General features: G+C 40.1%; 3 protein-coding genes, 3 long non-coding RNA genes and 1 pseudogene across 9 annotated transcripts; 3 read left to right on the top strand and 4 right to left on the bottom strand.

The window, feature by feature from the left end:
* Positions 1 to 39,927: 39,927 nt before the first annotated feature.
* LOC125266546 (extensin-1-like) lies at positions 39,928 to 43,123 on the bottom strand. 2 transcript variants are annotated; one of them, XM_048187318.1, is made up of 5 exons: positions 42,832 to 43,123; positions 42,430 to 42,561; positions 41,661 to 41,798; positions 41,403 to 41,410; positions 39,928 to 41,372 (listed from the first exon to the last, which is right to left on the bottom strand). In XM_048187318.1, the coding sequence occupies exons 1-5, from the start codon at positions 42,914 to 42,916 to the stop codon at positions 40,023 to 40,025; spliced, it is 1,713 nt and encodes a 570-aa protein (XP_048043275.1). In that variant the 5' UTR covers positions 42,917 to 43,123; the 3' UTR covers positions 39,928 to 40,022. The 2 variants fall into 2 exon arrangements, with proteins under 2 accessions (XP_048043275.1, XP_048043274.1); XM_048187317.1 differs by having other exon boundaries at positions 39,928 to 41,410; positions 42,832 to 43,120.
* Positions 43,124 to 46,730: 3,607 nt separating this feature from the next.
* On the bottom strand, positions 46,731 to 48,564 carry LOC125266070. Its single transcript, XR_007184421.1, has 3 exons — positions 48,301 to 48,564; positions 47,261 to 47,322; positions 46,731 to 47,082 (listed from the first exon to the last, which is right to left on the bottom strand). It is a non-coding gene; the product is annotated as an uncharacterized LOC125266070 (long non-coding RNA).
* Positions 48,565 to 52,890: 4,326 nt separating this feature from the next.
* Positions 52,891 to 55,273, bottom strand: LOC125266039 (annotated as a pseudogene).
* An 886-nt stretch (positions 55,274 to 56,159) lies between these two features.
* LOC125266548 lies at positions 56,160 to 74,012 on the top strand. 2 transcript variants are annotated; one of them, XR_007184503.1, is made up of 4 exons: positions 56,160 to 56,215; positions 71,828 to 71,932; positions 72,858 to 72,951; positions 73,729 to 74,012. It is a non-coding gene; the product is annotated as an uncharacterized LOC125266548 (long non-coding RNA). The 2 variants fall into 2 exon arrangements; XR_007184504.1 differs by lacking the exon at positions 56,160 to 56,215 and adding an exon at positions 62,742 to 62,795.
* Positions 74,013 to 75,539: 1,527 nt separating this feature from the next.
* On the top strand, positions 75,540 to 96,904 carry fdx1b (ferredoxin 1b). The gene is made up of 4 exons (XM_048187319.1): positions 75,540 to 75,719; positions 87,714 to 87,841; positions 88,494 to 88,623; positions 96,629 to 96,904. The coding sequence occupies exons 1-4, from the start codon at positions 75,586 to 75,588 to the stop codon at positions 96,741 to 96,743; spliced, it is 507 nt and encodes a 168-aa protein (XP_048043276.1). The 5' UTR covers positions 75,540 to 75,585; the 3' UTR covers positions 96,744 to 96,904.
* A 2,002-nt stretch (positions 96,905 to 98,906) lies between these two features.
* Positions 98,907 to 100,385, bottom strand: LOC125266550. Its single transcript, XR_007184505.1, has 2 exons — positions 100,255 to 100,385; positions 98,907 to 99,865 (listed from the first exon to the last, which is right to left on the bottom strand). It is a non-coding gene; the product is annotated as an uncharacterized LOC125266550 (long non-coding RNA).
* arhgap20b (Rho GTPase activating protein 20b) lies at positions 100,047 to 179,950 on the top strand. Of its 2 annotated transcripts, XM_048187321.1 has the most exons (17): positions 100,047 to 100,072; positions 100,232 to 100,344; positions 108,299 to 108,427; positions 109,664 to 109,731; positions 117,905 to 118,042; positions 118,143 to 118,289; positions 124,501 to 124,542; positions 124,721 to 124,811; positions 124,980 to 125,057; positions 125,399 to 125,465; positions 128,895 to 129,062; positions 140,394 to 140,563; positions 141,438 to 141,599; positions 141,756 to 141,865; positions 156,510 to 156,699; positions 165,499 to 165,613; positions 172,543 to 179,950. In XM_048187321.1, exons 3-17 carry the CDS (start codon positions 108,338 to 108,340, stop codon positions 174,384 to 174,386), a joined length of 3,480 nt encoding a protein of 1,159 aa, XP_048043278.1. In that variant the 5' UTR covers positions 100,047 to 100,072; positions 100,232 to 100,344; positions 108,299 to 108,337; the 3' UTR covers positions 174,387 to 179,950. The 2 variants fall into 2 exon arrangements, with proteins under 2 accessions (XP_048043278.1, XP_048043277.1); XM_048187320.1 differs by lacking the exons at positions 100,047 to 100,072; positions 100,232 to 100,344 and adding an exon at positions 106,015 to 108,134.
* The last annotated feature ends 37,677 nt before the right edge of the window (positions 179,951 to 217,627 follow it).

Raw genomic sequence — 217,627 nt, forward strand, 5'->3', positions numbered from 1 at the left:
AAAGAAAGTTATTTCACATATTTAAATGTTTTTAAAAGACATTAATGAATTGTACAATTAAAACACAAAGACAATTTAAAAAAGTTCAGATCTTCTGAGACAAAAGTATAAAACAAGTGCACTAAGTAACATTAAGCACATTAAGTATATCAAGCAATAGCTGTTAAAATACAAATGGGTTTTTCAAGCAAAAACATTTCTAACATTTACTGTTAATGTTTTTAACAATAAATAATTCTTACACCGATCCGTGAAACACGTCCTATCTCATCCCTGACAAATTCAGAATGAAGGCAGAATGGCCTGTGAAGACACTCACAAGTCTCCGCCCCCTAACACGCCTCCAAACATCAACGTCATCCGCCCCTAACAGGCCCACCTCAACACCGAAAGATAGAATGTGTATATTTAAAAAGCCCAGTTAAATAATTAAACACAAGATTTTAACAAAAAGTGTCAAACAAACAATTGCATTAGCATTAAGTATATTAAACGGACACCTGTTTTGGCCACCTGTTTTTGTCCTCCCCCACTACCCCTCCACCCTCCCTACTACCCCACTAAGGAATTTATGACTGTGTTTTGGACTTTGTGTGTTTTTGAAGTGAAAATGTTTGAAAACGATCAAAAAGTATTCAAAAATGGTGCTTAAAACTTTAAAATGTAAAACAGTGTATCGGGGTGACAGACATGGGTTTTAAGGGATGTTTTTATTAAAGAAAGTTTTTTTTTTTTTTTTTCACATATTTGAATGTTTTTAAAAAGACATTAACGAATTGTACAAACACAAAGACAATTTAAAATGTTGTTAGATTTTCTGAAACAAAAGTATCAAACAAACACATTAACATTAAGTGTATTAAACAATAGTTGTTAAAAGACAAATGGGGTTTTCAAGCAAAACATTTCTAACATTTACTGTTAACGTTTTAGCAAAAAATAATTCTTACACTGATCCGTGAAACATGTCCTTTCTCATCAATGGCAAATTCAGAATAAAGGCAGAACGGCCTGTGAAAACGCTCACAAGTCTCCGCCCCTAACACGCCTCCAAACATCGACGTCATCCGCCCCTAACAGGCCCACCTCAACACCGAAACATAGAATGTGTATATTTAAAAAGCCCAGTTAAATAATTAAACACAAGATTTTAACAAAAAGTATCAAACAAACGCATTAGCATTAAGTATATTAAACAATAGGTGTTAAAAGACAAATGTTTTTTTAAAAAGCAAAAACATTTCTAACACTGCAATTTACTGTTAACGTTTTAGCAATAAATAATTCTTACACTGCACCATGAAAGACATCCTATCTCTTCGTTGTCAAATACAGAATGAAGTCAGAATGTCCTGTGAAATCGGTCCCAAGTCTCCGCCCCTAACACGCCCCCCAACACCGGAGGGATAGATGAGAGCAGAGATGCACATTTAAATGGGAATAAAATAAAATAACGCTTATAAATAATGATGTTTACATCATTACAGAATGAAGTCAGAATGTCCTGTGAAATCGGTCCCAAGTCTCCGCCCCTAACACGCCCCCAACACCGGAGGGATAGATGAGAGCAGAGATGCACATTTAAATGGGAATAAAATAAAATAACGCTTATAAATAATGATGTTTTAACATTCTTTAGTTCATTAACTCATTAACTGTTTAATTTATTTTGAGTTCATTAATTGATTTATTCACTCTTTGATAGCATCATCTACCTCTCCCACTGGGGGAAATTTATATATGGAGTAAAGTATATTGAAACTGTTTAAAACTATGTGCTTTAAAATTTAAAAACATGAAACGTGGGAGGTAAACATTTTTTTCACGCACATGTAACACTTTCACATCATTCAACTTTAAAGTGATGCGGTTTGTTAAAGACAAAAAACATAGGCTAGCATTCAGGCATAGTAAAATGTTATCAGAAAAGGTCAAATGTGTGTATATATATATATATATATATATATATATATATATATATATATATATATATATAGTAAAACATTATGCTTTAAAATTTTAAAATGTGAAAGAATGTATTGGATGACAGTGACAGACATTAGGGAGTCAAGGAATGTTTTTATTAAAGAAAGTTTTGTTTCCACATACATCTGTATAGTTTTTATTTTGAAGACATAAAAATAAAGTGTACCGTTTAAAACACAAAGGCTTAAAAGATATTTTAAAGAGGTACCAGAAAAAGTAAAAACAAGTTAGAGAAAGCATTTCAATGGCATTAAAAACCAAAAAGTCAATGTTCAAACATTTAAAACATTTTCAGAAAAAAAGTAAAACGAGTCAGAAAAAGCCTTTTCATCACATGAAAAACATTAAAGTCAATGTCCAATCATTTAAAAATGTAAAACAAGTTTTCCAAACACAGTTTTAAAAACGGTAAAAACAAAAGTCAGACATTTTAAAACGTTATCAGAAAAAGTGCTTTGAACTTTTAACAAAGGTAAAACAAGTTAGAGATCGTTTTTCACATACATTTGAAGAAAGCTTCTTTCACAATAACAAACATTTCACATAGGGTCTACAACTTTAATAACTTTTAAAATGATGTATATTGTTAAAACCCAAAGGCCTATCCAGAGCTTTTTAAGCATTATCAGAAAAATGTAAAACAAGTTAGAGAATGTCTTTCACACAAGATAACAGAAAAATAACAGGGTAAAATATCAAACACGTGCATTAGCATTAAAACTATCAAGCAACAGTTGTTAAAAAGATGAATAGTTTTAAGCAAAACATTTTAACACTGCAATTTGCTGCTAAGGTTTTGTTTAGTTTTTAACAAAAATAACTCTTACACTGCTCCATGCAATACATCTTCACTCACCAGCGATAAAAGTAGAATGAGAATAGATCGGCATGTGAAGCCGCTCCCAAGTCTCCGCCCCCTAACACGCCCCCCAACACTGGAGGATAGACATGTGCAGAGGTGTATATTTAAATGGTAGTAAAATAATTAAACAAAATAATGTTTGTGAATAAAGTTTTAACATTTTTTTTTTTATCCATTAACTTATTGATTTATTCTTTCTTTGATAGCATCCTCTCCCACTGGGGGGGAATTTATATGTGTTCCACCATTTGAGAATGTGTTTTTGGAGTAAAGTATATTGAAAACTATATGCTTTAAACTTTAAAAACACAAAACATTTTTTCACGCACATGTAACACGTTCACATACAACTTTAAAATGATACGGATCGTTGAAAACTAAAACGTAGTATTCAGACACAGTAAAATGTTATCAGAAAAGGTTTCTGAAAACCATGTAAAACATTATGCTTTAAAATGTAAAAATATGAAACAAGGTTTTGAGGTTAAACAATGCAATCAAGGGTTGTTTTATTAAAACTCTTTTCATATATACATTTGAAGGGTGTTTTCCCCCCAGAAACAACATTACAAATGTTAAAAACAACAACAAAAGCCAAAACAAAAAGTTTTTTTTCACATGATGTTCAACAATCTCAAAAGAGGTCAACAGTGCTTCTAAAACAATGTCTCAAACATGCTGTAACGCAAAGTTAAAATGTTGCGTAGTCCAAAGAGAAAAACAGTGTTATACCGGACGAAAAGATGCACGAGAGAGAGAGAGAGCTGTCATAATTTCCCCACGCCCCCGGGTTTAATAGGCTAATATAGCTAAACTTAAACGTCCGCATACATGAAGTGAGAACAAATATACAAATAAACATTAACATAACATAACAACATAACATAACATAACATAACATAACATAACATAACATAACATAACATAACATAACATAACATAACATAACATAACATAACATAACACACAACAGTGGTTAAAATATGTCCAATAAGAAGTTTTCCCATTTTTAACATTTAACAGTGGCTTAATCTGTCCCGTTTCAGACGTCATCACTCGCAAATGACAAACATTTGAAAGAGGATTTTGTGTAAAGCTGCACGAACATCCAAAGGAAAGACATAGCCCACAACAAACAAAATAGCCTAATGAAATATACAAAATAACATTTAAAAATATGATTTTTGTTCATTTTAGTTAATTTAGTTATATTTACTCTTAGATCTTTTCAAGCCTAATACTTTCAAGGCTCTCCCCCCTCTACAACAACAACAACAACAACAACAACAACAACAACACACACACACACACACACACACACACACACACACACACACACACAGTTGAACGTCTAAACTTTTACGACATCACGAGTGATTGTATCATGCTGTTAGATAACGAGAAAGGTTGTCTGGTCGGGACGTAGAATCAGTAACGCGTGGATATTAGCTCTTCAAAGACTGTAAAACATCTAAGGATGTTTCGGGGTATTTTACAATAGCTCTGGTGAATCTGGAAGAGTCTGACATTGTGAACTTTGTTTGGCTTTGTAAACCTAAGGATTAATACAGGTCGATTAGGACATTTTTTCCAAGTCATCTCAATGGCAAAATGTGTCCCAATCACCCCGAATTCATATTGCGTAGGTTTTCTCTACAAGAAATTGATGAAAACAGTAACATTACTGCAGCTTTTAGTTGATCAAGTACTGTTATTTTACTGAAACAAGACAAAAAGAATGTTTCATTTACCCCCAACAGTTATTTTTCCCAGTTAGCCATAGGCCTATAGTTATTCCTTTTATTTTTCAGACCTAAAATGTTGATCACTACAGGCATAGTTCAAACATGCAATACTCAAGAAAGCTAATTTTGGTGTAATCTTTGTGAGCTCTCACCCAGAACAGAAAACTTTGTATTAGGTGTTCTAGACAAAAGCTTCATACTAACAGAAAATATTATGTAAGTTAAACTGTGAGTGTACTTTAACGTTATACAATATTTTCAATACGAATATTATGGTTTCATGTTGCTTTAAAGATTTTTGTTTGTTATTTGCTAATACTTTTTCAACTAACACTTCAACATCCAGCCCAAGATGTACAGTATGAGCTAAGGATCTTAAAAGGCTGTTAATCTTAAAAGGCTAAGGCTGTTAAAAGGCATCCACACTCTGGTAAAATCATTAGTTCAAATTTAAAAAATTGTGTTTGCACAAAACTAAATTCAAGAGATGAGTTTACTACAAAAGTGTGTATAAGGCATATAGGACGACACAAATTAAAGAGATGTATGAGCTAAGGATCTTATTTGGCCATAAATAAACATGTAATGGGATGTTCAAAGTGACACAATATACAGTTAGATATTCTCCTACTTCATATGTCTGCAAATAGTTGTGCCAAAATCTTTGAAAAGTGCCAGTTAGCTATAAATAATACAGAAATCCTCTCTCCTGGTCTATTGCGAAAGTTTGGTGATTTGTAAATGAATTTTTTCCCCCACTAATCGCTGATGTTGTTTACATTTTGTTTCTTTGTTGTTTTATTTATTTATTTATCTATTTTTTAACATTTGTACAGTTTGTAAAGACTGCTCTCTAAGCATGGTCAAACATGTTCACAGGAGTTCATGAAAACATAAATACAGCATAAAGAGAATTAAATGACCACCTTTCTACATGACACTGCTTAAGACTAAACAGATGACATTTCTTTTAGGTCATCTTTCTGGTATGTCTTCGATGTGGGATCACAAGACACGACGCCCCAACAACAAAAAAAAAAGCGAGTCTTGCTGTTTTTCTGTTACCTAATACAACTATTACACTTCAGGTTTTTCTACTATTACACTTAAAGCTGAGCATTTCACTGTTCTTTTGTGTATGTCTCTAAACATCCATTAAGTAAATTAATTACAGTTGAAAAGAAGTCATTTTAGGTAAAAGGTGGGATGATTCATGACTTTTAGGTGCCTGTCTATTAGGTCTGATCCACAAAACAGATGGTGTGCTTTATGTCTTAATAATTTGTTCTTCTTTTTATGAAAGCATGCTTTGAGATAACTTATATGTGAAACATGCTCAGTCACATTCAGTCACTCTGAATTCTAGTTTATATTAATTGAACGTTGTTATTCCCCAACATGTTTAACAATGCTAGTTTTCTCTGCCTCATCAAAGTTCCCACAAGTCACAAAGTTCTAGTAGTATAGTGAATCTGAAACCATACCAAATATTAGCATGTAACAGTTTGGAGACATTTGTGTTTTTATGATTCTTTGATTTTTGTTTGCATTTCTTCTGAAACTTACTGTTTTAGAAATTGTTTACCAACTTTTAACATCAACATTCTCTGTGTCTGTTTTCCTTACACTTTTGGCTGGAAAAACAACAACTATGTTTATTTGCTGTAATGCTAGTGAGCTCGAGGTGTTCATAAATAGATTTTTTTTGGGCAGTATGTGTATACAGAATGTAGCAAAAGGATCTTTGAAATATTTTATTTTGTAAAACATCTGCGTAGCGAATGGTACCTTTAAAATCATAGTTTTATTATTAATATCATTAAGTTCTTTGTCATGATTATTATTTTTGCTTTTATTTTTACCTCCTAAAGAATCAGGTTTGCAAGTTGTGTAATACCGTTTTTATGAACTCTTGACCACAAAAGAATGAGTTAAGTGATTCAACCTTTTATTTCAACAATATATTGATGAATAGATACGTACATTGAAATAATAAAGAAAATGATAAAAATAGCATTAAATAAAAACAGCAAAACAATAATAATGACATTACCGTTTGTCTAACCAAAAAAGAAAATCTCTGCAGGCTATCATGTTTTGTTCTAGCTGATTAGAGTTTCAACTATTTCATCAATGTCAGTTTTCTCATTTGTTGAAAACATACGTCAGTCACACATGTACACATACAGAGAACCTCTGTAACTTTGAACTCGTTTGCTATATTCAGACATCACATCCAGAACTTTTTCAAATACTTACACAGACTGACTCTTTGCTGTTAATAATACACAAACTTGTTGTATGACTGATTGTATCAGGCCATGAATTTTTCAGGGCTCTTACAATGTCCATTTCATTTTTGAGATTTGTTACATATTTGGTATCCCCCGCACAATCGTTATTCAATTCAAATGCAGCATCGATGATCTTCATCAGAACTCTCCATCACACTCCATCAGCTTTTGCGTAGCCATTTCAGAAATCTGCCGCGTAGAACATAGACTTTTTTGAGAACTCAACTTTGTGCACGATATAAACTTTGTCTCTTATTCAATGCTGAATGATTTTAATAGTTCCTGGAATCTCGAGCGAGTCCTTAAACTATTGTCCAGGCCTTGTTGCGCATTAATGCTTTGAAGTTGTGGTTTATAGGTCAGACCCCTGAAGTAGTATTAGTCGAAGAATCACAGTTTGCATCAGTCTCAGACAATCCATGTAACAAACAGATAAATTTCCTTCAACCTTTAATCAACGATATGTAGTAGTAGCACAGGAGTCCACTCCGTCAACCTGGCATTGCACTGAAGGTCAACTCATTTAAGAGAGCAACTGAGCTCTGTGTATCGTTGTGGGTTATCAGGACATCTGATTGGGGTAAACCCTCCCTCAATGGAGGGTGGTGTAAAGGGGGTTGTCGTCAAGCTATAAACAACTTTATAAAATTAAGGCAGGCCACGATGAAACAGAGATGTCTATTAATTACACCAAAAGATTCAGTTAGCATAATATGATTAAAGATTACAAGGACAAAAAAAAAATGCATAGGTGAATTGTTTACATTAAGATCCATAACATGAATTTAGAAAGAAGATAGGATGTATTTCATTTTGTGTAGGCTTTAAGCAATTTTTTCCAAATATTAACATGGTAAAGTTCCGTTATAGACCTTTAGCTAATTAAAAATATATTGAGTAAAATTAAAACTTAAAACATGACGTACATATTGTTCAAAGTTACAGAGGTTCTCTGTATGTGTACATGTGTAACTGACGTATGTTTTCAACAAATGAGAAAACTGACATTGATGAAATAGTTGAAACTCTAATCAGCTAGAACAAAACATGATAGCCTGCAGAGATTTTCTTTTTTGGTTAGACAAACGGTAATGTCGTTATTATTGTTTTGCTGTTTTTATTTAATGCTATTTTTATCATTTTCTTTATTATTTCAATGTACGTATCTATTCATCAATATATTGTTGAAATAAAAGGTTGAATCACTTAACTCATTCTTTTGTGGTCAAGAGTTCATAAAAACGGTATTACACAACTTGCAAACCTGATTCTTTAGGAGGTAAAAATAAAAGCAAAAATAATAATCATGACAAAGAACTTAATGATATTAATAATAAAACTATGATTTTAAAGGTACCATTCGCTACGCAGATGTTTTACAAAATAAAATATTTCAAAGATCCTTTTGCTACATTCTGTATACACATACTGCCCAAAAAAAATCTATTTATGAACACCTCGAGCTCACTAGCATTACAGCAAATAAACATAGTTGTTGTTTTTCCAGCCAAAAGTGTAAGGAAAACAGACACAGAGAATGTTGATGTTAAAAGTTGGTAAACAATTTCTAAAACAGTAAGTTTCAGAAGAAATGCAAACAAAAATCAAAGAATCATAAAAACACAAATGTCTCCAAACTGTTACATGCTAATATTTGGTATGGTTTCAGATTCACTATACTACTAGAACTTTGTGACTTGTGGGAACTTTGATGAGGCAGAGAAAACTAGCATTGTTAAACATGTTGGGGAATAACAACGTTCAATTAATATAAACTAGAATTCAGAGTGACTGAATGTGACTGAGCATGTTTCACATATAAGTTATCTCAAAGCATGCTTTCATAAAAAGAAGAACAAATTATTAAGACATAAAGCACACCATCTGTTTTGTGGATCAGACCTAATAGACAGGCACCTAAAAGTCATGAATCATCCCACCTTTTACCTAAAATGACTTCTTTTCAACTGTAATTAATTTACTTAATGGATGTTTAGAGACATACACAAAAGAACAGTGAAATGCTCAGCTTTAAGTGTAATAGTAGAAAAACCTGAAGTGTAATAGTTGTATTAGGTAACAGAAAAACAGCAAGACTCGCTTTTTTTTTTGTTGTTGGGGCGTCGTGTCTTGTGATCCCACATCGAAGACATACCAGAAAGATGACCTAAAAGAAATGTCATCTGTTTAGTCTTAAGCAGTGTCATGTAGAAAGGTGGTCATTTAATTCTCTTTATGCTGTATTTATGTTTTCATGAACTCCTGTGAACATGTTTGACCATGCTTAGAGAGCAGTCTTTACAAACTGTACAAATGTTAAAAAATAGATAAATAAATAAATAAAACAACAAAGAAACAAAATGTAAACAACATCAGCGATTAGTGGGGGAAAAAATTCATTTACAAATCACCAAACTTTCGCAATAGACCAGGAGAGAGGATTTCTGTATTATTTATAGCTAACTGGCACTTTTCAAAGATTTTGGCACAACTATTTGCAGACATATGAAGTAGGAGAATATCTAACTGTATATTGTGTCACTTTGAACATCCCATTACATGTTTATTTATGGCCAAATAAGATCCTTAGCTCATACATCTCTTTAATTTGTGTCGTCCTATATGCCTTATACACACTTTTGTAGTAAACTCATCTCTTGAATTTAGTTTTGTGCAAACACAATTTTTTAAATTTGAACTAATGATTTTACCAGAGTGTGGATGCCTTTTAACAGCCTTAGCCTTTTAAGATTAACAGCCTTTTAAGATCCTTAGCTCATACTGTACATCTTGGGCTGGATGTTGAAGTGTTAGTTGAAAAAGTATTAGCAAATAACAAACAAAAATCTTTAAAGCAACATGAAACCATAATATTCGTATTGAAAATATTGTATAACGTTAAAGTACACTCACAGTTTAACTTACATAATATTTTCTGTTAGTATGAAGCTTTTGTCTAGAACACCTAATACAAAGTTTTCTGTTCTGGGTGAGAGCTCACAAAGATTACACCAAAATTAGCTTTCTTGAGTATTGCATGTTTGAACTATGCCTGTAGTGATCAACATTTTAGGTCTGAAAAATAAAAGGAATAACTATAGGCCTATGGCTAACTGGGAAAAATAACTGTTGGGGGTAAATGAAACATTCTTTTTGTCTTGTTTCAGTAAAATAACAGTACTTGATCAACTAAAAGCTGCAGTAATGTTACTGTTTTCATCAATTTCTTGTAGAGAAAACCTACGCAATATGAATTCGGGGTGATTGGGACACATTTTGCCATTGAGATGACTTGGAAAAAATGTCCTAATCGACCTGTATTAATCCTTAGGTTTACAAAGCCAAACAAAGTTCACAATGTCAGACTCTTCCAGATTCACCAGAGCTATTGTAAAATACCCCGAAACATCCTTAGATGTTTTACAGTCTTTGAAGAGCTAATATCCACGCGTTACTGATTCTACGTCCCGACCAGACAACCTTTCTCGTTATCTAACAGCATGATACAATCACTCGTGATGTCGTAAAAGTTTAGACGTTCAACTGTGTGTGTGTGTGTGTGTGTGTGTGTGTGTGTGTGTGTGTGTGTGTTGTTGTTGTTGTTGTTGTTGTTGTTGTTGTAGAGGGGGGAGAGCCTTGAAAGTATTAGGCTTGAAAAGATCTAAGAGTAAATATAACTAAATTAACTAAAATGAACAAAAATCATATTTTTAAATGTTATTTTGTATATTTCATTAGGCTATTTTGTTTGTTGTGGGCTATGTCTTTCCTTTGGATGTTCGTGCAGCTTTACACAAAATCCTCTTTCAAATGTTTGTCATTTGCGAGTGATGACGTCTGAAACGGGACAGATTAAGCCACTGTTAAATGTTAAAAATGGGAAAACTTCTTATTGGACATATTTTAACCACTGTTGTGTGTTATGTTATGTTATGTTATGTTATGTTATGTTATGTTATGTTATGTTATGTTATGTTATGTTATGTTATGTTATGTTATGTTATGTTATGTTGTTATGTTATGTTAATGTTTATTTGTATATTTGTTCTCACTTCATGTATGCGGACGTTTAAGTTTAGCTATATTAGCCTATTAAACCCGGGGGCGTGGGGAAATTATGACAGCTCTCTCTCTCTCTCGTGCATCTTTTCGTCCGGTATAACACTGTTTTTCTCTTTGGACTACGCAACATTTTAACTTTGCGTTACAGCATGTTTGAGACATTGTTTTAGAAGCACTGTTGACCTCTTTTGAGATTGTTGAACATCATGTGAAAAAAAACTTTTTGTTTTGGCTTTTGTTGTTGTTTTTAACATTTGTAATGTTGTTTCTGGGGGGAAAACACCCTTCAAATGTATATATGAAAAGAGTTTTAATAAAACAACCCTTGATTGCATTGTTTAACCTCAAAACCTTGTTTCATATTTTTACATTTTAAAGCATAATGTTTTACATGGTTTTCAGAAACCTTTTCTGATAACATTTTACTGTGTCTGAATACTACGTTTTAGTTTTCAACGATCCGTATCATTTTAAAGTTGTATGTGAACGTGTTACATGTGCGTGAAAAAATGTTTTGTGTTTTTAAAGTTTAAAGCATATAGTTTTCAATATACTTTACTCCAAAAACACATTCTCAAATGGTGGAACACATATAAATTCCCCCCCCAGTGGGAGAGGATGCTATCAAAGAAAGAATAAATCAATAAGTTAATGGATAAAAAAAAAAATGTTAAAACTTTATTCACAAACATTATTTTGTTTAATTATTTTACTACCATTTAAATATACACCTCTGCACATGTCTATCCTCCAGTGTTGGGGGGCGTGTTAGGGGGCGGAGACTTGGGAGCGGCTTCACATGCCGATCTATTCTCATTCTACTTTTATCGCTGGTGAGTGAAGATGTATTGCATGGAGCAGTGTAAGAGTTATTTTTGTTAAAAACTAAACAAAACCTTAGCAGCAAATTGCAGTGTTAAAATGTTTTGCTTAAAACTATTCATCTTTTTAACAACTGTTGCTTGATAGTTTTAATGCTAATGCACGTGTTTGATATTTTACCCTGTTATTTTTCTGTTATCTTGTGTGAAAGACATTCTCTAACTTGTTTTACATTTTTCTGATAATGCTTAAAAAGCTCTGGATAGGCCTTTGGGTTTTAACAATATACATCTTTTTAAAAGTTATTAAAGTTGTAGACCCTATGTGAAATGTTTGTTATTGTGAAAGAAGCTTTCTTCAAATGTATGTGAAAAACGATCTCTAACTTGTTTTACCTTTGTTAAAAGTTCAAAGCACTTTTTCTGATAACGTTTTAAAATGTCTGACTTTTGTTTTTACCGTTTTTAAAACTGTGTTTGGAAAACTTGTTTTACATTTTTAAATGATTGGACATTGACTTTAATGTTTTTCATGTGATGAAAAGGCTTTTTCTGACTCGTTTTACTTTTTTTCTGAAAATGTTTTAAATGTTTGAACATTGACTTTTTGGTTTTTAATGCCATTGAAATGCTTTCTCTAACTTGTTTTTACTTTTTCTGGTACCTCTTTAAAATATCTTTTAAGCCTTTGTGTTTTAAACGGTACACTTTATTTTTATGTCTTCAAAATAAAAACTATACAGATGTATGTGGAAACAAAACTTTCTTTAATAAAAACATTCCTTGACTCCCTAATGTCTGTCACTGTCATCCAATACATTCTTTCACATTTTAAAATTTTAAAGCATAATGTTTTACTATATATATATATATATATATATATATATATATATATATATATATATATATATATATATATATATACACACATTTGACCTTTTCTGATAACATTTTACTATGCCTGAATGCTAGCCTATGTTTTTTGTCTTTAACAAACCGCATCACTTTAAAGTTGAATGATGTGAAAATGTTACATGTGCGTGAAAAAAATGTTTACCTCCCACGTTTCATGTTTTTAAATTTTAAAGCACATAGTTTTAAACAGTTTCAATATACTTTACTCCATATATAAATTTCCCCCAGTGGGAGAGGTAGATGATGCTATCAAAGAGTGAATAAATCAATTAATGAACTCAAAATAAATTAAACAGTTAATGAGTTAATGAACTAAAGAATGTTAAAACATCATTATTTATAAGCGTTATTTTATTTTATTCCCATTTAAATGTGCATCTCTGCTCTCATCTATCCCTCCGGTGTTGGGGGGCGTGTTAGGGGCGGAGACTTGGGACCGATTTCACAGGACATTCTGACTTCATTCTGTAATGATGTAAAACATCATTATTTATAAGCGTTATTTTATTTTATTCCCATTTAAATGTGCATCTCTGCTCTCATCTATCCCTCCGGTGTTGGGGGCGTGTTAGGGGCGGAGACTTGGGACCGATTTCACAGGACATTCTGACTTCATTCTGTATTTGACAACGAAGAGATAGGATGTCTTTCATGGTGCAGTGTAAGAATTATTTATTGCTAAAACGTTAACAGTAAATTGCAGTGTTAGAAATGTTTTTGCTTTTTAAAAAAACATTTGTCTTTTAACACCTATTGTTTAATATACTTAATGCTAATGCGTTTGTTTGATACTTTTTGTTAAAATCTTGTGTTTAATTATTTAACTGGGCTTTTTAAATATACACATTCTATGTTTCGGTGTTGAGGTGGGCCTGTTAGGGGCGGATGACGTCGATGTTTGGAGGCGTGTTAGGGGCGGAGACTTGTGAGCGTTTTCACAGGCCGTTCTGCCTTTATTCTGAATTTGCCATTGATGAGAAAGGACATGTTTCACGGATCAGTGTAAGAATTATTTTTTGCTAAAACGTTAACAGTAAATGTTAGAAATGTTTTGCTTGAAAACCCCATTTGTCTTTTAACAACTATTGTTTAATACACTTAATGTTAATGTGTTTGTTTGATACTTTTGTTTCAGAAAATCTAACAACATTTTAAATTGTCTTTGTGTTTGTACAATTCGTTAATGTCTTTTTAAAAACATTCAAATATGTGAAAAAAAAAAAAAAAAAACTTTCTTTAATAAAAACATCCCTTAAAACCCATGTCTGTCACCCCGATACACTGTTTTACATTTTAAAGTTTTAAGCACCATTTTTGAATACTTTTTGATCGTTTTCAAACATTTTCACTTCAAAAACACACAAAGTCCAAAACACAGTCATAAATTCCTTAGTGGGGGTAGTAGGGAGGGGTGGAGGGGTAGTGGGGGAGGACAAAAACAGGTGGCCAAAACAGGTGTCCGTTTAATATACTTAATGCTAATGCAATTGTTTGTTTGACACTTTTTGTTAAAATCTTGTGTTTAATTATTTAACTGGGCTTTTTAAATATACACATTCTATCTTTCGGTGTTGAGGTGGGCCTGTTAGGGGCGGATGACGTTGATGTTTGGAGGCGTGTTAGGGGGCGGAGACTTGTGAGTGTCTTCACAGGCCATTCTGCCTTCATTCTGAATTTGTCAGGGATGAGATAGGACGTGTTTCACGGATCGGTGTAAGAATTATTTATTGTTAAAAACATTAACAGTAAATGTTAGAAATGTTTTTGCTTGAAAAACCCATTTGTATTTTAACAGCTATTGCTTGATATACTTAATGTGCTTAATGTTACTTAGTGCACTTGTTTTATACTTTTGTCTCAGAAGATCTGAACTTTTTTAAATTGTCTTTGTGTTTTAATTGTACAATTCATTAATGTCTTTTAAAAACATTTAAATATGTGAAATAACTTTCTTTAATAAAAACATCCCTTAAAAACCCATGTCTGTCACCCCGATGCACTGTTTTACATTTTAAAACTTTAAGCATCGTTTTCAAACATTTTCACTTCAAAAACACACAAAGTCCAAAACACAGTCATAAATTCCTTAGTGGGGGTAGTAGGGAGGGGTAGTGGGGTAGTGGGGGAGGACAAAAACAGGTGGCCAAAACAGGTGTCCAAACAGGTGTCCAGTCCGGTGGGAGGGAGGGAGGGGTGGGGGGGGGGGGGGGTGGGGGGAAATATTTTTATGAGGGGCCATAAATCAATCATTTTTGACACATAGTACCCTATAATTCTCTCTCTTCTGTGCCACCCCAGACTGGTTGCTGGCCCTTGCCTGGCCACCCAAAAAATCCTGGCTCTGCCACTGCATGCGGCGTGAACTCAGCACTCCGCTCCTCCAACCCTAATCAAACTCACCTGAACAAGCCAATCAAGGTCTTCAATATTAGGCTAATAGAAGCTACAGGCAGGTGAGTTTCATCAGGGTTGGAGTTGCCCAGACCTCCTTGGATCTTTAAAAACGCGTTTTCAAAAACGCGTTATTTTGGTATCTCGTGAACAGAGTCATTCTACGAAACGGGTGCCATTTCCACTTTGCATTTTTCAAAATTTTCATTATGAACAAACTTTTTTTTTAAAACAAACCTACAAATTGAAAGATATGTTAATCCTCCAAAAAACATTCCCACCTCAGGCACAAAATCTTTATTAATATTATCCTTTTTATTCAGGCAAGGAAGCCATTCTTGTACCACCCCGTCACGGACAATAGCCTATGTATGCCATTGGAGTAGTAAAACAAGAAATAGATTTTTAAAATCTAATGTTTTCCTATTAGAAAAATGTCCCTTTTTTGGAAACCATCAATAGAAAGTCTGTAATTTATTTATTTTTATTTTTTTTATTCTTAGATTTTTAATCTTGAAACATGAATTTGACCTTTCAATGACCTCATTGTTTGTACTGAAAAAATTAATTCACTTAAAAAATACAAATAAAGTTACATTTATCTCATTAGTCCACACAACAAGAACATCATTCAACATTAATTTATGTACTATTTCATTTTCTTTCCATAAAGTTTTAACAAAATGACCCTGTGACAGGGTGGTAAATGTGACGGGGTGGTAACTGATGTGACGGGGTGGTATGGACGAAGTGTTTCTCTATATGATCTGCTGGTTTTAAACTTTAAAAACTGGGGGAGGGGAGACATTCAAATTGAATATAAAGTGTGTGAGTGAGTGAGTGAGTGAGTGAGTGAGTGAATGAATGAGTGAATTAATGAACCAAACAGTGTTGCCAAGTCTGCGTTTTTCCCGCAAAATTGTGCTAGGCTACTTTTACACTGTTGCCGCGGGTTGTTTTTCATGTCCACTGGGTGAAGCGAGCCCAAATAACATGATATTTAGCCCTTGGAATGCACATTTTACCAAGGGAACCCTGCCAAAAAGAAAAAGTTTTACCCCCAAGAATGTGATTTTTATCAGGGGACATTTTGGGATGAAATTTACCACCTCGTCACATCCCAAAATGTCCGCAAATCTCCCATGTGGTCAAGTTTCTCACCTAGCATACATGCATTCAATCTGAATTATAATTATCTTTGTATTAATAATGTAAAAAAATTAATAAAAAACTATCTATTTTGCGTGACGGGGTGGTAAGTTTAAGCTTGACGGGCCCTGCCTAACATGAAAAAGCAACAAATAAACAATGTAAAAAAAATGTACATAGTTGCCTTCTTTTGTTCTTGGTGACTATAAGGCTCAAATGATGTTACTTAGGCTTTGTGATGTCATTTAAAGGAACAGAGCATTATTTATAGATAAAACAAGTTAGTGTGACGGGGTGGTAAGTCAAACTGAGGGACACGCACAAATCATAAAATATTTACCAAAAAAATAAAGTTTATTGTGAATAAGTATATCTTGTGTAAACAGGGACACACATATAATCCTGAAAATAGTATATGTTTAAAAATAATATATAACTTATTTGGTGATATTTTAGATGCAAATGTCATGTTGGTTAACACGGACATGTGAAATTGGCAATGTAATAATCTTCAAAAAAAGCATTTTTATTATATATCATGTTAAAAAGAACACTTAAATTAATACCCTTAAGCTTTGGAAACAGACTTTGGGACATTTTTTTGTGCATTATGCATCTGATCAAAAGTTGCGGACCCAAATGGCACCCGTTTCGTAGAATGACTCAACACCTTTACACAAACACACATTCAAAAGTGGTATAAAAATATTTTTAATTCTGAATATAACTTTGTCAGCCTGTTAATGTCGACATGAGAAGCGATTGCTACTGTAGCAAGTTAACTAGTCGGAAGTTTGAGGTAAAATGCACTTGGCTTGTCGATGTCAAAACACTATAAGCTGTGATTCAAATATTAAATAATGTTATGTCGTTTGTTTACTCTTACACTGAATGTTTGCTGCTTCAATCCAAATGTGTTTGCATAGTTCACCCAAAATGAAAATTACTGTGAGAAAAAAAATCAAGTTTACAGAGTTTTAGTGTCACTGAAGGTAAACCTGCGTTGCTCATGGTGGTTAACGTTACCTCTCTTAAAGGTGCTAAAGAGGATGTTTTGTTTTATACATTTTTGCAATATTACTTGAAACTGTCTTTACTAACTGATAAAAGACTATTTATAGAGGGTATGCATCGACGTCACTTTCCTGCCGAAAACGCGCTCCCTCAGCTGGACTGAGTGGCAAAAAACCTGCTGCATGACTGGATTTAACAGTGGAAACTGCGAAAACGCGAGTAAAACTAACGAATTACACTAAAGGTTTGAATTGAATGTGTTCCTTAGAACATGTCAAATAAACCTAGTCAATGGATAGGCCTATTGACATACAGCCAGGAGTCGTGTTTCCCGACATTTATATGTGCCTGTTTTCGACGGCTGGGAGACACATTGAGCAAATCTGCCTGTGAATATTTTATATAACTACAATATAGGTAGGTTTAAATCTGCATAATCGCTTATATCAATGTTAGCCTATATCGTCATATTGTCCAGCCCTAAAACATATATAGTTTTATAGTATAGTTTTTGTCAGTGTTGTTTATTGAAAAACACCCAATTATGCAGAATATAAGATGTAAAACATTTAATTGATGAGTTGTCAACATAATATATAGGCTAACAATCAGGGGCGCAGGAGACATTTTCAAAGTGAGGGGGACCAAACTGTGTTGGGGGGGGGGGTTGTTATGACAACGGGCGGTGCACATATGCATGCGCTGAACGCGTCTTTCCCATGGTCTTTCCGCGCTCATGGGCAAAGGAGTTTCTCTGAAAGGCTCACGCGAGACTGAATGGTCCATAAACTATAAATCCTCACGAAATCTTCAGTCAAGCCAGCTCGCGCGTCAACCTGAGAGATCAGCCTCCTACCTTAAAGTGTCAAATTTCTCGGTTTCTGAATGGACGGTTTGGCTTGATTGACAAACGCTAACGTTCGGGCATTATTTATATACCATCCACCTGTCCTAAAACATTAGCACGCTTTGATCGATGGTTTGGAGATCGCGTGTTTCTCCGTTCGAGAGCGCATTTCCTGTTCACATCCGCGACAAAACAGCTGATTATTTACGAACGGAAGCTCACAGAAACGTGAAAATGGTCTAATTTGAAAGAAAATATCCTAAGCTAAAAGATGATATAGTGTGACTAATTGAAGCAGCCCTTATCAAAAGTGCGGGGGTCGATTTCTATCTTTTCAAAACTGCGGGGGTCCTGACCCCCCTGTCCCCCGTGCCAACGGCGTACTGCTAACAACAATATATACGGTATGATTTTACCTCAAAATCCAACAATTTGACACAAAATGATAACTGCAAATCCATCTTTCTTTTTCGTTTCTCTGCCTGGAGTCCAGCTGTTTCTGTGAATTGCAGTTGATCCATTTGCTTTTTTCCCTGTTGCTTTCTGCAGTTTTTAAATATATACCTCAGATTTTGTGTCATAGCTATTTGTACAATCAATCACAAAGCTCTTTCCCATTTTGGATGTGTTTTGTGTGTTTTTCGCGACATTCACGCTGAAAACTATGGCAAGCCAAAGTACTCACAAACGCCTGGTCGGACGTCTGATTGCACACTGACGCGTCAAAAGCGCGCGTTTTGACAGCAAAACGCGCGTCCTCGACGTGTGATTTGCGTTAAGAACACGCGTTCTTAACGCGCGCTTTGGTATCATGGGAAACGCGCGTCAAGAACGTGCGTTTTTGTGTGCCAAAACGCGCGTTCTCGGCGTGTGATTTGCTATTAAAACGCGCGTTCTTGACGTGCGCTTTGGAGTGACCAAAAACGCGCGCTTTTGACGTGCGTTTATCATAACAAAAATGGGCGTCGAATACGTGCGTTTTGAGTCAGACAAAACGCTCGTTATGAACGTGTGAACAGGTAAACCAAACAGGCAGTGCAAACGTGTGTTTAAAGTGTCCATCAGGCGAAGAGAACGCGCTCTTTCCTTAGTTCTCAAAAGTGCATGTCGAAAGCGTGTGCTCACTCTTTAGGGCTTTGAGTCTGTTATGTTTTTGTCCGCTATAGGTTTAGGACAGTATTATCATTAAACTCAATCAAAACAACATTGAATTGTCGAGGATAAATTTGGCAGATGATTATAATGGTTGAGTTATAATCCATAATAATTAATATGAAATATGCATATGAAAACGTAAAACTATTATTTAAAATAGCCGTGGGGGATTACAGTGGATATTCCTTCGATCAAGGCCAAAACTTTGTAAATTTGTAAGGAGCCAATAAAATACTACACCATATGTGTGATCATCTTGGCTATATATTACGGTGGCGTATTGCCTCATACATAATATTTTTTTCCCTCAATTATGTCGTTAAGACATCTTTTCTCGTAATAACGAGAATTTATGTTGTTAAGACATCTTTTCTCGTAATAACGAGATGTTATGTCGTTAAAACGACATTTTGTTGGCATATATGACGTGAATGTATAGGCTATACCTTTATCTGATCTATAATAGAGAATTTATCATGCCTTTATCACACTTCCGCACTCGAAAAGCAGAAGCAAATATAGTGTAAAATACCTTTAGATGCCTGTATCGATGGCAATGCCCATAGAGTTATGAACACAATATTATTGTTTTATTGCCGTGTAGCCTATGCAGTTTCTAATAGCCTAATAAAACACAGTTTTATTATTTAGCATTACTTACTTTCTGGAAAATAACTCGCACCTGATTATGCCACATGCACAAAGTCAGAATTAAGTTTTTGAGAGAAAAAAATTATCATTGGTGTTTCAGTCGCATTTTATTATAGGTCTATTCAAAAATAATTTTGCTAAAATACACAGGCCTGCGCTACGGATACAAAAATAATGCTATATTGTCATAGACCTATTTATCAAAATAAAACTGATGAATGAAAGTGGAGACAATACTTCAAAAAAGGTCTTCTGTGAACGAAGAAAAAACAAGATGAAATCTTATAAAAAGGAATAAATAGCCTATTTCTAGCTAGGCATACACGAAATATATTAAACCTAAATAATTAACATATTAAGAAAATGAAAGAAAAAAAATGCGACAAGTAGACCATATGATGAGTTTCGATTCATTTTTGAGAAGTTCACGGAAAGGCATTGCTTGTCTTTATTTTTCAAGCAATGTTTTATTGTGTGAGTGCAAATAATAGTTACAATAATAGTTATACCTACACAGATTCGAATGGTGTTACTCTTATGACCATAAATGTCTGAGTATTTTAAGTTGTTTATGCTTTTATAAGAAAATTCAAGTGAACGCGCTGGCGCCATATCAGTTTTAGCTAGGCTACTATAACTTGACATCGCATGCAGCCTGTTTATTGTCAAAACAAAATACATTCAACCAAATACAGAAAAAGCCACTGCTCATTTTAGTCTGTGTACAATCAAGGCTGAATTTCCCGAAACCTTGTTAACTCTACGTCGTTAACGTTAATACATGTTTCCCGAAACGTTCTTGTATACCTTCTGTAAGTCATACTTTCGTAAGGTTGGTCTGGACCACTCTTAACTATACCTTATCACTGCTGACAGTCTATACGAATATAATTCTGAAGTTGTAATGCACCCAGTGTTCAATTAGGATAATGACAAAGAATAAAATGCAAAGATTCACTTCAAATGTGCTTTAGCTCTGATCCAGAGACAGACGCGCTCAGCTCTTGTCATATATCACAACTATATTTAGTGTTTTCAACCCCACATCAGGTTTATTTAGATTTCAGTCATTTAAATACACATATGAATGAGGCACTAGGCTATATAAAAATACATTTATAGTTTGTTAAATTCAAATTCAATACACCGATGTCTATAGAAGCTGCAATAATAACCCTTTCAATTATATAATTTGACGAAGTGTTTTATTAATATCAGATACACATTGTGTATGAAACATAAGTTTACTCTATTCTTCTCCCAGTTCACCAGCCACATACTTTAATGTATTTCGGGGAAAATTAAGTAAATCCGACAGCTCTGAATTGCGGTGCAAACTCATCGCGCGACAAAAATTCACTTCCACATATTTTACAATCGGAATATATCATAAAATGCTTGGTGTAGTTAACAAGTTTGTGAATATTTTGAATAACAAAGGAAAAACGATATAAACGAGTTACATACATATCTGCCAGCTGCATGACGTGTCTTCAAGGAATTAATACATTCTAAAATTATGTTCTAAATAACTGTCGCCTTAAACTCGCGCTGATGGGGGCTCCGCACCCCCAGAATATAGATAAATTACAAGATAGATTTAGCTTGTAATTTGGATTATTTTTATAAGATCCAATGAGTCCTGATAAATGCATTTTCTACTTCTGAAGTGCTTCTTTTTATAAAGAACACTGATTTCTCACATAACATAGTGAAGCAGCCCCTGTATAGAGTGAATTATCGATTCTCGAGCCATCGATATCAACCAATTCAGCTTCAGTGCCATGGGCAGCACCTAGTAACGTCGCACTTAAGAAGGTATATCTTAAGCAACCTCCTAAGGTATAGTTCGGGGAACATGCCTGAAAAAGGTATACATTCAGTTAAGGTATACTTTAGGGTCTTCGTAGCGCGTTGAGAGACAACGTTATCGGGAAATCCAGCCCAGGGCTGCGTTTCCCAAAAGCATCGTAAGCTTAAGTTGATCGTAGCTCTATTGAAACCAATGGAGCTTGGAGCTACGATCAACTTAGGCTTACGATGCTTTTGGGAAATGCTACCCAGAGCGTTTAAATAATAAATAGGCTATAGGATCCAAATAGTGCATATGGAAACATTTGGATTTATGCCAAATGGGTTTCTATTTCAGTTTAGCTTTAAATTAATTTGTTTTGGGGTTGACGTTTATATATTATATTTGTCATTATTGTTCTGTTTTTCTGAATACCATTAAATTTAAAAGATTTGTAGCGCAAGGGGAACTAAAAAAGCCTACGCAGTGGTGGGATTAAATACCCCTATGCCAACCTGAAGCCGGGCTAGCCGGTAAAAACGAAATTTTTACAAAAAAATATGCTAAACATGTATTTTAGGCTATTTCCACAACAAATCCTTTAAATTGTTCTATACAAAATATAAGTATTAAATAAACATAAATTATATTGGCATTCATTACCTACAAACAATATTTTAAAGCCTAAACTACTAAATTTTGTTATACATTCAAGTTAATTTTACTGCACAGAAATAGAGTTAAAAAAAAAATAGTGTTCAAAAGATTACATGTATTGGAAAAAAAAAATTGGAAAAATGTTAGCCACATATTGCCAATCTAGACAAATACATCCCAAAAATAGCCTAAAGTTTGTCGATATTCTTATTGAATATTCATGAATATTTAGAATGATTAGAAATAAATTCAACAGGGATTGACTTGATATAGGCCTCCTATGTATTGTTCATGCATAACATTTATTAAATAGGCCTATATCGGCCTATAGCATATATATATTTTTAAATCCCTCATTTGGGGCTGAGCCCCACTAATATTGAAATTATCGACCCTGTTCCAAACATGTTTTTGCGCATGTGAGTGCTGTTTTGGGACACGAAAGCATTGTTTAACAACATAATAGGCGTAAATATATTTTGGATTTGTGCCGAATGAGAGCCCAACAGTGTCAATTTAAATACATTTTTTTTAGGCTTTTAAATAAATATTGTTTGTAATGAATGCCATAATTTGTTTATGATTATTTTATACTTTTTATAACAATTTTCAGTCTTGTTTTGTATTAAATACCATTATGGATTTGTTGTGGAGATAAAATACATGTTTAAAGCTTAATGCTTGTATAATGTGTGACATAAAAGACCAAACTCAGTAAACACCATACTAAACCATACTATGTACAGCAAAGCAGATGAGCCCAGAATATGAACGCAGTTCGTTTAATTAGCCTACATTAAGTGTTTTTCTCTTATAGAAAACCGTTATAAAGAAAAAGCTCAAGGTCGCTTAATGTAGCCTACTAAGTGATAGGGTATTAAAAGATCAAATTCTGCACGAATACAGTTTTCTGTGTAGTACCTATGCTTTCTTAGTAGGCTACAACGTTTAATATATAGGCTAGGCCTACACATTTTTCTGGACATCGCTCATTGTTTCTACCTTAATACATTGTTTAAATTAATATGTTAGCTAACTACATATAGCCTATGTAGGCTATATATGTCTGAAATTAGGCCATAACTTGTACAGTCACCTTTGATAACAGATTAGGTACTCCAAATTGTAATGTTAAAGCATTTCCTATAAAGCTGCTTTAAAACTATAGGCCTAAGTATTGTGAAAAGCGCTAAAAAAATAAATGTAAATTGAACCTATATAGGCTATATGAGCTCTATAGATCAGATAAAGGTATAAAGGTATTTTTCGTACACGTCACGTACAAAATATGTGATTTTAACGACATAACATCTCGTTATTACGAGAAAAGATGTCTTAATGACATAATTGAGGGGAAAAAAATATTATTTATGAGGCAATGCGCCACCGTAATATATAGCCAAGATGATCATACATGTCGTTATTGGCTCCTTACAAACTTACAAAGTTTTGGCCTTGATCGAAGGAATATCCACTGTAATCCCCCACGGCTATTTTAAATAATAGTTTTACGTTTTCATATGCATATTTCATATTAATTATTATGGATTATAACTCAACCATTATAATCATCTGCCAAATTTATCCTCGACAATTCCATGTTGTTTTGGTTGAGTTTAATGATAATACTGTCCTAAACCTATAGCGGACAAAAACATAACAGACTCAAATCCCTAAAGAGTGAGCACACGCTTTCGACATGCACTTTTGAGAACTCTAAGGAAAGAGCGCGTTCTCTTCGCCTGATGGACACTTTAAACACACGTTTGCACTGCCTGTTTGGTTTACCTGTTCACACGTTCATCACGAGCGTTTTGTCTGACTCAAAACGCACGTATTCGACGCCCATTTGTGTTATGATAAACGCACGTCAAAAGCGCGCGTTTTTGGTCACTCCAAAGCGCGCGTCAAGAACGCGCGTTTTAATAGCAAATCACACGCCGAGAACGCGCGTTTTGGTACACAAAAACGCGCGTTCTTGACGCGCGTTTCCCATGATACCAAAGCGCGCGTTAAGAACGCGTGTTCTTAACGCAAATCACACGTCGAGGACGCACGTTTTGCTGTCAAAACGCGCGCTTTTGACGCGTCAGTGTGCAATCAGACGTCCGACCAGGCGTTTGTGAGTACTTTGGCTTGCCATAGAAAACCAATGCTGCTGCTCAAGGCTCGCACACCAGACGCGAAGCTCAGCGCCGCCCTGCGCCGCAACACGTCTTTCAAATTCGAACGCATTGTTTTATAGCTGGGTCGTAGCTGGGTGCAGTCGCCGAATGTCGTCGCCGGTGTGCGTACACTCATTGAAAACAATGCGTTCGAATTTTAAAGACGTGGCGAGGCGCTGAGCTTCGCGTCTGGTGTGCGAGCCCCTTCAGTCTTTTGCCACTCAGTGGGCGTGACCGCAGTCGTAACGGTCCACGGTGACGTCACGTGCATACCCTCTATTAGGTGCACTGAAAGGAATAATATTAATATACATCATCTGTGCACGAGGTAGGGCCTTAAAAACATCAGCCAATCGTTTACTCGATGATTGGCCCTCTGGCTTGTCAATCACTGGCGTGGTGTTCCTTGTGAGAGACCTGCGCGGATTGGCCCTCTGGCTTGTCAATCACTGCCATGACGTTCCTTGTGAGAGACGAGCGCGGCTGCGCGCTCCAGTAACTTTCCACACTCCACAGGCGCCGCATGCAATGTTTTTGTCAGGAGACAGGAGTAACAACTGCAGATTATGAGTTACATGTGGTGAGTCCGACATAATGAATCCACTAACATGACACAGCGAATGCCGGTGGTAAACAAACACTCGTGTTCCAATACTCGTGCACGAGTTTTGGGAGGCGTTCCCTCGAAATTCTTACGCATGCGCTCATTTCAAAAACTCAGTAACAGTCGGCGAAAAGATCCTCTTTAGCACCTTTAACATGCTCTTGCTGAATGGCAAGGATTGCACTATGGACTATTGTACCTTTTGTATCTTTTCTTTTTTTTTTTTTTTTTTTTTTTAACTGTAGCCTATTTTATTTATATAACGAACTGCGATGTCACATTTCCGCTGCTTTGTTGTGTGTGCGTGAGACGCGGGCACGATCAAACAGCTTTCTTTTGCAGGGGACTTCCCTCATCATCATGGCAACGGTTTCAGGTCAGATTACGTGAGAGTTGGTTGCCGTTTGTTGGATGCTCAGACTACCAAACTAGTAGGCTAGTGCATGAAGGGGGTGTGGCTTTGGAGTGGAGGGTTGCCAGGTCTGCACAACAAAACCATCAAGTATCCCAATCCCAGACCGTTACATGGCTAGCGGCTGTGTGACAAACAGCTGACAGTTGATGTTTGTGTGTGCATTTCAAAGGTTTATGACTTTAAATAGGCGTTTTGATATGCTTCACTGCCGGCGATGACGGGACACTGGACCAAAATATGCAGGGGCGGATCTAGAAAATGATTTATAGGGTGGCAAAGGGGTGGCATGAGGTCTATGAGGGGTGGCAACACCAAAGCAAGCGCCCATGCATAGTTTTTGGAGATTTATGGCCTGACATACACAATTGTGTTCACAAACATTGCATTACCAAAATAAATAACAAAATTTCAATATCCATCATGGCACCAAGTAAAGGCACTATATGAAAAACATCAACAGATTTACAATGAGTCTGACCTTGTATCACTAAAGGAGATGAGCAGTTTTATTAATATTACACAGGTTACTTCGATGGCATAAATCACATGTTTTTAGTTAGTTAAAGAACAACAAAAACTTGTTTTTGGCAAACAATTTTTGAGCTTCTGTTATTAACAGAGGTGGGAATGTCTGTTTGTGTTCACCCAGAACACCCTATCAACCACATAATCTAGCAACACCCCAGCAATTGCAGCAAGAGCCTAGCAACCACCCAGAATCTCCTAGCAACACTTTAGCAATCACCAAGAACATCTATATTCTGGCCTAACTGACCAAACTATTTATGTTTTTTAAACAGAGACTTTAAGTTGGCTTTATGACAAGCCAGCATAGTCTTGTCTTTCAAACTTTTAATCTAGTTGAAATGAAACAATTCAACATTTTCTTACAACTATAAACACAATCTCAAAACTATGCACCAACTTGTACAAACCTCAAACTTCCAGGTCAAAATAAAATGTTTTAGTCAAAAACTTATTCTTGTCTGACAAAATCAAACTTTGGCATCAGATAACATACAAAACATAACAAATACACAGACTACTGCACTGCCCAGTGAACACTAGTGAGATCAATTAATGTAACACTGTAACAAAAATACCGCTTACTGGGATTCAGGAATTATTTTGCAGCTCACTGTCTACTACACTATAAAACAATAAATTTACAGATACAGTAAAATACAGCAGTGATTTTTTTCTTTCTTTTTTTCATTTTACTATTGTAAATTGATCTGGCATTAGATATGTATGAACTTGGTATGCACCACAATACAGTATACTGTAAATTACAGTAAAACTAAATTCAGCATCCTCTGCACATTTGGCCAAATTTTATTACAGAATAAAAGGTACTATAGCAGTGTATTGGTCTTCTGACACAAGACAGTCATTTCTCAGTTCTGCAAAATACAGTATAACAAAGGCTACAGAGAAAGTTGACAATCACAAGTTTGAGGGTGTACAACGTGCTACAGTTTACTGTACATAGTGAAATTTCCTTCATCTAAAGTACTGGTACTGTGTAAGTTTAAAACCCCTGTAAATATTTCATTCAGCTCTCTCTCAGATTTTGACTGGTGTGTTATCAGTTTTGCTACCTAATGTAGTCATTGTTCAACCTTTTGAGAAATGTGTCTTTGTTTTGAGAACTGAACGAATGGTGGAAACTGGGCCAACTGAATCACTTATAATGTGTTAGCAATCGAGAAAAGCTAAAATACATTTAGATTCTTACCCAACTAGTTTCTGTGATCGGGATCTTCTTATTGATTTCATGTTACCGTTTCGTCGGATGGCAAAAAGACCTTTATCCATGACGAAATTGAAGCAGGCGGTCGCTGAATCAGCTCGCAAAAAAATACGAAAATTCAAGGACTTCTGAGTTAGCCGAGAGGCAGTCATTTTCCGATTCACGAACAAATGGAAAACAATTTGTAAGTGAACTTGGCTGCGCTGTGTTTTTGACTCCCAAAGAACCGGTTCATAAGAGTCATTTGTTAATGAAGTTGATTACATTGAGTGCGCTGCGTGCGCGTGCAACCGTCATGCAGCTTATTGAAAGACGTGTTTCCTTGCCATTATTTTGCAATACGCTGTCTTTTTTATGTCATCACATTGAAGCGCCGCTACTGAAAAGCAGTAGTACTTGAAACACTGCTAACATTTATATTTTATTCTCTGATAATTTTGGGGTGGCAGATGGGGTGGCAAAGCTTTTTCGTAGGGTGGTAGTTGCCACCCCGTGCCACCCCGGTAGATCCGCCCCTGAAAATATGTATGGTTAAACTATGTAATGTTAGTTCCCTTTCGAGAACAGTCTCTCGACATGGCGTCAGAAGCTGATGCATTGGGGGACTCCCTTCTCTCCTAATCCTTCCTGAAATCCTATTGCACAACGCCAGTGAAGTTGCAACTCTCACTGGCCAATGCCAGCCAAGACGGCGAAAGGGGGGCGGTACCCGCCACTATATAATGCGCCGTCCTGGCGGCATAAGCTCAGAATCTTCCTTTTCACGATCAACGGATTGCGATTTCGACTACGAGACAGCTGTGGAGAAGACGCGAGTAGACGGATTACCCTCTTGGCGTTCCAGTATGTCTAACGTTTGCACGCTGTGTTCGGGGCCCATCGAGGCTCCGGACACCCACGAGTACTGCATTCTGTGCCTGGGACTCGCCCATGCAGAAGCAGCACTCGCCGGGTGGGGCTGCCCGCACTGCGAGGATCTCCCAGTGCGGGTGCTGAGGGCTCGGAGGAGCATTGCCCTTGGTGAATGTCCTAGGCAACGTCCCACTGCCGCCGATGAGCCGCTGGTGGGACAGCCGTATAGGGGCGATGACGGGGGAATGAGGTGTGATTCACCACCCCGCCCTCCTGTTTACTTCACCGAAGAGAGTCTTCGACCCGCCCCCGGCACGTCAGAGATGGTTTCGTTCGGCGCGGTGAGGGATGACGATCCCGACGAGGCCATGTCCCTAACGGCGTCCGAGAAGGACTGGGCAGACCACCTCCTGGAGGAGTGCTCTGAGCCGGAGGGGCAGGTGGCGTTTCAAGACGAGCTCGTCAGGATTCTTTCTAGGGCCGTGAGCGATCTCGGTCTGGAATGGGATTCCCCCGACGAGCCAGCGAAGAGCAAACTGGATTTTTGGTTCCTTCACTTGGGCCGCCGAGCCGCTGCTCCAAGGAAGTGAGCCCCTTTCTTTCCAGACCTGCACGAGGAGGTCGCTAGGACCTGGGCCGCACCCCACTCGGCTCGCACCCACGCCAGCGGCTTGGAGATATTCACCAAAGTTGATGGCGCTGAAGCCCGTGGTTATCCATGCATTCCGCCAGTCGAGGAATCTATCGCGGCGCACCTCTGCCCCTCGTCAGCTTCCCTGAAAGCAGGCACTATGTTGCCGTCAAGACCCTGCCGTATGACCGCGCATATCGCTGAAAAGGCGTACGCCGCCTCAAGTGAAGCAGTTTCAACACTTCACACGATGGCGGTGCTTCAGGTTTTCCAGGCTCAGCTCCTGAAAACCCTGGACGAGGGTGAGGCGGACCCTGAGGCGTTTAAGGATCTGCGCGCTGCGACTGATTTTGCCCTGAAGGCAACGAAGAAAACGGCCCAGGCGATCGGACGAAGCATGGGCTTCATTGTTGTGCTCCACCATAATTTGTGGCTGACTCTTACAGAATTAAAGGATGCAGACAGGAAGGCGCTGCTCAACGCTCCTTTATCTCCCTCTGGCCTCTTTGGGGACGCCGTGGAAGCGATTGCAGAGCGCTTCTCTGAAGCACAATAGCATTCCAGGGCGATGAGTCATTTCCTCCCATGCCGGGCGCCCGCGCCGCCTCCAGCGCGCAGCATATCTTCTTCTGCTTCAAACAGGCCGCCGAAGTGAGCTACCTCTGCTCCCGCCCCTTCGGCAGCGGACTCGGAGCCTGCTGCACGCACCAAAACACCCTGGCAGAGACCGCCGAAGTCGCGTCACGGCTTTAAGAAAGGCGGCCGCCCCGGGACTGCTCCTAGTTCGTCGGAGCAGAAGCCTCGTTCCTGATGGGAGAGTGCAGAGGAGGAGGGCGCTGGGCGGCGAACCCGCTGTGAAGCGTCCGAGGTGTTCTCAGGAAGTCCCCTTGGAGGTTGCAGGCGACTACGAGAATGTTTCTGTTGTTCATGGTCAAAATGTAATAAAGGCTGTTACAACCTCGGAAAAAGAGCTTTTTTCTCCTCCTCTAGCAACGACAGCTTCTCGCACTCTATGCTCAGGCGAGTTGCTGCAGATACAATCGGGCTCGCAGCTCCCCTGTGTAATCGGCTGCGCTTGCTCTCTGTTGTTGAATGTAGGTCCTCCGCCGCAGCGGAGCACCCGTGTCAATTCTCACGTACACGATTTGCCGGCTCTCAAAGTGCCCATTCGTCAAGAGAGCTGTCAGCGCGCTACCCCAGTATACAGCGGCATTGTCCAGAATACAGAAGGCGGGGCGCCCCGTCCTCTGTGCCAATTTGTGAGCGCTTGGCGGGCTGTTCCGGGTATTTCGGATTGGGTGCGGAATGTAATAGAGAACGGCTACACTTTACAGTTTCGGCACAGACCGCCCCGTTTCAATGGCGTGGTTATGTCGACGGCTCACAACGAGTCAGTGCTGAGGCAAGAAGTTCTCAATCTCCTCGCAAAGCGCGCGATAGAAGTGGTCCCGCCAAGCGAGAGAGAGAGCGAGTTCTACAGCCGCTATTTTGTCGTTCCAAAGAAAGGCGGTGGCCTCCGTCTGATATTGGACCTGAGACCCATCAACCGGGCTTTATTCAAGCGCCCTTTCAAAATGACGACACTGAAACAGATCCTCACGCAGATTCGGCCCGAAGATTGGTTTATTTCAGTGGACCTGAAAGACGCATATTTTCATATTCAGATCGCCCCTCATCACAGGCGCTTTCTGAGATTTGCGTTCGACGGCACGGCATATCAGTTCACAGTTCTGCCGTTCGGATTAGCCCTGGCTCCTCGCACGTTTTCAAAATGTGTAGATGCAGCGCTTTCCCCCCTGAGAGCGAGTGGAATACGCATACTCAATTATTTGGATGATTGGCTAGTTTTGGCCCATTCAGAGGATGTGCTCAACAGCCACAAACGCACTCTACTGCTTCATTTGGAGAACCTGGGTCTATGCGTAAACACACAAAAGAGTATGTTATGCCCCAGCCAGTCAATCTCGTATCTAGGGGTGGAGTTGGACTCGGTCGCGATGAGAGCGCGTCTAGGTCAGGAGCGTGTTTTTGAGTGCTTTCAATCTGGGCCGTCCTGTAGCACTGAAGGAATATCAGAGGCTCTTGGGACGGATGGCGGCGGCCGCGACGGTATGCCACCACGGGCTGCTTTATATGCGCCCCCTCCAGTTATGGCTGGTATCAGGTACCAAGGAGAGCTTGGAGAATGGGCCATGCCCGCGTTGTGGTCACTCGCAGGTGCATGAGCGTGCTCGCACCGTGGCGGAATCCCGACCTGTACCAACGCGGCGCCCAGCTGGGGAGCGACGGGCTGGGGAGCTCATTGCGATGGCATTCCGGCGTCGGGCTACTGGACGGAGTTGGAGAAGACGTGGTATATAAATCGCCTCAAATTGAGAGCGGTCTTTCTGGCTCTTCGAAGCTTCCTCACACAAGTCCGGGGTCATCATGTGTTGGTTCGTACGGACAATGTTTCGGTGGTATCGTACATAAATCGCCAGGGCGGAGTGCACTCGTGAGCCCTTTACGAGCAGGCTGCACAGCTTCTACTGTGGGCCGACCACCATCTGCTCTCCATCCGAGCGGCGCATGTTCCGGGCCACCTGAACAGCGGCGCGGACATGCTGTCGAGGGACAGGATCCCTCAAGGAGAATGGAGATTGAACCCCGGGACAGATGATTGTAACGTCACACTCAAACCGAGGTTGGGCTACGTGCCTAAATCGCTGTCAACGCCGTTCAGAGCACAAGTGATAACTCTTTCGGCTTTCACCCAGGAGTCAGCGGATAACGCCCCTCATCAGGAGTTATGCCCAGTGCGAGCTTTGCGAGTTTACATTGACCGCACGGCTCAGTTCAGGCTCTCTGAGCAGCTGTTTGTGTGTTTCGGCGGCAGTACCAAAGGACGTCCCGTCTCTAAGCAGAGGCTATCGCATTGGGTGGTTGATACGATCACTTTGGCCTAATCTAACCAAGGAATGGAATGCCCTATCGGCGTCAGAGCGCATTCAACGAGGGCGATTGCATCCTCGTGGGCATGGACTAAAGGCGTCACCATCAAAGACATTTGTATGGCGGCGGGCTGGTCGTCGCAGAATACCTTTGCCAGGTTTTACAATTTGGACGTGTGTTCTCTAGCCTCACAAGTCCTGGCGTTGAGTACAACTCGTATTCTACCTGCAGTTCCCGCCCACTAGCTGAGGCTGGTGGTTTCAACTAGGTCGTATAAGTGAATCTGGGGCGGAGCCAGCGCCACACCCAGTCTGTGGCGCTCTCCCCTTCATATCGGCAGAGCGAGCCGTATGATGCGCGATGTTGCCGTAAGCGGCCTGGAATATGGGACACAGTGCCAGCAATTCGTCTATGTCCTCGCAATGAGCACGGGCTCACTGATGAATTCTCTCATGTTATACCGACGCCAGCAGCAGCAGCTGCTCGTTGACTGTATGTTCTTATTGCTGTGCCCGGCCTGGCCGCCCACATGCTTCATTACCCTGTATGTAGCCTGTATATTATTCTTGAATGCATACGATGTTAGATGAGTAACTACGTTATAAGCATTTCGTAGGTGTGTACTTTGGGGATTATTTTTTATTATTACTATTCATAGTAGCTCCGCAGTGGCTGAGCTTCCCTTCTTCGCTGTTCCCATGGCGTTGTTCTATACAGTCCCCAATGCGTCAGCTTCTGACGCCATGTCGAGAGACCGTTCTCGAAAGGGAATGTCTCCGGTTACTAAGGTAACCTCGGTTCCCTGAGAGACGGGAACGAGACATGGCGTAAACTGCCGTGTTCACCGCTCAGGTCCGCTGTACTCTCGTTCAGTCGGAAGATTCTGAGCTTATGCCGCCTGGACGGCGCATTATATAGTGGCGGGTACCGCCCCCCTTTCGCCGTCTTGGCTGGCATTGGCCAGTGAGAGTTGCAACTTCACTGGCATTATGCAATAGGATTTCAGGAAGGATTAGGAGAGAAGGGAGTCCCCCAATGCGTCAGCTTCTGACGCCATGTCTCGTTCCTGTCTCTCAGGGAACCGAGGTTACCTTAGTAACCGGAGACGTTTTATATCGTTAGCAACTATTAGTTAATCTTATGTTAACTGTGAAAATATACACATTCATATTTATACATTTACAATGTATTTAAGCTGTAGTTAAGTCTAAATTTAAAGTACAGTACGTTAGGATTTTATTCATCTGCACTCCATCTCAGAGACACATATGTATTAAAGACCCCCTGAGGTGAAAATCATGTTTTTAATGTTGTTTATGTCTATAGTATTTTTAATATGCTTTAAGACAAACCATGTGCAAATTCATAAGACAGCACCATTGCTGAGTATTTTATATTTGAAACCGCAGTAAACCAAAGACAGACAAAAACCCGTGGTTTGAAATCGGTGGTGTTTGTGATGTCACAGACTACCTTGTAACCAATCACAACAAGGTGCCGGCAGGCTTTAGCATATCATTTACTATGACCGGTCTGAAGCAGGAAAATCTTGAGTGAAGCCAGGTTATCCCAGTTTATATTCTGTTGATATGAATGAAATATAGCGAGTCTGTTACGATGTTATGATGAACTATAAGCATTTCTCCACTGACATTCTGAGTTGTTCAAAGCGTTTGTAAGGAGATGGCAGTGGTCTGACTGCTGTCTGATATGAAGAACAGGAACCGGTGTGTGTGACATTAGCAACACATTATTAGCCGTTTGATAACATAGTCAAGCAAGAGGCTAATCATATTAATTAATATTAATTAATGACAGAACCATTGCAAGGGCTGTGCCTAGTGTGTGAGTGCATAGGGGCTCGTGCCAAAGTAAAGTGACAGCTGGCTTGAAGTAAAGCCAATAAAGTTCATGTTTTTGTCCTTTGAAATATCTTAATAGCCTACTATTACTATTTCTCTGAGCGTGTGACCGTGATTCGTGTGCATGTTCAGTCAGTGTGTCCCTGCCCGCCAAGTTCTGAGAGAACCATTATAAATTTTAGCCTACCTGATAAGCACCAGTGTGTAGATGAGACACAATGAATCGCAGACTCGAGAGCTTTTTCATTGAACCAAAGAGAAACAATGAGCATAATGGCATAGTCTCCATGCTACAATAGTAATAGTAGTAGTAAGGTTTTCTTCTGTGTAACATTACATACAGTGGGTACGGAAAGTATTCAGACCCCCTTAAATTTTCCACTCTTTGTTATATTGCAGCCATTTGCTAAAATCATTTAAGTTCATTTTTTTTCCCTCATTAATGTACACACAGCACCCCCTATAGACAGAAAAACACAGAATTGTTGACATTTTTGCAGATTTATTAAAAAACAAAAAACTGAAATATCACATGGTCCTAAGTATTCAGACCCTTTGCTGTGACACACATATATTTAACTCAGGTGCTGTCCATTTCTTCTGATCATCCTTGAGATGGTTCTACACCTTCATTTGAGTCCAGCTGTGTTTGATTATACTGATTGGACTTGATTAGGAAAGCCACACACCTGTCTATATAAGACCTTACAGCTCACAGTGCATGTCAGAGCAAATGAGAATCATGAGGTCAAAGGAACTGCCTGAAGAACTCAGAGACAGAATTGTGGCAAGGCACAGATCTGGCCAAGGTTACAAAAAAATTTCTGCTGCACTTAAGGTTCCTAAGAGCACAGTGGCCTCCATACTATTGGTTCAATGAAAAAGCTCTCGAGTCGGCGATTCATTGTGTCTCATCTACACACTGGCGCTTATCAGGTAGGCTAAAATTTATAATGGTTTATGACATCTACTGCATCCAGCCACCAGGGGACGATCAAAGAGCCCGCAGCTTCACTTTTCAGGATGTATGAGGCACACCCGGTATCAATAGAGGGTATGCACGTGACGTCACCGTGGACGGTTACGACTGCGGTCACGCCCACTGAGTGGCAAAAGACTGAAGGGGCTCGCACACCAGACGCGAAGCTCAGCGCCTCGCCACGTCTTTAAAATTCGAACGCATTGTTTTCTATGAGTGTACGCACACCGGCGGCGACATTCTGCGACTGCACCCAGCTACGACTCAGAAAAAAATATAAAACAAGTTCGAATTTGAAAGACGTGTTGCAGCGCGGCGCTGAGCTTCGCGTCCGGTGTGCGAGCCTTGAGCGGCAGCATTGGTTTTCAGCGTGAATGTCGCGAAAAACACACAAAACACATCCAAAATGGGAAAGAGCTTTGTGATTGATTGTACAAATAGCTATGACACAAAATCTGAGGTATATATTTAAAAACTGCAGAAAGCAAAAGGGAAAAAAGCAAATGGATCAACTGCAATTCAAAATAGTCTTTTATCAGTTAGTAAAGACAGTTTCAAGTAATATTGCAAAAATGTATAAAACAAAACATCCTCTTTAGCACCTTTAAGAGAGGTAACGTTAACCACCATGAGCAACGCAGGTTTACCTTCAGTGACACTAAAACTCTGTAAACTTGATTTTTTTTCTCACAGTAATTTTCATTTTGGGTGAACTATGCAAACACATTTGGATTGAAGCAGCAAACATTCAGTGTAAGAGTAAACAAACGACATAACATTATTTAATATTTGAATCACAGCTTATAGTGTTTTGACATCGACAAGCTAAGTGCATTTTACCTCAAACTTCCGACTAGTTAACTTGCTACAGTAGCAATCGCTTCTCATGTCGACATTAACAGGCTGACAAAGTTATATTCAGAATTAAAAATATTTTTATACCACTTTTGAATGTGTGTTTGTGTAAAGGTGTTGAGTCATTCTACGAAACGGGTGCCATTTGGGTCCGCAACTTTTGATCAGATGCATAATGCACAAAAAAATGTCCCAAAGTCTGTTTCCAAAGCTTAAGGGTATTAATTTAAGTGTTCTTTTTAACATGATATATAATAAAAATGCTTTTTTTGAAGATTATTACATTGCCAATTTCACATGTCCGTGTTAACCAACATGACATTTGCATCTAAAATATCACCAAATAAGTTATATATTATTTTTAAACATATACTATTTTCAGGATTATATGTGTGTCCCTGTTTACACAAGATATACTTATTCACAATAAACTTTATTTTTTTGGTAAATATTTTATGATTTGTGCGTGTCCCTCAGTTTGACTTACCACCCCGTCACACTAACTTGTTTTATCTATAAATAATGCTCTGTTCCTTTAAATGACATCACAAAGCCTAAGTAACATCATTTGAGCCTTATAGTCACCAAGAACAAAAGAAGGCAACTATGTACATTTTTTTTACATTGTTTATTTGTTGCTTTTTCATGTTAGGCAGGGCCCGTCAAGCTTAAACTTACCACCCCGTCACGCAAAATAGATAGTTTTTTATTAATTTTTTTACATTATTAATACAAAGATAATTATAATTCAGATTGAATGCATGTATGCTAGGTGAGAAACTTGACCACATGGGAGATTTGCGGACATTTTGGGATGTGACGAGGTGGTAAATTTCATCCCAAAATGTCCCCTGATAAAAATCACATTCTTGGGGGTAAAACTTTTTCTTTTTGGCAGGGTTCCCTTGGTAAAATGTGCATTCCAAGGGCTAAATATCATGTTATTTGGGCTCGCTTCACCCAGTGGACATGAAAAACAACCCGCGGCAACAGTGTAAAAGTAGCCTAGCACAATTTTGCGGGAAAAACGCAGACTTGGCAACACTGTTTGGTTCATTAATTCACTCATTCATTCACTCACTCACTCACTCACTCACTCACTCACTCACTCACTCACTCACTCACTCACTCACTCACTCACTCACACACTTTATATTCAATTTGAATGTCTCCCCTCCCCCAGTTTTTAAAGTTTAAAACCAGCAGATCATATAGAGAAACACTTCGTCCATACCACCCCGTCACATCAGTTACCACCCCGTCACATTTACCACCCTGTCACAGGGTCATTTTGTTAAAACTTTATGGAAAGAAAATGAAATAGTACATAAATTAATGTTGAATGATGTTCTTGTTGTGTGGACTAATGAGATAAATGTAACTTTATTTGTATTTTTTAAGTGAATTAATTTTTTCAGTACAAACAATGAGGTCATTGAAAGGTCAAATTCATGTTTCAAGATTAAAAATCTAAGAATAAAAAAAATAAAAATAAATAAATTACAGACTTTCTATTGATGGTTTCCAAAAAAGGGACATTTTTCTAATAGGAAAACATTAGATTTTAAAAATCTATTTCTTGTTTTACTACTCCAATGGCATACATAGGCTATTGTCCGTGACGGGGTGGTACAAGAATGGCTTCCTTGCCTGAATAAAAAGGATAATATTAATAAAGATTTTGTGCCTGAGGTGGGAATGTTTTTTGGAGGATTAACATATCTTTCAATTTGTAGGTTTGTTTTAAAAAAAAAGTTTGTTCATAATGAAAATTTTGAAAAATGCAAAGTGGAAATGGCACCCGTTTCGTAGAATGACTCTGTTCACGAGATACCAAAATAACGCGTTTTTGAAAACGCGTTTTTAAAGATCCAAGGAGGTCTGGGCAACTCCAACCCTGATGAAACTCACCTGCCTGTAGCTTCTATTAGCCTAATATTGAAGACCTTGATTGGCTTGTTCAGGTGAGTTTGATTAGGGTTGGAGGAGCGGAGTGCTGAGTTCACGCCGCATGCAGTGGCAGAGCCAGGATTTTTTGGGTGGCCAGGCAAGGGCCAGCAACCAGTCTGGGGTGGCACAGAAATCTTCATTATTTCAACATAAAAATGAGTCTGACTATAATGTACTACTGAACTTCCTACAACAACTAAAAACAGTTAATTTGTACTTAATTGTAATTGAGATAGTGAATTAGATCATGGAATGCTGAGTGAATTTGACCTTTTATTTATTTTTTTAATAATTCCTCACTGGCAGGCATTGAATTTTATGTATAATCCAGGGGTACTCAACCGGCCCGTCAGCATTAAATTTGTGGCCCGCATCATGCTACATATCAAATGTATTTTTATTATAATTTGCGTTCAAAATTAGCGTGAATATTACTTTGTTTTTTTTACACATACACTAGGGTAGGCGTACAGTGCGCGTGACGCTGTAATCATCAGCAGAGAACGGGTATAGTGTACGCGCGCAGCACAGATTTTCTAACCGCAAAGAACAATATAAACTGAAGGCACTTTGCACTCGCGCATTGAATAGTTTTTGCACTAATTTAGTTTGTCCACAAGGTGTCAGCACTGAAACGGGCTGTTGTTTCAGTCTGAAAAGAAACGGAGAACACAGAACAAGAGTAACAAAAAACACAATAGCCGACCGTGTTGAAGATCGCTCGTTTGAGGGGATTAAGGGATACCAGCAACTCTAATTTTAAACAAGTACAAAGACATTTTATTGTAACTATTTGAGCGAAAAAATCTAGACAAGCATGAATCTCTCTAGTGCGCATGTGTCGAGCACTTGTGTTCGTGAACGCCATCAAAGGCTCGAGACTGCGCGCAAGTAAAAAACAAAGTAACCTTATTTTTCCATGATAAAATGCATTTGACATTCCTCAAACTTTGCAGTTTGTAAGTTGCCGAGCAGCATGAAAAACAAACCTTTTATTCTTTATGTCAATGTGTTATAAACAGAAAGCAAGCAGAGAGCGCTCCCATTACAGATCTGTCGTCACATCATTGAGCTCACGGAGAATCTTATTTATCATGTTTACAACGTTGGTTATAGTTAGATAATTCATGAGATTGTGATTGAACATAAAAAAAAAAGAAGAAAAAAAAAAAAGATTTTTGGATTCTGACCAAATTAAAAGGTAGACTAGGTAATAATACAAATAATAAAACAATTATTCTCTGAGTATAAATAGGTGGTATAAAAAGTGTTAAAAAGGTGCAATGGAGTATAAAAAGACTATAAAGAAGTGCAATGTTTTCGTCTTACGGACAAACTCTTATCAGCTAGTGAACAACAGCCAGACCTTAAATTTCTTGTGAAAACAATGCAGACATTTCAAATGAATAAGGATTTCTTTTCATCAGTTCTTGTTTTTCTTTATGCATTTGTACATTAAGAATACAAGACAAGCTATTAATCCTTTTTTTAAATGCCATTTATCATGTTCAGTGACACTTTAAGAACGACACCATACTATTAAGACTTAGCTAGATAATAAACTGCACTTTTAGTAAATAAACAGTAAAACTACAAATATTGTCTTAAGTAGGTCTAAAAAAAAGTCTTACGATCCAAGTTATAATTTGCGGCCCTTCGCATTTCATTTTGTTAAAATGCGGCCCTCTTGGCCTCTGAACTTGAGTACCCCTGGTATAATCAATGAACTTTACATTAATTATACATTTGTCAATGAGAAATCAACTGCCCTAAGGACCAAATGCTGAACTGCACACCTGTCACACTCTGAAATTTAATATTGGTTTGGGTAAGAGCTTATTAGAAAATAACTTTCATTTTTATATTAAGTAGAGCATGATCTCATAAATTGTGGATACATTTTTAATGTGTGATGAGAACTTTTTAAATATTTTTTAAAAATGTGTGTGGTGATGGAAATGAACAATTGCTGCAAGGTATCAAACCACATGTTGTCAATCATGATATATTCACTAAAGTAATTTAATCCATTTATAATCTAGTTTTTTAAAATTCCCTAAAAATAAAGTAGGTCACACCAGTGACTTCAACTAAAAGCTTCATATGAATAGGATTTTCTAATAAAAAATAAATAAAAAATTCTGATAACTGAAAAGAGATAGTGGACTTTCCATTGGCCTTTATTGATCTTCAGGAAATACGAAGGAGGAAGTCAAGTGATGTTATCAGTGCGATTATTTTTCAAAATAAGAGATTTGTTAAAGGTAAGCGACAACACCAGGGGACAACTACACTCATATATTTGATAGTTACGCATACATTATTGTATTTGAGATGGTTTAAAACCAATTTGTGAGCTCAAAATAAAGCACTTTCCCTCTACATGACTGTGGGGATGAGCGCTTCTGTGTTTGGAATTTTTAATAATTAAATATTGCCACATTGATGGCTCAAGAAGGTTTAATTGTTCAAATATTTATAATATATATATTATATATATATATATATATATATATATATATATATATATATATATATATATATATATATATATAAATAAAAATAAATAAAAAAAAAGCAGAAAGACAATTCAGTAAACATAAGATTTATTTGGTGATAAACACGGAAAACATGAATCAAGCACCAAGTTTATCTTTAAAAGAAATCTAATACCAAAGATACCACTACTGACAGCCACTGCATTGACCTCCTTGACCACAGCTGCCACGGTCACGTGACTTGTGATCACCATCGTGCCCGTGGCCGTGCCCGCCATCGTGCCCACGGCCGCCATCATCCCCGCCATCGTGCCCGCGGCCGTGCCCGTGCCCGCGGCCGCCAACGTCCCCGCCATCGTGGCCGCGCCCGCGGCCGTGCCCGTGCCCGCGGCCGCCAACGTCCCCGCCATCGCGGCCGTGGCCGCCATCGCCATCATCACCGCGGCCGCAAGTTTGACAGTTTTCAGCATACACTGGAGGCTCGGGCGGTTCGGCGGCAGGCTCGGGCGATTCGGCGGCAGGCTCGGGCGATTCGGCGGCAGGCTCGGGCTGTTCCTCGGGCTGTTCCTCGGGCTGTTCGGCGGCAGGCTCGGGCTGTTCCTCGGGCAGTTCGGCGGCAGGCTCGGGCTGTTCCTCGGGCAGTTCGGCGGCAGGCTTCACTGGAGGCTTGGGCGGTTCGGCGGGCTTCACTGGAGGCTTGGGCGGTTCGGCGGGCTTCACCGGAGGCTTGGGCGGTTCGGCGGGCTTGGGTGGTTCGGCGGGCTTCACCGGAGGCTTGGGCGGTTCGGCGGGCTTCACCGGAGGCTTGGGCGGTTCGGCGGGCTTGGGCGGTTCGGCGGGCTTGGGCGGTTCGGCGGGCTTCACCGGAGGCTTGGGCGGTTCGGCGGGCTTGGGTGGTTCGGCGGGCTTCACCGGAGGCTTGGGCGGTTCGGCGGGCTTCACCGGAGGCTTGGGCGGTTCGGCGGGCTTGGGCGGTTCGGCGGGCTTGGGCGGTTCGGCGGGCTTCACCGGAGGCTTGGGCGGTTCGGCGGGCTTGGGTGGTTCGGCGGGCTTCACCGGAGGCTTGGGCGGTTCGGCGGGCTTGGGTGGTTCGGCGGGCTTCACCGGAGGCTTGGGCGGTTCGGCGGGCTTCACCGGAGGCTTGGGCGGTTCGGCGGGCTTGGGCGGTTCGGCGGGCTTCACCGGAGGCTTGGGCGGTTCGGCGGGCTTGGGTGGTTCGGCGGGCTTCACTGGAGGCTTGGGCGGTTCGGCGGGCTTCACTGGAGGCTTGGGCGGTTCGGCGGGCTTCACCGGAGGCTTGGGCGGTTCGGCGGGCTTGGGTGGTTCGGCGGGCTTCACCGGAGGCTTGGGCGGTTCGGCGGGCTTGGGTGGTTCGGCGGGCTTCACCGGAGGCTTGGGCGGTTCGGCGGGCTTGGGTGGTTCGGCGGGCTTCACCGGAGGCTTGGGCGGTTCGGCGGGCTTGGGCGGTTCGGCGGGCTTCACCGGAGGCTTGGGCGGTTCGGCGGGCTTCACCGGAGGCTTGGGCGGTTCGGCGGGCTTCACCGGAGGCTTGGGCGGTTCGGCGGCAGGCATCCCTGGAAGGATACAGATGTCAGCTTTAATCAGTTCACTTAGCAGCATTCAGAATCGGATATAGAGCATAAAACTTGCAAAGCATGATTAGCAAGTCTTGCTTACAGTGTGAATTGTAGGCTATAATTAAATATTTATTAATTTTGTAAAGCCATCCTGTGCTTGAAACAGTGCTATGGGCTGAATTCAGGTCCAAAGACAAAAAACAGAAAGCAGAGCCAAACACTATATAACAAATACATATAGGCCTACCTGTACATGGAGCCATACACTGACGTCCACATCCACTACTGCAGCATTTCTCATTGTTCGGACAGTCACTGTCATAAGCACACAACTCGCCACACTTTACTGCTCCAGAGTTTTTACTTGGACACTCTCCTGGCTTTGCTGTTATACAGACACATTACAAAAACATGGTCACTGAACACAGAATCTGTCACAATGTAGCCTACACAAGACTAATAAAAAGCAATCTCATTCTCTTCAACCGTCCCATCAGTACTTGAGTCCGTCTTTGTCAGACCAGAAATCTTACGTTCTCTCCCTTTATTTAAAAAAAATAAATAAATAATAAAAAGTAATAATAAAATAATAATAAAATATTATATATAGAGGAAAGAAAACTTCATGAGTAAGATGGGATCATAGAGCTAAGATGCGCAATATGTCAGGAGACATTGTCAGATATGATTTTGACCATTTCATTTAAGTTTTGTAGAAAGCCTCTTAATTTCGTTATGTATAAATTGTACTTTAATTTTTATCCACGTTTCATCAACCAATATAAAGCAGCAAATATAGTAGACAAAATCATGACATGGAGGCGCCGGCGCGATCACCTTTGTTGCACATGAAAAGGAGTGCCTCAAATTAACCGATACTCAGGAACTCGTGTTTAGTTCAGTGCATCGGTTTCCTTGCAATTATTCATGAAACTTACTAGCAATCTCTGTGTGAGCACTTTTTTCCAGAGTTACTTTTGGAAGACCTCTAGAATCCATCATTAATTGAAACTCACTGAAAACAGGTGGCACGCACACAGGTCCACAGTCAAATCGGCAGCATTTGTGTCCTCCAGAGCAATCTCTATCAGAAGTACATCCTTTAAGGGATGGTACAACCATCAGCTTCGCCGGACATTGACCGGCCACTACAGAAGAGGATTCAAGAGGATCGTTAGGGGAGACCAGTGAGTGCTTTAATGGTTTGTTATTGACAAAGAATGCGGTTACAACCCACCCCACTACTGGTAAGGTGTGTAATAGAAGCAGAACGCTGACAGAACACATGGACAGTACGTAGGCCTATGTTGTTGATAAGTTACTATTGTAACAAAATGAATTGCACGTGTTGAAAAAAAGGGAAGTCATTTTGTAAGGCACTTTTTTTTCGGGCTGTGCAATGAAGCTAAACATCTCACCTGCGAATGCAGTGTCCGCTGTGCTCCAACATGCAGACAGACACAATAAAACAGCACCCAACGAGCAATACGCTCGAGCTGTCATCCTCTCGACCTGCAGTCTCACACAGTAAACTCTGCTGGAAGAAGCACTGAAATTAGTAAGTCAGGAGGAGCAGACAGCGAGGCACACAAAACTGCAATGAAAACACGTGCTGCTGAATCCCGCAACATAAATCGCTGTAAAAAGAGTTTTTGAAAACGCGTTTTTAAATATCCAAGGAGGTCTGGGTAACTCCAACCCTGATGAAACTCACCTGCCTGTATAGCTTCTATTAGCCTAATATTGAAGACCTTGATTGGCTTGTTCAGGTGAGTTTGATTAGGGTTGGAGGAGCGGAGTGCTGAGTTCACGCCGTATGCAGTGGCAGAGCCAGGATTTTTTGGGTGGCCAGGCAAGGGCCAGCAACCAGTCTGGGGTGGCACAGAAATCTTCATTATTTCAGCATAAAAATGAGTCTGACTATAATGTACTACTGAACTGCCTACAGCACAACTAAAAACGGTAATTTGTACTTAATTGTAATTGAGATAGTGAATTAGATCATGGAATGCTGAGTGAATTTGACCTTTTTTTAAATTTATTTATTTTTTAATCATTCCTCACTTGTGCAGGCATTGAATTTTATATATAATCAATGAACTTTACATTAATTATACATTTGTCAATGAGATAAATCAACAGCCCTAAGGACCAAATGCTGAACTGTACACCTGTCACACTCTGAAATATTGGTTTGGGTAAGAGCTTATTAGAAAATAAATAACTTTCATTTTTATATTAAGTAGAGCATGATCTCATAAATTGTGGATTGTGGTTTTAATGTGTGATGAGAACTTTTTTAATATTTTTTTAAAAATGTGTGTGGTGATGGAAATGACAATGAGTTAACGTGAATGTAGAGAAACAGTAGAGATATTTATTAGAAAAATATTTAAATTCATCACACTCATTAAACTCAATTCACAGAATCATTAATCATAAAAACACCTGGTTTAGTGTAGTGCTGATTTTGATGTATAAAACTGATTTGTCTCACCGATGAACGTTTACAGTGCATACTGTAAATAACTGACACAAATGATGGCAAGCCAAAAATATAAGCAATAAATGATGCATCAAATTCTCAACATTGTGAGATAATTATGAGGCTACATAATTGTGAGAGTTTGATACTGAAATGTTCTCATTGGTCTCTTAAGAACACTTATCTGAGAAAACAAGTTTCAGGACCGCATTTTTAGACCTCTGTGTCTTTTTTTTGTTTGTTTGTTTTTTGGTAAGTTATGTCTGCATCAATATGCTAGTATAACGGTGATTATATCTACTTTATTTCAGGAACAGACAAAACAGGAGAATGGGGAAAACAACTTGTTCTTCGTTTATTACTTTCTGTGTTCGTACAACATGCAGCCTGGAGCGCCCTTCAGTGGCAACAGGTGGTCAGGTTGAATTAACCCAGCACAGTAGGCTATTTATGTATGTATAGCAGTTTATACTATTTTATAGAACTTACTATTCATTGTATTTATTTTATTATTTTTCAATAATGATTTAATTGTTTAACTATAAATTTAATTGATATATCGTCCTCCTAACCAACTCCTAATCCTAAATAGGTACACCCATTGGTAACCCTCTTAAAATATTTAACCTGATTTGTTTAAATATATGAGCTACTTTATTCTGGTTTAAAATTTAGTTTTCTTGTAAAGACTGATGTGCTGACAGTGACTTTCACATTCAAGTTTTAAATGGCCGTGCTCTTGTTAAAAAATACGCTGGGGAGATAAGAAAAGAATAACTGACGCGTAAAATTTGTGTATGTAGGCTACAGGATATAGTTTCAAATATTAACACATAGCTGCAAAACTGTGCTGTAAATCTGTGCAATATAACATGAGGACTTCAAAAACACATTTTAACACATTGTTTTAATTAATAGCCTTCATTTCTGCTATTAACAAATACATAACTTGGACACTCACCTTTGATAACAGATCACTCTAAATTGTAATTTAAATTGTAATTTTCTTTAAAGCTGCTTTGAAACGATATGTAGGCTATTGTGAAAAGCATACAAGTAAATGTGAATGGAATTTAATTAAATAGCCTACACACTTGAGCACATAAATAATATTTGCTATAAATCGACATCTGTTTAAGTAAAAAAAAAAAAAATCAAAATACATCTTTGCAGACACAATAAATTGCAAGGTTGCAAGCCGCAGAACAACTGAGATTAAATGCGGAAGCAATTGTGCAAAGAGTCCATTTAGGCCTTTATTCACATAGGCTACTAACTGCATCTCATTTCGGAGGCTGCATCCTCCGGAGCTCGCATTTTAAGGCTGTATGGGTGTCTTATTTAAGAAAAGCAACCATAATCAAATTTACTGTTATTCCTTGTGAGGTGTAAAATACTGTAATTTTTTTCTTACTTTGCAATCTAACGGTTACTTTTCTTAAATGAGACTGCCTCGATGACGTACACTGTAATCAATTGCTGTAAAAATTACAGCAATATTTTACAGCCGATGGCTGTATTTTAATAATACAGCATATTGCTGTAAATTGCAATGAATTCCGAGAGCGTGGCGGTTTGAATCAAATTTAAAGAATATTGCTGTAAATTTCAAATATACAGAGGCATTATGGGATCTTCAACGGTCGAGATTCGGGTTGCAGCAAGAGGAGTGGTTTACAACTGTGGTAAGTGACTTATTATTTAATTTCCCCCTCAGTCTTTGGTAAATATGTATGTATCTACATTCGCGATTCATACTGGTAACCCCGGATTGACGCATCCTCCGTCCGCGGGGCGCGAAGCAGACTTGCGCGGGGTTTTCCTCAGCGCGGTCGCGGTAGGATCTCACACATTCCCCGGCGCTTTAGCATAGCGGCTATGGGCCGAAAATTAATAATTAGAAACAGTTGGAATTCACGAAAACTTCGTGTTCATCAGCACATCTGGTCTTGATTATTTTATGGCGTAAATCACATTTGAACATGCAGACAGTCATCTGTTAACACGGGCCGAAAGGAAAAAGCCTCGCGACGCGATCAGGTCGCTCACGGAGGATGTGTCACGCAAAATGGTGCTACTTCATGCTGTTAACGTAACCAATGTGATGTATTTGTGGACATTTGCTAACTTAAGGTAATGCAAACACTTTAACATAGGGTGACCAGACGTCCCCGTTTTCCGGGGACAGTCCCCATATATATATATATGGTATATATACAGTATGTGCTGCGTGTTTTAAAGAGAAGTGCGCACTTTGCTCACACGATCAGCTGGTGACATGGTGATCAAAATTAAAGCTCAAGGATTTATCTTAGAAATTGGCTAAAAATAGTATTTTAATTTCCCTATACGTTGTGTAAAGTAGCCTAACCAAAAAAAAAAAAAAAGTGCATTTGTTACAATAGCCTATATGGATATTATTGTCATATGAATAATTATATAGGTACACTGTTAACAATTTCCCTGTATTTTTACAGTACAGTACTGGCAGCAGGGTTGCCAGCAATGTACTGTATTTCGCTTTACAGCAATGTACTGTAATGCAATTTTACAGTACAAAGAACAGTACTGTATAACTACATAACAGTATTTTACTGTATTTTTACAGTATTTTGTAATTTGATCAATTTTTACTGTATTTTACTATATTGTATTATATAGTTATGTCACTGATAAATATTACTTATAATCATTGCTAATAATGATAAAATATATTTTAATAAATTATATAATACATAGGTTAGAATAGTATATACATACTATAGTTAGTAATATTACAATAGTACTATACTACAGAATAACATTACAAATCAAAAGGCAAACCAGAGTAAATTTAAAAAATGAATTTTTATTCAATCAATATATTTAAACATTTCAAAACATTTCAGAATTGTCACCATCTTTCGCCCCATCAGCAACGGTCTTGGTACAGTGCATCAGAAATTTGATTTATCTTAAAAAGTGAGCAAAAACAACAAGTGTCCCACAAGATTCAACCCTAACTGAAGGGCACGTGGATGGTTGCAAACAGGCCACAGTCCCTCAGTGTGAAGTCTTCCATTTAAACACAAAGGACCGAACGAAGCTGTTGACATGTGGGTTGATGGCCATCACTCTGCACCACCGTCCTGGTCTTCTGCTCACTCCCTGTCGGGCAGTACATTTCTTTCCTTCAATGCCAAAACTGTAACAAAGTCAAGGCACACACACAAATACACGTATTACAAAAACTGTTATCCACAGCACCAATAAAGATGAACAGACAGTGTAAGATAGAAATGTCAAATGAAAATTCTGTAGCAAAACAAAATGCAACTTATTTTTAAAGTGTAAAAGGTTGTATTATTATGGCTAATACTTACAAATACGCTTCCTTGTGAAAGCAATGCACTTTCCAGGATGCAAAGACAAGTGGACCACACTGCTGGAAGAAATCAAAATAAATGTTTATTCATTGATGTTGCTTGTTGGGGATAGGCTAACACATACACTGTTGCCACATGCATTCATATAGGCCTACTTCAATAATACATCTAGGTTAGTAAAATATTATCCTTGACCTTGCTGAATATATTGCCATGGCATGCATTATACTTGCTTTGTTGTCTAATAGATAATTATAAACGGTGATAAAGGTAATTTATACCCCAATTCATATTTTTTTAATAATCATAATCGTTTATTGTCATTACAGTCACTATGCTACAGAACAACTGCCCAAACAGATGCAGTAATAATCTGGCCAAGTTAACAATAGCCAATCTCTCTGACCCCAAACCACCCATTTACAGTACGTTTCAAGTGAAACTTAAGTATTTTCGATCTGGGCCGTCTTTTTCCATGTTTTTGTGCCTAAGCACTAACTGAAGACCGCGGCCGCTGCAGCCGTCAGTGGACGGCAAATATAATACGTTTGAGCTTGTGTGCACCGTCAGTGTACGACTATAAAAGTGCTTGTTTTTCTCACTGACAGGCTCGAATCGGACAACATTATGGAAAGGATCCCCACAGGAATATACTTTTTTTTTTAATCGCAAGATCCTTTTTGTTTAAACAGAAACGGCCGTATCGATCTCCCAGCAGATTCCAACCTCGCGCGCATTAGTAAAACAAACTTCGTTCAAACTCGACAGAAACAAATTAAAACTCACCAAACCCGTTTCGGTTCGTCTTTCCACGGTTCCAACAATCATCGACATCGAGTTTGGTAGAAATAAACCCGAAGCTAATTCACTGAGTTAGATTTTAAAATGTCAGGAGAGCAGCAGGGCAAAACAGCGCATACACATCTAATAACGGTGTTTTCGACTACAGCTAGCAACATTCGCTGGCTAAATGTGCAGTTTCATTCCAGAATAAAAACGATACACTTTGTAAAAACCTAATAGTAAAATTAACTTACCAAACTTCCAGAAATACACCGTTCTGCTTCTCCAGTCACCAGCGGCCGTGTTCTTCTGTCTGTGTGATGTGACGTCAGGTGGCGCGTTATTTACAGCAATCCTGTATTATTGCCTGGTATATTACAGCCAGGTTACAGCAGGGTTACAGCAACACTAAAATGTACTGTAAAATATTCCTGCTCAATCAAAATTACCCAGAATGCAATATAAATTACAGTATTTTACTGTAATATAGAAATATGGTACTGTACTGTAGGTTTTTACAGTACTGTGCAAAATCTACAGCGACATTTAACAGTGTAGGCCTAAAACATTATTATATTATTATTTTATTGTAATAATTGTTTGGCATCCTAAAACACCTAAAACGATGTAGACTTTATATCACAACTAAAAAGGTGTTTGAACCCTCTTTAATGTCTAGGTACAAGTCAATTTTGTTTCTTTGTTCAGTTTTGCACACTGTACATGGGTTGAAGCTCTTAATTTTGAGCTTCCAGAGTGCACCAGATTGATGCATTTAACCTTAAAATGTACAAAATTTTCTTCTGGGGGTGAATGCCCTAGAGGACAGAACATTTTACAAATTCCAGTGGGAATAATGTAGCCTACATTTTATGAACTTTACTCAAGAATACTACAACAAAGCTCCTTTCATGTCAGTAAAGCTGTTAACAGAAAATTAAAATGTCATTGGACAAAAGTTGTAATTTTGTACAGTATAAACAGCTCGTGAAAATTAAAATATTCAATTCAATAATAAATGTTGCAAATATTATTTGTGTTATTTATCTCACATTATATTTTGTAATGAGATTTTTCAAAATAGTGCAATCGTTAGTTAGTTTTTTGTAGTTAGGCCTACTGGCTAGTTATTTTGGTGAATTGTATTAAAACCAGACCAAAAATCCTAATAATAAAATTAAATCATAATATTTATTAATGTAAAATCTGAAACCCACAGCAATTAAAAAAAATAAATAAATAAAAATAAAAAATGTCCCCGTTTTTTAATTAATAGATAATAACACATGAGATTTTGGTGGTATTTTGACCACTTACATAGGAAATGTCCCCGGCTTCCATTTCAGAAATCTGGTCACCTTACTTTAACATCTCTGTTTGATATAAGTTTACCTTGTATAGTTAATTTATTACCATTAAGTTACCAAAATCAAATCATTTTTAACTTGAAATGAAATGTGCTTTTTACAGAAATGAACAAACTGATCATCCTGTAACTTACTTGTCTTTTAGATTCATTTTATATCTTTTGAGGCCTTTAACACAACTACAACTAACTAGTTGTTTCTCAACTAGATTAGACATTTATTTTTTAGGGTGAATGTTTTAGACGTCTCTCTATTTGACGCTGGCAAACAAATTAGTTAAATAAGGTGTTTTGATTAGTGGGACATCTAAAACTTTTTGGGAGGTAAGTATTCAGGACTGGAGTTGTAGGCTAATACTGCTCTACCACATGGTATAATTTCAAAAATATGATTACATGCCTCAAAAGCTAAAACCAATCTGAATTCCTGACCCTTTAGGCACTTTGTAGGTATTTATCTGGAGAGAGGAACAAAGACGAAATGAAAAGTGCGATCTAAAACAACAGGCCAGACAGTTCCGAAGAAACGGTTGCGTTCAGCCACTCTTCTGTGCAAAGTGATGGATTTTCAGTGGAATTTCTGAAATGTAAGAAATACACACACACACCAAGATCTATTTTTCCTTTTATTATATACTTTTATTATTCTATATCTGTATCTGACTGTATCTATCATCCCTCTATCTGTCACTGACTGTATCTGTCATTCCTCTATCAGTCTCTGAAAGTATTATGTTTTGTAATATATCTAATGTATTGTCCTCTTTGTTCCTTTCAATATATCTAGCCTCTCTTTGAATCCTTGGATGGAACATCATCTGGAGCAGAATTGTTCTGGGTGAATTAAGTTATGCATTATACAACACTTTATGCCATTAAAATTTGTTTAAAGCTTATGCAGTTAATAGTCATTAAGTGAGCAATAGGGAAAATATATTGTATACTGCATTTTACATATTCTACTTGACTAAACTACTTGAATGTGTGTATTTGCTATTTAAAGAAGTATGTTAAATGCAGTATACAATATATATTTTTTGTAAAAATGCAGTATACAAAATATATAAATTGCTGTAAATTTTACAGTAAAACACTGGCAGCAGGGTTGAAAGCCAGTTACTGTAATTTTTACAGTAGTGTTTCTGTAATTTAATTTACAGAATTTTACTGTATTCTCGAATACAGAATACAGAACTGACTCTAACATTTTTAACAGTGCTATGCTGCGTTGTTGCAACATCCTCATGGCAGACATGTTTAACTGGGATTCAGCAAGCATTAAGTATCATCATCATCACTTTTTCTTGAAAAAAAAAAAAATTCTTTACAATAAGACCAAATATCTGGTCGGGAATCAGGATATTAAAAATTTGTGGATGATATTATAACAGTCCTTCAGGTCACTATGCAGCCATACTGATGTATCGTTCATAGATTAAGTATTTGCCTATTAAAATCCAAACAGTGACTTTTTTTTGTATATTGTGTATATTAGCAGATATCCAGAAAGTAGTAGCACAGTGATGTCTCTAAACAACCTGTTTAAGTCACTGTGAGCAAGGACATGCTGGTTTGGGGATTAATCTCACATGGAGCCCAGATGTTCTTTCTGAATATATCATCACCATTTATCGAGAAATATTCCTCTCTGTCTATAATAATGTGCGCAGGCCATCACAAAGCAGGTATCTCAAAGGAATAATGCTGCAAGAACACCACTAGCCAATGCATTAGTGAAGTTTTTAATATTTTATTGACAGTTGCAATGGAAACATTTTAAGCAGCAATCTTTTCTGTGATTGGTTGACAAAAAAAAAAAAAAAACCTGTATCCTAAGGGTGGCGAGAAATCACCGAGGTTACAAGAGCATTGTATATGATAAAAACAAACTTCATATTTATCAGGAGACCGGTGTTCTTGTATATCAAAACAATTTAGTAAGATCAGAATGAAGAAAAGCAGCTGGGGACATGTCATATTGCTTCAGTGCAGCATATTGCCACATGAATAAAAATAAAATGAATATAGACTACAACAACAACTAAGGCACCACCTACAAGTGCAGGGCTATTTTAAACTGTGTACACTCTGGGTAAATACTGTTCAGAAATAAAGGGAAAAAGATTAACCCCAGAAGATGCTTTTTAAGTGTCATTCTATTAAGGGATTCTTCAAAATAATACTGCGAAAAAATTTGAATGCCTCAAAAACAAAAGTCTCTTATTTAAAAAAACAAACAAAACAACAACAAAAAAGCTTAAAATAAGAATAGGATTAAAACCTAAACTAGAAATACAGTTTGATATTTTAATTTTCTGTTGCCTCAAATTATCACTCTATATGATCAGAAAATTGAAAGAGTGTCATGTTATAATTATCTGGGTTTTTTACTAGATGAAAAGCTCACATTTAAACCCCATGTAGACAACCTGGTAAAAAAACTGAGAGTTAAACTGGGTTTTTATTATAGAAATAAGGCTTGTTTTAATTTAAAAGTAAGAAAGGAACTTGTTGCTGCTACATTTTTATCTGTTATAGACTATGGAGATATTCTGTATATGCATGCAGCAAAGTCTGTTTTATGTTCACTAGATTCTATTTACCATTCTGCTTTACGCTTTGTTACTAATGCTGAATATTCTACACATCATTGTACTTTGTACAGTTTATCAGGTTGGCCTCCACTCTCAATTCGTAGACAGCATCACTGGCTTATTTTTATTTATAAGGCAGTGATAGGACTGTTGCCTTCTTACTTATCAGTTTTTTCTTTGGTAGAAAATAATAGATACAATCTCAGATCAAGTAATAGCATTCTTTTTATTATACCTGCTGTAAAATCTGAATTTGGTAAAACTGCCTTCCGTTACAATGCCCCTTCAACCTGGAATGCTTTGCAAAAACAGTTGAAGCTAGGCACTATTATATCTCTTAAAGATTTTAAATTATATGTCACAGAAACTTTCAGCTATAAGTGTGATTGTATATAGGCTGCTGTTCTGTTTTGTTTTCTGCTTGTCTTGATTATGATATTGTGTTATATTTTGTTTGTTGTTGTATTTAACTCTTGTCCTTAGGTGTTGTTGTATGGCTTATGGGGTGCTGATACATTTTTAAGTGCTGCCTTTCTTGGCCAGGGATCATTTGAAAAAGAGACTTTAGTCTCAATATGACTTCCCCTGGTTAAATAAAGGAAAATAATAAAAAATAATAATAATAACTTCTTTTTCTCTTTAGGAAAAGGCACAAACAGGGAGCGGCCACAAACCTGCAGCAGTGAGAAACTATAACTAAAGGAATTATCAACAGGGATCTCACTCTCTCACACACACACACACACACACACACACACACACACACACACACACACACACACACACACACACACACACACACACACACACTATTTTTGCTCTTGTGGGCTGCCAATATTGGCAGAGTGGTTGATGGGGAGCATGTAGCCATGATCTTAGGCATGTTTTTTAATCTATACTGTAGTCGTTTTATTAGAAAGGCACATAGATACAATTTTATAGCAATAGCTAGTCTATTGCACCATCGCAATGGCACTGTGCAGTTTGATATATCAACCATACTGATTTGAATTACAGTCTTGGCACACTGGCATGTCTCTCTGGAGTGCTTTTGGAGTCTATCCTAACAATGGAATTCAATTCTTATTGAAATCCCAGTTTTACTGAAATAAAAACCCTTTAGTTTGGTTAATCAGCAAACTGTTAATGTTTTCCGATATAAAAAGCTACATCTAGGTCAAAACACAAAGCAAAAAAAAAAAAAAAAATCTCCCTTATCATAATGCAGTAACCCAAACAACACTCCTGAATTAAAGGGATTTTTGAATTGTGCAGCATTATTCTATATTTGGCTTTATTTTCTGTTGGAGTGGTGAACTGTTGGTACTGTAGTTCCTCTGCAGGCATGATGCAAAAGGCAGGCTGTAGCTCCCCCTGTTGGCTGACTGTGGTACATTTACATGCACTCGAATTCGTCAATTCGCTGTTTGGTGTTTCCAGAGCGGATCTGACGAAGCGTCTTGTATTTGTCGCGTCCTGCTCGTACATTCTCTGCGTGGATGATGTCGTTCTGGGTCTTCTTGGTGTCATCACGAGCATTAGCAAGCTCAGAAGTAAGAGCCTGTGGAAAAAAGGAGACTTTTCAATTTTTTTATTTTTCATATGAAAGTAAATTTACTCTGGTAAAGCATTCATTGTATGCCGTCCAATTTTTACTGTATTGAAAAAGTGCAGCATAGACATTCTGCAAGATGACTCCTTTTGTGTTCCATGCAAACACAAATGTCAGTCCAGTTTGGAATGACATAAGGATAAGTAAATGATAAAAGTGTTATTCTTGTGTGAACTATCACTTTAAATAGTGCGTTTGTGAAGTAGTTCTCTCACCAGCAGGTGTTTCTGCACCCGTTCGTTCTTCTCAGCCTCCGTCATGCGCTCCTCCTCACTCCTGTCTTTATAAGCTGCTGCGGAGGTGAGTTCGGCGGAGGCCTCTGCACTGCTCTCATCACCTTCATCGTTGTCATTTTCGCCATGCACTGGCTCTTGGACATGGGATGACACGACTTTGTTCTTTAGCTCCTCTTTAGTCTTCTCTAGGTCCTCCTGCACCTGAGTGGCCTGGAAAACACACAGCACTACATTAACTCACAAAATTGACACCATAATGTCTTAAAAATTAACCAGCATTGTGATATTTGTGCCTTTCGGCCATTAAAGAATGTTCTTTTATCACAAGAATGAGACCAGGGTTGCCAGGTCTGTGCAACTAAAGTAGCCCAATGGCCAGTCAAAGTAGACCAATGCCATTTTCTCCGTTGTGCGGCCGAATTCTCCACTGAATTTTACATCTGGGGGGTGTTTTGGGGGTGTTAGAGTGCCAAAATCATACATGCAGAGATGGAAATCAGCCTGCAGAAGAAGAAAAAAATGAACCCCCTGCAACAACTTGAAAGTAGCCCAATTCCACAGGAAAACCACAAGCTTGGCAACGCTGATTAAGACTAGGGGTACCATCCACACACTTCGGCACACACCTGCACCGCGGATGGATGGATGGATTGTTCTACAGTAAGCTTCTGTAAGGCACCTGCTGACAATTAATCATGTTTACCTTCATTTGCCACTGATGCTTCCTCCTCTTTCTTCTTTTTGGCATCTTCCAGCAGGGAGATCTTGGAGGTCAACTCTGCCAGTTCAGTGGCCTGTATACACACACACACACACACACACATTCTCAGAGTTGCATGGAAACAGATTTAATTATGGGTGTCTTGCTCTTTGTGGTTGGATGATGTTTGGTTCTCATGGAAACTTCAGAACTGTAGTTTGGTTACCATGGTTACAACTGTAACCTACTACAAGGGTTGTATAGGTGTTGCTGTGAGGCTGTCATAGTGACTAGATTTGTGCTGCCATGGTGGCTGGCAATGTGTAGATTGGTTGACATGGCAACTGACCAGATGCTCCTGGTTCTTCATTTGACTCTCAGATTGCTGCAGCAGAGCTGCTTTGGCCTCCTCTGCCAGACGGCGCTCTCGTTCCAGGCGCTCTGCCTCCTCCTGAGCGCGTTTACGCTCCTGATCCAACTCCAGCGCCCTGCGGGTCTGCTCCTCCAGCTCTGCACACACAAAATAAGGAGTGATTATTGACCATTAATGAATAAATGAAAGATTAGAAACAGCTAATTTCACTCCATCTCACCTTGCTGAGCTTTTTCGTCTGTTCTTCTATCACTTTGAGTCTCTCCATCAGCACTTCTTTTTCTTTTTCAATCTTCTCTTTCTCTTTTTCAGCCTGCTCTCTCTTCTTACGTTCATCTTCCAACATGGCCCTGCAACATTAGTGTATGTGAGGGTGAAAGACAAACAGACAGATGTATTAGAAGAGGAATGTGTCCTTCCTGTCATTGTGAAGGGTCCAGCACTGAACAATGAACTAATCTAAACATAAAACCATCACTTTATTAGCTTAACACACAGGCACACATAAATAAGTATAAACACTTTAAATGATCTCAAGATGTAGGCTAGCTCCTTGTGTGCCTGATAAATATTTCTCACATAATTTGTGGTGTTTCGATTGTGAAAAAATTATGATTCAGTGTTTTGAGTCTGAACAAGACCTAAACTGAACGTTCATGAATGTTCATAAACAGAATAAATAAGTTTGTGAATGTGATGTGTTTGTGAATGTTCATTTAGTCCGGAGGTCGGCAACCCACGGCTCTTTAGCGCTCCCCCTAGTGGCTCCCTGGAGCTTTTTCAAAAATGTATGAAAATGGAAAAATATTTTTTGTTTTCATATGGTTTCTGTAGGAGGACAAACATGACACAAACATTCTTAACGTTTTCCAATGCTGTAAAAATTTGTATAATAAATATTAAATTTCAACATTTCTGTCAACGAAGATTTGCGTCATAGCCTGCGACACACGTTTCTTTTTTTTTTTTTCGCGACACACGTTTCAGCGAGGCGCGAGGGTATGCATCGACGTCACTTTCCCGCCGAAAGCGCGCTCCCTCAGCTGGACTGAGTGGCAAAAGAACCTGCTGCGTGACTGGATTTAATAGGGGAAACGGAGAAAACGCGAGTAAAACAAACGAATAAAGGTTGGACTCGAAAGTGTTTCTTACAACTTGTCAAATAAACCTAATCCATGGATATTGACATGCAGCCAGGAGTCGTGTTTCCTGACATTTGCCTGATTTGACGCCGGGGAAATACATAAAGCAAATCTGCCTGTGAATATTTTATATAACTACAATATAGGTAGGTTTAAATCCACGTAATCACTTATATCAATGTTATATATATCGTCATATTGTCCAGCCCTAAAACATATAGTTTTATAGTATAGTTTTTGTCAGTGTTTATTTTAAAACACACAATTATGCAGAATATAAGATGGAAAATATTTAATTGATGATTTGTCAACATAATATATAACAATACAATATATATGGAATGATTTTACCTCAAAATCCAACAATTTGACACAAAATGATAACTGCAAATCCACGTTTCTCTGCCTGGAGTCCAGCTGTTTCTGTGAATTGCAGCGGTCCATTTGCTTTTTTTTCTGTAGCTTTCATCAGTTTTTAAATATATTCCTCGGGAATACCTCATTATGTATTTGTAGCCTACTTTGTATATTAGCTATATTAGCCTACTATCAAAATGACTTACAGCCTGTGTTGCATTCATATAAGGCTTATATAAGGCTTTTAATTTTTTTGCGGCTCCAGACAGATTTGTTTTTTTTGGTCCAATATGGCTCTTTGAACATTTTGGGTTGCCAACCCCTGCTCTAGGGTCACTCACTCACTCACTCATGGTAACTCCCAGCAGTAAAACCAAGGTGGCCCTCTAGTGGAGTCAATATGCAATTACACCATAAATGTGTATAACTACACCACATCCCCCTTTTTCTTAGGAAACAATATTAGCTATAAACAGGATATATAAACAATGAATATGGATCTTAAAGCCCACATAACAGGAACGTTTTTTTCTTCTTTTTTTCCCATTTATCTAAACATCTTATCAAATAAACAGTTCAAGGCTTAAACACTTCTAACCTTAATTACTAGGCAAATATATAGCCAGTTCATACAGTAGTCCTGAAACCTCACAGGGACTTTCACAACCCGACCACTCCTGGTGGTTGTGGTACTGCTTTTATGCAAGGATTGATCTGGCACACACTGAACAGACTGATCTGTCACATCCTGTGCTCCTGGGATGTGAGAGTGTGTACCATCTTGTGGCTCATCTGCAAGGTTGAGTGTTTCTGTGTGATTGTGAGTTGTTTTTCTCAGATGGCACCTGTTGCGACGAAACTGTCGTCCTGCTGCGTTGACCACATTGTATGACCTTGGCTCATCTCGCTTGGAAACAGTGAGACCCGGCTGCCACCCTCTGTCTGTTTCAATGTGTACAGTATTTCCTGCATGCAGTTCTGGCAGGGCTTTTGCTCCCACATTGTAGTGACAAGCTTGCTTCTTTTGCAGGGTTTGGAGCGCCTGATGAACACCCTTGGGAGTTGTACGGTTTTCAAAGTAGTAGGGTCACTGTTCTTTTCACACTGCATGACTATCTTGGCCAGCATTCAGTCGCTGCTGTGTTCACACTGCACGATGGATCTGCGATAGAAGTTTTCACACTGCATGACTTTACAATAGGAAGAATCGCCGACAACTCTGTCTGGCACGCAAACTACATTTCACAACCAAACACACGCGAGATGTGACAAGGAAACAACGCGATATCACGCGTGCAAGGCCGGAGTTATTATTATTATTATTATTATTATTAAAAACTGTAGCCTGCAAGAAGCTTGCAATACGAATTGCCTGTGCGCTGATTTGCAGCGAAAACAAGAAAAAGAAAAGAATATGGAGAAGGAAATGGTTGGGGAGACTGTGGATTGTGTGTTCTGCAACGAGAGTTGGAGGTAAATAAATAACTTTTATGTGTGCTGCTGTTGCGGATGGTCAAGCAAATGTTTGTGCTTTGTTTCTGTTTGATAGAATTGTAATGTTTATCTGAAATGAAGCCATGCTTGCTGATATTGTGGTCTATAACTCCTCCCCGAACTCCCCGCTGCTCTGTATCTTGCTCTCTCAATGGCAGTCAGAACACTTTTTACACTGCAGGATTTTGAATCACCGACAGGTCCAGATATTTAGCATGCCAAATATCTCACGGGTGTCGGCGACTCGTCGGCGATTCTCTCAGATCGTGTCTTTGCTCATTCACACTGCGTGATTGTCATTTGCGTGAACGAGCACCGATTTGCCTGTGATTTCGGGCATTTGTCGCCGATTTCTCAAAACCTGTCGGCGAGCCAAAATCGGGGCTAAAATCGTGCAGTCTGAACTCGGCTTAAGGTGCTCCTCAGAACTCTTTCCATCAGAACCTGTGCAGGTGAGTAAGACATGCCAGTGATAGGAGTATTTCTTATTGAAAGCAAAGCAAGGTGATGGTCCGTGCCGGACTGTGCTGCTTTTTTCAGGACACATTTGATGGTTTTGACAGTTCTCTCTGCCAATCCATTTGACTGAGGGTATGTCGGACTTGAGTGTGTCAGCTTGATACCCCACTCAGCAGCAAATTTCTTCATTTCATAGCTTGCGAATGGTACATGGTCGCACACTAGCTCTTTAGGAATGCCATGCCTGGCATATACTGCTTTCATCTTTTCAATAACAGTGGTTGCCGTCTTGTCTTTGATATTCATCACCTCTGGGAACTTTGACATATAGTCAACAATCAGAAGAAACGATTGACCTCTGATTTCGAAGATGTCGGCTGCAACTTTTAACCAGGGAGATGAGTGGCTCCTTCTGGTTCCTGGGCTGGAATTGTTGGCACGTTGGACATGTGTCGACCATATGTTCAATATGTTTGGTCATACTAGGCCAATACATAAACTTTCTGGCATGTGCTTTCGTACGTTGCATCCCCTGATGTGAGATGTGTAGTTCCCTAAGCATCTCATTGACTCTGGAATCAGGATCCTGTCAGATACAAGTAATATACCATCTCGCACAGCCAGAGTATGCCTAACAGGCCAGTACTGATGAATCGAGGGATCAAGTTGCTTTCTAAATTTCGGCCATCCTGTCTTTTGCATCTTCACAAGCAACTGGTGAGTACTGTCTCTTGCAGTAGCTTCTGCAAGTTGCTTTAGCATGTGTTCACTGAGAGCTGCTGTTGCTTCAAGCGCATATACAACTCTTTCATCACTGAGATCGTCTGTACTTGTGTGCTGACCGTCAGCAACAGCGCGTGACAATGCATAATCGATTAACATGTCCTTCCCTGGTGTGTATTGGATGATGAGGTCATATTTCTGTAGCTGTAAGAGCATAAATTGGAGTCTCGCTGATGCTTTGCTCAGTGGCTTCTTGAAGATAGCCTCCAATGGCTTATGGTCCGACTGGACATTCACACTGCGTCCATACACATACTGATGGAACTTTTTGGTGGAGAAAACTATTGCCAACAATTCTTTTTCAATCTGGGCATAGTTCTGTTCCGTATCTGTTAAAGCCCTGGATGCATATGCTATTGGTTGTCCCTCTTGCAGTAGACATGATCCCAATCCATCTTTAGATGCATCTGTTTGCTTGGTGAGTGCTATGTTGGGGTCATAGTACCTGAGAGCTGGTGTGTTGGTCAGTGCCGTTTTGAGTGCAGACAAATGCAGTGTCATGTTCAGGTTGCCACTGGAATGCAATGTCTTTTCTCAGCAGCTGTCTGAGAGGTGCTGTGAGTGATGCCTTTTCTGGGCTAAACAGGGCGAGATATCTGATCATGCCCAAAAGTTGTGTTGTTTCGCTCTCTCCATAATTTTAGCCACAATGATGTCATGTTCTTGTTCTGTGGCAGCTGCGACAATCATGTCATCAGCAACGATATGTACACCTATGTCACCGAACACTTCATTATTGTACTGCTGGAAGACTTCACTAGCAGACTTGACACCAAATGGCAGACGTCTGAATCTGTATCTACCCCATGGCGTGTTGAATGTGCATAGCAGGGAGGAGTCTGTGTCAAGTTTGATTTGCCAATAGCCATCTTTTTCATCAAAGATTGAGAAAATTTTCTTTCCTGCAAGCTTACACAGTACATCTTCCGTTGTTGGGATAAAGTGTTGACGATGTAGCAAATTAGCTCAAAATAAATATGAATAATTAATCATAACTAGTTATAATTAATTATGAATATTTGGATCAGTTAATAAAATTAACTTAATGTAATAAAATTAATATTACCATCAATTAACCCGTTGTCCAATGAACACACAGTGTTAATTGTTTATTAATTCTAAGAAATGTTCATTTCCAGGTTATGGGAAATAACAATCTTATTGTAAAGTACTACTAAAAGCCTATAGTCGGGGTCGACATGAATAGGGACTCCAGTATATGAGCACAAAACACAGACAACTTTACATGTGACATGAACAAGACTTTATTAACTAGACTAAACACTTAAACTACTCTAACATTCACACACATACATGCATACAGTTTACCAAGAGAGAGAGCTAAAGCAGAGTACAGGAAGCAAGAAGTTACAGCATTGTTGGACATTCAGAAGATCAACAGCCTTGAGCAAACCATCAGTTTAGTTTTAACAGGCCCTTCTTTAAAAGGGGTAAGGATACTGAATGTATCCGATAATGAGACTAAGTTTGATACTTGCATGTCTCTCCAAGTTGAATTAAAACTGTCCTGATGCAATTTGTGGAGGCTCCCGTTGAATCTTTGCTGATATTGTCTTGATGAAAGAGAACCAGTTGGATTCAGAGGATCTTTGGTGAATGGAAGGTCTAGGTCGAGGCCTGGCACAAGTTTGGGGTTCCTTAGAAGCTTCTAGCTTCTTACAGCATCATCTTGACGTCAGCATTTGTCAGTAAAAGAGAAGAAGAGGAGGAAGAGACGGAAGAGAAGGGGGTTTGATCTTGTGATCAGTGAATATAAGGGGTGAAGATGTCACACCCTCTTGAGGTGTCTGAGCCAATAAGGAGTTTCCCTTTCAGAGGGAAGTTTTACAAGTCTTTGTTCTGTAGCAAGATATTAGCATAAGACACTGGATTGGATGAATGAGAGAATAACCTTCTAGATTCTTATAATACTAACATGTCACAGAGTTAGTAACATGTAACATAAATTACCAAATAGGAAATGAAAGTTGGAGTCCGTAGATACCAAACATGCTGCCAATGTGATCTCAGTTGCAACTATGGAACATTAATACCAAAGTAGTTCAAAAGAGAGAATTAATACATAGAATAAAGCCTATAAAAGGAAAGTCATGAGATGGGAAATTTGGATACGTGTTTATACATTTCCCAAGTGGTTATATAGAGAATACATAGGATTAAGAGAGTTTATTTGTCCTTCTCAGGAAGAATGAGTCACTAGTCTCTACAGCATTCTTCCGGATCATAAAAGTACCGTATATCTGTAACAGGACACCTAGGTTGGCCTGGGATGCTGGTTGCAGATTTAGGGGGATGGGTTCAGAGAACTTTGATAGTGAGAGTGAGTTTATGGGTAATTCATTAAATACAATGAATAATTGTGTGGCTGATTGGTCCAGACGCTACAACGAAGAACGGCTTTATTCAGGTCACGAGGATCCAGGCAAACTCGTAATGACCCATTCTTTTTTTCAGTGACGACAAGACTGTTAACCCATGGAGTGGGCTGGGTGACTGGTGCTATAACATCTGCTTGCAACAGCTGATCTAGTGTGCCCTTCAGTTTGCCAAACACTGCTAAGGGAATTTTTCTACAGCCATGTATGACTGGGATTGCTTTCGGATCGACATGAATATGATGTTCACCTGGAAACTGACCAAGTCCTTCAAAAACTGTTGGATGTTTTGCTATCAACTCCTCTTTGGTGGTAGGATGCATCATTACAACAGTCTCAACTCTTTTAGCAGTTGCATCCATTCACAAGCTTCCTTAACAAGTATTGGAATGGATGAATGTCTGGTGATGTAAAAGGGTAAGCAAACTTGCACTTTGGGTGTGACGCACTGCAGCTTGGCCACACCTTCTGTCTTTAGTTTTGTTCCTCCATACGCCACCAGCATAGTCGAAGTCGGTTGCAACAGTGCAGTTTCTTGCAGAGACTGATAAATGTCGAGAGGTAAAATATTGGCTTCAGCCCCTGAGTCAAGTTTGAACTTCACTGTCACATTTCCAATGTCTATATCTGTGTACCATGCATTCTGTACAGAGCTAGAGGTCTCTTTTAGTTCTACTGTCCCGATGAATAGGGAATCAACAGCGACATTTCTTTTGAGTTTATGCTGTGTGTCCTGTTTTCCAGACATGCACACTGAGGCAAAGTGATTACCTTTTCCACAAGCATGACATGTAGCTCCATAGGCTGGACACTGTCGTGGAAGGTGAGACTTTCCACACTTTTTGAAGGTGAATGAGTCCGAATTTGCTTTTGGTTGTTGAGATGATGTCTTTTCATCTCTTGTTGTGTTTCGAATCTTTTGTCTTCTTTTTAATGGTGTGAACAGTTTTATTCTGCTCTCCCATTGCTTGAATCTGTGTTTTTGCCTCCTCTGCTGCTCTGCAAATGTCCACTGTTTTTTCAAGGGTCCGGTTTATTTCTCTTAAGAGCCTCTCTTTTAAACGCTGATCACCGATACTGAACACAATCTTGTCTCTTATCATGTCAGATTCTGTAGAGCCGAACTCACAGTCTTTACTCTTTTGTTTTAGTTCTGTGATGTACTTATCGATGGTGATCGAATCGGGCATAGGGTAAGCCCAGAACTGATGCCTCTCGAAAACAACATTCTTTCTTGGTAAGCGATACTTCTCCAGTGCAGCCACTATATCTTGCATTGTTTCATTCTCCCCTTCTGGCTCAAAAGACAGAGAATTGTATACTTCTAGGGCCTCCTCTCCTAACGCATGAAGTAGAATGGCTATTTTTACCTTCTCACTTTTTGAGTTTGATCCTGATGCAGTCATATAAATGTTGAACCGCTGAATCCATCTCCTCCAGTTTTCGCCTGTATTTCCTGTCAGGACTAATGGAGGTGGTAGTCTGAACTGATCCATGTGTATTTTGTGTATGGCAGACTCACTACAGTCACAATGCGCCGACTTTTTTCCCGTCGTGTCTCAGTGCTGTCAAATGCGGGTTCGAGTTCATGAAACAACTCTCTTCTGACACCATGTAGTGTTCCTTTCTGGTGTAGTGTATTTAAAAAACTACACACACGGAGGTGTATATCTCAGGACACATGTATTTATTACTGAACACGAACTAATAACTTGTGTTGCTCACCAGCCTGTGGATGACTCTAGGGTCACTCACTCACTCACTCATGGTAACTCCCAGCAGTAAAACCAAGGTGGAGTCAATATGCAATTACACCATAAATGTGTATAACTACACCACACTGCTCGTGAGGCGTGTGTTGCGCAATCGCTCCAGCAGCCTCGTTCAGCTCCCACAACACTCTGTCCTGCTCTGGTTCATGCTACAGTAACGTTATTAATCGCATCCATGAACATGATTTCTTCCCGAGTCCTATCCCTATTCTTTTTCACTGGCCGTTGAGGTGGAGACCATGGGTGCTTCTCAATATCCCTCCTCGTTTCCTCGCTCCTCCGTCCTCCATCCTATGACCTGGAAACCGATCAAGCTCAACCATCTTGAAGGACATATCAATTCTCTAATTGCACCGCCAGGAGGCGAGGATCGAGGGAAGAGGCTCCATAGTTGAAAACCAACGAGCGCCTCATCTTAAATGTTGTGTAATTGCACTTCTTCGTGTGAGAATGCTGTCCGACTTTAACCGACTTTAAGCCTTTAACTGCTCTTCTTCATTTTAACATTCTTATATGGTCTCGACACACTGGGTGCTTCTCAATTCTTATTTGTGCATCCTCGTTTCCTTTCCTTGCTTCCTTTCCTCGCGCCTTAGCTCCACCCCTCCAGGATGCGAGGGAAGGGCGCAAGGAAAAGACGAGAGGACGGAGGAATTGAATCAAGTGAAATGATAAATCCTCGCTCCCTTTAGCGTCACTTCAAAGCGTCATCAGCTGCGCTCGAGAGATCTACCCACATGTTGGTTATTTAAAAAAATATAATAAATATTAATAAAGCAAGATGCCTAGTTGAAATATATGAGATATAAAGTTTATTTAATCTGTAAAAGTAAAGCATACATTTAAATTATTGTGACAGATAAGAAGGGGGAGGAGAATTTATGCGTGCGTCACGTTTCTCAATGAGAAAGACTTCCGCAAAGGATGCACCTGTGTATCCTCGCTCATAACTCCTCAGGAAGCCTCCTCACTCCTCGTTCCTCGCCTCCTCGCGGTGCAATTAGAGAATTGAGATGTCCCTCAAGATGGCTGAGCTCGATTGTTTTCCGGGTCATAGGATGGAGGACAGAGGAGCGAGGAGACGAGGAGGGATATTGAGAAGCACCCATAGACACAGCCTACGTCATCAAGCCACGGCCTTTGTTTTGCATAGGCCTCTAGCGGCCTCTAGCGACCTCTAGCGGACAGAATTATACTGCACCTTTAACGGACCAACGAACCAAACAATATCATAATGCATAACGGGAAATGTGATATATAAAGCAGTAGTGTCTGAGTCTGTGCGTGAGCACAGTATTTACCATAGTTGAAAACCAACGAGCGCCTCGTCTTAAATGTTGTGTAATTGCACTTCTCCGTGTGAGAATGCTGTCTGACTTTAACCGACTTTAAGCCTTTAACCGCTCTTCTTCATTTTAACATTCTTATATGGTCTCGACACACCGACACACTGACACAGCCTACTAGACAACACTGGGACATCCAGAGAGAGTGCGTGCGTTTGTATTTGCATTAATGTGAATGTAGTATATACTTAGGGTTCAGAGAATTTCTTTTGTTCCACATTAATTTCACACGTCTGGGGCTTTGTTATATTATATGTGGCTTTGTTATATTAATACAGTGTATACTTTTTTTTTTATTTACCCTGAAAGAAGGGAAGTAAAATGTGACAACATGCCCCATAGGTGGGGCACATTGTAACATGACCATTTGACAGCTAAAAATGTTATGGGATTGAATTAAAAAATATACATGACAAACTAAAATATTTTGTCAATAAAAGACAATAATTTTTTTTCCCTATAAAATAATAGCAATTTTTTTTTTTTTTTACAAATTCAAATTTAAATAATTTTGTAGTTTGACATTGAACACTCTGCAAAACACAGCTATACAGCACTGGTCAAAACACTACATCCAAACAGATGAAGAGACATATTCAGACATTCAGAAAAACACAGAGCTGAACAAAAACACTCCTCTCCCTCCACTCAAAACAACTAGAGAAGATAGTTTAATAGAAATTTACTCAACACTGTTAAATTTAGAAAGATTGCAAATAGATGTTCAGTTTTTTTGGATACCCACAGGAATCTTGTTGGAAGCTGATCAGGAAGCTGATAAATTAGCAAAAAAAAAAAAAAAAAAAAAAAAAAAAAAAAATTGAGATTTCTCTTGGAAAAAATGAAGGTAAAACTATAATAAAAAGTAATATTGACAAACAGTGGCAAAAAAATATGGGATTTAGATAATAAAGGAAGAGAATATTACATAGTTCAAAAATCAATTAAAGTGAGAACATTTAATAGTAGAAATAGATGAGAGGAAATAATCTATACAAGACTACGGTTTGGACACACAAGACTTAATACGTTATTTCTTATGAGTAAAATAAACACAGATAAATGTGAGGTATGTAATTGAAAAGAAAATGTAGAACATGTTTTAATGAAATTTAGAAAATTTCAGGAAGAGAGAGGTGTAGAAAATTGTATTATTAAAATAGGGAGGGAATGGGATATAAAAAGTATTAATGGGTGTAAATTAATTCCTTAATGGGTGTAAACCTCTATGTGACATGAATCTGACAGACAGCATTATACACACTATCAACCACTCAGCCTTTGAGAGCCTGTCACTGTGGCAACAGTAATAAAATGCTAAGATTATAACTCTTCTGTACCCAAAGAAAAGCATATGAATGGCACTTCACTGTGTGATGGAACTGATTTACACTGAAGCAAATTCAATTATGTAAAGAACACAAATCATTATCCTGAAACAGAATGGCATTATTGGAAGTATGTGTATTTCTCAGACATTGTGGAACAGTCCTTACAAATGAATACAGCTTCAAAAATTGTAATTTGAAGTCATATTTTCGACCTCGCTTTATACAAATGCGTTGCATACATTAAATAAGGTGACCTCAGAAGCTCAAGGACAAAATTAACGAAAGGAAATGTCAATGACACAGTTAGTTCCTCATTACTATTTATCTATATGCATTTTGTATCTCTGCAGTGTCCTTATCTTAAATGATTCATACAAATATAATTTTTCTGTGACCTTTGGTCTGAAATTTTAGTAGACACAAGCAATCTTTTGAAGAACTCTCTTACCTGATCATGACCAACCCCAGGGAACCTGCTATTTCCAAGAGGGAGAGGTAAACATGTCACAACACTGTATCTGAAAAGTGACAAAATGACAAATGTTAGCGGCACATTTCAACAAAAATATGGAAATTATCTGGGAAAGTATTCAGTGGTGGTGTTCAGTGTCAATGTTGTTTTAGCTAATTCTTTTTTTTTTTTTTTTAATCTTTTTTTTGAGGAAGTATCACAAGCAGTCATGTACAAACAGTTTACAGGTATTCTCAAATTTTTTTTTTTTTTTTTTTAATCACACTAAAACAGTAAAAAACAAATAAACAAAAACAAAAACAAAAAAAAAAGAGGGAGGGGGGAGGCAGAATCAATCACATGGTAGAGTTTGTAGCGTGTTTTAGCTAATTCAACCGTTATATGCATAAAACACTTTTTCATTACATATTAGAATGACTTTTCTAATATAAAATGGTCTAAATTGAAGCTGAATATCCTTATATCCATTTAATCCTGTTCTATTGATTTAAACTGGCTCTGATGATTACATTTTGCAATGGTATTTATTGCTCTTTATTTATCATTTATTTTCAACTTTCAGCTTGCAGCTAGTAAATGAAAGTTAGCAAAATGGGTAGAAGCATCAGGAATAAAAAGTTTGTTATAGCAATATATGATTGAGAAATTGTGAAATATAACATGAAATATAACAACACCTTGTGGAAAAGATTAATGTTCTGTGATAAGGGGCATGGATCTATATATAATATAACAAGGTGAATACAGATGAAGTTGCCCTGGAACTGGAAATCACAGTCTTGTATTTAATATTTCTTTCATTTTCTTCTGCATGAAGTACAGGTCTTTATCTCAAGTTATTTTACTGAACACAGTCTTAATATATTTCTATTCAGATTTCATAACTTTCTCACATTATTGCATAAACCCACTCATTTTTTATAGATAAAGTGAACCTCAAGCTCATATTACAAGTGAACCAAATCGGACCAAAGACTAGAAAGCAAATGGCATCAGTGCCATCGTAAAATTTGTAAAATCATGTGACTTGTTTTTCGACTTAAGAATCAGTGATTGCTGTGTAAATGTGTTTACACTACCTATTTTCTTTGTTTTTATTGTACATTTTTGTTGTCCAGTCGAACAAAACCTTTTCAGAGTTTTACTTTCACAAGTGTTGATGCTGAGGCCTGTGGTTACGAGTGTTTAAATTACTTTTGTGTTACTTGCATCCATTGAGTTTCAGATGTTTGGGTAAACATCTGCAGCTCTCAGGGTTCTCAAGACCATCAAGGACACAGTAATGGACACTGTTGTCAGCTGAAGGTTAAAATCCTTCATGTTGGCCTTCAGAAAGCCTCTGGAGCTGACAAATACAAAACTTGACATGTTTTTGTTAGTATTTCTCACAAAAAGTCCTACCCATTCTCATTAATAAGTGTTAAGTGCACTGCCTGTGCAATAGAATCAAAGATAAGGTTTTTTTTTTCTTTCTTGCCCCCCCCCCCATCTCTTTTTCTCAGTGTCAAGGTTTTTCAAATTCTAGATATAGCTGTGACTGGGGAAAATATGTTGACAGTTCAATTAAAAGGACACCCATAAGTTCCAGTTCAATTTTTAAAATTAATTAATTAAAATGAATTAACACATTTTGCCAGGAATACAAAAAAGAATGTGCAGATAATTGTAAATGTGCAGATATGAAAGAACAATTTGGGGATCTCACTTCTTGAGGGTGAGATGGAGGCTGATGAGTTGAGGCTCAAGTTACCTGAATCGGTCTTGGACAGCCAAAACGTCATGTTTTTTAAGTAATAAAGTTTGAGCTCTTTAGAGTGAGTGTTCCTTTGTTCAGCTCAACTGAATTTTGATTTTCGGTTGAACCTCCTCTTGTATTGGTAGAACAACTTTTTCATATTCATTAAACTATGCTAAACCATATTTTCCAGGAAACCTTGGTGCAAGCATACACTATTCACATTAATGTAATTCATATCAGTAATGTGCCATTTGGTTCTTTGTAAATAAAAAGGCTACCTCCATTACTGTGTGCTTAACAGCAAGCATAGGTAGTCCTATAGGAGAACAATCACCACATATCGCCAGAAAGTGCATATCTTTGCTACTGAATCAGAGTTTTGTCAATTGGAAAGTGTATTAAAGTAGTACTGATTGACTGAATAAACTGAAGATGCACAAATATGTTTACACTCACACACTTTAATAAGCCATGTGGCATTTATGTTCCATCTGGAATTTCTAGAATAGATTTTTAGAATGCCAGTTTTCAATACGTGTTGAAATTGAACATGGAAATAACCTGAAAGTCACTTTTTTAAAGCATAAGTTGCTAAAAAAAAAAAATCTACCATGAGGATGAGTATATGCAGGGGTGCACATAAGTGGTACGCAGGTGCGCATGCGTGGTAAAAATGTATTGCTTTTGAGTACCAACATTTTTGAGGACCGGTTCACAGGGACACGTTTACTTTCAATGGTAGCGATACCGATAATACCCCCTTGGTGTTACGGTATGCTGGTGTAGAGATGAGGCAGATACGGATTTCCACAATTACACGTAATATTTAATAAACAAAAGGCAAGGAGAACCAAACATACAATCTATACAACATTCAGAACGGACCAGGAGTGAAGGGAGTGAGTGCAATATAAAGGGAGTGCTGATAACAGAGTCCAGGTGCAGGTGATCCGTGAAGCTGAGGAGCTGATGAGGGAAGTGAGTGCAGGTGAGGAGACAAGAGGATCATGGGATTTGGAGTCCGGGAGACAAGGGATCCGTGACAGTACCTCCCCCTCCCGGTGGGCGCGACCTCGCGCCGTAGATAGAACACCGGGGAGGGGGGGTGGGCGCCCTGGAGACCTCATGCCGGTGCAGGGAGAGGCATGGGTAGGAGTGGAGGTCTCCAGGGCGGGTCCATGAGCCATGGCGGGTCAGGTACAGCGGGCAGCCACGGCGGGTCAGGTACAGCGGGCAGCCACGGCGGGTCAGGTGCAGTGGGCGGCCACGGCGGGTCAGGTGCAGTGGGCTGCCATGGCGGGTCAGGTGCAGTGGGCTACCATGGCGGGTCAGGTACAGCGGGCGGCCACGGCGGGTCAGGTGCAGCAGGCAGCCACGGCGGGTCAGGAGACGTGGGCTGCCACGGCGGTGTTCGGAGCCCACCCCCATGTGTGGCGCCCACATGTCCCCCACCCACGGGTACTTGGCCCCCCCCAAAAAATACTTGGGGAGGTTTAGGATAGTAACAAGGAGTCCCAGAGACATCATGGATATGTGGGTGGAGGAGCATGGAGCTGGCTTGGCGGCGCGTGGAGTGGCTGATTCGGCGGCGTCGACTGGGGCGGCTGGCTCGGCGGCGGCGACTGGGGCGACGCGACTGGGGCGGCTGGCTCGGCGGCGGCGACTGGGGCGGCTGGCTCGGCGGCGACTGGGGCGGCTGGCTCGGCGGCTGAGGCAGGGGCGGAGGGCTCGGCGGCTGAGGCAGGGGCGGAGGGCTCGGCGGCTGAGGCAGGGGCGGAGGGCTCGGCGGCTGAGGCAGGGGCGGAGGGCTCAGCGGCTGAGGCAGGGGCGGAGGGCTCGGCAGCTGAGGCAGGAGGAGATTCCCATCTTTTTGATTGTGGAAATCCAACGGTATTGGTCCGTTCTTCTGTTACGGTATGATGGTGTAGAGATGAGGCAGATACGGATTTCCACAATTACATGTAATATTTAATAAACAAAAGGCAAGGAGAACCAAACATACAATCTATACAACATTCAGAACGGACCAGGAGTGAAGGGAGTGAGTGCAATATAAAGGGAGTGCTGATAACAGAGTCCAGGTGCAGGTGATCCGTGAAGCTGAGGAGCTGATGAGGGAAGTGAGTGCAGGTGAGGAGACAAGAGGATCATGGGATTTGGAGTCCGGGAGACAAGGGATCTGTGACACTTGGCTGTTCCAAATGCCAATGGTAGATCTCCAGTTGCACTTTAAAATAAATGATAAGGAAAGGTGTATACCTAAAGAAATAGTAGTGGATCAATACTTAAAACAAAACTATTTTAATTGTATTCAAATATATACAGATGGGTCAAAAAAATCCAGACTCTGGGTATATAACAACAGCTATGAAATTAGAGAATTTATATAGAATAAATCAAATAGGAGTAAGAGCAGAGTTTTTATGGGCACCACTACCTGCACATGTAGGTGTAGAAGGGAATGAGGTGGTTAAGCTGGCAAAGTCAGCATTGAGAAAAGAAGAAATTGACATAGAAATTCCTTCAAGTAAAACAGAAGTAAAAGGTATTATTAAAACAGCTGTTGTAAGTATGTGGCAAAATGTATGGAATAAAAAGTAAAAAGGAAGACACATATTCAGCATTCAATATAAAGTGGGGATTGAAAGAAGGGTATATGGAAACAAAAGAGAAGATACTGTTATAACCAGGCTCCATATATGACACTCTAACCTTAATTATTCATTGCATATAATAGGAAAACATGAGTCAGATTGCTGCAATTACTGTGGAATATCAGAAAGAGTTGAACATGTGCTCTTAGTTAGGCATATACAAAGAAAGCAGCTTGTTGAAAAACTAAGAGAGATGGAAATTGATGACATTTCAGTTAAGAGTATATTTCAGAATGCACAGAAACAGTTAAGGGTTTATGATTTTCTGCTAGAATATACAGATTTGATTAGAAGAACTTAGTTGTTTATTTTTATTATAATTTTTTTTTCATCGAGGCCTCACACTCCATTCCAGTAGGTGGCAAAAATGCACCTTAAGCTGGTTTGCCAACTGCCATTAAGTACAAAAGAAGAAGAAAAAAACAAGTTTACTTTAGGATTTTTCTCCATCTCTGGTAAGATATCAATCATGATGATAAGTGTGTTCTTTAATTATTAGGTGTGTAACGGATCGCCGTTAATCCGTGATCAGATAAGGTCCAACGGTTGATTCGCGGATTAACTGCTAAGTTTAACCATCATAGAGTGGCATTGCCATTGAAAAAGAATGTGAATATGTGTGCCATATAATTTTGCAGATTTGTGCTAACAATGCTAATGTGTTGATGGAATAACCTCACACTCTACACTTCTTTGTCCATTGCCATTCAAAAGTAGCCTTTTATTTTGGTGGTTTTTGCAAGCAAGCCCTAGTTTTTCATTATGTTATCGTGGAGGTTTTATTCATTTTGGAGGATTTTTAAAAGGCATGAAATAGATTTTTATTTTTCAGTTTGCTGCATTTGATGTCACAGCTGAGGATAGTCATAGAAAAGTAGAGGACTGTGCCTTTTCTTTCTTTTCTATTTTAGTGCCAATTACCTTCTTAACATTTCTCTAATGTCATATTCCTGCAGAATCAAAGTGGTTAGAACTGAGTGCCCAACAGATTTCAAACCACGCTCTGCCTGGTATCCTGGAACAGCCATTGACAATGGATGGGAGTGATTAGCTTTCTCTGGGTATGAAGACCTCCTTTACATAAACCATAAAACATACTTTAACGGTTGCTGTACATACTGTATATAAATTTGATTCTAAGTAAGTTTTTAAGAATGCCAAATCACATTTCAGAAACATGTTTCCACAACATCATATTATGACTTCTAGTTGTACCCATTGTGGATATTTTACGTCTTGAAAATCACATATACAAACCAAAGAAAGTGCTTATTGTTCCATTTTCCCTCCTATTTATTGTAGCCTATAAATTTTCACCCCCTAAAAGCATTTCATGCAATACACATATGCATTTTGTGTTTGTCTGTCTGCTCTTTCTGTGCTATATTGGTCTATTGATTGATCAATCATTGGGCTAAGGCCAAATTTGTCTTTTGGTTTGAATTGAATTTGAAATTAGTAGTGATCAACCAATACAGGTTTTTAAATGGGACCCATAATGCCCCTTTTCACAAGATGTAAAGTCTCTGGACGTTTCTGAATGGTTAGTGGATATATTTATGTAGTTGCTGTGGAGTATATTTAACTCATCGACTAGAATGTGCCATCAAGTTAATCTTTTGTGCAAATCCAGTGTTGAATTGACCCTCGTTTGTGAAGCAATCTGTCGTAAAATGATGGCATGGCAACAGCATTCTAACAACTTTTCCTCTTCTCTAAAGCAGCCCAACATGGCCTTACCCCCTTTGTTGCGTGTTCTTTGGGGTTTATGTAAATTTTCAATGGTTTGTGATGTCACTAACCCAGGAAGAAGCTTGTTGTAGTCCCTACCAGCCATTTGCTGCTTTAAAAACGGATGCTTGCATGAAAACTTGTCCGGAGTTTTACATCATCAACCCACACACATTTGTTGACTGTGAGCTGCATTACAAGCGGGACTGAAATGGTGGCTAACAAAGACATCTCTACCATTCATTTTGATCACAGCTTTAACAGAAGACAATTTGACGTTTGTCGTAGGAGAAGTCACACTGCAGGACTGGGCTCCAAATCTTCTGACACTGCCAGAATTTCATCGGAGGTAAAATTTGATCGCAACGATCATTAACCGGCTGTCTGTGAACTTGTCAAACTAGCGTTCAAAGACTACAGATTTTAGGCTAGGATTATAGGAATCTTTTAGAATTTGCAAAATTTGTCTCAGACAACCAAATCGTGGCCAAATTCGCACAGTGTGAACCAGCCTTTATATATTACAGTGCCTATACAAAGTCATCATACCTTCTGAAAATCCTTACCTTTTGTCACATTACACCCTTTTTTTGAGCTGTATGTATACATAATAACCCTCATCATCAAAGTGAAAATAACATTTTAAAACAATCTGGAGGATTATTGAAAATTAATTAGTAAAAAACCTGGTTTGGTAAAGTGATTAGCCCCTTAGAGTATACAATAAACTTGCTCAGGTGCAACTAATCAAATTACAGATCAAACACCAGGCTAACTGTCTATATAAAGCAAAATCTCAGATTTCAAAAGAAATAAACACGACTAAATATCTGAAGGTATGTTAAAATATACAGTACAACTTACCGAAATCCGTATCATGTCTTGTGTAATAGCTCAATCAGTGTTTCAACCTCGGAAAGACGTCAGTAAAACAGCTAGTAAACAATGTGTCACAGACACGCCAGGCTCTACACTCAACCAATCACAACACACTCCCTCTCCTGAGTATTAACTAGCCACACCTGACACGCATCAATACTCATCACCACAGCAGCATATAAGACACTTCAATTCAATCACTGTCTGGTCTCATTAACGCATGCCTACCTGTTATGCTCACCTCAAGGACTCTGCTAACTTCTACTTACCTGTATCCAGCGTTCCATGTGATTCCTAGTGTCTCCTCGTCTTCTGTGAGTGTCATCGTGTCTCGTCTGCTCCACGATCCCTGGGAAAGATAAAGACAAGTATCAGATCCGGTATCATCTTCAGTCATGAACTTAACCTGCTTCCACTCACCTGCACTCTGCCAACGTTCTCTGGTCGTTCAATAAACTTGTATGTTAACTATACCTGTGTCTCTGTCCCCTTCTGTACATAACACAATGTCATGTAATGTCACATTTATCTCTGAAAAACATATTCAGTGACCATAAACTCATTAGTCAGCTAGAAAAGTGTACTCTAGAAAGCAGCATTCTGATAAATATAGCTATGCACCACTATATATTCATTATAATTTTTAATGTTCTTAAATATTGAATGCATGTTTGAATAAATCAGTTATGACAGCCGTGATTTAAATGTTTATATTTCAAAAAATGAATTGGAGTAGAAATATGATTATGTAATTCTAAACTTTATTTATAATAAAAACATCATTGAGTGTAATTTAAGTGTTTGTATATAAATAAGTTAATTTAACCTTCAATATTATTATAGTAGTACCAACTGACTCCCATGTGTAGTTTACATTTTTTTCCTCTAGAAAATTTGCAATGTACTGTAACTGAAATACTAAATAATCAATATCGAATCGAAAGCATGTGAATAGTAATCGAATCGTGAAAATTGTGTCAATACCCAGCCCTAACAAAAACCTGTTGAAGGCTTTAGATACCCCTCTGAGTACTGTTCAGAGCATCATTAAAGGGTTAGTACACCCAAAAAAGAAATTTCTGTCATTAAATACTCACCTCATGTTGTCCCAAACCCGTAAGACCTTTGTTCATCTTCGGAACACAAGTTAAGATATTTTTGATGAAATCTGAGGGTTTCTGAACCACACATAGGCAGCAGCGTCATTGCACCTTTTGAGGTCCAGAAAGGTATTAAAGACATTATTAAAATAGTCCATGTGACTACAGTGTTTCAACCCTAATGTTATGAAACAACGAGAATGCTTTTTGTCCACACAAACAAAACAAAAATAACGACTAACAATTTGAACTGTTGGCATACACAGTTGACGTAATGAACACAGTGCATGCATCTGTGTTTACGTCCGAATGCCGGCTCAGTATTGTACTTGACAAAATTTGGCCAAAAATAAGGTGTTTTGAAGTTTGTTCTGGTGGTGGACAACGTTTTCAGAAAAAAAAATTGGTTGTTAAACACATTACATTCAAACTGCCACTGATCCATGATGATTACGTATTTTCTTTTTCTGATTTTTTTTCTTCACTTAATTCATCAAGGTCAGATATGAAAACTCTGCGTGGGTTGCGTTGAAATGTTTGGTATACAAAAAGGATGAAGAAAAAATGTGCAGAGAGTATATCAGGGCCTGAGCTCTGAGTCTGAACTCTGATCTGAATATTATGATCTCATCTGATCTGTAGATTAACTTCTGAGTCTGCACCCTGACCCAACATTGCAGGAAATGTGCTTGTTCTGTCAGTCACACAGGAAGAGAAACACATTCAATGGCAAGGCAAAAATGTTAAAGTAAACTACAAAGATCTACAAAATGTGTGCGTGTATTGTACTTGTTCCTGCCAAGTGGGTTTATTTTCTCTAGCTTTTTATGATCTTTAAGACCAAGGCTTCTCTCTCTTCTTTTCTCTGTGTGTTTAACCTTGCCCACTTCAGGGTTGGCCTTCTCCACTGCAGCTTTGTCCTTGAAACAAAGAACATCCCAAAACTAGATGTAGAGCCTCCTCATTCATAGACCCAATAGACCCCGCTTGCACAGCAGAACAGCATGGCCTCTCGTACATGTGTGCAGGTCTTGGCCCGCTCCAGTTTAGCTCTTGTGAGCCACCCAGGATCCACAAAACCCCATCCGAGATTTCTTCACTCTGTTCCAAAATTGTGCAGTCAATCCCAACAAAACGGGTAAGGATCAACTGTACTTTGCTTGTTGTTTCACATAATGCTTTGTGTTCTGTACAAGGAATGTGTATTCTAATTATTCTGATTATAAGACCTAATAATTTCTTGCTCACAAACATGCGCCTTTTCTATATATATATATATATTATGGTTATTTGTCAGATTGAAAATGAAAATTAATACTTTGGATCTCTGATAGAATCTTCTCTCGCCCTTTGTAATCTTCAGCCAACTAACTCTTTAAATAAACCTGAAAATAACAATTGTGTAATGAATTTAAAGGTAATTATAATCAGCTCATTATTTAATTGGCTTTGGAAACATTTTGCCCATAGCATTTCTTTGGATGATTATTCATCACACTCATTATTTGTTTGGTTTTTATACATGACCTTAGACCATTGTATTCTTAGCTTTTATACCTTCAATATACAGAAGAACCATTTTATGCTTGGCTTCTTCAGCATTGTGTGGTGAATGTCATATCCATTTTAGTTTATTTTCTTTTCATTAAGATCTTAAGTAAGTGAAAATGCCTACTCTTATCAACCCACCAGGGTAACACAAGGATCAGAAGTGCTTTTCTTGTCCACCTACACCAGATTGCTTGGAATGGCCTTCAGTCAAATGGCGTTTCTTATCACTTCTGCGCTCATGACACAAACTCATTCCCCCATCTGCCTCTGCATCTGTAATCCGAGAATAGATCTCTGCATGCCTTGACATATCAGACTGGATGACTGCTAATCACTTTCAGCTCAAGTTCAGTAACACTAACTTCTTTCTCCCAGGAAAAACCTCTTTTGAGCACACTCAGTAATGTGTTGTTAACATTATGCATAGCAGTCCCTCTGTCACCTTGTGGTGTGCATGCAGCATCACATAAAAATACAAGTACCATACTGTAATTAATTTATTTCTTGAACGAACCTGTCCTCTAGCAAAGTAATCAGTATTCGGCTGATCATGTGATCTCAACATGCCGACCTCCTTGGGCTTTCATCAGGGTACATACAATATTAATTTGTATACATATAAAAATGATATATGAGGGACAGAAGTACTCTCCGTTCAATAGGCTGTATTCATAGTTTTCAGTCACTTGACTGGTACGGAGACCTGGAGGGCAAAACATCCATAGAACTGCATTACAGACCTGTCAATTTTCCATCTCAAAAAGATAAATCATATAAATAATAAAAAAAATAATTTTAAAAAATATGGACAAAAGGCAAGTTTTGGGCACTTGTAATCCATATACAGCAGCTTTTGCAGTATTTTAATCAATGGGACTTTCTAAAATGCCTCATTTGAAAAACACTGCCTTAATGTTCTAAAACAGCAATATGAAAATATTAAATTCAGAATACACCTTATTCATGATGCATACTATACAGACGAGCAGATTAGCCCAGAATATGAAGTTCTTCATAGTGGTTTTCTATGGAAAAACTCTTAACAAGAAACTGTGTATTGCGTTTATATTCCGGATTCATCAGCTTGCTTGTACTTAGTATGCATCATCATCAGTAAAGTGTATATTGGATTTGATCTTTTAATATCACTGTCTTACATTAGTAGTACAAACCTGGTAAAAATGACTGGCGGGCAATAAAGGAAAGCCTTGTTTTGTGTTTCAGGTGGGAGTTCCTATTAGGGTGTGACATAACTATGTTGTATACCTGAAGAAAATCTTCCAAAAAAAAAAAAAAGTCTTTCCAAAAAGAAAACATCAATTATGAAAATTAAATTTGACATTATTCAGATCAGTTTACATTTATTTGTATAGTGCTTTACAGAAATTGCTTCAAATATTACAGTCAAGAAGCTAAAAGTAACTGTCAAGGGAAAAAATCTGTGAAATCAGTAGTAAAACTCATCAGGGCGAGTCTGCCCAGCTTCTCATTAAGGTCCTGGGGCCTCATTTATAAAACTTTGCGTAGAATTCATCCTAAAAGTGTACGTACATGCAAAAGCTAGATTCTGCGTACGCATGAAAACCATACGTACACCAGAACCTGCGCACAAATCCCTTTATAAATCCCAGTCAACGGAAGATTGTGCGTACGTGCATCTCCACCCTGTTCTCCCCCCGAAATCACCATATATGGAGCTTACGACGCCTAGTTTTACCATGCATAAACTCATCTGCATATAATTTCCATGCATGTTCCCATCCATGTGACACCATGGTTAACACCGTCAAAGGTACAAAGACATTGGAAAATATTAGATATGGACTATAAATGCCATTTGTGTAATATATACACTGATTAAAATCATCCAATATCCTCTTTATGTTTTAGAATAAATATATCAAAATATCCATAAAATTGTATAAAATACTTAAGATAAAGTTTTTAGAATAGAGTTGATTCATTCATTTCCACTAGCCAAATACAATATACCAAATACAAACAATTTTAATTGTTTTAAACAATTCAAATCAAATTTATGCAGTTTTACTGATAAGGTGAACATATCATTTAGGATAGGCTATTTTTAGTGGAAACAGATAGGCCTACTTATTTATTGCATGCAGTGTAAATACAATTGTCTGTCTTGACGCAACACTGTAGAATTTTAAAAAGGAAACGTGCAAACCTTACAGTTTTCCTCAAATTATATCCTTCAAATACAGTGGTAATTGTTTGAAGACGCCTTAACAATCAACACCTCCGTGCAGCTGTAGTTGTACAGTAAGCTATTATCATTGGACCTATTCAAACTGGAAAACGGAGCGTTCGACCACCGCATCCAGCAGTGTCTTCCATAATAGCCTATCGAAGTTAAGTGTGCATCATTGATCGTCATTCTCACTAAAATATTTTATCATAACATCTGGAGTTTAGTATAAAGAGGAATTATTGTGCTCCTAGCACTCCTTGCTGTCATTAAAGATGGTAAAGAGGATGTTTTGTTTTATACATTTTTGCAATATTACTTGAAACTGTCTTTACTAAGTGATAAAAGACTATTTATTAGGTGCACTGAAAGGAATATTATTAATATACATTATCTGTGCAGGAGGTAGGGCCTTAAAAACATCAGCCAATCGTTTACGCGATCATCGCGTAAACGATTGGCCCTCTGGCTTGTCAATCACTGCCATTGTGAGAGACGTGCGCGGATTGGCCCTCTGGCTTGTCAATCACTGCCATGACGTTCCTTGTGAGAGACGCGCGGCTGCACGCTCTAGTAACTTTCCACACTACATGCGCCGCATGCAATGTTTTTGTCAGGAGACAGGAGTAACAACTGCAGATTATGAGGTGAGTCCGACATAATGAATCCACTAAGTGTGTGCGCGGCTTAACGATTGTAAGGCCGATTATGAATGTAAATTGATACTTATGACTGATCGCGCTCAAACGCGTCCAGTCAGAGCCAGTTGCGTTCAGTCTGCGATTACAGTCGGTGTTCAAATTCCATGTGAAAGTATATAAATCTGCTTCAGGAGCAGGAAACTATCGCTGTATGTTGAGCACAGTCAGAATGTTTTAGCTAGTCCTAAAATGTGTAGTATTTCAAACGCTCATTTAAAAAACTCAGTCGACGAAAACATCCTCTATACCACCTTTAAAGGGATAGTCAACGGCAGTGATGTCTCGCGCATATACTTCAATGAGAGCTAGACATCACTGCCGTTGTCAGAGCGCGATCAGACCAAACGAATCGAGTGATGAATGCCGTTGGACATAGTGGTGTATTAGAGGTAAAAAATGATATAAATACTGTTCGGTTTCTCGCACAAACCGATCGTTTCGTGTCTTAGGACATCAATGTGTCGTCACGAGCTGCAGGGTTTAATTTGGAATTGTCTAAGCAAGTTTTATTTACTCTTATTGTAGAAGTTCCCATCCACTAGCATTATTTGACTGACAGACGGCAACGGTTGGAGTTAAAAATTATCATTTGTGTTCTACTGAAGAAACAAAGTCGCCTACATCTTGGATGCTCTGGGGGTAAGCAGATAAACATCAAATTTAATCCCTTTAAAACAGCGTGTCACAGAAAAAGTGATCGAAAGTAGCACATCTAGGCCTACTATCTAAATTCATATAATTTTTGTTTAACTTCTCCGTAATGACTGCGTAATGTAATTTCAGTGCTTATCGCCATTAGTGAAAGTGTAATATTAATGTAAATGTGTGTATCAAAATGAAAATGTGAGTTTATGCGAGTTTAAATCATTCTTTTATTTATTTAAACTGTTATTGTGAACATGCACTGATTATGACTCATAATGGCTTTTCATCTACCATGAGTCCCTCAGCTCACCATTGGTGTCGCCAAACTGCTCTGTCTCCAAAATGTTCGTACGCATATGTCAGAGTTTGCGTGGAGGTGTGCAAATTTTCCCGTCAAGTTTGTTTTTATAAATCACATCTTATGTGTCAGAAGTGGCAAAGTTTTATAAATGAGGCTCCTGGTCCTCTTAAAGCTAGCCTCCAGAACCCTGGAAATTCTTTCCTACTTATTTCTTCGGCTCAGTTCCTTGCAGGCCACCAGTAACTATTAGAGTTCAGTGTAAAAGGCATGCTCTTGATCATCAAGTGCTTCATGTCAGGCTGGTCATTATCAGCACTATTTCTGGTTGCCTATATTCTGTATTTCCACTTAAAGTATCATGCTTATCCAAGTGTAGAAATTCTGTCATACCTGCAATTTATTGACAAAGAAATGTTACAATTACTGGTATGTCAGTGGACTTTCCAGCTATATTTTCACAAAGCCTCTTTCAGACTCACCTTCACTAGATCTCACTGGCTTTTACTCATAGAATACAGTTGTAATTCCACTGAATACTGCTGTGTTTATGCACTGTTCAGGTATGAAAGAGAGCAACAACTACATTATATGACCTAAGTTAAGTAATTGCGATATACTTGATGTGTGCTCTTTATTTTGAGTCCCTTTAAAATAATGTAAAATGTCAAAACAATGTGAAATGGCATGATATATCATATTTGTAGTTTTTATGTTGTGGGCAATACTCTGTTTTACCCAGGTTTGTTTGGATATATGTGTCCTTCAATTCGAGTCGGAAATATCGTAATTTGATGATGAAAGGGGTGTGTCGATTTTAAACATTATTATATTGTACATGCAGTTTTTAAAGGTGTGATGTACATAGCAGCTGATAGATAATTAAGTGATATAAATTAATCATTTTCATCATTTTTAATTCATATGTAGTTAATTGGGTTTGTTGTTCACAATTATTTTTGCTTTGTTTAGGCTGAATGTGTCATAATAACGAATGCCTTACTTCAGAGGTCTTCAACCCTGCTCCTGGAGACCCTCTGTCCTGCAAAATTTATTTCCAACCTGCTTCAGCACTTCTGCCTTTGTATTTCAAGTGATCCTAAAGAGCTTAATTAATGCTTCAGGTGGAGCAGGGTTGAAGAACCCTGCCTTTACTTGAGCTGCATGCTACGAAGGATCTAGCCTACGAAGGATTGTTCTTGTTGCCTAGCAACTGTGACAACTGCCATTGATGAGCGACAGCAACGTTTGTACTAGACTTTTTTTTAGTTATATTAAACAGTCTGAAAACAAAAAGGGTTCACAAACTGTCTAAATATGTTCACCATGGTCTATTTCTGTATATAATAAAGACAATTGCGCAGTGTGTATGATCAAAGACGTGATTTGAGAGCATCGTTGATGCATCGCTGATGCCCTTGAAATATTTAGAATGCTAATGGTGCAGTAAGCAATTTCTGAGAAATGCTGTTGATATTTAAAATTACCAAAACAAACTCGCCCCAAAGGATCACACCCCTATCTTGATAGCTCCACCCCAAAATTCACAAGCACGATATGGAACACAAGTACCTACCCCTAATGAGTGGATGTGGCGTGTCCACCAAAGCGTTTTTTTCCAGTGGCTAGCGTACTTTTCCAGTTGTTTTCAATGGGAGCACCCCAGTATTTTTTTTAAACGGCAGGAGTGTAACGAGGCGCTGAGTGTCTTTTTCACGCTCAAGCGCTGAGCGATATGCATTTTTTAACGGTCGCCTCAAGTTGAATAATGTTCAACTTTGGGTAAAATGCTGTTCTTATCACTGCCACTTTTCTCTCACAACATTCTTGCTGTACAACGACATCAACAAGCAGAGAGCAGAACAAAATGGATGAGAAATTAATAACACATATAGCAAGAACTCTACATTGTGCGGACATTTTTAGTCTGAAACAAATCATCTGCAAAATCAATTACAGGTAACAGTGCCGTGGATATTCCTTATCATAGCAACAAAGTGTCTCAACTAAAAAAGAAATGCTGCGCTAAGGAAGCGCTCGCAAACACTAACAGCTAGGTGTTTTCAGCAGAGCGTCTAGCATTTTCAGCTGGCTAAAAATGCTTTGGTGGACACACAGCCTTACTGCTGATTGGCTACAAGCGTGTTTTGGTGGTTGCTCCAATCCACTTTCAACAATGTTTCTCAGATTTTGCTTACTGCAACTTTAAATACTTTTTTTTTTTTTTTGCTGCAGTCTGCACACAGAAAACATGGATCACAAGCTTATCATCATTTTAACAAATAGAAGTCCGTTCTCACGCGAGAACTCCTCTCTTACAATCTTACATTATTTACTGTATCAATTCTCTGGCGTGTTTGGTTGTGAAACGTAGTTTGTAGACCAGACAGAGTTGTCAGCGATTCTTCTTATCCAAATGTTGTGAAATGTGAGACCCCCCTGTCAGCAATCCGAGTAATGTGCACACAACAGCAACTAAATTGTAACCCAGACAGTCGTGCAGCGTGAGAACAGTGAGCCGTGGACTTCAGGCAGTGTGTACCCGGCATTACTCAGACTACTTTCCCTTTTTCCTCATACATATTTTACAAATAGTTTTTTTAAAGGCCTCAGTAACTTGCAACAACCTCCACTAATTAGTCCAGGCCATGTCAATTAGCATATCGGTGTATAAATCCAAAACAAAACTCAAGAGTGTGATCAAGAAAGTTTGACCTAAAGCAAAAAAGGTACACAGCTGTCAAACTACAGGGATGTAACAATGTGCTGTTCATGGATGGATGACAATGAAATGTGCATTTGTATAGTGCATGAGTCATCGATGAAAAGCCTGGAATAGGAATAGTTACATGGATAAACTCTTTACAGAGACTGAAATTGTGCCAGTCAGATTTTTGCTCTTTTAGTTGGACTAAAAGACTTAGGTAATGTGATTTGTAGCTCTGCATGGTCCAGCATGTAAACACATTAATGGCCTTGCCATTGTGCGCCTGAGGTGACGTGTATTTAATGATTTAAATATTCAGTTAGGCATATTAGCTTGTATACTTGGACAGACAAATGAAGAATGTAGCTTGATTACGCAAAAACCCACTATAGCTAAATTATGACTGCTCATGTAAACGCAATGACAAGGAAAAATGCTCTAGTCAGTGTCATTTTTCTTGTGTTGTTCAGTTTTCTACTTGTAACAAATCCAAAAACACAAAACCTTCAACTGTAGTCTGTTTTTCTGGGCATTGCTATTCAAATGCAATGTTTAAAGACTGTGAAAGACCAGAAGATCATGCTTACTTGATGTTCTCTGACAAATGTCTCTTTAAAGTAGGTTCCCTTTCGAAAGGGAACTTCTACTCTGCGCTGACTGCGCTACGGGGGAACGTCCTCCATGACCCGTGCTCGAAATGCCAAAAATCACCACACTCCAATCCTATTGGCCGGCGACAGCCTATCATGTCAAACGGCGCGAACCGTGACGTATAAAGGGAGCGCCTGGGGAAACAGCCGACATCCTTTTGTCTTTTCGCGACTGTTTTTGCTTGTGCCTTTTTCACTCTGCCAATATGTCTGCTAAATCGTTCAGGAAGTGTGCTGATCCTTGTCCCAGGTTTCTGACACCGGAGGATACACACAACTTGTGCGTTTTTTTGTCTGGGCGAGGAGCACGCACGGTCAGTACTCGAGGGTGCTGCCTGTGCTAACTGTGAGCGTTTTCTTATGAAAGAAATGGTGGTGGCCCTCTTCTCGAGGGTAGAGGTGCCACCACCGCTGCCTGGTGGTTCCGGCCCCGCTGTTGCTGAGGCTCAGTGGCGATTGAAATCATGGGGCTCGCAGGTGGAGCTCGCTGAGGAATTTGAGAGGGGTGTCAATCTTTCTCAAGCTGAAGCGACTGACGAGGACGCACTTCTGGCGGATGACGACGATGTTTTATCTTTAACATCCTCGGACCCAGGAGCGAGTGCTCTCTTGGTCCAAAGCCCCGGAGAGCAGAAGATGGCCGAGGTGGGAGAAGCGGGCGAGCCCACGGGTCCCGCTCGGCCTCCCTGCGCGGCATTTTTCGGAGTTGCTGGAGGTTATGGAACACGCCTCGAGCAGACTGCAGCTGCCCTGGGAGCGCGTGAGGAGGGAACCCGCTCGCAGCAGGTTAGAGGATCGTTTTCTCTCTACCCATGGCCCGGCAACTCCGGCGAGGGCCCTGCCATCCAAAGCGTTGAAGGTGACGTCACGTTTGAATGGCAGGGCTTCCGCCGCTGCAGGTCAGGCTGGTGCGGCATTGCACACTATGGCGGTGCTTCTGGCGTACCAGGCTGATCTGCTTATGGATCTTGATCAGGGAGGCGAAGACACGCTCCGCGGCGTTTAGATCTTGCATTCTGCTCAGATCCAGCTCTGGGCCCAGACAGCCGGGAGATCCTGGGCCGTCTCGAGCCGAGGCTCAGAGGCAGGCCCAGAGGGAAAGTGTCGCCGCTCGTGCGCCTCCTCCTCCTTCTCCTCCTCCTCCTCCTCGGAGTAAGTCGCAGAGACGGCGAGATGCTAGAAGGAAGAAGCAAGATCTGAGGGAGGTGATCGAGGAGTGGTGCCAGCAGCGCCGGTAATCGATCTCCACTCTCGCGAGGGCTTTTTCTCGCCCTCGCTCTTCCTTCGCCTCCCGGTAGCGTTTGTGACATCTATATGCTGCGGGCTTTACAATCGGGCTGACGTTGCGGGCCTATGATGAATATATTCCTGACAGCCCGCCATCTGGCTTGATAGTGAAAGTGCTTTTGGGCTTTGGGACTTTGGATTTTCCCCTCCGTGTGACGAATCGGGGAAGAATCTGCGTTCTACGAGCCACAGGAGGTAAGCCAGGTCCATTTTTCATTCCTGTATAGCTTCCCGTGCATATACTTGTCATCTGTTCATGTTTTTAAGGGGTTATTTAGGCAAATAACTGTATGTTAGGCTGACTGTTACAGGCAGGCCCTTTATGGCCGCTTTGTTGTTTAGCGTTGGTGTAGTTTCTCGGCTGATACTGTGTATAGCTAGAACTAGCTTTCGCTATTGTCAGTTATGTGTTGGCTGGTTTTTCGGCCACCTAATGCTGTCGCTCGCGCTGCTTTCTCCGTGTGTTTGGGAATTTGTAGCCCGAGTGTAGCTTGGTCTACATACAGTCCTTAGCTAGTGGCTAGGCTAGAACTAGGTTAGGTGTGTGTTTGTTTACATCCCCCTGTCATGACTATCCCCCTGCGGTTGTATAGTTCCTAGTTCTGGCCTCCTTCTGAGGAAGTTGCTGGCCGTTTTTTGCCCATATTTCCCCTTCATATGTTTATGCAGGCGTGTTATGTGAGCGTGCTTGTGTTGCCACAGGTTACACCTGTTCTCTATGATAGCAGGCCTTATCCGGCCTCTATATTTGAATACGGTGTTGTTGTTGTACTCCCCGGTTTGGGTTTGTGTTTCACTGAGTGCATCACCTGTTGGATCGCACACTCAGGATGAGTGTTGGGAATTTTGTTTACCCGACTTCTCCCGGTCGTTTGCACCACAGCATCTGGGGTTCATTGCTGTTTGATTGTTGGCTATTTGTTTTTAGCCTATCTGTATACAGCTTGTTTTGGACACAGCGCTGTTGGTTTACGATGCTCATTAGGTTATACTGGCCCTTCCTTGTAGCTAGGGCCCTGTCATGACCACGGGCTAGTGCCACATGGTTCTTTAAGTAGCAGGCCTCTCCAGGCCTCTCTTATAGCTTCCTGTTGGCCCAGCTACGTTGGTCGTGTACGGGCATCATTCCATGATTGGGTAAATGCACTAGCTATCGCTGCACGCTTTAAGGTTACAGGCCGCTTTCAGGCCTTCCTTTGCTAGCATGTCGGAGTTTAGCTTGGTACTCCTCTCACTGAGAGTAAAAGATGTTTTTTACTGAGTATTTTGTGCATTTATTCCCTTTAGTGATATCACTGCCACGAGCTGATGCCACATGCCGGCTGGGATTATAGGCCCATGGGGCCTTTCCTTAGTGCATGATGGCGTATGCTGTACTCCTCTTGCTTAAGAGTAGAAAGGTACTTCACCGAGTGCACTGCTCGTTGGTTTGTGTTGGACGGGCTGTCTCGGGCTGTCTTGCAGCTGTTATGTCTTGGTGTTTGCTCCACCTTGATATGCAATAAGGTGTGGCCCTACAGGCCATCCTGGGCTACCGCCGTCTGCATTCAGTTCTCTGGTGAACTCTGGTTATGTTGTAGGCCCTTTTTCCCGGCCTCCATGACTATGTGCCCGCTTTACGGTCTGTCTGTTAGGTTGAGCTTTGTACTTCCCTTCGGGGTTGACTGCGTAATTGTGCTTAGCTCCCTAAGCTGGTTTGGTTGTAGACTTCTATGAAGTCTCCCGTTAGACCGGCCCCCAGGCTGGTTTGTGCTCCCCTGGGTCAGGGGTCTTTAAGCGCACAGCCTCCTCAGCACCTTGTTAACAGCTGAGTAGATCCTTGGATGAGTGGTTGTACTCCCCTCATACGAGGGTCCATAGCGTTTAGCTGAGTTCCGCTCTCCAGGATGCCCATCACTGCGTGTGGGTTTGAGTTGCTTAATGCCTTTTGCAGTCGCTCTTTCCTGCTCTCCTCTTTGGAGTTTGCGCTTGGAGATTCTGTATATCAGACAAGGTTGGCTAGGCCAGATTTAGCTTCGCTGGACCTCCTTGGTGGCAGCGGGATGGTTTTTCCCCCCACATTCCCTTAAAGGGACCACCCCCTCTCGGGCTGTTGGTTCCAGATACTCGAGCAGCCTTGGTAGGCTTTTTTCGGAAGGCCTCTTTTAGGCTCAGCTTGGGCTGTTGGCCGTAGGGAAGGCTGTCACTGACAGCCTTGGAGTTCTGCTCACGGTTTTTCCCTGGAACTGCCGGATGTGTGTCCAGACATTTGGACTGGCATACTCCTCTAGCATGGCGGCGTGGGTATATCGTTCCCCGTAGCGCAGTCAGCGCAGAGTAGAAGTTCCCTTTCGAAAGGGAACGTCTCAGGTTACGTATGTAACCATGGTTCCCTGAGAACAGGGAACGAGACTCTGCGCGGATGCCTGCTACAGTCGCTCAAAGACAAGAAGATGTTGGCTGTTTCCCCAGGTGCTCCCTTTATACGTCACGGTTCGTGCTGTTTGATGTGATAGGCTGTCGCCGGCCAATAGGATTGGAGTGTGGTGATTTTTGGCATTTTGAGCACGGGTCACGGAGGACGTTCCCCCGTAGCGCAGTCAGCGCAGAGTCTCATTCCCTGTTCTCAGGGAACCATGGTTACATACGTAACCTGAGACGTTTTTTTTTTTGTGTCTGAGCTGATAGCTTTGTGAGCAGTGTTCCGACATAAAGCGCAACAGCGCCTCTGGTGACCAGAGCTCGAGGTTCTTTTCTGATCCCGTTCCTCTCACTCCACCCTGTGTTTTTCTCTCTAATCTCTACACTATCCAATAATGCCATTTAAGGGCCAAAAATATAATTATAATTCATTAATGCCTAAGTTCCATCCCTTGCACATGAATAACAAAGACACATACAGTGATAATTGAGTTAAATTAGTGCAAAACACTGCAGATTCACCCTCTTTAAAATTCACAATAAAAAAAATATGCCTACTACACAACCTGACTCATCAACCCAACCCATTGTTTCAAATTCTATTCTCACTTACTAAGAAGGCTCTTTACCAAGAGGATAAATTCAATTAAATACATTTGTGTGTATCTGTGTGCTTGTTCTCAGTTCCTCTGGATCTAAAATGCTGGTGCACTTTGTAAATCAGTCGGGGGTGAAGAGCAGCGTGTTTGTCACGGAGGGAGAGACTCTTCTAGATGTTGTCATAAAGAAGAATCTTGACATCAGTGGCTTTGGTAATGAAACCTTATTTTTTTTGTTATTTTGGCTCCATGTGATCATTCTAATTCCCATCTGTCTCATCCCACTCTCGCCAGCAAAATCTCGCCAGGTAGAGATCTATGTGGATTTTTCAGTCCAATTCCAGTAAGATTATCTCTCGCTCTAGTGTCATAGGCTATTTTTTCCAATTTTCACACTGATGCTTCAGACCTCACTTTGTTGCATTTTTTTTTGCAGCAGGCAAGAGCAAGGTGCTTTTCCTTGCTGACGCATACAACAGAAAAACATGGAGAATATCAAACCCTGTACCTGTAAACCATTAATTAATGTTTCACAATTTTGTTGCAAGGGGGAGGAAATGTTCCTTTTTTATGTTGATATTAGTTTTTGATTTAAGATTACTAGGGCACATGAATAAAAAAAAAAAAAAAAAAAAAAAAAAAAAAAATATATATATATATATATATATATATATATATATATATATATATATATATATAAGATATGGATAAATAAAATGTGAAAATATATAAAAGGCACTCTTCAGAAATTGCTTACAGAACTATAATAAAGGCCCCATTTATTTTGATGCTTTGAATGACATTTCTTAGCATTCTTACAAAAAATTACTAAAACTGTGTGTGTGTGTGTGTGTGTGTGTCTTAGGAGCGTGCGAGGGCACTCTGGCCTGTTCCACCTGTCACCTGATATTTGAGGAAAGTGTGTATGACAAACTGGAACCAATGGTGGACGAAGAGATTGACATGCTGGATTTGGCTTACGGACTCACCAAGACGTAAGACACCTGGATCTAAAGTGTCAAGAGTGTCTGATTGAGTCAGTAACGCTTTAAGCGCTTTAAGTGAGTCCGAATAATGGAAGAGGATTCAGCCAGTGCTAATCACATCAATGCATCTTAGACAATAAAGAAAAGGTTTTAAGTATGACAAGAAAAGAGCACTGCAAGATGTTAACAATTCACCAACAAGGTTTTTGAAAATGTAGAAAGAATATAGTTGATTCATATAATCCAATTATATTATAAGGATTGATCTGCTTGAGCTAACTGAGCACCATTACCCCTTATGAAAAATAGGTATACTTCAAGTTTATTTTATGAAGTAATGTTTAGGTATATTTTTTAAGTATACTTAATGTGGTAAGTATACTTGTATCAATGTATTAGTAGTAAACTTGTAAGTGTACTATTTCAGCACTGCTTGGGACAAAATTGGCCCAATTTAGTATATAGAAAGTATGATTAAGCGTACTATAAGTGGAACAGTAGTAAACTTTAAGTGCACAACTAGTTCACAGCTACGTTTCTCATTTGTACTGCATCTGTACTACAAATGAACTTATAACTATACTAGTAGTTTACTATTTTAATACTAGTAGTACATTTTTTTAATATATGAAAATAACTTAAATATAATTGAACTCTTTCCATTTTAAAAACAAGAGATTCTGTACTCTTTCAGAAGATGTGTAATAGCACCCCCTATCGTATCAGTGAAAACACTGGTAGCCTGAAAATTCAGTCAGTGATGGGGAAAGAGTAAATTTGAAGTAAATTCCTATGTACACTACAAGTGGACTAGCCTACACAAAAATTCAGATAGTCAGAATTATGAACATATCAGTTTTATTTATGAATCAATATTTTCAAACATGTATGGGAAAAAAACATTTTAAAGGCCACTCAAACAAAAGATTGAAACAAAATGTCTCGGTTACGTATGTAACCCTCGTTCCCTGAAGGAGGTAATGGAGACGTACGTCAGTAGTGACCGACGAATTGGGATATCGCTAGAGAGCCCTATCAGCTTCGAGTGAACTAAAACAAGCCAATGGAATTGGCGTGCGATATTTGCATAATGCGCACCGCCCCCGACAGGTGTATATAAATAGGAAGCAGATGAAATCGCACTCTGTTTTTCGCTGAGGAGACAACCGGTGTCTGCGCAGCAGCGAGGGTACAGAAACTGTGGCGACGGGACGTACGTCTACGTTCCCTCCTTCAGGGAACGAGGATTACATACGTAACCGAGACATTCCCTTTCAGTCGGTCACGTTCGACGTACGTCAGTAGTGACCGACGAATTGGGATCCCAACTAAAGCACCACAGTTACGAAACCCCTTCCAGTGCCCAGCGCAAGCTCGGCCGCCCATGGCACAGCTGGAACGGTGAAGGGGGCGAGCTTACGCCGAGAGAGTCTACTGCTGTTCCACAACTACCCACTAAGTAAACTAGACTACACTGGGAAAGCGAACCCATAGGGGATGCTGCGGAGGCCACTACCTACCCATGGGGGAGGAATTTACGTGGAGAGTACACATATGGACTGGCCCGATGGGCAGTACGCATATGGAAGTCCCTGGGATGGCTCCACCTGGGTAGGGGGAGACTCATCTGACAGGTGACAGCAGAGCTGGCTCTGCTAAGGGAAAGACACGGACTCGCCCATAGGGAGTTTTAAACCGTGGAAGATACACATATGGGACCGCTCACGTAGAGGAGTCACGACATATGGACCCCAGCCAACAGACAGCGTCAGCGACGGATGTAGGCCTGGCATCAGACACTCCGCAATGTCCGAGCCGAAGGGGGAGGCGGAGGAACTCGACAGGGTTCGCCAAGCGGGGAACACGACTGGAGTCAAAGTATGCACGCATTCCGGCCCAGGGGGCGGGAATGGCATTGCAAGCCGACACTTAGAGCGGGTTCAACGCGTCTACCGGCTAGTGGAAGCGAGTACACGGGAAGATACTGTCTCTACACGTAGGCTATAGAATCTAGCAAACGTGTTAGGTGTCGCCCAGCCCGCAGCTCTACAGATATCTGTCAGCGAGGCGCCATGAGCCAACGCCCAGGAAGGCAGCGCTTGCAGGTTCACTACCTGATCTCTGAAGGGAGTGGTAGGATCCTTGGGCACATATCCGGGCTGGGGTCTCAGGATGACGTGAGAGTCACCGGGCCCGAACTCTAGGCACGATTCGTCGACCGAAAATGCTTGCAGATCCCCTACCCTCTTCAGAGAAGCCAATGCAACCAGGAGGACGGTCTTGAGAGACAGTGCTTTTAACTCGACTGATTGCAAAGGTTCGAAGGGCTGACCCCGGAGAGATGTAAGAACCAGGGTCAGATCCCAAGAGGGTATGGAGGAAGGGCGAGGAGGATTTAGTCTCCTCAGGAACCTGACGATCAGATCGTGTTTCCCCAGGGACTTACCCTCAACTGCGTGGTGATGTGCAGCGATAGCGGCAACATACACCTTCAGGGTGGAGGGAGACAGCCTTCGCTCCAACCCTTCTTGCAGAAAGGAAAGCACGGATCTGACCGAACATAATCGGGGGTCCTCTCGGCGAGAGGCGCACCATTCGACGAATAGGTTCCACTTCAGCGCGTAGAGGCTCCTCGTGGAAGGAGCTCTAGCGGAAGTGATGGTGTCTACGACTGCTTGTGGGAGATCACTCAGAACCTCCGCATCCCGTCCAGGGACCACACGTTCAGGTTCCACAGGTCGGGACGCGGGTGCCATAGGGTGCCCCGTCTCTGAGTCAGGAGGTCCTTCCTCAGAGGAATCGGCCAGGGAGGGGCTGTCGCGAGGAGCATGAGGTCCGAGAACAAGGTCCGAGTGGGCCAGTATGGCGCCACTAACAACCTTGGACATGAGTGGCCCGAAGGGACCTCAGATGCTTCTGACTCCATAGCAAGAGATGGCGGGTGAGTTGCGACATGCGACGGGAGGGTAGACCACCTTGACGGTTGATGTACGCAACAGCCGCAGTGCTGTCCGAGCGGACCAGTACGTGCTTGTCTGACAGCAGCTCCTTGAAGCGGCTCAGTGCAAGATGTACTGCTAGCAACTCCAGGCAATTGATATGCCAATGCAGTTGGGGCCCCGTCCACAGACCCGATGCTGCATGCCCGTTGTACGTGGCCCCCCATCCGGTGGCAGAGGCATCTGTGGAGACCACAGCGTGCCTGGACACCTGTTCCAGGGGCACTCCCACCCGCAGGAACGAGGGGTCCGACCACCGGATGAGGGTGCGACGGCAGCTCGGTGTCACGGGGACACGGAGCGTACCGCGCTGCCACGCCCATCTCGGGACCCGGCCGCGAAGCCAGTGTTGAAGCGGCCTCATATGGAGCAATCCGAGCGGCGTTACTGCGGCTGCAGATGCCATATGCCCCAGGAGCCTCTGAAATAGTTTCAGTGGGGCCGCTGTCCTGCGCTTGAGCGTGCTCAGGCAGGTCAACACCGACTGGACGCGTTCCTCTGTGAGGCGCACAGTCCGGGCGACCGAGTCTAGCTCGAGACCGAGATAAGAGATCCTCTGCCCGGGGGAGAGTTTGCTCTTGTCCCAGTTGACCCGAAGCCCCAACCGGCTGAGGTGAGCTAAAACCATATCCCTGTGTTCGCACAACTGCGCTCGCGAGCTGGCCAGGATCAACCAGTCGTTGAGGTAGTTGAGAATACGAACGCCTTGTTCCTTGAGGGGAACAATGGCCGACTCCGCAACCTTCGTGAAGACGCGGGGCGACAGGGCCAGCCCGAAGGGTAGGACTTTGTACTGATATGCTCGACCCTCGAACGCAAACCGTAGGAAGGGTCTGTGGCGAGGCAGAATCGAGACATGAAAGTACGTGTCCTTCAGGTCGATCGCTGCAAACCAATCCTGGGGACGGATGCATTCGAAAATGCGCTTCTGCGTGAGCATCTTGAACGGCAACTTGTGAAGGTACCGGTGCAATCTCCGCCCGGAGAACAGGTGCATTGTCCAACGACACCTGAGTGAAGTGGACACCCCTGAAAACCGGGGGACGCCGGGCGAACTGAATCGCATAGCCGAGTCTGATGGTGCGAATGAGCCAGCGGGACGGGCTGGGAAGCGCAGTCCATGCTTCCAGACACCGAGCCAACGGGACCAAAGGCACCACAGACGCACCGGGGGTGGGGCAGCGAGGCAGAGTACGGGGACCCGACTCAGACGGCATGGGAGCGGCCCGGAGTGTGGTCGGACTCTGGGAGGCAGCAGTGCGTATGGGAGACGGCGCACGGGGCGCGGCCTGCACCATCACACTGCCACCTGCTGGCGAAGTAAGAGGGGGCTGCGAGTGGCAAGGCTTTTGTGGGGCGTCGCACACTGACAGGCGCGCCCTCTTGTGACCTGGAGGTTGGGGAAACTGCTCTTTTTGTGAAAAAGTGGGTACCGCTGGTCTCCGGAGAGCCAGCGGCGGTGGACAGACAACATTCACAAATTCCCCCCGGCCCTCCTCCGGGGGTGGAAGAGATGATGGAAGTCTCTCCCGAAGAGCTGGATCCTTCCCCTCCAGGTTGCCCGTCTCAGGATCGTGACTTCCTCGATCGCTTACCACCTGGCTTGGCTGAGACGGGCTGGGCGCCACGACCGCGACCGGCACGCTGCTGTTTGGCGGGTGTAGGCTGCTGCTTCGCCGGTTTAGCAGAGGCGGAGGACGGCGCAGGCGGGCGCCCTCGGCGACGAGCGGGCTGAGGCTGAGCCGCCGGCGGCAGGGTGGAGGCAGCAGCGGACCGCCGGGGCATGACATGTTTAATAGCCTCAGCCTGCTTCTGTGCGGCGGAGAACTGTTGGGCGAAGCTCTCCACCGCGTTGCTGAAAAGGTCCAGGAACCGATGTTTATCGGTTTCCCTCATGTCCGCCAGGGTCAGCCAGAGGTGGCGCTGCTGGACTACGAGCGTAGACATCGCATGACCAACAGAACGTGCTGTCACCTTCGTCGCTCGGAGGGCGATGACGGTGGCAGCGCGCAGCTCCCCCAGCAGCTGTTGGTCAAGCCCTCCCTGGGGCATTTCCGATGGTACACCTGCAAAAGGGCCATGGCATGCAGGGCGGAGGCAGCTTGTCCACAGGCTCTGTAAGCTTTCTCCGTCAGTCCTGAGGAGAATTTACAGGCCCGGGACGGGAGACGCGGTTCACCGCGCCAGCCGGTGGCCGTTGGACACAGCTTTGGGTGAACTCCCTAGCCTCTCCGCCATCCAGGGAGGTGAAGGCGGACGAGGGACCAGTTCTAGCACGAGCGCTATACGGCGTTCGCCAGAATCTGGTCACCTCGTCGTGCACCTCCGGGAAGAATGGCATCGGGGCGGGACCAATCATCGAGCTGAGAGGGCCCGGGACAGGGTGGAGGGTTCCACACGAGCCCGACACTCTCGGCCGCCTGGGAAAGCACAGCCATCAACTCGGGATCGGCCTCGGGCGGCGCTACCGTCCCGGAGGGCGGCAACGGAGCCGAGTCTTCATCTCCCGAGGATTCGGGCTCACCTTCCGATGCTGAGATCGACATCTGATCCGCAGCAGGTGCACCAAAGGTAACGGCTGGACAGTCCGTAGAGGAAGAGCGGAAACTGATGGCGGCACGACGGGTTGCAGTGCTGCTGAGGCGGCAGGGGCCCGAGGAGCGGAGCTCGGCGGGGAAGCCCTGACTGTGATCCTCAGGTCACCCTGCCTACACACCGTTGAACCGGAAAAAACGGCCGAACGGGGCATAGGGGAGGGGACCCCCCCTACCTGAGACTTCAGGAACGAGAGTCTAGACCTCAGCACTGCGATAGTCATGTTCCCGCAATGGGAACATGAGCTATCCACAAAAGCTGCTTCAGCGTGCTGAACGCCCAAACACGTGATGCAGCGATTGTGCCCATCAGCAGGGACCAGGGAACGACCGCACCCAGTAACGCACAGACGAAATGACATCTTTGTAAAGACGCAGGGTTCGTCTGTGAAGCTCTTTCAGAAGGGGAAATTACAGCTCTCTCGTGCTGAAGCACGCAGGGAGTGTCACGATGTGTTCGGGTACACCACTCCCCGAACACAACGCAGGAACCGGCCCAAATCGCAACCGCTCTTTCTACAGCACGCTCAACAGGCAAAGGGTTGCTGTGAAAACAGCAGTTTAGAGCTCAATGCTCAGGCTCCTGGAGAAACGAAACTCTGGAGCACCAGATAACACGTCAGCAGTGCGCTGCGGTTCACTGAACCCGAGTCGTGAACCCGGATGAACAACAGACCCGGAAGAGAATACAATGCTGAATAAAGTCGTAGTTTTTGTTATTTTTGGACCAAAATGTATTTTAGATGCTTCAAAAACTTCTAACTAACCCACTGATGTCACATTGACTACTTTGATGATGTTTTTATTACCTTTATGGACATGGACAGTATACTGCACATACATTTTCAATGGATGGACAGAAAGCTCTCGGACTAAATCTAAAATATCTTAAACTGTGTTCCGAAGATGAACGGAGGTCTGAGTGAGGGTGAGTCATTAATGACATAATTTTCATTTTTGGGTGAACTAAACCTTTAAGTCCGTTTTTCAAGTATCTGTACTTTACTCGAGTATTTTTATTTTGAGCAACTTTTACTTTTACTTCACTACATTCCAAAGCATAAGGTCTTACTTTTTACTTCACTACATTTCATAAAACATATCATTACTCATTATTTTAAAATGAAAAAATCATCACATGATCAGAGATGCAAAAGTGGTGTCCGATTCATGCACAAACTGATTATTTTCAATCATCCTGTTAAATCGGTTCGCAAATCACATCAAACAATTAATACGCGAACTGGACTGATCGAATTGCAGTTCTCGAGTCAACAACTCACTGAGTCAATGATCCGTTCAGTGAAATGAAAATTAGCCAAGGGCTGGGGATCCTTTGAGTGCGTGCGTGACTGATGGCGAAAAGTAAGTAACTAATGTTGAATAAATCATATTTAGGCCACAACTGTCAGTTGTTTGTGAACTAAATCTGCGATCTGTTTGAGCCCACTGAAATGCTCTAAAGGGTTAGTTCACCCAAAAATGAAATTTCTGTTAAGAAATAAGTAGCCTACTCACCTTCATGTCGTCCCAAACCTGTAAGACCTTCGTTTGTCTTCGGAACACAAATGAAGATACTTTTGATGAAATCCGAGGGTATCTGATCCACACACCGGCAGCATTGCACCTTTTGAGGACCTGAAAAAGGTACTAAAGACTTTGTTAAAACCGTCAACGTAACTACAGTGATTCAACCTTAATATTTTGAATTATACTTAAGTGCAATTTTAAGTATATTATAAGTAAAAAGTAGACAAAGTATACTTTATTATTAGTTTAAATGAAGAATACAAATAGCACTTGAATAAACTTCTTTTTTTGTAAGGGATATGTGTTCATTGTGTTGCTACCAGGTTATCTAATTTAGATGCATCCTACATATGTGTTTGATCAACAATATTCACAACATTAACAGAAAATGACAACTTATTTTTGCACAGACAGTGAAGCAAATGCTTTGAACAAAGCCTTATTCTGAATGCACTTTTGATGTAACAATGTTATGCTGTATCCTAAACGGTCTCTAAAAACAAAAATGAATAACATAGCTACTACCTTCCAAAACATAACTGTCTAAATTACTTCAAGGGGTCTCCGGTATTCACAATAAGGACAGTTTTCATATGTTGCTTTTTTTTTTTTTTGATTAAGCTTTTTAAAAATGAAAATGTGTGTGAAAAATAATAACAATTATCTTTTTCAGACAATCTGGGAACAGTTAGACGCTATTTTGCACATTATCAGTATCCAAAATGTATTACATCTAAAATGTTACTTTTATCATTTATATCATTTTTTATCATTTTTAATCAGAGCGATACGGCAAACTTTTATTTGTACAAAAACTATACTGTAAAAATGAACTTTCTTTGTCCGTTCACTATGCTAATGATTTTTGCCGCTGTTCTGTCTTTGGCTCAGATCTCGTTTGGGCTGTCAGGTGACTGTGGAGCGTTGGATGGATGGAATGACTGTTCATGTTCCACAAGAGATCAATGATCAACGAGGAAAACAAGAGGCAGTGAGCACCAAATGATTCACAAGCACTCACGTAAATTACCATGTTAACTTAACACTTAATATATAGTCAGATCTAGTTTTTCTTTCTAAAACTGATTTTGTTGTTCTGTTTTATTGGCATATGAACATGGTACTTTACAATTCCACAAAATAATAAAATGAAAGTGACCAACCAGTATACGTCTGTATATCACACAAATGAATCTTAACACAAGAATGAATAGGATGAATATTTTTTGCCTAAAGTGATGTTGTGATTTTAAAGCTTGCTGGAAAAACATTTTAAAATGTATTACAATATTTTCATATGTTCATCAGTAGATTTACTGTGTTTTATTGTAATTTTTTTCACTGAATGGAGAACGCTTGTATGAGATGGCTGTGTCCTTGACAGCACCCTGTGCCCGAACATTATCGTCATTTGTTGTCCAGAGAGGGAAGGACTTAATGTAATTCTATATGTATTTTTTAAAATGACTAGTATGGGGAAGATTCAGAGTGAAATTATATCAGATATCTTACTGCAGCCAATGTTGTTTTTGATCTTTTCAAAGGGATTGTGAAGATTTTTATGAAAATCAGGGTTTGGGCAATGCCTATGACACAGGCACACAAGGCACGTCGAGCAGAGCAGACATTCGGTGGCTTAAACTCACCTGCATGTATGGAAGTTTAAAACCATACCTGGATCAGTGTGAATGTGTGAGTCACTGGAAAAAACTGCACACTGGTAGTAAATACTGTTTCCTAATTTTTCTTCATTGCATAAAATCATCAGATCAGTACTGCTCAAAGCTTTGGGCTAGTAAGCCAAAGGTCCTACATCCAGGTGGTGAACTCAAGAATCACCTGACCCATACTTAACCTTAGACTGCTCTAGGAGCACTACATGTCTCTGATGGTAAGAAAACAACTGACTTTACAGCTGCTTTGCTTGGGGATGTTTTTCATGAATGTGAGGGGCATCAGTGCACTGCAAATTTCTCACACATTCTGTTTTTCCTTGCATACCTTTTCCCCACCACTACTCATTTCTGCAGTTAATTCAGCTCAAATTGCTTGGTATACAGACTCCATTTTTATTGTGTTTTGTTAAAGTCCCCATAAAGTCCCCCTGTAGTCAATTATTTTATCCCTTAAAACTCATCTTTGATCATCAAAATTACATATTTAAACATTTTTCCCTGTGAAAAAAAAATCTTAATGCCTTAAAATAGCTTGAATGTAACTCTACACCCTTGTCTCATTTAATATACACGGATATATGAATATGATAATTAGCCCCGCCTCCACTCACTCGCACGAGATCCACTCAGTCAACTTACTGAGGTAAAGGCTTCACAGTGGTATTGTTTTTTACAACGTCGGACACATAACAGTAATTAATATGATTAGCGTTTTGCTTGACTACGTTAACAAACAGCTGCTAATAACGTGTTGCTAATGTTACACAAACCATGTTCACATTCACGAGTCAGACAGTTGCCTTTTAACAATCAGCATCCTTAGAAATGCTTTGAACATCTCAGAACGTCAGTGGAGTTTATCAAAACATTGTTATATAAATCATACACCTGCTATATTGATAAACACGATTTTACATATCAACAGGAAAATAAAAAATATAGAAACAGAAAAATAATCTTCTTTTGAGACTCCCTTGCCTGGTCAGTTAATGATATGCAAACCCCACCGGCACATTGACATGATTGGTTACAAGGTAGTTTGTGATGCCAAAAACACTAGCCATGTCAAACCGCGGGTTTGAGACTGTCTTTGTTTCACTGCAGTTTTAAAATGAAAATACTCAGAAATGGCGTTGATTTTGAATTTGCACATGGTTTGTCTTAAAGCATGTTAAAAACACTAGATAGACATATGAACAACATTAAAAACTTGATTTTCAATTTTAGGTTACTATATATTTTGGTTTTGCATAACTTTAACTTTTTTATAAATGAATGGCCAGAGTTTCATTGCCCGAGTTTGACATTTAAAAAAAAAAAAAAAAAAAAACGCCATAGGTTGAGCAAAATTCAGAACAGAAGAATTGGCTCCCTTTCAATTCATGACTTACACTTTGAATTGAATTAGCCTCACCCCACAGGAAGCTGAATTGGAATGACAGGAAGTGGAATTTACTGAATTACAAGTTAAAAAATTCAACACTGTAGCACAGTTAATGCTAAACATTTTTTATTTATTACATACAAACTTTCCTTTACACTTTGTAAATTGTAGTTAAATCAAAAATAATTCAACAATTAAATTCTAATTTTTATTTGCTACCTTAATTCAAAGTAAATTCAGTTTCAAGATTTAAATTGAAAGTTGGCCTTCTCAGAAAACAAGCAGTAAACAAACCATTCGTATGCAGCCTTGCAAGCACCAGTGTTTCTTTCTGGAAAAGCAAATGTATTTTTCTCATGAACCTGATAAAATTACATGTCTAAAAGGAGTAATTATTGTTTCATAATCCTAAACAATCACTGTACACAGAATTGAATTACTAAAGGTAAACAAAACATGGTTAAATTTAATTCACACAAATACAGATAGCACACTCCTATTCGCATTACAACACATACTAATAATGACACACACAAATTTCAGCTGTCACCAGCAGCTGTCAGTGTCCTCAGACCGCTGAACACTGGTTATATGAATCATGTGGAGAGTGTAAGAGTACTTTATTATAACATAATGATCCCTGATACACACAGCACTACATTAATGGTACTTTTCTGGCATTTGTTTTTCCATCTATGTATCTAATCTACCTGTTCACCCACCCAGAAATATTGCAGCAATATAGAGCTAATGAACAAATATGGACATTATAAATGAATAAATTGTCATGTGGAAAACTCTTCTTGTGGTCCTGCTTATTTGATTTTTTTTTTTTTTTTCCATAGACATTTTGCATGAGCAATAAGTAGCTACATTTACACATATACTGCAAACATGGTTGAACATATGAGGGTTACAGGATCAAACGCAGAACTCTGGAGACTCGTGCCTCCTCTCTTGGGGTATTTGACAAACTGACACCCCCTTAAATCGAGTGTCAACCACAGTCTGTCAAATACTCTAAGAGAAGAGTCTAGATCAGAGAGACAGGTAGATGTGTGGACAGACCTGAAGAGATGAGAAAAAAACTATATTAAAGCATGTTTAAAACAGGAAGATCTGTCTCTCTTACTCCTCCCTCTTCCTCCGCCCGTACGTCGGATGTATTCGAACTAACTAAATAATCAATGATTCTTGATTTCTTAGAAAGAATTTTCAGAATCAACACAAAAGAGAATCCTTGAGTGGAGAACGCCATCCGGTTCAAAATATCAGGTATAATTATAAGTGAAGTTATTAAAAAAAGGATGTAAAAAAAGGACCAAATCCTATGAAAGTTACAAAAAAGTTAAAATTTTCTTCCCCATCATGTGTTTTTGTTTCCCTTTACTTCTCTACCATTTTTAATTCTACTTTCTTGTTTTATCTTTCTAGTCTGGATGAGAAGATGTTCAAACCTTTCTTGCTTCTGCAGTGGTTGGATCTGCATGGCTCCTCGCGTTGGCCCAGCACTGCATCCATGCTCTCCGATGTGCTCTCCGGAGCATGTATGTATCATGCGCCGATGAGTGTTTGTGTGAAGCGGACAGAATGTGTGTGATCACTAATAAGCCACCAGCATGAGGAGGAAGTAAAAGGGGGAAGATAACACGCAGGCTATAGAGCAGGAAATATCTGGAGGTTAAGAGACAAAACTGTTTGTGTTAAAGTAGTTGTGAAATGTTAAAAAAAAAGTTCTGAGTTTGCAATACCAGCCACAAACTCTCCCGCCAAATTACTTCACAAACTGTAGCCCTGTGTGTGTTGCATTGTGTTGTATTACCAGTACCTTTTACATTTACTTCATTTCCTTCTACCCTTAAACACAACACAAAGCAATGTGTAAAGTAAAAATATGGGTAAAACATCTGTATAAACAAATCAATACAGAAAAACCTTCATATTACCTTCATATTCATATTATGCCCTCAGATTTGCTAACAGAATGGATATAGGACTCAATTTGGACTCCAAGCTGCCAAAAATGCCTATGCTTGAGATACATTCATGCATTGTATATGCAACGTATGGCACCAGCACATACTCGTTTAGTGAGGAAAGCACAAGCACATACCCACTTTCTGGAGAGGAAAGTGCTAACAAATGCATGTTATTGATCACTCCCGGAATTCTGGTCAGGTGAATAAACATAGATACCATTAAAATTTAAAAGTGCCCGCAGAACACAATGATGCGATATGCTGATGTTCCTGTGGAGTGTGGAGAGTCTGGTCTGACAGCTTCTAGTGGCATTAGTCATGCATTCATCAAAAATGGTTCAAGGTCTTTGGATTCAGTTATACTTTAAAGCCCTTAACAGCACAAAAACAACCTAGCAGTTCTCTCCTTAACATAAACATGCTTTTCCTCCTATTTATTCTACTCACTAATGGAAAAATAACTTAAAAACTCCAATTCATTCCAACAGATTTTTTTTTATTTTTTTTATCAATATGTGGACTGCAGTGGGTAAAAAAAAAGGAAAGAAAAGCTAAATTTGAGCTGTAACGTAGCGGAGTCTTCAGGCCCTTGTGTTGGCTGGGAGTGAAGTTTGAAGTTCATTTCTGTAGTGCTGCCAGCAGTTGAGCTCTTTTTAGAGTCCACTTGCAATGGCCAAACGCTTCACAGGCTGCTTTTGTGGTTGTCTGGTGTTTTTGTGCTCAGCTGTCATGTGGTAATGTGTGAATTTCTGGTGGGGGATGTTGGATCCTCTGAGGTCTAGTGAGTTTTCACACTCTTTCTCTTTTTTATGCCTTCACACTGCTGATGATCACTAATGTGTGATGGAGCTCAGTTTCAACCCTAGAACTTCTCATCAGGGAGACGGTCTAGTAGATCCAGTGATACCAAAACATCTTGAAGTTGTATAAGCCATAAAACCCAGGAATGCAAGTTGAAAAGTTACTAAATTAATTCACAAACAATTAAAAAGAGCATCATAAGCCAGCTGGCACCAGAGGTTTCTGTGATCTTCATAGGCTAGATTTATGATGCTTTTGGGAAATGCAGGCCTGATCAATTCACACAAATTAATCAGTAGCCTATAAAATATTTTTTAAATTTCACCAGAAATAATATGAATGAACTAAAAATTGTGCGAAGAAATTCGCATTGTTAAAGGGAAGAATTGCCCCCGTTCTTTGTGTTCAGCAGAACAAAGAAATTCATACAGGTTTGGAACTACTTGAGGGTGAGTAAATAATGACAGACTTTTTGGGTGAACTATCCCTTTAATACTGATGATTTGATTTCCAGACAACTGTTTATGTATGCGAGGAGAGAAAGCAGATAATGTTGTGGCCTTATTAAGAATGATTGAACGATTAGAGAGATTGAGGATAATTCAAACAGGTTGATTAGCCTGCTGACTGTGTGCTAGTTCAGTCTAATCAAGCTTGAGTGTTTGGCTGACCCGGGCGTTTTATACCAGCCCTGCCTTACTGTCACTTGTGCTCCAGCTTAATGAACATTACTGTAATGTGCGTTTATGAAAATGTAACTGATCAATTCATATGCATGTCAGAGAACAGACACACTGGTCAAAGTTGGCACATACCCATTTTGTTTTTGCTAGTTAGCAAGCTAAACAAACTGGTAATTGCTACAGACATAGCTAAAAACCTTATCAGTTTTGTGTCACGGGATTGAAATTAACACCTGCCAACCTGCCAAATGTGGGTGAAAATCAACTATCAACTCACTAAGCCAATTTGGCGGGTTATGATTATGTTCTGTCACTTTGTATGTCATGGCTATTTTGGGGGTGAGAACGGGATGACTTTTTCTGAACTGATGTAAATGAAGGAGATTCTTCAGTAAGCTCATTATAGTACTCTGACTTATGAGAGGAAACAACTGATCATTTTATGAATTGAGAGCCGGTACACTAATCCTCAGCATGCTTACCATTAAGCATCAATTTTGTAGCAAGTTACTTTTGGAATTTACAATGAAATAAATGCTGTTTTAAAAGAGAAGTCACAGAATTTTGCGAATCACTTTATGGCTAATTAATTTCTGTGATATCCATAAACAATAATTTAAAGCAATTCAGTTATTCATAATCAGAATTTATTTTTAAATCTGGTTTATATCTTATATTTTTGTTTTGGCTAGTAGAAGTTCTGAATGGCTGATAAATTAAAAATTAAGTAGCCAAATTGGCTAGTGTGTGGAAAAATTGATTTCAAATCCTGGTTGTGTCCTTGAGAAAGACACTTAACTGGAGGTTGTTCCAGTAATATGTGTACTGTAAGTTACTTTAATTGTATGCTAAAAGTGTAGTTACTTAAACACCTGCTGGTTAAAACTTTTGAGTGTGTTTGCAGACCCTTCTGAAAAATCCAGCATTGCCAGCATAAGGTATGTTTTGCATGCTGGGACCAGCATGGGATGCTGGAGTGCTTGGCTAGCTACACCAGCTCAGTTTTGCTTTGCAAACAGCATGTCTATACACTTGAATATAGTGTTGTACAGCACTATACCAGCTCTAACCAGCATAAACCAGTCTGGAGTAACAGTTGTGGGGCAGTCGTGGCCTAATGGATAGAGAGTCGGACTTGTAACCTTAAGGTCATGGGTTCGAGTCTCAGGTCCTGCAGGGATTGTCGGTGAGGGGAGTGAATATCCAGCGCTCTCTCCACCCTCAATACCATGACTGAGGTGTGACCCTTGAGCAAGGCACCGTACCCCCAACTGCTCCCCGGGCGCCGCAGCAATGGCTGCCCACTGCTCCGGGTGTGTGTTCACGGTGTGTGTGTGTTCACTGCTGTGTGTGTGCACTTGGATGGGTTAAATGCAGAGCACAAATTCTGAGTATGGGTCACCATACTTGGCCACGTTACTTCACTTCAGGTACACTTTGAGTGTACTACCTCAGTGATGAGCTAAGGGTATTGTTGGAGATTTTGTGAACTAAGTGTTTAGTATTTCCAAACGTTTCCAATATGTAGATGACTCACCGCACAGCATGCAGCATCTGTGGTCCGACAACAGCTTGAGTGTCTGCCTCAAGTAGCTGAGACAAAAAGCTTGCATCTCCATTGCGAGATTGATGCCGCTTGCAATGACAAGAACAGTGTCAAAAACAGATATGCTTGTCAGGTTTTTTTTAGCATATTGCAAGGGTCTCAAATGTTCACTCATGTTGGTGAATATTTTATTATGAATAAAGTGCTTTAGGTTTACATTAACACAATTCCAATTACATTTGTTACATACGACTTACAATATGAAGATAATGACATGCAAAAACATTGAGACTTCCTCATTTTCCTCCTGCTGTTGCTACAGAGGACAAGACTGTGAAGACTGTCAGTTTAAGATGTGCTTGAGTGATAGCGTTAAACAACATGGATTATACAGCACACTTACGTTTAAAATGGTTTACTTTTGAAATGTTCTAATCTAGTTGGTAAAGCCACTGTCTTGTGTTGATGAGGTGGTCCCACTAAGGTCATCACAGCCATCTCATTTGGCACAAAAGGGGGATCCACCAATTATTTTGTTCCAGGTTACATGAATTTAAGTGATAGCTCTGGCTACTGTGGCAGTGAACATCTTGCAATGTAGTTGCACAGGGTCGTCTGCAATTCATTCGATTTTTTTTTTTTATTTTCAAGTGAAATTTTCACTTGATGGAAAAAAAAGGGTACAGAAAATGAGCATGATGAGACTAGTAATTATGGTAATCCAGTTCTAGGAAGAAGTGTGTTATCGAGGGCATGCGTGTATTGTAATTGTGTGTCAAAAGGAGGACGGCAATCATGTTAATGTGCAGTTGCATTCATATTTTGAGCTTTAGAGCACAAAAAAAAAAAATTGATGGAGAAACAACCATGCAAACATGTGCGGCATGACTCATTCATAATCTACATTTTTATGTCTATGGAAACAGATAACAATATGTATGGATTGGAACAGTTTACATGAAAGTCTTTTTTTCTGTTCCTCATTAAGCCTGTGCTCAGTGATCTCTGACTCATGATCATAGCCGCTCAGCAGCCTCCACCCTCCACACTGCAGCTGACAGCAACATTTAAGGCCTGATTCTCAGAGTGTGTTTGAGAAAGAACGAGAGAGAGAGAAACTTCAGTTACACCTTCACAACCCTATAGAAAAAGATGCTTCCTTCGAAGAGACACCTCTTTTCTGTTTTTTCTGCTTGTCATGCAGTTTGCTGCAGTGGCCAAAATAGCAGGCATTAGAAAAAGAGAGAAAGAAGTTATTTTAAGGCTTATATTTATTCAGATGCTTGGTATTGTTGGATTTGGGTTTAGTCTGTGCTGGTTTTGGTTCTAGTTTGGATCAGATCTTCACTGCAGCTTTTCGGTGTGACTAGGAGATAGAGATCAGCAAAGTGTTCTAACCACACCAGTCATGATGACTCACTTACACTCATATCACACTCTCACACGCACACACAGACTTATAAATGTTCTTATCTGCTCCTATAAAAGCATCAAATATAAAAATAAACACATATTCAGTTAGCTTACGTTATTTTGAATGTATTCATAATGTCTCTTTTGCTACCTGTTTTAAGTATTATTGTGTGTGTCCGGTCTGGTCAGTGCATGAATGTGTACAACTTATGCCTTTAAGTGTCTGTGCAGTTGAGCATGTTTTTAGGTTATATTTAAACAATGTACACTATGTGTGATTGTTTGTCAATACTTGGTTATAACTTACTGTGGAGAAAAGCATAGGGTTCTCTTGCTCATTGTTAGGTTGTGTGTAAATATGTTTGTGTTTGAGTGTGTACATGTGGACGTGTGCAGGGTGGGTGAGCTTCGATATCTCTGTAAATAATCAGATGTGTGTGCAATCATCATTTCAACACTTAACTGGCTAAATTTGCGGCCCTTCTCTTAAAGGGGAAGTTCTGATATTCAGTTTGTCTTAAAGGAGAAGTTGGCTTTGTTTCTTCAGCATGTGCCTTAAGCAAGTGTTTTCATCAGCCTCTTCTGCATGAATTTATTAGTACAAAGCTGAGCTTTATAATACCACAATGAAGGTAGAAAGAAGAATGAAATCTAAATTTGAACTTGTTGCAAGTTGAGTGCTTTTTAATCTTCATGGGGTTAGGTAAAGGAGTATTAACTTTAGCTCTGGCAATTCTTCTAGCTGTGTACCAGTCCCTTGCACTTACAAAGATGCCCCCCCCCCCCCCAACCACCCACACACACACACAGCACACACACAGAGAACAAAAAGAATATTAAACTGTGTTCTTTTATTAGGTTAAGGTCTTAAATGGAAGGAAAAACTGTGAATAGCAAACCATGTTACTTTACCACGTTTCTCTATTACTCCAGTTTTGCTCTGCAAGTCCTCAACACCCAAAAAACACTATCATACCAGAAACCACAAACTAAAAGAACTAAAAGAAAAACTAAAAGAACATTAAACATTAACAAGTCTCCTAATTTTATCATTGTGATAAAAAAATGCATAAATGACATTTCATTTCAACATTTACTCTCCCTGTTGTTATTTTTGGATTACTTAATTGAAACATTCTTTCAAAATGAAAATATTCAGTAGAGCCAAAACGCAACTGTTTCAAGTCAGTTTAAAACAACGCAGTTGTTTGAATGAGAAACCTAATATAATGGTGTTACATGAAAATGTGTTTTTTTTTTAAATAAACTGAACAATATCATAAAATCATTTTTTTTTACAGTCTGTTTTATGTTTTGATGTCTAAAACCAGAGAAAAACTTGATCATTTCCAATTATTTTTTATTTTTATGTTTATTTAATTTTTTGATGTGTGATAGTTATTAGTGCATTTTTGCAAGTGCAAAAACATTCTTATGTAAAAAAATAAAAAATAAAAAAATAAAATAAAATGAAAAGGTCAAGCCTTAGCCAATTTGTTTTGGCGGATACCACATGGTTTGATATGTTGTCTAATGCAATACAATTTGCACATTTTAGAGTCATTATACTTGTAACACGTGTGATGTTTCCGGTCAAAAATGACCGTCTTACAAAAAATTGCTTATAAATCTCTCGTTATGCTACCTTATCACCTAATATTGGATTCAATTTTTTGTCAGCTTGTTTTCTTTAAATTAGGACAGGTTTTGTATTTATTTTTGGAACTGATTGATCATATGCCTTATTTATCTGAGCTTAAAGTACCTCAGTTTTTGAATGGAAAAAAAGCATTATTTGTGGATAATTTGATCGATTTTATGTAGAATATGATTTTTTTTTTAAATTTTGTACAAAAAAGCACATTTGTTGGGTTCCCGGTCAAAAATGTTGGCATGACAGCTTTCACATTACCAATTTTTCATGCAAACCATATGCCCCATTTCGAAATAAACGGCCAGTGTAAAAGCAGCCTCTTTTTCACAGAGTTGTTCACACCAAGTTGTTAGACTCCAGTGCAACAACATTAACAAGCATTTTTGGGTATGTGAAAATGTTCTGTGTGTGAAAATGACCCGAACACAACATGAGGGTTAAGTGTTGTTTCAAGTACTATGGGCCACTCTAATGCAGTGACAAATTATGTCTTTATAAATGATGTCTTCAAGTAACTAAATAAATACATAAACAACTTGGCTAAATAAATATAAAAATTGAAAAGAGTATATTTTGGCTATGTTCATGTACACATGCAGATAAAGAGCTGTATCTTGCGAGGGAAGCAGTAAGAAGATGGAGGCAACCTGATAAAAGCCTCATGTGTGACTCAGACCTTTTTCAGACAGCTCTATCACATCAGTGGGTGGAGTTTCATCTGCAGAGCTGATGACACATGATTAAAAAAATTATAAATGCGGTTTGAAAAGGGTTTTTATTATTTCCTCTAACTTTTTAAAAAATGTAATTGCTGCTTGCAGAATCCAGTTCAAAAGCTGAATAATTTAGCAGCTGTTTGCTCGGATTTGTTCACCAATTAGCCCATGAACCGTGGAACTGCATTTGAGATGTGGCCATTGGTTCTACAATGAATGTTCAGTGTGAAGCTGGACTATAGGCTGTTTCAAAGAAACATTTTAAATGCACTTAAATTTAATAGCTACTGTAATGACAATAACATCCAGTGGGGGGCCTTGGAACTTTAGTGAATGTGAAACACTGAATCTCCATGTCCATATTTAGAGAGTGAGACCAAAAGAATGTGTGTGATGGAATGGGACAGAGAGAGAGAGAGAGAGAGAGAGAAAAAACAGGGAAATAAATGAGAAAGCCTTGCCAAGGAGGGAGGGTGAAAGGAAGAGAACAGTAATGAAAATTAAAGAGAAAAGAAAAAGTTGTGGGGGGACATGAGATGGGTTGGGTAGGTAAAGGTCCTCACACCAAGTTCCAGACAACTTCTCATCTGGATGATAATTTCAAATCCCTTTTCGATAAAAAAATAAATTCATAATCTCAAAGACAATTCAAGCTCCTTTCCTTTTGGAATTGATACTTGTTTTATGCCCTTTTTTTGTGAACGAGAAGATTTAGAGCAGCCTTGCCGAGGATGATTGAGGGAGATGGATGAAAATGAGTCCACATCAGTGGCTCTCAAACCGCATTAACCTTCAATCTACCAGAAGTGGACCGGTGACCAGGCCTGTGGAGGAAAAGGTGAATTTACTTATGTGTGTGTGTGTGTGTGTGTGTGTGTGTGTGTGTGTAAGTTCAGCAGCTGATTTACATGAGGTGTCCTTGAATGGACCTCAAACTGACTGTAAGTGAGCTGTATGTGAGACTTAAACCTGTTATGCGTTTAGTGGTTGTTCATGCATTTAGCTCATATTTAATATTGATATTTACTGGTCCCTGGTCAGTTGTATCTAAATATGAAAGCCTCTATCTAAACAAAATCTGGTTTCTGGGAGTAACTGCTGCTATTTCAGTGCAAATATTCAGCATTCATAGCCATTGATTTTCTTAGTTATATTAGCTTTAAACAATGGTGCAGAATGCATATTCAGGACTTTGAAAGATTCACACAGTGATTTGTACCTTTCCTCCCTTTTCATCATGCTGCGAAACCAATTCTTTCTTCAAGTTAAAAGCTTCTAAAGTTTGTACTATGAATGTGCTTTTTTTTTATTCAGTCCTGATTTCATGTACTTGTTGTCCATACATCTGTTTGTTGTGTTCTGCAATTTGATGTTTTCTCAAGAGCATCTGCTCTTTTACAGCATGTCTCCAAAACATTCCCTGCCACAATTAGAATGAAGTGCTTTTCAAATCTTCCAGGTCTTGCTCACATGTGTGCTTACTGGGATACCATGTCTTATACACACTTAACACTTTTATATTAACATTATATTATTTATGTGGGAAATATATATATATATTATGGAATATTATGTGAGCTAATATGCTGTCAGGTCCTGTGTAATATAATCTTATTTTATTCTTAGTGGAAATCTTTGTTGATTCCATTAGAATTCAGATGAATTTCCATTAGCAGTTTTGGATAGGGATGTTTTAATATGTCACCCAGAATAACTGACTGATATTGTGCATTCTTTTTTTAAATTTTTTTTTGCAATTTTGCCTGTGATTTATTTAATAAAGAAGCTTGTGACAAACAAACAAATAAATAAACTAATAAGACAAAACATCCAATGACAAGCTCTGCTACCTCTCCTTTATGAAATTATGGAAAGGTCAGAAGTATTCACACCAGATGTCATATAAAGAAGGGAAATTATCTACAAGATGTGAATGTCTTCTTTCCCTGAATAGATGATTGCTATAGATAACAAACTCCTTTATGTTTCCTTTAGTTTTCTGGGGTTTGATTACCCCTTTTTGTTGTGATGTATATGTAATTGGTGTGCAATTGTGTGTTATTTTAATTTGTAGACGATGAAGTCCACAATTCCAAGAAGAAAAACCGCTGTTGTTAAAGCTTTCAGCAAAACCAGACAAAGGTATGAGTAAACACACACACATACATATTCAAGCATAAATATTCAAGTATTTTAAATTGGGCATTTTAAATTTATACGGAATGTAAATGTAATATTCTTTTTATTTCTCATGTCTCATTTTCACTTTCCCCTCACACACATGCAAACATACTCTTGTTATGTTATGGTTGAAAGAGGAAACCAAAATATCCTTTTGGAGACATCCACAATCATAAAATGGTATATAAAAATAAAGTAAATAATTTTTTTGTTAAATTGTAAAAATGCAGAAAGTTTTCTTTTAGAGTTAGGATTAGGTTATAATATTTATAACTGTATAAAAGCAATAGAAGTCTATGGAATTTCCACATTTAGATAGCCAAACAAACGCGTGTGTGTGTGTGTGTGTGTGTGTGTGTGTGTGTGTGTGTGTGTGTGTGTGTGTGTGTGTGTGTGCGTGCGTGTGTGTGCGTGTGCGTGTGCGTGTGCGCGTGCGTTTCTGTGACATATCAGGACACAAATTTGTTTAATGACATAATTACCCCATGTCCCCATTTTTCAAAAGGCTTATAAATCATACAGAATGAGTTTTGAGGGCAAAGTAAAAATGTGCAGTTTCCTGTGATGGTTAGGTTTAGGGGTAGGGGTAGTGTAGGGGGATAGAAAATATGGTTTGTACAGTATAAAGACCATTACGTCTATGGAATGTCCCCACAATTCACAAAAAAAAAAAAAAAAATGTGTGTGTGTATTTGATCTAGCTGAGTTAAATCTAAATGGCATCTTTTATGAAGAGAAATGTGTGTTGCTCTTTGTTTGTGTATGCGCATGTCAGGTCTGTTGAATCAAATATAATCACTTGGCACTTCAAAGTTGATTTCAGGGCTCTTTCAAAAAGAGCAGAGTCAGAAAATCAAAGATATTTCAGACATTGGTCTAAACTGGCTACACACTGATGGTACCTAGCCTGTCTGGTCAATACAATTCAAGGACAAATGCTGTCTAAAGCATCTTTGCTGATTAAGTCTGTCTCATTTTTCCCCTCTCCCTCTCCACCGCATTTTTTTATTTTTATTTTTTTTGTCCATACAATTATCACCAAAACCAATATTATGCAGAATATTTTCTTTTGTGTTCCACATAAAAAGGAAAGGCATACACAACACAATATTTGCATATCCTTCATGATACATGAAACAAAAGTGCATAAGATAAGAAAAGAGCTGTTGATATATATTACATTTATTTTTATTTTTTTTACCTGTTTTAAGAATAAATCAAGTGAGGTTAATGCCCAAACAAGTCTTATTATCTTAACACAATTTTGTTTCTGAACCACACTGACTGCTTATATCTGACCAATCCCTTGGTACTGGCTAGAAGACACACTCTGCCTTATATAGGCAGGAATGCAACAGACACACACACATAACAAGAAAGCTGGCAAAGTGCGTCATTCAGATTACGAGCAAGAAGAGAGAGAGAAAAACAAAGGCGAGATGCCAAGGGAAAATTAATAAATACAACAAAGAAAAAATCTTGTAATTATTTGTGTCTAGTGTCAGAAAGCTATTAGTTATTAATCTGAAAATTCTTGAAAAGCATAGATAAATTAGAAATATGCAAGACAAGTCTACAGGTTTTTTCTGTAGCTAAAGCATCATGTTGTGGATGAAAGCATGACAACTGTGGCATAAAAACAGGCAAAAAGTGTTTGGATGGAGTGTTCATACCTTTGTAGTTTTGTATAAAATTGACATTGATTTACAAAAATTCACACATACAACACAAAATGAATAAATACATTTATAAAGCACCTTTCCCATATGTATATATATATATATATATATATATATATATATATATATATATATATATATATATATATATATATATATATATATATAAATATATATTACTTTATAAGACAGTCTTTCTTCTGACAGTAGAATGAGTTTTAATATTGATTTTAAATCACTCATTTTTAAAAAATTGCAAAGGAAGATACACTTGAAACTTGACATTTAGACAGGAATATAAAGGCAGGAACAGGTGTTTTCTTCACTAATGTAATATTCAGCTTGTTGTTGTGGCAATGAAGTACACAGGTTCTTAAGGGTGACTTCCACCTCCAGCAAAATTACTTCTTTCTGTGTAAAATTGAAAAAAATATCACTGAATGTATAATGTGCTCTGAATGTTTATGCACTTAGTAAACCTTGGCTCATGTAAACCTTTCACTATATACTGTATGTGAGCTCTTTAGAATAGAGGCATTCCAGCAATGAAGTATTCCATCAATGTTTGTGATTATCATTATTTGTAATTTTTGCATATTATATACATGCCTAATATTATAGATTCTGAAGTCTGTTTAAATCCCAGATTATATGAAATGCAGTATTTGTATGTAAATGGGGAAATCAAGGAAACAGTGCAGCCCTTGCCAACATCACAGAATGTCATTTATATAAGGACATGCAAAATGATACATTATTACATCAACAAATGGTACATCTTATTTAATATTATAAAACGGATTGTAAATTCACAACAGACATTTTATGGAAGCTTGTTTCCACCACTGAATAAAAAAAAAAAAGCGTGTTATTGTAAGGAACCCCCCATCGGCCCAAAAACAGAATCCGACGGCCTGGGTGAAGGTTAACGCGTGTATGCCTTTTCAGCGCCTCTGAATGTTCACTTACTTTCACTCGTTTAATCTGACTCCAATTTCAAATGATTCTTATTCTTAGGTTGTGTTTCCAATTAGAAATTAATCATTTGTTAATGTTAATTTAGATATTTAATTATTCTGGGTATCTCATATTTTCAATTATTCTTTCGTTACGGACCCATATTGCTTAGAAAAGTCAATTCGGCCGTTAAGTTCTTTGCACGATCACAAACTCGCCAGTTCTGATCTTAGTCAGAGGGTGCAGAGTTTACAAATGCATTTGAGTCGAACCGCCACATGCTTGTTCATACAAAAACACAGTTTTCTTAGTCACCATACTGCAACTTGCTAAGCCAGTTGATAGACAAAAATCAAAAGGTCTCATGATGTGCCTACATGCTCCTTTCTTTGAGCCTTTAGTTTTAATCTATCCTGACGCAGATGGACTCCAATAATCTACTGGCCATAATGATTTCAGAAGAATCCAGAGTAAATCAAATATAACATTTTATTTGTCAAGTAAAAATGTCAATTTCATAGTTGGACAATTAGAAGCCAATTCAGAAATAATGAATGCATAACATCAATTGAAATGCATATACACACAGTGGTGGATTAGTGTTTGAAGACACTTTCCCTCTGGCTACAGAAAATCCCCCCGACTGCTTTGCAATTTACCTTATATACAGACCAGAACAAAAGGGTTATAAATATTTACTGCACCAACACCTGTTTTTGGGGAAGAGGAGTGGGTTTTCACAAAAGGCACCACCCAAAGAGAGGACAGAATTTTCCTTAGTTTTCAATCTTCTTCATAATACCAGTGACTGCTGTGAAATTGAGACCATTTTACCAATCGCACTGAGACATTTAAAATGATACCAAACATAAAAAGGGAAAAACAATAGATACACAAGTTACATTATATGTCTTGAAGAATTTTCAGTGACTTGAGTCAGGGGGAAGGGAAGGTGTGTTTGTGTGTGGTGGGGGAGGCATTGTCCTTTTGGGTTAGGGCAAGGCGTTATCCTTTGCTGCTTCTTTGAGATCTTTTTTGTCCAGATAAGTTGTATTATTTTATTGCAGGATGCTTGATCTCTGTTTTTGTCTAGCAGGAAAATCAAGTCTTACATTACAAAGTCAGAATTTTCCTATTTTTTCCTCACAATTGCGAGTTTTTATCTCACAATTCTGAATTCAAGGGGTGTGGCAAGGCTGACAGAGAATGTCAGCAGATTGTTATGCAAAAGAAACCTCTGCAGGGTGATGCAAGACTACACTGTGTAATTATCGCGTTCATTATCGCAGATGAATCGCCTTCGATAATGAACTCGATATTGCGTAGCTTGTCAGTGAACTACGGCTCTGTCTATTAAATGCCGCTCCATTTGAAAGCAGGTGATGGCGATTTAGCGGTAATCAGGGAACCGGCTTTACTGACGAAATTCGCGTGACAATCGCATGCGATATATCGCCCAGCCCTACCCACTTGACAGTCTGTTATGGTCTGTTATCAGTTGTAGCGGTTGTTGTCTTGCAATAATAGACCACTAGATGGCGCGACTGAAGAATCAGAATTGAATATTGCAGGGAGCCGTGTAGAAATATAAATGTGACTACAGTGGTTCAACCTTAATGTTATGAAGTGACACAAATACTTTTTGTATGCAAAAACAAACGAAAAAAATAATGACTTTATCAACAGTTTCTTCTCTTCCGTGTCAGTCTCCTATGCTGTTGACGTAGTAAAAACAGTGCAGTGCTTCCGGTTTCTAGTGCTGTAGTACTCGAGTCCGGACTCGAGACGTTTTTCTGTTGTCTCGGACTCGTCTCGGACTCGTTGGTATTTGCACTCGGACTTGTCTCGGACTTGGTCATTGGTCTCGCCAAAAGTTCTAGTTGGTCTCGACCGAGTCCAGCAGGTCAGTCTCACTTCTTACCGATTCCGAGCCGATCTTTTTTGTTACCAGCGGCGACGCACAGGCAATAAAGTCAGCTGCGCATTCTCGCTCTCTTCTCTCACGGTGAAGTGACACACACTCGCGCGGGCGCCTCCTCTCTCTCTCACACTCTTCTCATTCGCTCCGGTTCCCGCAGGTTTCGCGCTCACGCCGAAAGCGCGCGCCACTGATCATCACTGATCAGTGGAGCGAATAAGCCACGCTCAGTCTCAAACAGAGACAGAAGTCAAACAGAGTCACAACAATTACCAAAATGAGTGGCTTACTGCGCTTAAAAGATCAAATACATACAAAATTATGTAAAAATGCTCGTCTTGGCAATTATTCAGATAAACACAGTCAGTTTTGGATCGTTATATAGCTAAGAAAGAGAACGCATGTTGTGTAACAGTATTGAGTCCGTTTATAAACTCTTAAAGGGACAGCAGTCCAATATTCCTGCAGCTGTCTGTCCTGTTATTTAAAGAACAAAAGACAAAGAAATTCACTTTATGCTCTTGACTGAATACGTTTTTAACTTTAATGGTAACAATAAATCTGTATTTAATATTTACAATAAAAAATACAGAAATTAAGGTAACCAACGTGGATGTGTTATTTTACATTTGATTACTTTAATTTCTGTAGTATTTCTTATCTAAATAAAAACCTACTTAACCTGAAAAACTTATACTCTCTTTTCTATTGCATTTATTTGCTGTTTGGATTTTTTTTATTTGTTCTCATTTTATTACTGAGTTTTACTTTTTTATGAAAATAAAACTTTGCGTTGAAGAAAGGTAGATTTTTGTTTGTATATGCTGTTAATTATAGTTCTTAGAAAGAAAATCAGAATCGGAAAAAATAGGTATCAGCAGATCACACTATCCAAAAATCGGAAATCGGAATTGGCCAAGAAAATTGCAATCAGCGCATCTCTAGTTCAAACAAAAGCCACAGCAGAACTGAGACTCATATCGATGTTTTGTGAACGAATCTGTGGCTGTGTAAAAACCATGAGAGTCAATGATTCAATTACCCTTTCAAAAATACATCCACTTGCTTCGCTACTGAATGAATGAATAAATGACTCCGATGACTCACTCATTAAGATAGTGACTTACCGCCACCTACTGGCGGTTTTAGTTCAATATTTAAAAGTATCACACGTTTTAACATCATTGCTTATTTCTCTTTTGGACATTTTTAATTTAAAACATTTATTTATTTTATAAAGGTATTTATAGAGGTAAAAATAAAAGCACTTTAATGCACAATCAGTTTAAAGGGGAGAATAATGTCCCTTAATGGAAAAGGTGTGATTGCAGCAGTCTAAGTGGAAGAGAAGGGGTATGCAGAAGAATGTTAAATGCCTCAGGGTGTACCCGACTGTAAAATGTTTGGGAACCACAGTTGTAGAGAATTTAAAAACAAGTAATAATGCAAAAAATAATAATGCAAAATTATTATTTTAGAATCTAAGATATGCTGTCTCTCTCATCACATAAATGATCAATAGTTATGTACGTGGTCTTGAAGAGGATTCTTTTTTTTCTGTCTCTGTCTGGACTCGGACTTGACTTGGACTCGAACCTTTTGGACTTGGACTTGACTTGGACTTGAACCTCTTTGGACTCGGTCTTGACTTGGACTTGAACCTTTTGGACTTGGACTTGACTTGGACTCGACAAAGGTGGACTTGACTACAGCCCTACCGGTTTCTACATCAGAACACCGGCTCATAATGTTGAACCACTGTAGTCACATGGACTATTTTAATGATGTCTTTACTACCTTTCTGGGCCTTGAAAGTGGTAATTGCATTGCAGTCTATCAGAAATCAGAAAGCTCTGGATTTCATCAAAAAGATCTATGTTTTTTCCAAAGATGAACGAAGGTCTTACAGGTTTTGAACAACATGAGGGTGAGTAATTAATGCCAGAATTTTTGAGTGTGCTAACCCTTTAAGTAGCTAGTACTATATGAATCAGAATATTTCAAATCATAGTTTTTTAAATCAAGGCCTTTGATTTGAAATCAAGGCCACTGAGAGTGCCTTTTTGGGTGCATTAATATTCATCAAAGAATCCTGAAAAAATTGTTTTCTCAAAAATGCAAAGTAGCACAACTGTTTTCGAAATTGATATTAATCAAAAATGTTAACTGAGCAACAAATTAGCATATTTGAATGATTATCGAAGAGTCATATGTGACTGAAAAATGGAGTAATGCTGCTGAAAACAACTTTTCCATCACAGCAATTCATTAGATCCAGCGTTAGCATCAGTTCTGGCAGGTCACGTCAGTTGACTCCCAGGTGACTCATGTCTACCTATAGGAATACGACGCCTATCACAACATCCATATATAAGCTCTTCCGTATTATCAGCAGCTATCACATTTCTCAGAAGCTAATTACCCTCCTCCATCCCAAGCTCCTCCTCTCTTCAGTCAGGATTGGCCTTATGATTCCCCTGAATCAGTCTATTCTTGAAATATGTGTACATGTTAAATTATTGACATGAATGATATCTGCATATGTTGGTTCTGTTCTGTTTACCCTAAGGGGGTTTATTGCTGCTCTCCCTGCTCTTATCCATGCTAGGCTGCATGGATGCGCAGGGCGATCCTGCCCAGAACAGATCCATACCGCCAATATAAACTCTATGCAGTTATCATCATATTTGATAGTGGTCCTGACAGAATTACATTGGACAAGGTAATTGGGACGATTTTGTAGAATGTCTAAAGTGGACCATCAAAATAAAGCCTAACCTTCATCTTTAATTTTGAGGTCACACTCTTCCCCCTGTCATTCTCATGTGGGTCATTGAAGTTTTTCCTTGTTGAGTGATAAGAAGGTGTGTGTGTGAGGAAATAACATATATTGTGTTAAAATAATAAATGGCACAGCGCATGAGTTCCTATTCTCTCTATTTATTTGAGCTCCATTAGACAAGGCATGTCCTCTTGCTGTTTACTCTCACTGTCAGGGACTATTAATTTTCTAGCAGAAGGATGGCATTTAATGACTTTAACTTCAAAATTTAACTTCAAATATTTTTGGTTTTAATATTTGTATTGTGTGTTAACCATTTTATAAAAGCAATACGGTACTTGAGGCTAGTGCTGTATTGTGAATACAATCACGGCTAAAATGGTTAAAGGCACTCAGGGAGCCACCTCTCTTTCCTTATTGCTTACTCATCAAACTTGTATAATGTTTGGGTTAATTGGGTTAATATAGGACAAGTAATGTGGGACACCTAATCTCAGATTGCAGTACATTGCAGAAATTTTCTAATCAGTTTTATAGAGAATAGAGCTTCAATCAGTGAAAAGTGAGTTAATATGCTGACTTATTTCGCTGACCCCTTAAAATTTTGAGTTCAGTGAAATTAAACAATTTTGTTAATACAGCGAAGGAGATTGGTTTAATCAATGGAAACTCAAAATATTATGTTATCTGAACAACATGGAAAAACATTTTTTTACAGTGTGGTTATTAATGAAATTGAAAATGAAAATGAATGTTCCTCATGTCTATTTTGAGTTTAACCTCCTCACTCTTCTACAGCGATGAGTATGGGGCATGTAATGTATCCCAAAATGCAGTGTTGTTGATGGAAGCCCATGCTCACCTTACCATCGGCTTGCAGTCAAGAGAGAGGCTTCTGCTGCTTTTCACAGATTCTCTTATCATCGCCAAGACTAAGTATGTTAATATTTCAGTGGGTGTGAGTATGTGTATTAATATGTACAAAAGAAATTTCTCTAAGAGTACACATGTGTGCATTGTGTGTGTTACGTTACAGGTCTCTGTATCTGAAGCTGAAGGCTCGTGTTAGCCTCTCAGACATATGGCTGGCATCCTGTGTTCATTTCATCACAGACAAGAAGCTTACCTCCAAGAACTCATTTGTGATTGGATGGCCGACCACCAATTATGCTGTCAGTTTCAGGTAATCTTTAAAAACTATTTCAAAATGTAAAACATGCGCAAACTGAACCAGAATGATATGGTCACTGTATGTAATTCAAACAAATAGCACTTAAGAACTGTTATGTGTATGGGATTTTTACATCTTGAGATGAAGCAGCAGTCCTTAAAAGAGAAATGTTGTGCAGTGGAAGAAAATTGAATAGTGGATGTATTAAAGCTTTAGGCGTTTCAAGTGTTCTGAATTAAACAAAATTCAATTGAGATACACCCACACTGTTACGTGTGTTGGTAGAGAGAGACGAGGCAGATATGGATTTCCACAATACATATAGTTCTTTACTTAAACAAGGCAGGAACACCAACATACAACGTTAACACAACAGAGAACGGACGAGGAGTGAAGGGAGTGAGTGCAATATATGGGGAGTGCTGACAATAGAGTCCAGGTGCAGGTGAAGAGTGATGATGAGGAGCTGACGAGGGAAGTGAGTGCAGGTGATGAAACAGGAGGATCATGGGATATGGAGTCCAGGAAGACAAGGGATCTGTAACAGTACTCCCCACCTCGCGCCGTAGATGGAGACACCGGGAGGGGGGGCGGGCGCCCTGGAGACCTCATGCAGGTGCAGGGAGAGGATCGGACAGGAACGGAGGTCTCCAGGGTGGATCCATGAACCATGGCGGGTCTGGAGCCGTGGGCAGCCATGGCGGGTCTGGAGCCGTGGGCAGCCATGGCGGGTCTGGAGCCGTGGGCAGCCATGGCGGGTCTGGAGCCGTGGGCAGCCATGGCGGGTCAGGTGCAGCGGGCTGCCATGGAGGGTCAGGTGCAGCGGGTTGCCATGGCGGGTCTGGTGCAGCGGGCTGCCATGGAGGGTCAGGTGCAGCGGGCTGCCATGGAGGGTCAGGTGCAGCGGGCTGCCATGGAGGGTCAGGTGCAGCGGGCTGCCATGGAGGGTCAGGTGCCCTGGTGGGCTCTGGCGCTTCAGAACCCCCGCCCAGGAGTTCCCCACCCACAGGTACCGGAACGGGTACTAGGCCCCCCCCCAAAAAATACATGGGGAATTTAAGGAGATTCTTTAAAAGTCTGAGGAAGGGATTGTTTCTGTGGGCAGGAGTGGGCCTTAGGGCGGTGGAGCATGGAGCTGAGGGCTTGACGGTGGTTGGAGCGGCTGGCTCGGCGGCGGCGGCTGGAGCGGCTGGAGCGGCTGGCTCGGCGGCGGCCCCTGGAGCTGAGGGCTCGGCGGCGGCGGCTGGAGCTGAGGGCTCGGCGGCGGCGGCTGGAGCTGAGGGCTCGGAGAGGTTTGGAGCTGAGGGCTCGGCGAGGGTTGGAGCGGCAGGCTCGGAGAAGGTTGGAGCCGAGGGCTCGGCGGCGGCTGGAGCTGCTTGCTCGGCGGAGACTGGAGCGGCTTGCTCGGCGGAGACTGGAGCGGCTTGCTCGGCGGAGACTGGAGCGGCTTGCTCGGCGGAGACTGGAGCGGCTTGCTCGGCGGAGACTGGAGCGGCTTGCTCGGCGGAGACTGGAGCGGCTTGCTCGGCGGAGACTGGAGCGGCTTGCTCGGCGGAGACTGGAGCGGCTTGCTCGGCGGAGACTGGAGCGGCTTGCTCGGCGGAGACTGGAGAGCTTGGCTCGGCGGAGACTGGAGAGCTTGGCTCGGCGGAGACTGGAGAGCTTGGCTCGGCGGAGACTGGAGAGCTTGGCTCGGCGGAGACTGGAGAGCTTGGCTCGGTCCAAAAGTCTATAAGCCAGACCACCTCACTTGGTGGCTCGCACAGGGTTGGAGCTGCAGGCTCGGAAAGGGCTGGAGCGGGCTCTGGAGATACTGAAGCGGGCTCTGGAGATACTGGAGCGGGCTCTGGAGATACTGGAGCGGGCTCTGGAGATACTGGAGCGGGCTCTGGAGACACTGGAGCGGGCTCTGGAGACACTGGAGCGGGCTCTGGAGACACTGGAGCGGGCTCTGGAGACACTGGAGCCGGCTCTGGAGATACTGGAGCGGGCTCTGGAGATACTGGAGCGGGCTCTGGAGATACTGGAGCTGCTTGCTTCCTTCTCCTCCGCTTTCGGGACCCAGTTGAGGAGTGTGGGTTCCGTGTGGGGCAGGCAGGGAGTTCGCTGGAGGGGTATGCGGAGGGAGACGGAGCTTGGTAGACTGGCCGGGCTGACCGTGTTTTTGGAAGGACTGGACGAGAGGAACACTCAACATTCGGAACCTCTTGGACTAAGAATTCGGAGCAATTTAAATACAAAACTAAATTTATAGCATCAGTTAAGGAAACATAATCGTTAGGTTCAATAAAGCGAATAGTGTTCTCATCCAGTCCATCCAAAAACAGGTCGATCAACTTAGCATCCGACCAATCTGTCAAATAAGCGAGCTCTACGAACTCCTCCACATACCTCTCCAGCGAACGACCCACCTGTAGGAGCCCGATGAGTAGATCGCCAGCAGTTAGAGGTGTTGGAGGAGCAGGAGCCAGGGAGCTGGTCAAAGTCTCCATTCTTCTTGTGGAAAATCCGGTCGGTATTGGTCCGTTCTTCTGTTACGTGTGTTGGTAGAGAGAGACGAGGCAGATACGGATTTCCACAATACATATAGTTCTTTACTTAAACAAGGCAGGAACACCAACATACAACGTTAACACAACAGAGAACGGACGAGGAGTGAAGGGAGTGAGTGCAATATATGGGGAGTGCTGACAATAGAGTCCAGGTGCAGGTGAAGAGTGATGATGAGGAGCTGACGAGGGAAGTGAGTGCAGGTGATGAAACAGGAGGATCATGGGATATGGAGTCCAGGAAGACAAGGGATCTGTAACACACACTGCTGCTACTGACTTGATCATGAAACATTGTGTGATAAGGTGACAGAAAATATTATTTTCCTGCAGCTCTTAAAATCTCATTCGAAGTTTACATTATTTTGTTATAAATGCACTCACACACTCTTTTCCAAGCTCAACTTGGCACTCTGTCCTTCACAATGCTGATTCAACTCCTTTTTAACCTGATTGTAAAGCCCTTCATTTGACATATTTTTGTGGAGATAAAAGTAGGTCAGAACCCATGAACTGGAGAACACATAATATGCTGCAAACCACAGGATAAAAAATAACACTGTGAATGCAGTGAGGTAATGACCTCTTCATTGTTCCTCTAATGTATTGTGTGTTTAATACTATATATGGCAAAGTGAACAAATGGTGTAGTAATAAAAGGAAGTTGGTGACAGATTTAGCTTTTTTTTTTTTCAATAACACTATAACGCCTGTCAGCATGTGTTCATAATGGAAAAATATCAGGCAGAAAATATGTAAGAGAAAAGTTTAGGAAAGTCAACCATTCTTTCTTGTGAATAGGCTGTAATAGTGTATGCAGGCAGGCAGACTAAGACATAGAAGAGTAAGTCTACTTATCATATAATTCAAGCAGGTAACAATCCAAACAGGAAGCAAGTTAACACACACACTGAGTGTAACGATGACCTGAATAAGGAGTGCAGGAAAGGGAACTTATAATGACGGTAACCAAGGAGATAGATGAGTGATGGAAATCTGAACACATGACAATTGAAAACAAACTGAAAGTCCATGAAACCAAAACTAATTGAAGATAACTGTTCACACCCCCCTCCGGCAAGGCGTGACTTTGCGCAGTAATGAAATGATGGCATAAAGAGGGATGAAGGGGGCTTGGGAGGAGGACATGGATGAGGCGAAGGGATGGTTGTAGGATGTGGTGAAGGGATGGTGATGGCAGGACAACCAGACAAAGGGATAGTGAAGGCAGGATGATGAGACCCAGATCGTACAAGTGAAGGAAGTCCAATGGCCATACCCAGAGCTCCACAGAGTTGAAAGTCCACAGTGGAGACGAAGGTGGGATGGGCTGCCGATGTCTGTGGGACTACCAACGGAAATGAGTGCCCAGGATCCGAAGGTGCAGATGGAGGGCCGAGGACTGGGGCGATGGTGAGACTGAGGACAGAAGCAATGCTAAAGGGAGGAAGAAACCCGCTGCAGCCGTAGGAGGGTCAGAGCACAGCAGATGTCTGTGGTGCAGGTGGAGCGACAACTGACCAAGGGGGAGCCGGTGGGACTAGGGAACCTGGTAGAGCCACTAGTTCGAGGGTCCCTGGTGGAGCCAAAGGTGGGAGGAATCAGGATGGAGCCGACAGGTCAACGGGCCAAGATGGAGCGAAGAGCCACAGGATCCTCTAGCACAGGCGCTGCTGATGGTTGCTTGACCTGTGGCTTGACATCCTGGAAGGGCATTTCAAGAGATGGCGCAGGGCTGCAAGCTTCTAGCAGAGGTGGGACTTGAGGACTGAATGAGCTCCGTAATGATGTAGGTGACATGAGACTGTACATGATGAAGGTGAGTAGGGCAAAGTCCACACAAATCAAAGAAACGAGTAAATCACAGTCCATGTTGCTCATAATGCTGTCATTAAACAGCGATGAAGGTCCAACAGGGAGCAACTTAAGAAGCAAACACAAACAAGGATAATAGAACACAGCTGAAACATATGAACTAATAATAAGGTAATCAAGGACATAGATGAGTGGCGGGAATCTAAACACATGACAATTGAAAACAAACTGAAAGTCCATGAAACCAAAACTAACTGAAGATAACTGTTACATCGGCATGAAGAAGCATTTTCACACATGAATGGGCACCTCTGAGTCCAGACCTTAAAGGGTTAGTTCACCCAAAACTGAAAATTATGTCATTAATGACTCCGTTCATCTTCGGAACACAGTTTAAGATATTTTAGATTTAGTCCGAGAGCTTTCTGTCCCTCCATTGAAAATGTATGTACGGTATACTGTCCATGCCCAGAAAGGTAATAAAAACTTCATCAAAGTAGTCCATGTGACATCAGTGGGTCAGTTAGAATTTGTTGAAGCATCGAAAATACATTTTGGTCCAAAAATAACAAAAACTATGATTTTATTCAGCATTGTCTTCTCTTCTGGGTCTGTTGTCAATCCGCATTCACGACTTAAAAATGTACTTACCCAACTAGGGACCCCCAGTGAATCACACTGTTTACAGCATTGTATGTATTGTAATTAGCCAGTACACACTAGAACACATGTCTAAAAGATAAAATGTGATGAAAGGTGATATTATGAAGTACTTTGCAGAGAAAAAGTACAAGACTACAGGGAACTGGCGAGGCCAGCTGAGGTGATAGAGAACAGAGACTGCACTTTATGACAGATACGCATGCTTTCAAAGGCAAATTGACAAACAACAAGCATAGGATCATGCTTGCTTCTGCTTTTAGAGCTTTATAAAAGGAGTGTTGCTTTCTGCCTAATGGTACAGTACAGTATTTAAATAGTGTCTTCTGGTTTGGTTTGGTCTGTGGCATTTTGTTGTGTACTGCATGATTATATCACACACTTTAAAAATTGCTGGGTTAAAAACAACCCAGTTGGGTTGGGTTTAAAATGGACAAACGCAGCAATTGGTAAGGTTAAATGTTTGCCCAACATGCTGGGTAGTTTTATTTATCTCAACTATTGTTTAAAAATTACTGTTTTGCTTTGCTTGCTTAAAATGAACCCATGTTGGAAATTAACATTTATTAATATGTTTAATAAATGAACATTTGTTAATAAGTTTAATGAATAATAATTAAACAATACAAAATTATTAAATTGCTTAATAATAAATATTCACCTTGTGATTATTATTGTTGCCTCTATTAATTATATCTGATTTTTAATTTCCAACCTATTTTGGGTTCATTTTAAACTAGCCATATAGTAATTTTTAAACCAATGTTGGGTTAAATAAAACTGCGCACCACCTTGGGCAAACATTTAACTCAATTTGGGTTGTTTTTAAGCATTTTTTTAGAGTGTGGTTTTACAAATTAGCTGTTCACTATATGTAATCTATAGGCTGGGGTGATGTTGATGTTTGTCATGATTATTGTCTGCATTCATTTTCTTAAGCAAAAACAATCTATTATGAGGCACACTCCTACATTACATTGTCTAAGATTAGACAAAATATAGTAAAAATCTCAAGACTAGAAACCTATATCACATAGAAACCACACTCACTAATATCAGAAATTAAATGCCATTTATTGTTCATATTATTATTTAGATCTACATCTATCTGAAAATCTAGTTAGCATTTAAATGTTGGAGAACTGAAACTAAATCTAACATTTTCTCTCTTTCTCTCTGCCCATCCTCCTAAACCAAAGCTCATCAGAAACAAAGGAGAGATGGTTACATGCTCTTCAGTGGTAAGGAAATTCAAAAATCAAAGACTTACAGCTCAAAGTACAAGTTTTTATTCCAAATCTGAGGTATTCTTGCTGTGATATTTTGTCTATTTTATTGAATGTTCCACGCCTTTGTATTTGTGTTTTTCTTGCTTTCCCATTTCTAGCTGTTTGCTTGTAATATTGTTTTATTCTTTAGGCACACCTGCAGAGCCAGGCAGAGAGTCTTGCCAAATGCTATTCTTCTCTACGTCCTGCTGATCTGCCATGCTGATGACAACAGCTCAGCGGTACACAAATGCTTTTTGGTTTAATTTTGACCTAATCACACCCAGCCCTCAGGGAACTAAATTCACATCTCTGTTTACAAGTGGACTCAATTTGTCCTGTATCCTGAAGCTTGTTTTGTGAGTTGATGGTCAGTACTGTTGTATGTTTTCATGCTATTGGCTGTTAAGACCGTTGCTGTGGCAGTGGACGTGAGCACTACTGCAGAAAATGTGGTTCAGTATATCATGCAGCAATGCAAATTACTGGTAAGTGATCATAACAGCCTCTTGTTGTTAGTATGGTGTAACACACCAGTGTTTTTGCACATTAGATATTTACCCTTTTTAAAGCACAGTTGAGTGTTCCAAATGAGAGAGCCACATGCTTTTTCTTTGCACCCATTATGAGCTTGCATTTTGGTGGATATGACTACCTGCCCCTCTGAAGCAGTGTGATTCTATAATGTTGTGTACATCGTTCTGTTGCTTTCTGATGACCAGTAACTCTACATTGTGCCAAGTTTGTCCACTGGCATTTCCTGTGTTTGATAAGTAACTTCCTCTTTCCTGTCTCTTTTCAAAACTTAATGACCACTTCCTGTGTGCAGGGTGAAGTCTCGGACTACCAGCTGTGTGTGAACTATGAAAAAGAAGAGGAAACATACCCCCTTATTGGTAATGAGAGACACACACTCACACAGACATTTGCTTAACTATCTAAATGGGGATATTGCATAGCCTTTTATTGTATTTATGTAGTTATAAATACCTAACCCTAACATAAAACTTTCTTTTTTACAATAAAACAGCAACAACTTTATTTATTTATTTTTTACAAATGAGGATGAAATTACAAAATGAGGTTTAAGGAGACGAGATTTTGTCAGGTTTTGCTCACTTCTGGGTACAGATTTGTCCAGTAAGTAAATACACAGATATGCACAAAACAAATTAATATGTATTTTTTAATTAAATGTGAGCACAATACATCAGGTGTGTCAAACTAATTTTCATTTTTTCCAGATTAGAAAACATGTTCCATTGTTCCCAATTGATTAAATTTGTTCTCATGCAGGCAGCACGCATAACACACTCTGGAGTCAAATTTAATGTTATGCCTCTTTAATATCAGAGAAAACACATGGGAGCATGTTGAATTCACAAATTTCACCAGAAGGCTTTAGATGACATTTAAAGGAACACTCCGCTTTTTTTGAAAATATATTTTCAAAAAAAGTGGAGTGTTCCTTTAAATGTAAGATTGCTCATTGTTGTTTTATTTAGCAAGGATGCACTACACTGATCATAAGTGACAGTAAAATACATTAATAATGTTATAAAAATTATATTTCATACAAATGCTGCTCTTTTGAACTTCCTATTCATCACAAAGTCTTGATATGTAATCAAGATTTCCACAAAAATATTAAGCAGCACAGCTATTTTCAATATTGATAATAATAAATGTTTCTTAGGCACCAAATTAGCATATTAGAATGATTTTTGAAGGATTATGTGACACTGAAGATTGGAGTAATGGCTGATGAAAATTCAGCTTTGCAATCACAGAAATAAATGACATTTTCCAATGTATGAAAATAGAAACTGTAATTTTTTTTTTTTAATTTTTTTTTTACTTTATTTATGATCAAATAAATGCAGCTTGATGAGTATAAGAGACTTCACACTAAAAAGTCCTGGGTCAAAAATAACCCATAATGGGTTATTTTTGACCCAAATCCTGGGTTAAAAAGGGACCAACTAATTTCTGGGTTATTTCAACCCAGAAAAATGGGTTATTCTTTTTGACCCAACTTCTGGGTTAAATACCTGACCCAAATTTTGGGTTAAAATAACCCAAAATTGTAGTTAATATAACCCAACTTCTGGGTCAAAAGAACAACCCCAATATCTGGGTTGAAATAACCCAGAAATTAGTAGGTCCCTTTTTAACCAAAGGTCAAAGGTCAAAAATAACCTTTAAATTAAATTAAATTAAATTAAATTAAACTCTACACACTTGGACCTATTTATCTTAGGTCACACTGTAATAACATTAGACATTAGAAAAAAATAGAAAAATAAACAACTCATTCTCTCTCAAACATTTGACAACATTCAATAACTGGATTGAACTTGAGGGAAAAGATTTTTGATAGTGTCCTCTTCTAAGAGAAGAAATGCCTCCTCATCTATGTCTTCACCTGAAAGACAGAAAACAAGACAACATGAGTATTGTTAATAAGTCGAGACAATTGTGAACGACTCACTAGACACTCTTTGATTATCAAGCTAACAAATAATCACTTTTAAGGGAATGCTGTTTTTTGTTTAAAAAAAAAAAAAAAAACGTGGCCCAATTTGCTAGTTAACTAATGTGGTTCTTTTGCAGCATTACCCATTTTGTGTGAATGGTAGTCTATACTGTCCATCTTTTCTTTCATTAACAAGTGTAATAATGACATTAATGCAAAGGTGAATATCTGGCCCATTATTATGCATAACAGCTTAAAGACAAGGCACAAGTATCTTTTAACTATAAGGGTTATTATAGAGATGCATTCCCCACTTTCGAAGAAGTTGTGACTGTCACAAAATCTTGCACTGACACATTTAAGCCATATTAAAGAAAAATATTTAGGTATAGAGAGATGATATGAGGGCAGTTAAAGGGATAGTTCACCCAAAAATGAAAATTTGATGTTTATCTGCTTACCCCCAGGGCATCCAAGATGTAAGTGACTTTGTTTCTTCAGTAGAACACAAATGATGATTTTTAACTCCAACCGTTGCCGTCTGTCAGTCTTATAATGCGAATGAATGGTAACACAATTTATAAGAGTCAAAAAATATGCTTAGACAAATCCAAATTAAACCCTGCGGCTCGTGATGACACATTGATGTCCTAAGACACGAAACGATCGGTTTGTGCGGGAAACCGAAAATGATTTATATAATTTTTTACCTCTAAAACACCACTATGTCCAACTGCGTTCAGCAATCGCTTAGGTTTCTCGCACAAACTCGGGGAGTGCCCTTTTTTTAGGTCAGAGCAACTGCCCCTCAAAATTCCTGTGCACGTCCCTGCCTATAACCCAGAAAATGGTTACTCTCTGAAAAAATAACCCATAATTTTAACCCAACACAAATAACCCAGAAAATGGGTTAAAGAAATAACCCAGGAGTTTTTAGAGTGCAGGGAGTCTTGTGATTGGTTGTCAAAAAAGGCAGCCAATCAGAATTTAGCAGCCTCATCTCTGATTGGCTGGAATTGTGGCACATTGTAACGCTCTGTTGTGTTGAGCACGCGAGCCATCTGCGATTGAGAGCGCTCAGTGTGGGTATCAGGAGAGCAAGCAAGTGAAACGTTGCACACGCGAAAGAGAACATCTGCGCACATCCAAATAAACTTATTTTAAATGCAAAATTGATTTTCGTTCGCTCAAAACACTTTTTTTATTTGCGAGACGAACATTTCTCCGCAAAACTCAGGCGCATGCAAAATGCCCTTTTGCGTGCTCAAAATATGATCTTGCGCGTGCGGAATTGTGGCAGAAATGTAATTCCATAAACACCCCCCCCCCACACACACACACACGCACGCACACATTCATATATATGCAAATATGAGAAAACAGTATATGAGAAGTTTCGTTTCAGATAACTGAATCCGAATCTGTTTCTTTCTCTAGTATACATTGTAACAGGGCAAGAATTAAAGGATAATTCTCTTCAAATGCCAGCCACCAACATTCACAAATACACACAAGCTGATCCTTATTGTCTATATTAATCCGAGGTGTTAGCTCGATTTTCAGTTGGATAAAGTTGCACACTAATCCATAGATGCATCAGTGTCAGATTTATATACAGATTTTGTCCTAGTGACAGAGAAAACATAAAACTAGCTAATAACAATTTTTAAGGTCAAAAGAGGACAGTATTTTACTCTCATTCGTTTGTACACAGACATATACAGAATGAAATATGTTAGCAATAAAGTAACACAATAATATGCTTTTTGGTCCCTGCATTGTTCTTTGAGAATGAAATTTCCTGCCACATAAAACACCCATTACCTGTCTTATTTTTTGTCTCTTCTAGGCCATGAGCTACCATTCTTCATCTTGCATCATTCCCTGAGAAGTCAGCAAGACCATCTGCACATGCCCAGTGAGCCCCTGCAGGAAGCATTTAGTTCTTCCCAACAGGCAGAGGCCTCTTCCAAGACCCCTCACTTCACACTAAAAACCAGAACACGCACTCCTAGCGGTGAGTGCACTTGACTGAGTATCAAAGATATTAGCAACTTTTACTCAGTACTTGACTACATTTTTGAACAAGTATATGTACTTTTTACTCCGATATATTTTGAAGAGTCAATTTCTCGCTGCATTTTGCATGGCACCTAACTTCTGCAGCAGTTTATTTCTACAAACCCCATTCCAAAAAAGTTGGGACACTGTACAAAATGTGGAAATTTCAAATTTCAATATTTTATTCAGAATACAACATAGACAACATATCAAATGTTTAAACTGAGAAAATGTATCATTTTATGGGAAAAATAAGTTGATTTTAAATTTCATGGCATCAACACCCACATGGAAAGAACCTATATGTGGATATATGCGCATATATGAAACCTATATGCAGTGTATATGCACGTATATGCTGCATATATGCACATATATGATAATATATATGCTGCATATATGCGCATATATGCTGCATATATGCGTATATATACTGCATATATGCTGCATATATGCGTATATATGCCACATATAGGCAAAATTGAGGTGCATATATGTGCATATACAGGAAATATAGGTCTCCTGTATTGCTTCTTCATATCCACATATAAGCCCTATACATACAAGATATGTCTTCTATATAGCTAATGGCAGGATCTGGTCATTTTGTAGCTCATATCTCATTTTTGACTGTCATACATGATGCCTAGCTCATATTTTCTATTATCAAGGCAAAAACTAAGAATTAACGAAAAAAATTATGCAAGAACTTATGTATGTGCGAATGTAGCAGTTATGTATTTAGACAATTATTTTGTGATTCCTCTTGCCATGACCATATTTGGGGTTTCCTGCCGCCATGCTGACTTGGGGTGTTGACGCACTTTGCTGCTTCCCAGTCTGCATGAGACATCACAGCGGTAGGTCGCACAAAGTTTTTGCGGTGATTCAATTAAGGCCATGTTTCATGTAACAGCTGAATTCACATGATATATTTGTATGATTGTAATCCAAAACCCCTCTGTGATGTACATTCAGATGTTTTGTTGATTATTTTTCTTTACTTAAGTTACTTTTAATATCTCTCTTTCTCAGCGTTGTGCGTTGCTGCCGCATGCTGTTTGTATGCTGCACAAGTCCTCATATATTGCCATTTGTGTTATACAGAATAAAGTGAGGACCTGATGGCAAGATTTTTCGCAGTCTGTCTTTGATTACGACACAACGCAGAAAACACACCGCTACACGAACACGTGAAATTGGTCCCACATGGAAAAAACCTATATAAACATATATGTTTCAATATAGGTTTGATATAGGTTTTTAATATATGTGACATATATAAAATTGGCCGTTTTCCTATATTATGTGTACATATATGTACATATATGTGTATATATATATATATGTGTACATATATGTGTGCATATATGTACATATATGTACATATAATATAGGAAAACGGCCAATTTTATATATGTCACATATATGTAAAACCTATATCAAAACCTATATTGAAACATATATGTTTATATAGGTTTTTTCCATGTGGGCACATCTCAAAAAAGTTGGGAAAAGGCCATGTTTACCACTGTGTGGCATCCCCTCTTCTTTTTATAACAGTCTGCAAACGTCTGGGGACTGAGGAGACAAGTTGCTCAAGTTTAGGAATAGGAATGTTGTCCCATTCTTGTTTAATATAGGCTTCTAGTTGCTCAACTGTCTTAGGTCTTCTTTGTCGCATCTTCCTCTTTATGATGCGGCAAATGCTTTCTATGGGTGAAAGATCTGGACTGCAGGCTGGCCATTTCAGTACCCAGATCTTTCTTCTACGCAGCCATGATGTTGTAATTGATGCAGTATGTGGTCTGGCATTGTCATGTTGGAAAATGCAAGGTCTTCCCTGAAAGAGACGACGTCTGGATGGGAGCATATGTTGTTCTAGAACTTGGATATACCTTTCAGCATTGATGGTGCCTTTCCAGATGTGTAAGCTGCCCATGCCACACGCACTTATGCAACCCCATACCATCAGAGATGCAGGCTTCTGAACTGAGCGCTGATAACTTGGGTTGTCCTTGTCCTCTTTAGTCCGGATGACATGGCATCCCAGTTTTCCAAAAAGAACTTCACATTTTGATTCGTCTGACCACAGAACAGTTTTCCACTTTGCCACAGTCCATTTTAAATGAGGCTTGGCCCAGAGAAAATGCCTGTGCTTCTGGATCATGTTTAGATACGGCTTCTTTTTTGACCTATAGAGTTTTAGCCGGCAACGGCGAATGGCATGGTGGATTGTGTTCACTGACAATGTTTTCTGGAAGTATTCCTGAGCCCATGTTGTGATTTCCATTACAGCAGCATTCCTGTATGTGATGCAGTGCCATCTAAGGGCCCGAAGATCACGGGCATCCAGTATGGTTTTCCGGCCTTGACCCTTACACACAAGAGATTGTTCCAGATTCTCTGAATCTTTGGATGATATTATGCACTGTAGATGATGATAACTTCAAACTCTTTGCAATTTTTCTCTGAGAAACTCCTTTCTGATATTGCTCCACTATTTTTCACCGCAGCATTGGGGGAATTGTTGATCCTCTGCCCATCTTGACTTCTGAGAAACACTGCCACTCTGAGAGGCTCTTTTTATACCCAATCATGTTGCCAATTGACCTAATAAGTTGCAAATTGGTCCTCCAGCTGTTCCTTATATGTACATTTAACTTTTCCGGCCTCTTATTGCTACCTGTCCCAACTTTTTTGGAATGTGTAGCTCTCATGAAATCCAAAATAAGCCAATATTTGGCATGACATTTCAAAATGTCTCACTTTCAACATTTGATATGTTATCTATATTCTATTGTGAATAAAATATAAGTTTATGAGATTTGTAAATTATTGCATTCCTTTTTTATTCACAATTTGTACAGTGTCCCAACTTTTTTGGAATCGGGTTTGTACTAAAAAGATGTGATATTGCCATCGACAGGGCATTGAATGTGTTATATCTTGTTTGTTTTGCCTTTACTGACCTAATCTTGTCAACATGGCTACTTTACGTGAATGTGAGTGCATTAACAGGTAGTTGCTGCAGCCAGTGATGAGGCTGAAACAGCACGTCCAGTGCAAGTGGGCTTTGACTATTTCATTTTACTTAACTCTGTTTTATTTATCCATTATTTTGAAGAGAACCTTTTGAATGATATTGGTTTATTTATGCTCTTTTTGAGCACTTGAGATTAAGTGAGACTTGAGTGTTTGTAGACGTTTAAGAGGCTTTTGTGTTGACCTTGATTTATTTCAATTTTAAGGTGTTCAGTTTTATTTTGATTTTAAAAAATAAGCTTGATTGCTCTCCTCACAAATCAACTGTTTCATGCTATTTTTCACTGATATGTGTCTTGGAGGTGTTGAGGACTAGTTCATGTTTCAGCATAGTAAGAGTAGTGGCTTCTATGATGTTCTCCACAGTGTGTGGCTGACCAGAGGTCATTAGTTAAACAATTTTTCAAATTTAAATTGTAAAACCGATTTTTACTGCATTTTCTCCATTGAAAGAGAATTTGTGTAATGCTGTGGAATGGAATTAAACATGCATTTAAAATGTGTTAAATAAAGTTGTGAGTACTACATTCTCATTGGCAGTGTTGAGGAAAGATACTAATGCATTACAATATTGCGTTACTCCCTAAAAAGTAACTTATTGCATTACTTTTTATGGAAAGTATAATAATTTCAAATAATAATTTCACTTTTCACACCAAAAGTGAAATGATCCTTCGATGATGCAGCACACAATGCCTCTGCACCTTGCTCCTAATTTCTCTCAACATGGAGGGTTGTATTATGGCAAGGGACCTGGATAATGGATAGGGGGCGCTGACCCAAAAAAGGTTGAGAACCACTGGTCTAGTTCCTTTTGTGCCTGTCTGAGTTTTTGTTAGTTTCTATGGTTACGCATTAGTTAATCATTCTGTTCAGCTGTTCCTGTTTAGTTCCCTTATTTACTCTGTGTGTTTATACTCCTTGTTTAGTTCAGTTCTTTGTCAGTGTTTATGGTTGTGTTTGCTACTTCTTCATGTGATTCTTTGTGGATTTAATAAAGACTTTACTTGTTACTTCTCTTCTTTGTTATGCATGTGTATAAGCCAGTAACAGATTTGAAATGCATTACTTTACTAGTTACTTGAAAAAAGTAATCTGATTCGTAACTCGCATTACTTGTAATGCATTACCCCCAACGCTGCTTATTGCTGAATCCTAGATGTTTAATAAATTAGAAGGGTCAGGGGATGTGTAGGCCTTTGTGATTGATAAATGGTTCAAGTCTGCTGAGGTCTGCAGGTACAGATTCAGTGTGCAGTCACATAGGCTATATCTTACAAACTGTTAGTTTATGAGTCAAATTTGGAGTCGCATTATGTGTTGGTCATGTACACTCTGTTCAAAACTTTGGGGTCAGTTAAACATCAAGGATGCATAAAAGGCAGTTTACAGTATTACTATTTCAAAGCAGTGCTGTTCTTTTGAACCTATTTATCAAAGAATACTTAAAATATCAGTTTCTACAGAAACATGAAGCAGCACGACTGTTTTCAAAGAAATGTTTCTTGAGCACCAAATCGGCATATTAGAATGATTTCTGAAGGGATCATGTGACACCGAAGACTGGAGTAATGATGCTGAAAATTCAGCTTTGCCATGACAGCAGTAAATAACATTTTAAAATATATTAAAATAGAAAAGAGTAGAAAATAGTTATTTTAAGCTAATTTTAAGTAACAACATTTGCCTAATATTATTATATTTTTGATCAAATAAATGTGAGCATAAGAAATTTCTTTCAAAAACATCAAACATTCTTACAGACCTCAATCTTTTGAACAGTAGTCAACTGTAGGTGGATCCTATCATACAGAAAAGTTAAAATTCCAGGCACTCATATAGATTTTTATCTTTTAAAAAGCCTTAATTTGCAGGGCTGGGCTACATATTAAAAAACACCAAAGTGTACTGGTGAAAAAATATTTAGATAGACCTAGTGTTTTTATATTTAAAAAAATGTCTTCTCAGTGGTTCCCACACTAGTGTGACAACATACCTACTCACAAAAGATCATCTTGTGTATTAAATGAAATATTCACTAGGAAAAAGTTTGACTTTTCCCAGTACCCTATAAGTAATGATGGCAGCTCCTGGCGCTGCTATTTAAGCTCATATTGTACTCCAGTGCTCATGGCCATATTCTGATATGCTTGAATATTTACTCTGACAGTCTGTGTCCTGTTTCTCATAAAATGCAGATCCCAGTGGCACAAAGCAGAAAGGATGTTCACGTCCCAGTTTGTTTATAGTACAGCCTGAGCTGAATTCATAGAAGAGAACACAAGCACAGTGTTGTACAGCACAAGGTTTACTGGAACTTTAACAGACCTGTTTTCACAGTAGGCGAACATGTCCACCTTCACAGTCCTTCAGAGAGATGGTAGAATCCTTTTTTTCCAGAACACACTCAAAAGTTTCCATGATCACAGATGTAAGAGGTTGTTGAGCCAGATGGTTGTTGATGTCTTACTACCTGTGTTTTATAAAAAAGATTTCAGATCAGCTCTGAGAAAAACATCTTCAGGATTTTTCACATCTTAGAAATCCAATTACTTTGAAAAAATATTAGATGAGGAGCAGAGGTCAGGGAAGTGTAATTTGTTAATATACTCTGCTTTGTCTCTGAAGTATTTCTAAACATGCTTACGCACATAAAAGCAATGAAATTTTCCCTTATGTAAATGTCACAAACTAATTTTTTCATTGATTTTTTATTAGACTTATGAAAAGATATAGTTTATATAGATTTTCTATTATTATTATTCCCCTTTAAATCCTCGCGTTCACCGCCCCAAGCTCGCGACTCTATAATGCATTGAATAAACAAAGTTCACACAGCTAATATAACCCTCAAAATGGATCTTTACAAAATGTTCGTCATGCATGCTGCATGCATGCATCAGATCATGTGAGTATAGTATTTATTTGGATGTTTACATTTGATTCTGAATGAGTTTAAGGATATGCTCCGTGGCTAACGGGGCTAAATCTAACATTACACACTGTTGGAGAGATTTATAAATAATGAAGTTGTGTTTATGAATTATACAGACTGCAAGTGTTTAAAAATGAAAATAACGACGGCTCTTGTCTCTGTGAATACAGTAAGATGCGATGGTAACTTTAACCACATTCAACAGTACATCAGCAACATGCTACTGAAACATTTAGAAAGACAATTTACAAATATCACTAAAAATATCATGATATCATGGATCATGTCAGTTATTATTGCTCCATCTGCCATTTTTCTCTATTGTCCTTGCTTGCTTACCTGCATAACGTCTAATGATTCAGCTGTGCACAGATCCAGACGTTAATACTGGCTGCCCTTGTCTAATGCTTGAACATGGGCTGGCATATGCAAATATTGGGGACGTACATATTAATGATCCTGACTGTTGAGATTTGCCTGTTCTTCAGAGGTCTTTTAAACAAATGAGATTTACACAAGAAGGAGGAAACAATGTATGAGACTCACTGCATGTCATTTCCATGTACTGAACTCTTGTTATTCAACTATGCCAAGGTAAATTCAATTTTTGATTCTAGGGCACCTTTAACTTAATTATATTAAGTCTTATTTACTAATATTAAAAGTCTTTTAATATTAAAAGTCTACCTTACTTATTTTAAGCCACAGTTAATCGAGCCATTTAAGTTTTGTTAACTTAAAGGTGCCCTAGAATCAGAATTTGAATTTACCTCGGCATAGTTAAATAACAAGAGTTCAGTACATGGAAAAGACATACATTGAGTTTCAAACCCCATTGTTTCCTCCTTCTTATGTAAATCTCATTTGTTTAAAAGACTTCCAGAAAACACTCGGATCTCGACATAACACTGACTGTTACGTAACAGTCGGGATCATTAATATGTATGACCCCAATATTTGCATAATGCCAGCCCATTCGACGCATTAGACAAGGAAAGGCAGTATTAATGGCTGGATCTGTGCACAGAAAAGGTAAGCAAGCAAGAACAACAGTGAAAAATGGCAGATGGAGCAATAATAACTGACATGATCCATGATATCATGATATTTTTAATGATATTTGTAAATTGTCTTTCTAAATGTTTCATTAGCATGTTGCTAATATACTGTTAAATGTGGTTAAAGTTACCATCGTTTCTTACTGTATTCACGGAGACAAGAGTCGTTGCTATTTTCATTTTTAAACACGTGCAGTCTGTATAATGCATAAACACAACTTCATTCTTCATAAATCTCTCCAACAGTGTGTAATGTTAGCTTTAGCCACAGAGCATAGCCTCAAACTCACACAGAATCAAACGTAACCATCTAAATAAATACTTTACTCACATAATTCGAAGCATGCATACAGCATGCATGACGAACATCTTGTAAAGATCCATTTGAGGGTTATATTAGCTGTGTGAACTTTGTTAATGCGATGTATATATAGTCGAGAGCTTGTGGGGCAGAGGGAGCGCATCTCTTAAAGGGGCCGTGCTGAAAAAATCAGTGCATAGTTAATGATGCCCCAAAATAGGCAGCTAAAAAAATTAATGAAAAAAGATCTATGGGGTATTTTGAGCTGAAACTTCACAGACACATTCAGGGGACACCTAGGGCACCTTTAAGAGTATCTCTGATCTGAGGAATGGTGTACTCCCAGACTCCATTGTGGCATGAACAAATTTGAGAATTGTTGACAATTTGACAATTTTATTTGCTGCCTTGTGTCAGTAAATAAAATTTGTATAAATAAAATTGTAATGGTCAGAGTCTTATTAATCTAAAATAATTTAATGATTACCATTGTTGTGTTTTGCATGCTGAATGTTAATGTTTGTGTGTGACTCAAGCAAGGTCAATTACAAGATATTGGCATAACTAGAGGGAGATCAACCCCCTTAAATATTTGATGTTTAATAGTAAGGTGTTAGTATAATAGTATGATATAAAAAATAAAATTTAATTCTGTGCTGTGTGTATTCATGAAATGTAAATTAGTTAGTGATTTAGTTAGAAGTTAGGTCATCTTTTTTTTCAAAGAAACATATAATTCTCTTTTTTTGAAGACACAAATAATGATGTCTTGTTGCATCACTGCATCAACAAGAAGAGAGTTATAGTAAAATAAATGAAGTTCCAAGTGCCCATGGGAACACTAATCACCATAATGGTGGCTAAACCATTTTAGAAAATCAGCATCAGTTTATGAAGTCAACTTATGTGATATTCTTTCAAAATTTTCAGTTGTATTGACAATTCAAAATTCAAGATGATTTTGGAAAATGAGTGAATGCAACTAAGGAGAGAGATAACTACAGAAGTGGAGGAAATGCGTGAAAATTCTATTAAGAATTGCCCCACCTCAAAAATTCTTTTTTGCTTGACAAAATGGTACCCAAACTACTCAAGCAATCTTAACTTAGGTTTTCTGAGTAACAAGGCATAGTATGTGACTAGTGCAGAATACTACATTTTTACAATTAAAGGGTTAGTTCACCCAAAAATGAAATTTGTGTCATTAATTACTCATGTCGTTCCACACCCATAAGACCTTTGTTCATCTTCGGAGCAGTTTTTCAGAGGTTTTTTTTATTTTTTATTTTTATCCCCCATAGAATGCAACGTAATTGCCACATTCAAGGCCCAGAAAAGTAGTAAACACCAGTGATGGGAATAACGGCGTTATAAATAAACGGCGTTACTAACGCCGTAACTTTTTTCAGTAACGAGTAATCAAACGAATTACTTTTTCTCCCGTTACAACGCCGTTACCGTTACTGGCAAAAAAAAATGCCGCGTTACTATAATTGAGCTCACTGAAGCGATTTTCATCTGAGTAGGCTCTCTCTTAGCCATAGGACCTGCAAAGTTTTTTTCTCTGGTGTGTGCTGCGGTTAGTCATACTCAAATATAATTTTAAACTGATAATAATGAACGATGCTCTCTGTGTGTGTGTCTATGAGCATGCGAGCTGAGCGCGAGCTCAAACCAGAATACCCTTTGTGACATGCTGGATCGAAAAAATGGGAAATAAGTTGTTTAGTCGACTAGTAGCTATTCATTTAAACCATCAGTTGACTAATCACATTTATATTAATTTAATTTCTTAAATACTGGAGAGAATAAACCATAATATGAGCGTTTATGTAATAGACACTCAAGCGCATGCATAAAGCTTGCCATAAAGAACCGGCAAAAGTAATAATTATGAATGTGACCAAAACAGCAAGGAGACATTTTAATTGTTTATTAATAAAGTAATGTTTTCTGAATCAGTGTCGGCTGCAAAGATGAAGTTGACATTGCTGACTCTCATCATCTCCGCATATACTGGACACGCATAGAGAGAGAATGCACATTTAATTCGGATTAGGCTGCATAATCAGAGTAGGCCTAGCCTATTTCTTTTCGTTTTTAGATATTTCAAGCTTTCTATAGATATATTTCTCATGTCTGCGAGGCAAGCAGCCTCTGAGTTTCGGTTCTGTAGCCTGTAAGACGCGCTCCAGTTCATGCGCCAGTGATCGCACCCGCGCCTGCCATGAGTCTGAGATATTTCCTTCTTATTTATTAAATCCAGGCAATTGATTGATGAAACATTGATTAAAATTAAGATACAATTTTTACAAAACGAAATTCACTTTAAAGAGAGGCTTTCTATAAAACAAAACTTAATGAAGTGGTCAAAATCGTGTCTGACCCACTCCATGTCTCCCGATATATTGCGCATCTTATGATGCATCTTACTCATGGTGTTCACTTTTCATAATCAAGTAAATGAATTTAAAACATAACATATGACTATTTAAACATAAATATGAAACTACATTTTCTTTAATGACTACCAACACGTATAGTACAGTGCAGAGAAATTTCATGTCGTGAGGAAGAGCGGATCATGAGTCACGAGTCGGATCAAGAATAATTTATTCTTAGACTTATATTTAATATTGGGGGCATTCAAGTTATTTGACATATTTAAAAAAAAAAAAAATTAAAGTAACGCAATAGTTACTTTCCCTGATAATTAGTTACTTTTATAATGATGTAACTCAGTTACTAACTCCGTTACTATTTGTGAGAAGTAACTAGTAACTATAACTAATTACTTTTTTAAAGTAACGTGCCCAACACTGGTAAACACATCATTAAAATAGTCAAGGTGACTAGTGGTTCAACCTTAATGTTATGAATTGACAATAATGTGCGCAAAAACCAAACAAAAATAATGTCTTTATTCAACAATTTCTTCTCTCCCCTGTCATTCTCCTATGCTGTTTACGTTCAGTGCTTCGAAGTTCTACGTCAGAACGCTGACTCATTATTGGCCGGCTCCTGCATCAGCAGCACACGCAGGGGATAGAAGAAATACATGTTTAAAAAGTTGTTGCAGCCGATATCTTCCTTTGAGAGTGGCTCATTCATGCCCTCCTCATCCCTCATGAAACTACATCCAAGCATGTGATCAGACATGTTCACTTATTCAGAGATGAGACACTAGCTATGTTTCTATCCTCCTGTTTTTGTGCACATTTTGGGATATTGCATAAACAAATGCTGGATAGAAATGGCAAGATGCACGTAAATTCTAAAAATGTGCATAAATAATGCATGCACTCAATTGAGGTGAATACATTTTTTATCCAATAAGAAGACATGAGCACATAAACAATGATGGAAGCATATTTATTGAATAAATCCCTTGATGCGCAGCAAAAAAAATCTCACAACAGTGACAACAGTGGATATGACTGGATAACTGGAATAACTAGTGGACCAATTTCATTGCACAGTATCTCAAAATTTAGTTTGAACATTCTGAATTGCCTAAGCCAGAGTTTGTCTTCAGAATGAGTTGGTTTAATTCCCTCCCAGAATTGTCTCATAGGATTGCATTTCCAAACACCAGGCATGCGAATGCAAGATAACATGACGGCGTTCATTGTGTTTTATCTGCCCGCTCTGAGACGCAAGTCATTTATGATGTAGGAAAATAGAGTCACAGTGGCTTCCCTCATTGCAGCAACTTCCATTTTTATTACAGAAATTTTACACCAATTTCCCAGGAAGTGCTGACTTTTTTCCCTTAAACACATGGGATGGAAATGCAAATGTTTTATGCAATATTCCCATTTTGCACATAAGTTAAACAACTTTGGATGGAAACATAGCAACATTAATGCTCTGAGGGAACATTTAGTAGAAAGAGGGTGTAATTTTCCTTTTTTATTGATTGGTCTGTTGTGTGTCATTGACTGACAGGTGCTTTGCTGAAACACAAAAGAAAGAGGTCTCTGATAGATTGGGCTCTGAGAAGGGGACACTTTAACCAATCTGATGGCCAGTCTGACCCACAAACTGCCTCTCACAAGCTATTTGGTCAGTCTCTTTCTTCCATTTGTCCTGATGGAAACCTGCCCAAGCCAATAATGGTAAGGATATCACTGGCTCTGGACCTGTTTTACTGTATTTGTTCATGCTGAATTGATTCATGCTGGTTGTTATTATTATTGTGTTTTGCCTTACAATTCTCTAGATCCTTGATTTTCTAATGAAAGTTGTAGCAGTGGCCTTCTTTTCTGACTGGACTCAGTATATATTGTGATCTCAATAAGGAAACCAGACAGTAGTTTAATCTCAATCTCAATTTATTTATAAATCACAATAAAACAACAGTAGGCGACCATCGTGCTGAACAATATCAATTAAATAGCTAAAATACGTAAGACAGTATGAGAGTAAAACATAACATAAACACATAATTGAAGCTTAGACTATCCCCATTTGACTCAAAGAGATACATAAATTGTGAATTATGAAAATGAAAAATTATTTTTAATTTACCTTGAAAAAAGCTTGCAGAAAATACAAGTTTGTGAGAATCATCCTCAAACTCAATCCTGACTTGGTAAAACAATTATCTTCATTTAAAATCTCTTTACTATGTACTACTGTACATCCAAAGCACTTTACATTCATATCAGGGGGTCTCTCCTCACCCACCACCAGTGTGCAGCATCCACTTGGATGATGTGACGGCAGCCACAGTGCGCTCACCATACACCAGCTATAGGTGGAGGGGAGAGAGAGTGATAGAGCCAATTCAGTGGGTGTGAATTAGTGGGAGGCCATGATTGTTAAGGGCCAAGAGAGATAATATGGTCAGGACACCAGGGTTACGCCCTTTACGAGAAGTGCCATGGGATTTTTAATGACCACAGAGAGTCAGGACCTTGGTTTAACGTCTCATTCGAAGGACGGTCGATTAACAGTTTTGTCTATGTGTTTGTGTGTGTGTGCACATAGGACCTGCTATATCTGCTGTTCTGTGAGGGTCCAGAGACCCGTGGAATCTTTCGGCGTTCAGCAAATGCCAAAAACTGTAGGATCCTGAAGGAGCGAATGAATTCTGGGCAAAGTATTTCACTGCATGAACAATCAGTGTTCGTCTCTGCGTCTCTAATTACAGTGAGAACACAGTCATTTCAATTCAACAGTGATATACACAAATCATACCTCATCTACATTCACAATACATACCTTATTCTACATTCTAAATCTAAATAAAATAAAATTTCTTTGTTTTCATTCTTTATTAAAGTGTGTGTGTTTGTGTGTGTGTAGGAGTTCTTACGGAAGCTGCCTGGTGGTGTTTTGTGCTGTGACTTATATGATGACTGGATTGAAGTGCTACAAAGTGAGGATCAACAGGATAGACTTAACAAAGTCAGAAAGTGAGAACATCACACAAACATACCCATGTACATATTGCACATATACACACACTTGTATGTAGAAAGTGTATGGACTAAGACTGAGTTCCCACCTGGTATTAAGTTTTTTTTTATTGATCTATTACTAAAACAGTGTATTATTTATATAACACCTTTTTTAGAACCCAAAGCCGCTTTACAAAAGCAAAGACATTACAACATAGAGCATAGATACCCAGTGTGGTTTTGTATTTTATCCAAAAGGTATTTTCATATAACATTTACAGGTACAAAAACATACATTATTGTACATTTTTACTTTTAGATGCTGAAACTTACAATATGGACATACTAGCCACATTTAAAATGTAAGCATTATTAAGTATTTACAACTATAGAAACATCAAATATTTTTAAATCCTTTATAACATAAATATATTTATATAGTTAACATAATATAATCGTTTATGAGTACAATATAATCACCGATTCATTCTTAATCCCAGTAATAAACAAGGCTTTGTGAATTTTTTACATTTGTGAAGTTATCCAAAAAATGTAAATTCCAAAAATGGTAAAAAACAGTCCCAAGGTACTTCAAATGATTATGTGTTGCATACAGAGTTCTCACCGGCATTATACAATAGTTTTATGTGAGGTATAGAGTAGAATTTTAGTAGTTAATTGCTTAAAATCTAAATCTGATCCACACTGTGAAGGCACACATTACTTGGTGATGACGCATACAAAAAAGCAAATGAGCATTTAATATCATTGACATGTGTTCCGAAGATTAACGAAGGTCTTACAGGTGTGGAACGGCATGAGGGTAAGTAATAAATTACAGAATTTTCATTTTTGGGTGAACTAACCCTTTAAGTGAATGAGCCAACTGTTTAATAAATGCGATTGAAAACATAATCTCATTGATTATAAATACAATATAATCAACTGATTAATTCCATTAACTAAATATTAATAGGTTAAAAAATACCTTTTAGTGTCTATGCAGATACAAGTAAATGTGGTAGAACGACTCGGGTTACGAACCCCGGTCCCATGAGAAGGGAATGATACGCTGCTTTACTGTTGACGCTTTGGGGAATGCCTTTGGCGTGAGCGTGTCTGAAGCACATGTGTAACTAGTCCAGTTCTGATTGGTGTTGCGTCGTCCCGTGACACGCCGGCGGAATGCGGAAGCTACAAAGGGAAGCCGACATCACAATAGAGTTAGCTTCTGATCTGAAGCAAGCCGCTCCCAGGCATGCAGGAAGTATGGGTAAGACTGGCAGGAAATCGGTCCTGAAGAAGCTCCAGCACTGAAGCCACTGGGCAGTAAACTGGGTCTATCTTACATTTTCTGTGCCATAAAGTGAACACTCTCCACTTTAAAAGCATAGAGTTTCCTCATAAGGAGAGAGCTCTAGAACTGAGAATGGTCTCGATGACCTCAGCCAAGAGACCTTCATTCATGAGCTGATCACCCTCAGGGGCCAGACCCAAAGTTTCCATCTCTCTGACCAAGGGTGATATAACGTGCCCCCGCCCTGTGTTAGAAGGTCCCTCTTAATTGGAATCTCTAAGCAATTTATGTGCCATTCATGTTCCCTCCAAAGACCTTGAACTGAGCGGCCTTTCATGACCGCGCCCCAACCCAGTATTGAACACATCTGTTGACACGATATTGCGATGACAGGACGCTCCTAACACTGGGCCTTAGGACAGGAACCAAGGCTTCTTCCACATGATCACAGAATGAGGGAATCTGCACATAACCTTGATCATGTAATTGGGATTGGCCCTCAGTGAAAACCCTTTGGTCTTGAGCCACCACTGCAGGGGTTTCAGACAGTTGTGCCTGCATCATAAGCGAATCTCATACTACTCCCAAAAAGGTAATTTCTGGACCGGAGTGAGCATACCCTTTTTCACATTGAGTCTCAGCCCCAAGCACTTTATTTATTTCGATGCCATGCTGCCAACTCCTGAGACTGAGCTAGTATCAGTCATCTATGTAATTGAGAATTCTGATGCCCTGAAGTCTTAGAGGGGCCAGAGCTGCATCCATGCATTTCATGAATGTGTGAGGGGAGAGAGCTAGGCCAAATAAAAGAACCTGATATTGGTATGCTTTGCTCCCGAAAGTGAACCTCAGGAACTTACTTTGCTGTGAAAGGATGGATAAATGCGTCCTTCAGATCTATTTCTGTCAGAACCACTATCGTCAAATATGATAGATAATGCATAGAGTTTTTATTGGCGGTATGGTTCTGTTCTGGGCAAGAACTCCCTGCGCATCCATGCAGCCTAGCATAGATAAGAGCAGGGAGAGCAGCAATAAACCCCCTAGGGTAAATTAAATGTCATGATTTAACGTACACATATTTCGAGAATTAGTCTGATTCAGGGGAAATAATAAGGCCAATCCTGACTGAAGAGAGGAGGAGCTGGGGATGGAGGAGGGTAATTTGCTCCTGAGAAATGCAATAGCTGCTGATAATACTGAGGAGCTTATATATAGATGCCGTAATAGGCGTCGTATTCCTATAGGTAGACGCAAGTCACCTGGGAGTCAGCTGATGCAAGCTTGACTGACGTGACCTGCCAGAACTGACGCCAACGCTAGATTTCTGTCAGGACCACTATCGTCAAATATGATAGATAATGCATAGAGTTTGTATTGGCGGTATGGGTCTGTTCTGGGCAAGAACTCCCTGTGCATCCATGCAGCCTAGCATGGATAAGAGCAGGGAGAGCAGCAATAAACCCCCAAAACAAACCATATGCTGATATCCCCCAACACAAACTGAGTGCGAAAATCTGAATGCCATTTTCCTTAAAATGCAGTTACCTGAATGAGCCATGAGCCTAGCTTTTTTTTTTTTTTTTTTTTTTTTAAATAAATGGGGGAAGCTTACACCCATAGCGGCAGCAAATCTGATACAACAAGCATGTTGTAGCGCATTTAGCTAGCGATTTTTAAATATCATATATGCTTACACCGTTAGCAGCAATCTAGTCGGGGAAGCATACACCCATGGCCTAATATAAAACTATTACTTTTTTTTTTTTCTCTCTCTTATTGGGGGAAGCTTACACCCCTAGCTGCAGCAATCTGTTACAACAAGCATGTTGTAAATCACAGACTAGTATTAAACTAGTGGTAGTCGGGTTGGGGAAGCATACACCCGCAGCAATAGCTCGGAGTTAGATGCAGTGTGCAGCTAAGAAATGAAATGCAGTTCTTCCTCATCATGAGCACGATTTCTGCTCCAGTCGGGCTGATTCCTTTGGCTACAGAAGAGAAGATGGCGACTCCCATGATATCACACTCCTTATAGGACCATCAAGTTTCGACATTGTTAGGGTTGAATTAGAAACCTCTGTGTATTTAAAGAAAAGCATGTTACAATACCCTGATAAGTTTTCAAGCCACAGAAGTTTGCTCACTTAACACAGAATGTTGCGATATGATCGGATATCATAAAGAGCATAAGTCTAAGACAACAGCTTAAGATAGCATGTACCTGAATAAACTTACCACAGTATGTGCTTATAGTATGCAGCAATGACACTACAGCTTCAGTAACAAGCAAAATTTTTTTTTTTTTAATATTTGCCTTCCATAGCAGCTAGATAGCCTTAAGAACAGCTTGTTCTAAATAGCAACTAGACCTTTAAGAACGAGCGTTTCCAATGGCACTATAGCTTTAAGAAAAACGATGTTTACTATGTGCTGCGCCACAACAGAAAAGTCGTTTGCACCAAGAATCTTTGTTTTTTCTGTCTCTACTGCAAAGCTGCTTGAATCTGCGATGTATAGCGCTAAACACGGCGATCCGACCAGCGTGTATGTTGCTATACAAATGAAAGCGCCCCGACCAGCGTGTGCAGCGATCGAGCCGGTTGCCAATGACAACAGATAAGTAACGCACATCGCCAAATACGATCGCAAAAGCTTTGCAAAAACATTTTTACTGAGAAGGACTAGAAGCCTAAGCAACAGTGATAGCTTTAACAACATCATGAGTTAGCTTTAAAACAATGAGCATTAAAAATAAAAATGAGCGTTAAAAGAACTTAGCTTAGCTTCGTGGAAACATTCAGAGATGAAGGAGAGTGAAATAGCCGGCTGTAATGTGGATGTTTGATCTTGTCTTGAAACGCTTCTTCATGCGGGGAGTGCAGATCATCTGAACTGCCAGTCCATGTCTAATTGCAGCAATGCGAGAAGCAATGCTAACCTTAACTCAGTCATTTCCAATCAGTCGGCTTATGATCGTTGAATGAGAGGTGAATTCCACAAATCCCTCTCGCTAAATTCCCGATTGCACAATTCCTAGTGAGATGATGCTGTTTGCCTGTCGAATTCGCCATTTAATTTGCTCCTGAGAAATGCAATAGCTGCTGATAATACTGAGGAGCTTATATATAGATGCCGTAATAGGCGTCGTATTCCTATAGGTAGACGCAAGTCACCTGGGAGTCAGCTGATGCAAGCTTGACTGACGTGACCTGCCAGAACTGACGCTAACGCTAGATAATGACAAACCAGTCCTCAAACTTGATTTGGCTCACGATGAGAGGAACTGTCAACATTTTGAACCTGAATCTCCTCAGAGAACAGTTCAGTTGTTGAAGATCTATAATGGGACGCAGGCCGCCATCCTTCTTCGGTTGTAGAACCCCATGTTTCTCTCTGGGGAAGGAATTTGTTCTATGGCCTCCTTCGCCAGAAGAGCATGAACCTCTTGTTCTATAACCTGAGCCTGTTCGAGGCCCTACAGGCCTCCTTAGTTGGGGCAAACCCCCTATGACCACAACATTTTTGGGCGGACAATGAGGTTGAGGCTCGATGGGAGCAGCCCCTCAGGACCTATGGCGACAAGGTATAAACCTCTGAAATGCAGCTAATTGTTTCTTCATCTCTTGAAATCTCTCGACAAACGAGCTGACAGTGTCGCTGAAGAGAAGGTGAGAGCGGGGCATCAAGGAGGAAAGCTTAATCCTTCTCCTTGATGCCTGATACGTTCAGCCAAAGGTGCCTCTCCATTGCCACCATGGCTGCCACTGAGCGGTGGATAGCACAGGCTGTCTCTTTAGTGGCATGGAGAGAAAGATCGGTAGCCCGACGCAGCTCTTTAATAGCGTTGGGTCCCACACCTTGGCCCTCGTCGAGGTCCCGAAGCAGGTCAGCCTGATATGCTTGAAGCACTGGCATAGTAAGTAGGCAAGCGCCAACCTGACCTGCTGCCATATATGCCTTACCCACCAGGAAGATGTAGTATGAACTGGCTTGGTGAGTAACGTCAGGTTGTTAGGGATGATGCATCGTCAGGGGAGAGATAGGCAGCAAGCATCTCTTTAACCCTGGGCATCATCCATAGCCGTTCTCTTTATGTCTCACGATTGAAGAATAATAATGACCAATGCGACATGATATGTGGGAAGAGAACAGCTTCCTCCAGGATCTCGAAGCCACCAGGATCTCGACACCTCGGGCAAACCCCAACGTGGAGGTTGTAATCTCGTTTGTATCTCCCGTTCACTTCTCGGCTGACCACTCGATATTTAATTTTGCCATGGCATGAGTTACAACCTCCATCAGCTCCTCATATTGCGGGGACAATGCTGGTGAGTCACCCAAATTACCCTCTTCCAGATTCCGGATCCCGAAGCTGAGCACTGAATCTAGCAGCTGAATATTGAGAAATGACCTTGGCCATTTAAAGCTCGTCCACTAGCTCCATCTGCGACCTTCACGAATGAAGTCACCAGGTTGCCTTGGCAACCGCGAGACCCGATCCACGGGAAGCGCGAGCCTGGCCGCACTCATCAAACACAGCCAGGCGGGAGCTACGCTTCCAAGCAGCTTATACATAAATCATGTGTATATGTGCCCATAATATAGCGAGGACACTGAGGAACACATTGTTTGAAGTAGTGTTGTCAACCGGTACTTTGGTACCAAGTCTGAACTGAAATTTTGAAAATGTGACGAGCATTTCTTTAGTACCGGGAGTATGAGTATACGGGTATATTCGGTACCCACTGTGCCAGTATTTATGTGAATATGACACCAGTAAAGCACAAAGCTTTGTTTACAAAATAAATAATAGGTTAAATTATTTTATAAATGTGACATCGCAGCCATGGAAACATTTTGGTTCATGCCGAATGGGAGAGTTACATGAGTCCATAAATTTAAGCTTTGTCGGCTAACTCGGCTTTGTATTTTGTTTTGCGAATCGTGATCTGGTCACCCGAATATCAGGGAATTTAACAATATTCCATTAGTTATTCCACTGAACATGGAATCTCTGTTTCTTTTTCCACATCTTCACTCAAATAGGGGATTATAAACATTTCTTCCTTTTGTTTGCTTTTAGGCCTATTATATTCGCATTACTGAAATAAAGTAGAAAAACACTGTAGGACAGAAACCGCCTCCGGTTACTATGGTAACCTCGGTTCCCTGAGAGACGGGAACGAGACATGGCGTCAGAAGCTGACGCTTGGGGACTCCCTTTTCTCCTAATTCTCCTGAAATCCTATTGCACAACGCCAGTGAAGTTGCAACTCTCACTGGCCAATGCCAGCCAAGACGGCGAAAGGGGGGCGGTACCCGCCACTATATAATGCGCCGTCCTGGCGGCATAAGCTCAGAGTACAGCAGACCTGAGCGGTGAACACGGCAGTCTACGCCATGTCTCGTTCCCGTCTCTCAGGGAACCGAGGTTACCATAGTAACCGGAGACGTTCCCTTTCGAGAACGGTCTCTCGACATGGCGTCAGAAGCTGACGCTTGGGGACTGTATAGAACAACGCCGTGGGAACAGCGAAGAAGAGAAGCTCAGCCACTGCGGAGCTACTATGAACAGTAATAAAACATAATCCCCAACGAGTACACACCTACGAAATGCTTATAACGTGGTTACTCATCTAACACTGTATGCATTCAAGAATAATATGCAGGCTACATACGGGGTATTGAAGCATGTGGGCGGCCAGGCCGGGCACAGCAAAAAGAACATACACTTAACGAGCAGCTGTTGCTGGCGTCGGTGTAACATGAGAGAATTCATAGTGAGCCCGTGCTCATTGCGAGGACATAGACGAAACGCTGGCACTGTGTCCCATATTCCAGGTCGCTTATGGTGGCATAACGTACGCGGCAACAAGGCGCCTCATACAGCTCGCTCTGTCAACATGAATGGGAGAGCGCCACAGACTAGGTGTGGTGCTGGCTCCACCCCCAGATTCACTTATACGACCTAGTTGAAACCACCAGCCTCAGCTAGTTGGCGGGAACTGCAGATAGAATATGAGTTGTATTCAACGCCAGGACTTGTGAGGCTAGAGAACACACGTCCAAATTGTAAAACCTGGCGAAGGTATTCTGCGACGACCAGCCCGCCGCCATACAAATGTCTTTGATGGTGACGCCTTTAGTCCATGCCCACGAGGATGCAATCGCCCTCGTTGAATGCGCTCTGACGCCGATAGGGCATTCCATTCCTTGGCTAGAATAGGCCAAAGTGATCGCATCAACCACCCAATGCGATAGCCGCTGCTTAGAGACGGGACGTCCTTTGGTACTGCCGCCGAAACACACAAACAGCTGCTCAGAGAGCCTGAACTGAGCCGTGCGGTCAATGTAAATTCGCAAAGCTTGCACTGGGCATAACTCCTGATGAGGGGCGTTATCCACTGACTCCTGGGTGAAAGCCGAAAGAGTTATCACTTGTGCTCTGAACGGCGTTGACAGTGATTTAGGCACGTAACCCAACCTCGGCCTGAGTGTGACGTTACAATCATCTGGCCCAAACCGCAAGCAATCAGCGTTAATAGAAAGCGCTTGCAAATCCCCCACGCGTTTCACTGAAGCGAGGGTGAGTAGCAGCGCGGTTTTAAGTGAGAGCTCCTTTAATCCGACTGACATGAGCGGCTCAAAAGGCGGCCGAGTCAACGCTTCGAGCACAAGAGCTAAATCCCATGACGGCACCGTGGGGGGGCGAGAGGGTCTTAGTCGCCTTGCACCCCTCAAAAATTTTACCACTAGGTCGTGTCTGCCCACCGAGCGCCCATCGATAAGGACATGAAAAACTGAAATGGCTGCCACATAGACTTTAAGAGTGGAAGGCATACTGCCGCCGTCCAATCGCTGCTGCAAGAAATCCAGCATGCCTGAGACGGGACAGCTTCCCGATTCGAGACCATTCAGTTCGCACCATTTCCTAAATACTGCCCATTTAGAAGCTTACAGGCGCCTTGTAGAAGGGGCTCGCGCCTCCGTAATCGTGTCCATAACACGGCAAGACAGAACGCTCGGATCTACCGGCTCCCTTGCACTACCCACACATGAAGTTTCCACCATTCGGGGTTGGGGTGCCAAATCGACCCGCCCGCTTGCGACAGAAGTCCTCGTCTCAGTGGAATCATCCACGGGGGAGCCGTTAACAGTTCTAGCAGATCGGGAAACCACGGCCTGTTCGGCCAGTACGGGGCGATTAGAAGCACCGACGCTCTCTCCTCCCTGATCTTGTGCAGCACTTGTGACAATATCTTCAGCGGGGGAAATGCATAAAGGCGAACATTTGGCCATGACATCGTCAGTGCGTCCCCTCCCAGGGGAGAGCGCGACAGAGAAAAGAACAGAGGACAATGCGTGTTCTCCTCCGTCGCGAATAAGTCCACTTCCGCCTTCCCGAATTGTTCCCAGATCAGTCTCACTGTCCCGGGGTTCAATCTCCATTCTCCTTGAGGGATCCCGTCCCTCGACAGCATGTCCGCGCCGCTGTTCAGGTGGCCCGGAACATGCGCCGCTCGGATGGAGAGCAGATGGTGGTCGGCCCACAGTAGAAGCTGCGCAGCTTGCTCGTAAAGGGCTCGCGAATGCACTCCGCCCTGGCGATTTATGTACGATACCACCGAAACATTGTCCGTACGAACCAATACATGATGGCCCCGGACTTGTGTGAGGAAGCTTCGAAGAGCCAGAAAGACCGCCCTCAATTCGAGGCGATTTATATGCCACGTCTTCTCCGATTCCGTCCAGTAGCCCGACGCCGGAACGCCATCGCAATGAGCTCCCCAGCCCGTTGTCGACGCGTCCGTCATGACCACTTTCCGCCGCGTAACCACGCCCAGCTGGGCGCCGCGTTGGTACAGGTCGGGATTCCGCCAGGGCGCGAGCGCGCTCAGGCACCTGCGAGTGACCACAACGCGGGCATGGCCCATTCTCCAAGCTCTCCTTGGTACCTGAGTTTTCAGCCATAACTGGAGGGGGCGCATATAAAGCAACCCGTGGTGGCATACCGCCGCGGCTGCCGCCATTCGTCCCAAGAGCCTCTGATATTCCTTCAGTGCTACAGGGTCCCAGACTGAAAGCACTCAGGGCGGACATCAAATCGCGAACACGCTCCTGACCTAGACGCGCTCTCATCGCGACCGAGTCCAACTCCACCCCTAGATACGAGATTGACTGGCTGGGGCATAACATACTCTTTTGTGTATTTACGCATAGACCCAGGTTCTCCAAATGAAGCAATAGAGTGCGTTTGTGGCCGTTGAGCACATCCTTTGAATGGGCTAAAACTAGCCAATCGTCCAAATAATTGAGTATGCGTATTCCGTTCGCTCTCAGGGGGGAAAGCGCTGCATCCACACATTTTGAAAACGTGCGAGGAGCCAGGGCCAATCCGAACGGCAGAACTGTGAACTGATATGCTGTGCCGTCGAACGCAAATCTCAGAAAGCGCCTGTGACGAGGGGCGATCTGAATATGAAAATATGCGTCTTTCAGGTCTACTGAAATAAACCAATCTTCGGGCCGAATTTGCGCGAGGATCTGTTTCAAAGTCGTCATTTTGAAAGGGCGCTTGAATAAAGCCCGGTTGATGGGTCTCAGGTCCAATATCGGACGGAGGCCACCGCCTTTCTTTGGAACGACAAAATAGCGGCTGTAGAACCCGCTCTCCCTCTCGCTTGGCGGAACCACTTCTATCGCGCGCTTTGCGAGGAGATTGAGAACTTCTTGCCTCAGCACTGACTCGTTGTGAGCCGGCACTGTCGACATAACCACGCCATTGAAACGGGGCGGTCTGCGCCGAAACTGCAAAGTGTAGCCGTTCTCTATTACGTTCCGCACCCAATCTGAAATACCCGGAACAGCCCGCCAAGCGCTCGCAAATTGGCACAGCGGACGGGGCACCCCGCCTTCTGTATTCAGGACAACGTCGCTGTATACTGGGGTAGCACGCTGACAGCTCTCTTGACGAACGGGCGCGTTGAGAGGCGGCGAGTCGTGTATGTGAGAACTGACACGGGTGTTCCGCTGCGAGCGTCGCCGATTACACGGGAGAGCTGCGAGCCCGATTGTATCTGCAGCAATTCGCCTGAGCATAGAGTGCGAGAAGCTGCCGCTGCTAGAGGAGGAGAAAAAAGCTCTTTTTGTGAGGTTGTAACATTCTTTATTACATTCACAACAGACACATTCTCGTAGTCGCCTGCAACCGCCAAGGGGACTTCTCGAGAACACCTCGGACGCTTCGCAGCGGGTCCTTCGCTCAGCGTCCTCCTCCTCTGCACTTTCCCGTCAGGAACGAGGCTTCTGTTCCGATGAACTAGGAGCAGTCCCGGGGCGGCCGCCTTTCTTAAAGCCGTGACGCGACTTCGGCGGTCTCTGCCAGGGTGTTCTGGTACGTGCAGAAGGCTCCGGGTCTGGCGCCGGAGGGGCAGGAGCAGAGGGAGCTCGCTTCGGTGGCCTGTTTGAAGCCGAAGAAGATCTACTGCGCGCTGGAGGCGGCGCGGGCGCCCGGCGCGGAAGGAAATGACTCATCGCCCTGGAACGCTTCTGTGCTTCAGAGAAGCGCTCTGCAATCGCTTCCACGGCGTCCCCAAAAAGGCCGGAGGGAGATAAAGGAGCGTTGAGCAGCGCCTTCCTATCTGCATCTTTTAACTCTGTAAGAGTCAGCCACAAATGATGGTGGAGCACAACCATAAAGCCCATGCTTCGTCCGATCGCCTGGGCCGTTTTCTTCGTTGCCTTCAGGGCAAAATCAGTCGCAGCGCGCAGATCTTTAAACGCCTCGGGGTCCGCCTCCCCCTCGTCCAGGGATTTCAGGAGCTGAGCCTGGAAAACCTGAAGTACCGCCATCGTGTGAAGTGCTGAAACTGCTTCACCTGAGGCGGCGTACGCCTTATCAGTGATATGTGCGGTCACACGGCAGGGTCTTGACGGCAACATAGCGCCTGCCTTCAGGGAAGCTGACGAGGGGCAGAGGTGAGCCGCGATAGATTCCTCGACTGGTGGAATGCGCGTATAGCCACGGGCTTCAGCGCCATCAACTTTTGTGAATATTTCCGAGCCGCTGGCGTGGGCGCGAGCCGAGTGGGGCGCGGCCCAGGTGCTAGCGACCTCCTCGTGCAGGTCTGGAAAGAAAGGGGCTCGCTTCCTTGGAGCGGCAGCTCGGCGGCCCAAGTGAAGGAACCACGAATCCAGTTTGCTCTTCGCTGGCTCGTTGGGGGAATCCCATTCAAGACCGAGATCATTCACGGCCCTAGTAAGAACCCTAACAAGCTCGTCTTGAAACGCCACCTGCCCCTCCGGCTCAGAGCGCTCCTCCAGGATGCTGTCTGCCCAGTCCTTCTCGGACGCCGTTAGGGACATGGCCTCGTCGGGATCTTCATCCCTCGCCGCGCCGAACGAAACCATCTCCGACGCGCCGGGGGCGGGTCGAAGACTCTCCTCGGTGAAGTAAACAGGAGGGCGGGGTGGTGAGTCACACCTCATTCCCGCGTCATCGCCCCTATGCGGCTGTCCCACCAGCGGCTCGTCAGCGGCAGTGGGACGTTGCCTAGAACACTCACCAAGGGCGATGCTCCTCCGAGCCCTCAGCACCCGCACTGGGAGATCCTCGCAGTGTGGGCAGCCCGACCCGGCGAGTGCTGCTTCTGCATGGGCGAGTCCCAGGCACAGAATGCAGTACTCGTGGGTATCCGGAGCCTCGATAGGCCCCGAACACAGCGCGCAGAAGGTAGACATGCTGGAACGCCGAGAGGGTAATCCGTCTACTTCGCGTCTTCTCCACAGCTGTCTCGTAGTAATGTCGAATTTATTAATTGTTGAAGTGAAAAGGAAGATTCTGAGCTTATGCCGCCAGGACGGCGCATTATATAGTGGCGGGTACCGCCCCCCTTTCGCCGTCTTGGCTGGCATTGGCCAGTGAGAGTTGCAACTTCACTGGCGTTGTGCAATAGGATTTCAGGAGAATTAGGAGAAAAGGGAGTCCCCAAGCGTCAGCTTCTGACGCCATGTCGAGAGACCGTTCTCGAAAGGGAACTTTTTGCTTGCACGTCAGTTTCTATTTAACACAGCTTGACATTAGCAAAACATCATAACCTGTCATAAACATGACATAGCCGATTAATTATTAAACTTAAAAAAACTACTTAGGTTTATGGGTTAACATTACATTACATTATTTTGGTAACATTTCAGTATAGGGAACACATATATAAACGATTAACTATGACTTTTCCCTCAATAAACTCTTAATTTACTGCTTATTATAGTTAATTGTTAGGTTTAGGTATTGGGTAGGATTAAGAATGTAGAATAAGATCATGCAGAATAAGGCATTAATATGTGCTTTATAAGTACTAATAAATAGCCAATAATTTAGCCATATGAATGCTAATAGTAATAAGCAACTAGTTAAAAGACCCTAAAATAAAGTGTTACCATTATTTTATAACAGTATCATCTTTTTTACGAAATTTGAAATTGTCTATTATCTGACCTTCTGTTGGAGGAAACTTAAAAAAAAGAAAAGAAAACATGAAATGAAAAATAGTCATGACACTGTTATAAAATTATTTGTCAGAGTATTGTCACTTAATGACATTTTAATGACAAGTTCAATTTGTACCACTGTACTTGAGCTCAAGATACATATTCATGACACTATTATAATGGCCTCATGACAGCCAATGTCAAAACCAACGACATGACAGTTTAATGTAATGTTAACCCATAAAGCTAAATGATGTCAAGTTGTCATGACAAAGACACTGACAGGTTATGATGTATTGGTTTATGTCAAGTTGTCATAACTCGGACATCTCAAACAATGTCATCTTTGCATTAAAAATGACATAATTGAGCTAATGACACTTAATGACAGTTGTCATAAACATTCATAAAACCTCCTTCATATTCATGACATGTGTCATGTCATGATTATGAAGGTGTCATGTCAGTCTTATGCACACCCCTTCAAGTAAAGTGTTACAGATGAATATTTTTAAAATAATATTTAACCTTCTTATTATTTAGGTTGCCATTATTTACTGATATTTATAGTTTTTAACTGTAGTGTGTTGTTTCTCTGACGGAATAGCTAAAATAAACATGCACGTCTGTTACAAAATGGATGTTTGAGCATTTGTTTATTTATTCTTTTATATTTCAAAATTTATATATACTTACACACAAACATACACACAGACACTCCAAATGTTTATATGTATAATTACCATCATATTTAATATGTTTTTAAAATAGTTAAATTAATAAAATACTTCCCACGGATTTTCCTGTGGTACCGAAATTGGTACAGAGAACCATAACATTTTTATTTTATTGGTACCGACAACTGGAATTTTGGTACCGTGACAACACTAGTTTGAAGCTATACTGCTTACTCTCCATTTTATACACTTTGAATGCTTATGTGTGGGACAGACAACAGTAAATAAGATGTACACACAGAGTGCTTGCTGAAAATCAGAAAGCTAACTCTGTTGTGATGCTGGCTTCCCTTTGTGGTTCCGCATTCCGCCGGCGTGCGTCACGGGATGACGCAACAAAAAATGGGAGTGAGTAACTTACACAGTCACAAAATCAAAGATTAAAGCCAGGGACACACTTAACGACTAGCTAAAACATTCAAAGACTGAGCTCAACACACAAAGACCATTTCCTTCGACTGAAGCAGATTTAAATACTTTCACGGAATTTAAACATCAACTGTAAACACAGACTGAACGCAACTGTCGTATCAAATTACATTCATAATTCATAATCGGCCTTACAATCGTTAAGTGTGTTCCCAGCTTAAATCCATACAAGTGGCCACAAGAAAACACATAGTAAATATCCTTCAAATGGTAAGACCCCCCCCCCAAATCTCTCCAGCAGAAACTGTTCTCAGAAACATTTGAATCCTGTCTGAATCCTTTTGATGTGAACTCAATTTAAAAAAAAACCACAGTTTCCCTCTTTGTTCTAGCCAGTACTCTGCAGGCAAAGTAATGATGATATTTTCTTTCTGCTGTGCTGAAATTTATTACAGATTGATATTCATATTCACTTGTTTAGGCACACCTGCTGTTTTATCCTTGAATGTATGTGTGATTCAGGTAAACCCACAAAGATGACAAGATAACAATATTGAGGATATAACATACAGTTTATAAATCATTATGTCTATGGAAAGTCCCCATAAAAAATGGAAACCCAACAATGTGTGTGTTTTTGCGTGCACATATTTGTGCAGGAATGCATTTCCATATGTATGAGAGGGCAGTATTTGTTTTATGTTTCTGCTTATCTGGTTGCATTTGTCTGTCATAGTTCATGCTGTATTGTCTTTGTGTCTAGTTTGCTTGCACAGCTGCCGGAGGAGAATGTTACCTTGCTGTGTCACTTATTTGGAGTGCTACACAGGATACACAGTCACTCAGAGGTGAATCAGATGACAGCAACAAACTTGGCCCTTTGCATTGCACCCAACATGCTCTGGAGGACTTCCCAAATCAGCCCTGAGAAAGAGGGACAGAGTGTGTTGCAGGTGAGCCAGTAAAAATCTGGTTACATGTGTAGTATTCTGACGAATACAATTCAGTTCACATGTATTTTATCTATCTATCCATCCATCCATCCATCCATTCATCTCTACCTACCTACAGTTGAGTTCAAAAGCCTGAGATCTCTAGTGAAAATTCTTTGTCATTACAAATTATATTATTAGCACAATTTGAGTGAAAAAGTATTTGCAGAAATTTGTACAATCTCTGGCATTAAAAAATGATCCAAAGAGCATCTTAATTAAACAAATGTACTTATTTGATTAGGTGACCTAGCAATAGTGCAAAATCAGAAATAATCCTTATTCATTTTAGGTCAAAATAAGATCTCATCACAGTGAACAAAGATATGACAAGAATAAAAGAATAGAAAGAAGAAGCTATACTAGAGAGACAAACCTGAAACAATACAAAAGACCTACATCACTGTGACATTTAGCGGGTAATGAACATATACGTGTTTAAATGCTTTCTTAATATATCTACACTCTAAAGAAATCCATAAAAATAGTGCACAATGTACTGTAATTTAACAGAATTTTCCGTATTTAGTTTTACAGGCGTTTTACCTGTATTTTGAATTTCGCACTTGTGTTTTACGCTGTTAGACCTTGCCGGGCTTTTTTTTAGACACACACAGATATCAAAAATCAGCACATCAATCTCAACAATGGTGGCAATAAAGCTGCATAATTTATTCATTCCGCAGTGCATGCTGGGAGTTTTGTACTATGCTGGCATCCAGCATGCATTGCAACATTAAACTTTTGGATGTCACCATTGTTGAGATTCATATTCTGATTGTTGATGTCTCTGCTGTACAAGTTATGCAGGAGCTCAAAATATTTTATGCATTATAAGGACTTATATATTCTCCTAAATAACTGATTACTGAACATTGCTTGTTCGTACGCTGTTGAATCACAGATATAGTACAATCAATAAAGATAAAATACCCATTAAATCAAAGACTAGACACAGAAATAGATCAGTGAATTAAACAAGTCCAAGATGATTACAGAATCATCACAACAGCCAAACACCTGATAAACTTTATGTTGGCCTTTTCCTGCCATAATAAATGTGTTTTATAAACACTCAGTTACAGCAGCCGGAGAAAGCTAATGTAAAAGAGTCAAGAGCCCAACTAAAGCAGACACTTGTCACCACGATGGTGACTGCAAACTTCAATAAATTTTTATTTTCAATAAAACATCAACATCCATATCTGTTAGTTCTCAACAAGAACTTCTGTACATGTATGAAAAAAATAATCTCAAACTGGTTTGACACTTAAGTCAGTTGTAGTTCTTGTGTTTCTGCTCGTGTCATTTTTCTGGTGTTGTTTCTCTGTCCTAGTCTGGCTATCACCAGACCAAGCTCAATTTAAAATTGGTCTGGGGAGTTTGCTATGTATTTCCTACTGCACAAGAGGCGTGATCAACGAGCATTAGTCACGCAATTGGATAGTGCTTCAACCAATCAGATCAACCATCCGGGTGACGTAGGCTACTTTGCAGAGCGATGCGAAAACTCCAGACAGGTTTACCGTGTGTCTCAATCAGCTCCCTAGTTCAGTAGTCAGCACTGATCAGGGAATCAGCCACATTCACTTGCACGATATACTGATTCACGACCTAGGGAACTAGGGAGCTGATTGAGACGCAGGGTTAGTTTGTAGCATTGATCCGCGGTTTGCAGAAGCAGCAATGGCATCGAGCGATTTTTGCAGGTTGTGCAAAAAAGCATGAAAGTGATCGGTATTTACACCCACTCGAGCAATTTGTTTGCTAACTAAAGAAGTCATTCAGCATAGTCGAGAGAGTTTAAAAGGCGACTCTGATACTGTTCTGGTTCAGTGTAAATGAACGTGGAATATAGCCGCCCTAAACTACGTCATGACAACCAAAAAGAATTCCAGTCAGCTCAGGCGGCGCGAGATTCAAGAAGCAGGAGACGAAACATATAGAGCAAATAATAAAAATATTGTCTACCATCAAGGGGCATTGAAGTAAAAGAGTCCTGTACTCACATCGTGAAGCAAACCACCAAAATAACAGCAGAGAATCATTGTGTGTCATTAATCGCTGTTTGTAATCTTCCTATGAAGAGACTGTTGGATCAACGCTCTGCTACATTTCTCTCAGATAAGGTAAATGCTTAACACAGTCGGCGTCACTCACTGTGATTGTGCATTGTTATTTTTGAGTGACGGTCGTGCGAGAGACGGGTAACGTTAGATCAGATAGAGTTTGAAAGCTGCTTGCCGTCGCTTCTCTATCGTCATCGTGTTATACCCGCCAATAGCGAGCAAGATGGATAAGCCAGTCTGTGATTGGTTCCCGCAAAAGTGTAACAGCGCAGCAGAAATGAATGCACGGGTTTCCAGACTGCGTTGGTTGCCGAGCGAAATCAAATCGCCGGCAGATCAGGCTGGGTTTACCCAGACTATCTCTGTCCTTCAGTGATTCTGCTTATCAGGTGTTCATAACGTTTTTGAATTCACTCGCTTCTTTTCATTTACTCACTCTGTCAAGTGGAATATATTAGTGAACTAATGTAGGGAATAGTGAATGAGGGTATAGGGTGTGATTTAGAACACAGCCTCTGAGTGTTGACTTTGAGCATTGTTAACTCACAGTATATTCCTGTAGGCTATTTTCTTGAAGATGACAAATATTACCCAGAATGCACTGTTTTCTACAGTAAATTACTGTTTTAATGGAAAATGGTTTGTTACTGTTGGAATTTGGCTGTTTTTCTACAGCAAGGTCTAACAGTGTAGGGTTAATGGAAATGTCCATAAAATTACTGGATAATGTCCAGGTAATAAGCTGCCAGTACTTTTTCCGTTATTTTACGGATTTCTTTTTTAAAGTGTAGTGCCTTTTTGGCTAATTAGATAATAATTAGAAATCTATTTTTTGAAACAGCTTTGGAATTATAGCATGTAGCACCGGACAACACTACTTTCCCAACTACCCACAGACTATATAATCACTGAATCACTGATTTACAAGCAAAATGGCTTTATTGTGCATGTATTTATTCATTAAGTGCACCCTTCTTGTTCAGGAATAGAAGCAGTTCCAGCACAGTAATGGGAAAGTTATTGGTTTAAATCTAGGACAGAATTGACCAAAGAAGTGTATTTTGTGCCCCAGGCAGTAGATCCTAATTTTACATGCCAGCTTGTTAAGCATGCTGTCATGCCGTTTAAACAGTTCACCCTCATTGCTCTTGGGGAGACACAGTTTAAAACCCCTATCACCATAGGTTGTCATGCTGGAGAAAAATCCCTGAGCTATTACATTAGCACAATCGCTTGAATTTTAAATAAGCACAAGCTGCTTCTGGTAAGGGTGCTAAAGGGAGCAACAACCCGGGCCAACGTCAATTTGTAAGTCGCACAAATGTGCACAACTTGTTCCTCAAGAAATCTCTAATAAAGATGTTGCTATTATTAGCCTAAAGCTGCAAATGATTAATGCAAATGATGCATCTGATGGCTGCTGACTTAGTTGTGAGTTGTTCTGCTTATTAACCTCTGCTGTTTACAGAAGCAAAATCAGATTTCCTAATGTCACCAAAGGGATTTCTCTTATCAACAGGATGTTGACACAAATGCAAGCAGGGAAATCATTAGCAGTTTGAATTACCAGGGACCAACGTCACTATACTCTTACAATACTGGTGGCATGATATTTGATACAACACACCAAGAGATTTATAAATCTTAGGTTTCTTTAGAGTACTATAAGGCAAAATAAGATGTACACATGGCATTGCTTAGAAAAGTAATTTTGAACCTTCTTTGTAACACTGTAAAAACCAGAATGAATCCAGTTTGTCTTAATATGAACTGGGTTTCAAATAGGTGCTTAAAAGATTTTGAATGTCAAAGGAAATTCCTTGTTAAATTCAGCAGCATTGAAAAGCATGTCCAGATTCTCCCCTAATTTTCTGTTGCTTCATATGACAGCCGTTGATGAGTCATTCACATCAGGTCAATGTGAGAGGGATTCAGGCCTCACTCACTGCCATGCATTGTTTTTAGTGCTTAATGAAATTGCGAGAATCTGAGAGTCAAATATCAATTAATGAAAACATCACTCAGAATGTGTAAAATGGCTGTATGCCTTAATTTTCCAGGAAAAGTGTGCATATGAATGTATAGCCACCACAGAGATACATTAAAACAACATATTAGCAGATTATTTAATTTGGATTAATTAGTTTTTATGAAAGCTTTTAAAACATTTTTGACATTTAAAAAGAGAAGAATATGCTGCTTAAAAATAATTATCTTTTTTGTGAAAAATTAATTACTTTTTTAAAAAACAAAAGAAATATGGAGTTTATTAAAGATAGCTGTTTTTTTTACTATAAAAAAAATACATCCAGTCAGCTATGTATTACTTTAGTAGTTATAGAGACAGACGTTGAGAACTATAGCACCACCATAGTTTGAGCTGTAGATTAAAGGAGAAGGTTGGTTAGATTAGGTTTTTTTTTTCATTGAGAGAGATGATAAACATTTCAACAGCTGATTGCAGCTGCTGGTAGAGTTTGATTTTGGCTTGAAAATAACAGGATGGTACTGCTGGCACAGCAGCCCACAATCAGAGCATAATGTTTAGTAGATCATTGAAAAGACCCGAGGTGGTTGGTGATTTACTCAGAGATTGAAAATAGAGTGGGAGATTTTGGGAGGAAACCGAGCTCAATTTTCTCATGGCTGAGCCTGAGATGATTGACATTATAGCCATACGATAAGGAGAGGGAAAAAAAGATGAACAGAAGGAATAATATGAGTCATGAAAATTCTTTTCTTCCATTAATTTGAGGACCATGCTGGGCATTTGAAGGGCATGTGAACGAAAAGCTATAAAGCAGTGTTGCCTGGCTACCTAGAGATGCCGATGATTATAAACTGGTCTCCATAGCAACTTATTTACTGACAAATGACGGGCAAATAACAGACCAATAATCAGACTTGAAAAAGTTCCACGTATGAGGCAGGGTGTACACATGCTCTGAATCCACACCCTCTGCATAATTCACATCACATTGACTATCCATCAGGGGGTAGGAGAAGTGTCTTTGCTGTCTTTGAATTCTAGGTATTCATGCTGGAGCATTATTTAAGCCTGTTTTTAAGATTTACAAATTTCAATTGTATAGTAAAATTCCATCAAATTGAATTGAATAATCCTTATTATTAATATTATTTATATTATGGTTACACTTTAGGGTCCAATTCTCACTAGTAACTAACTATTAACTACTACTTTTGCCTCAATAAACTCCTAATTATGGCTTATTAATAGTTAGTGAGTTAGTTGTTAAGTTTATGTATCGGGTAGGAATTAGGTAAGATTAAGGGATGTAGAATTTATGAATATGAATCACATCATGGTCCATGTTCCAATAAGATTTATACAAAATGTTTTATTAAGCTCTAGTTTTTTTTGTTTGTTTTTTTAACCCATTTAAAATTCTTAATTCATAATTTGAAAATATATATTAGGATATATATTTTTATATATAAGGATTATTCTATTTAATTTGAAATTCGAATTCGAAGATCTCAGACCTGTTTGATCCAGTGGAGATGAGATCACATCTGTGATCTAATCCACTGTGTAGAAAAACTGTCCAATAGGTGCGACTGACTCTCTGTAAGCCTCCGCGTTTCACTCTGAGAAATATGTAAACTGCATCTGTAGATTTAACCTCCATTTTATATTACATGATTATTCTGTCAAAAGAAAGAAACATGGGCTGAATCCACATACTGTACATATGTAATGGAATCGTGGAATAATGTGTCTTCTTGACATACAGTTCTTCCGGACATACTTTAACCTATGTGTTGTTTGGCAAAGAACATACATTTCCATTATGAAAGTGTAAGAGTTATAGGTAGCAAATTTCACTTAAGAGCCATTGCAGCTTCTGTGGCCTTATGGTTGCGCACTTCAGAAACTCAGCAGATGCAGTATGTCATCCGGGTATTGTTCACTGTCACACAAAACAATCATGAGATAAATTCACATACTTTAATGGTATGTAATGAAATGAAGTTTATGAAGTGCATTCTTTAGGTATGCGCTTGCATAGTGTAATGCATTTCCAGACATTACCTGTTATTAATCATACTTTCATACTTTCAACCATACTGGAAATGGCTGAGATTCACTGGGGGGGACTCTAGTTTGGAAGATTTTTTTATTAGATTATCTATTGTAATCATTGGTGTTCTTATTATTATTCTTTTTCAGATTCTTCTTCTTCCGCTCTGGAAATCTATGGCAGCCCATAGAACCCCTTACAGGAAAGTTATGAAATTTGGCACACAGATAGAGGAGAGTCTACCATAACAAATTTGGAGTCTCTAACTCAATCAATCTAGTGCCACTAACTGTCCAAATTTGCATGCTAATAACTTTTGAACTGTAAGGGCTAGAAACTCTGATTCTTTGGCTTAAGAAATTCCGTCATGAAAAATGTTCTGCCATTTTGAATTTTCCTTTTTCAAACTCCTCCTTGGCCGTTACTCTGATTTTCACAAAATTGAACGAAAATTGAACCAGACCATCTTCAGACCATCCATGTGCAAACAAATTTGACGAAGTGCCTGCCAAAAAGAACGTGAGGCTATATCTCCAAAAGGCTTTAGTGTATTCTGATCAAACTTGGTGTATGTTATGACAACCATGACCTGAGGCTACCTGCACAGTTTTGGCTCAGTGCCACCTAGTGGTCAGGAGATATGGAAAAATTGACATTTTTGCTTATAACTTCGAAAAGGTTTGTCTAAAAATCACAACACTGGTTTCCTTAGATTTGGTACAGCATGCTGAGTCGAATGATTCCAAATTTTCCCATATTGGTCAGTTTGAGCATTGGTCATTTTGAATTTTGTTGTGAAATGCTATATTTCACGAACGCATTGGTGTAGCATTACGAAACTCGGTATGCGTCTTCGGCACCATGCTCTGAGAACTCAAAAAATTTGGCGGCAGTTATAATGAAATTTCTAAAAATGCTAATAACTTTTGATTAAATTAGTCTATTGTAACTGGTCTTAATACATTCCTTGGGTCATGCTGAGATACCAGTTTTGCCATAGCCATTTTGATATCCTTCAAAAACCTACTTTTTTCGAGCTCCTCCAAGACCGTTTGTCCGATTTTCACCAAAATGAAATCGTATAATCTTCAGACTGTAATGAAAAAAAGTTATGGATTTCGTGTCAATAGATATAACTGTTTTCGTATACCGCAATGACAAAGTCAATGGCATGATGCCAAAATGACTCTGAGGCTGTATTTCTGCAATGCTTTGGCATATTGACACCAAACTTTGCATGTGTCATTTTCGTCTTACTCCGACCACACCACATCATTTTGGTCACAGTGCCACCTATTGGTCAAAAGTCATAAACCATTAAAACATTACTGGTGACTGTATTTATGATTTTTCAGCCATTTTGCCTAAAGTCATCTTAAAATGTCTTTAAATGCTTGTTGTTGCAGTTGGTCTGATGCTCGCAGCCATGCTGGCATGACTTAAGGTATTCTTTGTGCTTGACCCCAATAATTACTGCTTGCAGTTATATTTAGTATTGTATTTTTTCTTTAGTAGAATCTTTTTTTATTTTTTTATTTTTTTTTTTTAGATGTACTTAAATATAAAATTTAATATAATCTATAATAACATTAAACATATTTCATGTTTCCTCCAAACATTTTTTTATTAAGTATCAAGACACGCTTGTAAAAACAATTAGCATAGTAATGTATTTAGAATAGATATGTTGCCAGTCAATATCCTACTGTAAGAAAATAAAGGGCCAAAACACAGGCAAAACAATTTAACGTGAGATTCAAATGTTTGCCGTGATCATACTTGTTAAAGGTTTAATAGACATAGCTGAATCGTAATCATTTAGGAATAAGATCTCTTGATTGTTGGAATAGAGATTGTTATCCTATGAACTTTAATTTTTGGGTGAACTATCCCTTTAATGTTTTTAAAATAAAAATTATAAGGGGACATCAGGCACACACTCATTTTAGAATAAACACTGCAATATTCCATAAAAATTGGTCAGTTTTGATTTCATGGTGAATCACAAATGGAGCTTAAATATGTATATGTACATAGTACCTACTTGTTAATGTGGTTAGAATAGTTCACCATGTCCAGGACTACAAACAATGATGCTTATGCATTTCTTAACTCACGCAATGCTTTAGGAAGAGAACAGCATGAGCAGTGGATAATTATCAATTTTCTGTCAGCCACAAAACCCTGTGGTGTCTATTAATTACTGTTTTTCCAGTGGAAATGCTACAGAGCATTCCATTCCCTCTGCATGCATTTTAATTTTCCATTTCTTTGGCCTGGTTTGTATTTGAAATGGAGTAAAAGATTCATTGGCTTTTTTTTTCTATGAGAGAAGTGAGGATCTCTATGGATATGCCAGACACGCACACACACTGGCGTCACATACGGTCTGTGCTATGAAAACTAATGTCTAAACACTCTAGAACTTGGACAGAAACAAGGTGGTAGTCATCTAGCATACCAAATGTGTCCACCACAGATATACTTACATGCTCCGACAAATGTCCAACACACAAAGTTCATGAGCTGGTTTGTACAGTGCTTCAGTCTCTGATATATATGCTGCCATAGTCAACGTTTATGTTTGCAGGCCAACTGTGTCTGCTTTCCATATTGATGATGTTTTGTGTTTTTCATCTGTCCTTCAGGTCGCCATGCTTATCCAGTACCTGATAGAAAACACGCCTGCCATATTTGGAGATGATCTGGACAGTCTGTTCACCAGGCAGTTGAATTCAGAGCAGGAAACACATGACTACACAGGTAATTGTGCTGTTCTGCCCTTTGGACCTCATTAATATGAGATGCCTATTGATGTACTTAACATACAATAATTAGCCTTTTTGACAGTGCGATTTTACAGTTCTCGCACACACATTTGTCTGCACACACATTTGTCTCGCACACACAGTTGTCTGCAGGTGTTGAAAAAAATCTAAATCTCTTTCATATAACTCTTAAGACACTGTAGACTTGCCAGTGATTACAATTTTGAGTATTCTTAGAGAGTTTTAGCACAACTCTACAGGCATTGCTCCTCTGAATTTCAACCCTTACTCTCTCAAGATCCTCTTAAGCTCTCTTAGACTGGATTGAGATGTCAATAAACTATTTAGAACACAATCACAGAGCCTGCTACACAGTATATATTGCACTATGGGGCAAATTTATTTAACAGGTGTGCCTTTTTTGCATGCATTTAAGTGCAAAAACCTGTTCTGGATCATGAATACTGTTATTGTCAGCAGGGTTTAAAAATGAAAAAAAATGGTTCACTCTGAGCAGAATCAGTACTTTAACGTTTCTGTTCCTTCTGTATTTCATTACAATCGGTTAACATAGTCAAAAGTTATTAGCATTTTTGTAAATTTTGTTATAACTTTTGACCACAAGGTGGTGCTGGTCCGAAACTTCTCAGGCTCCTTCAGGGCATTGTCCTGATGGACCATACCGAGTTTCGTAACGATATGCTAATGCGTTTGTAAAATACAGCATTTTAGCACAAAATTCAAAATGGCAGAAGGCCAAAATGGCCGATATGGGAAAATTGGATATTTTTCGACTCGGCATGATGCCCCGAATCCAACGAGACCAAATTTATGATTTTTGGACAAACCTATCAGAAGTTATAAGCAAAAATATCCATTTTTCATATCTCCGCACAAGTAGGTGGCACTGCGCCGAAACACTGTATGATGCCTCAGGTCATGCTTGCGATGACATGCACCAAGTTTGGTCTGAATATGATAAAGCGTTGCAGAGATACAGCTTCAAGAGTGGGTTTTGCATCATGCCTCAAATTCGTTACTCCGCTATATAAAAACGATTTGACATATCGACTTGAAATCCATAACTTTTTGTCGGCATGGTCTGAAGATGATACATTTAGATTTTGGTGAAAATTGGAGCAACGGTTTAGGAGGAGTTCAAAAAAGTAATCTTTTAAAGAAAAACAATATGGCGGACAGGAAGTTCAGCTGACTATGGCAAATTTGAAATCTATGTTCTCAGCATGACCCAAGAAATCTACTGAGACCAGTTTCATTACAATTGGTTAATATAGTCAAAAGTTATTAGCATTTTAGTACATTTTGTTATATATTTTGACCACAAGGTGGCGCTGTGCCAAAACTTTTTGAGTATTGTCAGGGCATGGTGCCAAAAACCCATACCGAGTTTCGTAATGATACGCTAATGCATTCGTAAAATACAGCATTTTAGCACGAAATTCAAAACAAGACTGGGTTTTGCATCATGCCTCAAATTCGTTGCTCCGGTATACAAAAACAGTTTGACGCATCAACTTGAAATCCATAACTATTTGTCGGCATGGTCTGAAGATGAAACATTTCAATTTTGGTGAAAATCGGAGCAACGGTCTGGGAGGAGTTCGAAAAAGTAGGTTTATAAAGAAAAGCAATATGGCGGACAGGAAGTTCAAATGACTATGGCAAATTTGATATCTATGTTCTCAGCATGACCCAAGAAATCTACTGAGACCAGTTTCATTACAAGTGGTTAATACAGTCAAAAGTTATTAACATTTTTGTAAATTTTGTTACAACTTTTGACCACAAGGTGGCGCTGGTCCGAAACTTCTCAGGCTCCTTCAGGGCATTGTCCTGATGACCCATACCGAGTTTTGTAACGATATGCTAATGCATTCGTAAAATACAGCCTTATGTCCATTTTCACAAGCACTACGTACAATTAGTTCGCATCTTTTTCGAAAACGGTTTAAGGAATCAACTTGAATTCCATAACTTTTTGTCGGCATGGTCTGAAGATGATCTGATTCAATTTACGTGAAAATCAGAGTAACCACCTAGGAGGAGTTCGAAAAAGTACGTTTTTCAGAAAATTCAAAATGGCGGAAAAATTGTTCCATGACGTGAATGACGTGAAGTGCATTCGAATCGTCTTGACCGAAGGAATCAGAGGAAAAAAGAATTTTGTTTCTAGCCCTTATGGTTCAAAAGTTATTAGCATAAACATAAGTGCAACTTTGGACAGCTGATGGCGCTAGAGGGATTGAGTTAGAGACTCCAAATTCGCTATGGACAAAGGTCAGACTGTCCTCTAACTGTGTGGCAAATTTCACAACTTTCCCACAAGCGGTTCTATGGGCTGCCATAGACTTCAAGAGCGGAAGAAGAAGAATAATAATCGAAAAGAAAAAGAACGCCAACAGATACAATAGGTGCCTAAGCACCTTCAGTGCTTGGCCCCTAATAAGTACAGCGAAGAGAAGAGAGTCTTAGTCTGGTATTTGCTGTCTTGTCATAGCCAATACAACATCATCTCAACAACATCAAACCAGCTCATGACCAGCTAAGGACCTGCATAAACCTTTATATCAACAGAAAAATATACCGGCATAAAAAGCACTCAAAGTTAATGATCTTGTAAACCCTGCCGGCACATTGACGTGATTGGTAACAACAAGGTAGTTTGTGACGTTACTGCAGCTTTTAATAGAAAATACTCAGCAATGGTGTTGACTTATGAATTTGCAGATGGTTTGTCTTAAAGCATAATAAAACATCACATAGACATATAAACAACATTAAAAACTTGATTTTAACCACAAGGTGACTTTAAAATTAAAAATCTGTCATCATTTACCCTCATGTTTTTCATACAATGAAAATCAAATGCGTCGAAAACAACATTTGACTCCACTGACTTTCATTGCTTGGACCAAAAAATAAATAGCTAAATAAAAATATCTTCTTTTGTGTTGGATGAATTATTTGAATATTTGTTGTGCTCTGTTCACTGATTTACGTAACTCCTTTAGTAAATGTTTTGCTAATACAAGGCAGACAGCACATGAAAATACCCCTCTATATTCTAAAAATAGTATATGAAATACATGCTCATATACAAATACTATTTTGTGTAAAAGTGTTCTAGTATTCGCATGCATATATTGTCAGCATGGATATTACTAGGATATTGGCTGTTTATTAGTACTTTTAAAGCACATATTAATGCCTTATTCTGCAAGTTCATATTCCACAACCCTTAATCCTACAAAGTTCCTACTACTTAGTAACTAGTTAGTAACTACCTTACTAACTATTAATAAGCAGTAATTACGAGTTTATTGAGGCAAAAGTAGTAGTTTGATAGTTAGTTGATTGTGAGAATTGGACCCTAATCTAAAGTGTGACCATTGCTTCTTCTTAATTTTTTTATTAAATGGAAGATCAAGACTTTTCGTGTTATGGGCTATCATAGCACTTTCCACAGTGGTTACAATTAAAGGAGACATCGGATGCAAAATTCACTTTTACAAGGTGTTTGAACATAAATGTGTGTTGGCACACAACCACCCTATAATCATAAATTTTTTTTTTTTTTGAATCCCCACAAATCATAAGCACTTTGTCAGATCAAGCCGTTCTCATATTCATGGCAAAGTGACGTCATTTTGCACAGGCCCCTCCCACAACTCTTGAAGGACACTGCCGTTTTAGCTTAGACCCGCCTGTAAACAGACAGTCCGCCATTGTTTTGATGCCGTGCAGGTGTAGAGTGAGTGAGGCAAAACGTGAGTGAGGCGTTTTGTTGTTGGATATAAGAATGAACATAACAGTCATCATTTACTCTCGACATCAGAGCCGCTGAAGACACAGTGGATTCATTTTGTTTTTGAAGGGAAAACGCCCCCGGATCTACCTATATGCATTTATATCTGCACTTAAAAGTTTGTTTTGTTAAAAAGTTCCTGAAGGATGGATCAGTACCTCCAGAGACGTGAGTAACCTTATAGATTTTTTTATGAATCTTTGCAAATCGCCTTTCCTAATAATGTGCTAGTTAGTAGCAAGTTCCACGACAAATGTGGCTAAATTAAAGGCAGTTCACACCGCACAGAAAAACGGCAACACCTCTGTTGGAGTTTGTTGGATCAGGACGCAGCCTCCGAAATGAGACGCAGCTAGTGTGATACGCATGTGATACCCCTGTAGTTTGTCTTCACTTGATTGAAAATGTTTAATCGGCGTTTGTTGGGTCGGGGAATGTCTGATCAGTGTGGTATGATTTTCCAACAAACTCTGATGTAATCTGACGAGGCCACAAACCGTTGCTATGACGATGAGGCAAGTCCCTTGCAAAGACTGCTGTTTGATCACGCCGGCACCTCACGCATACACAACAAAGTACTGCAAATGTGACATCGCAGCTTGTTCATTATCAAAATAATAAAAAAAGTCGAACAAACATATATGTTGTCATTTCTATTTAGAACCCTCTCACTGTAATTCATAACTGTACGTTTTTAATGAACATTCTGTGCTTCCCACACATAGACTTTACTTGGGCGGGCCGCTCAGGTATATTAACGGCCGCCCAAGTATATTTGGAGACACATTTATGCTTTTATTATTTTTATCGTCTTATACTTTTGTATCCGCCCAAGATAATGAAACCATCCGCGATCGATTAACTAGAGGAAAATGTCCCCTCGCCCTACGCATTTCGTACCTCCTCGTTACGTGTGCGTCAGAACTGTTTACTCCCGCTGACATATCCCACGTGTGCTGCAGAGATGCGGTAGTCTGGCTATCACCAGACCAAGCTCAATTTAAAATTGAACATTGGTCTGGAGAGTCTGTATGGATTTCCTGCTGCACAAGAGGCGTGATCAACGAGCATTAGTCACGCAATTGGATAGTCCTTCAACCAATCAGATCAACGATCCGGGTGACGTACTTTGCAGAGCGATGTGAAAACTCCAGACAGGTTTACCGTGTGTCTCAATCAGCTCCCTAGTTCAGTAGTCAGCACTGATCAGGGAATCAGCCACATTCACTTGCATGATATACTGATTCACGACCTAGGGAACTAGGGAGCTGATTGAGACGCAGAGTTAGTTTGTATTGGTTTGAAGCATTGCTCAGCGGTTTGCAGGAGCAGCAATGGCATCGAGCGATTTTTGCAGGTTGTACAAAAAACATGAAAGTGAGTGATATTTACACCCACTCGAGCAATTTGTTTGCTAACTAAAGAAGTCATTCAGCATCGTCGAGAGTTTAAAAGGCGACTCTGATACTGTTCTGGTTCGGTGTAAATGAACGCGGAATATAGCCGCCCTAAACTACGTCATTGTCATGACAACCAAAAAGAATTCCAGTCACCTTAGGCGGCGCGAGATTCAAGAAGCAGGAGACGAAACATATAGAGCAAATAATAAAAATATTGTCTACCATCAAGGGGCATTGAAGTAAAAGAGTCCTGTACTCACATCGTGAAGCAAACCACCAAAATAACAGCAGAGAATTATCGTGTGTCATTAATCGCCATTTGTAATCTTCCTATGAAGAGACTATCGGATAAACGCTCTGCTACATTTCTCTCAGATAAGGTAAATGCTTAACACAATCGGCGTCACTGTGATTGTGCATTGTTATATTGAAGAGACGGGTAGATCAGATAGAGTTTGAAAACTGCTTGCCGTCGCTTCTCTATCGTCATCGTGTTATACCCGCCAATAGCGAGCAAGGTGGATAAGCCAGTCTGTGATTGGCTCCCGCAAAAGTGTAACGGAAGCAATAGAATTGAATGCACAGGTTTCCAGACTGAGTTGCCGAGCGAAATCAAATCGCCGGCAGATCAGGCTGGGTTTACCCAGACTAGAGATGCGGTGGATATTTCACAAAGAGCGCTGCATGTTGCAAAGTCACAAGGCGGCATTGTTGCGCGTTCTACAGGCTCGCGCAACAGCGCTTCAGAGTGCTTCAAAGTGATTCTCAATCAACGAAAAGCACAGATTTATGTCAAGCGATGATGAATTATGACAATATCTACTTTATGGCCTTTATATGATACGTTTTAGACGATTGTAAGAATCTGAAGGATCAGCCCGCAATTGTGTAAACATTTCAAAATAAGAGTCCCGGTGAATTTCAGGCTTGTTTATAATTAAAAGTCACAAGCTAAGTTTTTTTTCTTCTGGGCATTATTGGTATTTTGGTTACACAATAAATTGTATTTAATTTGATTTCCATTTAATTCATAGTAAATTATTGTAGTCTCCCCCAAAGGAAAAAACATTATTTGACACGTATATTATTCATTATATAAATTTTACTAGTAAAATCTGTGTCCCATGCACTGAGAGAGACACTATATGGCATAGCAAGGAGAACATAGGAAAAGGAGAACTATTTAAATGCTGTAATTTTGCACAATTTACAATGCATAATTATACATACTATTAGTATGTAATTAAATGAAATAGTATGCTATGTAATTAAAATTAATTTCAATAAATATAAATAAATATAAATAAAATAAAATAATAAAAATAAAAATAAAAATAATAAGTTAAAAATCACATCACACATTATTTGTTTGTCACATGTAGACCATTTTTGTGTCGTGGGTAATAGGAGGATTTTTCACCCGACTACCACTGCAAGTATTTTTTTACACAACCATTCAGAAATTTTAATCAAAGTATGTTATAGACTTTTCACGAAGACCCTAAAGAATCATACTAACTTGTGGAAAATCAGCATCCGATGTCCCCATTTGTGCATATTTTTTTAAAGCATTTTGTATTTAAACTAATAAAACATGATTTCATATCTCTGTAGTCTTATCCATTAGTTTTTATTATGTATGTTAAAATGACAGCTGCACTAAACTTTAAATATCTTAAAATTCGTTCTCTTCTCTAGATGCTTCGTATCTTCTTCATCACTCCTCTTCAGAGGACACAGATCAAGACTTCACTGTTTCTTCCCAACTATTTCCTGAAGTACATCCCCTTTTCCTCCCTTTGGCTGCACTTTCCCTGAAAGAGAAGAGGAGACCCCGGCCCTTTCCTATTGATATGCCATCAACAGAAGGTGCCTACAGCTGTGGAACACTGGATTCCATTTCATCACGTTCCAGTGCTTCTGTGAGTATGCTGGGAGTTGGGGAGCTCAGCCAATCACGCGATCGATGCCTCTCGGAACCTTCCATGTATTTTTCCACACCCCAAACACCGGCACCGACTCATACTCCTGTTATCCGCCAATCCAGCTACGATGCCACTGTAATAGACAGCAGAAATGAGCAGTCACAAGGCTCCATGGGGCTGAGCCCAGAACAACAATCACACAATTCTGGAATGGGTACCAGGCGACGACGTTACACTTTCTGGAAGTCGCCACAAATTCCCACACGCTTCCGTCATCCTGCTCAGAGATTAGCTAGCATGTCAAGTCTGTCATCTACTACCACTTCTTCCCTCAGCTCACTGGATAGTACATTGTCCCTTAGCTCCGCCGATCCAATCCCCAGCCCTCAAGATACACAGTCCCGGCCATTTCTGTTCGGAGCTGCTGCGAGACTGCGGCCTCTCACACCTGAAATGTCCAGAAAGCGGTGGACAAGTACTTTCACTTATGAAGAGGAAGAGGACGTTTGGAAAGAGAGAGATCAAGAGACTGAAAATAAGAAAGAGAGTGGATTTGAAGCGTCTTTTCATGACTTTGATGGAGAGAAAGCAGTGAAAGATGGAGAAAGAGCCGAGAGTGAGGATGCCATGAGCTGTGAGTCCTTCGGTGATATTCATGAGGTTAAAGGTGAAACAAGACAATCCGTGTCTGTGTGCAGCGTGGAGTTTAGTGTGAATCCATTACAATCCTCCACCGCATGCCAGATAGAGCATAATCCTGACATGAACTCGCAATCAATTTCACTGAATCCCCGCAGTGTATGGACAGTCCCACAGGCGAATCAGGTTGACAATGAGATACAGGAATCCCAGGTGACACAAACACTCACGCACACTCCCACAACGACACAAAAGCAATCCATTATCAAAGGAGAAAACTCTGTAAGTCAGCTCCAGCTAGAGCGGAAAAAAAATTCTTGCTCAAACCTGCATGCCTCAGGTGGGCAGAAAGTGAGCAGAATGAAAATCACAGTCTTTCCTTTTGATGGAAGAGTGATGCTAAAACATTCTGAGGTCACAGATCAAACCGCAAACTTGCAGATGGAAACAGAGCAGAAAGTTGAGCCAGGATTCAGTGTAGAAAAGGACGGAAATGTGCGAGAATCTGTTCAGGTACATATTCCACAGACACTGTTTTACGGTCATAATGTTCCGCTAGTGTTACTTTCTACACCACCACAGCAAACGTCAGTCCAAGTGAGGACACATTGTACTCCCCCTGATGATGTGGGTGTGACAGAAGCAGGTTTGTGTGATAAAGCTAATGTTAGCTTCGTCACAACTGATATTAGCAACGGTGTAAGCAGTTATCCAGCAGAAAATACCATTCAGAGCGTCAAATGTATCAGTCATAGCGTGAGCACTGTTGATGACCTGCACAGCCCTGGCTGTCTTACTGAAACTGCTAGCCCCACTGTTAGCATTAGGGGTGGTTATAATGTTAACCCCAGTATAAAGCTTATTCACAGCAATGCTAATCCGAAACCTGCTAGGAAATCCTCAGGAACCTTTCGCCACACAATCTGTATCAAGCTCCCTGGTAGCAGAGGGATGGCACAGAACAAGTCGTTACCATAATTGAATCCTTCTAGTTATATAATACTATGAAGAGATGAAGTGTATGCAACATTTGATGTCAATGTGTCAATGTGTTTTTTTTTTTTTTGTAAGAACGAGGTTAGGCATAGAGTCTGTAGATTTTATGAGAATCTATAAAGCGAGCATGTTTGTTTGTGTATATGTATGGAGTAAAGGCTGAAGGCATAAAATGAAAAACATTTCCGCAAGGATTGCACTGTGGGGTGTGCAATTTCAAAGGCTTCTGCAGAGACAGCACACAGAGATGGGAGTGATGCAGTTGTGTGAATGGAAAGCTCATATTGCTCTGACTATACAAAATAAAATGAACTATAAATTCATTAACATTCATATCACAAAACTGAAACCAAAATACACCAAAGCCTAAAACAAAGTAAACTAATAACAGTGTTGAATGTAATATTTTATTCAAAATAAGACACTAATGTACTGCATATGATTCATGAAAAAGACTTACCCCCGCTTTCACAGACAAGGCTTAAGCTAGTCCTAGACTAAAATGCATGTTTGGGCTGTTTTAACTGAAAGTAACTTGTACTGACAGATCTTAAAATATGTCAGTGCCATTGTTTTGTCTTAAGATGCACACCAGTAATGTTTTTTTCTAGTGTACGTTTATAAAAGATACTTAAATGCCTTAATTGAACTAAGGCTTAATCCTGGCTTAGGCTAAGCCCTATCTGTGAAACCAGGCCTTAATGTTTAGTTGTTTTCAAACCTTATTTAAAAAAAAAAAAAAAAAAGATATTTTGAGGAATGTTGGGGTCCAAACAACACTGAACCCCAGTGACTTTCAGAATGTGGACAAAATCAGTCATTTTGCAAAATATCTTCTTTTGTGTTCTAAAGTCATTAAAGTTGGCAAAACATAAGAATGAGGAAATGATGACAGAATTTTTGGGTGAACTATCCCTTTAAGATATTAATTAAATATGTTTAACACAATGATTTCAAATATATTAACTGAATTTTACAATATTATTTTTCAGTTTTACAATATACTTTCTGAATTCTGGTCATAAATCATGAGATTAATTGCAAAAATTGTATGTTACCTTTGTCATCTCTAAAATATACGTTTTGTAAAATCTTTTTTTTTTTTTTTACGGCCCTCAGAACCCTGTTGGAACCCTAGTTTTAGAGTGTGTGTGTCACACACACAGACACAGTGAAGAAAAGCACTGGGAAATTCCAGTCATGATTCATTTTCAGTGAGAGGGAGGCGTGCAATTGTGAGCAGGTGAAATCGCATCGAACTGCTCTGAATATGAAATCTCCAGTCTCACACAATGCCGCCTCAGAGAATGCTGCCATCCGTGGCTGGCAATTCTCTAAGCAAATTTTATGAATTCGCAATTATTTATTTTATAATGGCTCTATAAGAGATTAACACCAATGGAAAAGTTTAGTCAAAACAACATTTTGGCTGGAGTGGTATAGGGGGCACATGTGCATACAAAGAACACATAAGATTGAGAAACATAATAAGACGGAAGAAAAGATAATAAAACAGAAAGAATCTGGTGTTGAATGCATGAACAGAAACACGCATGTAGAACTGGAAAATCAGTGTGATGTAAACAGTAGACGTCACAAAGTGCATCACTATGGGAACAAATATAGTAGAAGGGACCTGTATGTGAAGAGAGCAAAAAAAAAAAAAAAAAAAAACAGATATAACCCAGGGAAGCTGATCTGTGTAAGATGCGGGATGTTTTTAGATGTAAGTGTGCATCAGTAGATCCAGTGAAAACCTTTTTTTTTTTTTTTTTTTAAATAATCATTTGGTTCAGAATCATGTTTGATTTTTATCCATCTGGATGGAATGTTTTAAAGTGGGACAAACCAACTAATATCACAAACATCACAGAATCAATTCCATTTCTAATAATTAGGATATTTGTGCTGTTGTTTCCCACCAAAATACTAAACTATAATACTAAAAGTTAAAATATTCAAACATATGTTTGTTTTAAACATTTGATTACTGTAAGAAAAAAACACGTTTCTTAATAAACTACCAGCTTTTCATGCTAGAATATTTAAAGGGATAGTTCACCAAAAAATTTTGTGATCACCTCATGTAATTCCAAACCTGTATGACTTCTTTTCCTCTGCACAATACAAAGAAAGATATCCTGAAAAATGTATAATTAAAGTCTGTGGACTCCTATGACTTTGAGCCCTATGACTGGATAAAAGCAGCTGAAACATTCTTTGAGTGTGTGGAGATTCTCTTGACATTCTCTTTCTGCTATTACTTGAAGTTTCAAGTGCATATTTGAAGGGAGAGTGCCTTCCAGATACAACTGCTGTTTTTATTTAATGGCAGGTAACACGTTGCTTCATGGAACAAACATACAAGGTCTTTTGTTAGAGCAAAAATTCTTTAAAATTGAATAACCTGTAAGAAACATTTCTGCCCCTGAGCACAAGGAACTGCAGGACTGACAGCTTGTAATTTGTGTCTGCATGGATTTCAACAAGTCCATTTAGATTAAGAACTAGAATTGTTCATATTGTGGGGAAAGAATTTGACATTACGTCTGATTCTCCCAGTTCTGTATTCAGGATAAAATGTACATTTTATCTTGAAATGTAAGTTGCAATAGCCTTTTCTTCCCTATTGTGACGTATATCCAAGTGAAACGGCTTCTTGAACAAGAAAAAATGTAGGACAGGATTTTTTTTATCCATCAAGATTTGATTGAATCATTAGATTGTTGTGGTTATTGTTGCAATCTCATGTGAGTGACAGGTTTTCCCACCCTTGTGCTGAAAACGTGTCATCAGAGAAGACGAGATGTTGCTGCAAGAGGGTGGGGGAGTTATTTTGGTTAGAGATTACGAGGGCAGATTAATAAAAAAAAGATGTGCACAGATAAATTATTCATAATAATTACTGCAATATCCCATAAAAAATATGAATTGTCAGTTTTGATTTCATGCCGATTTTAAGTAATATTAGCTGTCAGGTATGGTATTCCTGTGTTTTATCCTCATCCGTGAAAACTGAATGGCAGTGCTACACAAAAACCTTGACAAATTTCTTCTGCTATCAAAATTACCTTCAGCAAATCATTGAAATCAGATTACCGCCTTATAGTCTTTAATGACTAAAAACGCGCAACAATGGAAAGGATAAATCTGGTTATGTAGGATGAGGAAGAAACATTGGGGGGAGACAATACATAATGCATAATAATGAATAGTTGCAAATAATGAATGAAATAAATCTGTCAATGCAACGATAAATGATTTTGATCAGTCCATCCAAAGTAACATGATAGATGCAGGCAGTGATGAAATACGTTTTCTATTTCTGGCTGACGGTGGTTATGACTGGATGAGATCCTGCAGTACAGATGAGGATGAGGTATAGAGGGATGTTTATTTTTAAGGTGTCATCAAACTAGACTTTGTGCTCCAATCACTTCCATTCATGTGAACAGGTATAATAGAGTGCTCCTTGCCCACCTTTGGTGAGCTCTGACCTGTGAATTTTACCAAAAAGGACCTAAAGGTCACAGATTTACCTGAAAGCTCATTATTTATTATTCATTAAAGACAGCCGTTTCTCTTGTCACACGACCACACAGTGGATGCTTCACAATCAGAAGGCTCATTCTGTGTAATAACGCTGCATATCTCGGCTGCCAGGTCATCAAGTTCCTTCAAAGACGTCTCAGTTTATAAGATGCTTTGAAGGCAGACTTCATTTCATCCTTCATTCGGCCCGTTTTGAAGGATGCATCAATTGTTTTCTTTGTGTACTCCAAGCACCCACACACAATCTTTTGCACATATTCCAATTCACAAGAAAGAATGAGCAGAATGAATTGCACTGAGCTTGTCCAATTTCACTACATAATGCAAGACAAAGGCATTATGCTTTCTTTTGCTTTGTTGTAAATTACTCACATAATTCTAAACTGTGTGTCATTTAAAATACTGGGAGACCACAGATGGTTGTCATTGCTTGTACTACATTATTTTTCAAATTATACTTTTAATAGTATTTTTGTGTAGTGACCACGGGGGCCGCCTCATTTTAGGTATTTAAAGCAATAGTTCACCCAAAAATGAAAACTGTGTCATTAATTACTCACCCTCATGTAGTTCCAAACCTGTAAGACTTCCATTCATCTTCAGAATGCAAATGAAGATCTTTTTGATCAAATCTGAGAGCTTTCTGGCCCTCCACAGACACCTATGCAACTGATGTTTTGACTTTTCAAACAGTTCAAAAAGAGATTGTAAAACTAATCCTTATGAACAGAGTGATTTAGCACAAATTTATATGATGAACAGATTGAATTTAGGCTTTTATTCACATATAAACATTCATCAGCTCACACATCAGTTAAACAGAAGCTCAGGCATGTTTGCTTTAAGTGCGAGAACCAGTGAGGTTTATTCTCGTATGTTACACAGCGTGCTTGAGCTTTTTTATTTCAAGAATTTTCGCAAGAGGTTTGTTCTCGCGCATCAAGCAGGTTCGTTTGAGCTTCTGTTTCTGTTCGCCGATCAATGTTTATATGTGAATAAAAGCCTAAATTAAATCTGTTAATCATATAAAGCAATCACGTCTCTTCAGAAAATTTGGACTAAACCACTCAATTCATATGGGTTAGTTTTATGATCTCTTTATGAGTTTTTTGAAGCGTAAAAGTAAAAGTGGTAATTGTGTAGCTGTCTATGGAAGGATAGAAAGCTCTCAGATTTCAGCAAAAAGATCTTCATTTGTGTTCTGAAGATGAACAAAAGTCTATTGGTTTGGAAAGGCATGAGGGTGAATAATTAATGACAGAATTTTCATTTTTGGGTGAACTATCTCTTTAATACTGAGAAGGACTCTAACATACAAGCCTATGAAGGACTGGACTAGGAAGAATGCAGCCTCTTGTTTGAGAGGCACCCAACATTCCACATTTCAGACGGCTGTTAATCTGCAGAGAAAGTGTGCATGATGTGCTTGCAGATGGGTGTGCATGAGCAAACGTGCATATGTGTCAAAGTGCTGTTAATGAATCATGATAAATGATAGCTGAGACTCAACTATTGCTCAAAAGCTGTATGTTTATGTTTTCATTATGTGCAAGTTATTCATATGTGGTTTTCTCCTAATATTCCTCATTAGTCTATACTGTATAACCCAAAGCAACAGAAAGCAGTTGGGAGTTGCAAAGGTAACAGCAGGTGAAGAGAAAATCAATCTACACACTTTCATTCATTTAACAGAATTTATCGGTGTCTTTATGGGTTTAATTTCACTTAATTCAAGACTGTTAAATTGTATATCACGTGTTCTTTATCCGGGTGTTTTTCATGTATTTAAACAAGTAAATGTGTTTTCATTTGTTTTGTAAATGTAAACACTATTATCACAGATTGTATATTTAAAAACACAATGTGTGCAGTGTGCTCTGTTGTTGTTGTAACTACTTTCACAGGTAGGATAATATATATACAATGACTGCTTAAACATTTACAAGTGTTTAAATAAATTCAAAAATCAGTTTTATAGCTGGTTTTAAACTTGAGCTCATTTTGGTTTATTTCATTACTCAAACAAGGACCAAATTTTTTGTAAATGCAAAAGCATCACCTCAAAGACAAAATTGTTGTTTTGTTTTTAGAGACCTCTGTAAAGAGATCAAGATTGCAGCATATGCTTGAAAACCTGCTTGGTTAGCATTTAAAGGTGCCCTAGAACCAGTTTTTACAAGATGTAATGTAAGTCTAAGGTGTCCCCTGAATGTGTCTGTGAAGTTTCAGCTCAAAATACCCCATAGATTTTTTTAAATTAATTTAATTAATTAACTGCCTATTTTGGGGCATCATAAACTATGCACCGATTCAGGCCCCTTTAAATCGCGCGCTCCCTGCCCCCCGAGCTCTCGACGATAATACAATGTATTTACAAAGTTCACACAGCTAATATAACCCTCAAATGGATCTTTACAAGATGTTCATCATGCATACTGCATGCATGCATCGGATCTTGTGAGTATAGTATTTATTTGGATGTTTACATTTGATTCTGAATGAGTTTTAGGCTGTGCTCCGTGGCTAACGGGCTAATGCTACACTGTTGGAGAGATTTATAAAGAATGAAGTTGTGTTTATGAATTATACAGACTGCAAGTGTTTAAAAATGAAAATAGCGACAGCTCTTGTCTCCATGAGTACAGTAATAAACGATGGTAACTTTAACCACATTTAACAGTACATTAGCAACATGCTAACGAAACATTTAGAAAGACAATTCACAAATATCACTAAAAATATCATGTAATCATGGATCATGTCAGTGTCTGTGCACAGATCCAGACATTAATACTGCCTGCCCTTGTGTAATGCCTTGAACATGAGCTGGCATTTGCAAATATTGGGGGCGTACATATTAATGATCCCGACTGTTATGTAACAGTCAGTGTTATGTTAAGATTCGCCTGTTTTTCGGAGATCTTTTAAACAAATGAGATTTACACAAGAAGGAGGAAACAATGGGGTTTGAGACTCACTGTATGTAATTTCCATGTACTGAACTCTTGTTATTCAACTATGCCAAGGTAAATTCAATTTTTGATTCTAAGGCACCTTTAAGTAAATGCCCAATGAATGGAGGTTCACTCAATCAATTTAACTGATTTGATTTTAAAACATTCAGTGTAAACAGTAGCGCATGGCACTAGCAACACCAAGTTCATGGGTTTTATTCCCAGGAATGCATGAACTGATAAAAGAAAAACTTTAGCCTATACCTTGAATGTGATTTAAGTAATTTAGATAAAAGCATCCACCAAGTGCATGTAAAGTTAAAATAAATGTAACATTAAAAGAGAGTACAGACTGGCTTTATCAGTTCAGACAGGACATCTCAAAATATACATCGGTTACAACAATTACACAATCAATATCCTTTGAATTAATTTGTTTAGAACAGGGGTCATCAACTATATTTGTCCAAGGGCCAGAATTTTTCTCTGCAGACACTGTAAGGGCCAGATACTCGTAATATAAAATAAAATTCGAATTGTATCCTAATATGTTATTATTTGATATACTAATTCTATTTCCAAATGTATTTAATTTTTTACATATTACCTGTACTGCAGCAAGCCACCAGGGGGCGATAGCGATATTTTAGGCTTCATATTTGTGAGGCTGTCAAGCTGTCCATCACTGTCACGCAATTGTGCGCTAATCCTAGGCAAGGAAAATTTTGACATTTGTGAAAAAATGAGCACGTGAAACAATAAAAGATGTTCAATGAGAGAACGCGTTTATCGTCATTCTTGACTGAAGGCAGGCTATGGCACAAGCTACTTTTCAGAAGGGTTTTTTTTCCGTTAGATTTAAAAATAAACAAATATGGAACGGACCCGAATATTCAAATATTCGTTCGGTGGGTTGGTATTCGATTTGAAAATTTGACATTCGAATATTTTTTTATTTTTATTTTTTGCACACCTGGGATCCCCCGCGAAACGATTCTCATTCCCCCTTGAATAAGGCCGGCGACACACTGGCTGCGTGAGCGTCTCAGCTGCGTGGCGTGTCCGTTTTTATTTCGGCTCCCATATTTAACAGGTTGGAGTTTGCACACTGAGACACGCGTCTCAGGCGTGCTCGAGCCACGCGGAAAACGCGTGCATGCTAGAAATAGAACCGACGCGTGTTCCAGCAACGGGAGTGTTCAGAACAGCGGAGTTTGTATGGACCGAAGTGCATGTCTGAGCTTGTGTTTTGTTGCTTTGACACTGTGGAAAATACAATAATAGAAACAAAATGTATTAGCATTTTTACCCGTTATTATCAATCTAAATTAATCTCGTTTTTAATTTAACTTAATTTCGTTTTTCTTTATTTAAATTTCATTTTTCTTTATTTAAATTTCGTTTTTTCTTTATTTAAATTTCGTTTTTGTTTATATAAATTTCGTTTTTTCTTTATTTAAATTTCGTTTTTTCTTTATTTAAATTTCGTTTTTCTTTATTTAAATCTACCCTTACTGTGCCAATTTGTTAGTCAGAAAAATATTAGACTACCTTAAAAGTATTGCTTAATTTAACAGACCTGTGTGTGTGCGTTTTATATCACTAGTGCAGTGTCCGTTCTCGGAGCATAAGCCCCGCCCGCCGCTTCCCGCTCGCGCTGTTCTGACTGTAGTTTACTAAAAGTTTATTAATTCTGAATGTGTCGCGTCTCGCGTGTCCATCTATATTGCACCAAATGCGACACTGCACTGCCTTGTGAAGTCGATTGGATGAACGGTTCTCGAAATAATAAAAATGCAAACGGACATACAGACACAGATTCCTGCCTTTATTAGAGAGAAAAATATGTTCAGCCCCTCTCTCCGAAGAGTCGATGTTCATTACTACCGAAGCTTCGAAGCTCAAAAAATGGTATTCGGACCAGCCCTAAACTTTTTTCCTCTTACAAGGCTATTCCTGAATTCAGTATTATTCTGGGGGCCGGATGGAAATCTCTGGCGGGCCGGATTTGGCCCGCGGGCCGCCAGTTGACGTTGCATGGTTTAGAAGATATTAATGGGGGTTATATGCCACTAATTCTGCCTTCACATGCTATCAGATTTATCATAAACATGAGTTAACGAATGTGATCAGGTTGTAATTGTGGCTGGGAAGCTCTGAGATCATTTTTTTCATCTTTCAAACATGGTGGAGGAAAGAATAATTTCCGTATGCAAAGTTTTATTCATTTTTTCATGCACAGATCTTGTTAGTTGTTAGCACTTACTGTTTCGGTCATATACATTTTTATATCTCAACAACCATTTGATGCAAATTGCATTTCTATTTTCTATTATGTTTCCTTTTAACAAAAAAACACTTGAGGGTGACCTAATTTGGACTGCAGAAGTGGGAAGCAGGGTTCTAAAAGCACATGATGGCTATTTATATTATATAAAATATTTGTTTCCCACTACACTTAAAATCTAATTTGAGGACACTAATTTTGATGGTCCACTTTAGTCATTCTGCTCACTGTAAGTAACTTTGCAAGTACATGCCATCTTTAACACCCAGTCCTAACAGTTTACTACAGTCTACTACTCTAATTAGAGATAACTGACATGTAGTTGCAAACTTACTTATAGTTAGTAGAATGTCTAAAGTGGACCATCAAAATAAAGTACCACAGGATAATTCAAATCAAAAGAGTGAGCTAAAAAAAAAACTGTTTTATAATTCTAGCACAAAAACACACCACATTCCTTTGAGAAATTGACAGTTGTTGTATCATTCTATATATTTTCTATTATATTTTTTAAAACAGTGAAGACCTATATAATTCTCTGTATTACAATGTGCCTCTTAAATTTCCAACTAGATTTTTTAATAATAATAATAATGTAGAATAATAACTGTCACTCCTTTTACACCATTGAGTATTCTCAAGATTTATTTTTGAATTTTTGCATACTTTTTTGCCTGCTGTTAAACAGCTTATTTCAGCAACCTTTAAAACACACAAAAAATTAAACAAACAAACAATCAATCAATAAATAAATAAATAAAAGTTTTGGGGTTTTTTTGTTAAAAAGATTGCCTGCATGGTTTAATCGCTTACTTCTAACCCTGATCTCCATATTCAAATCATAGTCTTCTTGGTTGGATTTCCACTATTCACCTAAAGCCGGGGACACACCTAACGATTAGCTGAAACATTCTAAGACTGAACAGAACACACATACCGATTGTTTCCTTCAACTGGAGCCGATTTTAATCGTTGACAGTCGGAGAAGAACACAAACGTTTACGATTGAGACCGCTGCTAAGCAACACACTGTGCGCGGGATCTTGAAAATGGATGTAAACAAACAGCTGGCGCTCTTCATCTGCAGCTATATTTGTGCGGAAAATAACAAAAAAAAAGAGGAAAACGCACACTTTGTTTTCAACAGAGAGAATTTGAGGTGAGTAAACTTTGGTAAATTAATCTATTTTTAGAGCTTGCACTCCGGTGGTGTCGCCGTTGTTAAGCAACGATAAGCTGCAATCCTCAATGAAGCTTGTTCGACTTGAAACGGCACTGTACAGACCATTAAATTACCACAGAAGTAAATTATACTACCACAATGCGACCTCAAAGGGCACTTTCACTTTCGCGATCAAAGGGGCAGGGCTCTTTATATTCTCTCTGTATATATTGTATCATTAACTGTTAATTTTGTATCCGTATCTTTCCAGATAAATAATATACATACAAAACATGATAAAAAAGTCTAACGTTAGTCATTATCTTTATCACTTGTTGCCCCCCTATTGGCTGGTGCCCCAGGACACTCGCCCAATCCCGTCTATGGATAATCCGGTCCTGTACCTGATACGTTCAAAGCTTCCGCAATAGCAGCCCAGCTTCTTTCCTTATCACTTCTATTATGGTACGTTATTCCTTCGAAGATATGTTGTATTCGTACTCTTGCCAGAGTTCAACCAGTTTTTCTTCCATACCGGTTGTCCAATGTGTATTTATGTTGCAAACGTTTTTTGACGCCATTTCGCCGCTTGTTTACAATCGCCTGACACAGTCTCCAAGGAAACAGAGACGTCATCGGTCGCAAATATTATGCTGCCTTCACGTGCTCTCAGCGCTATTGTAAAAATGACTTTCCTTTCGAAACTTGAATGCGATTTGCTCGTAATCACTACTTCAGAAGTGGGAATTATCAAATTTGAGAAGAATCTTTGTGAGGAGGACTGGCAATGACTGTTTCTAAAAATTCTAAGACTAGAATCGTTAGACGCAGCACACTGCACGATTTTAAGCACCAACTGTAAACACCGACTGAACGCAACTGGCTCTGACTCGGCGCGATTGGACATGATCAGTCGTAAGTATCAAATTACACTCATAATCGGCCTTACAATCGTTAGGTGTGTCCCCGGCTTTATGTAGCAACATGGAAAGAAGCTATTTTTTGTGATTGTGTGAGCACTTCTGGTTCATTAACTGTTATAGGAAATAACTGGCAGAATAACAAAATGCATTAAATGGTAAAATAATTTGTGCTACAAACCAGTGTGTGGATCTTCTTGCACAACCCATTAAGCCCAAATTCATCTAGAGAGAGGGAGCTGGACTTCCCATGGCTCTCCAGTGACCGGCCTCTCATTTATTTTAGCACCCATCTGACAACACTGCTTGAACACCTGAACGCTTGTACATCTCTTTTGTTTGTATGTAACATCATAACCTCAGCTGGGCCGTTTCTATCCATTTTGACACCTAGGTGAAATCCCACCCCATCCTCAAACAAGATAATTTATTATAAAACTGATTAGGTAAAGACTCATATCTTAAATAGCAACATGTGTATACATATTGATACATTTCTCCAACTTTCTCAGCCTACATGTGAAATTTTTGTTTCTGTTCAGACTGCAGTTTCTTGGCACATCCACAATGGCTTTCATAGTAAGGACACTATGTGCTGAGGTCCACAGATTTGGAGTGTTAATGCAGTTTTTAAATCAACGCATAGTTGTAAATGGACTGTAGCAAATTAGCTCAAAAGAAATATGAATAATTAATCATAACTAGTTATAATTAATTATAAATATTTGAATCAGTTAATAAAATTAACTTAATGTAATAAAATTAATATTACAATCAATTAACCTGTTTGTCCAATGAACAATGTTCATTTCCAGGTTATGGGAAATAAAATTCTTATTGTACAGTACTACTCAGAGCATGTGATCAGAATCTGGCATGATTAGAGCATGAAACACGGACAACTTTACTTGTGACATGAACAAGACTTTATTAACTAGACTGAACACTTAAACTACTCACACACATACATGCATACAGTTTACCAAGAGAAAGAGAGAGTTGAAGCAGAATACAGGAAAGCAAGAAGTTACAGCATTTTTTGAAATTCAGCGGATCAACAGCCTTGAGTAAACCATCAGTTTAGATCTAAAATGCCCTTCTTCAAAAGTGGTAAGTGGTAATAATGAGACTATGTTTGATACTTGCATGTCTCGCCCATTTGAATTAAACTGCCCTGATGCAATTTGTTGAAGCTCCAGTTGATCTTTGCTGATGTTGTCTTGATGAGAGAGAACCAGTTGGATTCAGAGGATCTTTGGTGAATGGAAGGACAAGGCCAAAGCCTGGCACAAGCTTGGGGTTCCTTAGAAGCTTCTAGTTCAGCATCATCTTCACATTAGCATTTCTCAGTAAAAAAAAAAAAAGAATGCTGTGATCTTGTGATCAGTGATTTTAAAGACTGAAGATGCCACATGCTCTTACAATAAGGAGTTGTCCCTTCGGAGGGAACTTTTATGAGTCTTTGTTCTGTAGCAAGATATTAGCATAAGTCATTGGATTGGATGCATGAGAGAAGAACCTTCTAAATTCTTATAATACTAGTGTGTCATAGAGTTAGCAACATGTAACAAATTACCAAGTAGTTGGAGTCCATAAAAGGAAAAACATGAGATAGGAAAATAGGATACATGTTTATACATTTTTCAAGTAGTTATATTTATAGAATATATAGGGGAAAAGGATTTATTTATTAAGTCAGAGTCAGACGTCTCTGCAAATTCTTGACGGTAATAAAAAGTTCTGATCAGTTTTCTTGTGTCCTGTAACAGGACACCTAGTTCTGTCCATGTGTTAGCTTCATTTGTGATGCTAGTTGCAGTTTAGGGGGATGGGTTCACAGAAATTTGAGAGAGAGAGTTTCTGGATTAACAAACTCAGAAGGTAATTCAACAGACAAAGAAATTCAACCGATGCATTAATGAGAACAAACAACTGAACACCGAAAAGACTACAACTTACAGTACTCCGCGTAAATGAGTACACCCCCTTTGAAAAGTAACATTTTAAACAATATCTCAAAAAAAAATTTCCAAAATGTTGACAAGACTAAGTTTTATATAACAACTGTTTAATGACACAGAGTCACAGCCAGCACCATCGTCACCAGATCTTCATGCTCTACCCACTCGTTTACAATCCCCTGAATTCTGATCACCTGCACCTGCACCTCATCACCAGACACCCTTTAAAAGACGCTCACTCCCTGTACTCAGTGTCTGGTCTCATCAGACTTATCAGCTACTCACCTGTGTCTTCTTGTGTCCTTCTCCCATCTTCAACCCCTCTCCAGATATTCATACCTGCAAAAGAGACTGTTTATATTCAGCTAAGGGACTGTTTCAAAGTGCTTGTTCATCTAATTACCTGCATTCAACTGTTTCTGTGTTCGTGCCTCTGTGTAAATAAACATCTGTGTTCACTTACCCATCTGCCTCCATCTGTGTCCTGACAATAACATGAAAGTAAGGTTAATATATGGAGTCAAATTAATGCCTTAAAGTTTTGCACAAAAATAAAGTTTTGCAAAACAAAAAAAAGAATTGAGCAATAAAAAAATGTTTTGCTAACAAAAATAAAGAATTGCAAAGGAAAAATAAAGTATTGAGCAGAAAAAAGTAAGTTTTGCAAACAAAAATAATAAATTGCAAAATAAAATAACGTAGTGCAAAAATAAAAATATAATCAATTACAAAAATCAATGACAGCTGTAATCCTATTTTATCTTTGCCACATATTTTTCATGCTCAAACCTACTAAATCATTTGCAACGCTCATTTTATTCTGCGTTTCAGTCAAGTGTGCACTCACGATACCGGTTTTCTTTTGCGCTGCACTTTTCTGTGCGGATCTCTTTATGGCACTGGTTTGACGTGGGGGTGGAGTCAAGAAACGGGGGCACGCCCCCGCGAAACATGTCATCGGCAGGAGACGCAGATCGCAACAGAACAGATCAAGCATAGAGACAGAGCGCATTTATTAAACAATCCAACTGTCTCCAGGCTGCCTTCTTGTCTTTTCTGACTCATTACAAAAAACAGAACAATGCCTAAAAGGTGCTGTGTGTCAAGGTGTACAGCTAACAAGCTAAAAAACCCAGAAATAAGTTTTTATAAGCTGTCGACCCCCAAAAACGAATGTTTAAGGACACAAAAGTGGATACAGGCAGTGAGACAGAGAGCAACGGGTCATATTACTATAAGAAATGCATTGGAGGGGGTCGTAATCGGCGACAACATATGCTAAACAAACCAACAAAAACAAACCATTCATTATTTTTAACCATGTCAAAGAATTATTTCACCTGTCGCCGATTACGTTCCCCTCCAATGCATTTCGCGGGGGTGTGCCCCCGTTTCTTGACTCCACCCCCACGTCAAACCAGTGCCATAAAGAGATCCGCACAGAAAAGTGCAGAGCAAAAGAAAACCGGTATCGTGAGTGCACACTTGACTGAAACGCAGAATAAAAAGAGCGTTGCAAATGATTTAGTAGGTTTGAGCATGGAAAATATGTGGCAAAGATAAAATAGGATTACAGCTGTCATTGATTTTTGTAATTGATTATATTTTTATTTTTGCACTACTTTATTTTATTTTGCAATTTATTATTTTTGTTTGCAAAACTTATTTTTTTCCGCTCAATACTTTATTTTTCCTTTGCAATTCTTTATTTTTGTTTGCAAAACATTTTTTTATTGCTCAATTCTTTTTTGTGTTTTGCAAAACTTTATTTTTGTGCAAAACTTTAAGGCATTAATTTGACTCCATATTAATAATATAACTTAGAGAACAAAATTTTCAGTTTTACTCAAATTAGGGTGATGCAAAATGAGTAGGCCTACACTCCACTGAAGTCTCTGGAGCAAAGCTATATTTTAAGCCTTGTTTACACTGCACGCGTGTGCGGCGCGTTACGGCTGCGACGCGGCTACCGGAGCTGATACGCACCACTCTAGTCAATGTTCGTGTTTGCACCAGCCGCGGTGCGGTGCGTTTGAGAAGCGTCCCAGAAGCGGCTCGCCGCGCCACTTCGCTAAAGATATACCCCTCGTTTACACTGCACGCGTGTGCGTTGCGTTACGGCTCCGGCATGGTTTTGTTCCGTCTTCTGAACGGTGTCAACTCACATCAGAAGCATTTCAGAAGCGCAGACATCCCAACCTGCAAAAAGTCATTTCAGGGAGGTATCCCAAAGAGTGGCCGCGTATCAGCTCCGGTAGCCGCGTCGCAGCCGTAACGTGCCGCACACGCGTGCAGTGTAAACCCGGCCATAGGCGCCTCGCCTATTTTTGACGGACGCCGCGTCCAAGACGCGCAGCTCAAATACAAAATAAAGTCAAAATAATCACCTGGTGTAAACTCCCGCTCACTACGATGCCAGAAACTGACGACAAGAGATTCGAAGTTGAAAAACTTGAAATTTCTATGTTTTTATTGTCCATAACTGTATTTTTTAAGTGTATTAACTTCATCTGTATGGCTAGAGCAAAATAAAGTATGGCATAGCAATAAACACAATAAAACCGGACAAAATATAACAATTTAGCCATTAAAAACATGAAAAAAATCAACGAAAACAACGTTGGACAGGCAAATCTAGTGGTCTCGCGAATCCAGCCGCTTCGCTTCTGAAATGCTTCTGGTGTGAGTTGACACCGCTGAGAGGACGGAACAAAACCTTGCCGGAGCCGTAAGGCACCACAGACACATGCAGTGTAAACAAGGCTTTAGACTACAAATGTCTAATTTAACAAGAATTCAACCACAGGTGAGTCTAATTATTCATTATTCAGGTGTCCAGCAGACAGCTGACTATAAGAGGGTGTTAAAACCCCTTCCCACTTCATGCTGTCAGCAATGGCACCACATGGAAGAGAAATGTCACAAGACCTGAGAAAGAAAATAATTTATTTCGACCTCGACAGGAGCGTCTTCTGATGAGAAGGGTTGAAGAAAATCAGCATGCAATTTCACTGCAGTTACCTAAAGAAGTACAAAGCCAAACTGAGGTGACTATTTCTTGTGACACAATACAACGTACACTGCAGAGGAATGGCACGCATGGTGCACCTTCCACGAAAGAAGCCTCTTCTAAAGCCCAGACACAAAAAAGCCCGCCTAGAGTTTGCCAGGGCCTATGCTGACAAAGATGAAGACTACTGGGACTCTATACTCTGGAGTGATGAGACCAAGATAACTGTTTTTGGAACTGATGGCTTCAAAACTGTATGGCATCACAAAGGTGAGGAATACAAAGACAAATGCATGGTGCCTACAGTGAACATGATGGTGGCAGTGTCCTTATGTGGGGCTGCATGAGAGCTGCTGGTGTCAGGGAGCTGCATTTCATTGATGGCATCATGAATTCACAGATGTACTGCTCTATACTGAAAGAGAAGATGCTACCATCACTCCGTGCCCTTGGTCGTCGTGCATTTTTCCAGCATGACAATGATCCTAAACACACATCTAAGGCCACTGTTGGATTTCTGAAGAAGAACAGGGTGAAATTGATTCAGTGGCCAAGTATGTCTTCTGATCTGAACCCAATCTAACACCCATGGGGTATTCTGTAGAAACAAGTTGAGCATCACTCTCATCCTCTCTAAAGAGGTCATTCTTGAAGAATGGAAAAAGATAGATGTTGCAAAATGTTACCAACTTTCCATGCCTAGAAGACTTGGTGCTGTCATTAAAAATCACGGAGGGCATACAAAGTACTAGATGTAGTAGTTTTTGTTGTGGGGTGTACTCATTTTTGTACATTTGAGTAAAACTGAAAAATGTGTAATCTAAGTTATATTATTAACTTAACTTTCATGTTATAAGTTAAACGGATGTTATATTAAACTTAGTCTTGTCAACATTTTGGAAATTGTGTTTGTGTTCATTGAGATATTGTTTAAAATGTTACTTTTCAAAGGGGGTGTACTCATTTATGCTGAGCACTGTATATACAAAGCAAATGAGGAAAATAATGATAACGATAATAATGATAGCAAATGAATCACCGTGACAACTGATAAGTGGCGGGAAAACTAGACTAACGAATATAAGGAAACAAATACAAACTAAGAGTCAATGAAACTGAAACTAAAAACAAGATAACTAAAATCTGTGACAATAGCCCTATATAAAATATCTAAACAGGTTTGTGAAATTTGACATTTTCAAATTATGACATTTCTCTTAGACATTGTTTGAAATGTTTTATGTATTTATTTGTTTTTATTTGAAATGTTGATTTTAAGTGTAAGTTTTTGCATTATTATTACAGTCAAACTAGTAAAACCTTCTGTTGTATTTATAGGTTGTATTTACAGTCAAACCTATAAAACATTTTGTTACCCTAAAAAGCTTGATCAGTCAGACAAAAGTAATCAAATACTAATTCAGTGTGGTCGGGGACCAGGCTGAATCCAGCTACTTATTCCTTTGTTACTCGGTGACACGTGAAGCTCCGCTTTAAATATGCCATCTCTGTGTATGCCGTTATTCGCATTAAAGTGTTAGTACACCCAAAAATGACATTTCTGTCATTAAAGGGATACTTCAGGATTTAGCATTAAGCTTTGTATTAGTAGAATACCACTAGTATTTTCGAATTACCGTGCTTTCCCCCTTCATATCAGCCCGAGATGAGAGATTTATGCATTTTTATTCTGTAAAAAAGCCTCCGATGACGCAAAAATCGTCATTTTGCGTCATCGGAGGCTTTTTTGGCCAGAGGCTTAAAACTACAGCCAGTAATAGCAGGTAGTTCCGCATTTTGCACCATGCCCATACATATGCGCGTTTGAGGTTACTTACGGACATAAATCAAAGATTTTATCAAAAGTGGGTGTCAATTATATTTTTAAGCTTACAGTAATTAACATTATTTTGTTATAGTCTGCACTACATCAGTGGTTCATCTTGCAAATTTATCAGTCTCTGCAGTCATCTCAACCAATACAGCAACAGGCTTTTGTGGTAACGTTAGCATAAATAGATAAATAGACTAACTCAGTTTAACAGAACAGTGCTTTACTTTGATAACAGTCAACTTATATGCATCTTATATGTAATTGTCTATCTAACGTTACTTTGCTAAGTTTGCAGTTTTACTGCTACCTACAACACTACATATAGGCTACTGTGTTATCAGAAATAGAGTCTAGTATCAGCCTCTAGGCGAATATGCTTAGTACCAGATGGCCCAGGCTGTTCGTCCTCTGGGAAAGTGAATATCGAGGGTATCGCGGTGTCCTTCAGAATGGTTCTCTTCATTGCAAGGATATTTGGTTCGTAGTCCTCGTGCTTGAAATGGAGACTACATATTCTGCGTTTTTTTAGGTTTTCTATAACGGTGTCATCTCCAAACTTCGGGTGTTTGATGGCCCGCAGCCACTGTTTACATCGCTCCAAATCTTTAACTTAATCGGAAAATGATGGAAACTTACTTGTCCTTTCCTGGTTTTGGGTGTACATCCAGGTACAAAGCAATTTAGCACCATTTCGCTGTAAATGTATGAACTAACTCACGATTTATAGAATTAATATGTAACAAAGCAAGCCTAGTTGTTTGAATTTTCCTGGTAATGCCGCCTGTAACCGATAGGCGTGGTTTGGGCCTGGCCTCGCAAGGGCAGCAAAACAAGTGCATTCTGGGAGTTGTTGTCTTTCATCCACATTAGTCAAAAATACATTTGCTGCCTTTTCTCAGTCTAGAAAGCTCCAAATTCAAAAATAATTTCACATTTCTACTACATAAATGACCAATTTTAAATACACATTCATCTTTCCAGGGGTGAAGTACCCCTTTAAGTACTTACCCACATGTTGTCCCAAATGTGTAAGACCTTCGTTTGCCTTCGGAACACAAATGAAGATATTTTTGATGGAATCCGAGGGTTTCTGACCCACACATAGGCAGCAAAGACATTGCACCTTTTGACATCCAGAAAGGTACTAAAGACATCAGATACCCACGGATTTCATCAAAAATATCTTAATTTGTGTTCGGAAGACAAACTTATGGGTTTGGGACAACATGAGGATGAGTACTTAATGACAGAAATTTCATTTTTGGGTGAACTAACGCTTTAAGCGCTTTTAGAATTGAATGAATCGATTCAACATTTCAATGCCATCTATAAAGATGTGTTAAATTTGACAACGCAGCTAAATAAAGGATGTCTTGATCTTGTGAATTTGCACATTTTACTAATATTTTTTAACTAGCCGTTAAAGTTTTTTTTGGGACAATACACACTGACCTTTTAACAATGCATTGGAGCAAACGCACAACTTTGGAGGTACAAATTAAAGAAGAAAGCTTTATAGAGGTAAAATAACGCACACTCACTTCAGCAGTATTATAATAAAATGAAATAAAATGCTGAAGTGAGCGTGCAATTATATTTTACCTGTACAATACACGCTGATGTCACGTGTGATCTGTTGTCTGTCATGTTCTTATCGGTTGCCATGGTGTTTGATTATGTTAATCCATGCCTAGCTGTTCCCGTTTAGTTCCCTCATCCTGTGTATATATTCTCCCTGTTTAGTTCAGTCCCTGTCAGTTATTGTTTATGTTTGTAGCACACTGTTGCGCTTCTGCCTGGATGTTGGATTAAACCCTGTTTATATTTGTGAATCTGCATTCGTCTGCATTCTTCCTGTGACAGAATAACCAACCTCTCAAAATTAGATAAGAAAAATATGGACTCACCAGTATTGCAGCTTCTCCTCCTCCCTGAAAGCAGGCCATATCTGGGTTACCTGGCCTGGATGCTCCGGAATGGCAGCCTCTCCCTCACAGCCAGCAAGCCCGAGGCGCTCACTGAGGTCGTTCCAGAACCAGAGCCGAATAACACCAGAGCCCCGGAGTCAACGCAAGCTGGTAAATCCACCGCAGAGCCAGGAGCGGACCTGAACCTCATCGATCTGTGGTCCGCAGATCCAATTCCCACCCAAGTCCTCACTCTTGAATCCTCCTTGTCTTTGTCGGTCCTGTCCGGCTATTTGGATGCTCCAGTCCCGTCCGGAGATCTTCTTCAACCTGTATCCCTGCCTGACTTCCTGATCCCATATCCATCACTGGTCACGGCCAACCCCCTGGATCCACTAACACCACTGGTATCATCTAGCTCATCGGCACTGCCACCGCCGCTCACTCCGTGTGGCTCATCCTCCACGTCTCGGGCTTCCCTACCACCAGCTCGGCTAGAGGCCAAGTCCCCGGCTGCACCTCAGGCCTCCGGGCCCCCACCTCCACCTCGACCTGTCAGCCCATCACCATCACCTCGACCCACCACTCCTTCATCACCTCCATGGTCTGTCTGCCTGGAAGCTTGGCTGGGATCGCTCAACACTCCAAGTCGGCCTTCAGCGGTCGACACCCAGCTACAGCCACAGACTTCCGGGATTAGAGCTGCACCCTCACTCTGCACCCCTTTGGCATCACTGGACTCCTCCCTCCCTCTGACCTCCCTGTCAGCCTCTCTCACCACATCGTCACCCTGGTCATCCATTACCACATCATCACCTCAGTCCCATGAGTCAGCTCCCGTCTTCCAGGTCTGCGATGTCACCACGGTCCATCAACCACTTTGTTCCGCCGGTTCCTCCACCACTGACCATGGTTCCGCCTCCGTCGATCAGCTCCCAGTTACCACCCAGCCATGGTGCCTCTGGCCAGCATCTCCAGGGTTCAGTCCGTCTCCAGCTCCACGCCCTCCACCAAAGCCTCTTTTCTTTGAACCTTTTTCTATTATGGTCTCGCCTTCTGGAGAGGGAGCTAATGTCACGTGTGTTCTGTTGTCTGTTATGTTCTTATCAGTTGCCATGGTGTTTGATTATGTTAATCCTTGCCCAGCTGTTCCCGTTTAGTTCCCTCATTTACTCCTGTGTATATATTCTCCCTGTTTTGTTCAGTCCCTGTTGGTTATTGTTTGTGTTTGTAGCACACTGTTGCACTTCTGCCTGCTTGTTGGATTAAACCCTGTTTATATTTGTGAATCTGCATTCTTCCCATGACAGCTGAGCCATATTACACTATTTGCCCATTTCACAGCGATTTCTTGGCTGCCACAATACTACTGCCCTAACAAAATACAGATTTTGCACACATTTCACTTCACCTTTTTTTTTTTTTTTTTTTTTTTAAATTCACATTTGAACCTAGCTTTAATGCATGGCAAAACAAACAAACAAAAAAACCCTGATGTGTCTGTGCTTAAAAATGGCCCTTAGCCTCAGCGAGGATTGTTATCACTAATGACTGTTATTAACTTGCTACTGGTGCTTCGTTTACAATTATTGCCAAGTCTTTGATGGCTTATGGTGTGGCTTATTTTTCTGGTTTATGCCCTAGCTATTTTTTAATTATGTCTAGTCTATACAGCCATCTGCAAATCATTTCTATTTACTTTGAGTGGACTCTTACAAATAAAGGTTCCAAAAGGTTTTTGCAGTAATGCCATAAAAGAACCATTTTAGGTTCCCCCCAAAAATAATCTGAAGAATCTTTTTCCACTATAAAGAACTTTCTGTCCACTGGAAAGGTTCCATGGATGTTAAAAGTTCTTCACAAAACCATAGATGCCAATAAAGAACTTTTATTTTCAAGAGTGAAGTGCGCCATTTCTACTAGTTAAGTGTACTGTTTTCTTTCTGTGTCTGAGGAAGCTGAATCTGAATTTTGATGTAAATGAATATGATTGTGCTCAGGCTGCTGCTTCTCTTCTGTTCTCTGTTTTCAGGATCAGAACTGATGTGTAACCAACATTTGTTTATTGCATCTGTCCTTTTTCCTGATAGGCGGAAAGGCTTGTGCAAAGAGCTTATTGTTATTGAGCTTGTTGGTTTTGAAGTTGTTATCCTTGACAGCCTTGTGAGTGACAAGTCATATTACAGGCTGTGTTGTGATGTGTTTTGTTATAACAAATTAAAGGTTGTTTGTTTGTAGTTTTAGGTCTGTGGTGCATGGGTCCACAAGTATGGGCAGTTTATTGATGTATTCATTAAATAAGGATGTTTAAAAAAAAAATCACTCTCACCATATTAGTAAGTCCTTCTGGGAAAAAAAAATGTGTACAAAGTACATAAAACATAAATTTGCCTTTGAAAAAAGATATATAACAAATAAGTACTAAAGCCAAAATAATAAAGAATGATGTATGAAGATAGTAAATATATTCCCTTCACTGTAAATAAACTCAATATTCAAATAATATAAATAATACAGTATTTTAACATTTTTACTTTTGCTTAATTTTATGCATTTTAGTTCCTGGTTAAAAATACTTGGTCAGTGCACTCACAACAGTTCAGGTTGTGCACTGATGTCGAAAGTATTCACATTCATTGCTCAAGTAGAAGTATAGATACTAGGGTTTAAAAATAGTTCTGTAGAAGTTGAAGTATCAACTCAAGCTTTTTACTCAAGTAAAAGTGTAAAAGTACTGGTTTCAAAACTACTTAAAGTATAAAAGTAAAAGTAATGTAGGGGAAAAAATGCCATTAAGGACAAAAGCTTAGACCGTGCCACAGGGGGAAAAAAACTTTTTTCTAAACGCCATAATGACTATAATGTTATATTAAAATGTATGCCATTGAACATATATGCCATTGAAAATGAACGCATTTTAGTACATTGCAAATACATTAAAGCACCATATATGTTTACTACTGAGCATTAACATGTTTCATGGAGCGGAAGATATAGTGACTAGTTGCCTATAAGTATTGTAATGGTGCAACAAGTCATACTTCAGAGGCATGTCATCAATGACCTTTATTGGAATGTAAATGTACATCCAAGCTTAACTGCAGGAATCTGTGAGGGCAACGGACAAGAAAAATGCAGGTGTACCCAGGGAAGGCTTAGTAACAATCAGGGCTTGACATTAACACCCACCCTCCCAAAGGAGGCCCAGAGGGCCTACCCGTCACACGCGGCGCCAGCTAGTGGCCACTAAAGTTCTAGGCGCAAAATAGAACCAAGTTATAAACAAGGTAACTACGTAGCTCAACTAGAGCTAAAGGAGACCATGCTCAAGGAAGTAAATGCATAAAAACCAAACAGCAGAGCGGTTTAATACAAGAACTTACCCACAGAGGCAAGCCACTCAGAAACGTACTCAGTAAAAGCACCTTTTACTCTCAAATTGAGAGGAGTACTTAGACAAATTCTAACATGATACACAGGAGGCCTATAAAGCCTACGACTTGTATACACGTGGCGTCAGCTAGTGGCCATCATGATCCCTCCATGGTGATGAGTCATATAGAAATCAACCCAAACTGTGCCAACATGAAAACTGAAAAGGAGGCCTGGCAAGGCCTACTGCTTTTAGCAACATGTGGCGCCAGCTAGTGGTCATAAATGGGGACCAAGCTCAAAGGGGACCAACTCTAGACCCAACAAATAATTGTGGGTAGCTAGCTAAAACAACCTGAGCTAAGTCTACATATTCCAACAGGCAACGTACCAAAAATTACATGGTACAATGAAATGCTAACATGGTCTAAGGGAGGCCTACAAGGCCTACCACCTCAAACAAACATGAGCATAAGCCTGAGGCAGTGCTAAGATACGGGAGTAAACTCGCGATCATATATCAACATAACCCGAAATACAAGCTGTATTTTAGAAGGAGGCTAACAATAAAGAGCCAACAATCTTTACAGTATATGTAAAACAGCTGCTGTGGTCCTGATCGACTGGGAGCTAAGAGAGATCAAACCAGTAATAAGATTCTCTACACTCAACCTGAGTGTGCAATCCAACAGGTGATGCACTCAGTGAAACACAAAAATCCTAACCGGGGAGTACAACAAAACACCACATTCTTAGATAGAGGCTAATCACAGCCTACTATCATAGAAACGGGTGCTAACCTGTGGCAGCACTAGAGTAAGCTCACATATATATGTATGTAGGGCCAAGGCTTAGAACCCAAAGCAAAATAAATGCTTTGTAATACATGCCATCCAAACAGGATAAATGCTTTCACCAGACAGATCTGTAGATCTGTGCTGAACCCTTGAGAACGGAGGCTAAAAAGCTAGCACCGTGGCTAATAACAAGGGGAAATGGGCATATGGCCTAACAACTCCCTCAGGAGGAGGCCAGAACTAGGAACTATACAACCTTACAAGGGATAGTAATAATAAGGGTGATGTATGACAAACACCTAACCTAGCTCTAGCCTAGCCGCTAGCTATGGCCTACTGTACCAAGCAAAGCCTGGGCTTCACTTCAGATATGAGGAGAAAAGTACAGGTGCTGGTCATATAATTAGAATATCGTGAAAAAGTTCATTTTTTTATTGTAAATTATTTTTAAAAATGAAACTTTCATATATTCTAGATTCCCTACAAGTTTTTTTTTTTTTTTTTTTTTTTTTTTAATTTTGATGATTAGAGCGTACAGCTCATGAAAGTCCAAAATCCAGTATCTCAAAATATTAGAATATTTCCTAAGATCAATCAAAAAATGGATTTTCAAAACAGAAAAGTTCAAGTTCTTTAAAGTATGTTCATTTGTACACTCAATACTTGGTTGGCAGCACATATTACAGCAAATGACTTGCTCCTAGCACAAATGTGGTCAGGTGCTAAAGTCCTGCTGGAAAAGGAAATCAGCATCTCCATAAAGCTTGTCAGCAGATGGAAGCATAAAGTGCTCCAAAATCTCCTGGAAGATGGCTGCATTGACTTTGCACTTGATAAAACACAATGGACCAACACCAGCAGATGTCACAGCCCCCCAAATCATTACTAACTTCAGAAACTTCCCACTAGACTTCAAGCAGCTTGGATTCTGTGCCTCTCCAGTCTTCCTTCAGATTCTGGGACCATGATTTCAACATGAAATGCAAAATTTACTTTTATCTGAAAAGAGAACTTTCGACCACTGTTCACTGTCCAGTTCTTTTTCTCCTTAGCCCAGGTAAGATGCTTCTGACGTTGTTTCTGTTTCAGAAGTGGCTTGGTAGTCCTTTTCCTGAAGATGTCTGAGTGTGGTGACTCTTGATGCGCTGACTCCGGCTTCATTTGACTCATTGTGAAGCTCTCCCAAGTGTCTGAATCGGCTTTACTTGACAGTATTCTCAATCTTGTGGTCATCCCTGTTGCTTGTGCACCTTTGCCTACCCAATTTCTTCCTTCCAGTCAACTTTGCATTTAATATGCTTTGATATTTCACTCTGTAAACAGCCACCCCATGCAGTAATGACCTTCTGTGACTTACTCTCTTTGTGGAGGGTGTCAATGATTGTCTCCTGGACCATTGCCAAGTCAGCAGTCTTCCCCATTAGTGTGGTTTCAAAGAACAAGAGATACCCGGAATTTACACTGTAGGGATGGTCATTTAATGAAACTCAAATGTAAATATTCTAATATTTTGAGATAATGGATTTTGGACTTTCATTAGCTGTACGCTCTAATCAACAAATAAAAAAAAAAAAAAACTTTTGAAATGTTTTACTTTACATGTAGGGAATCTAGTATAAATGAAAGTTTCATTTTTAAAAATAATTTACAATAAAAAAATGAACTTTTTCACGATATTCTAATTATATGACCAGCACCTGTAAAGCACTACAAGCCAATAGTGCCAGGTGGCCGATTAAGGCTGTCCTGCACAAAAATAACTGAAGTGATGAGTGCTAACTCAAACCAATCTAACAATATTAGCTGAGAAGCTACTCTAACATAGGAGGCAAAAAACAGCGGCCATATTGTGGCCTGCATATGAAAACTAGCCAACCTAATGATTCAGTTATGCCCAAAAAAAACCCCTCTAACTTTTACTGACTACACGCTCAGGAAAACTATACAGAAAAAACAAAGTCTACATATTTTAAAACATAAAAAATATAGACCCAGCCTACCTTCCTGCGGCTCGTAGAACGAAGATTTCTCCTCCCTATTTTCTTCCATGAAGAAGGATGAAATCAAAAGTTCTTTTAAGCCTAAAAGAGCTTTTTCACTATCAAGCCAGAAAGCGGCCTTTAGAAAAATATTGTCAAAGGCTCAGCCGTCAGCCTGACTCTAAAAGAAGCACCTGAGCATGTAAAATGAAACCAAAAACTCAGGAGGCGGAGGAAGAAGGGGCGAGGGTAGATGTAAAGCCGCCCTCGCAATGAGACAAAATCAATTATGGACGCTACTGGTGTATGTGATCGATCACCACCTCCAAAACCTGCTTCTTCCTCCTCAAGTCCAGCCATCTTTGCATCTTGCTCTGAAAGGAGGAGGCGCCCGAGTGGCCATACTGGACCTCTGGCCCTGTCTTAGAGCCTCAGCTCGAGATGGACCAGCCTCCTGATTAACTACATGCTCAGAAAAACTATACAGGAAAAACAAGGTCCTATTTTAAAACATAAAATATAGACTCATCTCATCTTCCTGCGGCTCAAAGACCGAAGATTCCTAATACTTCTTTTTTACATGAAAAAGGATAGAATCTAGGGTTATTTTAAGCCTAAAATATCCTCTCATTATCAAATAATCACTATGGGCCCAGCCATCAGTCTGACCATAAGAAGTATCTGAGCATGATATATGTCTATAAAATATACATACATGCATATAAATAAACATACATATACATATATATATATATATATATATATATATATATATATATATATAGGAGTTGAAAGAAGAAGAGGAGAGGGTAGATATAAACCGCCCTTATATAGCTGGGGGATCGATTACAGACGCAACAGTGTTTACAATCGATCACCCATCTCACTCTCGCTTCTTCCTCCTCCCGTCTGTCTGGGCTCAAATACAAATCTGAACGGCTAGGGGGTTTTCCATGCCCTCCCGATCTGAAATGCTGAGATCAGGAAGGAATAGAAAGTTTATGGGAGCTGCAGCATTCATGGACAGAAAGGAACCGCTCGTCGAGCCGTCCGTGTGCGGCCCCTTTCTTAACGCACCCTCACGGCAGCTGCAGTCTGCTGAAAAGCGCGTTTCAAAAACACCAGCAGCTCCGCACACACAGCAGCCAGAGGAGCGCTCGCTGACGGACGCGATGACGTCAAACACGGACATCATCGTCATCCAACAACTCATCCTCGTCAGCCCCGGTGGAGCCAAGAGAGAATACAACTCTCTCAAACTTCCCAACGAGCTCACCTGCAAGCCTCATGATTGCAGCCGCCGTTTTGCCTCAGCACAAATGAGGCCACAATCACCAGGCGCAGATGCGGACACCTCTTTCCTCGAGAAGAGTGCCGAAGGAGAATGGAGTAAACAACAGACAAACACACAGACAGCGCCCTCAAGCACTGTCTATGCGCGCCCCTCTCCAGACAGAAAGCGCCCAGAAATGTGTATATCAAGTGTCAAACCCTGGGACATGGATGAACACACTCTCTTGAACGTTTGAAAGGCGTATTATAGAATCCCTTACCGGAGTCGATATAGTTGCGATCAGACAGAACAGACCCGAAAGATAAAAAGATACTAGCCATTGCTCAATATGCGTACTTGTCTGTACTTGTGTTCTTGTGCTCTTGTGAAACATCGTCAGTCGCTGTCCAAGTACTGTTCCAATTCAAAGTTCGCATCTAGCCAAGTTCAGTTCAAATCCCCGGATGTGTTCGTGATCCGCCCCTTTTATCGAGGATGCATCGTGAGGTGACTTGTGCAGACTTGAGACAGCCAGGTATCCCAGAAGACACTGTAAAGACTTCCAACTTTGTGCTTTATGCAAATGAGTTCCACAGGGGAGAGAAGGGTGGGCCACACAGTGTGTGTCCCCTCTGATGCCAGCAGTCAATCACAGCACTCGAATGGAGAAGCGCCAAAATGCAATCTCCTCCTCATCGGAAAGGGATAAAGGTACCCTTTCAACAGACACTCCTTGTTCTGAGTCTGCCCTTTGAAGGGAGAAGACATAACAGACATACCATTCTGAGTCCTGGCTTGTGAAGCTGAGACACAACAGATACACCGTTCTCAGCCTCTGGTCCATCCAGAGAGACAACAACAGGTCCCATTATCTGAGTCTACAGCTTGTGAGGCAGCAACAGAGATGACCACGTTCTAAGCCTTCAGCTTTTGAGGAAAGAGACATTAACAAATACTACGTTCAGAGTTTCCGTACAGCGAGACAGTAACGACATCTACAAAAAGGTTAAGCTCAGGAGAGCAAACCTTCAATCCAAGGTACCTTCATCTGCATGTTCCAGATTGTTAAGGACCTTCTTCACCTACACCAGGGCCTCATCTGCGTGTTCCATATTTTAGGACCCTTTGGTGCTCCAGGAGATCAGCATCCCACAGAGCTTCGTGTTCAAGACTGTTGAAACAGATTCTGGCTCCTCTCCCCACTGCATCATCACCCAGCACAACCAGTGGAAGATGTCACCATCATCGGACTCAACCAAGTGGAACGTAAATATCACTTAACCAAACCTCTTTCCAGAGACCTTGGCATTGTTGTATTTTATCAGTATATAATTTCCTAATTTCCGTTAGATGTAATATAGCTGATGTTAGTTAACAACAAATAATCTCTCGTTTATTTGTTTGGTGCATAATAAGGTTTTCCACCTTATTATTTTTAGAGAAACAGCTTATCTTTCCCTAAGATAACGTAACTCTTACATAGCCACACTCAACTTAATCACTTGTATTCTACGTATCTTATGCACTTTATTCCTTTATCATTTATGGTATTCATTTAGTAGTTGTGTTAGTTATTCTTGTTTATCTTTTTGTTAATAAAATGTATTTTATTACACGAGTCTGCCTCTCTGCCTCTGCCTCGCTGCTGGTGTTTGCGTCTCCATATAGCTTTGTTTTCTTTTACTTTTATTGAATCTCTTACTTTTATTCATTGTTGCTTATATTATTATTATTGCCTACCACATTAATCTGATGTCGCTAACCTGTAATCTTTGAATCTAAAGCGCCGTTACAACGCGTTTGCATCTCGCTTGTTAACTTGTTATCAGTCTTGCGCGCTCCTTTTCAACGCATTCACCAAACAGCTGTGGTAACTCGGATCGGATCAGTCTACAAACACGGTGAGTCATGTCATTCTTTTCCCACTGTTATCTCGTGTTCAGTTTGTCACATGTTCAGTGTAGTTCTCTCTGTCAGCGACGAGGGATTTACATGTCATAAATGTAGGGAAATAGTCAGGCTGACAGAGAGAATCTCAGAATTAGAGACACGCATCCAAACTTTAATCGAGGATAGTAAGAATGCAGGGGCTTCAGATACTGTTTTGGATGCGACTAGCTTTGTGAACTCTGTACATTGTTTGGTTCCGGCTGTAGAGCCCGCGCAGCAGGGCACTTGGGTAACGGTGAGGCGGCCTAGCCGCGGAAAACACCACTCTTCCGTTCCAATAAGAACATCAAACAGGTTCTCCCCACTCAGTGACGCACCCACTGAGAATCCTGTTGAAAGTGCCCTAGTTATTGGCGATTCTATTACACGGAACGTGAAAATAGAGACACCAGCCACCATAGTCACATGTTTGCCGGGAGCCAGAGCACCTGACATCAAAGCAAATTTAAAAATGCTGGCTAATGCTAATTGTAAATACTCTAAAATTATTATTCACGTCGGCACAAATGATGTTCTACTTCGCCAACCGGAGATCACTAAAATTAACATTAAAGGGGTGTGTGAACTCGCAAGTACAATGTCAGGAGAAGTAATTTGTTCTGGCCCTCTTCCTGTTCGTAGAAGTGATGAGACAGTTAGCAGATTATCATCACTCAATGGCTGGCTGTCTAAGTGGTGTCCGCAGAATAATATAGGTTTCATAGACAATTGGAAAAGCTTTTGGGGCAGACCTGACCTGTTGAAAAGAGATGGTATTCATCCGTCCCGGGATGGTGCTGCTCTTCTCTCTAGTAATATGGCACATAGTCTCAGAACTAAAACATGACAAACTGGGGCCCAGACAGGAAGCAGACATGAAGCAGACAGACTGGCTAAACCGACTGTCTGCTAGCTGCCTCACGTTACAGAAGTCAGATAATTCCCAACACAAAGAAACTCTTGCACCTAGATATTATCAAATAGAGACTGTGTCTGTACCCCGAATTAATAAAAACAAAAAACTTCCAAACCCATTTAATTGTAAAAATTTAATTGATGTTCAACAAATAAAAAATCGAGATAATAATGATATACAAATGATAAAGCTTGGGTTGTTAAATATTAGATCACTTTCTTCAAAAGCACTTATTGTAAACGATATTATCACAGACAATAATCTAGATGTGCTGTGTTTGACAGAAACCTGGCTAAAACCGGACGATTACACTACTTTAAATGAGTCTAGTCCTCAAGGTTATGATTAATCGACACAATCCTCGACAGAAAGGAAAAGTTGGAGGTGTGGCTGTAACTTATAGTAATATTTACAGTATCAGCCAGAAGTCTTTCAAATATAATTCCTTCGAAGTGATGGTGCTTTACGTAACATTATGTAAGTTGACATTTGTGTTGGCTACTGTATACAGGCCACCAGGACACCATACAGACTTTATCAAAGAATTTGCAGATTTTCTATCAGAATTAGTACTAGCTGCAGATAAAGTCCTTGTTGTTGGTGATTTTAATATCCATGTAGATAATAAAAAAGACTCATTAGGATTGGCATTTACAGACATTCTAAACTCTATTGGTGTTAGACAACACGTGTCGGGACCCACTCATTGTCGTAATCATACTTTAGATCTAATATTGTCACATGGAATCGATATTGATGCTGTTGAAATACTGCAGCAGAGTGACGACATCTCAGATCATTATCTAGTCTCGTGTATACTACATTTAGTCAAAGAGGCTAAACTGCCTCCCTGCCATAAATATGGTAGAACTATCACTTCTACCACTAAAGATTGCTTTATAAATAATCTTCCTGATCAGTTTCATCGCCTTAGCATACCAGACAGCTTAGAAGACCTCGATATTGCAACAGAAACTATTGCCTCTGTCTTTTCCAGCACATTAGATTCAGTTGCTCCTTTGCGTTTAAAAAAGATTAAGGAATTTAATCCAATGCCATGGTACAATGAGCACACTCGGGCCCTAAAAACTGCAGCCAGAAAAATGGAGCGTAGCTGGAAGAAAACAAAACTAGAAGTATTTCGCATTTCGTGGAGAGAGAAAATGATTGAGTACAGAAAGGCCTTAAAAACTGCTAGATCTGCCTATTTTTCAAAACTCTTAGAAGAAAATAAGCACAACCCTAGGTATTTGTTTGATACAGTGGCTAAATTAACAAGAAATAAAGCTTCAACTTCTGATGTTTCCAAAGAGCACAGCAGTAATGACTTTATGAACTTCTTTACTTGCAAGATTGATAATATTAGAGAGAAAATTATAACCATGCAACCGTCTACTACAGTATCGTGTCAGACCTTGCATTGTAGTGTCCCTGAGGAAAAAATAATTTCATTTACTGCTTTAGGAGAGGAAGAATTGTCTAAACTTGTTAAATCATAAAAATCAACAACATGTATGTTAGACCCTATACCAACTAAGCTATTGAAAGAGATGCTTCCAGAAGTCATAGATCCCCTTCTTAATATTGTTAATTCATCTTTGTCATTAGTATAGACCTTATGTAGCCCCGCCCCTTTTCAGCGTTGCGCTCGTTGTCTTTTGACTTCCGGTTTGTATTTCCACAGCGATATTACATTTATGAATGAACTGCTTGTTTTAAAATCTTCCCGATCTACTGACATTTGTTAAGACATCTGCTTTAAACATAACAATGCTTATGATAACTTTCATTAACTCTACAACACCTAAATCCACTTAACCAACTAATTATTCTTTGACAGCGATGCCATAGAAATGTACAGAGCTACCGCAAAACGGAAGTTCAAAGACAATTTTATAAAGATGGCGGCGCGCTTGTTTCTCTGGAAAATAAGGTCTATACGTACCAAAAACTTTTAAGCTGGCTATTATTAAACCTATTATTAAAAAACCACAACTAGATCCTAAAGAATTAGTCAATTATAGGCCAATCTCAAATCTTACTTTTCTGTCAAAAATACTAGAAAAGGCAGTTTCATCGCAACTATGTTCCTTTTTAGAAAGAAATAATATCTGTGAGGATTTCCAGTCAGGATTTAGACCGTACCATAGTACTGAGACTGCTCTCGTCAGAGTTACTAATGATTTGGTCTTATCATCAGATCGTGGTTGTATCTCTCTATTAGTGTTACTGGATCTTAGTGCTGCATTTGACACTATTGATCACAATATTCTCTTAAATAGACTTGAAAACGTCTCGGGTTACAGATGTAACCCCTGTTCCCTGAGTAAGGGAACGAGACGCTACGTCGAATGACGTGATGGGAACCCTCTGCATTTTGTGTTCGTGAAGCACCTCTGTATCCAACCAATGAGGAAACGTGACGTCAGAGGCGGGTGACGTCACGGATCAGGAAACTATAAAGCATACCCAGAACAAAGAACGCTAGCTTCTGGAATATGTCTGAAGCAAGACGCTCACAGGTATGCGGGGGGTATGGCAATGTGACGTAGCGTCTCGTTCCCTTACTCAGGGAACAGGGGTTACATCTGTAACCCGAGACGTTCCCTTTCGTGGGAACTATCGACGCTACGTCGAATGACGTGATGGGAACGCTATCCCAACTACGCCGTATCACCAAGTACCTGTCTGTTATCTTGTAGACAGAACTGAGGACCCCGGAGAGGAGCCTACGTCCAGGTTGTAAAACCAATAAATGTGTGCTGGGATGATCATCCAGCAGAACCACATATGTCATTAATGGATACTCCTGACATTAAGGCCTTTGAGGCCGCCATACCCCTAGTCGAGTGAACACGGACAGCTAATGGAGATGGCTGTCCGGCCCCCTCATAAGCAAGTGAGATAGCCTCGACCACCCACTTGCTCATTCTCTGCTTAGATGCTGGACCTCCTTTCTAATGAGACCCATAAAACACACAAACAATTGATTGTTTTGCCCCACAGGGCAGCTCTGTGGACATATGCATCTAAAGCCCTCACTGGGCAGAGCAGATTGAGTTTCTCCTGAACCGAAGTTGTAAATGGAGGAAGATGGAAGGCCTAAAGTACGATGGAACCTGGGACTTTGGTGGGGACCTTAGGCATATAGCCTGGTCTAGAGTGCAGGAACGCTTTGACCATTCCAGGTGCGAATTCCAAACACAAAGAAGCAGCTGAAAGTGCTTGAAGATCTCCTATTCTTTTAAGAGATGAAATAGCCAGTAGAAATATGGTCTTTAAGGGTGAGGAATTTCTCTGAAACTTCCTCTAGTGGTTCGAAGGGAGCCTCGGCTAACCCTTCTAATACCACGGCCAAGTCCCAGGCCGGAGTCCTTGTACGTACTGAAGGCCTCAGCCTCAGAGTACCACGGAGGGAGCGTATAAAAAAGGGGGTCTCGACCTACTGAGGAATCCCCCAGAGGAGTATGGCCAAAATGGCCGCATACACTTCCTCGTGGAGGGAGCTCTGGAGTGGAGTATGGTCTCCACAACCTCAGTTGGGAGAGCAGCATCTATGAGCCTGGCCCCCTCAGAGGCCAGGCCCACAGTCTCCATAGTTCTGGGCATGGATGAATTATCATGCCGCCCGCTTGAGACAGGAGGTCCTGCCTGAGAGGAAGCTCCATCAGGGAGCCATCTAGAAGTGACACTAGGTCTGAGAACCATATTTTGGTTGGCCAGTACAGGGCTATCAATATTAGACTGACCCCTTCCTGGCGTACTTTCTCCAGAACTCCCGGGAGCAGAGCGAACGGGGAAATGCATACAGACGCAGCCTCGGCCACATCTGTACCATGGCATCCAGACCCAGTGGTGCTGAATGAGATAGGGAGAACCACAGTCGACACTGGGTTGATTCCCCTGAAGCAAATAGGTCGATTTCAGCTCGACCAAAGTTTTCCAAAGTGAGCTCCACACCTCAGTATGGAGACTCCATTCCCCGGGCCTCGGCCCCTGCCTCGACAGGGCGTCTGCTCCCACATTTTAATGCCCTCAGGTCTGGGAGGAAGTATTTTACTGCAAGAAATACCGCCATCATTTCCAGCCGATTTAAGTGCCAGGAACTGATGGTCCTCCCAGAGACCCTGAGCTGAGCGACCACTCATGATCGCCCCCCAGCCCGTGAGGGAAGCATCCGTCGTAAGTATTACGCGAAGACGAGAAGTCCCCAACATGGGTTCTGGGACAGGAACCAAGGCTTTTTCCACATGACCAGAGCACGAAGGCATCGCTGCGTGACTTTGATCTTGCGAAAAGGATTTCTCCTCGGAGAAAACCCCTTGGTCCTGAGCCACCACTGTAAGAGTCTCATGTGCAGAAGGCCAAAAGTTATCACGTTGGACGCAACTGCCATAAGACCCAACAGTCTCTGAAACTGTTTTACAGTGAGTGACTGGTCATAAGAGACCACCGTCGTGTTGTCCGTATGGACCAACACGTGGTGGCCCCTCAGGTCTGGGAGGAAATGTTTCAGTGCTAGAGGCACCGCCATCATCTCCAGCCGATTTATGTGCCAGGAGAGCTGATGGTCCTCCCATAGACCCTGAGCCGAGCGACCACTCATGATCGCCCCCCCACGCCGTGAGGGAAGCATCTGTCGTAAGCATTACGCGACGACGAGGAGTTCCCAGCACGGGTCCCTGGGACAGGAACCAAGGCTTTTTCCACATGACCAGAGCACGAAGGCATCACCGCGTGACTTTGATCATGCAAAAAGGATTTCCCCTCAGGGAAAACCCCTTGGTCCTGAGACACCACTGTAAGGGTCTCATGTGCAGAAGGCCAATAGTAATCACGTTGGACGCAGCTGCCATCAGACCCAACAGTCTCTGAAACTGTTTTACAGTGAGTGACTGGCCTAACTTCACCCCATTCACGGCTCCGAGAATGGAATTCACACGAGCAGGAGACAGCTGCGCCTGCATCGTGGTAGAATCCCAGATTACTCCTAGATAGTTTGCAATCTGACTCGGAACCAGCACACTCTTTTTGGCATTGAGCCTCAGCCCAAGCTTTTTCATGTGCGACAGAACAACATCTCGATGTTGAACTGCCAACTGTTCTGTTTGAGCTAATATCAACCAATCGTCTATATAGTTCAGCACGCGGATGCCCTGGAGTCTCAATGGAGCCAGCGCTGCATCCACGCACTTCATGAACGTGAAGGGTGATAATGATAGGCTGAAAGGAAGAACCCTGTATTGGTAAGCTTTGTCCCCGAAAGCAAACCTGAGGAACTTACTATGAGAAGGATGGATGGATACATGAAAGTAAGCATCTTTCAGGTCTATCACAACAAACCAGTCCTCGGACCTGATCTGTCCCTTCTTTGGAACAATGAAGTATAGGTTGCAAAACCCTGACAGCTTGCTGGGAGGAGAACCCCTTCTATAGCTCCTTTTTGCAAGAGCGTCATAACCTCCTGTTCCATTACCAGAGAATGCTCGGGGGCCACCACTGTGGGAAGGACCCCATTAAACTGGGGCGGGCGAGACCCGAATTTGTAACCCTTTTCTATTGTGAGCAGCACCCATTTTGAAATATTTGGGAGAAGTTTCCATTCTGCCTTATTTACAAAGGGAACCAGTCTCTCGAGACTGGCCTCTGGTGTTTTTTGAACACTTGACTCGGCACCTTGAAGCGGCGAACCGGCAAGGAACAGCCGAATCAAGTGATGACCGGCCCTCCTCGGAGGATCGGTGGAGACCGCTGTGCCCTGAAGCACACTGGGTGGCAGGGTTAGCAGAACGGCCCCCTGAGGGCGCCAAAGAAGGATGGGTACCAAGTATTTTAATACCCAACCCTCTCTGGAGGGGACTGCCCTCCAATGTCCCGCGCCACTGGCATCAGGACCTCTTCGAAGCCTTCTTGGTGATAATTACAGTCCGCAGATCTGTGTTACCCCACAAAGACTTCGGCTGTGTCGCCTGTCCCTGTCCCCAAGCTTTCTGCGGGGGACCAAGGGTGGCGACACTTTCTTTTAAATTCCTCAGAATTTAATGTATTCAATATTTCATTTAATCCTCAAATTAAATGCAGCCAGTTCTTATATAAATATATATTTTTGAACAGACTGAATATATTTAGAATACAAAAAAGAATTATAGCTCGTAATAATTCGCAAGGTATTTTAGGGAAAGAGAGAAAGGGAAACTCCCGTCTGCTCAGATCCCTTAATATATAAATATATATACATATACATACACACACACATGCATAATTACGGACACGTGATACATGCGCAGCCTCGGCAAACGCAAGACCCAAGCCGTATATTCATTCTTGCAGACTTAATCTACGCGCTGCCTTGGCAACGCGAGATCCGAGCCATATATTCTTTAATGAAAACCCAATCCACGCGCTGCCTCGGCAAGCGCGAGATCTGAGCTTTATTCTTTAATGAAAACTCAATCCACGCGCTGCCTCGGCAAGCGCGAGATCCGAGCTTAGACTTTTATTCCCTCGAGAATAAAGCCAACAGGAGTGGAGCTACAAAACTCCCGCTAGTGCATAGGCTACTTTTCTTCGGGACATTTTTATGAATGAACACTGTCACTGTCAGTTGTTGTTTTTTTTTTTTTTTGAGCTGACGTGCATGCCCCACTCCCAGCAAACGACACATAAATCGTGTGTATCCCCACTCGCTTTGTAGTGTAGCACAGGGGAAAAATCAAACTGCTGTTCACGATTGATTTGTTATAAACGTGTGATTTTGAAACACGATATGTGTGTGACTGTGAGGTGGCGATCCTCAGATGATCGATATCACAATATCCACCTCCTCAGAGCTGGACATGTGAGTATCAGTGCCTCAACCCGGGGGAAGAAACCGCAGAGCGTGCTTCCACCTGGGAGACGGCACTGAACCTGGCAGGTGAAGGCAGAGAAAGGGCGGCGCCCGTCTCTAACCCCTCTGTCAGATCCATTTGTGAACCCCACGAACGGAGCCTCCGCCCTGCCTCAGCAGAAGCGGGACCCGATCCGCGGGGGAACACTGGAGCACAGTGTCCTTAGAGTGAGTTTTTACAGTGCACACAGACGGCTCCCTCGAGAGCTGCCTGGGCATACTCACTCCCACTTCACTGCTGTTTCTCGCCATAATACGTGTCTTTTTTATATATAAATATATGGATTGGTGTGAGATACTCTTGTCCTCAGACGAAGAGATCGTGATTATTTATATGTGATAAGACAAACAACACCAAATAAGACACACAAGATACAGAGAGCGCTTGCTGAAGACAACAGAAGCTAGTGTTCTTTGTTCTGGGTATGCTTTATAGTTTCCTGATCCGTGACGTCACCCGCCTCTGACGTCACGTTTCCTCATTGGTTGGATACAGAGGTGCTTCACGAACACAAAATGCAGAGGGTTCCCATCACGTCATTCGACGTAGCGTCGATAGTTCCCACGAAAGGGAACTATGTTGGCATTAGTGGAATTGCATTGGCATGGTTCAAATCATACTTATCTGACTGTTATCAGTTTGTAGTAGTAAATGATGAGATGTCATATTGATCACAAGTTAAATATGGAGTACCGCAAGGCTCAGTACTAGGACCGTTGCTTTTCACTCTGTACATGCTACCCTTGGGAGATATCATTAGGAAGCATGGTGTTAGTTTTCACTGTTACGCTGATGATACTCAGCTCTATATTTCTATTGGTCTTAAGTATCACTTTTATGCAGATGAGACTCAAATTTACATTCACTCAAAACCTGAAGATCACACTGCAGTGGCGTTTCTCGAACACTGCATATCGGAGATTAAAATATGGATGTCAAAAAATTTTCTCTGTCTTAACAGCGATAAGACTGAGGTCATGCTGCTTGGCTCTATCCATAAAATACGCAAAGCTGGTTCTCCTTCACTCAATGTTGATGGCTCTGTCCTGGAGTTTCAAACAACATTAAAGAATCTGGGGGTGATATTTGATTCTCACCTTTCATTTGATCCACATGTACAGAATACCGTTAAAACATCATTTTTTCATCTCCGAAACATCGCAAGGCTTCGTCCTATGCTTTCTTTTAATGTTGCAGAAAAACTGATCAATACGTTTGTTTTTTCGCGCATTGATTATTGCAATGCCCTGCTCGCTGGAGTATCGAAAAATACTCTCAATAAACTCCAATATGTTCAAAACTCAGCTGCCAGAATCCTAACAAGGACAAGAACTCGAGAGCATATCACTCCTATCTTGGAGTCCCTACATTGGCTTCCCGTCAGGTTTCGTATAGATTTTAAAATTCTCATGTTGACTTATAAGGCCTTACATGGCTTAGCCCCACACTATTTATCTGAGCTTTTAACAGTTTACACTCCCAGGCGCGAGCTCCGTTCTTCGGAGTTAGGCCTCCTGACCGTTCCCACTACTTGTCTGCGCTCTATGGGTGACAGGGCTGTCTCTTCCTTTGCTCCAAAACTCTGGAACTCTCTCCCCTGTGATATTAGACATGCAAACTCTCTTAGTGTTTTTAAAGTTTCTCTTAAAACTTATTTCTTTAGACTGGCTTATATGTAATCTGTATTTTTATTTCTCTTCTTATTTTGTATTGACTGTTTTTTAACTTTGTACTATGTGTAAAGCGCTTTGAGAATATCCTTTTAAAGGCGCTATATAAAATAAAGTTTATTATTATTATTATTACTATAATAATTTTAAATGCATTAATTAATCTCAAATTGATTAATTAGCATAAATTATTACTCCACCTGCATGTTGACGTCATTAATGACTTCAATTGCTGGACTAATGTGGTGCAACTATCCTGAGTTGTTACATGTACAAATGCACAAATGATTCATGTAATCCCAATCCCAACTAAGCATCTATTTTATAAATGTAAATGAGTTGCACACTAAATTTAGCATGAATTAAAATATCCTTCAATAATAATTGTGTAGAATTAGCTCATTTTAATTGAGAAAATTGAACAAGCAGCAAAAATCATGTTTTGAGGATTTAGTTCAATTAGCACACCTTTAGTGATCATCTCCTTCACAAATATTTTATGATTAATGCTGTTACAACTGCATGTACAGATTGTGCACAAACTGTTACGTAATGCTGGTAGAGCAAACACATGATGAGGAAGAGTAGCGTATAATAAGTCTTTACTTGATAATCCACAGGGAGAAACAGAATCCAGAGCAGAGCATACACCAACACATCACAAATACAAACGAGACCCGACCAAGACACACTGACAGAACTGAACTGATATACACACACTAATGAACTCAAATGACTAACAACTGTGATGATGATTAATGTCCATGGTAACAGATAGTGGCGGGAAACTAGAACAAAGGAACACGTGACAAAATGAAGACCAAAACAAACAGAACATGAGGGTGACCGTGACACTACCCTCCCCTCCCGGTAGGCGCGTCCTCGTGCCATAAAGCAACATCAAAAGGGAGGGCTGGAGGGGGTTCTGGAGGTGGACGGCCAACCGGGAGGAGGTGGAAAACAAAAGTCCAGGGTGGAGATGACTGTGGAGCGATCCAGGGTGGAGCCTTGAGCAGAGGCAGATGTCGTGAGCTGACCCAGGCCACAGCTGAGACTGCGTCCCATGGAGGCGACGCAGGAGGGAGGAACCATGAAGTAAACATAATTGGAGCTGCCATGAGGATGACCGGAGGCGACGGCGACACTCAAGGGCGTAGATTTGGTTTCAACTTTGGGGGGGATGAACGTTGGTATGGTTGTATTATATTGGGGGGGGGGGTTGTAACTGATGGCTTTGAATATTGGGGGGGTTACCTGACCCCATCCCCCCCACAAACTACGCCCCTGGCAACACTGATGATGAAGCCCACCGCGAAGCCAGAGAGCTGATGTAGTGGAGCGATGTATCCGTAGGCTGCGTTTACACTGGCACAAAAAATCTGATCTTTTGCTTACATCTGATCGGAATTAGTTGCACACGTGTAAACACAAAAATCCACATGAGATCCGATTTTTTCGCATCCGATCTGAGCCACTTCCAAATGTGCTTTTAAATCCGATACATATCTGATCTCTGGACATGCGACCTACGTCTAAACACGCATATTCGATTCCCATTGGAATTCCAAACCATCACACGGAGAGGGCGACACTTTTGCTCATTAAAGGTGCCATCGAACATTTTTTTTTACAAGATGTAATATAAGTCTAAGGTGTCCCCTGAATGTGTCTGAAGTTTCAGCTCAAAATACCCCATAGATTTAAAAAAAAAAAAATTTTTAACTGCCTATTTGGGGGCATAATTAGAAATGCACCGATTTATGCTGCGGCCCCTTTAAATGCTCGCGCTCTCCACCCCAGGAGCTCGCGCTTGCCTTAAACATTGCATAAACAAAGTTTACACAGCTAATATAACTGTGGCAGGGAGGGCGTGGTTCAGTGAAGTCTGCAGCAGGAGAGAGAGTCGGGAGACGCTTGGTAAGTGAGTGGGTTAATTGTAAATCACGAACACCTGTTTCTAATTCCAGTAATTGGCACGGAGACAGGATAAAACACCAGGAGAAGCAGGAGTGTGTGAGAGAGAGAGGGACTGCTGACTGAGAAACACTGGGACTGAGCTGGAGAGCACTACTGGAGTGAAGCCCGTCTGTGGATGTGGATTGTTTATTGTGCGTTGCACAGACTTTTGTTTGGACATCTTGTTATTAAAATAAAAACTCAGTCAGCAGTCAAAGTCGACCCTGTCCTCTTCCTTCCATATGAAGTTGAACTTATTACACTGGTGCCGAAACCCGGGAAGGAAGAAGGGAGCCGCCGCCATGCACTCGACCTCTGCCCAGCCGTTTGCGGAGATCATCTCATCCCTCGCGGTCATGCAACAAGAACATCATCAAGCCCTGCTGGACCTGCGTACGGATCAGGAGCAAGTCATCGATCGGGTGGTACTGGAACAGTTTACCACTCGGCTTCCGAAGAAAACGGCCGAGTGGGTCCAGTGCCACCGGCCCACGTCGCTGGATTCGGCCATCTGGCAGAGGACCATATGGTGGCGTGCCATCTGGCAGAGGACCATATGGTGGCGTGCCCAGGGGTCGGCGAACTTTTACCATCAATCTCTCTCTATCCTTCTGTTCCCCTCTCTCTCTCTAGACCTGTCCCTCTCCCCAGGTCTCGTCCGCCCGGCCCGTCTCGTGTTCCGCCCCGGGGGCGGGGCGGAACTGAACTTGGATCAGTTTCTGGACCTAGAGCCCTGCCCAGGGGGGCGGGACTGTCTGCTGTCGGGCTGGACCCCACTCCTGTTTCTCCCCTCTCTCCGCGCCAACAATTTAACCCACTCTCTGCCACGAGAGCGGCGGGTAGGTCTGGGCCGGTCTGTTGGCGTTGCGGGGACCCAGAGCATTTCGTGGACAGGTCTCCTGTCATTGAGGTGGGGACAATGATCCGGGTCCCGGACGACCCGCAGACTGCCCCTGGTCAGGCTGGCCGGTACCAAATACCTGTGAGTATCAAGGGGGGTACCTATCAGGCTGTGGTGGACTCAGGTTGTAACCAAACCTCCGTTCATCAAAGCCTGATTTCGTCCGGGGCATTGGATACAAGCCGCATGGTTAGGGTGCGGTGTGTGCACGGGGATGTGGGAATATCCTATGGTGCCAGTTATTATTCAATTCAGGGGTCAAAAGCGTAGTGTTGAGGTGGCAGTTAACCCGCACCTCCGGCATCCGTTAATTTTGGGAACCAATTGGCCAGCGTTTACTGAATTATTGGGGGCTTTATGTACGGATGCCTCTTGGGGAAAAAATGCACTGGAGAGGAACGCGAGTGTGCAGGCGGGAGAGACTGAACCAGGACCACTGGGTACTGCCTCAGGGGAACAGAGCGAAATTGAGAGACTTATTCTGTCGGAGCGCGATGATTTTCCCTTGGAGCAGTCTCAGGATGAGACGCTGAAACGTGCGTTTGAACAGGTCACCACCATTGACGGTCAGCCTCTCCATCCTGGACAACCGCTTACTTATCCATATTTTGCAATTATAAAAAATAGGTTGTATCGAGTGACCCAAGACGCTCAGACAAAAGAAGATACAACCCAGTTGTTAGTTCCTAGGAGCCGCAGGAAAATGCTTTTTCAAGCGGCTCATTCTAATCCAATGGCTGGTCATTTAGGACAGGTGACGACACTAAATCGCCTCATGACCCGATTTTTTTGGCCGGGCATTCACGAGAATGTGCGCAGGTGGTGCGCGGCTTGTCGTGAATGTCAGTTGGTAAACCCACCGGCCACCCCAAAAGCGCCTTTGCGCCCCCTCCCATTAATGCAGGTCCCCTTCGAGAGAATTGGCATGGACCTCATCGGGCCATTAGAGCGTTCAGCACGAGGACATCGTTTTGCATTAGTCATTGTGGATTATGCAACACGATATCCCGAAGCAGTGGCTCTCCGCAACATTTCCGCTAAGAGTGTTGCTGACGCACTGTTTTCTTTAATCTCCCGAGTGGGGATTCCCAAGGAAATCCTCACTGATCAGGGCACGGCGTTTATGTCACGGACGTTACGCAAACTTTATGAATTATTGGGCATTAAATCGATTCGTACCAGCATCTTTCACCCACAAACGGACGGGCTGGTCGAACGTTTTAATCGCACGCTTAAAACAAAGATTCGTAAATTCGTACAGGAAGACGCCAAAAATTGGGATAAATGGTTGGAACCTCTGTTGTTCGCTGTGCGAGAGGTCCCGCAAGCCTCCACGGGGTTTTCCCCCTTCGAGCTTCTCTATGGTCGTCAGCCTAGAGGGGTGTTAGACGTCATAAGAGAGGCTTGGGAGGACGGACCGTCTCAATCAAAAAACGAAATTCAGTATGTGCTGGACCTGAGAACAAAACTCCACACTTTGGGGCGGCTCTCTATGGAGAATTTGTTACAGGCCCAGGACAAACAGAGCCGGCTGTATAACAGAGGGACCAATTTGCGTAAATTTGCACCGGGAGATAAAGTGCTTGTATTGCTCCCAACGTCAAGTTCAAAATTACTTGCAAAGTGGCAAGGACCATTTGAGGTCACACGGCAAGTTGGAGAGCTCGATTATGAGGTAATACGCTCAGATAGGAGGGGAGCACGTCAAATTTACCACCTCAATCTCTTTAAAAAATGGAATGAGGGAGAATCAGTGATGCTGGCGACGGTGATTAGCGGAGAGGATGATCTTGGGCCAGAGGCGAATATAAAAAAAGAATCTCTCGCACTGGCCCCAGGGGGAGATCATCTCTCGCCCTCCCAGCTCATTGATTTAACCAAATTACAGGCAGAGTTTGCTGACGTGTTTTCTCCCCTACCTGGTCGTACAAATCTCATTCAGCACCATATCGA

This window comes from Megalobrama amblycephala, linkage group LG4 (genome assembly GCF_018812025.1).
Source record: "Megalobrama amblycephala isolate DHTTF-2021 linkage group LG4, ASM1881202v1, whole genome shotgun sequence".
Taxonomy (NCBI): Eukaryota; Metazoa; Chordata; class Actinopteri; order Cypriniformes; family Xenocyprididae; genus Megalobrama; species Megalobrama amblycephala.

Coding starts and splice junctions, on each gene's coding strand:
- LOC125266546 (XM_048187317.1), bottom strand. CDS start 42,916: ATGACAGCTCGAGCGTATTGCTCGTTGGGTGCTGTTTTATTGTGTCTG. Junction 42,562..42,831: donor AGCGGACACTGCATTCGCAG/GTGAGATGTTTA, acceptor CCTCTTCTGTAG/TGGCCGGTCAATGTCCGGCG. Junction 41,799..42,429: donor GTGCGTGCCACCTGTTTTCA/GTGAGTTTCAAT, acceptor TCTGTATAACAG/CAAAGCCAGGAGAGTGTCCA.
- fdx1b (XM_048187319.1), top strand. CDS start 75,586: ATGGCCTCTCGTACATGTGTGCAGGTCTTGGCCCGCTCCAGTTTAGCT. Junction 75,720..87,713: donor AGTCAATCCCAACAAAACGG/GTAAGGATCAAC, acceptor GCTTGTTCTCAG/TTCCTCTGGATCTAAAATGC. Junction 88,624..96,628: donor GCTTACGGACTCACCAAGAC/GTAAGACACCTG, acceptor TCTTTGGCTCAG/ATCTCGTTTGGGCTGTCAGG.
- arhgap20b (XM_048187321.1), top strand. CDS start 108,338: ATGAAAATGAGTCCACATCAGTGGCTCTCAAACCGCATTAACCTTCAA. Junction 141,600..141,755: donor TCTCTGCGTCTCTAATTACA/GTGAGAACACAG, acceptor GTGTGTGTGTAG/GAGTTCTTACGGAAGCTGCC. Junction 165,614..172,542: donor GGAAACACATGACTACACAG/GTAATTGTGCTG, acceptor TCTCTTCTCTAG/ATGCTTCGTATCTTCTTCAT.